General features: G+C 45.6%; 2 protein-coding genes and 3 long non-coding RNA genes across 10 annotated transcripts; 3 read left to right on the plus strand and 2 right to left on the minus strand.

Moving 5' to 3' along the window:
• Positions 1-57,550: 57,550 nt before the first annotated feature.
• On the minus strand, positions 57,551-157,379 carry CYP19A1 (cytochrome P450 family 19 subfamily A member 1). 6 transcript variants are annotated; one of them, XM_084784316.1, is made up of 11 exons: positions 157,016-157,056; positions 118,944-119,081; positions 85,426-85,585; positions 79,240-79,390; positions 72,106-72,260; positions 67,105-67,281; positions 64,432-64,546; positions 63,935-64,049; positions 62,908-63,070; positions 59,786-60,027; positions 57,551-58,212 (listed from the first exon to the last, which is right to left on the minus strand). In XM_084784316.1, exons 3-11 carry the CDS (start codon positions 85,568-85,570, stop codon positions 57,964-57,966), a joined length of 1,512 nt encoding a protein of 503 aa, XP_084640442.1. In that variant the 5' UTR covers positions 85,571-85,585; positions 118,944-119,081; positions 157,016-157,056; the 3' UTR covers positions 57,551-57,963. The 6 variants fall into 6 exon arrangements, with proteins under 6 accessions (XP_084640442.1, XP_084640445.1, XP_084640444.1 ...); XM_084784319.1 differs by lacking the exons at positions 118,944-119,081; positions 157,016-157,056 and adding an exon at positions 157,351-157,379 and having other exon boundaries at positions 85,426-85,580; XM_084784318.1 differs by lacking the exons at positions 118,944-119,081; positions 157,016-157,056 and adding an exon at positions 157,137-157,270.
• Positions 91,066-151,894, plus strand: LOC311598848. Its single transcript, XR_014779683.1, has 2 exons — positions 91,066-91,428; positions 149,738-151,894. It is a non-coding gene; the product is annotated as an uncharacterized lncRNA (long non-coding RNA).
• On the plus strand, positions 140,899-147,984 carry LOC311598847. The gene is made up of 3 exons (XR_014779682.1): positions 140,899-141,662; positions 142,742-145,762; positions 145,873-147,984. It is a non-coding gene; the product is annotated as an uncharacterized lncRNA (long non-coding RNA).
• A 7,493-nt stretch (positions 157,380-164,872) lies between the features above and the next one.
• On the minus strand, positions 164,873-176,618 carry LOC311598849. Its single transcript, XR_014779684.1, has 3 exons — positions 176,583-176,618; positions 165,392-165,523; positions 164,873-165,199 (listed from the first exon to the last, which is right to left on the minus strand). It is a non-coding gene; the product is annotated as an uncharacterized lncRNA (long non-coding RNA).
• On the plus strand, positions 176,150-219,489 carry GLDN (gliomedin). The gene is made up of 10 exons (XM_084784313.1): positions 176,150-177,045; positions 195,492-195,543; positions 202,377-202,394; positions 202,699-202,806; positions 207,621-207,767; positions 208,976-209,095; positions 209,961-210,044; positions 210,307-210,432; positions 211,591-211,741; positions 216,782-219,489. Exons 1-10 carry the CDS (start codon positions 176,683-176,685, stop codon positions 217,260-217,262), a joined length of 1,650 nt encoding a protein of 549 aa, XP_084640439.1. The 5' UTR covers positions 176,150-176,682; the 3' UTR covers positions 217,263-219,489.
• The last annotated feature ends 6,617 nt before the right edge of the window (positions 219,490-226,106 follow it).

Here is a 226,106-nt window from a genome sequence, read left to right on the forward strand (position 1 = left end):
CAAGAGTGTTGTATTTATTTTCATTAAGACGTATTACCTGGGGCTGGAGAGATGGCTCAGTAGTTAAGGGGTATGCACCTCTGTTGCAGAGAGGCTGACTTTGGTCCCCAGCATCCAACCCAGTTGAAACACAGGAGAAATTGCGTGTCCTGGCGCTTGGAGTGGCAGGTGAGGTTGGAACCCAGAATTCCTGAGGTTTTCTAGCCCAGAACTCTTCTTCAGAAACTGGCTCCCTCCCCTGGATACGCCTTCTCCACGGCTTATGTTGATCGTCCCTCTCTGATCTGTGGGAAGGAAAACCGAATGCCCTAAATTTTTCCCTTTTTAATTTTATTATAATTATATGACAAATAATGCTTACTTGCTAATTATTATACGGAACAAATGCTGCTTGCCAAGTGTCGAGTGGAACCTTTTATTCTTCTCTTCAAAAATTTTATCCTTAGGAAAGCTAAATACGTGTTCCAATCTGGAAGGCTTCATTTATGTAAGTCTCCGATTTCATAATGTCTGTGCCGAATGTTGGGTGGAGGAAGGAAAAAGAGAGCTCAAGGTCACTCAGACAACCCGCATCGCTTTACACAAGAAGAAGCATGTCTAAAATCACAGGGTGCCTTGCCGGAGGAGGGGTAGGTAGGCAGGAAGTGCTAGAACCCGGGCCACTGACCTAGTTTAAGATGCATTATTGTACTGTCATTCTCCTACCTCCTTGCATTACTATTTGCTTTCTGCTGAGATCACGTGTTATTTCTCTAATACTTACAGCTGCTAGCCTGTTTCCAAAAGCAGGGGCTAACCAAAACCTCTTTTCAGTTTTCTTCTCTCTCTCTCTCTCTCTCTCTCTCTCTCTCTCTCTCTCGTCCCTCTCCTTCTTTTTCCCAGGTTTTTTCAGACTGTCTTCTCTTCACTCTAGCTCACATTTCCTTTCCCTTGGCATTGTCCTTTCATTGCTCCAAAGCCAAGTTGTCTGGTTGGAAGCCATGACTAAGTCTACCGGAGGGATCTTCTAAGCCCTGGGTCTGATGTCTGGTTGCTGTGAACCTTTGATCGTTCTGAGAAAGGGCATAAGTTAACGTCATAACCTTTTAGCAGGCCCCCTGGGACTATTTCTATTATTGCCTGGCTTCTTGGCTGCTGGTGTGAACATCTTCACACCCCCAAACACTATAGCAAATGTGGGAATCCTTCTTTAGCCAAGAGTATCACATTTCTTTTCATGAAGACATATTTGCTAGGTCCGTAGAGATGGCTTAGTAGTTAAAGGCATGTATTTGACTTGCAGAGCGTCTGAATTTGCTTCCCAGCATTTATTATCTGGTGACTCACAATCTCCTTTAATTCCAGCTCCAGGGGAACTGATGCCTTCCTCTGGCCTACACAGGCAACTAAGTTCTCTCTCTCTCTCTCTCTCTCTCTCTCTCTCTCTCTCTGGGTATGTGTGTGTGTCTGTCTGTCTGCCTCTCTGTCTCTGTCTCTCTGCCTCTCTCTCTCTACCTCTCTCTCTCTTGCATGCTTGTGTGTGGGCAAACACACACACACAAACACACACACACACTTTTAAAAATATATATCATCCATGGAATATAAGTTTTTGGTGTTTCAGCAATTTTCTCCTTTGGCTGTTAGCATCAATCTTTAACAAGATTTTAGATCTTTGCCAAATTTGTGTTGTGGAGACATTTACAAGAGGTTGGATTTATTGCAGCTTTTTCAGGATAACACTGTTATAATATCTGAGTCACGGTGACCTTGTTCAAGTGTACTAGCCCTCCCCCAGCTTATTGACACCGTGGATCCAGTTGGCTTGTGTCCTTCTTGCCTTCCAAATCTTGTCACTTTCCTCAATGTGGATTTTGTCTCAGGCACATAATTGTTGAGGAGAAGTCAGGAACACGGTCCACCTTCCGCATTCCTGTAGTTCATACTTTAATTGCTCTTGATAAGTTTGATTAAATGTAATGATCAAATACTGAGGTTCCATTTGGAAAACAAGTGTGCAGGACACCTGCTTTCCCCTTTCATACAAGTAATGTTTCAGCAAGAATTATCAAGAAGGGAAATTAGTGGCAGAGAAAAGGATGGTTTTGGGAACCCGAGAGCACAGTCTGCTGCCTTCTCTCCTCTTGTGTGAAGGGTAGGGTCCAGTGAGGTCCAGCGCTATGCAGTCTTGTAGAAGTCTGGGCAAGGAGCTCCAGAAGCCCTCAAGGTAAGTGGCCTCCGACTAGTACATCGGAGGTGACGGCCTTTCCTGGCCCACGACAGCCCCACACTCTCAAGAAAACATCTTATCAGGCCTTTACTTCCAGGCTGTTTCCACAGAGCCCATCCTAATGCAAGTTACAAGAACAAAGCCAAGCAACAGGAAAAAGGAAAGAGAACTCTTAACAAGGAGAGATAGTGCCGGAAGTGTATCAACACCCGAGTCCGTTACCAGGGCCCATCAAATCCAAGCGTGTAAGACATAACCGAGCAGCAACCAATGCAAAATATCTCCCAGAGAATTCTAGAAGAGACCTGGAAGTAAGTCCCATGTTTTGAAAGAGTGAAAATAAACTGTGACACTTTAGGCTATTTGGAAGCTCGGGTTTCCTGAAAAGACCCTTCCTCCTCTGATAACAAAGATCTACTGGGTTTTCAGTCGAGCTGAAATCATTGCCTTGAGGCTTTAAAGCTCCCGGCTTCAGAAGTTTGCGTTTTTATGACCACGTTCTCCATATTAGTCTTGGGTTGTATCCCTTCTTTGCTTGCATAACAGAGTTCTCTGTTTTAAAGCCCGCCTTCCCACGGAAGCCCTCCCTCCTCACCCCCTCCCCCCCCACCCACCCCCACTCCCGTGCCCCTTGGCCATTTCAATAGCCCTTCGTATGCACCATTATCTCATTACTGGGCTGCGAAGATCAGCTTTTGCATGCTGAATCCCAGGGGCCAGGACACTGAAATCTGTACTTCTGTTTTGTTTTCAATCCAAATTGATTATTTTTTTCAGTTTTCATCCAGATGTTTAATATCATATAAACACAGCTTGAAAGTGTTCCCGAAGTGCTTGCAGATGTACGCCAGCGAAATTACATATAATGATCCTCCCGTCTATTTATATCTACTTTCATAATCTCTGACTAGAATTTTAGCTGTGAGATTAAAGATGGAAAGAAAGTGAAAATTTCACCTGGCTGGTTTGTCTATTTGATTAAAGACTCCAGATATTTTTGGAAACATTTGGGGATTGACACCATTTCCCACCGAATGCTGACAGGTCGATGACCTTAGTGCTATAGGTAAATGCGTGTATATGCCCCTACCAACTAATACGTGAGACAAGTCGATGACCATAGTGTTATGGGTAAATGCGTGTATAAGCCCCTACCAACTCATACATGAAGTTCTGGCCCTGTGTAATACAACAATTTATTCTGGTGTTCTGTTGTTTTGGGTTAGTTGGTTGGGGAGATATTTTTGAAGTAATATCTTTCTATGTGGCTCAGATTGGCCTAAACTCAAGTGATTCTCCTACTCTGGCTTCCCAAGTAGCTGGGCCCGCCATGATGCCTGGTGAGAGTGGGCCTCTTGTGACTGGATTAGTGCACTTATCAAAGAGACAGTCAAGATCTGCCCACCTTCCCACACCCACTCTCACAGAAGGAGTGCCTGAATAGCAAACTGGCTTCTTGCTCTCTAATTGTAAAATCTGACCTGCAGGAAGTAAATTTCTGGTGTTTATGACACTTAGCGTGTGCTACTTTGATATGGACTTTTTGGAGTGACTCCTGGTAGTCTTTAGACTATTAGTTTCCTCGCAAAACTTGTTAAGACTGTAGCCAAGAATCAGACTTTTCTCCTGCGTCACCTCCATCCCTCGCTGCCACCCTCTGAACTTTAGAAAACAGGATCCGCCCTGCTACATGCAAGAAACATACTTTACCACCAAGGACAAATATCATCGAATGGTGCAAGGAGGAGAAAGATAGTCCCAGTAAGTGGACCAAGAAACAAGCAGGTGGAGCCATTTTAATATCCCCCAAAATAGGCTTCAAATCAAAACAGAACAAGAGAGATAGGGAAAGACATTACATACTCACCAAAGAAAAAAACATCCACCAATAGGATATTGCAGTTCTTAATATATCTGCATCAAACACAGGGGCACCCATGTTCACACAAGGAACACCACTAGAGCTAAAATCACACAGTGACCCGTACACGGTGATTGTAGTAGGTGGCTTCAGTACCCCACTCTTGCCAATACACAGCTCGTCCATTGAAAAACAAATAAAACAAAGCAAAAACAAAAATAAAAAAACCAAAATGAACAACAACAACAACAAAAACTAAACAGAAATGCTGGAGTTAAATAATGTCATAAATCAAATAATAAATACCTATCAAATATTTTACCCAAGTACAAAAGAATATACTTTTTCTTCAGCAGCTAATGGAACTTTCTTCAAAATTGACCACATGTTTGGATACAGACAAAGTCTCAACAGATAAAAGAACATTGAAATAACACCCAGTATCCTCTCTGACAACCGCAACTAAAGCTGTATATCGACAGCAGAAAGCTTACCAACGTATAGAACCTAAATAACTCACTACTGAATGACAAATGGGTCAATGTAGAAATTAAAAGGGGCTGGAGAGATGGCTCAGCGGTTAAGAGCACTGTCTGCTCTTCCAGAGATCATGAGTTCAATTCCCAGCAACCACATGGTGGCTCACAGCCATCTATAATGTGATCTGATGCATATTGTTTACATAATAAATAAATCTTTTAAAAAAAGAAATTAAAGACTTTCTAGAATTGAATGAAAATAAACACACAAGACAAAATGCCTGTACAATAAAAACTTTAAGACGCCAAAGAAAAATTGAAGAAGCTATCAGGAAACATCTCCCATGCTCATGGATTGGTGGGATTAATTTAGTGAAAATGGCCATCCTACCAAAAGCATCTACAGATTCAGTGCAAACCTCATCAAAATCCCAACACAATTCTTCCCAGGAAGTGAAATAACAACTTTAAGCTTCATATAGAAACAGAAAAAAAAAAATAAACCTGGACAGCTAAAAACAATCCTGAACAATAAAATAACTTCCTGAAGCTATCACCATCCCTGAGTTCAAGTTTATTAGGCAGCTAAAACAGTAAGGGTAGCATGGTACCAGCATAGAAACAGACACGCTGATCCATGGAATTGAACTGAAGACCCAGACAGAAGTCTACACATCTACAGACACCCAATTTTTTTTTTTACAAAGAAGCCAGAAATGCACATAAGGAGGAAAAAACCCATCTTCAACAAGTGGTGTTGGTCAAACTGCACAGCTGCATGTTGAAGCATCCACCCATACTTATCACCCTGCACTAAATTCAACTTCCAATGCATAGAGGGCCTCAGCATAAGAGCAGATACCCTGAATCTGATGGGACAGAGACTTGGGAATAACCTTGAACTCACTGACACAGGACTTCCCGAACAAGACACTGTTAGCACAGGCATTAAGAACAACAATTAATAAACGGGACCTCATGAAGCTGAAAAGGCTTCCATGTAACAAAAGATGCCATCATTTGAGCAAAATCGCAGGCTACAAAATGGGAAGTGACCTTCATCACTTTTATATCTGACAGAGTTTTTGTATCTAAAATATATAAATAACTAAGGGAAACCGGACAACAAGGAAGCAAATAACCCCACTTAAAGAATGGAGGACAGAACTGAGCAGGATCCTCGAAAGACATAAGACAAATGGCCAAGAAACACTTCAGGAAATGTTCAAATATCCTTAGCCATCAGGGAAATGCATATTGAAACTATTTTAAAATTTCACTTTATATCAGTCAGAGTGGTTGCCATCAGTAAAACAGTACATTGATGGTGAGGATGTGGGGGAAGGGGACGCTTATTCGCTGCTGGTGGGAGTGAGAACTTGTATGGTCACCATGGAAATCATTGTGTCACTTCCTTGGGAAGCTGGAAATAGATCTATCTGAAGACAGAGCTGTACTACTCTATACCTTGGACATGTACCCGAAAGACTCGATACTCTACTACAGACACACTTGTTCATCCGTGTTTATTGTGGCTTTGCCTATAATAGCCAGAAGTTGGAAACAGCCTATATGTCTCTCAAAAGATAAACGGATAATGAAAATATTGTACATTTACACAGTGGAATATTATTCAGCTTTTAAGAAGAATGGGTTGTGAAATTTGTGGGAAAATGAATGGAGCTAGAAAAAAAAAATCATGCTGAGTGAGATAATCCAGACCTCAAAATACAAATATTGCATGTTTTCTTGTATAGACATGTGTTAGCTTTTAAGTCTATGCATGCTATATCCATATAACAATAGAGGTTTGGAGGGGCTAGGCGTGGTGGTGCACGCATTTAATCTCAGCACTCAGGAGGCAGAGGCTGGTGGATCGCTGTGAGTTCGAGGCCAGCCTGGTCTACAAAGTGAGTCCAGGACAGCCAAAGCTACACAGAGAGACCTGTCTTGAAAAACCAACCAACAACCAACCAACCCAAAAACAAACAAAAAACAAAAAAACCAACAACAACAACAACAAAACAATAGAGGTTTGGTACCTATTCAGGGACTAGAGGGTAAGGGAGGATCTCTCAAGGAAGGGAAAATAGAGTATATTGTAATGGAGAGGTGAGGGGGAAACTGGAGTGAAGGACTAAATAGGGAGGGAGATAGCAGAGAGAATGTGAGGATGACTAAGTAACATTAAAGGGCCATTTGAGGGACCATATGGAAGCCTGCTACTGTAGAAGACTCTTTAAAAATATACACATATGAAAAAACCTAAGTGGAATCACCAAATTATGGGGGAGGCAATGCCTCGACCAGACATCTTACCCCATTGACTCAAATGTCTAGCAACAGGAAAGGATTGTGTCTTGTTGAGTTGTTGGCCAAAGGGGTTCCATGGAAACCCTCAAACATCCCAGGCTACTGCCAAAGCCATTGGTTGCTCTCCACAAGCTGATGGTGAGGTCCTAGTGCTGAAAACCACATTTACCTATCTCACTGAACATGGGGAAGTTGAACTGGTGCCTTTCCCCCGACACAGTAGTATTCATGGCGCAGGAAGGTACTCCACATGCTGCCAAAGGAGAAAGGTAAACACCAACCCAACTGTAGACCCTGTGATCTGCAACTGTGACCTGCCTGCAAGATATGCTGGTACAACGCTGACATCAATGTGCCCAAGGGTAACAAGCCACTGTCTTCTCAGATTTAAGGTCCACTCCATGAGATGGAACCCGTGCCCAACACTGCTAAGGTGGCCAGGAACCTGAGACTGGATAGGCATGGGCCTCGCAGAAAACTAAATACTAATGTTTTACTAAAGGAACACAGCAATAAAGTGATTCCTAATGCCATTCTGATGTACCCATAGCTCAATGAGTGCCACGCTCAACCATCATCAGAGAAAACTCTTCTTGTAATAGATTGGAATTCAAACATAGACCCACAATGTGCAGAGAGTGAGAGACTTTGGAGCACTCTGTCCTAAACGGGATGTATTTATCCTGCCCATCCTCCCCCCCATGGCTCAGGGCTCTATGGGGAAGAGGAAGTGGAGAGATTTTTAGAGCCTGAGATGACGGATGGCTCCAAGGAAGCTGTCTTTCAGACACAGCAGGACAGATGCACATATGAGCTCAGAGAGACTGTGGTAGCGTGCACGAGGCCTTCGGTGTCGCAGCACTAGAGGATGTCCCACCCCTAACCAAGAAGAACTCTGCCACTGATGCTGCTGGCAAATATAAACTAGTTTTCTCTGATGGAGTCTCACCAGGTGTATTAACCACACTTGGGAGCAGGCTCCATGCCCAGGCGCAGTAGGCCAACACAAAGGGAACTCAGTTGTGTCTTGGGAAATATGCTGGGACTCTTGTGATGGTGCCCCACTTCTCTGCATCGTATGATGTTGGAAGATGGCACCCTACAACAGAAGGGGTGGACAGATGTCAGGCCAGATGTTCTCTAGGTTTCTTTCCCGGCCCTCCAAAACTCTGCTAATATCTTCTCCTAAAATTTCTTCTGTTGCTTTGCTGTAAAATAGGTGTCAAGATGCTAAAAATTCAAATATGGGAGGAATCTCAGGGAAATTATGTTACTAGGAAACCAGAAGGCCTTGGCATTCATTCAAAGGGAATTTATTCTGCTACCATATACTGTTCCTGAAGTCCTGCCAAACCAAACTCTTTGTCTGTGGCCAGTCTTTGTGAGCTGGTTTCCCTCCCCAAATGGCCAAGGCTCAACACTTCTAAACACCAAAGCCATTTGGTTACCGTTTCTTTCTTTCCTTCTTTCTTTCTTTTTATTTGTCCTTTTGCCAGATTGGTGGTGGTACTAAAGTATAAAGCAGAGTGTTAAGCATGCTTATTATTCTAAACAAGAGCATGGTTTTATTCTGAATATTTGGAGCTCTGTTGTCTAAATATATAAAATGTTTAGACATTTATCATGAGAGCATTGTGAACTGGTAGCTCCTTCTTGTGGTCCTGCCCTGTGTACTGTAGACTATTTTGGAATCATCTTTGGTCTTTGGGTACTAGGCTCCAGGGGTACCTCCTAGTTTTGACAACCAAAAAAAAAAAAACCAAAACAAAACAAAAACCACATCTAAATGAAACACTGGGAGTGAAAAAATCTAGATGTTGTTAACATAATATTCTGCCAAGTTGTATCAGAAACCCATCCTTTCTGATCTTATTACCAGGATGCAGGAGATAGAAACTTCATGTGATTAAATATCAAGGACCCAGAAACCAAATGACCTACGTTCAAAGTTTAAGTCTCTTTTCTCCAACTTATTTGCTTCTTTAAGATTTAGTCTCTCCATATATAAAATGGGGCAGTGATGACACTTACTTTACTGGTCCAGAGAATGAAATCAGATGACATTTACTTAGCACAGAGCTAATTAATGAGTGCACCATCCACGAGATGGAAATAGTAGTTTAATTCTTGGCATACAACTGTCCTGGAGAGCTCTCTTCTGCAAGCAGAGGTGGGGATCTGGGATCTCGTCTGGTAGCTCCTCCACTCTGCCACCTTTCCTAATGTGCAACTGCTGAAAGCTTACATGAAATTGAGAAGTAATCTGCTTTCCCACACGCTTGGAGATTCAAGCGATGATAACCTGTGTTGTGTATCTGCAGTAAAGAAACCCACTGAACCTTAACACCGTGCGTTTTGATGAATCAATTTTCAATTTTGATTTTTTTTTTTTTTTTTGCCCTATCGGCTATTAAAATCCAGTGGAAGAAGCATCATGTAGGATATATGAGTGTTGGTTTGGGACAGAAAAATGACCCTACTCAAACTGCATTTCAGAAAGGGAGATCTCTGGTGACAGTCCGAGGGCTGGCTTGTTTGTAAAGCTGAGCAGTTAGACCAAGAAGGAAGTGCTTGCTGTAGCCTTCCAAGCAAGCGAAGACCTGAACTAGGGAAAGGGGAGGTCAGAAAATAGATGCAATTGTCATTTGTTAGTTATATCTCCATGTAGTAGGACCAAACAGTGGGGAAGCTAAGGGGTAGGGCCAGTAGTGAAACACCTTGCCGATGTGTGCGAGATCATGGGTTTGGGCCCTAGGGCTGCAAAACACTGAACAGAGAATAGAGGAATCGGAGGCAGGGTTATGAACGGCCAGGGAAGTGAAAGTGTCAGTATTGTGGGCTGGTGTGACAGAGACATGGGCTGAGGTGCTGAAAGAGGAAGCCTAGAGGTTTGGAGGAAGTTGCGGGGTCTGATGGGTGAGGTCATCCACTTGAAAAAGGAGAACAGGAAAAGAATCACAGAGTGGGTTCCAGAGAGCATCCTCCTGGGAGGGCTGGAAGAGAGGGAGAAAGGGTCTATACCTGACCCAGAAGCTGGGGGACGGATAATACAAGAGAGGCAAGGCAGATGGCAGGATACTGAACGCATCTTCAAGGGATCCAAAGACCAAAGCTACTGCTGGATGTACTGTAACAGTAATTCTCAACCTGTGGGTCCCGAACCCTTTTTTTGGGGGGGAAAGAGGGGGTTGAACGACCCTTCCACAGGGATCTCCTAACACCATTGGGAAACACAGATATTTACATTACGATTCATATCCTTAGCAAGCTTACAGTTATGAGGCAGCCATGAAAATGGTTGTAGGGTTGGGGGTCACGTGAGGAACTGTAGTAAAGGGTCACAGCATTAGGAAGGCTGAGAACCACTGTACCATAATCTGGGGAGCCAGCTCTAGGTTTGGTGGGGCTTGTGGAGGCAGCGAGGCAGACGTTGCTCGGGGAGTTGTAGCTGGGTGAGCTGGGAAGGACTTACAGCAAGTCCTACAGAGGAGGTCAGGGGCCTGGGAACATAGGGAGGAGGCTCCACCCCCATCCCAGCTCCCCACCCCCACCCCAGCTCACCGACCCCGACCCCACGCCAGGTTCACGGAGAGGAGCCCAGACAGTGCAGGGAGCCGTGTGGAGCCGTGGGACGTGCCCAGCAGGGGAAAAGCAAGGGTTTGTTTCCTTCTTTCCAGAGTGAAAGTAGTGAAGAAAATGTAGAAGGCAAAGGAAGGAATTTATGAACAGAAACTCTGAGGGGATGCCACGAAGCTGCTAAAACTCATCTTATGTATGGTAGTGTGTGTGTGTGTGTGTGTGTGTGTGTGTGTGTCTGCATATATATGTGTGTCTGTGTGTGCATGTGTGTATGTGTCTGTGTGTATGCATATGTGTATGTGTGTGTCTATGTCTTTCTGTGTGTATATATGTGTGTCTGTGTGTGCATGTGTGTATGTGTCTATGTCTCAGTGTGTGTGTATATATGTGTGTGTGTCTGTGTGTATATGTGTGTCTGTGTATGCATGTGTATATGTGTCTGTTTGTGTATGCATGTGTGTATGTGTGTGCATGTATATATGTGTCTGTTTGTGTATATGTGTGTGTATGTGGATATGTATGTCTTTGTGTGCATATGTGCATGTGTCTGTGTGTATATGTCTCTGTGTGTATGTATGTGTATGTATGTGTGTGTGTGTGCGTGTATGTGTGTGTATGTGTGTGTGTGTGCGTGTGCGTGTATGTGTGTGTGTGTGTGTGTGTGTGTATACATAGTGCTAACATAATGAAAGCCATCTGGCACCACTTTGTAACAGAGACTCCCAAAATTTCAAGGCTTAAAAAGACCATGAAGTCGAAGCAACGTGGAACAAGACATTAGTAGTGGTTATGTCACTCACTTCAGGTCACAGTTAGCCCAGCCAGGGAAGCATAAGTTGCCTTAATGCTCCAATGCTGCTGTTTTTCCCTCTGAGAAGTTGGAGAGGTTTTTCCTTCCTATTATCATGGTATAAAAAAAGAAAGTAGCGGTTTGCCACGTAGATCTGGAAAAGTATTGTCATAAGAGATTTAAAGCATGCCTAGGACCCTTTTCTTCACACTGTCAGGGGAATTATCAAAAGAAAATTGTTGGAATGAACAAGCAATGTATTATAGCGTCCAAACCCATAAGCACAGATGTCCATGGGCAAAACTGAAATAAAATTGAAATGAATTAAAACTTGTTTTGTTTTCTAGTTCCTGGGAATTAAAAATTCTTGCTACACATGAGTGCTGTGGTTTGGTCTCCTCCCCCTTATTACTAAACACAAGCACAACGAAAATAGAAACGAATGCGGGAGTCTGTTCCCACTTCTTCTTCTGTATAACAATGCCTTTATTTATTGCTTTTTTCTTTTTTCTTTTTTGGTCAAATCACATCATGTAGTAGTCATCCAAACAGCGTCTTCTTAGAGGCCTCAAAGAAACCAAAGCATGTGAAGAGATGGTCTGGTTAAGAGAAGGATCATATGAGAACGCCAACTCTTTGGGTCTTTTCAGCCCCAGGTTGGTAGTAGAGCGAGTTGATGAGCCCATTAAAGAACGGACTAGATGAGATGCCTGTTCTGGTGATTAAGGCTGAGGGTGGGAAGTGCGAACCCCACCCCTTCCACCCACTATAATATGTACCATATGTTATATGTAATATCCATCTGTATATAATATGTAATATGTAATATATAATATATAATATATAGACCTTTAGTTGGTAAAGCAAAGCTGACGTTGGCCCTGGTACTCGGGGTTATTTGCAGATAACTGTGGAAGGGCAGTCAGTCCAATCGTGTGGTTTTATCAACGTTAACCGGACCTTTAAGTCAAGTGACAAAGACTCCTTGACCAAACTTCTGACGAGCTCCTCTGAGCCTGTTTTCAACTGTCTTGATCTTGAGCTCCCGAGTCTGTGCCGTCCTTGCCAAGTCTAGAGAGGAGCTTGGTCAGTCTAGAGGGAGTGTTCGTCCCTGATACCTGACCACCCAGGCCTACCTTCAGTAAAACTCCTTGTGAGTTGGTTGAGCAAGAATCCACCTACCCACTGATCTTTCCTCTTAGTAATTTTCCTTATCCACCAACATCCTTCTCAGCTCCTTGGCTACAAATTACCATTAGACCCTGAGTTTAGAGTTGGACTCCCTGTTTCTCCGATCACAGCCCTGAATAAACTCTTCCTTACTATGTTAGCAAGCGTGTGTGGAATACTTTCTTTGACAAGAATAAAGGTGAATTAATGAAGCTCAGACAGGAATATTCCTTCAGACAGGTGAGATTAAAGTAAAAACTGGTGTGAGAAGCAGGGGCTGGTTTCTTGCTAGTCCTCGCAAGGGATCTGCCACCTGTCTGGGCCCTGCTCAATCAGCCCTTCACTCCAGCGCTGCACGTTCAGAACGTTGGCCTATCAGAGCCTCCAGGAGACAAGCAAGTACCACAACGTGAAGTCCGGATCCCACAAAGACTACTGTTTCATATTCTTCTCAAATTCTGGCAGATTTAGAACCTTGGTCCTACAACTTTCACTTGGTTTTTATACGGAAATTATGGATGCAAAGGTCTCCTTTAGATGTCCTGAAAGAACACATGCTGAAAAGTCTAGAATAGTTAAGAGGCCAATAAACAGACACTATTCACTGGGCTTTGGAGATTGAATGTAACCAAACTCACAGAGTGCTGTCTATAAAATAACACGTCACAGGAGTGAGAAATCTTGCATATACCTAAGACCTAGGCTGCGGCGTTCCAGGCCTAGTTTTCCCTCCCATCTCCTGGGATGGTGTATCAACACTGGGAAGGCTGCAAACGGCTCAGGAGCATACCCACAAGGTGGCACAGCCGCCAGCTAGCACCCCTGCTCCTTTGTGCTGACTGTGCACACCGGCAGGCTGCCCTCTGCAGGTACCTGCCACCCACTGCCAGGTGCTGCTGTCTGCTGCTGGAGCACCCTCAGACCACATACAGAGAACAATCTGGAAATGTCTGGAAGTTGTTACTTCTAGTAACAGCCTCCGATGAGTCAGCTCCCATGTTAGGACGACTCCGTGGTTATGCTCTAGCCGTCTCCTAGAGCACTGAGCTCAGATGTTTAGCGGCTCTTGCATGACAGCACAGCCATTGCTCCCTCATTGCCTCATGCCAATACACTGCCCAGGGGCACCTCTCAAACAAATTACTTGTGCTTGAATTCTTGTCTCAGAGTCTGCCTCTTTTTTTTTTTTTTCCTTCTGTTTTTCAAGACAAGGTTTCCTCTGTGTAGCTGTGGCTATCCTGGACTCACTCTGTAGACCAGACTGGCCTCGAACTCATGAAGATCCACATGCCTCTGCCTTCTGAATGCTGGGATTAAAGGTGGCACTACCACGCCAGGCTCAGAGTCTGCTTCCTTAGCTTAATCTAAAGTTTTTGGTCCTACAGGTGTCTACACTGTAGAGGGAGACCTGGCGGGTCCAATAGGCTCACTTCTAAATCCCATTGGAATGACCTCAGCTTCCCAGGAGAGGGTGGAGACAGTGAGAGTCACTTAGGGATAAGGATAAGCATCGGGATGCTATCTACAAAGGGTGGCTCTGTCAGAGCCAGACCTAAACTCCCTGCAGCCCCAGGCTTCACTTCCAGCATATTCTCACCTTATAACGTTCTAAGGTTCTTTTTCAAAGGAATTCAGTCCTCACAGAAATGAGCAGAGATTTCCTGAACTCAAGAGGAAACTCATGGTGGATTGGATGAGATTGCTTGGCCCCTACTTAGTGTAATTGTGTGAGAAGGATTAGGAGGTGTGGCCTTGTTGAAGGAGGCGTGTCACTGGGGGGTGGTTAAAGTGTCAGAAGCCCATGCCACTCCCAGTTATGATCTCTCTCTCCCTCTCCCTCCCTTCCCCCACCCCCGTCCTCTCTCTCTCTTCCCTCCCTCCCTCCCTCCCCACCTCCCACCCCATCTCATAGATCCCAGGTGATCACTGAACTTGTGACACAGCAGAAGCTGCTCTGTAATCCTAAGCCTCCTGACTCCTCCACTTTCAACCACACTAAGTTTATGTGTTTCTGGGAATCAGATTCGTGCTGTGTACACTAGCTAAGCACTCTGCAAACTGAACCCCATCTCCAGCCTATAATGTTCTCTTTTCTTCAACTGTCTTTAGGTAGTTATTCACTATGTAACTCATTTTGACCATTGTCTTTTGAAAACGTGGCTTATTAAAAAAAAATGTAAGCATCGAAGTGTACTGTGGAATACTTCCATCGTGTTTGGCATCCCCTGTGTGTCCTTTATAGACCAGGCTCAGCATGGGGTAGCTGTGCGATACTGTTAAGACTCAGTGGGCCTTATCTGTCTAGTGATGATAGTCCCCCCTCCATCATGGTGAGGGAGTCCAGCACTTTGTTCTTGTCTTTAGTACTCGGTTTCTTCACAGAGGGTCGATGTTGAGTGCACAGGGAAGCTAGGCTGTTCTTTTCCAACGGTCATTTGGGGTCACAGCATCAGGGGATATGAGAAGCTTTGACTTGCACTCCATGTATCACTGTTTAGTGGACCAACGTGACAAGACAGTGTGTCTCACGGAACTGGAAATGTGGCTCAGCGGTTAAAGGTGCTTACTGCTTTTTAACCTGTGTTCATTTGCCAGCAGCCAACATCCTCTTCTGACTTCCAGGCACTGTCACTCATTTGAGCTAAATGTTTATACATATAAAATAAAATAATCTAAAAAAAACCACAACTTAGTAGGACCAGGCATGCTGGTGCATGCCTTTAATCCCAACAGAGATAGATCTTTGTGAGTTTGAGGCCAACCTGCTCTACATAGTGGAAAAAACACAAAACAAAAAGCCCAAAGGATCAGGAACACTATCTATTGTTTCATGCCTTGCTCTTTCCACTTGAACTATGATGTGGAGATAATTTTATATCTATATTTTCTTTTTTATATAAGGCTTTATTTATTTTTTATTTTATGTAAATGAATGTTTTGCCAGCATGTAAGTAGCCAGCATCTAAGTATGCGCACCTCTTGTGGGGTTAGTGAGGCCAGAAGAGGACATGGAATTCCTTGGAACCGGAGTTAGAGATGGTTGTGAGGCCCTGTGTGAGTGCCCGGAATCTAACCCGGGTCTCAGAAAGAGCAGCCAGTGCTCTTAACCGCTGAGCCATCTCTCTAGCCTCAGTAGCTTCCTTGTTAGTGAACAGTTAGTACAGTCGGGTGTCTGTGGCCCAAGCCGTTTGCTCTCAGCTTTCCCTTTGCTTCCTCTCACATGCCATCTTTGATTGACGGCAACCCTGTTCTCCGTTGATATAATACCCAACCTGCCCGCAGTCTAGTAAGCCTTCCAAGCCCTCCCTATTTACCCATTTGTTTTTATTGTCATTGCTGCTTCTCTGCTTTAGCCCTTATACCCTTGAGGGTCTGCCTCTGAAATTGCCATCCCTTCGCATCTTGTGCACGTATGTCATCTAATTTCCTAAGGCCGACCAGAGTCTGACTGTATCACTTACCTCCTCTTAAATCCTTCAATGGATTTCCATCTATTGTTTTAGTAACATCATCAGCCCTGATAAAGAAATCTATTCTTTTAAATTGTGTTCTGGAGGTTGGAGAGATAGCTCAGTGCTTAAAAGCACTTGCTGCTCTTTCAGAGGATGTGAGTTCAGTTCACAGCACCTACACCAGGTTGTTTTTGCCTGGGCCTGTACGGCAGTTTCAGGGAATCTGGCGCCCTCTTCTGGCCTCTGAGGGCTCACACACAGACACACAGACACACAGACACACAGACACACACACACAGAGAGAGAGAGAGAGAGAGAGAGAGAGAGAGAGAGAGAGAGAGAGAGAGAGAGAGAGAGAAATTGGATTCTGGGTAGTTTATAAAATTTGGGCGACTGGATCAGAGGTTCTAGAAGTAGAACCTTTAGCTGTGCTAAAGATTCCCAGATCACAACAGTAGCTTCCAGGTCTGGAGTCACCACCTTTAGTCTGTATTAAAACACACACACACACACACACACACACACACACACACACACACACACACAATACATTCCTAGGTACTTTTGACACAGGGACTATTCTGTCAGTGGGATTTTAGAATAATGCACAAATGCATTCACTCTGTGGCACACCTCTCTCTAAAGAATATTCCTAGCTTCCTCCCTCCCTCCTGCTCTCCTTTCCTCCCTCCCTTGTTGTCTTCTTCCTTCCCCCCGCCCCTCCTCTGTGTTCTCCACAGCCCAGGCTAATATAGACCCTCAGAGTGGCCTCCAACTCACAGTGATCCTCCTGTCTCACTCCCCTACTCATTGAGATCTGCCTGCCTTTGCCTCTTGAGTGCTCGGATTAAGGCATGTGCCACCACACCTGGATACTAAAGGTGTCTGAAAAAGCCATGACTAAATTTCTCTCTCTCTCTTTCTTTTTTTTTTTTTTCTAAGACAGGATTTCACTATGTAGCTCTGGCTGTCCTGGAATCATCTGTAGACCAGGCTGGCCTTGAACTCATGGAGATCCACCTGGCTCTGCCTCCTGAGTGCTGGGATTAAAGACGTGCTTAGGAGTCATATTTTTCACTTACTAAACATTCCACATAATACAAATATATGTGTATACACATGCATATATAGTTTAAATGAAGTTAAGCCACTTGGGCTGACAAACTCCCTACCAGAGCCACTGACTACCTAATTTAAAAAAAAAACAACAACAGGTATGAGAAATCACCTTTTCAGTTGTTGGTCGGGTAGCCCAAGAAGCTCCTGAAACAATATAGGCTATCACAATGTCCTTGGCTGCCAGGGGTTGCTAAATCTCTATTGCTGAAGACACCATGAGGTTTAGACACAGGACTCAGAACTGGCTCTGTGTGCCTATAGTGCACTTTCTTAACTGATGGCTGACGTTAGGAGGAACTGCCCACATTACTAAGGATAGTGTGACCCCTGGGCACGTGGTCCTGCTATACAAGGAAGATAGAAAGCCAGAGAGAGCGAGTCTGCCAGCGGCCTTCGGCCTTCATCTGTGATGTCCGCTTCACTTCCTGCCTCCCAGTTTGTGCCTTGGCAAAGTATAGGAGGCAATAAACTATTTTCTCCCCCACATTAATTTTGGTCATGGCGTTTAGCACAGCAACAGAAACCTGCCAAGGAAAGACCCCAGATGAACTAAGACCACGCACCTACCTTGGCCTCTCGAGTGACCCTCCCATGAGCTATCACAATAAAGAGCAGTGTTCCCGGAGGGGGCATGGTGGCACACGCCTTTAATCCCAGCACTCAGGAGGCAGAGGAAGGCGGATCACTGTGAGTTCGAGGCCAGCCTGGTCTACAAAGTGAGTCCAGGACAGCCAAAGCTACACAGAGAAACCCTGTCTTGAAAAAAAAAACAAAACAAAACAAAACAAAAAAACAAAAAGAAGAAGAAAAAAGAAAGAAAGAAAAAGAAAAAGAAAAGAAAAGCAGTGTTCTCTGAGGGTTAATTCAATACAGTGGTGCTACCACCCTAAATAGATTACAGCCAGGGCTTGTCAAGATTAACCCCTCCTGACTATATATAACAATACAAATGTACTGAATGCTACGAACTGTGCATCTAAGTGGTTAAAATGTGCTTTATCATACTAAAAAACAATTCAAACCTTACAATAGAAGACACAGTTAATATACACATTACTCTATAGAGTAAAATTTGTCTTAATCGACCTGTTAAGTATACAAATAAAAATTTTTCTATCACTACTTATTAGCAGCTGAATATCAGAATACAAAAAGAAATATCAACCTCTTCTGGTCATGCTTGAAGGCAGCTGGTCTTTGCTTTAGCCTGCATCGATACCAAAGCAGCCTCGTTTCTAGACTAGAATGGCCCAGGACAGCCGTCCCTCCTAGAAGACAGTCCACCAGACAGAAAGTCAGGGTCAAAAGTTGAAGGTCATCTTCTAAAGCTGCCTCAGAGTTGGCTGATCTTGTTGATTTATCATCCAGTCATTAGATGGCCGTGCCTAACAGGCTTTGGAGACATTTGGAGAAGGTAGGCAGCGGCTACAATCTTAAAGGCCAGGTGAAAAATCTGTGAGACAAGTCCTGGCACAGTGGGCTGATGGTGAAAATTCTGGGCATAAAGTAAAAAAGTTATATGAGCAGACTTGGCAAAACAGATCAAAATTTCAGGCAAAGCATCCAGGCTAAAATACATTCACAAATGCTGAGTGAAAGAAAAGCTATGAGAAAGGGCCAGGCATGGAGGACTGGCGAGGAGTCCTGGTGAAAACGCTGGCCAGAAAGTAGCCAAAACTCCCATAGGAATGTCTAGGTGAAAAATAACAGCAGAGGCCGGAGAGATGGCTCAGAGGTTAAGAGCACTGGCTGCTCTTCTAGAGGTCCTGAGTTCAATTCCCAGCAACCACATGGTGCCTCATAACCATTTATAATGAGATCTGGTGCCCTCTTCTGGCATGTGGGCATACATACAGGCAGAGCACTGTATACATAATAAATAAATATAATAATAATAATAATAATAATAATAATAATAATAATAATAATAACAACAACAGCAGCAGAATAGTTGTGTGTAAAACCTTAGAGAAAAGCTTTTTTTTCAAAACACAAGAGGACAATTCTGGTAAAAACTTTCAGTGAAAAGTATGATAGAGGGCTGGAGAGATGGCTCAGTGGTTAAGAGCACTGGCTGCTCTTCCAGAGGTCCTGAGTTCAGTTCCCAGCAACCAACCACATGGTGGCTCACAACCATCTATAATGTGATCTGATGCCTTCCGCTACTGTGCAGGCACGCACGCAGGCAGAACACTGTATGTAATAAATAAATAAATCTTCTTTTAAAAAGAAAAGAAAAGTATGGTAGAAAGGGAAGGCCAAAAATCTGCAGGAAAATCCAGGCCAAGTAAGTAAGTAAATAAATAATAAATAAATACAAGCAGAAAAATCTTGGAGCAAAATCTTGCTAAAAAGTAAGGCACAAAGCTGAGTGAAAGATCCTGGCAGAAATGCTGGATGAAAAAGCCGAATGAAAATATCAGAAAGGGCCGGGCGGTGGTGGCGCACACCTTTAATCCCAGCGCTCGGGAGGCAGAGGCAGGCGGATCGCTGTGAGTTCAAGGCCAGCCTGGTCTACGAAGTTAGTCCAGGACAGGCAAGGCTACACAGAGAAACCTTGTCTCGAAAAACCAAAAAAAAAAAAAAAAAAAAAAAAGAAAAGAAAATATCAGAAAGGAAGAAAAAAAAAACTTCAGGCAAAATATCCAGGCCGCAATCGTTCACCAATTCCAGGATCCAAGCCTAGGAGAAAAATCAAGACACAAAGGGCCAGTCAAAAATCCTGGTGAAAATGATGGATGAAGATATTTGCTGAAATGTGCAAAATAATCCAGGGAAAATGGTCAGGAAAAAAAGGGAGAGCAAAGGAAGCCTGGGAGCATTACTTTGGTATGAACAAAGCCCGGGAGAAAGTCAGCCTTGGGGAATAATCCTGGTAACAATTCTGGGTTAAAATGTTAAGCAAAAAGACTGGGGAGAAAACCGGGTCTAATATATGGGTATAAACACTGGCACAAAACCTAGGAGCAAATTTTTGACAAAAAAGGTCAAGCTTAACCCAAGTGGAAAATGCTGCTAAAAATATGGTGTAAAAGAGCTTGGAGAAAATATAATTTTAAAAAGCTAGGCCAGAAATACAGGTACAAGAACAAATGCAAAATAATAGTAATAATGATGATGATGATGATGATGATGATGATGGGAGGAGGAAGAGGAAGAGGAGGAGGATATAAAATAAAATAAAATAAAATAAAATAAAATAAAATAAAATAAAGGCCAGACACATAGAGCTCAAGAAAAATTGTGAAAATGCAGAGCAAACATGCTGGGCATAAATTTCTGTCAAAATCCAAGAGAAAAACCTGGACAAAAAATATGGATACAAGGCTGGGTGGCACACGCCTTTAATCTCAGCACTTGGGAGGCAGAGGCAGGCAGATGTCTGTGAGTTCAAGGCCAGCCAAGGCTACACAGAGAAACCTTGTCTCAAATAAAAAATGCCAGTTCAGCCAGGCATGGTGGCACACACTTTTAATCCCAGCACTCTGGAGGCAGAGGCTGTTGGATCTCTGTGAGTTCAAGGCCAGCTTGGTCTATAAATTGAGTCTAGGACAACCAGGTCTGTTACACAGAGAAACCCTGTCTCAAAAAACAAAAACAAAAACAAAAAACAAACAAACAAACAAAGCCAATTCAAATACTAAGTGAAAATGTCAGCCCAAATATTCAGGCAATATACTCAGGCTACCCAATTTGATCACTTCCCCTTGGTGGGGAGGCCTGGCAGCACTCAGGAGAAAGGGAAGCAGGCTATCTGGATGAGACCTGATAGGCTGTGGCCATATCATAGGGGAGGAGGTCCCCTTCTGTCATAGACCTAGGGGAGGGGAATAGGATGGAAGAGGGAGGGAGGGAGGAATAGGAGGATACAAGTGAGAGGATAACAATTTAGATGTAATCTGAATAAATTAGAATAAAAAAATTATATATATATATATATATATATATATATATATATATATATATATATATATATATATATATATATATACACACACACCCAGGTTAAAATTATGTACACAAAGTCTGGGAAGAAACCTAGGCAAATCTGGGTGAAAAATACTGATAAATATGCCAGGTGAAAATGCTTGGTGAACAGGTCAGTCCAGATTTCCAGAAGAAAATCTGGGTGAAATTTTTGGGAAAATTTGACAATAGCAAAGTCAGGAGAATATGAGGGCAAAAGTCTCAGGTAGAAATCACTAGTAAAACTGCCAGGTGAAATGCTCGGGCCTGGGGACCAAAGGCTGCAAGCAAAGGTTAAGAGAAAAGTCCAGACACAGAGGAGGGCTGAAATATCCCAGATAAAAATACTTGATAAAATGTCAGGTGAAAGCCTGGGTGACTCCGTACAGACAAGCATCTTGTGGACAATTTCAGGAGGCCAACATGTGGCACAAAAACCATGATAAAAGACTATTGGAAAAGACCAGGTGCGTAGGCCAGCTCAAACAGCCCAGTAAACGTGCCAGGTGAACATGCTGGGTAAAGAGACCAGCCCAGAAATCCAGTAGGAAAAAATCATGCAAAAATAATGGCACAAAAGCCTGGAGCAAAGTCTAGGCAAAAAGTCCATTATGAAAGTAGGGTGAAGCATCCTGGTTAAAAAATTCATGTGAGCAGACTTGGAAAAAAAATCAGATAAAATTTTGCAGGCAAAACATCCAGCCCAATTCAGAGATCACAAACTGAGAGCTAAAGGCTCTGATAAAAATCAAGGCACAGATGGCTGGTGGAAAATCTCAGTGGAAATGAAGGGCCAAAACGCTGGGCTTAAAATTTAGACCAATAATCCAGGCAAAAATACGGCAAAAAGGCAGGGAAAGAGCTAGTAGAAAAGTTTAGCACAAGGCTAGTTGACATATGCTGGTTATAATAATAATAATAATAATAATAATAATAATAATAATAATAATAATAATCTGTGAACAGATAGGTAAAAAGATTGGATCAAAAATTCAAGCAAAAATCCAGGCCTGAAATACATTCATAAAGGTTTTTTGAAGATCCATGAGTCAAGTCCTGGCAGAGAGGGCTGATGAAAAATCATGGTGAAAATGCCAGGGATAAAATATGACCAAAACCAACCAACCAAACAAACCCATCCCAAAACAACAACAACAAAAGGAAATGCAGGCAAAGAGAACAGGCAGAATATCTTCGAGCAAAGTCTAGGGGGGAAAAAAAGTATGAAAAACAAAGCTGGGTTCAAACTCCCAGAAAAAATAATGGGTGACAAATATGGTAGAAAAGGGCAGGCAAGAAATAGAAGAAAAAAGAATTCAGATGGAAAATAAGGACAAAGACCCAGGAGTGTTTGTGAGGTTTTCTTAAGGCTAGCTAGAGTCCAGAGGGAGGGTGGTGGTGTGTTCCTGTAATCCCAAGACTCTGGAGGCTTAGACAGAAGGCTAGCCTAAATTCAAGGTCAGCCTGGGCTACTTCGGGAGCAGTAGCTTAGCGTGGGTGGCGGTGCGAGGCTCCTTCTTTAAAGCACAGAAAGTGAACAACAGGGCTAGTGTGTTGTAGCTCAGTGTTCTCGCATGCAGGGTGCCCTGGTTCTTGCCCAGCATAGAATAAAATCAGGTGCATGCTGGGAATCCTAGTATTGGGAGATGAAGACAAGAGGACCTTGTCATTCAAGGTCATCTTCTAACACAGAGAGGTGGAGGCCAGCCCAGAATGCGTGACGCGCTCTATTTTAGAAGCAAATCCCTCAGAATCTTAATGCCCGAATCTGAGAAAACAGTGACACGGTGGCTCATAACCACCACATATCCCCCGTGAACCAGACGTCCGTTGTGATGGAGAGAAGAAAAAAGGGCTTCCAGATGTGCAGTCATTATTTGCTGTGACTCACGTGTGGAATTGAGTTCCTCCCCTGTGCACAGCAGTGGGGAGCTGTGCAGACAGTGCTCCCTGCTGGCTCTGAGGAGAGCAGTGAGGAGCTGTGCAGGCAGTGCTCCCTGCTGGCTCTGAGGAGGGCAGTGGGGAGCTGTGCACCAATGCTCCCTGCTGGACCTTTTGGAGGCAGTGGGGAGGAAGGTATCGAAGGCGTGGAGACCCCACCCTTACCCCCAACTGAGTCAGTTAAGTCAGGAAAGCTGCTGGCCTTGCAATGGGTCAGAAACTCTGAGGTTGTGCTGCCCCCTTGTGGCGGTTCTATAGCAGCACCTTGTCTGTGCATCTGATTTGTTGGGGGTCCCTGCTTCATTTCATGCCAACAACTGGCCTTTGGTCTTGTATTTTGCTTTTTTTTTTTTTCATTTTTATCTCTATTTATTTATTTAAACACACACACACACACACACACACACACACACACACACACACGGTATTAGCATGTTTCCTGGGCTCTATGATATAACTCAGGAGGGTCTCAAACACACAGCAATCCTCTTGTCTCAACTTCACAAGTCTTGGGATCACAGGCTTGCCCCGCTACAGCCATCTAACATGAGCCTGTCCTCCCTTCCTTCCTCTCCCCCACTATTCACCATAATAAAGGCTCCCCAGGGCATGTCCCTGGAAGACACAGTCTGCCGGTCCTGGCGCCGCTGTCCATAATGAGAGATGGCTGGGCTGCGAGTCCAGATTGTGAACTCTACCCCCTCAGCAGGATTCAGATGTACGAGAGGGCTGAGCAGATGACTCTGTACAGTTCCTGCTTCCCGTGTGAGAGCTGAGTTCATCCTCCCGAGTGTAAGGGAAAGAGCCATCCTGCTGGCTGAAGTGTGTTTCTCTAGCACTCGGGGATGGGCACGGGTGCATCTCAACCTCGAGGACATTGAAAAAGCCTGTGTCCAAAACACAAGGTGTACGTTGCCTGTGACCTGACATTTGAGACTGAACACACACACACACACACACACACACACACACACACACACACACCATGCAGGTATGTTTGACCACACACATATATACATACAAGAACACATGTGTACACAGTGTAAACATATAATGTGTGAGAACATGTTGTGCATGAACACTTAAGTAAAAATATTAAAGAAGCCCAAAGTCGGTTGACGCACCAGGTGGAAGACCTGACCTCGTTTCTGCAGAAGCAGCCGGGTGACTAAGGATGGGTGCTGCTGCTGAGGACGCTGGGGTGTTCCATGATTCTGCATGGCCGGCAGAGCCCAGCACGCCAGGCCTTGGGGAATCTTATTACTTCGAGTTGGTGGGATGACAAGGTGACAGCAGCTTTGTTATTGCTATGGGTCACCTAGGTGTCTCGCCTCCGTGCAGCACAGGACCAGACACCTCTTAAAAGCCAAGACAGATGACCCTGTACTACAGGGAAAAGAACCCCCCTCAAACTGTTGCAACAATTTTGCTATATTGGAAATAAAAAAAAAATTGTTAAATGGGGGTTTAGTTGCTTTGAGACAAGGCCTTTTATGTGGCTCCACTTTCAGTGTCCTGTTACTATGTAGCCTGTGCTGGTCTTAAAATATGAGGCAGTCTGACTCTCTGACTCAGCTTTTGAGTGACTGGGATTATAGGTGTGCTGTCTTCCTCTTCCTCCTCCTCCTCCTCCTCCTCCTCTTCTTCTTCTTCTTCCTCCTCTCTCTCACCACCCCCCCTCTCCCTCCTGCTAGGGTGATAAGCAGTCTGTCTTTCCCTGCTTCCTCTCCCTCTGTCTCTTTGTCTCCCTCCCTCCCTCCCTCCCTCCATCCCTCCCTCCCTCCCTCCCTCCATCCCTCCCTCCCTCCCTCCCTCCCTGATTTGTGGTTTCTGTCTGGTCTTGTGAGCTCTCAGCTACTTCCCCAATGGCCTTCTGCCGGCTCGCTGCCATACTTCGTGCCATGATGGTCACGGACTCTACTACCCTCTCAAACTGTGGGCCCCAATTTAAATGTTTTATAAGTTTCTTTCGTCATGGTATGTCTTCACACATAGAAGATTGACTAAGATGCGGTTAAATGGGGGAGGTTCGGAGCTTTGGGGGTGTCTGAATTAAAGCTAAAATTTTGCTTGACTGGAAAGGAATAATCTAATGAGAAGAGAAACCTGGCCTAGGAGTGGAAAGATGATCTCTGCTTCCTAAAAACAGTATTCAGATGGAAAATTGGGAGGGTGAAGGCAGGATATTTCTGCCACAGACTCCAGGCCGTGTGCACAAGTAGGAAACGGGGTGTGTGTGTGTGCATGTGTGCGTGCGTGCGTGCGTGCGTGTGTGTGTGTGTGTGTGTGTGTGTGTGTGTGTGTGATTGAATTTAGTTTTTCCTACATGTATGCATATGTACTACGCATGTGCCAGGCACCCTAGGAGGCCAGAAAAAGGCACCCGATCCACTGGAACTGGAGTTTGAGATGGTTGTGAGTTCCCACTTGGGGCTGGGAACCAAACCTGAGTCCTTTGAGAGATAAGTAAGTGCTTTTCATCACTAAATGATCTCCAGCCCAGCCTTAATTATTTTAATAAGTCAAAAAAAAAAACATAGGCTGAAGATGCTCCACCAACTGCTGAGAAACTTGGGTGACTAATCAGGGAGCCAGTGGCCTTTCTCATTTCTATAATTTTGGAATCTGCTTGCTCTGCACTTCCTACAAGCTCAGGTAATATTTATTCCTTCTCTCTCTGATGGGGTGGAAGACCAGATAGTTATAGTCTCACAATTAAGCTTAAGTTGTTTAGGATTTAAAAAAAAAAGTTTTGAAAAGATATTTTTAGGCCTAAGTAGAATTATTTTAGGTTGTAAAGTATAAGCTGTAATTGAAAATGAGTTGGATACAGTACTCTCAACTCACCAAGATAGATAGATACTAAATGCTTTCTCCTAAGTTGCCGATTACAAATGGACTGAACATTGTGAATGCAATTATTACATGACAGCTTTCATAATTGTTTCTTATTTGTTCTTATTGCATGTAGTTTGTTACTATAAAAGAAAGGGCCTTTTTATTTAGACAAAAAGAGGAAACTGTTGGGGGTTGGCCTGGTGCTATGTGTTCAAATGTTAAATTCTGGCCCCCAAGATCTGGTTGCAATCCAGACAAGTGCGGTCTCACATACACCCGTTTTTGTTGTGTAAACTTTGCTCCCCAATTATCTCTGGTTGGTTAATAAAGTTGCTGACAGCCAATTGCTGGACAGAATAGAGGTAGGCGGAACTTCCGGTCCAGGACTTGGGGTATAAGGTAGGGACCACTAGGCCAGGAGGAGGAAGTGGGAAAAGAGAGAGAGAAAAAAAGAGAAAGAACATGGCCTGATGGTGTAGATCAGCCCAGACAGGATGGCCTATTGGCAAGTAACTTGGGGAACGCAGCTGGGAGGTAGGGATTAGATTATTAATTAGATTAGAATATTAGTTTAAATCATACCTGTCCAGTTATTGTGCTTGAGAATTATTTAAATAAATCAATAGGTCTCTGTCTTGATTATTGGGAAGCTTGCTGGGTCATAGAAAAGCTCTATAGACTTTAGTAAATAATCATCAACATGTCTGTGTAAGCGTGTGTGAGAAAGATTGAAAGTCGGAGACATAAAGACAGAGAGAAAGAGAGAGAGAGAGAGAGAGAGAGAGAGAGAGAGAGAGAGAGAGAGATGCAGAAACAGATAAACACAAGATCATTGATTTCCTAAACTGTCCCCCACGTTCCAGCTCAGGAGTCTCTTGTTCTTTTTCCGAGAATACCCCCGTCCTAGGCCACAGATAGAGACCCAGTGGCCTCAATAAGAAAAGACTCCTCAGCCATGAGGCCACTAAGTCCGTGAGCTGCAGGCTGTCTCAGCCATGCTCTTCAACCGACAAATGCAAATTCTGGGAGGAGGACACGCTGATTGGTTCAGATTCGTGCAGAAGCAGAATTGTCTCAGAATCTACGGCCTCGTAACTTATTTGTCCAGCTGATGGGTAGATATTCATCATCTCCATGCCAGCTTTACGGTGAGACCTGGGGGCTGCAGAAACCAGCTCTGAAGGAACAGCCGGAATCCTGCATTTACCAACAGAGCACAGACTCCCGTCCTTATCTGCTCTTCCGGAAGTCACAGAATCCCCCTTACACTCTTGAAGTCTATTAGTCAGAGCACTGGAGGAGGTCCCAGCACCTGGAGGTCATTATCAGGCGCCTCACCCCCACCCCTAGGCCTCCCTGGGGATCTCCACTTCGCTCCTACTGGAAGCTCATGCTCCCTACCCCACCCCCCCACCCCGGCTTACCTGGGCTTCAAGCCTTTGTCTCCTTTCCAGCTGTCGACTTGGTTCTCCTCTCAGCCACATCTGCATTTCTAGAATTCGCCACTCACATCCGCAGGCTCCATTTTCCTTGCTTTGCCATCTTTTTTTTTTTTTTTTTTTTTTTTTTTTTTGGTTTTTCAAGACAGGATCTCTTTGTGTAGGCTTGACTATCATGGACTCGACTTGTAGACCAGGCTGGCCTTGAACTCTTAACTCCAGGGATTTTTCCAACCTGACTCTCTGCAGGGGCTTCAGCCGCTCATCCAAGGCTACACAGGAATTGCAACAGGGGCTTGGGCCTCCAGAGGCAAGAAGGGCTCTCTCATTTCTTAAATAATAGAGGGAGGGAAGGGTCTATTTTTTTTTAATTACTTGAATTATCTCGTACCCTGTGTATGTATCCCTGTCCCTTAAAACTGTAAACTTTTACAATGAACCCAAATGCTCGCTGTACTGCTTTATGTGCAGCTCTGTCTTTACATCGTTTCCTTTCCAAAAGATACACTTGGTTTCCCAGCCTTGTTTTCTGTCCATCAGGAGAACCCAAGTTTCCATTTCTGTCTCACTCCCCACCAGTGCTGTGGTTTGGGACAAAATTAGCGTCTGTGCACGTCAGTTTGTCTCGGCTTTCCATAGAATAGGAAGCTCACCCACTTCACAGGCTTGCGTGAAAACACTTGTCAACTATGTAGCAAATAGTGCTGACTTTCCCCTTTGCCTGGGTCCAAGGGCTGTCTTCAGCACACAGTCTGGAACTGGGAGGCTCTGACACGACACTGTCGCCCAGGTTTGTGGGAAGTGGTAGTGTTGTTCCTTGTCCTTAGCTGCGTACGTCTCTGCATCCACGTCTGCTTTGCTAGGATCTTGAGGGGAACCCGGGTGTCTGAGTGGTGGTGGTGGGGGGTAAGCCTTTTATGTTCTGTGTTGCCCATCATCCAGGCTCTGACGGCAGCACTCAGCCCCACCCACAGTCTAAGTACAAAGGATGCTGCTGGAAGAGGAGGTCCTCAGAACCTGGGGTCGAATTCTCCTAGATAAGAGAGCAAATCCATGCCTGCCACCGCAGCGCCTATGGGGTGAGCTTAATAAATGTATATTGAAAAGATGAGCTTTAGGTTCTTGTTAAATTCTACCTATCATCTTTACTATAGAAAAAAGAGTAGTTGGGTTTTTTCCCCCAGTACATACGTATGTGACAAGGCTGGACATAGTAACTACAGAAAGCTTCCAACATCTCAGGAACTGTCAATGCCACACCTAGTCCCTTTTGATCAGGGGGTGTCAGCAGTATGTGATTTAAAAAAAAAAACTGGTTTCAGGTATTAAATTTAAAAAGCCATACATGCCCCAGCTAGGAGGGTTCAAACCAAATGATATCCAAAGTCTGATGGTCTCGGTTAGCCTGGCTTTGTTACCGGTATCTGTACACCGTCCAGAAATCACTTCTCAGGTCACTGCTGCTGCTCGCCCTGTGGGAAGCCTCCAAAATGGAAACACAGGGGCCAGGGAGGTGCCTCAATGGTGACGGTGCTTGCTGCTTAGATGTGACAAGTTGAGTTTGAATTACCAGTGTCTGAAAGTCTAGGCTTGGTTGCACCTGTCCCTACAACCCAGACTGGGAATGGGGACACAGGGTCACTAGAGGCTTTCTGGTGTCTCCCTGGCTCCATGTTCACTGTTCAAGAGAATAAGAGAGAAGCAATAGAGCAAGACACCTGGCATCCTCCACTGGCCTTCACACACACAGGCCAGAGCAGCTGCACATGTGTGTGCATAGATCACACATACACACAACACACACACACTCACACCACATGCAAACACACACACACACTCCGTACACACCACACACCACACACACCAAAAACCACCACACACACACACACACACACACACACACACACACACAGTGAAAAGGGAAAAAGAATGGAAAGACCTGCTCCATTGGGCTTACAGAGCCTCCAGGATCTGGGACCATCTGTGACTGTCTCCCCAGCTGCAGGTCCTGGTTGGGAAAAGCATTATTATGGAGTACAAATGTACCCTCAGATCGCTGGGAAGTGGTGAAATTTGGAAAGAAGAGAGCTAGTGTGAGCTTGCCCGGCTCTCTTAGGGCAATGAATTTCTTTCTTAAAATGAGCCAAGGGCTAAGATCCCACTAACCTCAGAAGGCACAGGGAAAAGATTGCTGTAATGCCTGCACTGTGTGGCATGGAGGCTTAGCAGATGGGGCCACAATGAAACTTGGTCCCCAGACCCAGGAACAATCAAACTTGGATGGGACCCTAGGGAACATCTGTTTCAGACTTCTCATTTTACAGAGTATTGCTTGATTTCTAAATAGTTGGGCAGTTTATCTTTTTTTTAATAAACAGATTTATTCAGATACCATTTACAAGCCAGGCATGGTGGTGCACACCTTTAATCCCAGCACTCAGGGAGGCAGAGCAGGCAGACTGCCGTGAGTTCAAGGCCAGCCTGGTCTACAAAGCTGCCCAGGACAGCCAAGGCTACACAGAGAAATCCTGATTTGAAAAACTAAACCAAAGAAAAAGATTTAATTTACATACCATTCAAGTAACTACCTTAAAGAATAAACTTCAATAGTTTGCTGTATCATATTATCTTAAATTGTAGTTACATGTATATATACTCTGTATACATACATATATATTTTTTTCATTTTAACCATCTTTAAGTTTTCAATTCATTAATGATAACTACAGTCACATTGCTGTCTGTCCATCCCTAACAGAGACTCTAATTCCTTCTCTTTTGCTCCCAACCCCTGTTGTATCAGCTTTAGTGCGTACCTTCTGTCTCGTGAAATCGTCTATCCTGGGTACCTCATATAGGCGGAACTTTATGATTACCTGTCCTTGTATTTGTTTGTCTATTTCACCTAGTGTACTGTTTCTGTTTTGACTGATGTTATAACAAGATTCACACTTATTTTTTTTCATAGTTAAATAATATTTGTCTAAGGGAGGAGAGAGAAGATGGTGTGGTGGTTGAGAGCACTGCTCTTCCGGAGAACCCAGACTTGATCCCCGCCACCTACACAGGGACTCACAGCCACCTGCAGCTCCAGTCCCAGGATACGTAACGTCCTCTTCTGGTGGCACCAGGTACACAAAGAGGCACAGACATACCTGTAGGCAAAACACCCATAAATATAAATTAAGTAATAATAATAAATAAGTCTATCTCATTGTGTAATACATGTCACTTTTCCCCCTTACTTACTCAGCTATTGGACTTGGAGTTAGTCCAAGTGTTGTTTGTTGATTTGAAATGTCTCCCCAAAGGCTTGTGCATTGAAGGTGCGATCCCCAAAGCAGTGTTCAGTGGTGGAGACTCTGTGACGTGTCTGAATCATGAGCGCTCCGGCCTAATCAATGGATTGGTCTATTGGGTGTGTGTGTGCACACGCGCGTGCATGTGTGTGTGTGTGTGTGTGTGTGTGTGTGTGTGTGTGTGTGTGTTTGCGTGGAACACTTGAAGGTAGCGGAAACTGTACAGTAGAGGAAGCGGATCCCTGGGGCATTTTGTGAAGTGTATGTCTTGTCCCTGATCCCTTTCTATGTTTGTTTTTCTGCTTCTGAGCCCTGTAGGGTGACATTCCACCTCACCTCATATTTAGAGCAGCGGATCTTGGATCCCATCCGGGCTGAAGTGTGAGACAAAGTAAACTTTTCCTGTACTAAAGCTGCTTTGCTCAGGTAGTTTGTCACGATGATCAAAACTGACTCGTTCCTGTTTTGCATTAAGATGCCCACTGAAATAAACATATCTGTCACATCTCTAATTTGAATTCCTTTTGAGTTCACACCTAATAGTAAAGTTGCTGAGTCGCATGTTCTTAATCTGTTTAGTTTTGTTTTGTTATGGCTTGGTGTTTTGGGGGGCTTTTGGGGGGGGTTGGTTTTTGTTTGTTTGTTTGTGTTTTGAGAGACCACTGAGCTATTACTCAGTAGACACACAATTACATTCCCACTAGCTGTGCACGAGTGGTCCAAGTGTCCCACACGCCACCACTTCTTGCTATGCTTTGGATGCTGGTTTTCCCTCATTACCTGTGGAGCGTTGGCTCCAGAACCTCTGGGATGCAATAAACCTGACCGTTCTCACATCCCTTACACAAAACCGTGTCCGTGAGTAAATAATCTCTGTATTACCTAAAGCAATGTAAAAAATGCTATGTAAATAGCACTGTTTAGGAAATAATGACTAGAGAGGCCTTTACATGTTCACACAGACACTTTTTAAAACAATCTTTCAAGTCAGAGGTTGGTGAGTGCACAGATGTGGCTGTCCCAGGTGTGATTGCACAGATGTGGCTGTCCCAGGTGTGAGTGCACAGATGCGGCTGCCCCAGGTGTGAGTGCACAGATGTGGCTGCCCCAGGTGTGAGTGCACAGATGTGGCTGTCCCAGGTGTGAGTGCACAAGTGTGGCTGTCCCAGGTGTGAGGTCTCTGTGTGCCTGGCTCGCATTCCTCTAATGACGGAAGATGTTAAGGATGGAAATACGAAGTCTCCACTAATGACGTTCTACAGTGCAGTAGTGCGATACCAGCTATAGTCAGCACAGAGTACCACAGATCGGCGATCCCGCCCTGCAGACTCATTTGCCATATGACTTTAGCCCTCTAAGTTGCGCTGAGACTTGTCCTATGTTGTCATGAATTCCAGTATTAGAAACAAGAATTTGAAAAACAAAACCAAACCATAGGGGACACTACGTGTTCTCGAGTTGTCGGATGCAGTGTTCTCTCACATCTACAGTTTATGAATTAATTAAGTCCAGCTTATGCATCATTGTGTTTAAGTCTTGAATATGTTTTATGATTTCTTTTTGTTGTTCTTGCTTACTGCTTCGTCGAAGAATTTATGGAGAGACCTGTTAGGTCATTCATGATTGCTGAATGTCTGCTTCTCTTTGGTCTGTCAAATTTTGCTTTGCATTTGCAGAACTGTGTTTATTATCGCTTCCTAGTGGCCTGAATTTGTATTGAAATTGTTTCCCCCTTTTATCTTTAATAATGCTTCTTGCCCTGCAGTCTAACGCGCCTGACACTCGTCGGCTCCAGCGTCTGTTTGGGTTTGTATTAATATATTATGTCATTTTCCTTCCTTTTCTTGTCTACTATTGAAACATTGTAACAAGCACGGGCTGTGTGATGGTTTTACCCCCCCCTTTTTTTGATTAATATAAATCATGGTAGAATATAATTTTACCCACATACTTACTCTTCTATTTTATTCTGCCTGTTCTGTACTCCTTTTTCTCTTTTTGTTTTCTTTCGGATCCCTCTAATATTTTTCAATATTTTTATATCGTTATCTTCATTAAAGTGAAAGTTATATAACATAAACAGGGCCATTTAAAAACGAACAACCCACTGGCATTTAGTTCCTTCTTTGTGTTTTAGGACAGGTATTTCTGTCTAGTTGCAAGTCATTTTCGTCATCTCGCAGGAAGATCCCATATACAGCCCTTTTTTGTGTGTACTGAAAATGGAACAAGGCCTTGAGCAGACCTTGTAAGCATCCACCACTGTGCTACTTCCCAGGCCATTGTGTTTCCAGATAAAGCCTCACTGTTTAGCCCAGGCTAGCTTCAAACTCAGCCTTCCTGCCTCAGTCTTTGGAATGCTGGTATCGCACACATGGGCCACCACATCACACTTCCCTTTGGGCAGTTGCCTCCCATTTTCCTCTCCCTGCCCCTGGTAACCACAAATCTATATTGTTTCTATAGATAATAGATAAATCAAGTGGCTTTTTTTTTTTTTCATTCCTTCCCTGCCAGCTGGTTGACTAAACATTATTTTACTTTTAGTGATTATCTCAGAGGTTGCCGAAGCACATCGCTAGTTTAGCAGATTTTACATAATGCTTTTTTTTTTGCTTCCGGGACAAGGAAAATACTTAAGAACGCACACCCAGTGTTCGTTCCCTCGGCCCCCGTGCAGATGCTGGAAGCTGAAGTTAGCAGCTGTACTGTTGGCACCGTGTTATGCTTGGCTTCTTGTCTACTTAAATTAGTGACTGTATTGTGCAAGAAGATTCCCACAAAGCACCCAGTACACCCCAGGGTGCTCCCCTATGTCTGAGACCTCACTACCTTGTTGCTAAAACACCCAGTACACCCCAGGGTGCTCCCCTATGTCTGAGACCTCACTGCCTTGTTGCTAAAACACCCAGTACACCCCAGGGTGCTCCCCTATGTCTGAGACCTCACTGCCTTGTCGCTAGCTTCATGCATCTCTCTGCTGCCTCCTAACTTACTGGGTTTTGATGGCTTTGCTATCTTGCCCAGGCTTTTTCAGGTGTCTGTGAAGTTGATCTTCAACAAGCCACTCTGCTCTCCTTGAGGGCAAAAGCTGGTGCCTTCATTTTGCAGCGAGGACACAGCGGCCTAGAGGGAGAAGCCTGTATTCTAATCTTACTGCTAATTAAGGCAAAGCTGTATTTAGAACTCTGGCCTCCCGGTGCCCATGTCAGCACTTTGCCCCACAGCAGGCTGGACAACAACGCAGTCTTACTTCATCAAACATCAGACGAGTCATTATTTGTTCACTTAAGAAGTATTTCTTAGGGACGGGGGTTGCTCCATTTCCAAGGACTGGGGAGATAAGTCTCTGCTGCTGTGGCTGCTGTTGTCCCCTCCGCCATCAAGATATTCTCTTTGTTTGAGTTTTCAGCAGTTTTATTTTGACGTGAAAATTGTAGTTTTCTTTGAATTTATCCTGTTTTGATCATATAGGTTCATGGATCTAAGCTTTGAGAATTCTTTTTTTAAGTTGAGAAGTTTTATTAGTTTATATTTTTCTATGAATGTCCTAGATTTTAAAGGAGTTACCAGAATGTGCTTTAAAAAAAAAAGCACCCTTTACTTATTATGTGCGCACACGCGCACATACACACAAACACACGCTCGAGTGCGCACACACCTGTGTGCATTCATGGAGGGCAGAAAGGGTATCACGTGTCCCCCTCCTTTACTCCCCACATATTCCGCTTAGGCAGAGTCTCTCCCTGAACCCAAGGCTCAGGTTTAACTTTGAGGGTTTTTGACAGTTTTGTGATTATTATGTCTTGAATTATTGCACGTACCTCATGGTTTTCAGCTTATCATTAGAGACTTTAGTGGCATGGTGCAACCTTTCAAGAATTATGCAGACTTAAAGTCTAGATCAGAGGTAGGCAAGTATATAGTTCAAGAAATGTATACAGCAGTTGAATGCAGTGGTGCATGCCTATAATCCCAGCACTCAGGAGGCAGGGGCAGGAGGATCTCTGTGAGTTCAAGGCCAGCCTGGTCTACAAAGTAAGTCCAGGACAGCCAAGACTATGCAGGGAAACCCTGTCTTAGGCATATAAATAAATAAATAAATAAATAAATAAATAAATAAATAAATCTATATATTACAGAGACACAGAACAAGCATAGCCTAAATCAAACATCTTGTTACCTTTGACTTAACAAACAAGAGGGAGGCACCATGTTTGCCACAGCATCTTTTCCTCACGGAGTGCTAGCTGACCCTGTCTGCTCGAGCCAATGTGGCTTACTGCTATAACTGCTCAGATGGGCAACATGGACAGAAGAGAGACCTTCAAAGTTTTTAGACATCCATGTCCTACAGAATGGATTTGTTCACATGGTCACAAGCAAATGCAAGGGAACCTGGGAAACGCATTTTTTTATTCTTGGTCTAACATTTAGAGATTGCGTTTTTGTAGGGGAGAAGGGATAGTAAATACTTGAGCACAATTAGCAGTCTCTTCCCTAGTAAATAGTTATTATAAAATGAAATAGGTCATATGCTAATGCCTTGGAAAAAAATCTCTCTACCCACAATGCCTGGCACCTGAGAGATTAATTACAGTATAGATACTGCTTAACACAACTGGGTTTGAGGGCAGAGAGATGAGGATTTCGCTTGGGAGACCGAAGGCCAAGGAATTGGAAGTGCTGTTGTTGTTTCACTGTGTGGGAGGAAGAGGCTGCACACCACTGTGGATGAACTAATATTTAAGGTAAAAATGGGTGTGTCGAGTTACATCCACTCTCCAGGCAGCTGGGAGAAAGCTCAGATAGATGTGGGGACTCGAGATGCAGGTTTGGGGTTTGCCTTTGGGCTATGGCAGTGAAAACTGTAGGAAAAAGTACTTGCCTCAAGAAGACATCAGTGGAGAGTAAAGAGGCCAGGTAAGGACTGCCCTTCACAGTGGAAGAAAAACTAGCAAGCTGAACAAATACAGAAAATAACGGCAAAACTGCTTTCAAAAACATTTAGCAACAATTTGCTTTTGCTTGCTTGAAGATTTTTATAAAAGCAGCCCCTAGGATTGGTGTATAGATGCGATTGCACCTGATAATATAATTTTTGCTAACTGGTTACTGCCAGCTATGTATCATGCCCCGGGTGATTTTTCTTTACTTGTTTGAGGCACTGTCATTTTCCCTCTGTAATTTGAACGCTCTGCATCAGACTTCTCGGGTGGTGGCACTCGGGGCATTCACACTTAGTGTCCTTGGCAGGAAGAGTACTTTCCCTACAACTCTAGGCAGAAAATAGATCTTCTATTGGGTAGTAACACGGTTGCCATAAGGCTTGCTCGGTCCTGCTTCTATATGGTGGTTGCTTAATTTGTGATTTTCTTTTTTTTTTTTTTTTTTAAGACTTGGGTTAGAGCATGGTTATTGAAAAGACAAGAAATACAGACTCATTTAGGACTTCTAATTCCTAGTCTTCAAGTATGACTCCTCCCAGGGGCCTTTTAGGGTCCACATATTCAAAATTAATTTAACATTTAGTATTTGCCAAAGACTGTGATTGACAGGTGGGGTCCCTGATTCTATAGGCATAGTCTATGAACGAGACAGATAAGATGGAAATACAGCTGAAAGTTACCTTTTACCTTCTTCTAACGTGAGGTAAGTTTAGACTGTTCGATGGATCTCTACCGGAAGATGGGGGACGGCGTGTCTGGAAGCCAGACTGATGGCAAGAACACTGCTGAGAGTGTCTGAGTCTCTGAGGCACTGTGAACATTTCCTTGGCACCGGCCTCTCTTCTAAATGGTCTTTGAAATTTGCCTTTTGAGCTAGATGCGCCTTAGCACATCAGCACTTGGCAATTTTTGGAGATAAAAATATCACTAAGTGTAGTTATAGCCATTTTGTCACCGTGGGGCTTCTGTTTTTCTAAATTGAAGCAAACCACAAAAAGCGAGGCTCTTAGGCCATCAGAGTCATCAAGCGTAACACAGCAGGCTGTTTAAATGAAGGTTTAAAAGGGGCACTCGAGTAATGTCTCATCAGGTCCCCCAAGTGCCGGGATGGCGCAAACACGTAACCACTTCGAAGAAAATTAGCTGTGTAATTGATGACTGTTGAGTCAAATGTACTTAGCTCAAAATGCTTAAATCTCATCCTGTAAAAGTTAGCCAAATATGAATTCAAGAGTGACGCCCTGCAGCCTGCTGTTTTCACCCACCCGCACAGTCCTAGCCCATCCCTCGACGGAGAGTGAGTGAAGCCATCTGCACTATGAGGATTCGGTGCTGTATCCCATAATTCCCCTGCGGCTAGACATTGACTCCGCCTCTAATCATACACTATTATCAATAATGTCGCAGCAAATATTTCTGTACAAATTTTCTGAATGTGATATGATTACATTATAGTTTTAAAAATAGAGGAGAAAAACAAAAACAAAACAAGCGGGAACTATGTGTTGCCATTTTTTTTAAAGGGCAGTGAAGCGATAAGGTTTGCATCCTGAGTGGCAGTGTGACGCCGAGGAGCAGGTTCAAAGGCTTCATGCTTTCTCTCCCGGCTTCTCCAGTCTCACTATCTTCCTGTGTGTTTTAACAGGGCTAAGCAGATTTCTTGGATGTTCTGTGTGAACTTTTCAGATTTAGCATTTTCTTTGATGGTTGTTTCAAGTTCTCCGATTGTATCTAACTATGGCACCAGCCAAGGACAATACATGCAGTAAACTTCGAACCCCTACCCAGATCTAGCCAATGGACAGGACATTCTCCACAGTTGAGTGGAGAGTGGGGACTGACTTTCACACGAATTCTGGTGCCCCATATTTGACTACGTCCCTGGATGGGAAGGCCTGATGGCACTCAGAGGAAGGATAGCAGGCTACCAAGAAGAGACTTGATACCCTATGAGCATATACAGGGGGAGGAGGTCCCCCTCAGTCACAGTCATAGGGGAGGGGAGTAGGAGGAAAGCAGGAGGGAGAAAGGAATGGGAGGATACAAGGGATGGGATAACAATTTAGATGTAATATGAATAAATTAATAAGATAAAAGCCAAAGTGGATTTTAATGGTGGTTTACATACTGTTGTAAGAGAAAACACAAACCAGTTTGTAGAGAGAGTTTTTTGGAGTTTGTTGTTGTTATTTTTTGTTTTTCAAGACAGGGCCATTATGTAGCCCTGCCTGGCCTGCTTGCTATGTAGCCCATGCTGGCCTTGGACTCACAAAGGTCTGGCTGCCTCCACCTGACAAGTGCTAGGATTAAAGGTGCTTATCATCACGCCTGATACCCACAGACTCATTTCATTGTGGGGTTTTGATTAACACAAAACGGCACAAATCTTCTTCTGCCTGTGAAATTATGAACGTATAAGGTCACTTAGCTATGCACAGGCAACAGTGAGGTAGATGCGATGGGAGAAAAGAACACATTTTTACTGAGGAAGCCGATGAAATATTCCCCCAAATAACCCCCCCAAATAATATCTGTCAAAGGCCCAGCGTTCTAGGAAATGCTATTAACTTTCTCAGGATTATCAGAGATATTATTTTCCTACTTTAAACTTTAACATGTTCAGGACGCCAAATAATGAAGAGGGACAGTAATACATTGCTACGTTTCTATAAAGCTAATTATCCTAAAATGTGTGCCTTTGTTGAATTATTGGGGGAAAATGTTCATGCAACAAATACAGGCTGTAATGGTGGTGTTAGTGTGGGACAAAGAATTGTCAAGGAAAGACAAGCCCAAGACGCCCTGGGAAGCAAGGGTAACAGCTCCCTAAGGGGTGGGAGGGGCCTCAGAGCACCATACTTTCTTTATTAATCTAATGGAGACATTTTCTCAAGTGAGGTTCTGTCCTCTCAGATGACTCTAGCCTGTGTCAAGTTGACATAAAAACTACAAAGCACAATATCTTTCTTTATTATGTAATCTTTTTCTTTTACTACATTACTTCTCTTATAAGAAGATATAAAATGGAAAAGTGTTTTTAAAAGTGCCACCAGAAAAGGAAAATACATCTGATTGAGACACGAAAAGATGCTGAGGCTCAGTATGCAATTCAACACATAATATGGGTTTAAGGATATAGCTCAGTGTATAGGATTTGTCTAGTGCATAAGAGGCCCTGAGATTGATCCCTATTACTGTTGCTGTTGCTGCTGCTGCTAATGATGATGATGATGATGAAGAAGAAGTATAGTACACTGTCTCAACATCTATCTTAATAGCAAAGATTACCAAGCTAGAGAAGGGGATGAATCCCAGCACTTGGGAGGCAGAGGCAGGTGGATCACTGTGAGTTCAAGGCCAGCCTGGGCTACAAAGGGTCCAGGACAGTCAAGGCTGTCCTGGGGTGGGGGAAGGAACCAATGGCTTGGTGCTTCCAGAAGAGTTAGTCCATGCTGGCATAGGCTTGTAATCCCAGTACTTGGGAGACTAAGGCAAGAGACTTAGGGTTCAAAGAATGACAAATAAGGAAGGAGAGAGGGAGAGACAAGGGAGGCGGAAAGAAATGCATTTGTTAGGAGTGGGAAGTTCTTATTTTTTAAAAAAAAAGTATACTTCTACAAAATTGCCTGACCTTTTAAAAAGAGTTTGCAATGATACCATAATAATATTTGTTGTAGGCAAAATCATCAGTGAGTGCTAAAATTAGTGAATAAAACATTAGCTGACCAGTTTCTGCACTTTGTGGTTCCATTTTCCTATTGCAAGTCATAGGTACCTTATGAGGAAATGCTTTGAAACTGTGCAAAGATTCACTCATCAAGTTTTCACCATCTTCAAACTAGGTTCAGCATTCTCTGGTGGTTCTAACTTCATAACCCTTTCTCTATACATCAGATGGGTTTTCTGTAAGGAACAACATTCTGTATGTATGCACATGTGTTTGTGGTTCTAACAGTGTGAGCACATGGGAGGCTTACTTTAGTCAGTGAAATAAAAGGGCTCATGAACAATTCTCCAATGTTCCAGATTTGACCAGCACATTCTTTGAGCTGGTTCTGGACTCCTTTGAGTTTTTCCACTTCTTCTTAAGTATATACTTAGTTCCTGCTACAGCATTTCCTTGGGCTTTCCATAAGACCTTCCTCCATCCAAGGAGTCTTGGCTCATTTTAGTGGGTGGTGATATTTAGAAACCACGATGTGGTGTTGTATGTGTCCACTGCCCGTGGCTGCCATGTGTCTCAGGGACATAGCTAAGAAACCATACATGGACTTCCAGTTCTAATTATCCTCAGAGGTCATTCTAACATTCCTCTTTGTGTCTGCAAATGAGTCCTCTGACAATAAAAACCCTAGCTTCTATTTTTCTTCAATCTAAAGCAAAGAAATATCAAAACTGTTGAACCATACATCTGAGAAAAGCAAGCCTACTACTTTTTAGCTTTTTCCCAGTTATATTAAGGTAATTGTATATGTACTAAAAAGCAGAAAACATAAGTGTGCAATTTGATGTTTAGAGAAATGGATGCACTCACTTTTTGTTTTTGTTTTTGTTTTTGTTTTTTTGAGACAGGGTTTCTCTGTGTAGCCTCGGCTGTCCTGGACTTGCATTGTAGACCAGGCTGGCCTTGAACTCACATCGATCCGCCTGCCTCTGCCTCCCAAGTGCAGGAATTAAAGGCATGCACCACCACCGCCCGGCCACACTCACTTTTTATTGAGGAATAAAACATCCTCTGTTGCAGGATATTAGATCCCATTGTGAACCCTGAAATTGTGAACTGTAAAAACCTGTCTTTTGTTTGGTGTGGTTCGGCCATAACACACACACCTTTAATCCAAGAGCTTTCTCTTTATTGTAAACAGGTGATTGTAGTGTGGCTCAGCCCTAGCACACATCTTTAATCCAAGAGTTTTCTGCACACAGGATTTAATAAAGTTAACCCGAGGTCAAGAGTCAGAACAAGGAACCAGATGACAGATTAGATAGAAAGGAGGGGCATTTGGTTGAAGGGTATTTCAGACAGTGAGGAGAAGAAGACGGCGCTCTTTGGCTTTTGGCTTTCTCCTCCTGGGCTGTCGGCTGAGCTAGCAGGCTTTTGGCATCAGGCTTCTGGACTTGGCCTTTTAGCTTTTTGGGTTTTTAGCTTTGAGCTTTTGGTTTTTATCTTTTGGTCTTCAGCTTTTGGTTTTCAGCTCTTGGCTTCTTCCTTCAGGAAGCCAGCTGAATAGATCAGCTGGGTGTTTTCTCTGCCTTTCTGAACTAGCAGGCTTTCACCCCAGCATCTGGCTCCTGAGTCTTCATTGGCAAAATCGAATGAATGAGATTTTCATTCTTTATAACAACAGTTCTCCTTATCTCAAAAATCTCCTTTCGGTCATCTTCCTCCAGACTCACCACCACTCTGGTTTTTACTTTTTGCTCCTAACGGTTTAGCCTTTTATGTAACTACATATAAATCACCTTGTGCTTAAGTACTCTTTCATGCTTGCTTCCTTTGTTTGCGTCACATATGTGAGCGCCATCCGTTTTCTACCAGCACATTGTCCACTGTTCACTGCTCCCGTGTTATAAATGGACCGCAGTCGATAAATGCATCTGCCTGGGTTTGGGTTGTCACCCACGCTTGAGAATTGTAAATGAATGTGTCATAGTTAGGGTTACTAGGGCTGTGACGAAACACCATGACTAAACGCAGTGTGGGCAGGAAATGACAGTTCATCATCAAAAGCAGCGAGTGCAGGCACCCACGCAGGGCAGGAACCTGGAGGCAGGAGCAGATGCAGAGGCCACCATGCAGAGGCCACCACAGAGGGACGTTGCCTACTGGCTTGTTCAACATGGCTTGCTCAGCCTGCCTTCTGATAGAATCCAGGACTATCAGCCCAGGGGTGGCATCACCTGCAACAGGCTGGGCCCTCTCCCACCAATCACTAATTAAGAAAATGCCCTGCAGGCTTGCCCACAGCCCAGTCCTATAGAGGCGTTTTATTTGTTTGTTTGTTTTTGTTTTAATTGAGGTCCCCTCCTCTCAGACATAAAACTATCCAAGACAAAAAGTATCATTAATATTCCTATCACAGCATCTGGAGAGGTGGTTCAGAAGTTAAAAGAACCGTCTGTTCTTCCAGAAGCCCTGAGTTCAATTCCCAGCAACCACATGGTGGCTCATAATCATCTATAATGTGATCTGATGTCCGTGTGTGTGTGTGTGTGTGTGTGTGTGTGTGTGTGTGTGTGTGATCCTTTTGGACTGTTTCAGTTCTTGCTTTTCAGTTCCTGTCCTAGCTTCCCTTGGTGATAGACTGTGGTCTGGGAGTTGTAAGATGAAGTCACGTGCTTCCCTGCCCACCCCCCTCCAGTTGCTTTGGTCTGTGTTTTACCATAGCTACAGAAACCAAACTAGGGCAAGTCCTATGCTAGTGATTTTTATGGGTGTATGTTCACATTCCTCTTGGGTATAAGGGTTGAGTCTTTGGGCAGGTGTGTATTCAAGTTTGGTTTGTTTTTTTTTTTAACCAGCATTTGCAAATTGACGTATAATTTTATATATGCCCACCAGCAGTGTATGGAAGCTAAAAGTGGCTTCACATCTTATAAATATATGTTCTTTTTTAATTTTAGCCATCTTAGTAGTTTTAACTTCTATTTCTTCACTGACTAATGGCTTTGCACAGTCTTCCCCCGCTTTTTAACACACAAGCATTCCCAAGACTCAGTTTTGGCTCATTTTGTGCTGTTTCTCTGGTTCAGGAAGCAGGAATAGTGTGGTTCTTAAGATTTTTTTTTTTTAATTAAGCTCAAAGGAATAGATCACAAAATTCAAGGATGCTCTACACATCCCAAATTCAGATTAACATAAACCTTTGTTAATAGGACAAATAATTGTAATTAATCACATGCATATAATTTACTTGTATTTGTTCTGCTTTGTAAAGCTGATTTTAATTATAGATATTTATAAAGAAAATGAGTATCTGGCATTGTTTACAGAGTTTTTATGAAAATTATATGAGTTAAAGGTGATTTTCATAAATTTTTCTTAGCAGTCTTTTTCTATTTTTAGAAAGCAATACAGGCTGTTCAAGGCTAACATCAACATGCTGCCAGACTGGTAATTGTATTTGGTGTTTTCACACTGCTTTTGTTTTGTGCATTCCTCCAGCATGCCTACTGCATTCCTGAGTGCTGTAGTCTGTGTTTTACAGATGGAGCCACAGCAGCCTCAGAGAAGTTGCGTGATTTGCCTAAGGTGTTGAAGTTGGTACTAGATCACGAATTAACACAGATAGGTCCGTGTTGTGGTCCGTGATGACTTTCTTAGAAGTCACGGGGACTCTTCAGGAGCCCAACATGCTGTCTGGCCCTATGAAAACAGCTAAATTGCTTGCTTCACTTAAGTAGCACCATGATATAGCCCACGGGGCCAGATCCAGCCTACGATAGGGACTGTCTACAATTGGTAAGGGTGATGGGCTAGAGACAGATGTTTATGTCGGTTTTCCATAGAGAAGAATGCTTCTTCCACGGAGAATCAGCTGGGGATGGTAATATGAATGGAACCTCTCTGAATCTGGAAAAACACTGCTGTGCCTCAAGGAGTCTCTGTCAGGGTGCAGGCTCAGCCCATTCCTCCCTCTCTGGTGTAGCACGAGCTATGTTTTGAAGTCCTCCCTTGTTGACCTGATCAACTTGTTTTCAGGTAGCTTCAGTCTACATTTCTCTGGACCCACAGTGGTGGTAGCAGACCTCCACCATGGACACAGCTTTCTCACGCCCTGTTCCTAGCTTAAGAGGGCATGGCCATGAGGTAGAACCCCTCCCTCCCCCAGCTGCAATCTGCACATTGTTTCTCCACAGAAAAGACTCGCTGTAATACTGATCTACCTAGTAATATGCTGGCCCTCTGTAGATGTCAGCTGGGCTACAGAGTGACTTTGGAATTACAACACAAGCACACAGAAAAATGTGTAAAGGAAAAAAATCTACACAGTGATAAAGCACCTGGAGTCATAAGCTCAATTTAAAAGAAATATAGATTAATAAAATTAGAATTTCCTCTCACGTTCTCCCACTCCAAGTAGAACCTTTCCACTTTCAAGACACCTATGGCATTTTTCTCACCTTCTCAACACCTCTGACCCTCCTCTTGTGCGGTCTCCTATGTGATTTCATGATTTTTTCACTTTCTCACAGACACTTACACAAAGACAGACTTTAAAAGTTAGGATCTGCGTATGAGAGGGAACATTTTTTTTTCCTGAAACTGGGTAACCTCATTTAATGGAATACTTTCTGGTTCATCCATTTTGTCTATCAGCAGAAGAGTGGATGATGAAAATGTGGCAAGTAGACACAGTGGGATTTTACTAAGCTGTTAATAAAAATGAAGTTTGTGGTTTTCTCTCGTGTGGATATTTGTCTCCACAGAGAATCCACTAGAGAAGTAACCAGATGCTCATCCAAAACTTTTAACAGACTCTTAGTTTATGCCTTATCCAGACCCATCTCAGATGTTCAGACATGATCACCACCATATTGAATGTTGGTCTTTTCAATATGGTGGACATGTCTGAAGAGGCCAGCTTTTTTTTTTTTTTTTTTTTTTTTTTTTTTTTGCCTCTCCTTTGCATCTGCATCGGCTCTGATGTCCCTGTTATAATCTATTGTTTTTTTATTTACAAGGTCACGTTGCCCATGCTACTCCGCCACCATAGACATATATTGTGCCAGAATCTAACTTGATTTGCATTTTACCTTGACCTCCGTGGTTTATTTAACTCTCATTTTACCCTCTTCGTTAACAGAATTGTTTCCAGAACAGACTGCTTGCCTTCTCTGGGAGAAGGGCACTCCGATATAATACTGGACCAGCATTTGTAAAGTTACCTGATGAGAACATGGCAGCAGGCAGGCAGCCATGGTGCTGTAGCACAGCGCAAGGCAGACCAGGCTAACTGGGGATGGCTTGGGCTCTTGAAACCTCAAGCCGGGCCTGGAGAGATGACTCAGAGGTTAAGAGCACTGACTGTTCTTCCAGAGGTCATGAGTTCAATTCCCAGCAACCACATACCTCAAGCCAGGCCTGGAGAGTTGACTCAGAGGTTAAGAGCACTGACTGTTCTTCCAGAGGTCATGAGTTCAATTCCCAGCAACCACATGGTGGCTCACAACCATCTAAAATGTGATCTGATGCCCTCTTCTGGCTTTCAGGTGTACATGCAGGCAGAACACTGTAAATAAATCTTTAAAAATTAAATTAAATTTAAAAAAAAAAAAAAGAAAGAAAGAAACCTCAAGCCTCCTCCCAGTGTCTCCTCCAATAAAGCTACAGCTCCTAATCTTTGCTAAGCAGTTCCACCAACTGGTGACTGGTGACCGGGTATTCAAACATTCTCATTCAACTGGGCCCATTCTCATTCAAACCACCTGAAAGGAAGCTAATGATTTCACCTGGTTACAATGTGAATATCTCCCTAGTAGCCTTTGGTGGTTTAGCTGCTGGTATGACACTAACTATAGTTAGTTTTCCTGTTCCCTTTATATCACTGACCATCTATGTATCACTTTGTTGTGTCATCCTTTCAGTGAGCTGCTTTTTTTTCCCATTTTTGTCCTCATTAATGAATTATATAAATCTTTTGACACATGATCCTTATATATTTGTATAAAATTACATTTTTAGAATTTTTAAGACTATGCTTTGACACCCCCCAAATGTAACTAAAATTGAATTTCTCACCACTTTGGAGCGTTGTCAAGGCTCAATTTAGTTGAATAATATAAAATTCTTGCTCCTGAGTCTGCTGGTTTAAGAACCAGCACTGGGCATAGAAAATTAGAAGAAACTTCAAATATTGCCTAAAGTCAGTATTTGTAGATTAAGAAATTAAATGCATTGTATAGAATAATATTTCACCATGCAATGTATATTATATATTTGTTTATTTAAGTAGCCATTTTTTCACTTGGAATTTGTTTGTTGAGCGTCTTCTATCTGCTAGGTACTCTTGTAGAATCTAGAAGATAATGTTAAGTATAATATAGAAGTGATTTAGGTTTCCTGTCCTCTAGAAGTTCTCAGGGTGATGTGGAGTGAACAGGACCACTGATATCCTAGTCATAAGTCATGCATAGTGTGCTGTAAAAACAATGGAGAAGCTGGGCGTGGTGGTACACACCTGTAATCCCAACACTCAGGGAGGCAGAGGCAGGTGGGTCTCTGTGAGTTTGAGGCCAGCCTGGTCTACAAAGTGAGTCTAGGACAGCCAGGGCTACACAGGGAAACCCTATGTCAAACAAACAAACAAACAAACAACAAACAAAAACAAAAAGCAATGGAGAATAGGGGAGAGTATAGTGTTGTGGGAACATTCAGAAAGTGGCTGCTAACACATCCTGAGCAAACTCAGCCTTAATGTCTGAGTAGATCCCAATCTGATCTGAAATAAGACCGTTCTGAGCATGGCCATGGCGGACCACGTACCTGATTAAACACTACTGCTGGTGATGTTTAACGATGTAAGACTGCTTCCAGGTGAGACTGATATCAGAACTGGTGAACTGGCTAGTGTAGGTGGGTATTATTTAACTTTTCATATAGAGGAGGGGGTATAGAAGTTGAATTATAGCCCTTGCTTGACAGTTGAGACATTTGTCTTGTCCTGCCCTGTGACTGGAACTTACACCATCAGAGTTGCTTGTTCTCAGGGCTCCGGCTCATACTGAAATGGAATCCCTGCGGTTCCAAGGCTCCAGCCCTCCTACAGCAGATGAAAGGACATCTCAGTCTTAGGAACCATGTGAGCCGTGTCCTTAGAGCTTTAAAACATCCCTTGGCCAATTACGTGCCGGTCTAGTTTCTTTGAAGAACTCAGACATCCGTGATGACCCAAGCATTCACCTGAGCTCTCCATGCCTCTCTTTGCTTTAACGTAATTGGTCCCTTAATGCGAAGTCCCAGCAGTATCTATCAGCCACCACTGTTTTGAGAACCATAGTTACAGTACTATTAACAGCCCCTGGAAGCAGCTCTTATCATGAGGTCCTCCTCACCATGGTTATTAAAAGCTGAAGTCGCAGCCCCACCGTGGTCATAAAAGCTGCCATTTATAGAGTCGATGATGTGCCAGGAACTCCCAACTTAAGTTCTATTGTTCATTCTCATGGTAACCCTGTGAGGCAGGAACTGCTATTTGGAACTGGAGGGGTCTGGTTCATGAACGTTAAATGAATCACTGAATAGCACAGAGTGGGTGTGGTGGTTTGAATAGGAATGGCCGCCATAGAATTCTTGTCCCATAGGGAACGGCGTTATTAGGAGGTGTGGCCTTGTTGGAGGAAGTGTGTCAGTATGGGGGAGGGCTTTGAGGTCTCCCATGCTCAGGCTCTGCCCAGTGTGGAATCCAGTCTCCTCCTTGCTGCCGGTGGATGAACACGTAGAGCACTCAGCTCCTTCTCCAGCGCCATGTCGGCCTGCACGCCGCCATGCGTCCCACCATGACGGTGATGGACTACACCTCTGAGACTGAAGCCAGCCCCAATTAAATATTTTCCTTTATACGCATTGCCTTGGTCATGGTGTCTCTTTACAGCAATAAAACCTTAACTAAGATGGGATCTAAGTGCCAGGGTATATTGTCTGAATATAAGGGTCAATATTCTCCTTTGACTGATACCAACACCCTGCATTTTATGGGCAAATTACATCCAGACACATTGTCTATATAGTCGGGGACCCAATGTAGGTCAGTCTGGAGAAAAGTAAGATTAAGAAGCCTTGACTCAAGCACCTCTTTATACTTGTGTTCTCCCTTGAAAGAACAAATGCCAAAAATAAATAAATAATAGTCAGGACTTGGTTGTGAATGAAAGTTGCTCTTCCCAAACCTGTGGCTTATTGATAAAATGCTTACACCCCTCACTTGGACAAAATAATGGTATGTTTGGTGTAGAGGTCGGGAGAAACAGTTTGATTTTCTTAATTTCCTTCACCGCAGAGCAGTGCCATCTTTTTTATTTACCCATCATTCTGGCTTTGCTGCTGTTAGTAGCTAAGGGTGGTGTTTGTACTCTTAGGAATTAGGCCTGCCCAGATAAGATAGGAGGCAAACTGACAGCATTGCTCTAAGATAGCGTAGCCTTTGCTTCACAATTCAACACTCACGGTAATACTGCAAATGGCTGTTCTGTCCTTACCAGGGACGGCTTGTCAGTGTTTCTCAAAGTGCACTGTAGCGTAGAATTCCATTGACATGTGTTCTAGGCTGTTAAAGCAGAGAGCATCTCTAACCCAGCTGCACAATCCGTGGCATCAAGACAATAATTCTGCTACCCTGCCTAGATTTCTTGGGGGAGTTTATGTGTGTATGTGTGTTTCTTACTCTATTTTCCCATCTATTGGTTTTTGCTTTCTTCTAAATGATGCTGTTTAAGTGCTTTCCACAGATGGAGTCTTGAAAACAAACACTTCGAATGGATAAGAACAAAAAAAGGATCTGGTTTCAATGTTGCTTGCTGCTGGGAGGTCTTCCCAGCTGCAGAGAGATGAGCCTGAGTCTATGAACAGGTCATCAGAGTGAAATGCCCCCAAGGGTACTAACCAGGATGGCATTACCAAACAGATTCCCAACACTGGCCACTTGTCAAAGACCAGGCCCCTCAAAAACTTAGGAGACTCATCTCACAGGTGGCCCTGGTTTCATCCCTTCTAGAACTTAACAGAAGAGAGAAGATTTATAGCTAAATTATTGTTTCATCTCCCAGAGGCTCCCTTGTCAACTGCAGTGTATTTCCCCATGGAAAGATGTTACACCTTTTGATGGCTAGTGTCTTGATTTGACGCAGGTCCCCCAGGACTAACAAAGCAGAAGGCAAGGCAAGCATTTCCACATGGCCTGTGGTGGCTAGTGAAATGCATGTCCTGCAGGCTCACATGCCTGAACACTTGGCCCTCCGGTGATGGCACTGTGTGGGAAGGTTATGGGACCTTTAGGAGGCAGAGCCTTGCTGGAGGAAGTGACTCACTGGAGGCAGAGTTCACGAGTCTATAGCCCTGACCTCTCCCTTTGCTTCCTGTGTGTGGATGATGTGCGATTAGCCAGCTTCCCCTGCCTGCTGCCATGCCTGCCTGTTGCTGTGCCTTTTAGACCATGATGGATTCTTATTCTTCTAGAACTGTAAGCCAAATAAAGCCATCTCTTCCTTAAGTTGCTTCTAAGTATGATACTTTTATCACAGAGATAAAAAAAAAAAAGTAACTAATATAGTGCCTTACCAAGTTATGGGCCTGCAGTATCTGTTTTGGAGAAATTGGAATTTTTTCCCCTTCATATATATATATATTTTTTTTTTTACTTATTTTTTAAACTTTTTCATACTCATTTATAATGTATTTTGATCATACCCACCCACAACTTCCCCCATCCAATCCCCCCTGTCTCCCCCTGCCCTGAAGGTGTCCTTCCAAACTTCACACACTCTTCTGCATTCTTTATACGCCATTGAATTCAACTAGTGCTTCCATGTGCTCATGGGTGTCGTCTTCTGACAAGTATGCACTCTGCTTTAGCCTCCGCCCACTGCAAAGAGCAGCACAGAACTATGGGCATAAGCATAACTTGACAACATAGCCATTCAGCAAACCAAGTAGTGCGTTTGGGGACAGTTTCTAGTGCACCAATCGAAACTGAAACATTGAGTCTAACAACGTTTGTTTCAACCCAGAGGGGAAAAATGTAAAGAAAATCAGTAGAGTTCATGACACAGAGTAGAGTTCTCCTTGTTCTCTACAACCAAGAGATGGGCCCAGACTTCTCACAGACAAAGGAAAATCTGTCATACTGTCCCCATACTCGGCAACAGCCAGGATGTCTTCCTCACATGGATAGCTTTTCTTTTTTTCTCCAAAGACATACAAAGAGTTCCCAGTTTACTGGGTGTGGTGTTTCGAATAGGAACTGCACCCCTAAGTGCATATATTTGAGTGTTTGGTCATTAGGGAGTGGCACTACTTGGCAGGGATTTGGAGGCGTGGCGTTGGTGTGGGTGTGGCCTTGTTGGAGTGGGTGTGGCCTTGTTGGAGTGGGTGTGGCCTTGTTGGAGTGGGTGTGGCCTTGTTGGAGGAGGGAGTCACTAAGAATGGGCTTTGAGGTTTTGAAGCCCAAGCCAAACCCAGTGGCTCTCCCTCTTCTTCTTGCTGCCTGAGAATCCAGATGTATAATTTTCAGCTTTTCCGGCCATGTCTGCTTGCATGCCGCCATGCTTCCCACCGTGATGATAATGAATAAACCTCTAAACTGTAAGCTAGCCCCAATTAAATGCTTTCTTTCATAAGAGTTGCTGTGGTCATGGTATCGCTTTACAACAATAGAGCACTGATTAGGATTGGAGACCAAATTGAAATACTCTTTATAGGTAGTCTCGGTAGCTTCCAAGGACTACCAAAGAGTAGTTGGCTTTTCCCTCAAAATGTGTACAGAATCTAGTCCCATTTCAAGGCATCCAGTTAACCCTCTATTTACCCCACCATCGCCTCTTGCCCAATTACTGCAGTTGACCACTAAGTGAGGTCCCATGTTATCCACTGTGTTTAGCTATGTATAAGATGGCCAGGGCGTTTCTTTAACTTGCATCCTATTCTGTTGTTCTGCTCAGAACCCTTTCCATCCCACTCAGCACCGATGGACATCCTCATGCATAACTCTTACCACTCTCTAACTTTGTCACCAACATCCTTGACCTTATCTACCCTAGCTTTGGCTGTGATGCTCTGATTTTTGCGTTTGGTGGGGGATTGTTTTGGTTTTTTGCTTTTTCTTTTTCAGCCATGCCAATGACCCTCTAATCTTGGGACCTCTTTGTGGATATTTCCACATTTTCCCCATCTCCTTCAGGTTGTTTTATTCCATCTCCTTCAGATTTTTCACAACTGGACCCAGGTGAAGTGAGGATGTTCTGACCACAGTAGCTATATTTCAGTCCTATAGAACTTATTATTTTTAGTATCTTCCTGCCCCACTAGGATCTTAGCCGTATGAAAAACGAGATCTATTTTTTTCTGACATACAGTAGACCCTACATAAATTTTTTATGGGATGAATAAAATATTTATTTCCTCCTTATCACCATACTGTTGTTACAACTTGTAGCTGAATAGCACCACCTGGAGGCCCTTCCAGTACTGCAGACCTACCTTACTTCTTAGGATCTAGGGTCAGGACTCCAGTAGATTGGGGTTGATCGACTTAGCATGGGTTTAAGTCCCAACTCCACTTCCCTTCACAGCTGGCGCACGGCACCTCATGAGACTGCTACTAACTTGTGATAGATGAGAATAAGAATGTCAGGGCATGAAATCCTAGGAACAGAGAGCAAATACTCAACAAGTGACAGCCATCACTGTAAAGGCCAAGCCTTTAAACACACAAAGTGGTGGTGGAGAGCGGGTACTTAAGGCCCAAACTCTGGCAAAAAAAAAAAAAAAATTAATAATTTGCCAAGACCACAGAACTAAAAAATGAGCAAAGAAAATACTTAAATATAACTCTGAAACCCAGTATTTATGACTTCTCATCCCCTACATACATGAGCTTTTTCACTATCAAGTGCACCCCTACCCCTTAACCCACTGTTAATTGCCTTCAAGCCACACAGGCTTCCTCCCAAAGTCCAACTGTCTTGCCAATGTCCTCATTAACCCTGGCCAGGAAGAATACAGGATAAGCCTGGGCCTTAGGCTCGCGCCTGCCCTGGAAGATCCCCTGAGATCTCCAGCCAGCAGATTTCAGTGCAGCAGAGGGATCCCTCCTCAGGAAACACAGAGGCCCCAAGACTAAATCTGACCTCTCCCCATGTGTTAGAGGATAATAATTCTTTAAAGTAAAGTATAGCTCTCACATAATTGTAAAATGACCATTTAGAAAAGACCTACCTCATTAACTGAATGGGCGGGGGGATTGGTTAGATGTTATAGCTCCTTAAAAATGATAGCTTCATATGGAATATACAGCATTAAAACTTGCTTTACTAGTTGGGAATGAACAGAATTATCTATGTGTCTATAGACATGAATCACTTACATTCTATGAGTGGTAATTTACAAAGCTGTAAAGCAGAGTCAGAGCCCTCATAGACTCAGATAATCTGAGAGGGTTCCAACATCCCATTAAAAGGTTATGGGGGAGGGGCATGCTGGAGAGATAGCTCAGAGGTTAAGAGCACTATCTGTGCATCCAAAGGTCCTGAGTTCAACTCCCAGCAACCACACGGTGGCTCACAACCATCTATAATGAGATCTGGTGCCCTCTTCTGGCACATAGCTGTACATGTAGGCAAAACACTATACATACTAAATAAATCTTTATTTTTTTTTTTTAAGGTTATTTGGTAATCACCTTTACTTATGCCAAACTCTTACATTCTTCCTTGCAAATGAGTGATTTCCCATGATGTGTCTATGCTACTCTCTCCTTCCCAGGAATGGGTTTTCATTTATCCTTAAGAAGCTTTTGACTGTAGGCTTTTGAGACAAACCTGGAGCATTGCTGATGTGTAACTTCATACAGATCACTTGGCCAGATCTCCCTTTTACTAGAGCTGTGGGGACTGAAGTGTCTGAACACGGTAATTACAGAACTTTCTTGGTTTTTACTCTGTGCAACTCACAGTTCCTAGTGTGATGTATTCAACATATGGCCATCTCTGTTTTATATACCTGTGGAAGCTGAGGTCCGGCTAGCTCTGCCCTGAACAGGAGCTGGGATGCGACATGGGCAGTTACTGTTTGCTGTGTTCAGTGCCACCAACCTTGGCATAGTGTCTATGGTAAGGCGGGGGCTAGGAGACTGCTGGTCACCTCTTATTCCTCTGGTCGCTGTACCCAGTTGGCTCTGGACTGAGGCATAGTTGCATGGCTCACCACTCTACCTGTACCTGTGTGTGTATCTGTGTGTTCTTTCATCCAGTGGTCTTTGGTGAAATGTAACCACATTGTTGAATATGGTGTTTGCCACTTTATGGGTTCTTCTTTCTTCCACCCTTCTCCACCCCTTTTCTTCCACCCTTTCAAATCCTAATTCTAGATGAGAGAAAAAAAGATAGAGAGAGAAGGAAAAGATCCCTGAATAAAGTCAGGGATTGGAAAGGAGCAACATTATCCTTAGACTATTTCCTCCTGATTGAGGCATTGAGCTGCTTCTGCTTCTTCTTCTTCTTCTTCTTCTTCTTCTTCTTCTTCTTCTTCTTCTTCTTCTTCTGCTGCTGCTGCTTCTTCTTTGGTTTTTTGAGACAGGGTTTCTCTGTGTAGCCTTGGCTGTCCTGAACTCATAATTTCATCTTCTTGTTTCTTCTTTGTGTGTGACTACTTAACAAACCATGACCAACAGCAACCAATAACACCCCTGAATGGCCAACAAGCCACCTTGCCTCTCAGAGCCCTAGAATTTATATATCCTCTGAAAAGTCCCAGAATTCCAAATGTCACACAATCACAGAAGCTATCCAAAGTGCACAAAATTACACCCCTGCCAGAGCACAAGGCAAATCATAGTCAGATGAGTGAAGCAACCCCATATCCCCACACCTGGGATTAAAATGAACAAATATTCTTAAAATATTTCTGTGTTTTTAAAGAAACCAAAATTCTAGAATTCTCACTTCAGACATATAAAGACACAATTAATTTTCCTTTTACATAATGAACAGACATTTGAGAATGTTGCACTTTGTGGTTACAATACATACATTTTAGTCCACAGGGGCCCATAATTTTGTAGAATCTACTTAGGGGTTTTGTTGTTGTTTTGGTGTTTTTGTTTGTTATTGAGCTACTTAGGCAAGACATTTTCGTGACTAGGGCTTAACAGATGGGTCTGCCTTGTTTCTCCTTTGCCACCATCGGCAACTTTTCTCTTGTTCTTTTCCTTTGTTACGGGCAAGGATGCCATATCATTTGTAGGCCTCTGATATATGCTGAGCAAAGTCCAAAGCTGACCCTGTTAAGGTTTACATGCGGCCAGCTTTTTATATCCACACCCAGGCTCCAGAAAGCAGTATCAGCTTCCCAGGGCAGGTTCACAGTCTCAGGGGAGCTCAGACACCCGGCAGGTGGGTGACCTTGTAACCTGTTTCCCTTCAGACTCAGTTGCTCTTATTTCCCCGTTGAAGATGATGCTCTCCTTGCCTTTTCTCTATCTCCTGACTGAGAAGAAGTACTAATTAGCTTGCTTCTCCCTTTGTTCTGGCCCTAAAGTGCATAAAGGCTGCTTCTCTTCTAGCAGGGTCTTCTCTTCTCACTTCACGAGCTCCTCCCTTTTCTCCTCTGGCCACGCGGGCTAGATGTGGTCCAGGCCTTTATTTGCGTTGTTTGTCCTGTGCTGTGGGTTCAGCCTGTGCTTCTCTGGGTTGTTTTGGTCCTGCCGTTTCCTTTTCCCTTCCTATCAGGCCCCCTTAGTCATTTCCTTACCTGAAATCTTTTTTCCAGATTGGCAGCCCTCCTGTTCCCAGAGTGCCTGGCTCTTGACTGTCCATCGGGAAGGGTAAAGCACAGATCTCTACATGAAGCAGGTCAGGTCAAAGGTTTATTTATGCACGGACTTGGGGAAGTATGAGGTGTAATAAGCATGTGAGAGCCAACCAGACAGATGTGAGGTGGACGACTACAGGAATCAAAACATCTGGAAACACCGGGCTTCATATTTGGGGCTGAGCTAGTAACAATGAGAGAACAAAGACAATGAGAGAAATTATAGATTATAGTGTCATTGCTATCAAGACAACAGAGTATAATTTCAAAATGATATTTATAATAGGTTTGAGAGGACACCTTATTGTTATTTCTCCTTAACACCTCACATAACTATTTTAAGGCTAAATTAGTAAGCTACTATTATCCCCTGGTTGTATGTATTGAACATTCCCTAGATAGCAGGTAGTTTCCAGAGGGCCACGACCCCAGCAGGTGGAGCCTATGGTTCAGCGAAGTTCAGACGTAGAAAGCCAAGTACAAAGAGTAACTTTCTGGAAGTTGTAGCTCCCGGTGGACAGCTTCTGCTTTAAACTCAGGTGAACTTCTAGGGCCAGCATCTTAGGAATCAAAGGATAGTGAAGGGCATTTCCTTCACCAGACAGTAATACCAACAAGACTGTCCAGTAGAACTCTGTGGTGAGAAACTGCCAGAAGCTTGGGAAGGCTGCACTCCACCTGCTGGAGGCTGCCAAACTTCCAAAGCTAACACACTTTTGCTGTGCCTGCCCCTGCTGCCTGATTTGAACATTGCGCATCCTCAGATGAAAGTAAGGCTGAGTGGTGCTAGGAGAGCTACCAGGCCCTTTGCCATTTGTAGGAGTGGCCCATTGTCTAAATTCCAAGTTGGAACCTATGCTCTGGCAAATAATCCTGTCTTAGGATACGCTCTAGAGATTGGCTGGCGTCCTGGCAATTTTACACACAGTGCAGAGCAAGACAGAAAACAGGGGAACTAAATGTCTTTTTTTTTTTTTTAATTTTTTTTTAAGGAATTGGAACAAGGTTTAGAATTCATGGGTTCCAGTCTCAACAGAGTCACTTCTTCAAGTAACGGATCTGGTTTAAAGACTAAGAGTTTTGCCGGATGGTGGCGGCGCACGCCTGCAATCCCAGCACGTGGGAGGCAGAGGCAGGCAGATCTCTGAGCTTGAGGCCAGCCTGGTCTACAGTGAGTCCAGACAGCCAGGGCTACACAGAGGAAACTCTGTCTCAAAAAACAACCCAACAAAACTAAGAGTTTTTACTGACAGAATCTGGAGACTGCCCATGTGCGATGGGTTATGTGTGGGTGGAAGACGGAAAATCTAGTCGGTAAGTAACAAACACTAAAATAGGGACATGAAGGGACACTTCACAAATTGGAAAGAAGTTAAATTGGTTTAATGCTGACCGAAGGTGTCATATATTCCAATTCATTACCAATTTCAGCTCAACAAGTCTTTTTGAAGGTCTAGGCCAGAGGTCTGCCTCAGAACTGATACATACCAGGCTGGCCTCGAACTCACAGAGCTCTGCCTGCCTCTGCCTCCCCAGGGCTGGGATTAAAGGCGTGCACCACCATGCCCGGCTAGTGCCACATACTCACACTGTGAAAAGTGATCCTTAGAAATACAAAATGACAACTTCCAATGGAAATTTCCCAATATGAGAAGACGTTCCGAACTTGATTCTTTTCCACGTGGAAAGAGAAACATACCATCTCAATGAAAGCCTGGTATGAGAGATGATTAACACGCTTGAGAGACGTGTAATCGTTCTCACAACTTGACAGTGAGAACACTTAAATACATCTATTTTACTGGTAACATATATTCTAGCTCTTTGGAAACTGACAAAAATAGAATCTGTGGCACATTCTAGAGTATTAAGCACTTAGCTATACATGACTTTGAAGAGATAATAGGATTTTTAAGTATATGTCCACCTGCCTACTGGAATGCCAATAGGCAAGTTCCTCAGTCCAACCTTGTGGGAACATATGGTGTTTGTCTAACGAGGCTACGCTCACCAATTAACCAAATATTTGATTCTGGGAGAATTTTCCTCATCCTCAACCCAGAACCTCTCCTTTTCCTGTCCTTTCCATGTTTTCTACCCCCAACTCCTGTTTTTTTTTCCCCCAACATATTTCTGTGTCCATATTATCTAGATACGATTCTTTCAACTTTTCACTTCATTGTAACATACAGGCCAGCGATGTGTATTTACATGTGAAATGAAAGTAGCTAGTTCAGGAGACTTAGGTGAGTGAAGACCACTGCTAGGAAGTCTCTTTAACAGTGCTGCTCCAGACACAGCAATGTGAGCAGCACACTGAGAACTGCCAAGTGGATTAGCTTGCTATGCTAACCCTCACCTCAGTCATGGGAGTCAAAATTACTTGGTTATCTAGACGCTGTAAGCAGACATATTTAGGTGGATGGTTGTATATATCTCTCTTTAAACCACAATCCCAAATAGACCCTAACAATGTTCACTCTTGAATTTTTAGAGTACCTATGAGTGTTGTCTATGTTGAACTGACCTTGAGAGTGAGTAAGCAAAGTCAGATCAGGAACGGAAAAAGGATAGAGGTGGGTAACAAAAGGCAGGCCACGCTTTCAAGGGACCTATACATATTTTACACTCCTCTGTGGCCTTGTTGCTAAACAGCAAGGCAAAAGGGATGTTCACACAGGGCACAATGGCTGTCAGCTCATTGGAATTATGCTGGTAAGCGAGCTTAACTCTCAGCTCTTAAGTTACTGAGTACTGACTATTACATACATTCATAGCAACACAAAGTGATGTAAAGAAAAGCAATTCATTTATTTGAGTCCTTCTAGAGAGTTAATTTCAAGGTGTACATTTTATCTATGCCTATGGTAATTCAGTGAGCTAGTTATTTGTTAAATCTCTAAGGTAACTATTAAATCTGAGGTAGAATGAAAAAAATGATTTGTGAGGGCTTGACTTTTTTTTTTTTTAAGATTTATTTATTATTTTGTATACAGTGCTCTGCTTGCATGTACACCTCCAGGCCAGAAGAGGGCATCAGATCATGTTATAGATGGTTGTGAGCCACCATGTGGTTGCTGGGGATTGAACTCAGGACCTCTGGAAGAGCAGTCAGTGCTCTCAACCTCTGAGCCATCTCTCCAGCCTGACTTTTTTTTTTTTTTCTTAACCAAAGAATGGGGTCATGGGGAATGTTGAAAGGGCCACCCACTGTGCAGCTTGAGTAGATGAAGACACAGAGGGATTTCCTTTCCCCAAACTGCTGGAGGAACAAAGGAACAATGCAAACATTACCTTTTTTAAAAAAAAAAAGACTTATTTATTTGAAATGCACCATGTGATTGTCCCCCTACACCCCACAGAGTCCTCGCTATGGTTTACTTAGGCTAATACTAACTAGGTATATTTTACCTGAATCTCTACCTGCTACAGTCAAACTACATGTCTGGGAGCATGAAGTGAGGGGTACTCTCATGTCTAACTTTTGCCTCAAACAGTTTACATGTGGGTCCATCATAAGTAACCAGGTTCAACTTGTGGGAAGAGTCTAGATTGTGACTTCCCACTCACCCTCAACACACCCACGCACACACGCATGCACGCACATGCATGCACACATAAACGGAGGTTCCTTTATTTATTTATTTACGCCCAGTATCAGGTATGCCTGGCCCCACAGGCCGCGATGCTTGCCTGGCCTCTCTAATAGCTTGAGTATTTTTGCCACAGTCACTTGGCTGTGTTGAGCAGGAGACCAGACAGGTTTTTACTGATGGCCTGTCTTTCCCAAAGTGTATTTGGTAGGATCGGTCCTTTAAGGCTTCAGTTTCTTCACTGGTCCCCAACACGACCGACTCCTTTCTTTTGCATCCTGGCTCTCTGGATGATTGCCCCATCTTGATGACAAACTGTAGGAGCTATGGTCATCAGACGCTTCAGAGCTTCAAATGTCTGTTGTGAGGTTGACGCTAAAATGGATGGCTTCCGTGTAGCTGCTGAGAAGCAATGCTCCCAAGTGGATACTGACCACGCGTCTTTACTGTTTGAGGTACTTGTCTGAATTTCTTGGAGAGAAAATTATTTCCACAAGGGGCTGGTCTTCGTTTGGGTGCAAGGACAAGTCATTTATTTTCGGTATGTTTTCAATACTCCTTTGCTGCAATGTCTTCACGTGGAATCGTCTCAGAAGTGTCACCAGGACGACTTTCATCATCACCATGGCGATGTACTTCCCAGCACAGCTGCGGGGCCCAAAGCCAAAGGGCTGGAAATACCTGTAGGGGACCTATGGGGATGACCAGATGATTAGCCAGAGGCAGGCAACTGTCTGAGCACACCCTGGCTTGACTCTCAATAACGCTGCTTCCTCCCCGAGAGACAAACAACTGTGGCTGAAGAAGCACCCTCCCCCTCCCTCCGCTGTGCCTCTCCTGTGACTGCTCGTGGCCCCACAGAGTCCCTAGTTTAGTTTTACATGTCAGTTAGCTGGGCTAAGGCAGTGCAAATTACCACACATTATGGGTTATATTAGATGTTTGGACATCTTGTGGAGCAATTTCAGCTTTTCTGGTGCTTTGCAAGTTACTGAGACAGAGTTTGTTTTTGTGTGACCTCATATAACGCGTACAATGAGGATAAAAGCTATGGATGTCTCAACTCTTACTGTCAAGCTTCTTGTGTATGTGAGAAAGACGGGGGGGGGGGTGGATCTCTGTGGCCTGGACTGGCCCCAAAGCTCTGGTCCTCTTGCCTCTACCTAAGAGTGTTAGGGTTCCAGGAATGTGCCATTACAAAAGATCTTCTGACTACTTTTAGTCACTGTAAAAATTAGTGAGGATCATGGCTGTCTTGTCTAGTATGTATTTACATGGCCTCAATATACTAGAATTATTAAATAACTAAATAAAATGTGTTGACCAATTGACAGACAAAGTATTGTCTGGATTGCCTGTCTAGAAACATTAATTAGAGAGCGGAAGCGACAGTGAGTCCCTATACTACACACAAGTAGAAAAAGAGGAAACACGGGGAGCCATTTGAAAAATTCTGTCTTAGTAATATTGTTGTGACATAGCGAAAGCAAAAATCTCTCCTATACACCAGCTATATAAAAAAGGAAGGCTGATTCTTTAAATCATTGAGTTTTATTCAGAAAATAACATCTACTGCTTGAGGCCATTTGATAGAATAAAGGCAGTGGTAAAACTAAATTTTATTTGATTTCTATCTAAAGTAGGAGTAGATTTCCTTTGCTTCGCGAGTGGTGCAGTTGAATCTAGAGGACGCTAGATAAATGAATGATGTATTAATTATTTTTACTTTATTATAGAAAACTTGATAAATTCAGGGCTGGAGAGATGGCTCAGTGGTAAGAGCAATGGCTGCTTTCCCAAAAGACCCAGGTGCAGTTCCCGGCACCCACACAGTGGTTCACAACCATCCGTAACTCGCACTCCAAGGATAATGTGATGCCCTCTTCTGAGCTCTGCGTGTCCCAGGCACACAAAATGGTATAGTTACATACATGAAGGCAAAAACGTTCATACACTTAAGAATTATTTAATTAAATGATAGATGTGAATGGGAGAAATCAGTTGCCTTAAATAAATCTTTTCCAAATTAAGGAATTCTTTTCTTTTAATGTTTTGGTTTCCTGGGTGGCAACTGTACAAACATTTTTACAGAGCTAGAGAGCCAACATCTTTGGTTTGGGCTGTATGTGTCAGCCGTTCCCTAAGCTATAGGACACAAGTACTGCTTGTTGAAGAGAGGTGACTGTGCGGTACAGGCACAGGGCGGAGCCCGTAAGACCACACCAACCAGAAACAGCACTCTCAGTTCTAAGGAGGAGCTCTTACGTTCTTCTCGAAGTTTTCAAGGGTAAATTCATTGGGCTTGGGGAAATACTCGAGTCTGTGCATTCTTCCGATATTCAGTATGATGTTGGTTCCCTTCTTAACAGGGTAACCGTCAATGACATCGTCTTCCAGGGCTTTGCGCATGACCAAGTCCACAACAGGCTGGTACCGCATGCTTTCGTTAATGAAGTTCTCCACCACTTTTAAATTCTGGATGTCACTGATCCTTATGTCTCTGTCACCTGTGGAATAGATTAACAGGGCAAAGAGAGTAATGTTAAGTTTCATTGATAGGCACTAAAACAATTTCTTCTTGGTTAGAAAAAAAAATGCTTTTAAATCTAATGCATACCACCCACTGGAAACAAATGTTTTATTTGGTCCACAAAGATGTGATACCATTTCTGGAAATAGCAACAACAACAAGAGATTTCCTAAAAAATATATAGAAATCTGTTCACACTGGACCCACATTTCCACTGGCAGACAATGGGCAGAAGATGGGGGACCAGGCATCCCTTCAAAGATGGCACAGACTCTGTAGTTCCATGTAGGCCACACCTACTCTGTCTCTGTATTACTCTTACCAGCCAACCTCGAGTCTTTGAGTTTCCCATCTACTCTACGTTTCCAGGGCACATTTTACTTTGTCTCTTAATATATGAACCAACCAGCACAATGACCACCCGAAACAAGGCCACACAGGCTGCTACAGAGTCAGTGAGGGTGTGGACCCTTCACTTCTCGAGTCCTTTGTACAGCCACCTTCCCGCACTTGTCGCCAGCAGACCCACCACATCTGACCTCAGACCAACTGCTGCAGGAATATGGCAAGATGCTTACTATTCCCCGTCATAAAAGGTCAGTGTCCTGCCCAGTCCTGAGTGCAGCTGAGGAATAACAAGACAGTCCCGCTGTCTCAGCCTGACCTGAAGCTAGTCAAAGAGACATAGATTTGCTCCAGACATGGCAAAAATTCCAAGTACCCTTAAATGAAGCCACTTGCACAGAATCAAAGTATCCTGGGACCCTAGAATATGCCTATCTCCTATAAAACTACACCCTATAGAAAGATCTAGTTCAGCCAGAAAATTCTAAGCAAGATTGCCTACATCTCAAGTACTGTGCTCTGTACTTAAGGACCCAACAAATACACAGATCTCAGAGGTTTCCAAAAGTTTTTGCTAGGCAGTAATGACCGTATCTGCTTTTGGACCACAAGAGGGAGCACTGATGCTGCAGCATACTCGCATCTTTGCAGTCTGCTGACGCCTCAAGGGTATGCTGAGGAGCACCAACACATCTCTCAGGGATCTCTATCACAGATCTGAGAAAAGTGTGACCTCAAAATCGGTTTCCCCTCCCAGATCCTCCAATAGTGTCCTCTCTCTTCGTTCCATTAAAACTGCGTTCTCTTTTTTCCTACCAGCCTACAAGCTGGCCCAGTGAATGCCACGACCCTGCCCTCTACATGGACGATGAAAGCCTTGTGGAAAACATTGAGAAAACATGCTGGAATCTGGAGCTGCCTTATCCTGTTTCTTTTCCTCCCCTTGCCAGGCTGCATCTACAGAACCCTTCTCTCATATATTTAATGCATTTTTTCCTTAGTGTCCACTATTTTAAGCAGTAGTAAAGTGGCTTTTTACAGATGGTGTCGTTCCACAGCCAGTGACTTGTTTCCCCAGTACTGTGCAAAGCCAGAAAAGTGCATCTTCCATCTGTTAGTAATGTGTTCCTACAAAGATCACACGGGCAAAGGCAGTTCCAAATACATGTTTGTTTTCTCCCGGATAACAGTTCTGATTTTGTGTTTCTAAAGCAGAGGGGGGTGGGGGAGGGGGCAGCCGGATGATGCTGAGGCAGAGCCGTGAGAATGGGGGCGGAAGAACTGATAGAGCTCTGGAGGCTTCTCTGCAGAGGAGGTAGGAAGGGTGGGGCAACATCACTGATTGCAGCGAAGAAGGAAGCGCATCACCTTGTCTCTGCTGTTAGCCTTCCATCCTCCTCCTGCCACAAAGTGAAACCCACAAACACTTTTTGTAAACAACAGCCATTTTCCTAGGTGAACCCACTGGAAAAGACTTAGGTAACCCACGAAGCAGGCAGAGGATATACTTAAGTTCCACATCTGTGGATTCAACTAACCGCATTAAGTATATATTTTATTGTGCTTGTACTAAACACGCACAGCCTTTATTTTGTAGTTACCCTCTACATAATATGATAACTATTTATATAGCGTTACATTGCATTAGGTGGCATAAATAATTGAGAGGTGACTTAAAGGCTATGGGAGGGTTAAAGTGGGTTATATACAAGTACTATATGGCTTTACTAAGATGGACAAACGCGACCTTAAATATATCTGTGTACACACAGAGTAAGGTTTCAAGCTGGAGAGATGGCTCAACACGTTAATGTGCTTCTCACCAAGCCTGAAAGCCTGAATTTGATCCTCAGAATCCAGCTGGGAGAAAAAGAGAAATAACTCCCACAAGCTTGCCTCTGGCCTCTATATTCACACTGTAGCATGTGCATGTGCACCCATGCATATGCACACACACACACACACACACACACACACACACACACATACATATAATAAAAAGCTCTTGAAGAACACACAACAGCATGGGGGCGAGATTGGGAATGAGGCTTGGAGACAGTGAAAAGAATTAGGACCTTCCCTTTCTGCTTTACGCACTGCTCTGGTGTTTTTTTAATAAGCACGTATTATTTTTATGATTTGTACAAATAGAAATAGGAGGGGGCCGGGCATGGTAGTGCACACCTTTAATCCCAGCACTCGGGAGGCAGAGGCAGGTGGATCGCTGTGAGTTCTAGGCCAGCCTGGTCTACAAAGTGAGTTCAGGACAGCCAAGACTACACAGAGAAACCCTGTCTTGAAAGAAAGAAACAAAGAAACAAAGAAAGAAACAAAGAAAGAAAAAAAATAGGGACTGTCATTTCAACCTACCCAACACAGCCAAGATGTGACAGAATCACTTACTTTAGTTTTTCCTTAAGGTTGTACCTGTGCTATCAGATGGATGAGCAGCTGGCATTCGCTGTCAGAAGGGAGTTTTTCAAGCCCTATTGTTTATTTGACAACTGCTTACCAACCACAGTGTGGATTTCCTTCAGTATTGCCTGCTCCACCTCAGGGTACTTGGCAACGAGAAGCAGCATGAAGTACAGAGTGACAGACATGGTGTCGGGCGCTGCGATCAGCATCTCCAGGACGCACTGGTTCACGTTCTCTTCTGTGAGGTCTCCGCGTCTCTGAAGCATTGAGAGAGGAGAAGGCGTTGGAAAGGGGAATCAAGTTTTCAGAAAATTAGGGGAGGTGATACTCAAGCATCCTCAAAATGAAACTAGAGGCTTCTGTAATTAGTACCAACATTTTATATATTATTATTCCGCACATAGATAAGCAAATAGCTAATTACCTACTGGCATTGACTCTTCCATATACTAGAGTTCCACATATGGATTCAATTAACTGGGCATCACGTATATTTTTCTGGTGTTTTGATTGAACAGGTACAGACTTTTTATAATTATTCTTGGGCTGGAGAGATGGTTCAAAGATTAAGAGTGCTGCTTGTTCTTCCAAAGGTCCTGAGTTCAATTCCCAGCAACCACATGATGGTTCACAACCATCTACAATGAGATCTGGTGCCCTCTTCTGATGTACATGCAGGCAAAACATTGTGTATATATGATAAATAAATCTTTTAAAAATTATTCTCTAAGAAATACAATATCATAACTATTTGTATAGCATTAGACTATATTAGGTATCATTCACCCTGTGGGAGGATGTACATATATGCAAGTACGATGGTATTTTAGGGATAAGATTTGAACGTTCTTGTATTTTTGTTATCCGGGGAGGGCTCTAGAATAAAACTCCCAGATGAAGAGTGTTTTTATTTAGTCTCTGATTTCATGTATTATAATACAGAAAAATTTGAATGTTAAGTGTCATAAAATGACTATTTGAATTATTTCAATGGGCTATCATAACACGGCTAGTGAAATTTTAAAAGAAAAACCATGCCACTTTTCTACAAAGGATTCTTTAAATAATGATATGCCGTCATAATAATATCAGGGAGGTAGATGGTTCATTCAGGCCAATACCTCAGCAAAAATCAAATCAGTTGCAAAATCCATACAGTCCTCCAGTTTCTCTGCTGTGGAAACTTTGCGTCTTTTTTCTTCTACCAAGACAGCTATCTCATCTTTCAAGTCCTTGCTGAGGAGAAGAAAAAAAAAGTCACAGTTTTCTCAATTTAGACTTCCAGAACAAAAGATTCTGCTCTGGCCATTGGCATTCATGAATAGATGCGTTTATACTTTATTTATTCACAAATACCCACAAGTTACATGAAATATTTGTCTTGTGGTGCTTATCTGGTTCTTGCTAAGCAGCTTCTTGGCCAAAGGCTTCCTTTACCCTTTGCTCTGTCCCAATGCACGATGCAGCCACATCGCTATGACTTTCACAGATAACTTAGTCAACGTGCTCCTCTGCATTCTGGGAGCATAAAACTTACAAAGTGGCCACCAGCAGCAAAGATGCAATGAACAGCACATCTTGGCTGCGTTTGTAAATCCTCCAAACTTGTGTTACTTACACAGATCTTTCGTACTTTCTGTAGAGCCAGGAGATCTTAAAGAAGATGTTTGGTTTGATGAGGAGAGCTTGCCATGCGTTAAAATAGCCCTGGATCTTTTTCACAATGGAGCTTTCTGTGAAACAAAGACGAGAACAAATTCATTGAGAAAAACGTGAGCCTAAGAGCAGTACTCTGGACAGACTCTTCTGCCAGCCTTGGGTCACCAGGGGATGACCTGGCTGCATAATACTAAAAGGCAAATTCATTATTACTTTATCTACTTGGCATCTAAACTGGCTGAGTTAGCCACAGACTTGAGTTTTCAAGCTTGTGTTTGAGACCACAGCCTAGACTCTTTTGGCTTCTCGCCCTCTCTGGCTTTTCTGGACACAGAGCAGTAATTAGGGTTTTTGCATCCTTGGGGCTGGAAACTGGAAGGATGCTGTTGGGACAAATGAGATGATTTAGTGGGTAAAAGTCCTCGCCTCTCAATGACCTGAGTTCTATTCCTGGAATCCAGAGTGGTCCCTGACCTCCACACGTACCACAGTACACATATGCCTCTTTCTTGTTAATGATAATAATAATAATGGCATATATTTTTTGTTTGTTTTTTGAGACAGTGTTTCTCTGTTACACAGAGTCCTGGCTGTCCTGGACTCTCTTTGGAGACCAGGCTGGCCTCTAATGCACAGAGATCTGCCTGCCTTCGCCTCTGAGTGCTGGGATTAAAGGCTTGTGTCATTGTGCCCAGCTAATAATGGCATATTAACTTTAAAACACCAAGCCTGTTGTGCTGCTAACACAGTTCAACTAATTTTGGAGTTAGGCAAGACAGTAACTGGACTGTGTACTTGGATTATCCACCTAATTAACGGTTCCTTAATGTCTCACCTTCCAGTGTTCTGTTGATTTTATAGCACTCTTCACATAGCCCAAAGTGAAGAATTTATCTCATTTTTTTTTCAGTGCACTGTTCGGAGTCTCATACATTGTTAATAACAGATAAATGATAATAAGTTAAATTGAATAAAAAAAAAGAAAGTCCTTGCGTATTTTTTTTTCAAATTCCACCAGACCTATATATAAATGGGAAAGGAATCAACATTTACGTCAACTGCCAAAATGCCAGTCATTTCTAGGTTGCCTTACAGAGCTTTTAAGTTTAATCCTTATGGTCTTTCCAGGGAAGTGATGATGTCTTTGTTTTGAAAAACAAAAACAAAAACCTACAATGATAGAAAGGAAGGATTCAGGCAATATGAAAAACAGGTCAGTTGGGAGTTTAACCAGTACCCAGTAGAAAGGGAAGCAAACGTAACCCGCATAGCTTATTTGGGTGCCGTGGCATCACGGTCTGGATTGACCAACGCAGAGGTTTACATTTCTCTTGATACGGCCCTTCCTAACAATCCAGGCATGGGCCAGATCAACATGTATCTGCCTAACATCAGCAAAGACGCATGCAGAAAGGTGAGCAGTGACACAAAAACTTCCCACAGGAAATGCATAGCCAATGAAGTTTCTACAGTCCTGTGAACACCAGTAGACTAGCAATGATAAGGCCATGGCTGGGAGGAAGAAGGAGGGGCTTACAGCTGGTCTTGTGGCCAATCAGGTAACATCCACCTCGGCTGTTTCCCACAAATGGTAGACCACTGTGCGTCATGCCCTTGCCTAGACTGTTTTCCTCTTGAATCTGCTCATGGCTGTGACTTCACTTCATTGAGATGCTGTTTAAATGTCCCCTCTGAAGAGATCTTTCTTGACCACTCAACTCCATAATGGGCATGACCACATGCTATCCCACCTCAATCCCTGTTCTTTTACCCTGACTTGTTTTTGCCTCGAGGCACTTACATTTTGCCTAATATGTTTTATTGCTTTACTATTCATGCAAGCACTACAGTATAAACTCCTCAAAGGTGAAAACTTTACCCATCTTCCTGGTTCTCTCCCCAGATCCAGGAATATAAAATAGGCAACCAATACATACTGGTTGAGTCAGTAGATGAATCAATGAACACGGTTATAAATTAACATAGGAAAATCACATGCTAATGTCAAAAGCAGAATGCAATGTATCCAAGTAACTGTTTTTGGGTGGTGGTAGTTATGTGCACATTTTAAAGTATTTGTCTTTTCTAGCTTAGTGGAAAAGGTAAGATGTTTTGTGGGGTTGTCATAGCCATTAAATGGCGACATGCACATGAAGTGTGTCTTCAGGTTGTTTGGTACATAGTAGATACTAAATACCTGTCATTCTGTTATTGTCACTCCTGCCAATATCTGCAGCACTGTCACCATCACTTTATCATACGGATACAGTCCAGTTCTCATGTAGAGTAACTAGCTGAGTGCATATGTAACATGTTCAAATGAATGGTTAAATACATCCAATTTACCCGTGCTATGTTAATGACCACATTAGTTGATAATGTTTGCCTATGGTAGAATGTTATGTCCTAAACCAATATAGGAGATACAAAAAAAGGAGGAGGGGGTGCCTTTTACTTTGAAAGTTGATAGATGAATGAATAGGGCAGAAACACTAGAGGGAAAATATCCTTAGAGATCATTAGAAATGCCCAGCTAAGAGCAATGTACAAAATAGCACTTGGCTTCAATGTGCTGCCCCCACGTGCCCTGTCTGAAAGGCGGAAGAACGCATGAGAATTCAAGTTCCAGTACCATCCAGGGGGATCCCCAGGAAGAGCATGTTAGAGGTGTCCAGCATGATGTGTCTCATGAGGGTCAACACGTCCACGTAGCCCGAGTTGTCGGTGACTTCGTCCAGCCTGTCCAAATGTCGCTTGATGGATTCCACACAAACTTCCACCATCCGAACAAGACCAGGGCCTGTCAGAGCTGGAGCACAGAGACGAGGCTGTCACAAGCACCAGGGCACACGCAGGCAGCTTACTTTGCCTTCTTATGTCCCTAACTTGACATTAAATTATAATTATAAAATTATAACCTTCTCCGTGCTTTCTTGTGTCATCCTGATTTTCTTCAAGTATTTACCGCCTTGACTAAAAATGAGTGAATAAATATTACTTTAAAAATGATGATGCAAATGTGAGCTTTTCTTTAAGCACTAAGTTAATCATTTGTGAGACTTCAGATGAAACACTAATACCTCTGAGTAGAATAACCAGAGCCCTTTTACATTGTACAGTACGTATTTCCCTGAGATGACGGTTTGGATTTTGTTCGGGCCACGCTTACTTTCTATTTCAGTGTATAGGAGGATGCTAATACAGAGCCAGTGAAACTGGTCCTTGGCATGTCAACCTGAGGTTCCTAGATGGCACAGATGTGCAATGCCAGTCTTATAAATACTGAATGTGTGTCCTTGTTTTATTCTTAGCCTCTCTTCAGGCTACCTCCAGAGTCATTTCACACAGCAATGGCAGGCAGAACAATTCCTCAGTGGCTTTGCAGGCTTCAGTGACTGGGGAACTCCTAAAAGAAGGGTGCCATCTATCTACTAGCACTGTGCTTTGACCAGTCCTACACGAGGGCCCTTGACCCACATTTTCAAATAAATGAATTGGACAAATGAGTGGATGGGTGAGTGAGTGAGTGAGTGAATGAATGAATGAATGCAAAAAAGTAGAATGAATTGGCTCCACCCTCCCCTTGCTCCTCCTGACCTAGTGCTGGCTTTAATGGTCTCTATTTTTATGTCTTTTGTCATTCAGATTTGCTGTTAAAGTTCTTTAAATGGCGTGGGAATTTTTGGTGTACCTTAAAGACAGAACTCTGGGAGATCTTTCTCTCAAAAAGGAGAAACAAACAACAAAAAGGTGAAGTAACATATATCAGAAAGAAGATGGACTTCGAAAATAAGACCAGGAGCTTGACAGCATGGTGCCTCACCACAATAATCCCAGACGCCAGGGCCTGCAGCAGAATGGTCCTTGGACGTTCAAAGCCAGTTTGGGTCTCATAGAGAGTTTAGGCCAATATAAGCTACAGAGTAAGACCTTGTCAAGAAAGAATGTGGTAGATTGAGGGGAGGGGCAGGCGGAGAAGGAAGACAACGGTGGGGAGAGAGCAGGAGAGAGCTGGGGAGACCAGTCTAAGGACATTCTAGAGCCCCAACTGGATGCCGGGCGTGGTGGCACACACCTTTAATCCCAGCACTCCGGAGGCAGAGGCAGGCGGATCGCTGTGAGTTTGAGGCCAGCCTGGTCTACAAAGTGAGTCCAGGACAGCCAAGGCTACACAGAGAGACCCTGTCTGGAAAAACCAAAGAGTCCCAAGTGGGCTAAAGAAGACTGAAGTAGGGGCCTTCCAGCACCTCCCTGGGGTTCTCTGAGTGATGCTCTTGTTCAAGAGAGGCCTATCATCCCTTAGCGACTGAGCTCCACATGTCGCTCATGGTTTCCTTCCAGGTGAATGCAGGGTTTGCCACCATGTGCAGACTGCAACGTGACTGTTTGTGGGCGTTGGTGTGTGTAGACAGGACTGGGTGATTTTTTTGTTTGTTTGTTTTTAATTTATTTATTATTTATACATATTCTGCTTGCATGTGTGCCTGCCCGCCAGAAGAGGGCACCAGATCTCATTGTAGATGGTTGATGAGCCACGATATGGTTGCTGGGAATTGAACTCAGGACCTTTGGAAGAACAGACAGTGCTCTTAACCTCTGAGCCATCTCTCCAGCCCCAGGACTGGGTGTTTTCATGTGCTTTAAAGTACTCTAGTCTTGGTCAGGCACTCAGTTCTATCAATAAATAGCTCTTTTGGCAGCTTCAGTAGACAGCTTCCCTACACTCGCCATCTGCCAGGATGGGCCTTTTCTACTGCTGTGTCCACCTACCTCTCAACACTCCCAACATGGCTGAAGGTAACAGGCTCCCTGGGAAAGCAAAGGAATCTAACTTCAAGAGGACAGTTATCAAGATGCTTGGGACTCTCATTAGTTATAAAAGTGGCAGGTGCTTCGGTGTGCCTTTTAGTAAGTAATTAGCTGACTATTTTTGGAATTTAATTGGGGTCTAATTTTACAGCGTTTTATTGAAAGTCTTATCTCGTATATATGGGGCTAACCTAAAATATTTACAAAGATGTGTTGACAACTTTCCAGGCACTGTTCAGTGGTCCTCTTTTGACAGTTCTCGTTCCCATGACATCTCCTCGGTCCGTCCCTTGTCACTACAGCAACCTCTCCTGTTTTTATTGCTCATATAGTTGTGTTGTGTTATCATTAAACCTTTGTCTGCTACTAACAGAGGGATTTCTTGCTAAGACACACACAAGTGTTCATATCATTTTCCTTAAAATATTTAATGAATCCTTATAACTCTCGAGATATGCTCAGGTCCTTGACTTAATAAGATATGTCTTGAGTGATTTGGCCCTGCCTCTTCCTTGGCCTTCGGCTTGTCCTTGGAGGATCCCTGGATTTGTGGTGATGGTCTGTCTTTGTCTGCTGTCAAAAACCTACGATGTCTCCTTTGTTACACTTTCCCACTTAATTCTATTTCATTCAAAATTCATCATAAGGATCCACTGCTCTGGGCTGTCTTTCCTGGCCCCTTGGTGACTCTACATGGCCCACGTGCCTGTTCTCTGCAGCCTGGCACAACCTTAGCTAAACAATATTTGGTGATATGCAGGTCCACCTTACCCAGCCTTCCCATTACATGGTCCTCAAGGACAGGACCAAATATTGCTTGTTATTCTTGGTTCCTAATACAATGATGAGAACAGTAGCTTGTTAGATGAGCAGACATATTTAGAAATTCTGTTAACTCTTGACTGTCAAAGAGTATAGGATATTGGTACTTGCAAGTTACCTGCACCTGAATACTAATTACCATATTCCTAGTAAGCCTGGGTCAAATGACAAAGTAAAATACAATTTATATATCTATGGAATCAGACACCAGATTTTATTTGTTCTTTGCAACAGTTCAAGTCTACGTTCTGTAATATTCATCAACTTTTATTGAAAATGGAAGGAAGCACAAAGATACAAGTGACTTGACTGAAGTTCCTTTATGAGTAGTAAGTGGCAGTGTTGGGACATGAGCCCACCATAATCCTGAGACCTATACCTTTCCATTAATCCAGTGTCAGTCTTAGGCACAGGGAGAGTGATCTGCTTCTATGTGAGTAGTGGCAGGCACACAGACGCAAGCTATGCAGAGTTTTCTAGGGTCCAAATCACAAAATGACTCAAGTGTTGGTCCTCATGAGGAGGAGATTGTGGTGTGCCCTCATGGGAAACCCAAACAAATGCCCAGAATCCCTTGTGAGAAGAGTTTCCTGCCTAAAGCTGTACTGGAAGGCAGGGCAGAGCTGCAGTTCAAGGAGGACTGGACCTGGACCATCAGACAAGGACTCAGGGTGGGCTCCGGAAGCTGGAAAGGGTAAAGTCAAAGATGCCTCCTATCCAGAGTCTCCACAGGCTTGCCATCTCCTGCTGAGACATATGGCGGACCTCTGGCCTGCAGAATTTTAAGATAAATAGCCTATCGTTCATCCCAAACTGTCTAGTGTGCTGCAGCAGCAGCCAGAGGAAGCACAGTGTGGCTAGGTATCAGAGACCTACAAAGCCTGGATGGAAAGGACAATTTTGATGGTCCACAGTTAGACCTAAAATCTCTGTAGCTCCAGATGCTGTCTCTGATGAGATTGCCCAAGGCATGACTATGTTCCCTAATGCTTGATATTAGTGTCAAAAATTGCCCTTGAGTCATCCTCAACATCTTCCTTTTCATAATGGGTAAGTGCCAAGTAAGGAGGCTTGGGACTGAGTCTCTGCTCATCTCTGACTTGCTCTGCTGGTGCAAATTTCAACCTCCCTAGAACCTCATTTTTTTTTTCAACCATAAAGCTCAGAGGCTGGATGAGGCAACATGCAGAGTCTGACTCTGTGCTAAGATTCTCTGATTTCACTCACCGACTGTTTTCACCTAAAACATCTGGCCTGACACACAGTGGGTCTGCCAGTGCACCATTTAGCCATGCTTAGACCAAACTGAAACACTAAATTCTTAGTTGAAATGACCCTAAGTAGGCAGGCCCATCTCTTCAGAGTTTGTTGTGGCTGTAAGCATAGACTCTGGGCTTGTATCCTGGGGGCTAGCATTTACTAATGTTGGAATCTTGGACAAATAACTTAACCTTTTAAAATAAGGTTTCTGTGAGATTAAAATATCAAGTGTTGAAGCTGGAGAGAGGCCACAGGTTAAGAGCACCAGCTGCTTGTCCAGAGGTCCTGAGTTCAATTCCTAGCAACCATATGGTGGCCGACAACCATCTATAGTGTGATCTAATGCCCTCTTCTGGCCTGCAGGTGTACATGCACGCAGAGCACTGTATACATAATAAATAAATCTTTTTTTTTTTAAAGACAAGTGTTTAGGTTATGTTTGACATATAAGCAAAAGTATAAATACTATGTATCCATAATTTCAAATGTATGTGGCATCAAAATTTAAAACACATTTTTTCTGTTTTTTCATTTTTCTTTTTGGTTTTTCGAGACAGGGTTTCTCTGTGCATCCTTGGCTGTCCTGGACTCATTTTGTAGACCAGGCTGGCCTTGAACTCACAGCAATCGGCCTGCCTCTGCCTCTGGGATTAAAGGTGTGTGCCACCATGCTCAGCTAAAGCACATTTTAAAAAAAGAAGTACCATCATAGATCTAAGGAAAAAAAATAGTGTAGCATTACCTTTCATAAAGAAAGGGCGAATCGTCTTCCAGAGGTCCGGATTATTGTTAAATATGATGCCATTCTCATGCATGCCGATGCACTGCAGTCCACGTTTGCTGCCAAATCTGGAGATGTAGTTGCTGTGTTTCATTACATGGAACATACTTGAGGACCTAGAAAGAAAGCAAACCATGGTGTTGGTCCCTCGTGGGGGATGGTATCTGTGGCAGTAGCAAACCATGGTGTTGGTCCCTCGTGGGGGAGGGGATCTGTGGCAGTAGCAAACCATGGTGTTGGTCCCATGTAGGGGAGGGGATCTGTGGCAGTTCACTCTGACTGTGTGGTGGCTTCCTTAACAGAAGCATGCTGATCCAAATGCAAAGTATGATTCCTAGTGTGCAGGTTAGCAGGATAGCATCCCTGTTCAAGTGAATCATTTCTACTCTCTGGCTCCTTAAGTATCATAGTAGGGAGAAGGGGGAAGCCGTGAGTGAGTGAGTGAGTGAGTGAGTGAGTGAGTGAGTGAGTGAGTGAAGTCCTAAGTGATCAGAAGGGAATGAGTGGCCTTCCCCTCAGGTCCAAGTATGGATGTTTGTTGGGGAATGGTCTGATGTATTTGGATGCTAATTAATAAAAAGCCATTCCACCTGGGCAGGGCAATTGAGATAGTTGTGTCTAAGTTCCCAGGGAGAGAGAGAGAGAGAGAGAGAGAGAGAGAGAGAGAGAGAGAGAGAGAGTGAAAGAGTGAGGAATTCTGGGAAGAAAGAGAGACCAGAGGACTGGGTCCCAAGAAGAGAAAAGAGGAAGGCCACCATGTATTAGATGGAGAAGAAGCACGTGGCCAGCATGGATGGAGATTTGGCCCAGATGAAGAATATTAGCAAGTATTTGGGATTATGGATGGGACATAGCTTGACAGAAATTGGTAGAAACAGATGGCATAGTTTATAGGACTGATATCTGCCCTGCCCCAGGTTAACTAAGGCTATTTGAAAATATAACAAGTGTCTGTGTCTTAATTGATTGCTAGTTGGGCCTACTTATAATACAGATAATCTTAAAAAAAAAAAAGATGTTGACAGTGCACTCAGAAAACATCTACCATCATGTCCTCCGCTGGATAGTTAGGAGCTGACTGACGACTGCTCCCCTACAGAGACTGCCTACTGAGGTCAGCTGAAGCTGTCTCCTTGGTCCAACTCTCTGTCCATCTGTTCCTGATAACCCCACCTCCTTATTCAGCTGCGTGCAATAACCCAGCCTCTCTGTTCAACTCTGTAACACACACAAACACGCTGAGGGATGAGAGGTTGCCTGTGCTTTATCCCACTTACATTAATTTTTAAAATGAGATAAAATTCTAATAATAATAATGCTAAGAATAGCTGGAATTTCAGGAAAAATTTTTTAAGTAAAAACCATCAAATCAAATAATCTCTCACTTCCCAACAATATTTATTCATAGAGTGACTCTGGTTTTTGACAAGTTTTTCTTTCTATAAACAAACAAACAAATGAAAAATCAGATGTTTCAAATTGAATCCCAACAAATTAATCTGACACTCCAAAGTTTACTTAGGTAGTATTATCAACTCTAAAACAAGCTGAAATTACTGATAATTAAAATAAGATTAATTAAATATTAAGCAGAAAGTATTCTTTACATTCTTTGTTCACAACTTTGTAACCAAAGATTTTCAGTACTTGAGGGAAGAACAGAGCATCGTCTTATTTTGGTTTTTGTTTTGTTTTGTTTTGCTCTGGTCCCAGGGATTCTGTACACTACTTCTGTCTTATGCACCAAACTAAACGTTAGCAAACATTCAAAATCCATGCGTCCCTTAGGGGGTGCTCTCATCCCAGTAATTTTCCGTCTGAAGTTCTGCCAAGAAAAACCATCAAGGAAATATCAGCAGCCACAGAAAAGAAGCTTAACCCAAGGTTGTTTATCAAAGTGGGGCGGAGTTTATCTACCTGGGGTAAATGGGACAGATAGGGAGAGGGGACTGTGGGCGGACAAGCGCATACCTCCTCCCGGCTATCACAAAGACCGGACCCTGAGGTGGGCCCTACCAGTAATCTGGACCGAGGGAAAAGTCTAGTTTGAGAGAGTGAGGATCTTCCCCGAGTTCAGAAGAGACAGTGGGCGTGAACGTGTAACATCACCAAGGTCAGAGGCCATACTTTTAAATATGATTAAATTAAGAGATTGCCAAAGTGGGCAAACACTCCCACCCCTGCCAAACAGAGACAGAGACAGAGACAGAGACAGAGACAGAGACAGAGACAGAGACAGAGACAGAGACAGAGACAGAGAGATCTCAGTAAAATTCATGAGGTTTCCTTGAGGAAAGAGTAGCAATGCTGAAGGTCCAGCCTTCCTTGCTGCTGCTATGAGTGAACCCTTATGTCCTTGTTCAAAGCCAGACCCTGTATGTGTCCCTGAGACACCTTCCCATTTTGCACAGCACAGCTGCTCTTCACTCCTTCATAAGTTCACCCTTCCCACCACAAGTCTCAGGAGAGCACTGTCAGGTGCCTCAGTGTCTCTAGTCCCGTTTTTTTTTACCATGGTTCCTTCCAATCCCTCTGGCATCTCCGCCGTGTCATGAACAGTTTAGCCAGACTCCTACCTCACGGCCACTGCGCCTCTTTATTCCTTCTTCAGATTTCTGCCTGGATCACATCCTTGCTTCAAGTCTTTTGAAAAATGCATTTATTTTATTTTTTCGTGGTGTGTGTGTGTGTGTGTGTGTGTGTGTGTGTGTGTGTGTGTGTGTATGTGTGCACCCATGTCTGCATCTATGTAGGCATGTGTGTGTGAGTGTGTACACAGAAGCCTTCAGCTGATGCCAGGAATCATCTTTGATCTTCCACTTTAATAAATAATTCCTCTCCCCAGCTCTCCTTTTAAATCTTGTCAGTGAACCTGTCCTAAACTACCCGCTTGCAATTACACTACAGTCCCTACGTCTAGTCCCTGTCTAACCCTCGCCCACCCCGCCCACCCTGCACCCCCCACCTCACCCCACCCATCCCCCCCACCCCCCCACCCCCTGCGCCCACCCCGCCCCCATATAGTACATAGCCACTTGGTTTTCCTCAGGACTGTCTCAACTTTAGCACTAAAGATCCCCTGGCTTAGAAAATCCTCTAACGTCGGGTGGACTGAATGATTGGTCATCATGTGTATACTACGTAATGACACTTTCATCACAGATGGGCTGCACAGTTAAGATTATGTCACAGAGCCAGGTGCATGCCGTTAACGCCAGCACTCGGGAGGGGGAGGCAGGCCGATCGCTGTGAGTTCAAGGCCAGGACAGCCAAGGCTACACAGGGAAACCCTGTCTCGAAAAACCAAACCAACCAAAGAAACAAGATTATGTCACAGAAAAACCATTAAGGCTGCCTTACATATTCTATGATGGTTATACAGTGACAAAATGGCCTCAGAATGCATCTCTCAGCATGCATTAATAAGGAATGCCTGGCTAGACTGTGCTTTCCCTTGTTTATTCACAGTATGTACAGTACCAATATGTTGTTCTGTGAGAGTGGGAACTTTGAGTTGCTTTTGTTCCCCAGATATAATACTGCTGTCTTCCTGGAGAAGAACGTGGTGTGTTAACACCTTCTCGTATCTCTGAGGAACAGAAGGCCAATTATTACTGTTGGTACCTATGCTCTTAATATATGTTGAATGAATTCCTAAGTTTGCACATAATTCAGCAGGTGTGTAAGTGAATCCTTCATTCACACGTTAGTTGTTCATTGTCCTTTATGAATGGCACTCAATTTATTTTATATTTGTATTTGTGACAGAAATGAATGTACACACACATATTAGACCTACGATATAGCGTCCGTAGGCCCTGGTGTGGAACATACTTGCCCAAGGGCACTGTGCATGCTTGGCTGGGCAGGTGCCAGAGCATACACATCTCAGAGCTTTACCTCACAGTCCCCAAGGTGTCCAGGCAGCATAGCGAGCCCTCCTCCTCACTGCCTCCCCTGAAATCCTGCAGCCTCTGCTCCTTTGAGCAGGTTGGAAAAGCTGGACTGCGGTCACCACACAGTTGTAATGGCTCTAAACCTCAAACTTCTCCAAAAGGAAAAGAAATCAGGCAAAACTGCTCAAATCAAAACAACAATCTTGTTGAGGCCTGACAGGGTTCTTTCGAGAGGTACGGATAGTTCTGGAAAGGACTTGAAGAGCAGGCAAGGCAGGGAGATAGGGACAAACTCGTCCTATTCCAGAGGGGAGCTCAGCCGCTAACAACAAAATGGAGCGCTTGGAAGCAATTAAGGGGAACACAAAGACTCCAACAAGTGAAAGGCCCAAGGGGACAAGGGGACATAGCAAGAAGTGAGCTGGGAGAGCTGGGGGAGGGGAGGCAGGCTGTATCCATGCCTCCACGGTGCAGTACTGTGAAGGTTGCTCTCCTGGTGGAGCAGGGTGGATGACCCTGATAGTCTTGATTGTGACAAGGACCCCCACTTTAGGAGTGGTGTGTGGGCAGCCATAAATCTGTCTAGTGACCTGGGTTTCTAAAAATCCATTCTCTGGGAACAACTTTACCTAGGGCTGTGTCGTCAAACCTACCCCTCTTCACTACAGATCTAGCCTTGCACCACCATCACCTTGGTGAGACTCAAGCACAATGCAGAAAGAGAAAAACCACTCCAGCACTGCTTAGCTGCTTGCCCTAGTGCCCGAGAAAGGCACTCTTGTCCCAGAAACAAGTCCTCCCCTCCTTCCAGCCTCCACACTCTCTGGATTATCTGGAGAGATACATGCTGGTATCTGCCCTCAGGTGGGCACAGTTTCAGAGCTCAAGCACTGAGATTCTTAACTTGCTCCCTGGCTGGCTCCGAGGCAGATGTGCGTGAGGCTTCTCCTGTTTGCCAAGGGCAACTGGGGAAAGGAAGCCATGCAAACTGAGTAGGGCTAGAACACTGCTCTCTGTGTGACAAAGCAGAAGGGACCGTCCCAGTCCCCAGACCTAAACGGCGTCTGTCACCAAGCATTTTTAAGGCATCCAATTGAAAACGTGACTAGAAGAACACTGAAGTCACAGAGGAAACATTTCAGATTTGCTTGAATTAGACTGACCAAGAGCTCAGTAGATCTTAACACGTCAAATCAAAGTGTGATTGGGGTCTGGTCATTAGAGCGATGTGTCTGAACCATTTGAAAACTCGTCAAAGCAGATGGTGGGGTTCTAGGCCAGATGTTTATTTAGTAGGTCCTGTGGAGTAAAAGCATGTGCTTTTGGCTGTCTGCACTGGTCCTTGAGGAGCCTGCTGCTTCCCCTCACAGCTGCTCATGGCCGTGGAGGTGTAGTCTGCCGTAGCCATTCCTCAAAGTGCTGTAACATCAGACTGAATGAACAAGGAAACCTCAGGCAAAAACTAAGGCATTAAATAGATCCAGAAAAAAAAAAAAACAGGACTGGGTAGATTGAAATATTTGGAATTATGCGATGTTTTTCTCCTCTGTGCCCTTCCTTCAGTATTTACTTCAAAGAACTGGGGATTCGAAGATTCTATAATGTAATAAAGCGACATACATAATCAAACAAATCAGTAAACATCTTGGTAGGTTTCAGCGTGTGGGAATAGCTCTGCTCGAGGCTACAAATATTAAAATTGGTATAGTGGTTGTAGGTCACATGGCTAAAAGTCAAGCTAAGATAGCTTGAAGTCTAGGGGAATGAATACGCCTTCTTTCAATTTCTCCATCTTCTACGATCAATAGACAAGACAGCAGTTTGTTCTTAAGAGTCAAGTATTTAGTCAGGTCCAGGATCAGTGTGGTCCAGCAAAGTGTAACAACTCAGGAAGGAGAGTTTTAATGGGCTCTATTGATCCTGGTTGGTTTCAGATGGCTCAGCCGAGACACTGGCAAACAGCCATTGACTGGAGGACAGCAGCTGGTGTGGCTTCTACCTCCGCTTTCTGACACACCTCATAGGTTATTCAGTAGCCAGCAGGGTAAATGCACTGAAACCTATTGGTCAGATACCAGCCTCTGCTTTGTTGTTGGTTTTGTTTTGGGGTGTGTGTGTGGGGTGTGTGTGTGTGTGTGTGTGTGTGTGTGTGTGTGTGTGTGATTACACTTACTTGTAGAAATAATACCAAAATGCCAAGAAAGCAGGGCACATGTTATCTCTTCCCCAAAGCATGTTTGGCAAAAACCAAGCCATCTGGTCCCTGAGTTTCCACATTTGTGACTCCAAGAAATTTTGAATGATTTCCCAACTTTCTATGGTTCTCTATCTACGTGTCTCTGGCTTCAACTCAAGAGATGTTTAATTATATTGCTTGTCCACAGTATCATACTGCTACATGGCCATTTGTCATCTTCATTTCACAGGGCGGGGGGGGGGGGGGAAATGTAGCTTTACCAAAATATCAAGGTATCAAAATTAAGTGGGCTTCCTATAGAAAAATATTTTTTATTTTTTTATTTTTTTAAAAAAAATTAAATAATATATTCAGACTACATCTCAGTGGTTATCCCCTCACTTGTATCTTCCCATTCTCCCCTCACCCCCTCCTCAATCCTATTTCCCTCTCCTAGGCCTGTGACAGAAAGGGACCTCCTCCCCCACCATCTGATCACAGTCCATCAGGTCTCATCCAGGTGGCCTGCTTACTTTTCCTCTGTGTGCCACCAAGGGAAAATAGTCAAATGGGGGCACCAGAGTTCACATCAGGGTCAGTCCCTGCTCTGTGAAAAACGCACTGTCCATTAGCTAGATCTGAATCGGGGGTGAAAATATTATTTTGAAAAATGAAAAGGGCAGCCCGGCATGGGGGCGTGTACCTTTAATCCCAGTACTCACAAGGCAGAGGCAGGTAGATCGTTGTGAGTTCGAGGCAAGCCTGGTCTACAAAGCGAGTCTAGGGGAGCCAAGACAACACAGAGAAACCCTGTCTCGAAAAACAACAACAACAACAAAAAACAAAAAACAAAAAAAAAAAAAGGAAAAGGAAAAGGCTTCAGCCTTGATCTTAAAGTTGAGTAGAAGTAGTCAGAGCAGAGGCGGTGTTTGCACACTGAGACCTTGTTCACACCACGCCAAGTGCACACTCCCGCTGAGCTACGCCCCCAGCCATTCTAGCCCGGATTGTCCACAGACTCACTTGCTGATGATGAGGGTTTCCTCTCCACTGATCCAGACTCTCATGAACTCTCCGTACATCTTATTGTAGTAGTTGCAGGCACTTCCAATCCCCATCCACAGGAATCTGCCATGGGAGATGAGGGGCCCGATTCCCAGACAGTACCCCGGACCTGCAACAAACCGCGAGAGCGTAGTGAGCTTCTTAATAATGCCAAAAAAGTTGTTCTTTCATATTTTTTAAAACATCTTCTAAGGTCTTGTACGTAAGCCACTCAATGTGATTTAAAAACAAAACCAAGGATCACACGAAACTCTCTGCCTCTTCATGGGTTAAAAAGCACGCGGCCTCACGCTAGGTCCTCTTGAGCTGTCATTTCGGTCCCACTAAACAGGAGGTTATATGCTAACTTCTAAGAGTCTCAAATAAAAACCGGTTTATCTGTCTGGCCATAAGGATAGAGACTGTGACAGGTGACAAGTGGATGGAATTGTACGGCCGCCCGCTGCCGTTATGGCAGTGTAGAACCCAGTGTCTACACTGGCACTTATGTGCTGGAATCTGGTTTCAGCAGAGAGCAGTGTCTAGCGTACATCCTTGCCTACACAGACAAGGGTAGGATTGTGCAGAGAGTGAGCCCGGACTCTCTTCTCCCTGGGCTTTCAAGTGTTGGAATTCCAATCAAACCTGGTAGACTGTCTATTACTAGTGGTTGGGGGAAAGTTAGATACAAATCATTTCAATACTTAAAAATTGTCAGGAGGTAAAAATACTTTTTCTAAATCTTTTTTTTTAAATCTCGTGTTGTTGGTGAAATTGTTATAAAGCCAAAAAAATGTCTAGCTGTATCAGACAACAAAATCTGTGTAACAATGTAGACGGGTTAAGCTTTCAGATGGACCATCTGACCTGGCCAAAGATGCTTAACCATTCACTTTGGAGTAACCAAGTCCTTTTTAAAAAAGATTTATTTATTTATTATAATGTATACAGTGCTCTGCCTGCATGTACACCTGTAGGCAAGAAGAGGCCATCAGATCACATTATAAATGGTTGTGAGCCACCATGGGTTGCTGGGAATTGAACTCAGGACCTTTTTGGAAGAGTGCTCTTAACCCCTGAGCCATCTCTCCAGCCCCCAAGTTCTTACTAATACAGTTAACAGACCTCATTCCCCTGTTTGAAGAAAAGATCTTTGAATCAAACCATTAATAGAATCAAAGTTTAGCCAAAAAGGCTACTAACTCTAGTAGCATTGCATTATATCACACATAACTAACATCATATTAAAACAATTCCCTTACGTTCATTCAAAGATTTAAAGAACCATATTTAATTAAATATATATTTCTTCAAAATATCAGATATACCAACTTTTAATCTACTAAAATATGTTGTAAACATAATACCAGTTGTTCCGTAATCACAGATGTTCCGCAAGTGTATTCAAATAAACTGGCTAAGTATAAATAGTATAAAGAGTGAACTTTTGAATGTTGTTCTTGACTTACACAGGTACACACAGAATATACACATATGTACGCGCACACAAATAAAATTTAAATGAAATAAAAACAGTTGTTGTATATACATTTTGATCAAAAGTGGAAGAGTATTACATAACATACATATAGTCTACATGAGGCCAAGTCTTGACCTAAGACTTGTCTACAAATACATTTATTCACTCAGTAGTCAAACCCCTTGAAGCATAAAGACAATACTATAAACGGCTTCTATTTCGGAGGTACCATTCCCCTACTCGGATAGTATTCTACCATACAGCATAAAAATTATCAAAATGAAAACATTTTGAGGTGGGTTTTATTATGCAGCACCTGGTTGGTTTGGAAGTTGCTATGTAGACCAGGGTGGCCTTGAACTGCCTGCCTCTGCCTCCCACATGTTGAGATTAAAGGAATTTGTCACCATACCTGGCCAAAATGAAAACATTTATTTAAAAAGATAAGACAATGAAGATTTGTATCTACTGAAAAAATAAAGATTGCTAGACAGTACATGGGTTAAGAATCTGAGTGTTCAGCCAGGCAAAGACGGTGCTGCATGGCTTCAATCCCAGCATGCGGGAGGCAGAGGCAGGTGGATCTCTGAGTTCAAGGCCAGCCTATTTTACAGAGTGGGTTCCAGGACAACCAGAGGCTACACAGAGAAACCCTGTCTCAAAGAAAGAAAGAAAGAGTCTGAGTGTTCTATCAGGAAGAAAAGCATCCAATAAACACTTACTGAGTCCCTACTTTAGATATTTGCTCCAAGTCAGGCTCTAGAGATACCATGATAAGTACAATAATTATATTCTTGGGAAGTAGTTGAGGAGATGATATGAAAAATATAAAGGCAAATAATTATAACACATATTACACACATGTATCCATGTGCATATATTTCTTGCATTTGAATGTAAATCTCGCACCACATCTCAGATGGGTAGAATATGAGGGACGTATTCCCATTGCTTCAGCATGAGGCAGCTCAGTTCCTCAGGCTGGGAATGCTTCTCTAGGTATAGGATGAGTGTGAGCGCTCCCTCAGCCCACTCCTAGGAACAGCAAATACATCACTGTCCGCTCTTGTGCCCAGAATGGCGTCTTTAAAACCGATAGCTAGGACCACTTACCAGCTCTCCTAGCCAGGAAACTGGCATTCAAACCTACGAGTAAACCCTCCAGAGACCCATGCGCACACTTTGTACAGCAATGCTGTCCACAGCACCCCAACTGGAGACATTGTCTGATCAATAAGCCATGAGATATTTGTAAGAGTGAAAAGCAAGCACAGTGCCCTCATCATCACAGAGGGAGCTTACTGACGTAACAGTAACCAAAAGGAAAAAGATAGACAAATACTATACAATGTATTGCTAAAACATTTAAAGCAAGACAAAAAAAAAAAACCTATATTGTTTGAGGATGTGAAATTGGGTCCCAAACTTTAACAAAACAAGGCAGCAATTGTTACACAATCCAGAAAAACATTTATCTCTCTGAGATGAAGAAGAGAAAAAAGACAGGAGACTGGAGGAGAAGGAAGAGGAGAGAGGAAGGCATCAAGAGGACCATGCTATTCCTTGAGCAGGGCTCTGCGAGCAAGGATGCCATCGCTGTGTACAGTTTTTTCTCTCTCTCTGAAATAGTTTCTTAATGGAAAAAGTGCAGCAGGCATGTTGTCATGTGCTCTTCCTGTGTCTTGCTGTGTGCCATGACCGGGGAAGACTATGTTATCTGAAGGGAGAGGGGCCAAAGCCAAGATTGGAGTGGAGATGCGAGCTGAGGGTTGCCAGGCAGCAGGCAGCAAGTCCTGAACAGAAACAGAGCACTTGGGATGTTTATCAGGTGTTTATCAGAATTAAAGTGATGCCACTTCCCAACAGATTCTAATTAATTCCAGCTCTGCTCTGCCGGCAGAAGCATCTCTAGGCTGCCCCTTTTTCTGTCCTCTCTTCACTCTTCCTTGTTTTTATTCTTTTTTTTTTAAGATTTATTTATTTATTATGTATACAGTCTTCTGCCTGCATGTACACCTGCACACCAGAAGAAGACACCAGATCTCACTATAGATGGCTGTGAGCCACCATGTGGTTGCTGGGAATTGAACTCAGGACCTCTGGAAAAGCAGTCAGTGCTCTTAACCTCTGAGCCACCTCTCCAGCCCAGCTTTGTTTTTATTCTTTTTCCTAATCAGTCTTTACTCCCCAACTCTCCCAGCCTCCTCCCCTTCTGTATCAGCCAGTCATCGCCACTTTCTGGGTCAGAACACACACCTTCCTTCCTGGCTCTTCCCTTGCTGCCAAGCACCAGATCTAGGCGGACTTCACAGCAAGCATAACTGACGATGCTTACAGCCGCCCCTGAGCCATAACGCACAGGGTAAAAACCTCTCTTCTTTGAGCCCAGCTTCTCCTACAAAAACAACACTGTCACTAACATCACCAAACAAAATGAGCAGAAAGCTGCCGTAACTGATATGTACTAGGCGTGGGCTTTCAGTCACTGTACCTTATAAATTCCCTTAGGCTTTTTGAGGACCCAGAGTACCCTCAAAATTTGCGAGAGTCATGATTCAAGAGGAGTGACAGAAGAAGTTGGGAGGACAGAGCACTTTTCTTACTTCCTATACCTGACAGGACTCAGAGAAGCCTGGGCTATGCCCTGTGGAGAACTGAGACTAGAGGCTCCTGGTGTCCTGCCTGCCAGGGCTCCTCTCTTCCTTCTAGCTGGGCATCAGCTGGCCATTTCCCTCCTCCGAGATTTAACCCTTTATTTTGTTTGGACTTTCTGGCTTCTCTTACTTGTCGTAACATGTTACTTGGCAACACAGAGCATCTCTCAGGGGCTGCTCCCTTCTGTGGCATTGAAGGAGCTGGGCTTATCTCTGTGCCTCTCAAACTTGACTGCTGGTGAAACACCACCAAGGAAAGGTTTTACAGTATCAGTGTCGACCCAAAGGCTCTACCTCAAACAGGGCTGAGGACCACTGGACCGTGTCTAGGTGGCTGACCCGGCTGACGAACAGTACCATAGCCCTGGCCCAGAAGTGGTAAGCACGAAGAAGCACCACCTCATTTCCTGACTCGGGCCTCGTGACTGTCAGTTCTCACTGTGCCTCTTTGATAGGTGCATGTTTTAGCCCGGCGTGGTGGTACATGACTTCAGTCCCAACACTCTGGAGGGAGAGCCAGATAGATCTCTGCTGAGTTTGACATAAGCCTGCTCTGCATTACATAACGAGCTCTAGGCCAGCCAGATGCCCAGGCCTGCATACCAAGACCCTGTCTCAAAAATAAATAAGTAAACATGTTTAAGGTTACAATCCAAACACTACTGGGAAGGGCTTGCGAATCAGCCAGCAAACTCCCTCCTTCAGAGTTGTTCTTATACCAAAATTTGAAAGTGTGTGGCTTCCTTGATAGATGTTTGCAAGTGGGTAGGTTGGACTTCAGCACCTTGAGCCCATGACAAGGAAAAGGGGGAGAAAGTGTCCTACCGAACCCCACCCTCACTCTTTACGGAAACTACTCCTTTACCCTTTGCCCAAGGAGGAAAGGAAATCTATGGAGAGCAGCACTCAAGGCAAAGCCATGGATTAGCTTCTCTTGGCTCCGAGCCTTCTCCTCCACAGGTGGTCCCACCAGGCAGAAGTGAACAAACTCAGCATGATGTTCAGCTAAGTTAGAAATTAAAGTAACCTCAAGTGCCAGGCTGAATCAGAGAGACAGGCAATTAGCTGGAATATTTCAGAAAGAAGCCAGGCCCAGCGATTTGTCCACGCTCTCCCCAGCCTTTTCACTTGCCCAGTGCAGAGCCTCGGCACTCTGTGAGTGTGTGGCTCCTGTGGTATAGAAACAAGCCTGGTTGGATATCTTATGGGGCCAAAGACAAGTGGTAACTGTGAGGCAGTCACACCTAAATTTAAGGGCAGGGTCTGAAATGTATTCTGAATTAACTTGATAAGCGATCACTTCAGCATCAGTAGCAAAATTCTTCACTGGGAGTATCACATCATCACATTAGTCTCTACTTTTGATTGACATAATGACTGCCGGGTGATTCAGTCAGACTGTGATGCTCCCAGGGTGACTCTGTCAGACTGTGATGCTCCCAGAGAATGGCTCTAGTCCCCATTCCTCCCCCAACGACCCAGCTCCCATTCACCCCTTATGGTAACACCACTGTCACCACGCTACCAGTAAGAGAAAGTGAAGAATAAGATTAAGAGAAAGAATAAATACAAAGAAGGACAAAGGCATGTGTGAGGCAAAGGGAGAGAACAGAGGAGGGGTGGGGGGCAGCTCAGAGACACTTCCACCTGCGGAGCAGAGCTAAACTTAATTAAAATCTAGTTTGTTCTTACTTCCAAACTCAACAACAACATCAACAACAACAAAATCCTGAAGTTCTACCTTACCCCGCCCACTCCATCTCAAGCTTGCCTGTAAGGTACTCACCTGTGCCAAACCAAACCTTCCAAAGCTGTGTGCACCCTGGAAGACTACCTCACACACATCTGTGATGTGTTCATCTGCCGTGTGCCGACTGTTAGCTTAACACGTCTTATCTTAGGCCTCACCCACTAGCACAGCTGCGGTCTTCAGAAACCTTCCCGAGTTTTCTCTCCCCCCACCCCGAAAAAAAAAAAGTTTGCTGCCAGGAGGAACACCTTCTGGAGGCAGAGAACTAGAAAGTGGCTCACCTGGCACTGAGGATGTGCTCTCACAATTCCAAGCCAGGAGGAGGAGGCCCATGATCAGCAGGAGTGGCATGGCGCTGACAGGCATCTCTTCCGGGACCATGATGGTGACATTGTAGTGCATGGGGTTCAGCATTTCCAAAAACATCTTCGGCTATCTGGCCTCAGCAGGGGAAAAAAGCAATAGTGAAGTTAGAAAATAAACTGGCGGGTTTGGCTGTGGCTCCCTGTCACTCCTAAGGGTGCTGGAACGGAGCGATATGGGGGCTTTGTTTTATAGTGATTGGACACTTAGACAAGACAAATTTGCGGCTACAAGTCAAAACATGGATGGCCTTGGTAGACTCAGGTTCTGTCCAGCAGTTGGTCTGATAGGACCTTATCGTCTTGCCCTTGAGTGGGTAGAGTGACGTGCATGCTCAATTGAGAGTCAACTCTCTGAAGCTCATTCCAGAGGAGCAATCAATGTGTGACTTCATCAGCGGCTTTTGCTTGGGCAATCCTCTTTATTTAGAGAGGACTCAGTTGACAAAACAAATCAAGAGCAGAAGCTCCCACCCCCCCAAGTCTATCAACCTGAGTTCAGCCCCCTGGACTCACATGCACATAGTGTGTATATGTGTATAATCACACACACACACACACACACACACACACACACACATACATGTAAATATATAGGTATAAAGATAAAAAAGATTTTTAAAAAACCAACATAAGCAATTCCTTCCCTTGACCAAAATTTTTTTCCCAGATTGTACATTTCTACAGAAAGAATGCATTTCTTGGACACCAAAGTGTTCCGGGAGTCTGCATTAGGGAGTCTAAGAAATTCAAGTTATGTTACATGTGGCAGTCTTTCTCTGGTGGCTTTAATGCGGATCTAGAGCAGGAACCATAGAGTGGTTAAACAGCGTTCATTGTGGTCAGCACGAGGCACAGTGGGGATGGAGCGGGGACAGGAGAGGGAGAATAAAGTGAGGAGGATGAAAAAGAATGGGATAGACGGAGAAAGAGCAGGAAGAGCAGCAGCAGACTCGGGTGCCACTCAGACATCTGGTCCCGGCGATGGCTTGTGCGCTTTGCAGGATCATCCCTTTTCAGGCTGAGCTGCTGGGCCATCTGGTTTCAACAACAGTGTGCTGCTGGGCGTGTCCTTCAGTCCGGTTTGATCAGCTCTACTTACAAGGAGGTGTTATTATCACAAAATGCTTTTCAGATGGCAGAGGACACACTCCAAGATAGTGCAGGAAGTTTGGAAGACTGGCCGAGATTGGCTGTTTTAACTCGTCCTGGAACTCTGTCCACAAAAGTGACTGATATGCTGCAGAAAATTTTATATGTACCCACATACATGTTTTATAAAAAAGATTTTAATGTATGTGTATATGTCTGCATGTGCGTATGCGCACATTTTTGCAGGTGCTTGAGGAGGACAGAAGAGGGAGCTAGAGTCACAAGCATTTGTGAGCTGCCTGCTACAGGAGCTGGGAACCAAAAGTGAGCTTTCTGTAAGCAACCTCTTAGCCACCAGATGGTCTGTCCAGCCCTCACATGCACTTTTGAGAAGAGAAAGGCCATAATTTTCACCAGATTCTTAGGTACTAAGTAACAATATTCCTCCCCCCATCTCTATGCAACCTTTGATTTCTAGCAACCAAAGAAATTTCATAATTGAATTCGTTTAGTTTGTTCATCATTTTGTTAACTCATTTATATTACTCTACCATTTAAATAATAATTAAGTTCACTGAAATATAATTAAGACACTGAAAAATGTCTGTGCATATGATGAGCAGCTTAATTGTTACAGTTTTCTAATTGATCTAAGTGGAGGATGAAGAATAAGCAGCTGTTTTTAGCTGCTCCCTTTGTTAATGAGGAGCTACTTTGAGCAGATTGAAGGTTTTCATTTTGCAAAGAAAAAGATTTAGAGAGAGGGAGGGGGGGAGAGAGAGACAGACAGACAGAGAGACAGAGAGTGGGGGGGAGGGGGAGACAGACAGACAGACAGAAAGACAGAGAGAGGCCAATGAGATAGCTCAGGGTGTTTAGGGTGCCCTGTAACCCACATGGTGGAAAGGAGAGAACCAACACTCACATGGTCCTCTTACTTCCACAATGGCACTGAAGCATTTGAACACACACACACACACACACACACACACACACACACACATTAAATGATGAAAGAGAAGAAAGAAAGCAATGTTCAAATATTAATTTTGCTTTTAAAAAAGAAAGGTTCATGTTATGTAACCCAGGCTATCTTGAAATTTACAGTCACCTCTCAGTACTGGGGCCATGAGAATGTACCATTGCACCCATTTTAAGAACCTTGCTTGGGCCAAGGAATGGTGGTGCACGCCTTTATTCTCAGCACTCAGGAGGCAGAGGCCGGTGGACTGCTGTGAGTTTGAGGCCAGCCTGGTCTACAAAGGGAGTCCAGGACAGCCAAGACTATACAAGCAACCCTGTCTTGAAAAAAAAAATAACCAAAAAAAAAAAAAAAAAAGAATCCCTGTCTCGAAAAACTGAAGGGGTGGAGGTGGGGGACAAAGAACCTTGCTTGGAAAAGAAAAGAGGCAAGCAAAGAGAAATCTCGTTAAGATATAAACTGTTTTAAATTGTTGTATGTGAAAATATTTATTTTATTATTTGTTTCTTTATAGAAGTATAAGTTGTGATAAGAGTGATGTTTTGACAGGAAGTCCTTTAAGGTCATAGAGCAATAACAAATATTCTTTAAAGTTTCAAGATTGCTTTGCACAATTTCTGATTGCAGGGCCATGTTTACAAAGTAGAGGCTGCATATTCAAGTAAGGCTAAAAATCCTGGCTTCTCAAAAAGCATGTTAAACCCCCAAGGGAGCACCACATAAAGAGAAAGAATACGCAGGGCGTGGTGGTGCTCGCCTTTAATCCCAGCACTTGGGAGGCAGAGGCAGTCAGATTGCTGTGAGTTCGAGGCCAGCCTGGACTACAAAGTGACTCCAGGACAGCCAAGGCTACACAGAGAAACTCTGTCTCAAGAGAGAGAGAGAGAGAGAGAGAGAGAGAGAGAGAGAGAGAGAGAGAGAGAGAGAGACAGAGACAGAGACAGAGACACAGAGAGACAGAGAGACAGAGACAGAGAGACAGAGACAGAGAGACAGAGGATGAGAATATGAGAATATCAGATATTATTCCAAGCACTTTGCAGATATTAATCCATTTGTTCTTACATCAACCCTGAGAGCTGTGTATGATTGTCCCCACTCTACACAAGAAACGGAGCCATGGGAAAGTCAGGTAACCTGTCCTGGGGTACCCAGCTTTTGTATGGCAGAGCTGGGTTTGGCACCCACGTGGCCTCTAACATGGTGTGATATGTTGTCCCTTGTTAAGGAGTCCTTGGGTCTCCACCTTTGGGTGCTTTTCCATCCTTTACAGGGTCGGTTATTTAAAATGAGCCCTTTCTAAGGATTAAGCTTTTCTCATAGCCTCTGGATACAAAGTCCTTCTAAGGTTTCTCTCTCACTATGCTTTGGTTTTTGTGTCTGGTAGACCCCCCAGATCATCTACATAGGTAAGTTGGACAGCAGCATTGAAATACAGGCATGTAGAAAAGCCCTAAATCTTCAAAGAGGTAGCTTCAAGTCCCCGGCCAGTATTACCATGCCCTTACCTCAAATCACACGCGTGTAGCTATTTCCTGTGAGCTGAAATGTTCCTTCCTGGGGGCTGAAGGGGGCTCAGGATCAGTCTGTCCAGAATGTTGCATGAGGCAACTGGGAGGAAGGGGAGACGCTCTTCAGCGGAGCTGCCTATAAATTGGTCAGAGAGCTCCAGGTGTGTCCCATCTGTGAATCATCACCTGTGCTGGGGTGGGCCTTTTGGTGAAACACCTGGCTTTGGTCACCTATGTTCCAGTGACACCAATAAACTCATTGCTTTAGTCTGTCGTCAGTGCTCTATCATGGACAAGTCCATGCTTGTTCGTGTCTCTTTCAAATGTTCTGTGTCTTCAAGAGCAGCGTAACTGCGTGAGTCTCCACTGGCCCTCTGAGGGTCATCGCCTCAGGTCCTTCTATCAGTATCTTCAGAGGGTCTACCCGTTATGCCATCCCACGCTTGGGCCTGCCTGGTACAGGGCTCCAGACACTTGATGTCTCCAGGTCTATCTCTGTGCTGTATATATATAGCTGCAGGTATCCTAGCTAGTGTCTTCGCCTAACACCGTGACAACCTCGGGGTTAGGAAATGCCAAGCCTCTATACAAAGTCCTCAGCTTAAGGGACATAGTACACCTCTGGTGTCCTTACACCCTTGGGGTTAGGACACACAGCCCTAGGACCCATAGTGCCAGACGGGATCAGATCCCCAGATATTCTGGTTAAAGTCTCTCCAGGAGGTGGGTGCAGTCTAGCCAGACCTTACTACTTCCCAGCTTCCAGTCTGTCCACCAGGGAGACTTCCTGGTCGCTCTGAGGGATGAGAAGAAGCCTCCCCCTCTTTCCCATGCTCTCCAGTATCCTCAGGCTCCCTCTTTTATGATCCTTATTCCAGGAAAACATAACCCAGCCATGCTGGCTTCCCTGCTGCACTCCTTTGTTTGGGCTCTCCCCAGGGGAATGACTCCTAAGGTTGCCACTAGGAACAAGACTAGATGCGACCTTAGCTCCCTGGGGTGAAGGTTTTGGAAACACATAAACACTTATTGAATCCTTTTCCAAGTGAGAGACAACTTCTAGTGAGGCCAGAGAGTCTTGGCTGGAGAACATTCTGTCCTAAGAAAGGGACTGTTGAGTAGTAGGCAAGGGAGAGGTGGATGAGAAAGCTTGATTTTAATAAGAAGAAAGAGTCTGGCACACGTCTTTAGTCCCAGCACTCGGGAGGCTGAGGCAGGCAGATCTCTGTGAGTTCGAGGCCAGCCTGGTCTACAGAGTGAGTCCAGAACAGCTAAGACTACAAGAGAAACCCCGCTCGAAAAACCAAAATATAAGAAAGAGCCATTAGTGTGGCATGGGGGAAGAGCTAAAAAACAAAAACAAAAAAAACCCAAAGAGCTCCAAAAGAGGGAGATTGTTGTGTGGGGGTCGGGGGTGGGATGGCCACTGGGCTGGACTCATTCATATAAAATCTGGTAAAGATGCTGGAATTTTTCCTAAGAGAAACGAGAAGCTAGCAATGTATGAAATAAGAAATGATGTTGGCAAAAATCGTTTGCTTGGGGAAGATATAAATAAACATTTATTCCCTCCTTCAAAGACCCTGAAGACAATCTGGGGTTTCATTCCACTGCAGCTCGCTCTGGGGAGCCAGTGAGTCTATTGCGCTTACTTACAGAGAAGTGGGTGAAAGGTTACAGGGTGGCCTTAATGCAGCCACACCGAAGGGTCTGCAGCACGCATGGCTCTTGACTCCTCAGCCCCAGACACATAAATGAAAGCCCTCCCTAGTCCATCCCACTTGACATACTCCAGCCCCTCCACTTTAGGTGCAATTAAGGCAGAACTGCATTGGACTGGTTAGAAGGTATGGCTCAATGAAGCGATTGGTCCATCCCCCCTTACCGCCCCCACTCCCCCCAAGCCCCCCCCCCACTCCCTCCCTATGAGGAAATGTCAAGTGAACAGGCCTGGCTGCGATGATCTTTGCAAGGGAGCTCAGCTCAGCATGAGGAGCCAAGCAGTTTGGCTTGAAGGATTGTCTTGTACATCAAAGGGCAATAATAGAAAAATCAACTAAGATCACATTTTCAGAAGTTTTAAACCACTCTGGCTGTACTAGAAAGAGTATCATAGAGATAGTGGGTGTTGAAAAGTTGAAAAGAGACAAGCTGGTTGTCTTCCACATTTTTGTAGACAGGAGAGGGGTGGGAGAGAGCTGTGGCCTCAGGAGGTCGACACTGACAGGTAGATGGGTCAAGAGACATTTGGGATTTGAAGTAATATAAGTGGGTCTTGATTTAAATTCATTGATACAAGGTCAACAAGAGTGTTGAGCACCACTCCTCAGCCTCCAGGCTGGAAATTTCTACAGGAAGGCATGGTGGTGCCATTCTCTGAGGCGGCAGCAGTTCTCAGGTGTGGGACGCTCGCTGTCATTCAGAGTTGGAGTTCCTGGAACTGTGCAGACATGTGCTATAATGTCTAGTAACTTGGGGCAGCTCTGAGCACTGCTGTGTTGGAAATTACCCCCGGGCTGTGGAAAGCAGTGTTTGCGGAAGCCATTCAGATTGGGAATGATGTGAAAGAACACCAAAAATCAATAAGAGAAGAGGGAAAAGCATGAAGAGAAAAAACAGGTTTATAGAAAACGCAAGAGAGCCAGGCAGTGGTGGCGCACGTCTTTAATTCCAGCACTCGGGAGGCAGAAGCTGGCGGATCGCTGTGAGTTTGAGGCCAGCTTGGTCTATAAAGCGAGTCCAAGACAACCAAGGCTACACAGAGAAACCCTGTCTCAGAAAGAAAGAAAGAAAGAAAGAAAGAAAGAAAGAAAGAAAGAAAGAAAACAAATAAAATGCAAGGGAGAAGGGGCCCAAGGAGAAGCTGCAGACCAGTGGAAGTAGACTGTCAGCGCCCGTGATGAACAAGGAGATGACAGATGTACAAAGGCTTGAGCCATTAAAAAGAATAAATTTTAAGAATATATATTTCCCTCCTAGTTTTACAAAAGGAGTAAATAGTGTAGACATAGTGTCACTGGTCCCCGGATATGACCAGTGACTAAAGAAATGGCCAATCTCTCTTCCGGGATATTCCATCAATTGGTGTATGGACACTCTGGTATCATAGTCACAATGACCTTATAGAATGTACTCAGTGCTATACCTTTATTTGTTTAAATTTTTATTTATTTATTTACTTATTTTTTGAGCCAATGTTTCTCTGTCTAGCCCATGCTGCGCTTGAGTTCACATTCCTCTGACTTCCAGGCCCTGAGTGCTGGGAGGTGAGGTTTGTGTCGGAAAGAGCCGTGGAGCTGGAAGCTGAACACCACCATCCCAGGGGACTTGGAAGTCCACTCTCTACCCCAACTACCATTTTTTTGCTCCTTCTACTTCCTGCAACTCCTGTTCATCATTTCCACAATCCCAGCTTCTTCTTGCCCCCCCCCCCCGCTTTTTTTTTTCACCTCCAACCCTTCCTTGCTTCCTGACTTTCTAGCTTCTTTTTCTTCCTAACAAATAATCTCTGCCTGTTGCTTCTCTTTTGACACTTTTTGCGGTTTCTGTCTTACCACACCGTTGACCTGCCTCTTAGAAATAGCACATGACCTTCCTAATGCCCCAGATCTGTTTTTTTGTTTTGTTTTGTTTTAGTGATGTGTATGTAGGTATAGTGTAGGTGTAGCAGTCCTTGGAGGCTGGCAGAGGACATTAGATCTCCCTGGAGCTAGAGGCCCAGGCACTTCTGAACTGCCCAACGTGTGAGCAGGGATGCAAACTTAGGTCCTCTGGGGAAAAACAGTATTAGTCGTCAGCCCCTCCCCACCCTCACCCCACCCCACCCCACCCCCCACCCAACCCTGCCTGCCTCTTCTTGACCTTGCTCTGTGGCACTGAGCTCATGTGCCGGTCCTCCGTCCATCTGGTCTGTGACTTGCAACAAGCCTTCTCCTTTCTTCTGTCACTCTGTCACTTGTTCTTCAGGGCCTCCAAGAGCTCCTGGAGAGCATTCTCCAGGCTGTGTGTTTGTCCCCCATGCTTCCCACTGCGAGACTCACTCTAATATGTAGGTATATAGTGTAGGTGTGGGTGTCGCTTCCTGGAGCTGCAGCTTTCGCCTCTCTGCGAGTACCCCCTCTGTTCCCTCCTTGTTCCTGTCCACCTCCACCTCCACCTCTGAAGCCCCACCCCCACCCCGCCCGCCTTGTACACACAGCTATTTAGATGCCTTGCTGCGACTCCGTGGTTATGTTGAACACAAACACACCAAGCCTCTCAAAACCTCTTGTTTTAGCTTCAAAATCTTAGTGTCTTTCACACACACCCACTTCCTATTCTTTTTAGCCTATATATGCCTATCACAGCCTCCCCATGTCCAGTCAACAAGATATTTCTCCAAAATGCCATCCCTTAATAAAGGTATTTTCCTTTATTTCCTTGGCCTTCTGGCCCGTATTTTGCTTTCTATCAGTACAGAAATGTCTAATGGTTGAAGAAGCGTACACCGGCTCTGACAGCTCCAGAAAAGCAACTTTTCAGATTTGATATTTATTCATCAGCAGGCATTAGTCATAGAATTACCCCACCTCACCCTACCCAGTGCACGGGGCACCCTTGGGCTGGCAGTGCTGCTCTTCCTCAGGTCCTGCAAGGCTTGAGGGTCTGGCTGGGATCGTTGCCAGTATCCTGGGAAAGGGAGACCAGGTCAGTGTGAACCAGGCGTTCTCTACAGTGCCCCTCGTGGGCCTGTGTCCCCGGGGACAGACACCCTACCCAAAGGGATGTGAACCCCCTTTTCTGATGCCCAATTGAGAAATGGGGCTTAGAACTAAACAGAGAATTCTCAACAGAGGAATATCAAATGGCTGAGAAACACTTAAAGAAATGCTCAACCTCCTTAGTCATCAGGGAAATGCAAATCAAAACAACTCTGAGATTCCATTTTACACCCATCAGAATGGCTAAGATCAAAAATTCAAGTGACACCACATGCTGGCGAGGATGTAGAGAGAGAGGAACACTCCTTCATTGCTGGTGGGAATGCAAACTAGTACAGCCACTTTGGAAATCTATCTGGTGCTATCTCAGAAAACTGGGAATAGGGCTTCCACAAGACCCAGCTATACCACTCCTTGGAATATACCCAGAAGATGCTCCAGCACACAACAAGAAAATTTGCTCAACCATGTTCATAGCAGCCTTATTCATAATAGCCAGATCGTGGAAACAGACTAAGTGTCCCTCAGTAGAAGAATGGATAAAGAAAATGTGGTACATTTACACTATGGAATACTACTCAGCTATTAAAAACAAGGAATTCCCGGAATTTGTGGCCAAATGGATTGAACTAGAAATGATCATAATGAGTGAGTTAACCCAGAAGCAGAAAGACTCAAATGGTATCTACTCGTTTATATCTGCATATTTGCCCAAGGGGCATGTCCCATGAAAGTCTTCACTAACCAGGAAACTGGGACAGAGGGGAGGACATCCTGTTGAGACTCTATGTGAGAGAAGCATGGGAGAATGGCAAAGTTGAAGGATCCAGAGGGTCCTAGAAACCTACAAGAAGAACATTATGATAGGCAGATTTGGGCCTAGGGGTCCCGCTCAAACTATGGCACCAGCCAAGGACAATACAGGCTGTAAACTTCGAACCCCTACCCAGATCTAGTCAATGGATAGGACGTTCTCCTCAGTTGAGTGGAGAGTGGGGTATGACTTTCACACGTACTCTGGTGCCTCATATTTGACCACATCCCCTGAATGGGGAGGCTTGGTGGCACTCAGAGGAAGGATAGCAGGCTACCAAGAAGAGATTCGATACCCTATGAGCATATACAGGGGGAGGAAGTCCTCCTCACTCACAGACATAGGGGAAGGGAGTAAGGGGAAAATGGGAGGGAGGGAGGAATGGGAGGATACAAGGAAGGGGATAACCATTGAGATGTAATATGAATAAATTAATAAAATAAATTTTAAAAAAAAGAGTTCCTGTATGTGTTGGGGGGGGCAGAATCAGAATTCCTGGGCAGGGGGGCTCTCAATCTTCTCTGAGTAGCTCCAAGTTCCAGTGACTTCAAGGGCTGAGCAGGTGACAGGCATATTGAGGGGGATGGACCAGGAGCCACTCAGAATGGAGTAGCACAGCCTTCCTCTGAAACTACCTGGTACAGTGCTGAACTAAATCTCTTTGCATATGCCCAGTGCCCGTCCCAGTCTACTTGCAGTCTTCCCTCATGCTCAGCATGAGTCGAATGTCACAGCCTTCAAGGAACCACATTACCGGGCCTAACTGCTGGTGTCTTTTCCCAAATTTGTTTAGTCATGCTTGGCTGATAGAAGGTAAATTGACCCTCGCCAAGATCAGCTCTGCAGAGATGTTGAGAATAATAAAAAAAAACCATTTATTTATACTTAGCCTTCAGATGGGATGTTTTACTACAAAACGGCTCAGACCTCTTTAAAGTGAAATGGAGTGTTAACTGATTAAAAGTTGTATCTTCCCTTCTGTTTCCTCTCCTGCTAGGATGTGAGTTCTTGCGAGAGACGGGAATTTGCGCCTCTCTCCCTCACAACTATACCCCACCTCTGAACCACATCCAGGCCTTCAGACATGCTGGCCACGTGCACACTCCTGGCCTGAGTCTGCACTGTACTGTCCACTGGCCTGCCCCCAAGCACTTAGCAATTACTTTTGTCGTCCCCTGCCACCTCCAGGTGCACCAGGTGTGTAAGGACCCGCCCTCCACCCCAGCTCTGTCCTCAGTTCCCTCTTGTTCTCCGCAGGCTTCTGTGTGTATGCCCACTCGCCTGCCTTCCCTAAACCTCTTTCACGCCAGGTCTGTTGTGTGGTTGTGTCCTGCCGAAGGGACTCCCTCGCCACACTGTATGTCAAACGCTGTCCACATCTCCACTCCCCGTGCTAACCCGCGGGCCTTTCTCTCCTGATGGCTCCTTCACTTTGTCTTGCAGACTTAAGGCCGGGTTGTTTTCGGGTTCAGTTTTACTTACACCGGTTTCAGTTTACTCTTGCTTTATTAAATCCTCCTTGCTGGTACTTGCCTGCAAGGGTTCCCAATCTCTTCTGGCCTCAGCAGTGATCTCTGCGCACAGTCCGATTCCTCGCTGACCTATAAGCGCCCTACCTGCAGGGCTCCTTTCCTTCCCCCTTCCTCCCCATCCTTCACCTTTGCCTCTCTCTGCTCTTTCAGGGCTTCCCCTCCTCCTGAGTCACTTCCTCTTTTCCCAGAACTATCTCCTGTTACAAATCTCTCCCTTTACTCTCCAAAATGGGTCCTGGGATACTCTTCCTTTTGCCTGGGAGGGTTTCATATAAAAAGTCTCAGAAGGTCTCTCTCCCCTCCCCCGTCCCGCCCCCCCCCCCCCACACACAGGAGCAAGGTATTTAAATAGTTAGTGGTTGCTGGGGAGGAGGTATATTCTCAGTGATGTGGCCATTGTTAGTAGTTACCCTTGCTCAAGTAAATAGACCCCCCCCACACACACACACCTATGTTCATGCAAGCAACTCTAATCAATGAAGTGGGATGGACTCGGACAGGAGCACATGCTCGCGCGTGCATGCACGCATGCACACACACAACTTTAAGGGGCTTGCCTGGAGAGGGAGGGGGATAAAAGACCAATGTGTATTATATTAAATGTACATTGCATATATGTGTGAAATTAACTTTTTAAAGGAAAAAAAAAAAGGAGCAAGGTGTTACATCCAGTTCTGTTTCTAGAGATAAAGGTGGTAAGACAAGCCAAAAAGTTTCAGGGCCAGGTCGTTTTGGCAGCTCTAGAGACACAGGCTTAGCTGCCCAAGACCTTCTACAGCAAAGAACCACAGGGCTATCAGAGATGGGGAGTGCTGGGGTATAGTATTTCCCTTGAGACCTGAATCAGCCATACGGGACTCGGCGGAATAAGATCCCTCACTCATGGTCATTTAAAAGCAGAAATAGTGTACCTATGGCCACATCCTACCACCCGCTTTCTATCATCTGACACTGGCACCCTGGCCATCCTTCTTAGCAAAGTTCTAATAAGGAGTTTCTTGTTTTATAGTGGGAGAGAGAAAGTAAGAATCCACAAGGGAAATTCAAAATTCAGATCGACCTGTGGTTGTCCTAAGCCAACTTTAGGGCAAGCGTCTAACTTACCCAGTATTTCCAGTGAAGTTCCTATTTAGACACACCTGGGGCAGGGGTGGGAGGGTGGGGGGGTTGTAAGGGGAACTAGAACACTGGGAAAACCTCGCACAGGAAGTCTTGACAGTACATGAAAGGCACTCGATGCACGCCCCACCCACATTTCAGGAAGCTCGCCTTGCCATTGGCTGTCACTGGAGCTTTCTCACTCATCTTTGAGACCCAGTGCCGAGCACAAGAGATGAGTGTTCACGGATGTCCTGCTTTCCTAACAGCTCACCTGTCCACCTCCAGCCGGCCCAAGGTGAGTACATCCTTTTGCCCCGGCTTCATCTGTGCCCAGGGGGTGCCTCGGTTCTCAGTATACGGTCCACTGTCTTCCCAGCGTAGTGCAGCTAGTGTTATTGCCCAGGGCAGCCAGCAGTGATCGACCTATGGGCCTTTTGGATCTTGTTAAAGGCATTTCAAACTGCATGACAAGGCTGGTAATTATTTGTGGATCAGAGGCCTAACTGGGGTTGTCTGACACCAAAGTGTGTGTGTGTCTCATTATATATATAGTTTTCTATCACTTTTATATTGCCTGCCTCATCAGACATTTTCAAATTTTGGTTTTTAACCTGAAAGGAGAAATGGACACAAGTGACAGCATCAAACTACAAGGGTTTTGGGTCAGAAGACCTGAGCTCAACTCGGGTGGCTAGCCAGCGCCGTGAGCTCACTCGCTTCCCAGTGGCTTAATCCCTGGCGAGGGAAGAAAGGGAATTCTCCACTGCACGGTGATGACCTCAGGGAAGAAACCTTGAGAGGCACATACGTGTGCTGTTGGTGGTCACCCCTTATTCTTTAAAGTCTCGATGGCAACTGAAACTATGTGATTTTAGCAGCATTAGTAGAAGTTCCCCCAAAAGAGCACACAATTCTTAGGATGGTCCCGAAACCACCGAATCTGTTTCTATGGCAGGATCCACACTCACACCTGAGCCTCGGTAGCCAAGATTTATCACCCTGAAGTCCAGCAGCCTTGCTTCTACTCTTAGACCTGCGTGTGAGTGGCTCTTTTAAGGCACCCCACCCCCACTCTTCAACTAGCCAGTTACCCTCATGCTCATGGCTCAGCCCCTCCTTCCCTGGTGAGACCTTACTTCTGTCCTTGGCCTCCGCAGAGGCTGCCACAGATGCTCAGTAACACTAAGTGAATGAATTAATGGTTAGCATCTTAAGCTTTTTAGGTTGGATGTCCAAAAACAAAACACCCTCTGATACATTCACATATCCCCAGGAGAATGTTTTCATGGCCCTATCTGTGCTTACACATGCCAGGTTTCAGCAGCACAGCGGCCTATAGCCACCACCCAAACAGCCAGATAGCAGCAGCATTACTGGTCTCCCCTTGCGAGCTTATCTGTTGTTTAGTGAACAAACTGTGAGGCCACAGAGATGTCCTAGAGCAGGGCCACTCTCTGGCAAGGGAACTACTGAATGACCCCCAAAGTGTTGGGGTTACTTAACCTCCCTGGACCTCCATTTTCTTATCTGTTAACAATGGGGGTTGGACCATACAACGACTGCTCACGGTTCTGAGGCCCCAGCATCCTTAACCTTGTCCTGACTCTCCAGCTTCTTCGTTCCTCCCCCATGCCTTGGCCCTCTGCATTACAGCTCCTCTGTTCCTTCCGAGCTACACTTTATAGCAGACAGTGGTGCCTGAAGGACCAGGTAACCAGAGCTGAAGTTGAAAGTGATGAAGGCTGGGGTTATGAAGCCTTGGGCGCCATCTGCAACTCTCTTCAGTCTCATTCAAGCCCCCAGCCCGTTCTTATCTTCTAATGAAGGCTCCCTGGAGAAACACAGCCAGGAATCAACACGCAATGCTCAAACCCAATGCTATGTTTATGAAATCCCTGTTGCCCATCAACCAACCTCCAGTGAACTTCACCGTGGTTCCTTTTTTTCTTTTTCCAGCCTCAAATATCCAGTGTCCTAGAGGCCCCTTTGCAGATCCAAGCCACTTCTCATTGCTTCCAATTTGTGACATTTCCTTGGAGATTGCTTTTAACTGGATCCCAAATCTTCAGATGAAAGCCTGGCAAAGTACCAGACTATTTGGCCCCAATGGGGCCAGTAAAATGACTTAAGGAGAGAGTAAGGGGCATGTCTGAAACTCCAAGACCCCACCTGTGACCCCCTGACCTATCACAGTCTCTTACTGCCTCAAGGACACATGAACCCCTGAGGATGTCAAAGATCAGGGTCCTTTTTTTTAATCCTACAGAAGAACCCAGCTCATTGAATGCCCATGTTTGTTCAGACTACTGTCTTCACTTAAAAAACTAATCTACTGCATCCTAGTCATTAGTTTAGACTCTTAAGCATGCAGAAAAGCTATGCCCTCAAGGAATGAACTTAGTTTAGCCAAGCCAATACCACCTCTACAAATACTATAAAAGTCTCGTTGCCTAAGTACCCTCTGGGATGGAATAAGCAAGTGTGAACAGAGAGGAGAAAATCAAATCACTGCAAATGTGGGGTGTGGCCTTGTCACCAGGGTATTAGTTTTGCAAGTTGCCAAATTGCGGGAGAGGCAGGTGCAGTTGAGAGAATGGGAAGAGAACTGACAGAAAACTCACACTCACCACTAACCTTCGTGTGTGTTCCAGTACCTCCTCTATCTTGTGCTTTGCCCCCACTTCTCCATCAGAATAGAACAACCAGGGCAACGTGGTGTCTCCTGATACAGTTGCCTTGAGGAGGAAACTGGATAAAACCTTACCAGAGTGCCCAGCACAAAGGAAGAGGTCCATAAAGGCTAACGTTAGGAGGTCTCAGTGGTTAAAAGCCTCTCTTGCAGAGGACTGGGGTTCAGTTCCCAGTGCCCACATGGTGACTCACGACCCGCCACAACTCCAGTTCCAGGCATCCAAAGCCCTTTGAGAACTTCCTTGGGCAACAGGCGCACACATGATGCACAGATATACATGCAGGCAAAACACTTATACATATAACTCTGAAAAAGATTTTTAAGACTAATATTAATCCTCAGTCTTCAAGGAGAGAACTGATAATTAACAGTCCTGGGAATGGCCAGAAAGAACAGAATCTCTGTGCTGGTGCTGTGTCCTTAGGGGCCACTACGGAGATATGAATTTTGAGACCATGTCACCATGTCACCATGCCTCACTTGGGAACCCAGAAGGCCCTGAAGAATATGGCAGCCTCCAAGTTCCCTACAACCCTATGATTCCATGGTCCTCTTGTCATTGGTGTACTGAAGATATTCAGGAAACATTGGAGTAACGTGAACATAGTTATTCCAGAACAATTTGGAAATCATTGATGTTTTCCTACAGTGCTCCCCTTCACCTATGCTTACCATCATCATCATCATCATCATCATCATCATCATCACAACAATATTTTGAGACAGAGTTTCTCTGTGTAGCTTTGGCTATCCTGGACTCACTTTGTAGACCAGCTAGCCTGGAACTCACAGAGATCTGCCTGCCTCTGCCCCCCAGAGTGCTGGGATTACAGGGGTGAGCCACCATGCCCAGCACCCACACTTTATTTTGGGGGTCATGTTTTCAACATTTTTTTTGACGGTGCCAGGGAGCAAACATGAGGCCTCAGTCATGCTAAGCAAGCTCCCTCACTAAGCTGCATCCCCAGGCTGATTCCCAGGGCTCTATGTGAACCGTACAAAATTTTGTTTGTTTTTTTTTTTAATTTCTGCATAATTTAGCTTATGTCTCATCAGTAAAGCCTGAGCTGGATCATCCACCCTGTCTACTGGTTCCAAGAGACCACTTACTAAAGCAACTGTCTCATCACCAAGTGAAGAATGGGCCAGCTGAGGTCTCTGGAATCACAGTTCTTCCCAATGCTGGGAAATAGTTCTTTTCAATGGTGCCACCTTCTCTGCCCTACTTCTCTTTCTTTCTGGAACGCCCACCAAGTATTTCACACTTGCATTCTGCATATTTCTCTTTGTACAATATTTTTATTTGATTTCCTTTTTGCCAGTTAAGACTGAGACACTAGTGGTACACCCCCTGCTCATATTTTACATAGCGCCTCTAATGTTGGAGCCAAGAGTTCTGTGGTCTTAAGCTGAGCGATTAGTGAACATCCCCTCAGCCCAGAACTCTCTTTGCTCAACTGTGTGGTGAGTCTTATGTCATCATTTTGTGCCAGGAATTTCCGTCGGCTGCTTCTGCTTGCCCATTCTGTAGGGAAGTAAGAGATGACAGATGATCTTCAGTGAGTATTCTAGTCTCTTCTGGAAGACTGTAGAAAGGGCAGTGGACAGCACTCGTCGGAATATACTCATTAGACTTCAGGGCTTTGGTGTGCCCTGTGTACTGTACCCTCCATAGAGAGCCCACAGTTCTCTAAGTCAGTTTTCCAACCTGTAAGTTAGCTCCAAGTGCCCTCCAAGTGCCATAAAGCCACTATTTCCTGTTTGGTTTCTGTCCCCCCCCCACTTTCATCCCGCGTTCTCCTGTGTATCATGTTGATCTATTTCACTTATCAGATTTGTCCCATCTATGTTTATGCTTCCAGAATTTATGCCCCAAGGAAGAGTCTTCTTTTATAGATCACTTATGTTTTAAGCACACACAGATACACACACACACTCACACACACTCACACACACTCACTCACACACACCCACACACACCCACTCACACTCACACACACTCACACACACTCACACACACTCACTCACACCCACATATGTCAATCTAACAATTCCAGAGATTTGGTGTGAGAAGGCTGGCACATATTAGTTAACCAAAATGGCGCTAAAAAAAAAAATCCCTGAGGATATTAAGTTTTCAGTGCAACAGATTCAACAGCAATTACAAAGTGGCTTTGGTGAGAACATTAAAATAAAACCTGAGGTACTCTGATCCTGTTCTGAGTGAGGGTCTATTGTCAGATACGGAAAATATAAAGAGTCTTCAAAGATCAACACTGGGTGGGGGGTGGGGGGGACCCACAGCTTTATAGGCCCAAACCAGCAAGCATGACCAGTCAGGAAGGTTAGCGAGCCAGCTGGGAATAGGAGCCAAAAGCAGACACACAAACACACACACAGTCTCCACAAGAACAGATTCAGTAGAGATTTTGGCCAGACACGAGAATTTCACTAAAAGTAACACTAAAAGTAGCAAAAGTTCTACAAAACAGGACATGCTGGTTAGTTTTTGTAAATTAGCACAAACTAGAGTCACTTGGGAATCTGGAATCTCAGTTGAAGAATAATTGCATCGGATTGGCCTGTGGACACGTCTGCGGGACATTCTCTTCATTGATGATTGATGTGGGAGGGCCCAACCTACTGGTTTGTTTAAAAATTAAAATTTAATTTTTAAGTTTCTGCCTCCATCCCTGCCTCGAGTTCCTTGGTAAGATGGACTGTGGAGTGAGTGTTAAGCCAAATCGGCCAAGTTGCTCAGGGTCTGTGTTTTATCATAGCAACAGAGAAGCTCAGCTAGAACACAGGATAAGCATGCAAAGAGACTAAGGGAACTTATTAGACAGACATAACCAGTATTGTTATGGGTTTGTGACATTGGATACTGGATAGCGTTGTGGAGAGTAATTCTCTGCCCAAGTTGCTCCATGCCATGTCACTTTAGCACTTTGACCAGTTTCTCTGCAGGCAAAATGTGTTCCCTGGAGGATAGCACCAACAACCCCAGGCAAGCAGCCCAGGGATTCCCAGTAGGTCCAGACATCCTCTCCCCCTGCCCCCGCCCAGGCCCCAAACCATCCATTCATCCACTTTGGAGCCTTCTGAGTCAGGTGTCATGCTCTCACAGAAGCTACAAGCCTTAGGTAGAGTCTTTAAGGTGAGTATGTGCCAGAGGGAAGTGACAAATAGGTAGCTTAAAGCCATGGAGAGAGAACAGAGTGTAAAGGGGACCTGTTTGTTGGCTAAGGAGGCTACTTTCTCGTTCTCATGTCTCATTCCAAAATTGTTACAGTTAGAGCATATCCCACTTGTCCCAAGTGTCCCCCTGTGTTATCTGGGCAGTAAATTCTCTCATGAATCTGTGGCCTTGAGGGTAAAGAAAAGGTAGCCTCCTGTATGGAGGGGTGCCTGAATTTTTCACTTAGATGTATGATATGGGAAAAGGAGACTGTAAAAAAGACAAAACAAAAACACAGCAAAGGTAACTTGAATAGGAACAGGAGGCTTTCTGCTGTTCTGCTACTCAGAACTGGGTCCAAGTTCGGCCGCTCACTGATGCCCTGGAAGGGAAACTACCTCCATTATCTGAATCTAGTTGAGACCAAAGTTGAAGCTTGCTGGCTACTGATGCCAAAATCTACAGAGAAGGTATTGTCAGTCTTAAAGGTTTTTTTTGCTTGAGCGCCTGGGGGAGGCTGCTCAGTGGTTAAGAATACTAGCTGCTCTTGCAGAGGACCCAGGTTCGATGCCCAGCTGTCACGTGATAGCTCACAACCACCTGAAACTCCAGTTCTAGGGACTCAACATCCTTTTCTGGCCCCCATGGGTACCAGGTACATACAGAGATGCAGGCAAAACATACACATTTTTTAAAAAATCATTATGAAAAAGAGACTCTTGGTGATTTAGGAATAGGGGCGACTTCTGGCTCAAACTGTTTTGGATTTTTTTGTTGTTGTTTTGTTTTGTTTCTTGGGGTTCAGACTTCATTGGTTCAACATGAAGCAGCAAAAGGAAATGCTAACCATCATTTCGGGGGCACCATCCACTGCTGTGAAAGCACATGACAAGCCCTCTAAGGATGAGTGAGTGATGAATGTAGTTGCCAAACAGCTCTCTTTCTCACACTTGCTCCTGTGCTACAGGATGCAGTTGGATCTAGTATTATGAAAACTATCATGCTAAAAATTATGGCTCCCACAATGATAAAGGTGCCCAAACAATTCGGCTAAGTAAGTGTACACCATCACCACCCAGCTCCATGAGAGCCCTAGCTTTGTCCACAAAACACCAGACACATGTTAGCCCCCCAGCAAACCCCAAGACAGAGTCAAAGTGAAGGTTCCTAAAGAGGGTGTTTCTGCACACGTTATCAATAAATAACCTATCAAATAAACCAGTTACTGGCTCTTTGAAAACCTGTTCCCCATCTGTCCTCTGCCCTGGGCAAAAATGAATAAAATCAGCAGCTGGCTTAAGAGTCTAGTTTCAGTGAAACAAGAACCGGGCCATTTTAATAACCTTTTGTTTTACTTTATTGTTTTTTTTTTTAAAGACAGGGTTGTGTGTACCTTGGGATTGTCCCAAGCTTGCTATGTAGCTGAGGGTGACCTTGAGTTCCTGATCCCCACCTGCCTTCTCTCCCACTCCTCTCTCTCCCACTCCCCAAGTACCAGGATTACAGGAATGGGTAACCACACCCAAGCTTAGTTTCATGCATTTATGAAGCTGTCGTTTCTGTTGAAACTATAGGGCAAAATAATGGTAATTTGTCACTTCCTCTAACCTGAGGGTTTGACACTTGGTATTCACCTGGGAGAAAGATAACACTGGTACCAGCCCCATGCGCACAACAGCGTAAGGGTGGGAAAAAGAACCTAACACAAGTTATTCTGGGCTCATCTCTAGGCATCCTGATCCAATACAGATCTATAAAGAACTTGATGCTTAAAATAAACACACAATAAATTAAAAAATATATACCACTTAACAGACCTGTAAACTTTGTTTTACCTAACAGACTTTGTTGGGTGAGTTACCAATGTTCCTGATCCCATCCACATATAATGGAGCACCACTGGCATCTCTCAGCAGATGAGGATTTTTAACACTCATCCTCATGATGCACCAAGCGCAGCGGCTAACATGTTCCCTCTCCAAGTACAGTGGCTAGAACATTTCCTCTCCAGGAAGGGACAGCTGACATGCATAAAATAGTACCCTTCAAAAGACAAACGTATTGAGATGGGGGAAAATGCCAATAAGGTCTGAATGTTGGGGGGGGGGGGCGGGGAAAGAGATCAAATGATGGGTGAGCAGTGGATAGGCAAGCGTGGATGCTCTACCCAAGAAAATAATTGGCATTGCCATTAACACTTCTTTAGATCGCAAGTGCCCCAGTTCAGACAATTTATTGTCACTGGGTTGTTACTGACAGGCGTCATTGCTGGGGTGGTTATCACCTTGGGTGGTGGCGATAATGGCTGCCATCCGCTGAGTCATCACAGCTACATCCCATACCCTAAACCACAGTTTACTCTATGGCATGGTGGTCATTTTGTGAAGGTGAGAAGGCCCTACTCTGGACACTGAATCTATTAATTGTCTTCCATAATCCCAGAGCCATTGACGCCTCTTCTTAGTGAGGCCCCTAGGCTCTGGAGCTCTCAGCTTGGTAGCCAACAGAGGCACCACTTCCATTTTATGCCTCACTTAGGGGAAATCACAAAATACTTTCGTGCAGGCACATATACACACAGTGGCAAACATAGGCACGTCACGCGCTTACATGCAGCCGCTCGTTAAGCACTTGCTCTGTGCCACGGTCCCAAGCAGTGTTCCTAATTCACTCTCACACCGGCTTGAGGAGGGAGGTATGCTCTCAGGTTGCCTTGCGCAAAGTCAGCCAGTGATGACTTGGTGGCAGAGCAAGACCCTGACCCAGAGCCTTGGAACCACAATCTTATCTTTGCTTGTTTTTCCTGGTTGGTTTTTTTTTGTTTTGTTTTTGTTTTTTTTTTTTTTTTATGCACTGCACCTGGCACATATTTATGCCCTACCTTCTTCAAAGGGGCTGGAGGCTCCTCAAACAGTTCCTGGGTACTACTGCAGGGACCCTGCTTCCTTTCAGTGAGGGCTGCCCACTCTCTACGTCACTGCCTCCTCTCCACACACCTTGGCATTCTCTCAGCTTTCCGTCAGCTTCTCCCAGACCATGTAGCTGACGTTGAATGGCCATAGTTCAGTTCCCACATGTCTTTATTCCTATGCAATCCAGGTGCTGATCGAACCTGATTGCATGAGGTGCTCATAACATGTGGAACTCTTTGTGGAAGCTACAGAACCTTTAGGATAGCCGGGCGGTGGTGGCGCACGCCTTTAAATCCCAGCACTTGGGAGGCAGAGGCAGGCGTATCTCCATGAGTTCAAGGCCAGCCTGGACTACAGAGCAAGTTCCAGGACAGCCAAGGCCACATAGAGAAACCCTGTCTTGAAAAAACAAACCAACAAAAAAGAACCTTTATGAGGTGGCACCTTGCTAAAGGAAGTATGTCACTAGTGTGTGCCCGCAGTGTGATCAGCTGGCTCCCTGCTCCTGCTGCCATGCCATACCCTAACCCTCTGTAATTAGAAGCAACTTTCTTAAGCTGCTTCTGGTCATGATATTTTATCACAGCAACAGAAAAAGTAACCAATATCATCACCAAAGCCCCCAAATTTCCCTTCTTGGTTAAAAACAAAACAACAGTCAGTGTGCTTGTTGCACAATTATTGCTTCTCAGAGTACATTATGTGTAGAAATACTTGGATATGGATAATTCCTTTTGGCTAAGTGCAAGGAAATATGACGTAATAACAACTTGAGAGACATCTTGTGCTCCATTCTCACCTCAGGAGAGATTTTGGAGGGGCACACTGGACACACAGCTTTGTCATTCCAAGAAAAGCAGCTCCTTTGTCAAGGAGGCAGCTCCTTCCAAGGCTTCCTCTGAGAGCAGCAGTGCGCTGGGACAGGAGAGGGGGACCGTAACGGGCCAAGAGACAGAAAAAGTGACAGGACTATTCTGTATCCATGGAGGGGGAGCGCACGCAATGCTGCCGTAAGCCTGATAATGAACCAGAGCAGGAATCGATGGTGCAGGTGCCAGGGCCACAGGAGCCTGCAAAGCTCTTTAGAGGCAGGAAGAAAATGTCGGGCAGATGGGGAGAATCCACAGGAGGCCGGGGTGTGTGGGCAGAGAAAGATGAGGACTTTCAATGTGGGCAAAGACAAGTGATGCATTTTGTCAGGGGGAATAAATAGCCAGAATCATGTTTATGATTTACTGATTGACTCACTCTTTTTGAACTCCAGGCTCCAACTAAGTGCATGGCAGAATGTCAAGATTCCAGGATGGAGGGACCAGCACGGGTAGGGGGGGACATGAAGACAGCCTCACTTCCGCTCTAAGGCCCAGGGGAAATAGAGGAAAGCAAATATGAAGAGAAAGAACAGTGTGGTGCTATTACCTTCGAAAGAAGGTACCCTGAAAATTATCAGGAATTAAAGTACAATGGAAAATTGAAGTCCAAGGCAAGGCATACAAAGAGAAAGGGCTGTGTGGTACTATTACCTCCAAAAGAAGGAAGCCTGCAAATTACAAAAGAGTACCAAAGTAGAACACTAAAGCCTAAGGCAAGGCTGGGGACTCTAAGGGTAAAAACTGCCAACAAGTCAAGGAAAGAACTAAACCTGTGCTTTTAAGGTGGGGCTGGAAGTGGGGAGAATCTGCTGAGGTCAACCCAGAGCCTATTTGAATTAAATCTGCTACAGTATACATCTGGTGTGACTAAGTGTCTTGTCCCATTTAAAAGGCTACACAGATTGCCACAGCATGAACACACAGACAGCCTGGGAAGAGGCAAATTGCAAACAGCTGATCTGCAGTAAGATGTAAAGCTGTTCAGAAGCTCAGGGGTAGTAAGTAGCTCGGGCCAGTCTGGAGCTGGGCCCGTTTACTCTAATCCAAGGACAAAAGAAGCCAAGGAGCACCCAGGGTTGAGGTCAGGCTCTGCACTACTACCCGAGATACACAGCAGTGTGTAAAGCACTGCTTTTCCTCGCTGCATTCTGCCTAACAAACTCCATCTTATAGGCAGCTCTGTCGAGTCGGTCTCAAGGATGCAGGGTGACTGTGAACCTTGTTGGGCACATAAAATGCCACCCATCCAGCACCACCCACATGACATAGACTGGTCCTAATTCCTAAAGTGGCAAGGGTGCCACCCTGTAAGTTTATCAAAAAACGACTCAGGACTGTAGGAGCTCATGAGTGTACTGAAACCAGATCAGGAAAACCAGGCCTGAGACACACCAACCTGAGCAAAATGTGTGGCTCCCTCTATCGTACACTATAAAGAGGAGACCACGTGCAAAAGCGGTGGCCATGGTTCCAGTCAGCTGCCTCATCTGACCAGATGCTATGAGTGTCAAGAGTCTGACAAAGAATTCCTTACTACCCCAGGGTCCTTAGCTCAGCCAGGCCCCGGTATATTATTGCAGCCAACGCAGACTGTCATCTGCCCGACTACCTACTATGCATTGGTCCAGTAGTGCATTCCTCTGGTCCCAGCGGGCTCTTGGGACTCCACTGCTCCTCACTCTAGGAGCTCTGAAAGGACTCAAAGGCGGCATCAGCAGGAGAGGTGCTTACAGCAGACCTCCGGGGCGGCGGCCGATTTAGCACTCTCCCCCCCTACCTAATCCCTGGCGCACATGCCTTGGCCCCGCCCACTCCTACTCTTTTGCATCTCTATGGGTCTCCCAACTTTGGGCACCCAGGCATCTTTGAACTCTGCTGTGACCTTCTAAACACTTTGTAGGTGGTTCTACAACCTTGGTATTTACTGTCATAAAAGGCAATTTTAGGATTTGAGAGTTAATTTTAGTAATTAAGATTGGAACAAAAGACAGCTGGAGAGATGGTGCCGTGGCTAGGAGAGAAGCCTCTTCTTGCTGAGGTTCAGATATACGTACCCACATCAGGTGGCAAGCAAATACCTCTAATTCTGCCCCAAGGGATCTGATGCCTCTGGTGTCTCCAGGAACACGCACGCGCATACACACACACACACACACACACACACACACACACACACACACACACGGGAGCACGTGTTTTTCTTGACCTATCAAAGAAAGTGATAGGACCTAGCACATTGCTTGTGAAGTTCTCGTTAGTCAATAAATTCTGACATTGTGGTAAGACATAAACATGCTTATGTTTCTGACACAACTTTCTCACGACAGAGAAGTGAACAATAAGCAATAAGAAGTGTGAACACGTGCTTCACCAGAATTGTGTGAAAACCGAGGGGCAAGGATGTGTCTATTGTTTACTAACAACGATGACTGTCCCTTTGTAGATGTACAGGATGTCTTTCCACCACTTGCAGGTAGAAGGAGCCATGTGACCTCAGTAGGCACAATGCTTTGATAACATCAATATTCAGATCCATGATACGGCGATCCTTATTGGCCACTTGAACAAATGCTGGGAGGTGAGGGAGAGCTGTCTCCCTGGGGCAGATAGACCTTCATAGATATATGAGAAAGGAACAGCATTCCAATAAGAGAAGGGCGGAGAGCTGGTCATTCCGAAGAGAGAATCGTGTAGGACCCAGAGGAGGAGGAGAGGAGGTAAAGAGCCAGCCCGTCTGCTGTTGCCCAGCAACTCACTCCCACACACAAGTCCGCTTTTATCTTGGAAAGTCTCACCTGGCCCCTGTTCTAATCCCAATTTGACCTGTGAACTTAGACTTCACCAATTCTCTTCTGGAAATGAAACACACACACACACACACACACACACACACACACACACACACACACACACACAGGTACTGCTGACAAGTCTGAAACTGCAGCTCGCCCTGGTGCACATCTCTTTAGAACTTTGAAGAACACACACAAATTGATAGTAATGTTTTCTTAACATTAATATAGAATGTCCCCAGTTCTAGCAAAAGAAAATGTTTTAATGTCTTTTCTAAAACAAACAAAAAAACACCTTAATCACTTACTCTACAGAAAATACAGAAGTGACATCTCCTAGGTTAGACAAAAGCCATGAAAACACACATGGGCCCACCACGCAGGAGTTAGTCATTAAGGCTGGTCACTTACTTCTTTAGTTGACCAAACAGATTGTAGTAATAGTGAATAAAAAACACAGAGCGTGCCCTTGGCACTTCACAGAAAAACATCCAAGTAAATACTTAAATTCATTTCTGTAACTGATAAGTAAGGTAATATTTTAGCCACCATTAAGCCAGATACCTATCCCCAGTTACCATAGAGATGATACTTATAGCCATTGGAGAAAACTGCCAAAGCAGAGCATGTGAACAGAGCTTCCTAAGAACTTAAGGATTTGAAATTTAGAAGCAAGAATGGGTGGACAGGTGACACATCATGTCATAGGCCAGAAAGCAAAAAGCATGTTTCTAGAAGGGGGGGTCTCATTAAGTGAAATGAGTTTTGCTCACAGAGCAGGTCAGATGATGGCTGACCATTTGCACTGGCTAAAGCAAGATGCTCCGAGGGGATGCAGCAAGAACAGTTTCTTTGATATGCTGAGTTGGAAGCCAGAACTGAATGGAGAAAGGAGGCTAAGAGGAGTCAGTGCCTACCTAACTCTCAGAAAAGTAGCTACAGCTGGGAGGAGTCAGAATGAGTGGCAGCAGGAGGGAGACGCACCTCATTGGTGGAGGTGTGCTGGCTTAAGTCTGTTGCAAAAAGATCCTCGCGTATATGTAAGTGCTGAAGGAAAGAAACCAGTGGTAAGAAAGACGTTTAAGATTTAGAAAGTGTGTCATTACTGGAACAGGCCTCAGGCGGGGGGAGCTGGGTGGGGGGCTGTGGTGGTGGTGGGTAAGGGATGGGGTGTCAAGGGCCTGGCCTTAGCAAGAGGAGGGATGCAGATTGCATTGTATTTTCTTGTCTTTTCTCTTTCAGTGGAGGGGTAGGGAGCAGTCAAATGCTAGGACGTGATTGTGAAAGATTGGGGCCAAGGGGTGATATGACACACTACACCAGGCAGTGTTGAGGGTTCCACTGATTGTGGAGGCTATAAAATTGGAGAGATGCCATAGTGTCTGTACCGTATTCTCTGGTAATTCCCCTAGCTGCAGGCCCAGGTGTAAACAAAGCTGCATATTTTCCAGGGAAGGACAAGGGGACCGAGGACAGACTAATACTTTTAGGACACTGTAGTAGAAATCATGGCCTCTGGTGCAGGTTTTTCAGCACAGGCTGAATGGAAAGGCTACAGGCTGTTGGGGAGCCCAGAAAACCCTCACTTGGTCAGCCAAGCTGAAAGGTGAGACTTCCAGGGAAGACAACAGCTGTGGCCAAGCATATACTTAACATAAGTTTAAAGTTTTAGAAAGCTGAAGTTCTTGGAGCAAGCAGGTTAATGGGCACCTGGTGATTTGTTAAGCTTGATCCCTAATAATTAGTATCAATTACCTCGGGATTTAAGACCAGGCTGAAGAATGCAAAAGCCCTCTGGCCAAAGACTTGACAAAAAGGACCACATAGCAATTCCTCCACTGGACCTTGTAGCTGCTCCTATCCTGTTCAGTCAGTGCTATCAATCTTAGTGCACATGGAAGGAATATCTCATTACCAGTGTTCCCTGACCTCGATGCAAGTGGGGAGAAACGGTGCTTTGTCCCCTTATCAGACTTGAGGGTAAATGCATACCAAGAAGCACCACATGGTAAAGAAACCCCAGCAAGCCACGGTACAGCAGATAACACAATTTAACACCATGCGCCACAGCACAGGAGATAACATGGTTTAACACCCATGTATGTTATAATATTTCCTTCGGCAACAGCTCCAAGCACCAAAATCAACAACTCTGCTGACATCAAAGCAGGCGCAACATGGCATATTGCTCATGAGTTTCAAAATGCCCTTTAAAAATTATTAGAACTTGAATACAAAACAGACACGTCAGAGAAGGCCTTCGTTGCAAACAAGTGATTGGTTGCTGCTTCTGTGGAAACGACAATGTACCTGACCATCAGATCTTTTGTTGGTGAAAAATTCTCTGAAGATACCATGCTTCCCGGAGTTGGAGCTGAGATCAGAGCTTTCCAGTCGGCAGAGTCTGATCTTTGGAAAGTCCATGGCAAAGATCTAGTCCCATTCATGGAAGCATTAAAACTACAGGGACCTGAGAGGGTGAGTCCTGTCAACTTCCCAAATCTTTGCAATATAGCAAATTCCAAGAAGCGGAAGTTGGACAGCTCATTCAAAGACTATATATAAATCTGCCAAAGAAGGACGCTCAAAGCTTACAGACCTAGAGGCTGAAGAAGTCAGCCACCTAAACGACCTCGTGGAATCAGTGCTGAAGACAGAGAGGCACTGAAAGAGGGATTCAGAATCACAGGCCGGAGACATCACTTCATCTAGTAGCACACGATAGAGACCATCATCGTCACGTGATCAGGATGCTATCCATGTTAATCAACTCCCTAGTTTAGCTATTTAGGAAAACAAAAACTGAATTTCTCTTCCAAAGTTGCACTGCCTCCCTGCCAGAATATAAGGGTTCCTGGTTGCTCCACATGTTCTCGCCAACATTTGGGATGTGTCAGTTTGGGGGGTTTTCGCCACCTTTGGGGCGAAAGCTACCACTTTCCTGGTGGCTAGTGATTCTGAGCACTTTCAGACGAATGTACTGTCCAGGGTTACGTCTTCTCATGAAGCAGCTGATCAGCCCCCTTTGCTCATTTTTGATTGGGTTGTCTAATTGGCATTTAATGTTGTTGTAAGAAAATAATAATCCTGGCGGTCAACTCCAGCCAATATAGGAGTTTTCTGGCAGGCAGCTTTGCCATGGGCACTGCTTAGGGCTAACAGAAACTATCTCACATTGCACCGCCGTCTGGAAGCTTTCTCAAGGTGTATTTCTCAAGTCTTGTTTTGCTTTGTTTTGTTTTCAGAATTCTCCAATTCGAACTTTTTAATTTTTACTTTCCAGCGGGACTGCAACCAGTTTACAGAACAAAAAAACAAAAAAAAAAAAATAGATTTTGTATTTTAGCCACACAGACGGACGTCTTGCGAAACTCGCTGCTGGGCCCACTACTTTGTCCTCTGCATGCCCCTCAGCCCTTTTTAAACACGTCTCATGGGACTCCCTCTGGTGCTGTGGTAAAAGTAGGCCATGGGGTAATCGAAGCTTCTCCTACCAGCATTTCCCTTCCTATGCAGGGTGCCCCCCCTTTACCGAACAAACACACTCACAGCAGCTTCAAGAATTCTCTGAAGAACCAAAAGACTCCTAGAAACACAGTTTTTAACCAATCGTTCTACAGGACTTGGCCTTTATATGCACCACCACCCTCCACTCAATAGCTATTCTATCACCCGTCAATCTCTCAAATGATTTTTTTTTTAAAAATACCGTGTAAGATAGAAATAGAGAGAGGCAGACCTAAAGGAGAGATAACCCTGCTTTTTAGGATCCCAAGTGTGGGATCGGAACCGTCTCGTGAGAGAACAGGTGAGGCTAATCCACTACCAGACCGACCACCTCGTGCAGGAGCTTGATTGTTGTCAGCTGAAAAGATCCCACGAACAGACGCCGAGAGGAGATATATAAATGAGCCCAAAACTAGTGGCGGGGCTCTTTGGAGACTTCGCTGCACTTCGACACACCTAGAGAGAGCCGCTGGAGGGAAGTCTCCGGGGCTCCGGCTCCTGCTGAGGTTCCAGGTTCTGGTTACCCCAGGTTCCAGCAGAAGAAATCCTGCCGATTACGCCAGGAGAATAGCTCCTCAGAACTGATATCTTTACGGTTTTGCTATTGTGTACACTCGGTTAATACGTTGTAATAAAATATATTAAGAAAACTGATCCTACATAGACCCATCTTAAATATGAAAAAATATGTGCTGCTTCCTTGCAATGAGTTCACAGTTAGGAAAGGGCTAAATCCTGTCTGTCATCCACCTAAAGCTAACTATCTCCAGGCCTCTTAGGCAGTCAAGATCCAAAACAGGTCTCCGTAGAGGACAGGTCTTTCATTTAGGAAACACCATATGGTCCGCGGTTACTATCCTCCTGTGGTGCCTGCCAGTAATCTGGTTTCTTACCTTCCCATTTACCCAGGTTGCTTTCTGGGGGGGGGGGGGGGTGGCATCTGTGGCCTTTTCTTGTACTCAGTCTGATGAACTACCTTTGCAAGATGCAGCACCTCTGCCTTCCCAGAGAGCATCTCCCAGAAATGGGATAGCTCAGTTTGTTCCTAGTGCACTGTTATCGATCTTCATTTCTGGGTCACTGATGTTCCTCTAGCTGACAGAGCAGGGCCAGCAGTCTACTGTCCTAGGGCAATGCTGCCCCCCTCCCCCCTCTCTCTCTCTGACACCCACAGCACCTCTCACCAGCCCAGCTCCGGGAAAGCCTTATCACTGGACTTCTTTTTCCAAGACAGTCCCGTTGTCCCCATGAAATCATTACAATAGCTTTGAAATTCTAGAACATACACATCTAAGTTACGGTTTCCAATTTGGTTTACATTTCCTTTACCCTCAGAAGACCAGATGTCTTGATTTTTTTTTTAGTTAGGAGGATTCCTACTTAGATAAGCACATTTTCAAAGTCTACACTTTCTGGATAAACAAGGCCACCACAATTCCGCCCAAACTGGTTAGCAAGCCCCACACGTCTCCCTACAGCCGATTATGCTGCCTGATACCCTTTGGGACTCTCTCCTCCACCTAACCACTATGCCCTTTCCATTGCTGTCTCAGAAATTAGTCTGAGGTTAGGCGCTGTGCAATTCTTGATTAGTTTGAGAACTTAGTTTGGCTTCAAACGTTTAATTTCAAAAGTTTAGCCCTAAGCATGGTGCACGCATTTGATCCCATCCCTCGGGAAGCAGAGGCAGGAAGAGTCTATGAGGTTGGAGGCCGGCCGGGTCTGTGTAACGATTTGCAGGCCAGCCAGGGCTACATGGTGAGACCTTGTCTCAAAAAAAAAAAAAATTTAGTGTTAAGTAGAAAACAGTTTCCTTATTTGTAATAGGTGTACACAATCTGGTGATATTTAAAAACCACCAAAAGAAAAAGAGCTAGAGCCGACAACAGCAGATGTTATACTGCGTCCTCTATCTCCAAATTCAAACTGCTCCCGGCCCTTTTTTCTTTTCTTTTCTTTTCTTTTCTTTTCTTTTTTTTTTTTTTTTGAGTTTTACTTCAGTGTTTTCTGTTACCAAGTGCCATAACTTCCTGCAAGGAAAACTCCAGGAGAGGGTCATCCACTCCCTTCTAGAATCCTCTCCTAACCCAGATGATTCTACCCTGCTTGGATGCAGCCTGGGAGGGAGGTGCTGGAACATACAGAGGGCAGGTGTTATCTGTGCAGTCATGAAGACTCTCTGGAGATGTAGCTGGTTAGGGGTCATCTTCACTCAAGTAACCTTTCACATTCTTTCCCGTGGCTGAGCCTAGACAACTCTGTTCATGGAGCTAATCTTATCTGCCTTTCCCTTGTCCTATCACTGTGTGCTCTATCTGGGCTACTGTATGTACGCACACACACCAAGGAGAGCTAACCCAGCACACTAGACATAGTGTCTGTATTATCCCTCCACAGGGGAATTCCTTCAGCTAAGAGAAGAACAGCAAGGCTTCCTAGTCCTTTCTGAGACCTTGCCACTTCTCCCTCCACATTGTTCTTGGTTTTTTTGTTTGCTTGTTTGTTTTTTGTTTTTTCCGTCTTTTGAGGTGTATTTCACTAGGCCCTATCTAGCCTAAAATTCACTAGGTAGACCACATTGGCATCAAACTTGCAGCAATTCCTCTGCTTTACCAAATCCAACAATTACCAGTATGCGCCGAACACACCCCTCTCTCCCATGCTGTTGCCTGTTCTATTTCATAGGCCCTCCCCGGGCCCTTCCCACCCCACCTCTTAAACGCCAGCTCTATATTTTCACTCCCTAGTATCTCATCTGTGACCGTTTTCAACCTTCAAGATGTCTTCCAAAATAAACTTCTTAGAATCTACTCGCGAAGGACTTTGTTATGACACTGGAACTCTTAAATCACACAGGTCAGGTCCCCAAGTTAATTAGAAACGAGCCTTAATTCGGGTGTGAGTTTTAAGACAGGGACCATGTCGTATCTAGCTGTATGTAGGTCACCAGCTTTCTGGCCCGCCACTGGGGGCATCTTTTCCGTCAGTGCACTAGAGATACACTCAACAAATGTCTCTCCATGGTACGGTCCTCTTATCTAAATACAGAAGAATCTCTGCTTTCTCACATGGGAAAATCCACACAAAGGGGTCAGGACAGAAAGTGGCCCTGCAGCTCAACACTGCCGAGCGAGCTCGCTGCTCAAGTGTTCGGCGTTGTCATCAGAGTGTCCGCTCTGGCTCTGCAAGTTAGACACGAAGATAAGCGCTCGTCTCCTGCGGCTTACACAGCTGACCACTTTGGACACTAGGTTTTACAACGGTGGGGACCATTTCCCCTCCTCTTTGGCTCACTAGTCACCCAGGGAGGAAAAGGCAGGAGACTTAGCAGGCTGAAGAACTCTTGGGTACACTGGTGGCCTCACTTTAACATCAAGCCATATGCTTAGACACAACAGAAAGAAAAATGATGGTTAATTTTGGAGAGTTGGTCAACAACTTTCACAGTTGTAATAGTTGTCATACATTTTTTTTTAAGTAGCATTGGCCTCACACTTAACCTCACCCCCAGTTTTTCTTATCTTTAAAACTGGGGTAGCGGTCTGCGCTATTACCTTTTTCATAGCGGTTACGATTGTCATCATACAGAGGAAAGAGCACTGGACTGGGAGTCAAGAGAACTGGGTTCTATCTTCGGTTCTAACCTGAGACTTGAGATCATGGAGAAGTCCAAACTACGCAATTTCCGGTCATAGCCCAGATTGATAGTGCCAGACGGCTTAAAGTGGGTTCTTTTAGGGTTACAGCACTCCTCTTCTTCCCAAAGTTGTCAGATAAAAGGAGGCTTGGTGCACTCTGTGTGGGGAGTGGGACACAGCATGCAATGTGTATGCTAAGTTCACAGGTTGTCGGCACACATGTAGCATATGTGTCATAGCACCACACACCAGGCAGGAACACAAAGAGGGAGGAGTTGCCTCCTCAGACACAAGAATCCCAATCCTAGGAAACTGGAAGCCTAAAGACTTCTTTGTCCAGTTTTGCACAAGGATTGTTCTTATTCAAAAATGAAAAGAACCAGTGAGCAGGAGCTTCAAGACTTGCCAAGCCGTCTGGCAGGCAGCCAGAGGAAGTCTCCATAGGTGGAGCTCAGCAAGGAAGGATAGGTGAAGGGGGAAGCCGTCCCCACAATCAGAAAGCGCTGGACACCCTTCCACTGAGATGGATGCAACCGAATGCGCGTAGGTGAAGTTCTGCCTCTCTCTTCGCTTGATGATCAAGTCCAATCCCCAAAACCATCGTAGATCTGTAGAACACTGCAGGATCCCTTCTGCCTACATGTACAATCACCTTTCCCAGCCTGAAGCAAGAACCACAAAGGCCTCACGTCTCCACCAACCATCTCTGAGCTGGTTGGTGCAAGGACCAGAAGAAATTGAGACGTGTGGATGGCTGTCTCTGGGCTCACCACAGCTGCCCTGCCCTGCCCTGCCCTGCCCTGCCCTGCCCTGCCCTCCCCCACCAGCCTTCTGCCACCCAGAAACCCTTTCAGGGGCAGAGCTATTCAGGGAACCTTGCTAATGCCAAATCCTTTGTCAGGGACATTTGAAGGGTCCCGCAGGAAGAGGACAATGCTGTAAGGCCAAGGAGGCAGGGTATCACCATCTTCTAAGAGTAAAACAGTGACCTTAGGAGAAAGCTGTGCTTTCTCAATTATCATCCCACTGCCCGCTGCCACGCCCCCCAGCCCCCCCCCCAGCCCCCAGCTCTTCCCTCCATCCCTATGCTTTCCCTAGATGGCATGGCACTTGACCTATTCTGCATCACGCTGTGGCTTCTTCTCTGCAGGAGAAGCCCTCAACTGTTGTGGCAGCCCACGGGGTAGGCTCCCACCAGGGAGGCCTGTCTCATGCAGCTCTCACAGAAAGCGTACCTCACTTAAAGAGTCATATCGCACCTTACTTGGGATGTACAACATGGCATGGAAGGGAAACATGCCCTGTGGCTGTTGCTGCCACATGCCGCAACCTGACTGAGTGTCCACCTCCAGTTCATAGACTGAGGCAGCCCCTGAAAGCATGGGGGCCTGAGTCTCTCCAAATGGGATTTCTTCTGTGTAAAGATGCTCTGCTCACCACCTGCTGCCCAGTTGCTAGAGAGCCTTGTCTTTACTGAGAGGGACTATTATTCCAATGGCTTTAAGAAACGGCTTGTACTATTGACACAAAGAAATCTCACAGGCTTGGGAGTCAGGCTGCCCAGCGTTTAACTCCCAATATTGCCATTTGCCATTCAGGGGACTCCTTGGCAAACTGCTGAACCTGGCTTACTTAACATGTGCGTAAAATGGAGACACCGACACCTCCGCACAGTTGTTGTGAGGAATAAACAAAAGTGCTCGTCAGCAACCGCCCTGCACCCCACTGGGCGCCACATCCAAAGACGCTGCTTTGCTTATGACACTTGCAAGTCTGGCCCACTTAGGGTGGTTGACACATTGCTGCCCAAGGCTGAGTGAATAGTAATTGGACAAGTCAGAGCCTGGTTGTGTTCCTTTGGGCATTAAGGTACCCTGAGGGTAAATTCATGACAGCGCATGGCACTTCCTCACAGCAACATGACAGGGGACATACTAACTGCCACCTCCCGCTCCTCACCTCATGCCTGGCTCAAGCCTGAAGTTTTCAGGAAAGTGACTGCCAAGTTTGTCTAGGGCTTTTAGACAGAAAGAATGTGATGCAAATTGTCGTTGCTGAAACGAAAGCTCCCCTTTTCCTGGTAAGCTTTTGTGGCTAGGTCATCTCTCTCTTACATTCTCCTTTCTACGGAGACCATTCGTTCATGTGTGTGCTTGCTTCTGAAATGACTGATCTCAAGACTGCAGAACAAGAAGTGACTCAGTCTCCCTGGCCAATTTGCTCAGAAGCATTTCAAGCGTATAGCCCAAGTCCTGCAATTGTTCATCCATCCTAGTTAGTGAATAGCTCATCAAATCTGACAAATGACAAGCTCTGCCCTGTCTTGAGCCCTTTGTCACTTTACGCATAGGCAAAACTTAGAAGATAATGTGACCCACACAGAGAACAACCATGGCTCCGTTTGAAAAATCCAAAAGAGCCATGACAAAAATCCCCCTGCCACCTGCAATAAGTACAAATGTTACCATGCTCTTTTGCTTCTCTCTCTTCTAAGCCCCCTTGGAGTCTAAGTGCACATAAAACTGAAAACTGCAGCCAGCATGTTATACAGTAGAATTATTTGTCTCTTCTCCTTAACACTAATGGCCCCGGGCACTCTTTTACAATGATCACCACACCGAAGTAGAAATTCAGAGGCTCTTTGGTCCTAAAAGGCTACGTGCTCCTTTGTGTGTTCATAGTGTACTGCTTATTAAAGTCTCCGCAACTCAAAATTCACACATTACTAACTTCCAGCCACAGCCACACAAGAAGGAATTCTGCCTGGAGTTGCTAGCAAAACACGGAAACACAAGCTCTAAGAGTGTGCTGTTGAGATACTTCTTAGAGGAACAGACATCCGTCCCAAACCTTCAGGCTTTGTTCTGACTTGGAATGCCCTGATCTCAGTTGTGTATCCCCCCCAACCCCCTACCCCCCCCACCCCGCTTACCTGCACCACCCCACCCCTTTGTTATTTCTAGAAGCTGTCAGCAAATGATTTGATTTGCAGAAAAAAAGGTGCCACACAATTCATACAGAAACCAAAAGTTGCCATCGCTGTCCGGACTCATCTCCCCCGAAACTGTGACATTCTGTCTTCTGCCTGTGGTGTCTCTGTGAAATGTTTCTGAGCTCTGTGAAGATTCTTTCACGTCCACCCTCCCCCAAACCCACTTCTCCCTTTCCTGCCCACTGAGTACCCCCAAAGTGAATTGATAATTACATAATCTTAATTAAAGGGCTACAGATGAAATAATTGTATCTCTTCTCTAACTCTAATCTTCTAGAAAGAATTCCAGCATCAACTTTTAAGTACCTGAAAAAAGCAAGCAAGACTCGGCTGTAATTTCTACTATTTTTTTAGTTCAGGAATGCACTTTTTTTTTTTTAAAGCACCAATGGAAAAAATGCTTTTGCGTTATGAAGGGGAGGGGAGAAAACAGTCTATCTGCAACAAATGGAATTGACACTGGAGTACAGCTGAAGTTTAAAAGTAAAATAATTTTGCTACTGTTTAAATATCTTGAGAATCTAAAAACACACTTATCTCCCCATAGCGTGCATGGCTTGGGCAAGGCGTTTTGCACTATCGTCCCACAATATGGATTATTTGTCCCTTCAAATGAAAATCTGCAAAAAAGAAATTGCTCCTTTCTTCTGTTCTCATGTCAATGAAATGTTTTGAGAGAGCTGTTTTCTGATAACAAAATCCATGTCTAACTTATTCTTTTTTAAAAAAATAATCAAGAAGCACTTATTTAAAAGAATACATTCTCTTATCAAAAGTTAGACAAGACCAACAACTAAGATCTAATAAAATGAGTATATTTCAAAGAATTTTCTTCTCTTCAATAGTTGCATGAGTTTTTTTTTTCCAGGAAAATATGCAAATAGCATGGTTACCTGGATCTGCTGGTCACTTCTAGTTTTTGGACTCTTGAAGATGGTGAGTTTTGCTGATGATGCGCAGCCGTTTAAAAACCGGATAGCTTTTCTGGCAGTCACTCTTTGTGTGCCATCTTTTATAAAGGTGCTTCTTGTTGCTAAGAGATCAGTTGCTTAGAGACCAAATCATTAAAAAAAATATATATGTCAGGGGCCAACATAAATTATAACCAAATTGTGTCATTTCATCTCGGCCTCTGAATGTTTGGCTTTGTAATAGATCTCAGCGTACCAAGAGAAGCCAATTACTGATCACAAAGGAAAAAAAAAACTGACCATGAGGAGGGGAAAAGATCTGTGCGTACTCTCTGTGAACAGTGAGTGGTGCCACAGGCTCCTTTCGATGGGGTTACACTATCCAAGGACTCAAAAACTTTCACTCTTTGCGAGATCTTACACAGGTTCTCTAGATGCGTGGTTTAAAACGCACGGGTGCGTACAGGTTTGCACACGCGCGCACGCGCGCGCACACACACACACACACACACACACACACACACACACCTGTCTGAGAAAACTTGAGTGCAGTTTTGAGTATGAACATGTGAAAATTGACAACTACTTTAGTGCCTTCCAAGAGAAAATTAAGAGAGAAATGCTACACTTGGGGAAATGTAAGTTGAATCTTAGCCTTTAGCCAGGTATTTTTATGTTTTATATATATATATATATATATATATATGTATATGGTGGGGGAGGGGGGGCGGGGGGGGGAGTGAAGGCTAGACTTGCATGTAAAAAATCCTACCTTTTGTTTTCTCCCTTCTATTCAGATGTAGGTTAACTCGTGGCAGGCACAAATATAATTGGTCAAGTTAGTAAGGTTTGGCTTTGGGGGTCTTAGTCATTGTTTCTTCAAGATAACTTTGCCCAGGTCAACTCTAAGCTAAACATAACACACACACACACACACACACACACACACACTTTACATCTCAGGAATAATACTAATAAATGAAAATCTCAATTTTTTAACATTCAAATGAATGGAACTACTCCAAGCTCCCGAACAGGGAGGGTCGGGGCACAATAAGGCAATCACAAGCCTCCACCGTTTAATCGCACAACGCAACACTTCTACCTTCATTCTTCAAGTCTCTTCCCCTGCGCGCGCACGCCACCCCTCCCCCCACCCCAATATCATAGCAGAGAATAACGTGAGCACATAAGACACCAAACTCATGGAATTGAAATCAAGGTAAGAGATAAAACTGAGCACGGTGGCTCTTTAATACCAGCACTCGGGAGGTAAAGGCAAGTGGATCTCTATGAGTTCAAGGCCAGCTTGGCCCACAAAACAGTTCCATGCCAGCCAGGGCTACACAGTGAGACCTTGTCTCAAAAAAGAAAGGAGTAGTAAGTAGGAGGAGGTAAGAGATAAAAAGAAAGAAGAACCTAGCTGCTCTTGAGGGTTTTTTCCCCCTGTTTTTGTCTCCCTTTCTTAGCCTCCAATGAGCTTACCATTAGAGACCTCCATGCCTTGAGCTTAATCAGTGACTAGTCAGCCCTGTACTGCAAAAAACACAATGAGGTGAGGCTAAGGGATGGGGTGGGCGCCTACATGAGGATGAAGAGTTCCTGTTCGAGGCTTATACTTCAGCCCCAGCCCTTGTGATGGCCCACCGTTAATCTATGAAGTAAACGAAAGGCACATAATGGGTTTCAATTTGTTTACACAGCCACATCCCTGTGTAAATTACTCCCTGTAAAAAATGTAACAAATCTAATAGCCAGCCTCCCCTCCCTCCCCCCCCCCAAAAAAAATTACACGAGGAAAATGCTGACTTCTACCAATGTACCCTACCAAAGGGCACAGCGTTGAAGTGGCACAGAATGAACTCGGTGTGCCAACCAAACAGACACAGCTCCCTTGTGCCTGCTTCCCCTTTCTAGTCCCCCACACTTGTCTCTGTGGCTGCCACTTCTAGAGAGGCACAGAAGCAGAGACGGGAGATAGGAGGGACTAGTGGTAGAAAGGCAAGAGAAACAAAGTGTCTCAAATGAAGAAAATGAGAGATCAAGAAGAGCCAAGGAGAAATATACTGATGGGCACAGTCGCGGGCAGAGAGCGTCTCACCCTTCTCCCTCTTCAACTGCAAGCCCTTTGCTGAGGGTTTTGCATTAGGATGCCAGTACACATCATTGTACAAAACAACTAAGAGACAGAGGAGAGCCTGAGGAGTTGCAACTCTTCTTTTGCACTAGACTTCATATGAGTCGGTCCCTCACCAAACAGGCTCTACATTTGTGTTGTGGACCCAAGCACGTGCCCACCCTTCTTGTCCATGGATTTTTGGCTTCTCTGTTTTGGCCCTGGTTTGTCTTTCGCTCTGGTGGCCATTCGCTTAGAAATCTCAGCCCCTGTCGCTAGAGCACCTTACCTGACTTTGGCCACTTCCTACCTATCAAGAGGTAACTAAGGCACCATTTCTTGATTCAAGGCATAGGTCCTCTCCGGCCTGGGTGGAAGCAGGAAGATGCAATGAAAGATGGATTCAGATGCTAGCACTTGGGATTGCCAAAGGAAATAAGCTTGGCAAGTGTCCCAAACTTGAAGCCTCGCAATACATGTTTTATTACTCACGTAACTTTATACTAAGACAAAATATGCTCCGTCATCATTCCCCTTCTTATAAGGCAGGCCACTTGTCCATGGGCACTGGGACCACACGGTCCCCAAATCCCAAGCCAACCACCGCTGGAAATCTGTCCAGTCCAGGAAAGCTGCTTCTCTCAGTTTCAGGAATGAGGTGCCCGTCTCCAGGTCAAACAGATGCTATCTATGTGCAGTGACACCAAGCTCCAAGGCATCCTCTGTCGAGATGCCAGGCACTGGAGAAGCCAATGTTCCCTGCTGCCAGTCTCAACTGAGCACAAAGACCCTGACGCTATTACTTACTCCTGGGTTGCCAGTGGCCTCGACCCACAACCCCAAAGACTTAGCCCTGGCTGAAACCCAAGAGACACCACTTCTAGAAAGGATTAGATGTCCCCTCATTAACTAAAAGGACCCCTTGTGCCCTGGAAAGGCTCCTGTGTAGTGACTCTGTTCCTGTTTATCCAGGAAGTGGGCCCCAGAAGAGTCAGAACAGTTTCAATTAAAAAAAAAAAATGACCATCTGTTTAAGGATGGAGTAAGTTTCAAAGGTGTAAGGCGTCCTTTTAAAGGCTCTAGAAAACCTAGTAGAGGCAGAGTACCTGCAGACGTATGCTTGTGTGTTTCAAGAGACTCTTATAAAGCCAAAGAACCTGGGAAGAAAAGAGAAAGAGGACCTTCCCTGGTCCCACTCAATCCAAAAGAGACCAGTGAACAGTAGGGTTAAAGAAGTGTGGGGAAGCAAAACACAACTGACTCCTTTTGAACTCTAGGCCAAGAATAGGGTAGGAGGGGACAAGGGTCTGCCCTTCCAATGTCTGGCAGCTCCTGGCAGTCAAAGTTCCCTTAGCAAGCTTCTCCCTGCACTAACTGCCTCTGGGGCTCTGTAACATCTTTGTCAAAGTCCCTCTGGAACCTCAACTATGCTGACTCTTGAGAGAAAGAGCCTGGAGTTCATGAGTATTGGACCTTGGGACACATGGTTGGAGCTACCTTCTCTGATCTCAGCCATCTGTCAAAGACCATGCAGGTCACCCTCTTTTTGTCCCTGGTTACCAGAGACTTCTCAGCTAAGGCTCCAAAGCCCCTCCTATTCCCACCAAGACTCTTCCCAAGTGTACAGACTCCATCTCAAGGGACATCCCATGGACAGTTGGGCCTGATGAACTCCTTAGGAAAGTTGACCTGTAGCCAGTACCCTCATCTCCTGACCTCCCCCCTCCCTCCCTCCCCTCACTTCCACCATAGAAAATGTCTTCCGCTTCAATCAAACCTCCCAAACTTCAGCCCACTAAACAGTCTGGTAGCAGACCTGCCACTCGATGGAGCAGCAGGCACCATTTGCCAGGAAGCTCCCGGAGACAAGCCTCTGACATGTTGAAGACTGCATAAAGAGTTTACCAACCACCTTGGGCTCCAGAATCATCCTCGGTGTCCATCTTTTTCTTGTTATATACGAGACATTCAAGGTAGGAAATCTTTTGTACTGCAATTTGTGTAATGATTAAATATAACAAAAGAGCAGAGTTTAATAAGCACCCAGCACAGTTCAGTTTCACCAGTTTCACTTGGAGAAGGTGCCATGGTGTTCTTCTCAGGATCATTTGGCTCTGGGTGACCCTTCACAGAGGGTGACTTACATCCAGGTACTAGCTGACAATTCTCAGGTGTTAATTGTACTCATCTGCCAGTCTTTTGCTTAGAGGAAAAACACAAAACATGAAGTGGGAAATCTTCCAGAAGGGCTGTGATCTGGTAGTGAGGGGACTTTGAAAGAAAAGAGAAGCCAAATGTCCTCTTAAACTTAGGGAGGGATCTATCCCCGGAGAAGACACATATGTGCATTATCAATCCTGAAAATATTCTGCCTGAACTAGTTTACTCTGGGGTCTTGTAATCCTCAGAAGAAAACCTTGAAGAGACTACTATTCACGATATCATTATAAGCCCACAAATGGTATTTTAGCAAAGCACAACAGCAAAAACGGGCAAAATAGTCTGAGCAACGCACAGCAACTAAGGCAGGCAAATATCCCCACTTATCAACTAAAGCTATCTTCATTCTCTTCTTTCCTGACCTCTGCAGCCGCCTCTTCCTGTCTTCCTCTACTCTCTACTTATTCGTCCCTCTCAGGCATGGCTCATCTGCACAAGGTTGATGAAAGTCGCACAGAAGGCAACAAAAGGCAGGCACCTATGCACTGGAGAGACATGGTTTAACTACTGGCAAGACACTGACCATTTACCCAGGACACTGAAAGCATGGGCGTTCCAGTGGGTGCCGGACACACGCCTTGGCAGCCTCTGGAGAGCACAAAATGTGCTCCCGCCCCAGGCTTACAAAGCTGAAGGAGCCTTTTATTCATCACATCTGACTCTGTAGTCCCTAGGGTGACAGCAGTGACCTCTGGAGGGGTGCGCCATATGTTCTGCCCGTACCCATACATTGCACATCCAGTGACACCAGCGACACATAGGCAGGGGGCTCCAGACTAAATGGAGTCCCTTGGCACGAAAATGATCAAAATACATTATATACATGTATGAAAATGTCATAATGAAACCGATTCTGTAGAGTCAATATGTGCTAATTAAAAAAAAAACAAAAGGCAGAGCCAAATCCTTTTGAAATTAACTGGGAAATTGATCTGCCTTTCCCACTTTACGCCTTAATACCCTGTCCTTCCTGGACCCCTGGACCAATGCCCAACCAGAATAACGAAGATTGCATCCTTAAAGAAAGTGGAAATTATCACCTTCTAACTAGGAGACAAGGTGCCTGAAGATAGCCGCCAGGTTAACACCATCATTTCCAAAAGGCAGTGCCGTCGCCAGGGAGCCCGAGGCACACCCAGGCCCATTCTCTGGCTAATTGGGGTTAGTCTGCTCAGAAGTGACTCAGAAGCTTGGCATTGGGCCCACTTGACTTCAAAGTGTCTTGAATCCAGACCCAGCCGAAATTCTGCAGGTGCCCCTCTTAAGAAGGTTCCGAGTCTCTCCCTCTGGATCCTTCAAGTCATTACAGTTAATCTTGGTGTCACCGCTCTGGGCAAAGCAGCTGTTACCAAGTATGCTCTTGGCACCTACCCTGCACCATGCTCTAGGGCCTGACTTCTCCACCCAGCTCCACTCTGACCAGTCTCCGCCCACTCTGACCAGTCTCCGCCCACTCTCAAATGCCCCTCCCCACTTCCTTCCCGCTTTCCCTGCCATTGGCCAATGAAACCCAAAAGTCCACGGTTACAGGACTGACTCTTGGTTTTCTTCAGGCTAAGACTATCTAATGCGCTGCAGAAGCCCAGCACAACGCCACACATACTTTCTTACTTCAGTGTTAAGAGGAACTTACGAGGTGACTTCCGTGTGTGTTGACTATAGACCGTGTTACGAAGTTGGGTTACTGTTACAGAATTGGGGTTTTGGTTGGTTGCATGACGACCAGCCATGCTGGCTTGTCTGGGTCTATCCTACTTCCTGTGGCTTTTCTTTTTTTTTAATGAAGTTTTAACACCTCAAACGCCTTGTTAGATATTATACAACATTCCAAAAAAATTTTTTTTCACACGATTGTTTCCCAACATTGTCAGCTCAATAGGAATCATCCAAAGCCGGGTGGGTTGACTTGAGGGGTGGAAGGTTGAAAACGTCTTCATGGGAGACCAAGATAGTAGGTACAACAGGAGGGGGCAAAGGGGTAAGGAATCCAAAGCAGGCAATGTTCAACTATGAGTTGAACCAAGTTCCTGATGTCTATCTCCCCCCCCCCCCCCCCCCCCCCGCCCCACCTCCCTCCTCTCCCTCAAAAAAAGGTTATGGCCCTCTCAAGAGTAAGGACGATGTCTTATTCATCTTCCTGTCCCTGGAGAGCTGATGGTAGCACTCAGTAGCCCTGCCTTGCCTGACACTCCTCAGATGCGTGCTAAGGACTGAGCTGCCTTTCCCAGACCACTGAAACAGCAATTCTTATTCAAACACTAACGCTCTGCCTACTATCTGTGTGGCCCCCAGCTTACTCGCTCCCTGCCCATGCCTGTAGTGTTGAGTTGAAGCCTTGATCCCTTCAGCCAACCACTAGTGTTCTACAGATGCTCCTGAGTCATAGATTTTTGCACAGTCCCACACAAGATCCCCTGCAGAAACCTAGAGTCTTGTGCCCAAGAGTTCATGCCTAGATTCATCAAAGCCCTTTCCTGATTCCAAGTTGGCTCTTCCTCCGTTAGTGTTCTGGCGTTCTCCTTTCCCTGTCCACAAAAGGCATGCTTTCTTGTCCTGCCTGACAACCTTTGCTCTTTTACTCACAAACTCCCTACCCACTCTTTCCTAGAAGAAAAGCCTTGATCTGAACCCCTGGCCAACAACTGGCCCCCATCCGAACAGTCCCCTTCCCACCTCCGCCCTGGAGCTGGGCTCGGCTTTGTTCCCGAAATGACCCAGCCTCTCAGCTCTCACCCCTATTTCTCAACTTTCTAGCGATGACAATTTGTTTAATCAAGATGGGGGATTGCTGTGCCCTTTGCCCCCCCCCCCCAGCTGGCCCTACACTTAGCATCCAGTCCATTTCACTGAGAGCTTCTAGTGTCTTCCAGCCTGCCTTGCCAACTCTCAGTGTAACAGCAAAGGGACTGTAGTAAAGCAGTAAGCCCAACAAGAGAAGCGGAAGGTAAACTCTGTGTGTGTGCTGAGGCAGGGGTTGTTCTGAAAAGGAGTCATTGCTAGAGAATTGGAGGTTTGGGTTAATTGCAGTCTCTGTAAAAGACTGAGGCACAAATTTCTGACAGTGAGTAAATACTCAGTTATCTGGGATGAGTCCCACTTTCTGTGGAATTTCATTCTTTTTTGATAAGGGAAATTTACATTTCAAATACCCTGCTAGACACTACACAAGGCCCCAAAAACATTTTAAAAGAATGCCTTTTCAAGAAGTCATAAATTTAGGGACAAGTCCCAAGAGGAGAGGCCGGCCGACTGGGTGGCCATTGTCTGGGACAAATCTAGGCACAGAACCAACTTACCCAGGGCCACTGCACCTGCCTGCTGCCCTGAGTCTGCTCGCTTTCCTCAGTAGGGACAGGGACACCATCTCAGGCCCACTGTCATCATCCTTTCTTCCTTCCCAAGGAAGGGTGCAAATAGCCATGCTGTGGGAGGTCCAGGGGGCCTTCGACAATGCTTTCATTGGAAGGCTTTTCCCACAGGGGTCTCAGTTTCCCTCTTTCCCCTGCCCTGCAATCAATCAGGCATCCTGGGCACCCTTCTCCCTCCCTTACAGGAAATCTCTTCTTATAACTAGGAGACAGCCCTGTTAAATCCTCTATCAGTATTTACAAAAGAAACATTTAACATTTCACTCTAGAGGATGGGGCGGGGGGGGGGGGGGGGCGGACAGGAGATTGTGTTGAAAGAGCAGGCGGGTGGTGCACCCAGGGTTGGGAGGTGGACCCAGGGGTAGGGGTGGGGGTCTTCTTCCAACTCAATGTCATAAACCAAACCAATTCAGCAGACTTGACAGGAACGGAGCTTGAATAGCCTGCTCCTCCTCCTCCCCCACACTCCTGCCCACCACTGAATCGCAGCCCCACCCCTGACCTAGTAGAGGGCAGGCACGAAGCTGAGGCTGAGCTATACCAGGGCGGGTCCCAGACACCAGGAGCTCACACTCCCCTCATTTCTTAATTTCTATTTACCTTAGGTTCCTGCTCAGTTCGTTTCCCACCCCCACCCCCCCAGAAACCATAGGAAGGAGGTACTATTTCTCTTTTTAAAGTGTCTGGCACATAGTAAGCGCTCAGTAAATGTTAGCTATTAAGTATGGGTAAGTCCAGTGTGGAGCCATGGGCAGTGCATCGCTGAGAAGAGACAGAAGACCTGGACAGTGCTGGGTGCTGAATTCTCAAGCGCACATAGCAGACCCCTGCACTTAATATTTCTGACCTAGAGTTTAAGCTCTTTACAATGGAAAAAAAAAATGCCTTTTAGTCAAAAGATAAATGGCACTAGAGCCCCCTACTGTTTCTAATCTCCAGGAGAGTCTGAAGGGTCTACATCAAACAGTGGCTAATCCACCCAGGGCAAAATGCTAACAGACGCTTCTGCTTCCAGCATCCTTCACTCTTTGTGACAGGGGCCCTCCTGGCTGGCACACCCCACCCTCTGCTCTGAACTCTCTAGACCTGGGATTAGGCTGGGCTCCCCCAACCCTAACCCTAACCCCGCAGCAGCTCTCACGTCTATTATAACAGCAGTTTGCCTATGCCAGTCTCTTGGTCCCAGGCCGCCCCTCTTAAGTCTGGCAACCCCTCCCACCCTGCCTCCCACCCCCTTCTTTCCACACATGGCCCAGCTCAGGGTCATGTTCACTCTGGACTCTCTCAGATGTCTCTGGTATGCTGTCCTTTTTATCTACAATAAGCCCTCTCCCCAACCACACCTAGGGGCAGTCATGTCCTTTCCTTTTTATTTCTTTTTTTTTTTTTCATTCGACCATCAAAACACCAAAATACCATCTTCTCCATCTTCTGTCTTGAACACCAAATTCCCAATTAGCCAGGTATTGTGAACAGTTACTGTATTAACTTGCTGTCTTCAGTGGAAAGAGGTCTTTATAGAGTGACCTCCATCCAAAAAAAAAAAAAAAAAAAAAAAAAAAAAACTGCTTGGCGCCAGTAAATAGAAACAGTAGAGGGTTCCTGCATTCCCAGTATCCAGAATGAACTTGTCTCTTGTGAGCCAAAGAAAGGTTGGCTTAAGTCCTTTTCTCTCCCACACCTACCATGTTTATTGACCTAAGGAAGGTTGGGATCATCTATTTTCTAAGGTTCCTTGGACTGTCTTGCCACTAGCTAAGCTGCCTGGTGAGGTCACCAACTTTGATCTCCTCTGCCTAGGATTGCCCAGGCCTCCTGTCCCCTGAGAACAGGGACCTAGCATCTATGTGCATAGGAAGATTCATTTGGGGACTCAAAAGGACTCCCCCTAACCTCCAGAGTGGTCACCCTTGCAGAGGACTCTGCCTCTTCCAGTCCCCCAAGGTCCCAGCACACTTGACTGACTGAGCCAGCCTAAATTTGCCCCCACACACACACAAAAATTTGAGGCAGATGAAACACACACACACACACACACACACGCACACGCACACACACACACACACACACACACACACACACTCCAAAATAAATCAATAAGTAACCCTAGAAAACTACGGAATCAAGAGTGGAAGTGCTGGGGGTTTTTTGAGCAGGGAGTGTCTCTCTGCGGAACCATGCTTGAGCATTAGTGAGCAAAGAGCCTAGACCGGCACACAGAGCCCGAGGTTGGGAATAGGCTCCATAGGCCTGAAGAGCCTCCCTTCAAGAGCAGGAGGAGACTTGGGTGAGAGATGATTCTAAAGAACGTACAAGGACTTGAGGAAGTATAAGGGAAAGGAAAATGTGCTGTTAAACCGGGTTGTTCCAATGCCTACTTCAGAGGCGAAATCTTCACACTAACGGCAACTGGACATCACGTTATCATGTAGCCTGTGCTTTCCACACGGTCACGTGCACGGCAGCATTTGTGGAGCAGGAGAAAACCGGACTCAGTTTCCAAAGACTACAGAACCAGGATTCCTGCCTAGGTGTGTTACGTCCCGCTCCCCGGCAATCCCCCCACCCCCACCACCCCCTCAAGGTCCTTCATGTGTCTCTAGAGAGGCCAAAAGAAGAAGCAAACTGTTGGGGAAGATGATAGCTCTGCACACAGTGGGACTACAGGTAACCTTTAGATGCATGGACAGGGCACAGGAACAGAAGATACAAATATGGGAGGCCACTACAAAGCCACCAGACTGGAACCTCCAGGCTCATATTAGTCAAATACCCAACACAACCCAGTCTCTGATTGGAGCCAGGAGGGATAGCCTCAGTTTAAGACCCCATAATGAAGCAAAAAGGAAGCCACAAGAGCACAGAAAAATCCAGAAGTGGTCATTTAACAGGAATCCAAGGGAGGCAGTGTGGAGGAAAAAAAAAAAAAGAGGCAAAGCAAAGACACCATCGGCTCAGATCTCCTTACACTGATGTTCTTGGGGGGGGGGGGGCGGAGAACAAGGCCAGCAGTAGCAACCAGAAACACTCTGCTTTCTCATTAAGTCTGATTCACCTGGACAAGGAGAAGAGAAGCCACTGAAACAGCAAGCACAGGTTCTTCTCTGAGAAAATTTGGCAGAGAATGAGAGAGGAGGAAGGCAGAGGAAGGAACCAGCGCTGAGCCAGTCTATAAAAACCAACCGCGCAACTTTTATCCCCTTGAATGAATGAATGTTTAAGACAAATCTCATCTCCATCCATGTGGCTTTACTGGCCCTGGACAGGTCACACTTTGGGGTCTAACCGCAACTCCTTGCTGACCGTGATTTTGCAAACATCACCAGCCTACAACTTATCTCCAGTGTGACCCTAGAATCCGAAAGACCGTCGTGTCCAGCCAGCCATGGAAGCCATTGCGGCGGCAGGAGCCTCGTGGAGACAAAAGCCCATAGACAGCTCTCATTGGTTTCAGCAGTAGGAAAGCTGCATCTTCCTTTCATGAACTCAGGCCAGCCTCAAGCCCATTTCTAGCATGTGTGTTGCCTGGGAATAAAGGCATTAAACCCAAGAGTGCCAGGGTCACTCAGGTCACCACTCATGAGAAGCCCTGCCTCTGCACTCTTGGCCCAGTTCTCCATCTCTTCAGATAGGACATCTATAGGACATCTTTTTTTTTTTTTTTTTGTCCTTCTAATTGCATAGAGGAGCATTGGCTAGGGGGTGCCCCACCTATACATTTCTGTTGGAAGGAAAGACAAAGTCAGTGTCCTTCTACATGGTTTGAAAGCAGCTCTTTCTCTCCCCAAGAGACACCACTTTCTCTCACTGAGGCCTGATCCCCAAAACCCTAGCTACTGTGCTTTTCGGCCCTGACTGGAGGATTGCAACCAGGAGAGCTCAGACTGAGTCCTCTATGGGCAGTGAGGTAGTAGTGGTCAGGGGTAGGAAAGGTCAGCCACGGACGGAAACACTGGCTAAGACATGGGAAGGGGCTGAGGCAAGTTGATGAGTCGAGGCAACACTATCCCCAGCACAAAACATCACTATTTGCACAAAGTCCACACAAATGATTTTACAAGCTATGTTCGGCTGAGCTAAACACCCTACTTGAATGAGCCAGGCTACAAGAGGTTAAGTCATGTGAAAACTCTTTGTTTTTTAAATGGAACTACATTCAGTTAAGAACCACTTGTGTAGGATATGTCTCAAACAGTGTTGCCGTTTGCCAGGGAGGGGGGAACTTTTTTTTTTCTTTTTTTGCTTTAATCCCTTGATGCCAGAGAATGCCTGAGACGTTGTATAATGCAACTGGAATAATTGAGTTATTTGTTCATTACAAAGACCTCTAGCTGAATACTCTGAATTCTTCAGCAGCTGAGTGGGTTTGGGGTGAATTAACAAGGCTCTTTTAAAAAGTAATACTTTTGAGGTAGGACACAAATTTTACAATAGGATTTTGTGAAGCTATGCTGGATGCTTTTTCCTTCAAGAAACACTGTGTTATTCTTTGTTGACACTGCCAGGACAATTCAGAAAGACAAATAAAAAGTTAGCCGCAAGTCCCCCATAAAAGTGTAAACTCACCACACCCCAGCCACGCACCTTAGCTCTCCTTGGATCTCTGCCTCTACCAAAAGCCTTTGCTAACTACCCTGTGGGTTTCCTGCCAAACTGCCTCGCCTTGCCATGGAGCAGAACACCTCTGTGTTCATGAGCTTGTGAGCCCAGTAAATACGGGAGCGGGGAGAAGGGCTGCGCTAGGTCCTCCAACCATGCAATAGTCAGGACCGGGAGCCTAGGGGTTCTCAAAAGATTATTGTGGGAGGCGGAGACTGGAATAAAAAACAAAATGGGCCGAGCGGTGGTGGCGCACATCTTTAATCCAAGCACTCAGGAGGCAGAGGCGGCCAGATCGCTGTGAGTTCGAGGCCAGCCTGGTCTACCAAGTGAGTCCAGGACAGCCAAGGCTACACAGAGAAACCCTGCCTCAAACACACACACCAGCAAACAAACAAACAAAAAACAGAATGGGAAAACAAAGTCCCAACTCAAGAAGACGAAGACTTCCTCTATCCATCCAGACATGACTAAAGCGTGGGCCCACCAGTCTCTTGTGCCAGGATGACATGCAAGCCAGGAGAGAGCCCTTCTCCTCTCTGCTTAGCTGGGTTGGGAGGACTGGCTGACTCTCAGTACCACACTTTGATAGCCAAGGTATTTGGGGAGTGGAGATAAGAATGAGGAGAGGAGACACGGGAAGGCTGTAAGATGTGGTCCAAACCAGAAAGGCAGGTAAGAGGACGACCGCAGAGGAGAGCAGGCTTCCGAGCTTCGAGAAGCTGAGCTTTCATTGCCTCTGGTGGGGTGAGACAGGGAGGCAATGGCTGAGGGCTTGGACTAAAGCCACCCAGTTTCAAGGCTGCCCACAGAGGAGTGTAAAGAGATGGCGGGTAAAGGTCTCTAGGTCAGACCGGATCTGAGCCAGAATACACGGGTTCCCCGTCAAATCTTTAAAAAATAAATAAATAAATAAATAAGTAAATAAACAAAGCCCTCTCCTGGGCTGGTGTTATAGTAGAAGCCTCGGTGGAAAGAATTTGAGAAGCGTGGGGAAAGGACATTCTTCCAAGACTGGGATCACACACACACACCAGCCTCCTCTTCCTCCTGGGCTCCTGTGACTGCGCCACCCCGAGTCATCACACAGGGTATGTGTTGAGGAAAGGAGAGCCCAAGTGAAGCGTTTGTCTACTTCCCCACAAGGAGCGCAGGGAGCGCAAGTTTCTCAAAAGAACAAACAGCAGTGGCAGCACTGGTTCCAAAGTGACTCCGGCCTCGCCCTCACCCCAGGGTCAGCCCAGGCCTTGGTGTCAGCGCACAATAAACTCGGCGCTGGCCTGGAAGGGGTTTCTCATAGGATTAAAGTAAGTGCAAAGACCATCTTTTGAGTGAAGAGTGCACCTTTCTTTTCTTTCTTTCTTTTTTTCCTCTTATGTATTTGAAATGTGCTTTGCTAACCATGAGACGATCATGATACACAGACTGGAGTTCAGTTTTCCTCTTATCTTTGTCTAAAAGAGTTGAAAAAAAAATTGTAGTCTTCCCCGGAGCCTCCCCTCCACCACCACCGTTTATTTTTATATGCCTGCTTTTAAAATTGAGAGCCATAATTAAGAAGCTAGTGTTTAAATCATTTCCAAAATACACATTTTTGAAACGTTTTTTTCTTTAAACCGTGTTATTTTTGAACGTACAAAGAAGAAACATTTCCGGTTAAGCGGCCCCGTGTAGAATTTACAGCTTCGCCCCAGTGTATCAGTTGGGTCGTGACCCGTGTTCTAGGAGACAGAATTCAAAGAGGATCAAAAAGGACCAAATAGAAGACATTCTGGAGAAGACGCAGGGTGAACAGACCCGCGGGGACTGGGGCTCATCCAGCCTGCGATGCCAGAAATAGCCATTAGCATTTGTCTTATCCTCGAGATCTCAAGCCTTTTCAGCGCGCACCTTCACAACCAGCCGACAGCAGGCCTGAGAGCAAGAAGCCAGGATTCCGACACTCTTTCTCCATGCCCCTCCCCCAGCCCCACACCCAGGTCAGCTTCTTCCAAAACAGACAAATTGGTGGCCTTCACCCAGGACTTGGGAAGGCTTAGAGATTCCCCCTGGGGGTAGGTAGAGTGCATTTTCTACTCTCTTCGTCTCAGCCATCCAATGGCCTTCTGACTGTATATGCTCTAAAAGCTGCTGCTGCTGCTGCTGCTGCTGCTGCCACTGCTGCCGCTGCCGCCGCCGCCGCCGCCGCCGCCTCACAGCCCTGCCCGAGAGTGGCTTCCTCCTAAGGGCTTGGGGGATCAGTTCCAAGGCCCAGGCTCTACCTCCTTCACTGTTTCAACAAGGCTTTCCTGTGATGAACCCATACACATGGACTCTGTCCCTCTGACCTTGCATTGCACCTCCCCCTTCCTGCTTGACATGCTCCCCTCCCCCAGTAGTGGCACCTTGTCACTGGTCAACTCTACCTGGTGTGCGCCCCGATTTTTCCAATGCTGACACTCAAGTTCTCTTTGTAGTCATTGAGACTGAAAGATCAGGAGTTACAATTATACCTACGGAGCCTGACATCACCACCTTACAGTGTCATGGAACATGCTGGGCCAGTGGGGTGCCATGATGGAGTTACACAAAGGGGGAAGATTTGGGTCACAGTAAAGAATGGGAGAAGATTCAGGAAAGTGTCACAGAGACGACATTTGAGCTGGATCTTCAAGCATGAGTTAGCGGTACAGAGGGCCTTCCACATCCAGCTCTCCACCCCTTGCTACAGAATTGACCGTGGGGGCAAGGCAGGAAGGGCGGAGCAGCTGCAGCACCGCCACTCTGTAGTAGGAACTTGGGAGAAGCTAATGGTTTTCTCCTTGCAGATTCAAGATGGACCCCAAGTCGATATTATAAAGTTCTCTGTTCACTTAAATGAACTGAGATTTCATGTCAGTCCATTTAAGTTAATCTGTGGTTGTCTTCTTGGTTTGTAGAAGGATTTAGTTTTGTGAAGGTCATTCCATGAAAGAAAAATACAAAACACAATGTTTGTAAAATTCATGTTTTACCTGTTGCATGAACAAGTTCAATGAATTATATAGTGTTTGCCTCCCCCAGGATTGGAAACGTAGTGCTGTGGCCCTTCTGGCTGCTGTAGCATATTTAGTCATAGATCATGAAGCTATGGATCAAGGGTTTTCTAAAATAAAAATAACAGATTGTGGCTGTCTTTGGTGAAAGAATGTTCACGTGTGGGTCAGGAAGACTTGGCTTGGCTCCAAACACTGAATGCACCATCCCTAAGTCACTATCTGCTTTACTTTCTCATCCGTAGAATGGAGGCAAGTTGCCTGAGGGGGGGGGGGATAGTCTGTTTCTAAGACCTCTTCCAGGATTAACTTCAAAGAATTCTTTTGCTGAGCAGAGGTCCAGAACATTCCCTTCACGTCTATCTGTCATTGTTATCATTGTGTCTGAAACACTGACTCCCTTCTCTCAAGAACTCTTAGTGTCGGTAACACGTTGACTCAAAAATTGCTCTGCTGCTAATAATAATCACTGTCCTGTCCCACGTCAGCTGGGGGCTTGAGGCCCTAGCTAAAGGGGACCAGGGAAAATGAGAGAGGAACATCTAGTGGGCCCCAGACAAAGAATCCCCTCAGGGTTAATGGGGTGGCTGCTTTGCTTTGAGTTAGAAAGCTAGGCCTGAGCTGACAACCGTTTGGTGTAAGCTTGCTGCGTGCGTGGCTGTGGGGAGGAGGGAACTGGGGCCAGACCCCCATCTGCCAGTTCTGCAGAGGTTGACTGAAGCCAGCAAAGCCAGAGGTCCTCAGAGCGAGGAGGCAAAGAGCATTTGGCTTCAGGCAGGACCCCTCTCTTTTTTCTGAAGTCCTATCTGCTTCCGACCGTGCGGATGGTTCTTCTGTCTGAAGGGCGACTTGGGCTTCATGCCACCACCAGACTGCCATCTGGTCCCTGGTTTACTTGGCCCTCTACAGAGCAAATAAACACTCGTTCCCACCTCCAAAAAGACAAAGACCATCCATTCACTGGAGCTGCTGCCCAGCTGACAGATGTCCGGACCTCCTTGCTGTGCATCAGGCATGCGCTGACCCCCAAAGGTGAAAGGCTCTGTCACACACTCTCAGCCCCCAGTTGGCCAGCTGCTACCAAGGAACATCCAAGAATTTTGACATTTGTCTTTTCCTCCCCTACTCCTGCCTCCACAGCTCCTAGTGACTTTTCTTAGGACGGAGCTGTTTTGAGCATGGCCTTTCATCGGGCTGGCTGGAGGAAGGCAGCCTGAGCACAGTCACTCAGATGCTGCAACCTGGCCTGTGCCTGTGCGAGGACAAACATCGGTAGCCCATTTGTGTAATCCCTTCCTCCTATACAGAACAACATCAGGGAGAAGTCCTTTGCCAGAGTTTAAACTGATAAAAAGGAGGGGGAGGGGAAGAGGTGCCACTTTTTTAGACTTAGAACCTGGGTGTTCAAACAATCCTCCATTTACTCAAGAGTCCACCGCCCATGCTTTAGGGAAGCACTCAACCAATGGCTATTGGGCTGAGGGGTGGGGACACTGGCCTCTCATGGGACATCCATCAGAGACTCTCTGGAAGCCGTGACACTTGAACTATGCCCAGAGAAGATGGAGAAGTGGGAAACAATGGTCATGGTGCTGTATCTGTGGGAGGGTTGAGAGCGTGGGACCCATCTAGGCAATAGTATGGTATAGGATAATAACCCGCCCGGCAGAGCCAGTTACCACCAAACGCTCTCATCAGTATGCCTGGAAGACCCGTGCCACTTTCTTCATAGAAATCCATACAAAGCTTTTTGAGGTAAAGTGGCTCCTATGGAGCCCTAATAAAGAGGCAATTTCACAACAACCTCCACTCCCTAGGCATCTTTGGAGTCTTCATTTTTTTTTTCCCCACAAGATCTACTAAGTATACCATGATTAAATCACAGACCACACTCCTGAGAAGGCTACTCCCGGCCTATCAACTTGTCATAGAAGATACAAAACAAAACAAAACAACACAAACAACAAAAAAAAACCCCAAACACTTGCATGCTTTTCAACTGTGTGTGTAAGATATTGTCTCCCTGAAAGTTGGTGGTGACAGAGGTTTCAGTTGCTCGTGGGATACCGAGTAGCCCTTGCTGTCCTGTCGTCTGACAGGACAGAGTGCTGCAGGAGGAAAACCCTATAGGGCCTCTCTTCTCACTTCCTTCTTGCCTTTGAACTCTGGGGGTCTCCTGGGCCCAAGCCTGCCCAGTCTAAGCAACAACCACGGTCGTTTCTTCTAGCCCTCCGTTGGAAGCCACTCACACTGTTGTCCCCTGAGAGCGATAGCCCTTTCCCAAAAGTGTGCGTGTGGGACTTCCTATTCATTTCTTTCTACACAATGCTTGGGGAATATCTGGTTTTGTTTTTTTTTTTTTTTTTTGGTTTGGTTTTGTTTGTTGTTTTGTTTTGTTTTGCTGTTGTTTAAAAAGGAAAAAAGATACAAGCATCCCTCTTAGAGATAGAAAATAAGCAATGCACGGACCGAATTGGATGGTAACAAGAAGCACCCGTGAGGAGGAAGAGGCGAAGAGAAGTGAACAGAAAACTAAGAAAGGAAACTACCTTCTGAGGAGAGCCCGGGGACCAGTCAATGGCTAGGGAGCATGAGAAGTCAGGTCCAAGGAGCCTGCCACAGTGAGAGCTAAAACTATGGTGCTTTGCTTTAGCTTGGGAGGAGGGTAAGAAAACTGAACTTTGGAGGCAATTTGAAGTCAGACAGAAGCTGGGACGTGGGGGGCAAGGCAGGTGTACAGGGAAATCCGCTGAAGGCATTTCCTCCCAGTGGGGTTGGTGTCTTTGCCTCCATGATTCCCCTCCTCTCTCTGATATTCTGAGATTATCTTTAATTTTCTATAATCATTCTTGTCCCACAAGTCCCAACACTTGGCATAAAACTAAGCTGGTAAGCTTCCTTGCCAAACTAAGACAATCTCTGCTCTTGATTGACATCGTTTCGAATGCAAGGGCCACGCCTCCTAGGCCAACTCTATCAAGCTGGGAACTCAAAAATAAACCTTTCTTTCCCAAAGGTTCTCAGGATCAAGGGCTGTAGCCCTGTGCTGAGTTACTTTACACCAACTGATTCACCGTAGCTGTCATCCTGCCCTTATTTTACTGTCGAAGACACACTTCCGCTCTCTCTGGCCTGAATTTATCTGTCACGTTCTTTTCCTTAACACATCAATGGGTTGTTCCATCTTTTTGAGAGACGAAAGTAACTTCTAGCTAAATTTGGTTCATCGGAATGGCTAGGAAAAAAAAATATCTCCAGATTTAGAAACAAAAGCCCAGGGCCTAGAGAGATGATTCAGAGGTTAAGAACACTTGCTGTTCTTGAGTTTGGTACCTAGCACCCACAGCAGGCAGCTCACAACTGCCTATAACTTTAGCTCCGGGCTATAACTCCCCTGACTTCCATGGGCACCCACACATACATATGCAGACTCATGCACACACATATAAAAATAAATCTTTAAAAAAAAAATCTGAGGGTAGGAAGCCACCAAGGATTAAACATTCTGACAAGTCATGCTTTTTAAACAGTTAAGATTTCTGTAATGGTCTCCTCGCCATAGAAAAATCTTCATAAGATATTTTATGTATTTACAAAATAAGTAAAGCTGCACTTTCAAAATGAAGACAAAAAGAAAAATAGGAATGGCCTACACTTTTTTTTAATGGTTCCCCTTGCATTACCAGTTGCCCCCTTTGAACTGTGTTTTTGAGTTCTTACTAAAGAACTCGTTGCCACCTCCTTGCTCAATCACCAAGACTACCTCACAACATTTCAAAAATGTCCGCATTGCCTCCCCTGGCAGACATGAGCTAAACAATGAAACTACTGCAAATTCAAGTGAACATTTCTGCTATACTCTCTTCTCCAGGTCTCACCTCCCGTTATAGAGCAAAGGGGCATTAGTGACCCAAGGGAACTGACACCCTGCCCAGGCTAAAGGCCACTACCCCAGCTTCCAATTAATAGAATCATAGAGTGGAGGGGCCAGTGGTTGGCCTAATTGCCCTTCGAAGGGCACATTTTCAAATCTAGGTCTCAGCTGTAGTTGTTATTGTAAGTAATTACCTATTTTTGTCAAAAGCGTTGAGGCAGCCACATGCCACCCTCACCATCTTCAGTGCATAATCTCAGCCGTTTTTCTAGCCAGCGCCCAGACCTAACACACACACAGACACCCACCCCCCGAGCCTTGGACCACAAATGCCTGGCCTCATAAGTAGCAGTATCCAATATCTGCATGTATAGACAGTCTCCTGGAAGCAGAGGTGAAGTTGAAAGGCAACCTCCTTTAAGGCCTATATATATTATCTGGGTTTTCTCTTCTGACGTCACATGACACTCACAGTTGCCTAGGCTGTCTACTTGGTGGCTATTTTTACCACTAGAAAGTAAGTTCCTTAAGGGCAGGACCCATGTCTGATTCATTTCTGAGTCCCCCGCAGGCCAGAACCCAGAGGATGCCCTGTGAGGCCTGCAGGAGGACACGTGGATGAGTTGCTGCCTTAACTGTGGCACAAAATGCCAGGAAGCTGGGAGGAAAGAGCATGAGATGGGAGTCTACTTCCTTCTGAGGCTGGCAGTACCCCCTTCCCACTCCTACTCTCTCCCTACACGCTCCTCCTGAAAGACCTCTCACTTGCACTGGCTTCTGCCAACTGTCACCATGGAACAGAATCCCCTGGGGAGCCTTCAGCTGTTTAACAGCTTAGAATGCTGCTGTTCCCAGGAGTCTTTGCACTGAAGGGCAGAGATGGGATAGGAATGGGGCATTGAAAGAGAATGAGAGTGGAAACTTATCCAGGCATGATGGCGCACACCTTTAATCTAAGCACTCAGGAGGCAGAGGCAGGAGGATCTAATCTCTGTGAGTTCAAAGCTAGCCTGGTCTACAGAGTTAGTTCCAGGACAGCCAGGACTGTTACACAGAGAAACCCTGTCTCAAAAGCAAAAAAAAAAAAAAGTGGAAACTTCTGCAAGGACATGTTCTCCTTTTAGAGGATTTAGGCAAGACAGGGTGAACAGAGCATTGGTTTTTATCATGTTGTTCTTTCTTAGTGGAAGGAATCCAATTTATTTAAGGTTAGCCCTGAGGAACGTAGGGATTTTTTTTTTCCATCTCAAATCCCCCATGTTCAGAGGTTCTCAGAGGTGCAGAGGGCTGGGAATTATGCAAGTACAGTAAGGACACAGATACCAGCATCCTTGAAGCATGGACTCCTCTCTTTAAAAATCAAATGTGGACTTTAGACCTTCACCTCACAGGCCAGCATCTGTATTTTCTTTTCAAATCAATACACTTAATTCTGCAAATCAGTTCATAAGCGAAGAAAAGGAGGATGCATCAGATGTAATCTCTTTATAATCAAAACCCCAAGTGGAAAAGATGATCGGTTAAAGGATTAGGGCAAATATTAGGGAACCAATCGGGAAAGAGATCTTAGCGGAGGCTTTTGCAGGCTCTGTTATGCTTCCTGCATAGATAAGCAGGGGTTTTTTTGTTTTTGTTTTTAACATTTGCATCTTTTGAGTCAGTTGCAGAGTCCATGTCTGGTGGGTCACATTCTAAGTCAGTTAGAAGCCTCCACAGTGTCTTGCAAAGTTGCTGTGAGGGTTTTGGCCATTTTGATGGCCACTTATAGTAGTTCACTTCTGCCCCCCTGATAATATCTGCCTTCAAGCATAATTGTCCAAATCAACCCCTCCTCTGTGAAGTTGCTTTTTGTCATGTATTTGGTCACAGTAAGAACAACAGTCATTGGAGCTGGAGAGATGGCTCAGAGGTTAGGAACACTGACTGCTCTTCCTGGGTTCCTGAGTTCAATTCCCAGCAACCACTTCTGGACTGCAGGTATACATGCAGATATAATAATAAAGCTTTAAATAAAGAAGAGTAATTAATATGGCCTTGAACAGACATATAGGACCCAGCTGGATTCCCAGCACCCACATGGCAGCTCACAACCACCTATAATCCCAGTCCCAGGGCTACTCTTCTGAACTCTGTGGGTACCAAAACCACACATGGTGCATGCAAGAAAAACTTTGTTTTGTTTTGTTTTTTGAGACAGGGTTTCTCTGTACAGCCCTGGCTCGCTGTCCTGGCTCGCTTTGTAGACCAGGCTGTCTTCAAACTCACAGCGATCTACCTGCCTCTGCCTCCCAAGTGCGGGGATTAAAGGCATGTGCCACCATGCCCTGCTGCAAGAAAAACTCTTACACATAAAATAATTCCAAATTTTCAAAAATGGGAGCTGAGGGCAGGAGAGATGGTTGAGGAGTTAAGAACATTTACTGCTGTTAACAGAGGTCATGAATTCAATTCCCAGCACTCACAAGGCGGCTCACAGCTGTCTATAATGGAATCCTGTGTCATCATCTGGTGCGCAGATGTACATATAGGCAAAACTTACATACATAAAATGGATAAATAAGTAAATCTTTACAAAAATAGGAGCTGGAGAGATGGCTCATCAGGTAAGAGTGCTTCCTGCTCTGGCAGAACAGTGTGGTTGCCAGCACCTGCATGATGGCTTCTGAGCACCCTTAGCTCCAGGTCCAGGAGATCTTGACAACCTCTTCTGACCTCACTGGACACCAGGCATGCACACGGCACACATACATACATACACGCATGCAAGTAAAACAAATGAATCTAAATTGAAAAAGAATTAAGATGCTGGCAGCTGGAGGTACAGATCAGTAGTTAAGAGCATTTGCTACTCTGCAGAAGTCCTGATTTCAGTGCCCAGCCCCCTTGTGGGCTCCTCTAACCATTTAACATGGGCTCCTGGCAATCCAATGCCCTTTCCTGCCCTTCAAGGCCACATGCACCCACATAAATTAAGAAATTAAGAAAATATCTTTAAGTAAAATAGAAGCAAGTTACCAGTGTCATATGCCCAACATACACATAAATAAAAATATTTTTAGCCAGGTGTGGTGGTGTACACCTTTAATCCCAGCACTCAGGAGGCAGTGGCAGGCGGATCACTGTGAGTTTGAGGCCAGCCTAGTCTACAAAGAGAGTCGAGGACAGCCAAGGCTACACAAAGAAACCCTGACTTTAAAAACAGGTCATTCAGCCAGATGTGGTGGCGCACACCTTTAATTCCAGCACTCAGGAGGCAGATTGCTGTGAGTTCAAGGCCAGCCTGGTCTACAAAGCGAGTCCAGGACAGCTGAGGCTAACAGAGAGAGCCTCTGTCTCACAAAACAAAACAAAAACAAAAACAAAAAAATAAAAACCGGGACATTCACCATGCCTTAAGTGGCAGCTGACTTGGGGTTAATTAAAACAAGGTCTTTCTCAGGTGGTCCTGACCTAATCACAAGTGCACTTTAACAAGAAACAGGGCTTCCTGGAAGCCCAGGGTGACAGGCAACTCCAGAGATACCCTTAAAGAAACATCTTGTCGCCCGTGCAGAAGGCCATGCATCAGAATTGGCAGGGAGCCTGTCATAGTTGGAATTAACTTCTGCTAAGAAGCAGAGAGCTTGGAGGACAACCCTGTGCCTCAGAGAAAACTGGAGCTGTGGCCAAAACCTTGGTTTCAGGCGATAGCCTGCCTGTGCCTCCACTCCCCACCTGATGTCAGGGAAAAGCACTGAGGCTGCTTCAAACCACTGCACTTGAGGCCACTAATTACATAGCAATAGAAAAGCAATACCCAGGATAAGGTAAAGAGATGTGCAGAGCAGAACAGATATAACTGCTAGACCCTTAAGAGAAGCGAGGCAGCCTCCCAGCTCCAAGACTGTTGATAAAAACCACCATGGGCGTGGTGGCTCTTGCCTCTAATCCCAGCATTCAAGGCAGAGACGGGCGGATATCTGTGAGTTCGAGGTCAGCCTGGTCTACAAAGAGTCCAGGACATCCAGAGCTGTTACACAGAGAAATCCTGTCTCACAAAACAAAACATGTCCTATAGAGGAACCCAAGCTCCTCCTTAAGTGAGTCCCCAACCCCACTCTGAAGAGGATTAAACCCCAAGTCCTCCCTAGAGTATGGGAGTGTTAGTGCCCAGGAGCCCTCCTGGCTGTAGCTCCAAATTCTGCCCAATAAACACTGAGGAAAAGGGCAGAGGTAGAATTTACACCCCTGGGAGGCTGAGCAAAAAAAAAAAAAACAAAACAAAAACAAAAACAAAAAAAAACAGCAAATGCTTCACTTTTAGCCTAAGAAACGCAGTTCCAGGTGTTTTCTAGGACTTTCTTGCTCCTCACTCACAGTTCTTTCAGAATATTGAAAAGTTAACCCATAGCTAGTTTTTTTTCTCTTCCTTTTTTCCTCCCTCCTCCCCTCCCTCCCTCCCTCTCTTCCCTCTCTTTTCTCTCTCTCCTTCCCCCTTCCCTTTTAGAGGACTCATGGGAGCTTTCATAGCTGATGAATCATCATTTCTCTGTTTGAATCTTTTAAAAGCGGTACAGAGGAACTGCTTTTTGACATTACAAATAATCAAAAGTTATATAAGACGCACTGGGAAAACACCTTTAACAAGAGAAAACCTTCTACCTCCTCCTTTTCCATGATCTCAAGGGCCCTAAGCCTTCACCATAAAAAAATAACCCATTTTAAATGACAAACTTTATGAAATTGTGAAGGGCACCGAGCAATAGGATGCTGAGCCCCCATTCCACGGGAGAAGAATGTCGTGCTGCTGCCGCTGCACCTACACAGGGAAGCCGACTGCAGAAAAAGAGCCACACACAGCTGAAGAGCCCGGAAAACACACAAAGCATTACTGCCTGGGCATATGAAAATCCATGAAACTCCCATGTGGCCAGACTGCCCCCCTGAACCCTTGAAGCAAGAATGATCAGTTCTCAGAGGTAAGGAATGAGACCTTGAGGTCTGGAAGAGGGCAGGTGCAAATTTAGGGAAACCGGAAGAGTCTAGACATGGTTGTGTGGCAGTAAGCCAGTGGAGAAAAAAAAGAGGAGAAAGGAAAGTGTTTACAGAAAGCTGAGCTAATCAAGAGCCTTCAGCTGGCACCTCCAAGCCTTTTCCCGTAGCAATGGAAAGTTGCTAAGGGCCTTTGGAGTGAGGAAAAGCCGGGACAGCGTGTAGATTGGTTCTGTGCTGGAGGCCCTGATAAGGGTTGATGGCAAAAGTGACAAGGATGTCCCTGACAATGGTCATGAGAACAGAGAGGATATAATGACCCACACAAGGGAACCTAACAACACAAGGCTTCAAAAGTTTTTGGTGGGAATCCCATTGTTTGGAAAGGAAACCACTAGCCTCAGGCAACCTTCTTTTCTCTTCGCAGAACGACTGTGGGCTTACCCAGAAGTTCAACACTAACTAAGAATGTCTGAAGTTAAAATATGAGTCACAAATAGGACAGAGCATTGCGCTAGTGAAAAGCACACTCCAGGTATAGTGGGATCCGATCCTAAAGATGTTCCTTGGGTGAAAATTGGCAACAGAATGTGCAGCTTCAAGCCGGAGATCCATAGGCTATCAAATGTCTACTGGTCCCCGGGTACACAGGCAGTTTCAGGTAACTTCAGCCTCTTCCTCATGGGAATATTGTCTCAGAAAAGGTGCATCCTTGTAAATGGGTTTTTTTTTTTTTCATTTTGTTTTTTGTCTTTGGGGGGGTTTGTTTGTTTTGGGGTTTGTTGTTGTTGTTGTTATCTGTTTTGTGCTTTGTTTTGAGGCAGGGTTTCTCTGTGTAGTCTTGGCTGTCTGGGACTTTGTAGACCAGGCTGGCCTTGAACTCACAGTGGTTTTTATCCACCTGCCTCTGACTCCCTCAGTGCTAGGATTAAAGGCATGCACCACCTTCCTGCGGAGAAATTTTAATCCAGCAATAAGGCTACTCTTGCTGGAATACAGACACTTAATTCCAGGAGGCAGAGGCAAGCAGATCTCTGAGTTCAAAGCCAGCCTGGTAAAGAGCAAATTTCAGGTAAAGAAAAGCTTATGTCCAGGTGTGGTGGTGCACACCTCTAATTCCAGCAGTCAGGAGATAGAGGCATGAAGATCTCTATCAGGCAGTTTGGTTGAGTCGTTGAGTTGAGAGGCAGTGCAGTGGAGTTGAGTTTGTGGCAGTTCTGTCTGTGGAATTCAGAGGCAGTTTTCCAGGGAGCAGTTTTACAGAGACAGGTTAAAGAGAGAACAAGCCAGACACAGGTGAAGATAGAACAAGCGGGAGACTGAGAAGGAGCCGGAAAATTAGAACAGATTGATAGAGAGAAGCTGAGAGAAGTCAGATTGAATCAGTCAGCTTGGAAAGGAGTTTAAGCCAGAACAGCTGAGTTGAACCAGCCAGAGTTCAGAAAGAGCTAGAAAGGGTCGCTGTGAGTTTGAGGCCAACCTGGTCTACAAAGAGAGTACCAACAGCCAGGCTATTACACAGAGAAACCTTGTCTTTGGGGAAAAAAAGAAGAAGAAGAAGAAGAAGAAGAAGAAGAAGAAGAAGAAGAAGAAGAAGAAGAAGAAGAAGAAGAAGAAGAAGAAGCTAGAAAGGGTAAGCTTATTCAGCAGTAAATCTCAGAAGATGAAAACATTCTAGGCCTAGATTAGCTAGAAACTTCCAGGACTAGGCCTCGGAAGCAGTAAGCCTAGAAGAGGACAATTACATCAGGTGGGAAAAGATACTTTTGCACATCCTGAAACATAATTAGCTTCAAAGCTAGTCATATTTCCACTCACACTTTCTTATTACGTTGTTTTGGCATCTTCTCTGCAGACCCTGTGAAGCTGACCAATAACCTGACACTTCGTACCTAAAGATGAGGGAAACAGCCTTGGCGACAACAAGGGTTAGGGTAGACACCTACTGAGTCCCTTTGGGAGGTGGGGTGGGGGAGTAACAGGACCTTTGCTACAAACCAAAGGATGTAAATGTGCTTATAATCCCACTCCTTGGAATATAACCAAAAGATGTTCCATGCTCAACCATGTTCAAAGCAGCCTTATTCGTAATAGCCAGAGCCTGGAAACAACCTAGATGTCCCTCAGTAGAAGAATGGATAAAGAAACTGGTTCACTTACACTATGGAATACTACTCAGCTGAAATTTGTGGGCAAATGGATGGAACTGGAAATGATCATCCTGAGTGAGCTAACCCAGACCCAGAAAGATATGCATGGTATATACTCACTTATAATTGGACACTAGACCAGAGATGTCCCATGAAAGTCTTCACTTAGCCTGAGATTGGGATGGATACTGGGACTTTCTATTGGGACTCTAGGTGAGAGAAGTAAGGAAGAATGGGGAAACAGAAGGATCCAGAGGGTCCTAGAAACCTACAAGAAGCCCATTAAGGCTGGTGAATCTGGACCCAGACAGGTCAGGTCAAACTACAGTACCAACCAAGGACAATGCATGCAGTAAACCTAGAACCCCTATCTAGCCAATGGACAGAATATTCTCCACAGTTGTGTGGAGAGCAAGGACTGACTCTGACATGAATTCTGATGCCCTCTATTAGACCACTTCCCCTTGGTGGGGAGACCTGGTGACACTCAGAGGAAGAGTAAGCAGGCTACCAGGAAGAGACCTGATAGGCTGTGATCTTATAGTGGGGGACAAGGTCCCCTTCTGTCACAGACCTAGGGGAGGGGAATAGGATGAAAGAGGGAGGGACAGGGAATGGGAAGATACAAGTGAGGGGATAACAAATTAGATGTAATCTGAATAAATTACTTTAAATAAAAATAAAATAAAATTTAAAAAAGAGTCAATACTTAAGCAAGGCTCACTTCTGTTCATCTTGCTTTAAGTTCGAAAATTGGTAGGAGGAGTTAGGAGGAAAGAAACTGGAAAAGGAAGGTAGAGAAATGACAGGAAAGAGCCCCAGCTGCCCTGTACTAAAAAGAGCCTGGTCTATGCAGCTAGTTCCAGGCCACCCAGATCTCCATAGTGAGACCCTGCCTCAAAATAAAACACAATTCCCACACCCCCCAGAGGAGGAGGAGGAGATGCAGCCCCTCGCCATCCACTCAAGGAGAGAAGCTGTCTGTATTGACACGTAAGTGCTCCCTGCTCTGCTCTGAGCCACAGCCAGAACTAATGATGCGTGAGGACAAGGAGACAGGCCATGCTACGCTGAGGCTGTGTCTAATCCCCACAAGTCCGGCTTACACCTCTGACTCGTTCTCGTGGCCCGAGGAACGTGTTCTGGAAATATTCCCTGCCTTCCCTGGAGCCCAGGTGACAAGCCTGTGCCCATTTTGAAGCAAGAACAAGTGAGGATTGTGGGTGGAGGGGTGGAAAACAGCGGGTGAAGACAGTTGGGAAGACTAGAAAGGGTCTAGATATGTTTGTGCAGCAGCACGTAAACAGCTGGGGCCAAGGCAAGGCAAACCACAGGAAGGAAAGCAAATGCATGGGGAAAGCCACTAACAGTGGAAGGTTTTAATTCCTTAAGGTAATAATGTGCCGGCTAGTTTTATGTCAACTTGACACAAGCTAGAGCCGTAGGAGAGGAAGGAGCTGCAATTAAGCTGGAGAGGTGGCTCAGTAGAGCACTGTCTGTTCTTCCAAAAGACCAGGGCTCAACTTCCAGCACCCACATGGCATCTCACAACCGTAACTCCACGATCTGACACCTTCACACCAATGCATGTAAAATAAAACTAATTATAATAATCAAAAGAGAAAATACTTCCAAGCCGGGTGTGATGGCATACCCCTTTAATTCCAGCACTCAGGAGATAGAGAAGCCCTGTCTCAGGAAAAAAGGAAGGAAGGAAGGAAGGAAAGATTGACTCCTGGAGCTAGAGCAATGGCCCAGTGGTTAAACACACCTACTGCTCTTGTAGGACCTGGGTTCAATTCCCAGCACCCACATGGTTGGAATAACAACTGTCCCAACTTCTAGAGGATCCAACACCCTCTTCTGACTTCTGTAGGCTTTTGCCCATGCATGATGTACCTGTATACACTCAGACACATTAATCAACTTTTTAAATTCCTCTACTCTTCTTAACTTTAAATTTGATTTTTATGACCTCTTGTGTGTGTGAGCATGTGCCCATGAGTGCAGGTGCCCTTGGAGGCTAGAGATATGACATCACCCCGGAACTGGAATTACAGACAGTTGTGAGCCACCCAGCATGGGTGCTGGGAATCGAACTCAGGCCTCTGCAAGAGTAGCACAGTGCTCTTAGCTGATAATTTGGCTCTACAGCCTTTTTATGTCAACTTCAGTCTTCTGAGCATAACAAATGCTATTCTGCACACTCCCCAGTATCGTTGCATCTGAGTGCTGGGGTCCCCCTGCTACTGTGTGCTAGGACTGCTTAATAGGCAAGAAAACTGAGCTAGGTAGACGCTGAAGCATCTTCTGGAGTTTGGAACCTTCCGGATTTTTTATTTTTATTTTTTAACTTCAGTTCTCAGCAGGGAGAGTCAGAGCTCCAGGGTCCTGCTGAGATTCTGATCTCTCTGGGATTCTGAGGCCCATAAGATAACTTGGGAAATAAACTCTCAGGGCTGGGTCCTAAGGTTTTCTCCTGTTTCCTATTACTCCACTTTATCCACTTTAGCACATGACAGGCAGATATATAATGAACGCGTTTCAAGTATCTACCTAGAAAAGATTAAAAAACAAAAACAAACATACAACTTGGATCTATGCATGCCTAACAGCGGACAGCAGCAGGTGTGGGCACACAGGAATCGCAGACACAGGCTTTCATCAGTTTGCTCTGCCATTACAAGCTCCAGGGAAGCCTGACCAGAAGAGGTGATTGTGAAGTGTGTTCTGGACTTCCACTTGCCACCAAATGGAGCCTGTGCACTATCCCATTTCTATTATTACAGCTCTCTGAACCAAGTTCAAAAGAACAATTTCCTGAGTGCTCTGAAAGGAGAATAATAGCATTGGACTAGGGAGCGAAGTCACACTTTGACTTCTGACCATCGTGGCAGTCGTGAGCCTCTTGGAATGTTTCTCCTGTCTTTGATCAGGGGGTAAGCTGATTGGTGAAACTGCATGCTGCTAGCCACAAAAACCCAAGAAGCAGCCCAACTTTCTGTCCAAGCAACCTGCAGAAGGGACCCAGGTGGAGCGGAGGCTATAGCTGAGTAGCGTAGGACATGCCTAACATGCATATGGCCTACAGTTCAATTCCTAATACGTACAAAAAATAGGCAAAGCAGAGTATAAGAAAAATCCCAGTCAGCTGTGGTGGCACACACCTGTAATCCCAGCACTCGGGAGGCAGAGGCTGGTGGATCTCTGTGAGTTCGAGGCCAGCCTGGTCTACAAAGCAAGTTCCAGGACAGCCAAGGCTACACAGAGAGACCCTGTGTCAAAAAAACCAAAAAAGAAAAAAGAAAAAAATCTCAGCCAAGCACACCTTTAATCTCAGGACTCAGGAGGCAGAGGCAGGCAGATCTCTGAGTGCAGGGCTAGCCTGGTCCACAAAGCCAAGGACAAGAGTCCAGGATAGGCAAGGCTATATGCAGAGAAACCCAGTCTAGAAAAAACCAAAAAGGAAAAGGAAAGAAAAAAAGAAAAATCTCTGTAAATTTTCCTGTTCACATACAACTCCCAGGTTTCCCTGCCATCACTAAGGCATCAGCTTAGGTACTTAAACCCCCAAGAGAAAAATTACCCTCCTGGACAAAGCTATAAGGACTCACTATGTGAAGAGAGTGGATGAGTTCTCGTTTTTTCTTTGTTTTTTAAATTATGAGTTCATGTGTTTGTATCTGGGTATGTGCAGATGTGCACAGAGGCCAAAGTCATTGGGTCCCTTGAAGCGGGAATTACAGACAATTATAAGCCACCCAGTGTGTATACTGAGAATCAAAGTCAGGTCCTCCCCAAGAGTTGTTGACTGTGCTCTTAACCTCTGAGCTATACCCCAGGCTCAAGTCCTCAGGTTTTTGTTTTGTTTTGTTTGTTTTGTTTTGTTTTGTTTTGTTTTTTCTCTTGCTACTTTGCTCTGAGGTTAAGGCCAAATGGTGTGAAAGTTCTGGATGTGGATGCACGAATGCACACATGGAGTGGGGGTCAGGGTAGAGAAATTTGCATAGAAAAGGGAGGAGATTGCATGTTTGCACACATATAACACACTCACATAGCACACCAAAGGCTTTGAAAACAGAGTGGCACACACATTTAATCCCAGCACTTGGGAGGCAGAGACAGATTTCTATGAGTTTGAAGCTAGCCTGGTCTATAGAGTAAGTCCAGGACAGCCAAGGCTACACAGACCCTGTCTTGGAAAGAAAAAAAAAAGAGTAACATTATTAGAACCACTTAAAATCCCACCACTCAAGAGTTTGAGGCAGAAGGATCACAAGTTAGAGGCCAGTCTGAACTTCATAGCAAAACCTTGTCTCAAAAAAAAAAAAAAAACCAATTAAAGAATAAAGAGATTTCAATTTGAATACAATGGAGCAGAAATATCAGGATGTTAACAAGACCCAAGTCTCATAGCATACCATCAAAATATCCAGGATACAATCTGAAGTCTGGAGTGACAAGGACCTAACCAGTTCTAAAGAAGAAAGATAAAACAATGTGAGAATCATTAAGGCTGTTAAAACAGCTATTAAAATCCTTCTATTTGAAGTAAATGTAAATCTAAATTGAAGGGTAGTTCTTAGTAAAGACATTAGACTTCAAGAGAACAAAATGAACATTTTGTGACTATGAGATGTAGTGTCTGAGATTTTTAATAAACCAAACAGCTCAATGGATAAGGTGGCATAGATCACTGATATCTATGATCTCAGTATTAAGGAAGCCAAGACAGGTGGGCCAAGAGTTCAAGGCTAGCCAGGCATGGTGGCCCACAGTTTTAATCCCAGCACTCGGAAAGCAGAGGCAGGAGGATCTTCGTGAGTTCAAGGCCAGCCTGATCTACAAAATGAGTCCATAACAGCCAAGGCTACACAGTGAAACCTTGTCTCAGAAAAAAAAAATGACAGAAGGAACCAGTAGACAGGAGATAAGTCCCATAAACAGAATGAGGAACAGAGTCTCAATGCCACATGGGACAAAGTCAATGTTCAGGTCACTGGAGACTGCAAAGGAGATGGGACGGCAATTGATATAAAGATGTATTTGAGAGGCCAGGCGAGGTGGCACACAACAGTCATCCAGCACTCAAGGAGGCAGAAGCAGGTGGATCTCTGAGTTCAAGGTCAGCCTGGTCTAGGACAGCTAAATCTATACAGAGAAACCCTGTCTTGAAAAACCAAAAGGGCTGGAGAGATGGTTCAGTGGTTGAGAGCACTAACTGTTCTTCCAGAGGTCCTGAGTTCAATTCCCAGCAATCACATGGTGGCTCACAACAATCTGTAATGTAATCTGATACCCTCTTCTGGCCTGCAGGGGTACAAGAAGACAGGGCACTATATATATTATAAATAAATAAATCTTAAAAAAAAGAAATGAAAACCAAAAGAAGAAAACAGAAAGAAAAGAAATGAAAAACAATGACTGAAAGTGTTTCCAAATTTGGTAAAAGGCAGAGTTCACTTAATTCAGCATAATCCAGTAAAGACAATGCCCTATCACTTCCTAGCATCTTACTTCCTTCCTTCCAGTTGGGCTCTGGTTCCGAAATTATGTTTGTAACCCTGAGATACAGAAACCTGATTGTTAGCACTGCCTCACCAATCTCCTGTGTGAGCCAAGGCAGACGCTGAGAACACACTGTCTTCCAGAGGACCAGAGTATGTTTCCCAGCACCTGTGTCAAGCAGCTCAAAACCGCCAGCTCTAGGGCCTCTGTCATGTGCATAAACATTTTTTTGAGAGAAACGAGGGGCGGGGGTTGAGAGGAGAAAAAGAAAGAAAACAAAGAAGCAAAGAAAGAGAAACGGGGAAGAAAAAAAATCCATTTTTCTGGAAAACATTCTAAAGTATAGTAATGTTAGTTCAGAAAAACTATATGTTCTCTGTCATATGCAAAATCCTCTCTCTCTCCCTCTCTCTCTCTCTCTCTCTCCCTCTCTCTCTCTCTCTCTCTCTCTCTCTCTCTCTCTCTGTGTGTGTGTGTGTGTGTGTGTGTGTGTGTGTGTGTGTGTGTGTATGCTTATGTGGAGGAAGTATGTAAGTGTGGGTAGAAGCCAAGGAAGCCATGAGGAGAAAAAGGAGGCTGAGAGTAGGGACGTCATCAGTGTAACATGAACTTGTCAGGAGGAGTGCTGGAGGCAGAGGGCACAGGCAGGGTCAGGGGTGGAGAGGAGAAGGTAGGGGGACAAGGGTCAGGCAAAACTGAGCGTTAAAGTGCCCAAAGGTGAAACGTTACTTCACATGCCAACAATTTTGCTTTTTATGAGAGAAGGTTTCTTTGTGTGGCCCTGGCTGTCCTGGACTCGCTTTGTAGACCAGGCTGGCCACGAACTTACAGAGTTCCCTGCCTCCCTGAGTGCTGGGATTACAGGGATGTACCACCACCCCTTGGTGACAATTATTCTCTTGAAAAAAAAAAAAAGAAAGAAAGGAAAGAAAAGTTTCTCTGTCAGGGTCTCAGTTCCTTATATGAGAGAAAAAATAATTTCAGGGTTAGACCAAACGCTCGACGAAAACAGACTCAGACCCAACACTGTGAAGAAAGCTGGGACTTCTCTGCCAGGAGTCTCAGCACCCTTCATAACGGTGCAAATGACTGAAATGGAGATGGTTATGAAACAAAACCCAGTAAAGGAGGTTCTCAGAAACTGGCATCACGGATGTGGCTTTCAAGCTGCTCTGTGCACAGCCCAGCCTAGAGCACAGCAACAGGGCAGGGCATTCTCCCTACCAGGATTTCCCGTTTCTCTGTGTTCTGAAGACACTGAAGGATGGAACACCATGTAGAATCACCTTCGGAAGTGGGTGCCAAACATGCAAGAGCATTTTAACTGGCCTCTATCTGTAATGACTAAACATTTGCATGGCTTCTTAGAGTCTACAGCAGCACGAAGTTTGCACTGTCCTACTTTATCCTCCCAATGTGGTAGCAATCATGTGTCTCCCTAGAGGAAACAGTCTGAGTCAGGGTAGAGTTTTACTCCAGAAGACCAGGACAAAGCTGGAGAAAGAGCCAGCGTTTCTGGCTTCCAGTGTTGTCTTTTGTTCAGCACCAAGCTGGGGGTGTCCAGAGCCCTAGGCCAAGCTGTGAGTCCCAGGCCCTGGCCCAGGCCAGGGCCCAATCATCTCACAGCTGCAAAGCCAGCTGAAGTAGACTCAGGTCATCTCAGCCCCTTCCTCCAGAGAGCAGCATGATGTTAAAGCCAGCTCCAAGAATTTTCCATCCTTCTCCCATCTTATTCGTCCCACCCAGGGCACTTGAAGAGGCTCCCAAACCCAGAAAGTTCTGGATTCTGACATCCTACAGATAAAATTATCTTTCCTCTTCCCTCTTTGGCACCAAAGTATGTGCTGGGGATTTGGTCAGGTGGGCTGAGTTCTCAGGACCGCCTCTACCTGTTTGGCAGCCCTGGCAGGCTTTACTGTAGGCTCCAACATCTTGCTTTCACTGTGCCCCCTGCCTACCAACAAGAGTCACTTGGTCCCACCTAGCTTGGCAAGGGGTCATCCCCCACTTCACGAAACATCCTTGACTCATTTATTTACAATGGCTTCTTTTCAAGAAAAATACAAAGACTGTTAACCCTGCGTCACCTGGGCACAGTGGCACATTCCTTTAATCCCAGAACTCGGGGAGGCAGAGACAGGCAGGTCTCTGTGAGTTCAAGGCCAGCCTGGTCTACAGAGTGAGTCTAGGGCAGCCAACGCTACACAGAGAATCCCTGTTTCAAAACATCTTTCTGAGTTTCAGCATCATTCAACCCAGGTCAAAGCCTAGGACCGGACATGGTGAGGCACACGTGCAGTCCTAGCACTTGGTGAGGCAAAGGACTCAGAACTCAGGAGCAGCCTCAGTCAGCTACATAGTGAATTGCAGGCCGGCCTGGGACATATGAGATCCAGCCTGGAGCACATGAGATCTCAAACACAACGCTATCCCAGAGTGACTATGGTTTCCTATTCAAGATTTGGAATCTCTCCCTTCTGGCTTAGTTAGCCAGAGAGAAAGAGAAAAGAAGAAGAGGAAGAAGAGGAAGAAGAAGAAGAAGAAGAAGAAGAAGAAGAAGAAGAAGAAGAAGAAGAAGAAGAAGAAGAAGAAGAAGAAGAAGAAGAAGAAACAAAGCTTGATGCTAGGTATCACAGTGGACTGGTACTGGTGGTGTGACCTTGGACTAACTCTCTCAAACTTGTTTTGTCATCCTTTAAAAGAGAATAACAGTGCTTACCATAATGAGGGCACTGTGAAGATATATCATCTATGAAGTGTCTAACACAATATTATTCTCCTCCAATTTATATGTTTTTTCTGAGACAGGGTTTCTCTGTGTAGCCTTGGCTGTCCTGGATTCACTCTGTAGACCAGGCTGGCCTCAAACTCACAGAGATCTGCCTGTCTCTGCCTCCCAAGTGCTGGGATTAAAGGCGTGCGCCACCACTCCTGGCCCTCCCTATCAGTTTTATTACAAATAATAACATACAGTGCTCAAAATATCCCTCATCCTCTCCTTGCACCCAGATTCAAGCTAGTGACTAAACTTCTGCCAGAAAGATATAAGCAGAAGAGCCCAGGCGCTGTGTAGCCAAGATATTCAAGGCTCCCCAGAGAAAGCCTGTCTCAAAAACCCAATGTTTGTGTGTGTGTGTGTGTGTGTGTGTGTGTGTGTGTGTGTGTGTGTGTGTGTGCGTGCGCACGCGCATTCGTAGAAGTATCATGAGTGACAGAAAAGCCTGCTTTAGGAACAGCACACATCCTTGGCCCTCCTTCTTTCTCCTGCCTTAATGAGTGTGTGTGACATCTAAGAGCCGAGGTGCTAAGACTATTAGAACATCAGGACAGGGGACTGGGAGCCTTCAAAGCCAGAGTTAAGAGATTTGTTTCTTGTGGGCTTTGCTGACATGAAAACTTACTATCTTGTTTAAACTCTTCATATTCCTGTCATACATAAGCAAGGCTAATTCAGGATAAAGGAAAAAAAAATAGGATTTAGACACGAAAACACTTGGGAATGCAGGTCTTCTCTGAGAGATCAAGACGAGAATGGACACGCCTTTAATCCCAGCACTAAGAGAGGCAGAGGCAGGCGGATCACTGTGAGTTCGAGGCCAGCCTGGTCTACAAAGTGAGTCCAGGACATCCAAGGCTACACAGAGAAACCCTGTCTCGAAAAACTGAGAGAGAGAGAGAGAGAGAGAGAGAGAGAGAGAGAGAGAGAGAGAGAGAGGGAGGGAGGGAGGGAGGACAAAACACTGGGCAGGAGGAAGACTTAGGAGATTTAAAAAAAGAGGTGGAACACCAGGCTAGTGAGCTGTGACTTGACCCTGCCCTGTGACAGTCAGCACAAATAAACTTCCTCTCAGACAGGACTGCCCAAGGTCACCCAGCCGTCCGGCATTACCCCACAGTTCTAGGCAGCCTCAGGAAGGACTTGGAACAGAAGTGGGGGTGGCGGTTTTGTTCTTTGACTCAGCGAGAGCACAGGATTGTGCTGCCAGCTCCCATTCCCACCCTCACACCTCCAAGAGGAGATTTTGAGGGCCAGCCAGCAAGCGAAGGATCCAGGCCTACCAATGCCTCAGAGGACCCCTTCTGGGCCCCTGCTTAGCCACACATCTGGGAGGCTTAGTAAGCATGGAGGCTTATTTCTCTCTGCCATGGGTTCAGTACACCAGGCACCGTGTCGGCTGTTTTTATGTTACCCACCACTCTGCAAGTGCCCTGAGACAATACCATCCTGTTGTGCCACCAGGTCAAGTCTGCAAGAGCTGAAACCACCTTCCCAAATCTACACGTTTGGTGTTCCCTAAGGACAAGTTCTTCAAACCACATTCCAGCACTTTCTCAAGCCCTCTGCCAAAGCACAGAGCAGTCTTGTCACCGTTCAAAGCACCAATTAAGAGCACATTGGAGCCCAACAATTGTTAATAGTTAACTGCGTCTTTCCCCATCGACTCTGGGCTCTGGGTGCTTACCTGAGTTGGTGTGCTGACCAAAACAAAGACCTTCTGCCAGGCTTCAGCTGTCAGCGCCCCCTCTGGCCAAGACCAGCATCCCATCCTGCAATTATAACATCCCCACCCCACCCAGCCTTACCACTAGCTAGTCATGGGGCTGGGCTCTCGAGCCCTCCCAGCCTAGGTTCTAGAGGTCACAAATTCCAACGGGCTGTTCCATGGAATCAGGGACACTCTGTTCTTCATGTCTTGTTGTGGGAGGCAGGGAGGTCCCTGTGTTCACCGATAAGTACCAGAGGGACCAGGAATGTCAAACATGGGCTTGTACCTTCAAAGGAAGGGATAGATTTTACCTGTATCCACCCGGAAGGCCGGGAGAAGAAATGGTTAATAGCCTGGTAACCTCTGCGCTATCTGGGTAGGAAGACCACACCTGATATCCTTATCATGAGCTTATCAATCTATAGACCCTATCTTTATGGAAAGTGTCACATGTTGTCAATCTAGAGAACCCACCTTGCTGGAAGGTGTCACCGGTACTTTACAAAGAGTTTCAATGTACTCATGTAGTAAACTTTATTGTGCGCAGGCGATTGAGTTAATCGTCACCAGGAAAGTTTTCACCAAATTATGCTTTGCTCAAATATACCTAAAATAACTCAGGAGCAGGTTCCAAATGCTTGAACCAAGACCGGCAACTTTTAGTCATCCTGAACCAAACTACCTTCTCGCCTCCCACAGATCACTACTTCCTGGCCATGGTTGCCGCAGCATCCTTCCCATGCCTATCAGAGCTGGAATGTATTTATTCTTTATTATTTGAACCGAAAGTCTCAGGAAACAAGTCGTCATTGGCAATGGAAATTTTCTTTTTACCAACACTTGAAAAGTTGAGTTGCGTTTTGTTAGGCTCCCAGGGGCGTTGTTCCAATAATGTGGTACATGCAGTGTTCCAACATGAAACCACACGTTCCCCCAAGGTCATATTCCCCCTGCATTCTTCTGGAATGTTCACAGGAAAGACCACAAAGAGCCAAAGGGAGTGGATGGAACCCTCTTGCACGAATGGCCCAACTGTGCCACTGTCCAACTGTGAGTGCACAGCCCTTTGCCAGGCTCTGCCTGAGTTGTCAGCTGTCCACATCATTGTCTGGCTCGGCCACCCTTCCCACCCACTAAATTCTCCATGTTCCTTTCTAACCTTACCTTAAGTGTCTCAGCCCAATATCTTCCCCTGAGTCAGGGTAAAGTCAGAATGTGTCCACGTTCTCTGTTATAAATATATTAGACTTAACCGAAATTCTTAGCAGAGTTTAGTTTGGTAACAGAATATTGATCTGTTCCCTTACAATCAATATCCCCATCCTCAGAAGTGATTCATAAAGCACCAGGACATCAGATAAAAAAATAAGGATTTAATTGTGTTTATGATGAAGAGATATAAGCAGATACAAGCAGGTTTTGGTGTACACTCTGTCAGATGTGAAAGCAAAAAAAAAAAAAAAAAAAAGTACTTTCAGTCCCTAGTGTGCTCAAAGAGCTGGCTACAGCGTGCTGTTAACCATGTAGACATGCTGAATAATTCTCACTGAACCTTCATAGCTTAGGACAAATGACATCCAGGTGATCAGCTGGATCTGTGTGATTACCGCAAGCAGCTTCTCTGCAGCGGCAGTCTCTCTCACGAAGGCATGTCTATGTGTTCCACACACGACCACACTGTGAATTGACACATCCAGCAAAAAACAAGCAGCCGGTGTGCACAAAGGGCCATGGGGACCCTGAGTATCACTGTCCATGCACACACTCAGCTTTGAGGCAGGCTAAGGGCAGCCGAAGCCAGTTTGGGCCGTAGACCCAGTTCTGTCCTTGAAAGGCCATGGGATCTCTCTACAAAGCAGCCATTTCTTGTAGGTCATTTGCACTGTCCGCACCTCAGTGTAAAATGGAAACCATAACGTCTGGCCTATGGGGGGTGGGGATGGGGTAATGGTGGGGGAGGAGGGACGGGGGCGGGGGGATCATATAAGATAATGGACATAAAACCCTCAGAGTCCCCGAAGCGTCTGGAGCAGCACCCATTATCACCTGCCCATACATGGCACCGTCGTCACAGCGGCTCCTCTTTCACAGACCTGGAGAAGCAGGAAGTGCAGAAAAAGCAAACTCACTCCGCTTTGCCTATTGACCTCAGTGCAAAATCACTTCCGTGCTTCCCCATCATCCAGAGGGCCACCCTGCAACATCAGACATCAGCACCGTGTCCTCTGTCCCAACTCACTCTGACACTGCATCAGTCTGGAGGTAACAGTAGATCCCACAAGTCCTGGGGTGGACCCCCAAGACCGTCTCCCCTTCAAACCCTGTCACTAGTCTGGGCTTTCAGAACTCCTGGTGAGCTGCTAAAAACTGGGGTTCCTACATCCACCTTTTCGGGTCCAGTTTGTTAGAGAAACTCATAGAACTCGGGGAAATACCACACTCATCATTTACCGGTGTATCGTAAAAGATGTTTCACAGGACACAAGCTAGCAGCCAAATTGAGATCCCTAGCTGGTGAGGGCTTGTGCGTCAAGCACTCGGGAGGCTGAAGTAGGATTGCCTCGACAGAGTAGAAGGTCGCCTAAAGGAGAGATCAGATCGGGAGAGGTCATTTAGAGCAAGGTCAGGAAGGGTCAGAGCCCGTGGATGATGACCTGAGTAGTTTTATGCCAACTTACATTAGAATCATATAAAAGGAGGGAAACCTCGTTAAGGGAAAAAAAAATGCCTGCATAACATAGGATTGTAGGTGCCGGGAAGGCAGAAGCAGGTGGATCTTTTGTGAGTTCGAGCCTAGCCTGGTCTACAAAGTGAGTCCAAGACAATCAAGGCTACACAGAGAAACCCTGTCTCAAAAAACCAAAACAACAACAACAACAAAAAAGCAAAAAACAAAGTGCAAAGCCAAGTGTGGCGCACGCCTTTAGTCCCAGCACTCGGAGGCAGGCGGATCAATTGAGTTCAAGGCCAGCCTGGTCTGAAGAGGGAGTCCAGGACAGTCAAGGCTACACAGAGAAACCCTGTCTCAGAAAAAATAAAACAAACAAACAAGAACAAAACAAAAGAAAGGAAAAAACCCCATAGGATTGTAGGCAAACATGTAGAGCATTTTCTTAGTGCCGGATGAGGAGGACCCAGCCCACTGTGGGTGTAGAAAGCAGGAGCATGCCTGCTAGATAACGAGTTTCCCACTTGATAAGGGGCCGTCACCGAGCCCGGCTTAGTTTTTGAGTTGCTACTTGGGAAGACTTCGTTTGCTGATTCCAATCGTGGGTACATAGATAACTCCCAATTCTCCCAAAGCTGGACTTCCAAGTGGCCAGAAGCAAAACTCTTTAGAAAAATAAAGGAGCAGCATTTTGGCCAACAAAAACAGCTCCAGGACAAGGCTCAAAGTAGCCAAGGCTGACCTTGAGTTCAGCTGAATCCGGTCTCCCAAGAACTACAAATGCAGACTCACATGGCACTCATTTTTTTTAAATAGCTCCAAATCATGCTAAGTACCCAAGGACCTAAAGAGCAAAGTTCATAGACTACATTGGTATTGTTTTGTTTGTTTGTTTGTTTGTTTGTTTGTTTGTTTGAGACAGCATTTCTCTGTGTAACAGCAAAGGCTGTCCTGGACTTACTTTGCAGACGAGAGATCTGTCTACTCTGCCTCCCAAGTGCCAGGATTAAAGGCAGGCACCGCCATTCCCAGCTACATTGGTATTCTTAAAGAGATATATAGTAGAAAACACCCTTCCTTGCATTATTGGCTAGAACTTTCAGTATGAAAGGGCACAGCAGTAAGAAACGTGAGGCACTGGAGGAGTCCATGAAAGAAGCCTGAAAGCTTGTGTGCTAGTTTCTTTCTCAGTCTCTCATGAGCACATCACCATATCATTTTGTTGTTGTTGTTTGGTTTGGTTTTGGTGTTCGAGACAGGGTCTCTCTGTGTAGCCTTGGCTGTCCTGGACTCTTTGTAGACCAGGCCGCCCTTGAACTCCCAACGATAAGCCTGGCTCTGCCTCCCGAGTACTGTAAAGGCGTGCGCTACCAAGCCCAGCCACAATCATCTATAATGTGATCTGATGCCCTATTCAGCAGACAAAGCACTCATAGACAATAAAATAAAACTTTAAAAAGAGAGAAAGCTAGCTATGTTTGTATGGTTTGGTTTTTGGTTGGTCTTTTGTTTTGGTTTGGTTTTTGGTTTTTTCGAGACAAAGTTTCTCTGTGTAATAGCCCTGGCTGTTCTGGAACTCACTTTGTAGACTAGGCTGGCCTCCAACTCACAGAGACCCACCTGCCTCTGCCTCCCAAATGCTGGGATTAAAGGTGTGCACTACCCTGTCTGGCTAAATGTTGATTCTGAGCTCTGAAGAACCCTGACTGGCACACTGCAATGCAAGTCTGAGCCAGGGTCTAGCCGGCCATCTGAACTCTACCGCTTCAGCTTTTAGTCCTCCCTAAAACAACCTAAGCACACACAGTATCAGTGGGGTCCACCTGAGACTCAGCAGGAGCCAGGCAATAGCAGGTAGGATACAAAGAAACATCCTCTGAGAGCCAGGAACTTCTGCATCCTTCCAGTATCGCTTAGGTTACTCAGGCTTGGGCCTCTAGTGAAGCAGAAACTTTCTAGAAGAAGTAGTATGTCCTTGGGACTACAAAGTGTCTGTTGTATTTAGCACAGAATCCTTTTGTGACAGTGGCCAGGTGGGTTCAGTGCACAGCTGGGATTTAAAGGATAAGTGAGATCGAAAAAGTTGAGACCAGAAGCACAAGCCCCCCCCCCCCCCGTGGATTTACGGCATTAAGACAAATAGGTGGAGTTGTAATTTTAAGGAGGCCCTCAAGATACATTTTCTATTTTTCCACCAAAATTATATACCAATTAAGTGTGAGGAGGAAAAAAAGAGAGCGAGGCAGATGGAAATCTAAGAGCCGCCTTTACTAGAGGCAAAGCAAAGATCGCAGAAGGTAGCATTAAATGGCTGGCAACAATTTTCTAAAATGAGAAGAAGATCCGTAGGTCCTTGACACACCCAGCTCCCCTCCCCAGCCCAGAGATGCTCCTGGGGAGCACATGGAAATAGACAAGGAGCTGACTAGAGGGAGGGGAGGAGGCATGTGACATCTTTTTCCTTGTTGAGATTTGGGTCTGGGATGTCCCCTAAGGCTCAACTGTCCTGCCCATTAGAATACGCTGCCTGACACAAAACCAACAGCCACAGGGACAAGGACCTGAAATCTTTGCTCTGCTTTTGACCTCAGGCATTTCGTCACAGTGAAGGGGAGCTGACCGGCACACACCCTTGTGAGTAGAAGCTGAGCGTAGACGGTGAGCAAGAAGAACACAACAGTGTCTTAGGGAAACCCCTCCTTCCTTGTGGGAATGAAGAATGCAGCATGCCTCAGCAGAGAAACTGTGCTGTGGTTATTTTATCAGTAAGGCCAACCAATGTTTATTATCAAGCCTATAATTATTATTACGGCGGGATTGTCTAACCTGCTAGCAACCAATCAAGACACAGACACCTGCTATATTTTAAAAATAGCCTTAGTTAACCTGGGACAGGGCAGATATTAACCCCTAAACTACCTCCCATAGTGGGGCAGGTATCCCATATCCTGCCTCAATCGCATGCCATCTGCTTCTAATAATTTCTATTGAGCTAACTCCCCTCCATAATCCCAAATACTTCCTAATTTTCATCATCTGGGCCAAATCTCCATCCACACCGGCCACATGTTTCTCCTCCACTTAACTTACAGCCCTGGCCCCCTTCCCACCTGCTCTTCCTCCTCTGGTCTCTTCTTCCCAAGATGCTCTCTGTCCCAAAGCCCGGAAACCTTGGCCACGACTATCCCCTTTGCCCTGCCCAGGTGTGTAGGCTTTTGTTGTTGTTGTTTTGCTTTGTCTTTGGGTTTTCAAGACAGGGTTTCTCTGTGTCACCCTGGCTGTCCTAGACTTGCTACATAGACCAGGCTGGCATTGAACTCACAGAGATCCACCTGCCAAGTGCTGGGATTAAAGGCGTGCACTACCATGCCCTTTTATTGATCAAACAAGTTAGGCTCTTAGGCCAGGTACAATTTGGGGCACAGAGACAGCAAGCAGCAATTAGCATCAAAATATATCAAGACCAACTTCCAACAAAACTGATGTACACCAAAGGGATAGAAGTACAGAATTTTGGAATCTTGGCAAGATTCTTTATGTGTGTATGACTATGTGCTACTTGGGGGTTGGATTGGAGGAAACATGAGGAAGAATTTTGCAGGGAACATAACCCTTTATATGGAAAGGGAAAAGGCGCTGTGACTATTGACGGTTTTGCTGTTTTCTTACATTTGTGTGTTAGCAAAATGGTCAGAATTTATTGTAATGTGCTATCATTATACAGCCCTTCTTTTGGGGGATGGATTTTGAGACAGGGTCTCTCTGGGTAGCCTTGGCTGTCCTGGACTCACTTTGTAGACCAGGCTGGCCTCGAACTCACAGCGATCCACCGGCCTCTGCCTCCCCAGTGCTGGGCTTAAAGGCGTGCGCCACCACCATCCAGCTATATAGCCCTTATATGGTGCTTCTAACTTTAGATTTTTGCCTTGTTAGGTATTTACATTGTGAATCTTCTCGCTTTGTTTATCTAGTATATTTTTATCCCCTCCTTTACTAATTTTCAACTTTCATTTTGATTTTGTTTTTAGAAAAAGGATTGTGGGGCTAGAGAGATGGCTCAGTGGTTAAGAGTACTGGCTGCTCTTCCAGAAGTCCTGAGTTCAATTCCCTGCACCCACATGGCAGCTCACAACTGTTTGTAAGCTGTTTCAGAGGATCCAACACACCCTCTCACAGACAGACAGACATGCAGGCAAAACACCAATGCAAATAAAATAAACAAAAAAAAGAAAAAAGAAAAAGAAAGAAAGGAAGGAAGGAAGGAAAGAAGGAAGAAGAGAAAAAGGGTTGTGCTACGCAGTCCTGGCTACCTGGAAAATTATGTAGACCAGCCTCACTTCCAACTCACAGTGATCCTCCTGCCTCTGCCTCCCAACTGCTGCTGTTACAAGCCTGCAGCACCACGCAGATACCTACACAGATAGCTATTTCCCCTTCTGTCTTAAAATTAATTAACATGCCTGTCCCACATGGTTGTTTGTTAGTTAAATTGCTCTGTTTTGTTTGTTTGTGGTTTTGTTTTTTTATTCATCTGAGGTCTCAGCTCTGCTTTTCAGTTCTACCAACCTGCCTCTTCTTTGCCACTCAAAATAAAAACGCATAGGATTTGTCCGTTATATAAAGATTAAAAATAAAACAGAAAGGCCGGGCGGGGTGGCGCACGGTTTTAATCCCAGCACTCGGGAGGCAAAGGCAGGTGGATCGCTGTGAGTTCGAGGCCAGCCTGGTCTACAGAGTGAGTCCAGGACAGCCAAGGCTACACAGAGAGACCCTGTCTCGAAAAACCAAAAATAAATAAATAAATAAATAAATAAATAAATAAAATAAAACAGACAAACCACTGCCCACACTCCCTGTTCCCTCCCACTCCTCCACCACAGACGCCCCCCCCACTCCCTCCCACAGGACAGGGGAGACCTGTGGGACAGGGGAGACCTGTGGGAAACTCACAGGGCGCCTCTTCCACTTAGCACTTTTAGTTCCAAGCTATTGCTAATGTTTCCCTTGAAATGTCCTCTTCTATGTCTAGTACTTATGCATTGCACCGTATCATCCATCTGCAGCTAACAAGGTCCTTCCCCACCACATCCCCTCCCACATCTCTTCCCCCTCCATCCCGAAGAAGCCGGCCAGATAACTGTTGTCCGGTGAGCCCCTACCTTAACGGTTTCCCCCTCTGACAGAAAACATGGTAACGTATCCTTCCTTTTGCTTGTTTGTGCGTCATTTGGTTTTTAGAGATTGCGTCTCACGTAACCCAAACTGGCTTCAAATTCGCTATGTAGCCAAGGGTGACCTTCAACCCTTCATCCGCCTGTTTCAGTCTCCCAAATGCTGGGAACACCGGCCTGCACCACCATGCCTGCTTTGCGGCTTGTCCTTTACAAGCCTTCATAGCCTCAGACATGGTCCTTTCGCCCTGGCAGAGATGGGGTCTTGCTAGAGCGTTCCCACGATGCAGTAGTCTCCGTACAGTTAGCCAGTCTTCTCTGCTGTGTTAAAAAAATAAAAATAAAAATAAATAAAGCAAATATCACTTACAAAAGCGAAACAACAAGAAACAAAAACAAAAAATGAAAACCAACATCCTGTGAGCCTTCTTCCCTGTGAGAAGTTCATATTTTCTTTCTGGAAGAAGACTGAAGGATTTTGTTTTTATCTTTATGGCTTCAGGAGTTGCCAACCTGTAAATCATTTTTCCTGCCCAAAACAGACCATCCGATCAGTATTCAGCCATCTCCTTAGCATGAGGAAGAGTTCATTGCCTCTTTGTTTCTTCTTTTTCTGAGCTTGTTTGCTGATTTTATCTTTAGGGTCTGGGAAAAACAAAACAAAACATCTAGTACTCTATAAGAAAATAAGCATGGGGGGGGGAGAGGGATTAAAAAAAAAGAAACTAAGCATTGATGACATTATTCCTAAACTTTTATTTATTTATTTATTTATTTATTTTTATGTGCATTGGTGTTTAGCCTGCATATATGTCTGTGTGAGGGTGTCAGATCTTGAAGTTACAGACAGTTGTGAGCTGCCATGTGGGTGCTGGAAATTGAACCTGGATCCTTTGGAAGAGCAGAGCCATCTCTTCAGCCCCCTATTCCTAAAACTTTTTTTTTTTTTTTTTGGTTTTTTGAGACAGGGTCTCTCTGTGTAGCCTTTGCAGTCCTGGACTCATTTTGTAGACCAGGCTGGCCTCGAACTCACAACAACTCACCTGCCTCTGCCTCCCAAGTGCTGGGATTAAAGGCGTGCGCCAAAACGCCCAGCTTGGATTCTTGATCTTTAGATTTTGTTTGTATAGTTCCATCTGATGTATAGCTGGCAAAGCCTCTTTTGTTTTTTAAACATTCTGCAGGCTGCCTTTTTGTTTGATTGGCAATTTCTTTTACTGTACAGAAGCCTTTTAGTTTCATGAGCTCCCACTGGTCAGCTTTGCATCTTATTTCCTATGGTGCTAGAACCCTACTAAGAAAGTACTCACTGTGCCTGTAACTTGATGTACAAACTGTGTTTTCCTTCTCAAGCTCTCTTGATATCAAGGTTTACATGGAGGTCGGTGATCCATCAGATGTCCGTCAGCTGGTGAGTGAATAAGGAAAATGGACGGTAGCATCAAATCTTTTGTTTTGTGTGTTTAATCTGGAATACATGTGGAATCCAGAAAACTAGAAATGGGTCCTTGGGACAGGGGCGTGTATCCAGGATTGGGGGAGAACGGAACATAGGCAGGCGAAGTGGAAGTGAAGAGGGAGAATTCTGGGAACAGAGAGATTCAGTCAGGAAGTGGGGTGAGGAAACGAGATGGTTAACCAAAATGAATAAAGAAGACTGTATGAAAACCTGCTATGATTTGGCAACCTAAGGAAAAAAAAATATATAACAGGGAAGCAGACCACATGTTCTGTGGAAGAACAGGGCAAGAAGCAGGAAGTGGGGGCAGGGAGACTGGAGAGAGGGGGAATGGGGTGGGCTAATGAAAACTGAGGAGTATGAAAGGAGGAAAAAAAAGTGGTATGAAGACCCGCTAACCTGTAATCTAATTTAAAAACACAATTTAAGAAAAGGGAGTTAAGCAGAGGTATCTTGTGTGCTGTCCCAGAAGGCAGGGCTTATTAAGTTAAAATCCCCGTGCTAACCAGGGGACTTCTCTACAAGCGGTTGGTCAGGGAGACCCAGAGGGCCCCAAAACAACACAGGCTGGTGTCCTTGCTCTTAGTTGCCCACCACAACTAAGCAGGAAGGCCTTATTGATTATATATATATATAACATACTTCAGTTGCAAGACATAGAGAGATCAATTTCAAACTGACCCGGAAACTCTGCCTGCTGACCAACCTGTTTTGCAGGCTACTGGGGTAAGAAAGACATCAATGGTCTTGCCCAAGCACCACTGGACCCTGCGTGCTACAATATCAACCTGCAAGGCAAGATGTGCCCACTGGTGCCATAGTGGCTTGACCATTATGGGGCGGTCATCAACTGCTTTCTGCCTGGATTTGGTACCATAAACCTGATCAAAAACAAACAAAAAAAACCATTGAATACATGTACATTTCCAAAGAATAACATATGTGTATATACAGCCTTTATCTAGTGGAAGGGGTATTTGTCTCTTGCTGGAATTCAAACTGACTAGAGGTTTAGACAATGACTTCACCTCTCCGCCATCAGCCAAGGTGAAGGAGACAAGGCTGACAAGAAGGCTCGGGCAATGAGGGTACTTGCCACCAACTCTGGCAATCTGAGTTTTATTCCAGCTACCTACACAGTGAGAGAACCAACTCCCGAAACCACTGTGCAGTGGACCACTCCAATAAATGCACATTGTAAAAAAATTAAAAGGGGCACACACATGTAGTAGGCACAAGTAAGGATCGAGGCTTTTCAGTAAAGGCAGGTTTTCAGTATTGATTCTTAATTTCATAACTTCAGAACTGGGGGGGGGGGGCGAGAATTGGGGACAGATGCTCCCTCTCATGGCTTTCAGACAGTGTCTAAAGTCCAGGGCATTTCACATCTCACTTAGGGCATGTGGTTGAAACTGAGCCTTTTGTTTTCGCTTGTTTCTTTTCTTTTTTTCTTTTTTTTTTTTTTTCTTTTTTTTGGTTTCTTTTTTGGGGGGGGTGCTTTTTTGGTTTTTCAAGACAGGGTTTCTCTGCATAGCCTTGGCTGTCCTGGACTCACTCTGTAGACCAGGCTGGCCTCAAATTCACAGTGATCCACCTGACTCTGCCTCCCAAGTGCTGGGATGAAAGGCGTGTGCCACCACTGCACACACGCCAGGTTTTTAAAACTCTTACAGGTCTCAAAAGCATCTTTCCTCCAGGACCCCTGTTCATCTCTGAACCACCATGATGGCAGCATGCTCACCTGGTCTCAAAGTAAATCATGTCCTTATAGCATTGATCTCTCCATACCTTGTAAAATGCTAAACCAGAACCGGATTCCTTCTCCTGTCTGGCTTATACACGCAACATTTGGTGCTTGCCCTGCTCTGGCCTCCTACTTTTGGAGCCAAGTACCACTCTGAGCCCTTCTGTCCCTCACCAATCTGAAATCTCCCAGGACCCTATTCTCTTACTTTCTCCTCATTACCTTGGACCCCAGCTTTGGATCGACATGGTTCCTACCTCCAGTGAGCAGGCTCCTGTGAGTGTTTTAAACATCGTGACTATGGATGCTTAGCCTTCCTTCAGCCTTGGATTCTTCATCTGTGAAACTGTATAGGATGTCCCTTCGAGGCTGGGCACATCGAGGCTGGGTATCATGTGCTCAGTATGTGCAAGGCCCTAGGTCCCACCCCCCAGTACCACATTAAAAGATTTTAAAAGGCCCGCCCACTCCTCAAGCCTATTAAGGGACTCAAATGACATAGTAAGACTTTGGAAAACGACAGTGCCCTTATCCGTCTCAGGCTTTGTCTGTTTCGTTTTTTGTTGTTGCTGCTGTTGCATTGTTTGTTTGTTTGTTTGTTTTTTGTATGTATGTATGTATATGCCGGAGGGTAGGCCTGTGCACCACTTGTGTGCATGAGCCCACAGAGGTCAAAAGAGGGTGTCAGGTCCCCTGGAGCTGAAGTTCTAGCTTCTCATGAGCGTGGACCTCTGTGTGTCTTTCCAGCCTGGGAGAGGCTTTGTTTCATCCCTTCAAAAACAATAGCTCGGGTTTCAGAGGTGGAGCTCTGCAGTATTAGCTCAGGCCCCTGGATTTAGCAGTTTCAGATTCATAAGTAATCCTCCCAGTGCCACAGAACCCGTGCCCCGAGCTTCATATTCTAATTGCTTCTGAGCACAACTTTCCTTAGTCACCCAGACGCCACGTCTGCACATGAAAAGGGAAGGCTCATCTCTAAGTCTGACCTGGTCATAATTCAGTCACTGATGGAACCGGCAAGCCTGTGTGCCGCACCATTCGATGTGGGGGCACCCCCTGATGGAACCGGCAAGCCTGTGTGCCGCACCAATCGATGTGGGGGTACCCCCTGATGGAACCGGCAAGGCTGTGTGCCGCACCAATCGATGTGGGGGCACCCCCAGATTCCTCTTCAGGAAAAATCATGCTTTTCCTGCGTTCAGTGTCGAGGTTAAGACCTGCCTCAGCTGCAGAAAACCACCTAGCCCAAGGTCTCCCATCTGCACGGACAGCCTGCATCTGCCCTGTAACCAAGTAGAAACAGGGTTGAGAACGGCCTGACCCAGGAAACTTTCTTTTATATACAGGGTCTTACACCCTGCCTGGCCTGATGACAAGTCTGATGACAGTCACCCATGCCTCAGCCTCCTGAGAGTTGGGATCATAGGTGGGAGCTACCATGCCTGGCTTAGTACGAGGCATTTTAGCAGGGAGTCCTACAGTTTGCAGGCCTGGTAGACAGGCCAGGTTTTGGAGGGCTGAATTGAGTTAGACTAATGTGCTTACATGCTAGGTTCCTCCCTGTCCCCTCCCCCCCCCCACTTTCCTTCACAGATGCTAATCTTTAAGAAACAACTTGCACCTCAAACGCCATCTCAGCTTTCAGCAGATCGCATTAGAGAACTCAGCCCATGACAGTTTGCTCCAATGAGCTATATCAGGGTTCAGAGGAGAGGTTATGCCTGTTCCAGACTAGGAAAGGAGAAAATATACGATGATGGCGAGATTGAAATGGCCGCTGCTACAACCATGGGCAGCTCTGCGCCCAACAATAAACACGTCTAAAATACTGGATCGTATGGTAGGTGGCAATCTGTGGGTCCATGCTCAACTCAGACCCAAATCTCCCAAGGGAAGCAAGAGCCCCCAGTTCTTACTCCTAACTCCAGAGATATCCTGATGTAATGCTGTCAAAAGCTGTCACCTTGAAGTTCCAAGGCTGATTTCTAAGAAAAAAAAAAAAAAGGCATGTTCTATATTGTGAAAAAGTCCACTAGAAAACACTGTGATAGTTCATGCCCTGAATGCCAACACTTGGGAGGCTGGTACAGGAGAGTTGTAAAGAGTTTTAGGCTAAAGCTGGACCACATAGTGAGTACCAGGCCAGCCAGAGCTATATAGCAGAATAAATAAACAAAAAAGGCCAGCTGTGGTGGTACCTGCCTGTAATGCCAGCATTGAGAACCTGGAGGCAGGAGGATCGGGGACACAAGCTCATTCCCATGTAGCAAGCCCTGGGGTACATGTGACCCCGTCTCAAACACACAACTTTAAGCTGGGATCAATATCAGCCAACAAATATCTAAGTGTCAATCACAGGTCTGTGTTTCAGCTATCTTTGCAGATGCAGATGAAGTGGTTACATTCCAGAATTTAACACTCCTGGTACCCTTGGGGAGGATGGGTAGAGAAGCCAAGGGTAACCATGATGAAGGGAGAGATCATCCATCCTTACCTTCTCTGGTGACTACAAGTGTTGGTAATAACAGCTTATCTGTTAGCATGCAAATCTGTCACCCACCAATCCTCCCCTCTGCTCCTTACACTCCTCCTCACAGCCTTCCATTGCATTTACAACAAGGAGCCCAGGCCTAAAGGTTCCACCCATACAGTCTGGCCTCTGACTCAGCCCCTGCCTCCTCCTTCCGGCCTCCCAGCTCTGAATACCATCTATGCTGCAGCCATGCCTCCCTTTATACTGTTCTCAAAACCAGTAACACTAACTACCATGGAACCCTGAATATGTTCTGCCCCAGACTCCACCCCGAGCCCCAGGCTTGTTTGGATGGCAATGTTCCAGGCTTAGGGAAAGCCTTGACCAACCCTTAGGTCTGGAGCAGGACCCTCAGTCATGTGATCTTACGGAGTCTTACCCCCTTCCCTCATAGCATTTATCTCATAGTCATGTGCAGAATGATACTCCCTTGGAGCCAAGTATCTTGGCACAAGCCTATAGTCCCAGAGGTCAAGACATTGAGACAGAAGCCGGGCGTGGTGGCGCATGGCTTTAATCCTAGTACTCAGGAGGCAGAGGCAGGCAGATTTCTGTGAGTTCAGGCCAGCCTGGTCTACAAAGGGAGTCCAGGACAGGCAAGGATAAACAGAGAAGCCCTGTCTCAAAAATAAATAATAAATAAATAAATAAATAATAGTTTAAGAACAATCTTGGTTGAATAATGAGACACATACCCCCATTGAGGGGGGAAGCCAAGGATGGTGGTACATGCCTATACACCTGGCATCCGGGGGGCAGAGAAAATCAGGAGTTCAAGGTCATCCTTAGCAACAGAGTGAGTGTGAAGCCAGACTGGGCTCCATGGGACCTTGTCTCCAAAGCTAATTAGTTACTTCTATTAATTAGTTAATAGAAGCAGCGAGAGTTAAACTGAGATTGAGCGAAGGCTGTACAGAATGATAGCTTTCAACATCCTAGTCACTGATGGGCCGGGGGCCGGGAGTCAGGGGGTCAGGGGTCAGGGGGTCAGGGGCTCAGAGGGTCAGGGGGTCAGAGGGTAAGGAGGTCAGAGGGTCGGGGGTCAGGGGGTCAGAGGGTCAGGGGGTCAGAGGGTTGGGGGTCAGGGGGTCGGGCAGCAGCGGATGGAGAGACAATGGAAGCAGAGAAGTCACAACATAACACTGATTCTTATCCTAGAGGATCAAAGCATCCAAGGCCTTGCAGTAAATAAAACTCCTCGCCTCAAAACCAGGGAACCCTGCTGTAGGATGAGCTGGAGGCTGTCCCTCAGTCTGAGTTTACTCTCCAGAGCCCTAACATTAGCGCGGTAGGACTCATTTTAGTGACCACTATTTAACCTCTGGGGGGGGGGGGAAGTATCTGCTTTTTAATAGAAAAATTGTTCCTTACAATAAAGACAGCACATTTTATTCTTGGCCTCTTGGCTTCTTTGGTCTCCAGTAGACTGAATTCGTGTACCTCCCTGTACCTCCATCGTATCTTGAATCTCCTATGTCAACAAAGGAAGCCAGACTGATAGCTACATTTTTTTTTTAAATTAATAAGTAGAAAGTTCCAGTCTGTGAAGATGAGCACCAGACAGGTCACACCGTGTAAGTGCATCTGCCTCACCAGAAACCTCAAGAGGTTTAGGACTCAGCAGATAAAGGGCCTCACAGAACCAATCTCAAAGTCAGAATAACTCAGGCAAAAACTCAAGTTTTTAAAGTTTTTGAAGCACTTACAAGTTCAGTCGTGGGCCAGCAGGACATCTCAGGGCAAAGACACTTGCCAGCAGGCCTGACAACCTGAATTCCATTCCTCAGACCCACAGGCTAGAAGGAAAGAGCCAAGCTGTCCTCTGACTTCCATATACATGATAGGACACAGGTACACATATACACACACACATACGAAATAAATACAATTAAAAACTATAAGAATTGTAAATGTTCAGGTCTCAGGAAGCATCCGCATATTCCTACTTAGCACAAATCTGAGCTGTGAGAGGCAAGTGATGGGATCTGCCTAACTTGAGCAAATCGTAATGCAACTAAAAGACCAGGGCACAGCTCAATGACAGAGAGCCCTGTGTCCACGAGTCTACACAGCCCACAGCCACAACACTAAACAGAAGTCCATAAGCCAAGGACTTTACAAGCACTTTCTCAGGAAATCTTTTTGTTTGTTTATAGTGTTTCGAGACAGGGTTTCTCTGTGTAGACTTGGCTTTCCTGGACTCAGTTTGTAGACCAGGCTGGCCTCAAACTAACAGCGATCCACCTGCCTCTGCTTCCTGAGTGCTGGGATTAAAGGCGTGCGCCACCACACCTGGCTAGCTAAGGCCTCTTTAGAGAGGTTTAGTTAGGATACCTAAAGTTACAGTTCAAAAGTAGTTTCGAAGTCCTTCCTTTCTTCCTTCCTTCCTTCCTTCCTTCCTTCCTTCCTTTTTTAGTTTTTTGAGACAGGTTTTTTTCTTGTAATCTTGACTGTCCTGGACTTGCTTTGTAGACCAGGCTGGCCTTGAACTCAGAGATATACCCGTCTCTCCCTTCCTGAATGCTGGGATTAAGCCCACATTCATGGTCACTGAACTGTGAGGCTTGCACAGGTCAGGGAGAGGGGGGACACATGGGGCCTGCAGAAAGGATGGCAGTATGGACCAGGCCGGTGAAGGAATAATGTGTTGGTGAGGCAATCTGGTGGTAAGAGGGTCAGAGACAGGAGACAGGGAAACATAAAGTGAACAGGGCAAGGCTTCTGCCTAGAGACACCATGAAGTGAGAGATGGTTGAGCGGAGCTCTCTGGCAGGTGGTGTTACCATATCTGCTCTTTTCATCAAGTGCCTGGAAAGACCAAGAACATTCCTCATGAGAAAGGGTCAGCCTTTCCTTTACTCTTTTTCCATCTCTCTCTTGCCTTCCATGTAACAGCCCAGGGGCCCCATCTCCTCGTCCTATTAGGTGGCCCTGCCACAAGCCTTTTGAGTCCCAAGCACCAAAAGTAGCAGCTTCCAGGCTTAAGGAATCTCATCTCCATTCTGGCTCTAGCTGTGGTCCTGACTTAAAAGAAGAAATACGCTTCACACTAATACACCAGCACCGTGCGTACCTGTTCTCCTTGGAAATGTCATTCAGCGCCGGGCGTGGTGGTGCACGCCTTTAATCCCAGCACCCAGGAGGCAGAGGCAGATAGATCTCTGTGAGTTCGAGGCCAGCCTGGTCCAGGACAGCTGGGATTACAAGAGAAACCCTGTTTTGGAAAAAAAAAAGAAAAAAAATGTCATTCACAAACCTTTCACTCACGCATTCACTCAGTCCAACAGATGTGTCACCTGACCTCTGGAACCTTATATTGTGTTGCTGATGGCGGCAACAGGCAATCTATAATAGCTGTAATGAATGTTAGGATACAGAAGAGCTTGGAGGTAACCATGGCATTCCCACTGATTGCACTGATTGCGTTGCTCACTCCTGTATCTTCAAAAACCATCGCAGAGGCTGACACTCAGTAAAGGATTCAGTAAAGGGCTGCTGGGTTAAATAGAGAGCCTACAGTGCTGAGCGCCAACTCTGCCTCTCTGCTTCCTCTCTGCAGCTCCGTCCTAGGATGCACTAGAAAAGAAAGGATTCACAGCAATTCTTCCCACAGGATGTAATATGCTCAAGATGGGAGGAACTAGACAAAGTATTGGTGTGGTTGGCGTCCCCTCCCAGGTATGACATTCAGGCCCTTGCTACTTTCTTTCTTTTTCTTTTTCTTTTTTTTTTCTTTTGGTTTTTCCATACAGGGTTTCTCTGTGTAGCCTTGGCTGTCCTGGACTCCCTCTTTAGACCAAGCTGGCCTCCAACTCATGTCGATCCACCTGCCTCAGCCTCCCGAGTGCTGGAATTAAAGGCATGTGCCACCACACCTGGCCCCCTTGCTGCTTTCTAAACTCCATCTTGTGTAGCTGTTCTTCTAAGAATACTCAAGTTGGTCAGAGTTTCTACTGAAGCCCAGGGCTCTAAACTGGTACTCAGGATTGTGGTTAAGATGGAGTTTCAGAGCCAAGCAGTGGTGGTGCACGCCTTTAATCCCAGCATTTGGAAGACAGAGGCAGGTGGATCAATGTGAGTTCAAGGCCAGCCTGGTCTACAAAAGGCGTCAAGGACAGTCAAGGCTACACAGAGAAACCCTGTCTCAAAAAAAAAAAGAAAGAAAGAAAGAAAGAAAGAAAGAAAGAAAAATACGGAGCTTCAGTTGTCTCGTGCTTTTCCAAAGGCTTTGTCATAGTTCACCCTGAAAATGAGTCTGATCCCACCCACATATTCTCTCTTTTGACCGTGAACTGGACTGCAATGCTCTAGCGGTAGTTACAAAGCTCCATTGTTCCCTTGTCCTCCTGCCCCACCCCTTTCGTTCTACAGTTTGTCCCCCGGGACTGGCTCAAACAGTTGTGGCTCCCATGCCAGAAGAGCTCCAAGAGCCCTTCTCCTGGACGGCTCCGGGAGGCCTGACGGCAGAGAGCCACCACCCCTTTGGGCTACCTGACTGTGGAGGCAGCAATGTTGGCCTCTACTTGAGTCTTCCCATATGGCCAGGGCCCCCTGAAAGTCCTGGATTTCTCGGGAAGTGCTGCCATCCTGAAAGAAGCTGGCAAAGAGTTAGGGTCTTCTCAAGACGCTCTGATAGCGGCTGTTGGGGAGTGGGCTTTGAGACAGGGGTCCCACTATTACTATGTCATCCAGCCTGGCCTCAAACTTACGAACCTGCCGCTTCAGCGGATGGAACCGTGTCGCCTGAGCTTAGAGGAAGGCTGATGTGGAAAGGTAACTGTAGCTTAAGTAAGTTTCCAGTCCTGACCAGGCTCACCAGCTCTTCAGCTGGAAGGAACTTCAGTATGTCTTCAGGAATCTGCTTAGAATATCCCAGGTAGGGACGAGAGAAGTGGATCTGTGGTTAAATGCACTGGCTCCTCTCCCAAAGCACCCTGGGTTCAATTCCTAGCACCTCCATGGAGGCTTACAGCTCTTTAATTCTGATGCCTTCCTTCTGGCCTCTGTGAGCACCGCGTACACACCTAGTACACATACACAGACAGCAGGCCCATACACATAAAATGAAGTCATAAATAAATAAAAGAGGAAACACGCCTGTAGTCCCTGCACTCACGAGGCTGAAGCAGGAGTGAGTTCGAGACCAGCCGGAGCTATGTAGTGAAATCCTGTGTGCTCAGAAGTAGGGCTCTTGCCCAGCAATTGCAAAACTCTGGCTTTGATCTCCAGCACAGGATGGGGGGGGGGCGGTGACGGAGTGAGGACACACGACAGGAAACCACACCACTCCCAGATGCCTGGCACTGGCTGCTGGCTTTGGAACCAGGTCTCCAAAATCGTTTTTCCTCATTAACCTTCTGCCTCCCAGGTTTGGGTCTCATAGGAAAAGTTCTTAACTTAGCCCCAGATGTCATCATCTTTGGGATGAGCCCTGCTTGCTAAGCAGACCTGGCTTTTCTGGCTTTGGTGGGTAGCTTTTTACACGCCGAAAGTCAACCAGTTCCCCGTCTTTCGCTGGCTGTCCCTGTGCTGGGAAAGATCTCTCAGGGTCTTCTGAGGCCACATGGCGGCCTTGAGGAGGGGTGATGAGCAGCCGAGGCCTGGGCCCAAGCAGCAGACCTCCCAAGAATAGTGCTTTTGGGCATGCTTAGGGGGTTTTCTCCAAAGACGACTGGAGGGAGAAGGGGGTGGAATCTAGAAACTTCTCAGGCTTTAAGAATTCCTGCCCTCCCCCTCAGTCTGACCCTGACTATGCCTGTCTGGGCCCTGGCAATGCCCACGGGCAGAATAGCAAGAAAAGGAGAGGAGGCCTGTTTGCTATTTGCTTGGGCGCCCCTCCTCCGCACTTGTCTCCTCTGGCTTCTCACCCCCTTGCTGCCCGCCTGCCTGTCCCTCTGAGCTTCTGGGGCGCCACCACTACTGTCCCCAACCCGCTTCGCCAGACGGGTCTAAAGGCAGCTTGACTCACGGCTCTGCCACCAGCCCACGGCTTGCGCGAGGCTATAAAACGGGCCACTGCGGAAGGAGGCCCAGTGCTGTGTCGCGTTGTCCAGCCTGAGCACGCAGACATGACCCGAGCCGCAGAGCGAGGCCAAGGGGCTACAGGCTGGGGGCTGCGTGGCGCCCTGGTGGCCGTAGCGCTACTGTCCGCGCTGAACGCGGCGGGCACCGTGTTCGTGCTGTGCCAGTGGCGCGGGCTGAGCGCGGCGCTGCGGGCGCTGGAAGCGCAATGCGGCCGGGAGCAGCGCGAAGACAGCGCCCTACGCGCCTTTCTGGCAGAACTGAGCCGTGCACCAGGCCGGGTCCTTGAAACACCCCAAGACCCCACAAGCGCAGCGCGCAACAAGCGCAGCCACAGCGGAGAGCCTGCACCACACATCCGCGCCGAGAGCCAGGACATGATGATGATGATGACCTACTCCATGGTGCCGGTAGGCAGGGGCTCGTCCTTGTGCCGCCCCCGTCAGGCAGCGGGAGGTGATGGGAGCTAGGATCCTCTGGCCAGGAGCAAGGTCCGGGAAAGAACCTTGCATGTAGATGTGGCTAAGGAGGTCATCCTGGCAAGCTGCGTAACTCTTTTTGAGATCAGTCTGTTCATCTGCTGGTTCTAGACAGGGCAAGCCTTCACTTCTGACACCTTCTGAGTCTATTGGTAACTGAGGGGCGTGAGCAGTATTGACCCTTTCCCAACTTTTGACACAAGTCTTCTGGGTGTGAACTGACCCACAGCAGCAGCTCCCTGTGGCAGAATCTCTGAAAATAAAGAGGTGACTTTTCTTCAACAAAGGATTCCTTTGCCTGGCACAAGCTAGTGGTCAGGCTTTCCATCTGGCCTGGCTTCATCTCTGTGAGACTGCGACCAACCTGCCCAGCTGGATGCTGGACGTTGGTCCTGGCTCTCTCTCAAGCTTTTCCAAACGGGAGGAACTGGTGTAGTGTAACTTCTATTGGCGTGCGAATATGCACTGACAAGGTTCTTAATGTGGTGCCTGTGGGTTGCATCACAAGCTCGGAAGAGTGGAAAGCCAGATTGCTGGTGTGTGAGCACTCTCACAACCGTGTGCTTCTACGGAAGGTTGCAGCATTAATCTTTTGTTTTTTTTAAATCATCCTTCTTTCTTTCCTTCCTTCCTTCCTTCCTTCCTTCCTTCGACAGTTCCATGTAATCCAAGATGGCCTTCAACTGGCTGTGTAGCCAAGGGCGACCTTGGACTCCAAATCTTCCAACTCCTTGGTGCCAGAATTGTAGGCATGTGCCACAACACCCCTGGGCCTCTTTACACCTCCTAAGCTGTCCCTCGCACATTCCCTTCCTGAGACTTAAGAAACACTACCCTAAAGGAAAGATTTTTAAAGAAAACAACCCTTTATTCCAGTTTTCAGGTGTTGTGCTTCTGTTGATTTAAATCCAGTGGTTCCTAACAGGGACATTTAGGTCACATTCCTGTTCCCCTTTCCGTGCCCCACTCCCTTTTCATTCACTACAGCAGCTATGGTCTTATTTCACTTCCTGATTAGAACATTTTCAATTGTCACCCCAAGCCCAGAACACGTTGGAAGAGAAGTCTACCTAAAACATGGCTATTATTAGGGAAACTTTACAGATATCATGTGTGAGCTTAAAGGCTTTTAAAACTACACATACAGCACACTTCAAATGCGTAGTCTGAGAAAGGTTGAGTTTTCCATTTCTGGCTTCAGGTTTTCACTCAAGTAAACCTTTAAAAAAAAATCAAGCCTAAGCAAAACTTAAAAAAAAAACCCTCTGTAAGATGAAGAGGAGCAGCTTGGGGAATTCTAGAGTACTCTCTCAGCTCTTCATGCTGCATTTTAAGGGTTTTTAAAAACCTTCAAAGAGAAATCCATCTGAGAACCAACACTTTATATCTCTAATCCTGCTTTTAAGGTAGATGATTTGGATCCAAATTGCAGCCCATCCAGTCACTAATATAAGAGAATGACCTCATTTCCATGTCGCTCTGAAAGCTAGATTTAACTCGAGGTGACCTGGCGGTGCAGCCACCTGCTGCAGTCACAGATGAGAGCAGAGACTGCAGCTAGAGGCACCCACTGATCTCACATCTGCAGTGCAGGCGTAGTGACCCACGAGAGGTGCAACAAGACCCGAAGGCAGCAATCACACTGATGGGTGTTGTCTTTGTGCAGATAACCCAGGAGACATGGGCGTCTAAGAGCACTGCAACTCCGCCGTGCACAGAAGACTTGTGGGAGTGCTGGGCGGTGCGGGATCTAATTCGGATGGTATAACACAGTGGGTCTCAACCTTCCTGATGCTGCGACCCTTTAGTACAGTTCTTCACTGTATGGTGACCCCCCAACCATAAATTATTTCGCTGCTACATTCATAACTGTAACTTTACTGCTGTTACGAATCATAATGTAAAAATCTGATATGAAGTCATGATCTGCAGGCTGAGAGCCGCTGCTGGTCTGAGGTGTGAAATTCTGAATGGCTACCGATACCAGTGCTGCAGGTCTGAGGGCCACCACGTTCTGAGCAAAGAGGTCCAAGAACACTGGAGCCATCAGAGAAACCTAAAAACGTATCGATGTTTGGATCAGGCTGAGGTGTGGCCTGGGATGGAGAGTTCCTAAGGATGGGCAGGCAGCTGGGTTAAATGCTTTCAGTCCCCATCTGGTCTTGCTTTAAGCAAAAGAACCAATTTCACTGCTGAAATGCTTTGTTGTTTTTGTTGTTGTTTTATTATAGCAATGCGCTTTTCATCCTTGTAGATTTTCTCTTCGCTCTTTGCTTTTCTTACAACAGAGAATTAACCCCACAAGAAACCAATTATTTAAAAAAAAAAAACATCACTGGGACCAGGCATGGTGGTGCATGCCTTTAATCCCTGCACTCGGGAGGCAGAGGCAGGCAGATCACTGTGAGTTCGAGGCCAGCCTGGTCTACAAAGGGAGTCCAGGACAGCCAAGGCTAACACAGAGAGACCCTGTCTCAAAACAAACAAATAAATAAACAAACAAAACAACAACAAAAGCCCTGGGCACCTCAAATAGACTTGCTAAGTCGTAAGAAATCTTAACAGTTAAGAGAATAATCTAGAATAAATGGTGGAGGTAGACATATCTACTATGATTGAAATACCCATGCATCCCTGGGGCCTTTTTCTATAGCATCAGATTGTGATGCTATAGAGTCTCTCGCTGAGACTCCATGTTAGAGTCTAAGAACAAAGAGCAAGCTCTATGCAGATTAATGCCAGAATTTTAAAAAACCTTCTAGAATGATCTGTTTATCCATGATGAGCTTTCTTGTGGCTTGTTTCTGTGCTTTTGGGTAAAACAAAAAGTACATCAGTCAGCATGGACATTCTGATTGGCACATTCTGTTTGTTTGTTTGTTTGTTTGTTTGGGTTTTTGGTTGGTTGGTGCTTGTGGTTTTTCGAGACAGGGTCTCTCTGTGTAGCCTTGCCTGTCCTGGACTCACTTTGTAGACCAGACTGGCCTCAAACTCACAGCAATCCTCCTGCCTCTGCCTCTCGAGTGCCGAGATGAAAGGCATGTACCATTGTTTTCTTTTTTTAATCAGTAGTTATCACTGAAGTACAGCTAATTTGACATAGAAAAGCATATTAAAAATTTTTGTAAAAGCAACTGCACATTTTGGAGGAAAAGTGTTGAGTGACGGTGGACAAAGCTTGGGGAGCAACTGGCCTGGCCAGAAAGGGGACAAGGGGTCTGGGAAGCCATGGCGGGGAGGGGAGCATTGGCCTATCTCCTCCCTTCCTGTGGGGCACACTGTTGTCTCTCTTTCCCACAACCCTTTGTAATCTTCTTCTTTCCCAGAAGAATCAATCTGACCCCCTCCCCTTCTCTCCAAATGCCCCTCCCTCTCCCCCTGCCTCCTTTTTCTTTATATCTCACCTTTACTGACACGCTTTCAGTTTGCTCCGCTATCTTCTCTGACCCCAAATGTAGGGCATCCAGAAGAACTTTCATAAAAATATCAAAGTAGCATAGGAAACCTGCAATGCTCAGAGGCTGGTAAGTGTATCTCTACAGTGATTGTTAGCGCTGGGCACACTTCTACACCTAAGATATCACTCAAACATCTGAGTACCTCTCTAACAAGAAAGTCACTTTTTTTCCTTTCTATTTTAAAATCAATCCAATGCTGGATGGTGTTGGTGGCGCACACCTTTAGTCCCAGCACTTGGGAGGCAGAAGCGGGTGGATCTCTGTGAGTTCGAAGCCAGCCTAGTCTATAAAGTGAGTCCAAGTCAGCCAAGGCTACACCGAGAAACCCTGTCTTAAAAAAAAAAAAGCCAGGCGTGGTGGCACACACCTTTAATCCCAGCACTTGGGAGGCAGAGGCAGACAGAGATGTGAGTTCAAGGCCAGCCTGGTCTACGAAGGGAGTGCAGGCCAGCCAAGGCTAATAGAGAGACCTTGTCTTGGAAGAAAAAGTAAATCCAAATAATTTTCTGAGAACAAATCTGATTAAACAGTGTTCACATACTACAAAGGACATTTGATAGTGCTTAAGACCTACAGCCGACTGATATTTCAGACAGGCTTAACCATGCCATAGGCTAGCCTTGAGTTCTCCCTCCATCTGCCCGAGCCTTCTAAGCAATGGGACTACCATATCTAGGTCTATGTTTAATTTTCTGTATATTTAAAATTTTTTATTTCATGTGCACTGGTGTTTTGCCTGCATGCATATTTGCCTGCATGTATATTTGTGTGAAGGTGTTGGATCTCCTGGAACTGGAGTTACAGACAGTTGTTTTATTTTTTTTTTAAGACTTATTTATTTACTATCATGTATACAGTGTTCTGCCTGCATGTACACCTGCAGACCAGAAGAGGGCATCAGATCACATTATAGATGGCTGTGAGCCACCATGTGGTTGCTGTGAGTTGAACTCAGGATCTTTCAAAGTGCAGGCAGGGCGCTCTTAACCACTGAGCCGTCTCTCCAGAATACCCACTCATTTGTCCCCCCCCCCCTTCTTTTGAGGCAGGGTTTCTCTGTGTAGCCCTGGCTGTCCTGGAACTTGCTCTGTAGACCAGGCTGGCCTCCAACTCCAGAAAATACTGTTGTAATAATAATTATAGGCCTAATAATAAACATTACTAGGTCATACTGGTATTTTAACCTCAACAAGCTGACCCTTCACTACAGCCGTCAGACCCTTCTTCATGGATACCTAAGCTTTGCCTAGGCACTAAGAAAGGTGCACTTCATTCTTCTATATCCATCAATTCCACATCTACAGAGGCAATCCAGCACACATTAAACATGATAAAATAAGCTGGGCGTGGTGGCACACGCCTTTAATCCCAGCACTCAGGAGGCAGAGGCAGGTGGATTGCTGTGAGTTTGAGGCCAGCGTGGTCTACAATGCGAGTCCAGGAGAGCCAAGGCTACACAGAGAAAACCTGTCTTGAAAAATAAAAAATAAAAAATAATTGATTCTCTCTCTCTCTCTCTCTCTCTCTCTCTCTCTCTCTCTCTCTCTCTCTCTCTCTGTGTGTGTGTGTGTGTGTGTGTGTGCGTGTGTGTGTGTGTGTCTTGGTCTGTCTGTCTCTGCCTTGGTTACCCTCAACCTCATTCTGTGTCTCTGTGTGTGTGCATGTACCATGCTGGGATTAAAGGCACGTTGCTATGTCCAGCTTTTATAAGGATTCAAACTCAGATTCTCACCTTTTGCTCAGCAATCACATCACCAACTGAGCCAGCCCTGTTTACTTTAGTTTTTGAGACATGTATCACGTAAAAAAAAAAAAAAAAAAAAAAAAAAAAAAAAAAAAAAAAAAACTGATCTCCAACTTAATAGCTGAGAGTGGCCTTGAATGTTGTGACCCTACCTGCTTCTGCCTCTCAGGTACGTGCCACCATAATTGTTTCTGTACTAAATATGTAGATTTTTTTTCTTGTCACTATTTGCCTTGACATGTTTTCAAATAGGGTATGCACACCTTACCTGAAAATACTGTGCCAGCCGAGCATGGTGGCGCATGCTGCCTTTAATCCCAGCACTCAGGAGGCAGAGGCAGGTGGATCTCTGTGAATTCAAGGCCAGCTTGGTCTACAAAGAGAGTCCAGAAAAAGAAAAAGAACATACTATGCCATCTTACACAAGAGACTGGAGCATCTGTGGGTTTGGTGGCAGGAGGCCTGCTGACAGCATCTGTGGGGCAGCTATATAAAATTGACGTGGTCATCTAAGCACATATGGAAGAATTAGTGGGTCAGGACTGCACATCTGGAGCCATGAGAATAAGAAAATGGTGTTGGCCAAATGAATGGCAGGAAGCCATGTGGATCTGTTCCCACAGAGCTATGAAAAGGAAACGAATAAAGCTCACTTCCGGGTTGATCTAGTGTCTTTCCAGGTAAAGCAGCAGGGCAGTAGGAGAAAAGCCTAATGAACCTTACGACCAGAGGACGCTACCTTCTGGAGCCCACCCATCATCTGCTCTCCGTCCTCACCCCCACCACCTCCCTGCCGGTCCCTAACGGGGACCCTGCCGGGCACTGTGATCATGCTGAGAATTAATGGATTTTTGTCTTGGAACTCAAAGCCACATAAGCCCTAAAAAGTGCTTCTTCACCCTGGGGAGACATCCTGTCCGCAGACCAGCCCACCTGGACCCACACTCCACGACAGGCTGAGGATGCCTGACTGTCCACGGCTGGATTCCCAGCCCCTCAGATCCTCCCAAAGCCATTGTTCCAGGACCCTGAGGCCCCAGGGACCTATCCATCTTTGGAGTAACACAGCAGCCTTTCTTCGCTGTTGGGTCCCCATCCAAACTGTAAGCCTGAATGATCTTGAAGACACACAAGTCAAATGGATTCTGGGCTGGGTAGCTGTGTGACCCTGGGCATCTTTAACTTCTCCAAGCCTCGGTGTTCTCATCTGGAATGCCTGTCTTATGCAGTTTCTAGAAATTCTGAAGCTAATATAAAGAGTATATTATCTAGTGTCCAAGTCAGGTCTTCTGTAAGTAGTCATTACTGCAATTTGCTGTTGTGTTGTTTTGTTTTTTGTTTTTTTAATACAAGGTTTCTCAGCTGGGTGGTAGTGGCATACGCCTTTAATCCCAGCACTCAGGAGGCAGAGGCAGGTGGATCATTGTGAGTTCGAGGCCAGCCTGGTATACAAAGGGTCCAGGACAGCCTCTGCCTCCTTGAGTGCTGAGATTAAAGGCAAGCACCACCACCGCCCGGCTCATTATTGGTATTTTTCAATCCCTGGGCTGGGCATGAAATCCAGTGGTAGAGCTCATGTCAAGCATGTGAAAAGCCCCTATATGCAACTCTATTCCCAGAAACTCAAACAAGAAAAAAAAAGAGGGGTCACTACCTTAGTCTACTGAGGCTCCTGTGACAATATACTGGAAACCGTGTTGTGGGTTCTTTTGGTTTGGTTTTGGGTTTGGGTTTTTTTTTCTTTTTTAATTTATTTAACTATTATGTATATATAATGTACACCTGCAGGCCAGAAGATCTCATTATAGGTGATTTTGACCCACCATGTGGGAATTGAACTCAGGACCTTTGGAAGAGCAGCCATTGCTCTTAACTTCTGAGCCATCTCTCCAGCCTGGTTTTTGGGTTTTTTTTTTTTTCAAGACATGGTTTCTCTGTATAGCCCTGCCTGTCCTGGAACTCACTCTGTAGACTAGGCTGGCCTTGAACTCACAGAGATCTGCCTGCCTCTGGGATTAAAGTGCTGGGATTAAAGCTATGCACCACTGCCTGGCTAAAACTGGGTTCTGGCTTGCTTGCTTGCTTGCTTGCTTGGTTTTTCTTTCTTTCTAATTTTTTTTTTTTTTAGGTTTTTCGAGACAGGGTTTCTCTGTATAGCCTTGGCTGTCCTGGACTTGCTTGTGTAGACCAGGCTGGTCTTGAACTCACAACAACTGCCTGCCTCTGCCTCCTGAGTGCTGGGATTAAAGGCGTGCACCACCACACCCACCTTGCATGCTTGGTTTTTCAAGACAGGGTTTCTCTGTGTAGCCTTGGTAGTCTTGGACTCACTTTGTAAACCAGAGAGCCACCTGTCTCTGCCTGAAACTGGGTTCTCTTAGACAACAGAATTTTACTTTTCACAACCCCAAGTAGTTGGGAAGTGTAGGTTCTCTGCGCAGCATACTCAGTGTCTAGTAGACCTACTGCGCAGCATACTCAGTGTCTAGTAGACCTACTGCGCAGCATACTCAGTGTCTAGTAGACCGAACTGCGATTCACAGCTGATGCCCTTTAAAGACAGAAGAAGTAAGACAGCTTTCTGATTCTTCATTTTGCTTTATTTTTTTAATTTAATTTATTATTATTATTATTATTATTATTATTATTATTATTATTATTATTATTTTGGTTTTTTGAGACAGGGTTTCTCTGTGTAGCCTTGGCTGTCCTAGACTTGCTTTGTTGACCAAGCCGGCCTCAAACTCACAGCGATCCGCCTGCTTCTGCCTCCCGAGTGCTGGGATTAAAGGCGTGCGCCACCACGCCCGGCTCTGAGTCTTCATTTTGTACCATTGCTGAATGTGGTGGCGCACACCTTTAATCCCAGCACTCGGGAGGCAGAAGCAGGTGGATCTCTATGAGTTGGTGACGAGCCTGGTCTACAGAGTAAGTTCCAGGACGTCCAGGGCTTACATGGTGAGATTCTGTCTCAAACAAAACCAAACAGCCATTATATTTTTTATAAGGACATTAGCCTCACTCTTGAAGGCTTCGCTTTGTGTCCACCATGTCCACTTCACTGGCTGCTATTACTTTCTCATGCTATCACCTTGCTTCAGCATGACAGCTGGGAGGCAGGAGTTAGAAAAACACCCAAAGCCTTAGCTAACTGGGAGACCTCTCGCCCCGAACTCTGGGTTTACTGTTTGCTCCCAAGTGCCTTCAGCATTCCTGGTGTCTGTAGTCTGCCTTGGGGGACCCATGTGGCCTCTAGAAGCTTGGATTAGCATCAAAACAATCTAACTCTGCATATCACTCAGCAAAACAGGGACAAGGGGACGTAGCTAAATGGTAGAGGGTTTGCCTAGCGTGCAGGAAGCCTGGAGTCCATCCCCAGCACCACCAAAAACAAGCAAATAAGTAAATAGCAAATCAGAATTGACCTTCATATGGCAGCAAGACAGACTTCAAGCTGTAGGACTTCCTGGCTCTCCACCTTTCTGTATGACGCAGTGACAGGTGGCACACCTCTGAAAGCCACCGCTACCTTTCCTGTCTTTCTCCTCTACTAGATTTTTGTTGTTTTGTGGTTTGTTTGTTTTTTGGTTTTTCGAGACAGGGTTTCTCTGTGTTAGCCTTGGCTGTCCTGGACTTACTCTGTAGACCAGGCTGGGCTCGAATTCACAGCAATCCACCTGCCTCTGCCTCCCGAGTGCTGGGATTAAAGGCATGTGCCACCACGCCCGGCTTCCTTTTCTTTCTTTTTTTGTTTGTTTGTCTCATTTTTGGTTTTTTGAGATAGGGCTTCTCTATGTAATAGCTCTGGCTGTCCTGGACTCATTTTGTAGACCAGGCTGGCCTCAAACTCACATCAATACACCTGCCTCTGCCTCCCTGAGTGCTGGGGATTACTAGCGTGGGCCACCAGGCCAGTGCAATATGTACTTCTAAAAAAGGATAACTTCTTTTGGGGGCATCTTGTGTACCATAGGATCTGATTGGTTACTGAGGTGGGAGTCAGCGCAGAACAGTAGTCATTGAGACAAGACACTTAAGTAGTTAAAAAAAATTGTCTTTAACTCTAAGACTTTTTTTTCCCTTTCTACATTCCTCATGTCCCTACACCACCCCCATCATCAAACAAGAATCCTTGGCTAAATCTAGTTGACATTCAAGCTTAATTTACATGCATTTTATCTGCAGACTAAAGGTCGAGTTGTGTGAAAGAAGCTGAAGCTCTTAGGTTGTGATTCTGCCACAAAAAGAGCATTTTCTCAAGCTCATTAGTTGCTTTTATGTAGCTCGTCGAGTTTTTAACAGCTCTGTGTCTTAAATAGATATAATTTGCTTCCAGTTTAACTGAAGTTCAGGACGCAATTTTCTTTACTGAAAGGTAGAGTTAAGACAAAAAGACCAGCTGAAGATCATTCAAAATGCAATTTGTGAAGTTTGTTCTGAATGCAACCCAGCAATCCCTTCGTTTGCCACTCACAAAGTTTCCTGTGTTTGCTGAACTGCTGACAACTTTGGGAGTTCCAGGCTAAGAACCGGGGAGGGCTAGGACTGAGTTATAGGTAACTGTGCCCAAGGTACAATGCTGGGCAGGGGCTGCAAAGCACTTCCACAGTTTGTTTGCAGCAACTCATCAACAGGTGATGGGTACAGTCTAGAATCTTATTCATTAGAAAAATACCCTCTCCCTTTTAAGAACACTGGTATCAAAATCTCTGAACAAGAAGATCTTTGAAAGAAAAAAATTTTTTTTTGTTTTTTTTGTTTTGTTTTTTGAGACAGGGTTTCTCTTGTAGTCCTGGCTGTCCTAGACTCACTTTGTAGACCAGGCTGGTCTCGAACTCACAGCGATCCGTCTGCCTCTGCCTCCTGAGTGGCTGGGATTAAAGGCATGCGCCACCACTGCCCAGCGAAAAAAGTATGTTTTGTAGTCACGCAATGAGAAGGGGGCCCATCGGCAACAGAGGAGCTCAGTGGCTGGGCACGTAGCTGGTGACAGAGTCCTCACTGGGCTGTGCAGGGGCCCCGAGTTTAATCTCTAACACTGAAGAAATCACTGCTGTAATGGAAGGATGGTTTGATGAGCCTGGGCAGGAAGGAAGGCAGAGTGTCTGCAGTGCAGGTTGTGACTGGAGTGTCTAGGGCCGGGAGTGAGAGAGAAGGAGTCTGGCCATTCCTCCCTAAACTGCAGACCTTGAGCTGGAGAAATGGAATCTAGGTTAGGTGTCTAGGCTAGAAGAAACATTGGATTTGCACTTTTAAGAATGAGTTTGCTCAGCAGGAAGTGGTGGCGCAGCCTTTAATCCCAGCACTCGGGAGGCAGAGACAGGTGGATCGATGTGAGTTCAAGGCCAGCCTGGTCTACAAAAAGAGTTCCAGGACAGCCAAGGCTATCACACAGAGAAACCCTGTCTCTAAAAACTAAAAAATAAATATAACAACAACAATAATAATAACAATAAAGCTGGTGAGTGTCTGGGGGCTGCTGGAGCCCCTTTATCCATGGAAGTCCTAAGGAAGATGGCTTCCCAGGAAAAGAGACACTGTAGCCAGAGGTGTGGGTATGGGCTTGAAGCAAGAAGAAAGCTAGGGAGTTATTACATTAACCTAGGCAAGAAAGGACCCCTGTGTGACCGGGATGGCAGAATTAGAGGTACTGAGAGAAAGGGGTGTATTGAAATTGGTGGCTGAACAGAAGGAGAAAGAGGCACTTCTCCAGATCTAGTCAGGGGTTTGGGGGGGGGATCAAAGACAAATGAAAAGAGATGCAAGTGGGCTAGTTCAGAAACGGGAGGATTCTGGGTATGCTTGCCAGTTGAATGAGACCTGAAATAAATAAATAAATAAATAAATAAATAAATAAATAAATAAATAAAAAGAGAAACCTGTATGAGGAAGTTTTCAGGGAAAGGAGACTGCCTCAGTCCCCAGAGGGCCTCTGTCTTTCCTATGAGAAAGATCCTTACAAATCTAAAAATTATCCCTTAAGATGTAATCTGAATAAATTATTTAAATAAAATAAACAAATAAATAAAAATGATCTCAGTGGAAGTGGACTTGACTGACACATGCATATGCCCCAGGTTCAATCCCCAGCACATACCACACAAAAGTCTAGATAGTAAAAGGCAGGTTCCCATGTGACTGCCTGGCTACCTGTATGACCTAATGTCAGATATCACACTATGGTTTATAACAGAAGCAAAGTCACAGTTACAAAGTAACAACAACATAATTTTATGGCTGGGTATCACCACAACATGAGGAACTGTATTATAGGGTTGCGTCATTAGGAAAGTTGAGAACCACCTCTCTGAAGACAAAAACAGAAATATCTGATAAAAGGGCTCAATTATGTAACCCATGCCAGGACCACAGACACCTCTTGGAACTCACTACGTGTCCTTTGGCTCTTTATTTAAAAGAAAAATAAGCCCGATATGGTGGCGCACGCCTTTCAGCCCAGCACTTGGGAGGCAGAGGCAGGTGGATCACTGAGAGTTCAAGACCAGCCTGGTCTACAAAGCAAGTCTAGGACAGCCAAGGCTACACACAGAAACCCTGTCTGGAAAAACCAAAACCAAAAACAAAAAAGGAAAATAAGTTTTAGCTTCATTTGTTTCTTCTTCAGTGTTCTTCCTTAGTAGACATGTTTTGTTTTGTTTTTTCATTTTCATTTTACAAAACTGCTTTGAATTTGGAGAGGGGAAGGTGCACGTGCTAGCAGTAAATACAGCTTGAGAGCAGAGTACTTGTGACGCACGTGTGACGTCCTGGGTTCAACACCTGCATTCTCCGTACAACACCACCACAAATGGAGAAGAAGGAGAAAAGGGATTTTCTTTCAACATTCTTTTTTTCTTTTCTTTCTTTTCTTCTTCTTCTTCTTTTTTTTCCTTTTTTCTTTCTTTCTTTCTTTTTTTTTTTTTTTTTTGAGACAGGGTTTCTCTGTGTAGCCTTCACTGTACTTGAACTCCCTCTGTAAATCAGGCTGACCTCGAACTCAGAGATCCACCTGCCTCTGCCTCCCACGTGCTGGGATTAAAGGCGTGCACCTCACTGGAATCTCCACTTGCATTTTCTGATGAGAAGAATGTTATCTTCAGCTTGCTCCTCCATATGAAATGTAGCCTTTCCCTCTGCCTGGCTTTAAGAATTTATTGAATTTTATTATGATGCACCCTGGTGGTCTTTTCTTCACGATTCTTGTGTTTGGTATTTATTAATCATGTTGGGTGTGTTTATTGGTTTGTGATTTATATTCATTTTTAGAAATATTTTTCTTTCATTTTTCTCTTTCTTTCTTTTTTTCCATTTCTACTTGAATGATTTTCTTCTTCCTCCCACGGCAGCCTGGTTTCCTGATTAGCCAGTTTTTTGATGTCTCACACTCAGTGGCCTTCTGGGTATTTTTGGGTGTGGTGTGTGGAGACATGTTCTGTCACAGTACTTGGGCTTGAAGCACTCCTGCACACACCACTGAGATTGTGAACTGTGAAAAGCAGTTAAAATAATTATTGTCGGCCGGGTGTGGTGGCTCACACCTTTAATCCCAGCGCTCGGGTGGCAGAGGCAGGCAAATCGCTGTGAGTTTGAGGACAGCCTGGTCTACACAGCAAGTCCAGGACAGCCAAGGCTACACAGAGAAACCCTGTCTCGAAAAACCAAAAAAAAAAAAAAAAAAAAAAAAAGAAAGAAAGAAAGAAAGAAAGAAAAAATTATTGTCTTTCTGTACTAGCTCCCCTTTTGTGTCACTTCTGGCTAGAGAACCCTTGGTTCAGGGCAGCTCCTAAGAGCTTCTAAATCCTTCTGCTCCGGAGCACTCAGACTGACATGGTAGCTAGCACATGGATGCTGAGACGGGAAGACGGAATTCCAGAGCAGCCTGGGTCCCAGAGAAAGACCCTGCCATTCATAAAGAAATAAAGGCCAGGCATGGTGGCGCATGCCTTTAATCTCAGCTTCGTCCTAGTTCTGTAAGACTCAGCACGAGCTGGGACCACGTCTCCAGAGTTGCACTGTTGAGCCTTAGGCCGGCTCCCTCAGATCAGATCAGAATTTCAAGAGTGTATTATGACTATGAAAACCAGTTCACAAACTAAGAGACTTTATACCAAAAAAAAAACCCCCCGACAGTCTCAACTTTACCTCAGTCTTACCATAGTTTTAAAACATAAAGAAATAGTCTGACTTTTTTCATTACCCCCTACACCTCGTGTGTGTGTGTGTGTGTGTGTGTGTGTGTGTGTGTGTGTGTGTGTTCCACCTCCCACATACTGAGGTTACAGGTGTGTGCTACCACACACAGTCACATATTCCCTTCCAAGGCGCAAGAAGCTCTTTAAACTGGCTTATCTACAGCTGCTTTGTTTAATTTCATTGACTCCTGCTGCCAAGGACAGGGTACTCTGTATTCAATGTTTAAAGCTAGGTTTGAGGAGGAAGAAGTCAGGAAGATTTAAGTTTCAGTTAGGTGGCTGGCCTTGAGTTTCTCTCTCTCCTCTCTCTCTCTCTCTCTCTCTCTCTCTCTCTCTCTCTCTCTCTCTCTCGTTCATTTGTTCATTCTTTCTTTTTGAACTTTTAAACAAAGGCACACTGCATGCTTCCACTGGGATTGCAAGTTTTCTTCACACAGTGGCCATGTGGAAGAGCCTGCCTTTCTCGGCCAAGCCCAGAGTTCCTGACCACAACCTCAGACATCTAGGTGGCGGGGCGTTTCAACATCTGTGGTTTGAACCTCCAGTTAGAAACATCTCATTGTTGTAGCCTTTTGTCTCCAGCCCAAGGAATTTGATAAGGGCAGGCTAATTACCAGATGCTGGGGGCTTTTGTTTTTGGGGTCATTTACACGCTCGTGATAGTAATTTACACAATTAGGAACAATCATAATGAGTGTTCCTTGTCTAAGAGACATGGGACTAAGTTGTGTTTAGTGGCTTTTTATTTCCATTTGGGGGTGTTGAGACAGACTCCGCTGTAGTCCAGGCTGTCAGGATTAGGGGTGTGTTCCAGTCTGGTCTCTTGCATAGTGGGCAAGCACTCTGCCAATTGCGTGACAGCTCCAGCCCCTCAATTGGCATTTAAACAACATTACCCTGAGCAAAGAGCAGGTATACGTGGGAGAACCTCAGAGATACCCTGGTGGGGCTCACTGCAGTGTGGCATGGCTTGGGGGGTTCTTTGCTTCTCTTACATAACAGTGTGCCAAAGCCACTTTTCCAGAACGTGTATTCTGACCATCACACTGACACTTTTACTATAACAGGTCATCGGTATGACACCTGTTATATTAAGGTTGGTTGCCTCACACAAACCACGTTGCAATGAGCACTCCAGTCCAGAAAGCCTTATACCCTTTCCCTATCAGGAGCATGTGCTGACTAACCTCATAAATAAGCAACATAGCACTGGATCATAGTTAAGTGCTATCAAGATAAAATAAAAGCCAGGTGAGGCCAAAGGAGTATCTGGGTTGGTCCTTTCATCTAGGAGTTAGGGAAAGGTGACAGGAACCTTCAGTGAGGCCACCAAAAAGTTGTGGTAAAACAGTATGGCTGGCACAGCGCAAAGAGAAGTGTGACAAAGGTAGGCAGTGGCCTCCGCAGAGAAGAAGATGGAATGTATAGACAGAGCCTGCCTCACACCCCCCAGGGTGATGGCTGCAAAAGCCTCTTCTTAGACATCAACAACTCTCAAGTCCTAAATCAAAACCTAAGAAGCCTTCTATACTGATGTGACTCTTTAATCTGACAGTCTGGCTTTTGTGACCTTTGATCTCTAATTTTTAGATTTTTCATCCAAGTTCTTAATCCTTGTGACTGGGGTTGGTGGGGTGGGGTACTCACTTCTGGCTTTATGATCACACATTTTCATGCAGAAATGTTTCACTTCAAATATAGTTTTTATGGTGCCTAAGTTTATTAAGAGAGCATTTCTGGGAAGATTAAAATAATTTCCTATAAAACATGAAAATTGACACTCAGTGGATAAAGGAAGCCAACAGGTCAGGAAATGAGAACTCCCTCCCCACAGTTTCCAGCTGTGTCCGTCCCAGACCAGTAATGAGCGTCAGGAAGAAGGGCTCATTTTCCCTATTGATGCTCGGCTGTGGCAAACCACTGCTTCTGCTGTGATCCCCCAGGCAACAAATGAGTCATTGTGAAGTCTTTTCTGGTCCTCTCAATGGGCAATTATATATTTTTTAAAGACAATAAATTTCTGTCACGGTGCAGTTGATTACATTCATTTATAAAAATAACTAAAATGCAGCGAATCCATTTGGGGAGGGGGGAGTCTGGTCATGTTAAGATAATTATCAAAGCCATTATAGAATACAGTGGGCCTGGAGTTGAGCCTCATTCCCCCACCCCGCCCCCAGCAGACTGGGTGCCCTTGAGCAGACAGGGGTGCCATTAGAAACGAGCAGTGCCCAGTATGCTTCAGTTCAGAGAGTTGCTGGGCAGCAGGGGCACCTGAGGCATTTACAAGGTATTGCTTAGTTTCCGGATCTTAACCTAGGGTGGACGATGTCACCTCCCACTCCCCAGCATCGCATCCATGGGGGAAAAGGGCGGATTATTCTAGGACTCTTCTTAGATACCAAATTCCTAGGGTGCTCAATTCTCTTTGTATAAAAATAGTGTAGTATTCGAATGTAACCTGGGCACGTCATCTTGTCTATGTTAAATCACCTGTAAATTGCTTGCATTGCCTAATACAGTATAAATGCTGTGCACAAAAACCATGGTAAGGTGTCTCATTCAGAGAATGACAAAAGAAGAAGTCGGCACATATTCAGTACAAACGTGATTCTTCTCTTTTGCTTTTTGGTTTTGGATTTTTCGAGACAGGGTTTCTCTGTGTAGCCTTGGCTGTCCTGGACTCCCGTTGTAGACCAGGCTGGCCTCAAACTCACAGCTATCCACCTGCCTCTGCCTCCCGAGTGCTAGGATTAAAGGCGTGTGCCAACACTCCCAGCACAAACATGATTTTTTTCAGCTTGTAGTTGATTAAAATCTAGGAGTGCAGACTCCCAGATAAAGAGGCCCTACTATGTGTATTTCCTGCATAGTTTCAGTACATTTGTGTAGATGTGTGTGATGTGCATTTTGTAACTCAAAAAATCTCTTTCTACAGTACTCAACAAATATTGTTGGCATAAAAAAATACAGGATGAGTTTCCCTCTGGATCCACCCAACACAAAAAACTAAATCACCTTTCTTCATGTCAAAACATGACCTTTTTAAAGATTTTTTTTTACTTAGTTATGTGTCTGTGTGCATATGTGTACCCAAGTCCAGATGCCTGCAGAGCCACAAGAAGGCTTTGAATGCCCCAGAGCTGGACTCGCAGGCCGTCCAGCCGCTGGACATACAGGTGGAAACAATTCCAGTCCTTGCAGGAGCAGCAAATGCTTGGAGCTACCGAGCCTTCCTTCCAGCACAAAACACTATCTTTTCTAAAGTGTAATTTAAATGAAAGGGCGATCAGTGAAGAAAAGAATGAAGTGACATATTGAGCTTATTGCAGTTTCTTCTACCCTGGTCCCCCAACTCCATCCCATATGATTTTTGTTTTGTTTCGGTTTGGTTGGTTTTTTGTTCAGTTGGTTGTTTGTGGGTTTTTTGTTCTGTAGTGTCTTACACTTACCAGTGTAGAATCATGCGCAAGCTTTTGTCTGTGCACTACTGCTTTATATAAACAGAAACATGTTCTAACAATGTCCTGCCCTCACATTTTATCATTTACCTTTCAACACATTAAACTGTGGATCTGGGATCATCACGCTTGGTTCTGGGGATCAGTGCGCGGAGGAGATGACATCAGCTCATCCTTTGTGATAGTGATTGTGACATGACAGGCAGTTATCCTGTGACACAACAGCGTCCAGCGGTCTGAGGAACACAGCCAGCCAGGAGTACTTTCCGTTTGCTAGGGACTGAGTTAGCGCACCCCTCGCAGCGGGTTGTTGGATTACTGGCTGGTTGAAAGTGTAAACCCACCGCCTCCCCTGTGCTTGCTGACCTGGCCTGTGAGAACGCGTTCCTCGCTCCTCCACACTAAGTGCTTTATCGGGCTCGCATAACAAGCCTTTCACATATTGTGAGTCTACTCATTATTTTTTTTATTGTTTTGTTTTGTTTGTTTGTTTGTTTTCTTTTTCGACACAGGGTTTCTCTGTGTAGCCTTGGACTCGCTTTGTAGACCAGGCTGGCCTCGAACTCACAGCGATCCACCTGCCTCTGCCTCCCAAGTGCTGGGATTAAAGGCGTGCACCACCACGCCCGGCTGAAGTCTGCTCATTATTATGATGAAAGCTGGACTGGGACATTCTGCAGGGTTCCCTCTGTCATTCCAGAAGCGGAATGAAGTCAAGAAGGTTCTCCAAACCAGCATTCCAATTATACATAGGTCTTTAAAAAAGTTTCTGTGCGGTTTGATGTTATAGTAAGGACTGACTGTGGAGCCTCATGCAAGCTAGGCAAGGACTCATCCACTGAGCCGTGTCCTCAGCTCTTTAACTTTAAAGGCAGGGTCTCCACATACCTTGAACTCACTCTGTAGCCCAAACAAAGTCTTGGACCTGCCGTTCTCGTGCCTCAGCCTCTGGAATGGTTGAGATTACTGACCTGCACCAGCATGCTTGGCTCTTCAGTGTGTGTGTGTGTGTGTGTGTGTGTGTGTGTGTGTGTGTGTGCGTCTGTGCGTGTGTGTTGACATTATAATATACTTATATAATTTCTCCCTTCCATTCCTTTGTTCCAAGCCTCCCATATACTTCTCCTTGCTCTCTCTCATGGCCTCTTTTTTTAATTGTTATTACACAACCTATATGTATATGTGTGTATATGTATGTACATATATACTCAAATACATAAATACACCTTACGCTCTTTATATAACATTGTGTGTGTGTGTGTGTGTGTGTGTGTGTGTGTGTGTGTGTGTGTGTCTTAGGGCTGACCATTTGGAATCGTATATCCAGGTGGTATGCTCTCCCTGGGGAAGACTATTCCTCCTGCTTTTAGCATTCCTTCATTACTTGTTTTCCTCAGACATGTGCATGCTGCCCTGAAGTTACTTAGTGGCTTTTCCAAGCCGCTTTCTGCTTGTCTGAATAAATGACATCTCCCAAGCCCACTGCCTACTGTTTGCTACTAATCACCTTCTCTCTCCACAGATTCGCGTGATGGTGGAGCTGTGCAACAGTACCAAGGGCATCTGCCTTACAGGTAGGTTTCTGCTGCTCACCAGAAAGCTGTGTCTAGCAGCACTGGGCCTAGCCAAAGAGCCAGGGGCAGAAAGCACACCTAGGGCCACTTAGCTAAAAAAAAAAAAAAAAAGAAAGAAAGAAAGAAAGAAAAAAGAAAAAAGCATCTTCTTTCTTTTGCCAGATGTTTTTAATAGCAATGAAGCCAATTGTAATATGATTATGAAAGTATTGTTTTCTGGTATTGTCACAGAAATGTAGCCATGGAAAATAACCACGACTTGCGTAATTAGAAATGTGTGTGACCCTAAACTAGGTCCGAGGATGTTTTCTTCAACCACTAGCTTTAAAGGGGGAAATAAAGAAGGGAAACTCACCGTACAACAGAGCTCCCTTCTTTGAAAAGCAGTGTGTGCAGCAGATGTAATCATCTCCCTGAAGCAGATGTGCAGCATAAGCTGACAGGTCCGGACGAATGTGCTGGGCAGTCACCAAGCACTGCTTTTCTCTTTTGAATTCATTACCTTTGTGTCTGTGTGTGATGTGGGGGGTGGGATGTGTGCATGCCATGCCATGCATTGTCAGGGGTCAGAGGACACCTGTACAGAGTTGGTTCTGTCCTTCCACCTTTATGTAGAATCTGAAGATCAAATTCAGGGCATCCGGCTCGCACCACAGGCACAATATCTGCTGAGCCTCTTTTAGGAACCGTCTCTTGTGCTGGATTCCATGTGCGAGGTGGGCTTAAAGTCCGGCCATACACCTTGTTCTCGCTTCTCAGTGGCGCGGGGACACATGGAAAAGATGTTATGTGTGGGTGTTTTGTTTTGTTGAGGGGAGGGAGGTTGATTTTGTTTGTTTTTAAGATAGGCTTTGGCTACGTAGACCAGCCTAGCCTCAGACATGTGACTGTCTTCCTTGGCCAGCCTCCTGGGTACTGGGTTTACAGATGCGTACATGTCCCCTTAGCGACAGGTCCTGTGGTGGGCAAAGGAGAACCCAGGATCAGAATAGTCACCCTCACTGCCTCCTAAGCCAAGGGACACTCTGACCTGTACTAAAGAGCCTGACACATTTCCATCAAAACGAGGGAGATGGAGTGAACGAACTCTCCCATGGACTCTAAAAGATGCTCGCGACACCCTGAGGACAAAGACTTTTGCTGGGACTCTGGAGCTGCTGGTGAGAGTACCTAAGCACCTCACAGGGTAAAGAGGTCCTGCAGAACAACCAGTGCCTCTGTGTCAGGCGCCTGGCCAGCTTTCTCAGCATTTGCCTCAGTTTCTCTGCTCACTCGAGAGCGAGTTTGTCAAAAAAGATGACGTTGTGGCTTACGTGAGTGAGGAAATAAAGGCAGAGCCTCAACTCCCAGGCTAACTCCTGTCCCCTTTATTTTGGCCTCCGAGAGAAAAGCTGCAATCCCGGAGGCTTCTCGGGATAATGCTAATTGAATTACTTAAGTGGCATTCGGCCCTCACAGAAAATGAAATGTCTTCAGAAAACCCAGGCTTTTGTGCAGAAACTCTAGTGGTGTAAGCGCCTTCCTTCCATCTGCGGGAGCCCCCCGCTTCAGAGCCCCCACAGGTGACAGTAATGAATGCTACAGAAATGCTGAGATGCATGGAGTGACCAGCACAAAGGCCTTGAGAGGCGCAGAGAAAAAGCCTCTTTCTTATTTTTAGAGAGAGGCCCCGAGAGGCAAGCTCATGGTGAGTGTGCGGGAGGAAGCTATTGAGACCACTTAGAGGAGGGCGATGAGAAAGCGACAATGGTAGAAATGGGTTGAGGAGGCAATTTTTTTTCCCCCTCACCTCTCAGAAGCCAGCACTTTCTTCTTTCCTGCCCGCTTGAAATCGAATCTCCTTTTGCACAGAAGGTCTTCAATTAAAAACTTAAGCAGGAAAAGTGTAAGTCGCAAAGCGAGTAGTTGCGTCGGGACAGACTGTGTTGGGGGTGGTGACTGAAGGATGAACGACAGACCCCAGGACTGGCCTGGCCAACGTTGGCAGGCAGACGCCCTCGGTCCACAGACCAGTGTGGATTCCGGCAGGAGAGTGTTCTAGGTAGAGCTGGCCTCAGGCCCCAGGGAAAGGCCCGATATTATAGTAGACTCATCTTTAAAAAAAAAACTTTCTCAAAAAGTATAAAGAAGTTGGGAAGCAATTGCACAAGCAGAAAAGCCATACCCTGGGGGAGCCCCTTGCTGGAAAGGAGAAAGAGTTGGAGCTGCAGACCCCAGGTTTGCTCAGGTCTGCAGAGTAGGGCCTCCCTTTAACTCTCTCTAAAACAGCAGCCCCAGGCGGCACCATCTGAGGTGTTTCTGGTGAGTCTGAGTCTTTATTTCCTTCTCCATCAGACTGGGAATGTAGGGGTGCTTCCTCTGTGGTCTTCCGCTGTCCTCACGGGCGCCGTGGGTTGGGTGGGCAGCGCGATCTCTGGAGGGGGGTTCCGATCCTGAGGGACAGTTCTCTGCCCCTTGATTTGAGATGGCCACTGTAGGGTGGAGCCAGGTAGTCCAGAAGCCTGCAGAATTATCCTTGGCCAGTGTGCCCGATCTTGAGGCCATAGCTTCTTTATTGTCATTTCAGAGTCTTCCGTTTCTACCAGTAGAAGGCCACTACTTGAGAAACGGCGACAGTATGGAATGTGCCAGATCATTGTACAGCTGGAGGTGTATGTTTGCCAATACACATTAAGCCGTGCTTTGGTTAACAGACAGTTAAGACTTCAACGGCTTAACGCACCAAAAGTTTTCACTTCGAAAAGGCCAGTGACACTTGAATCACCCTCCCAGTTTTGCTTCCTCTGGTAATTCAGGGCACCATGCTGCTGCTACCTCAGACCTGTCACCTCCACGCAGGCATCAGGTACTCAAGAAGAGAGTGTTTGCATGGCTCTGAAGTCTTACAGGCCAAGGCCACACATGCTGCACTTCCCAAGGGAAACTCCACTCTCCAGGGACCCCACTTTCACAGGGACACTTTTAAGGATGTACTGATGATGACTTAATATTTCTCTAGAAAACTGTTACCTCATATTAGGGGATCTACGGCCATGCATGCCGTTCACGGGGGGGGGGGGGGGGGGGGCAGGAGGCTGGGTACCTGGTGAAAATGCAGGTGCTAGGCCTTACTCTCAACCCAGAATGAACTAAGTTCTCCAAATAGCACACAGATATTTACCTTTAAGAAGCATAGTAGGAGAGTCTCTGGATTCAAACAGAGCAGTAGCCAGGGTGTCAGTGGCGTTCAGGGAACTGTGCCATAAGAAATTCATTAGAAGACTGTGTAGAGCTAACCCGTCCCAAGCATGTGGGCCCTGAGGACGCCTCCCTAAAGCTCACCCCGACATGATTGCTGCCAATGAGAGACCCCCCCCATCTCAATAACAGAGATGTGTAGCCCCTTAAGAACAACACACACACACACACACACACACACACACACACACACACACACACACACAGACGCACAGGCATTAGGAGCTTCCAGGAGACTGCAGCAATCATGTCGGGGTGAGCCCTACCTGGCTCGAACCTACATATGCCCTGTGTATGCTGCCCCATCTCTGTGGGTTCGTGTGTGCTTCCATCCTGCTGTGCCTGGAAGACACTGTTTCCTTGGAGTCACACAACTCCTCTGCCTCTTCCACTCTTTTTGCCTCCTCTTCCATACAGTTCCCTGAGCCCCAAGGGGAGGGGATTAATGAAGAAGTTCCATTTTATAATTGAGTGTTCTAAGGTCTCTTGAGTCTTGACACACAGTCCAGCTGTGGGTCTGTTTGTTCCCATCTGCTGCGGGAGGAAGCTTCTTTGATGGTGGCTGTGCGAGATACTGATCTGTAGCCATAGTAGAACGTGATTAGGAATCACTTTATTGAAGTGTTCCTTTAACAGAACAGTCCTTTCTGGCTCTCTCCTAGTCCCTGTGGTAGGGTGTAGAGTCCTTTGTGTATTTGTGAGAGTGGTACAGCTGGATGGGGGTTAGATGTCTTCCCAGCTTCCTGAGGAATCTCCACTCTGATTCCCGCAGTGGCTGTACAGATTTGCACTCCCATCAGCCATGAGGAAGTGCTATACTTTCCCCGAGTCTCTACCAGCATGCACTGCCATTTGTCTTATTGCTCTTGGCCATTCTGGCTGGTGTAAGATGAAATCTCAGAGTAGTTTTGATCTGTATTTCCCTGACGTGACCAAAGATGCTAAGTGTGTACGTATTTCTCAGCCGTTTGTGTTTCGTCTGTTCAAAGCCATTCCCCACTGTTCGGAATATCTAGCCCTGTGTTGAGGTCCTTGATCCGTTTGGAGCTGAGTTTTGCACAGGGTGATAAATATGGAACCTACTTGTGTTTTTCTAACACGCAGCCGTCCAGATTGGCCAGCACCATTTGCTGAAGATGCTGTCTCTCTCTCTCTCTCTCTCTCTCTCTCTCTCTCTCTCTCTCTCTCTCTCTCTCTCTCTCTCTCTCTCTCTCTCTCTCTCTCTCTCTCTCTCTCTCTCTCTCTCTCTCTCTCTCTCTCTCTCTCTCTCTCTCTCTCTCTTCCAGTGTGTATTTCTGGCTTCCTCGTCAGAAATCTCATCCATAGGGGTGTAGACTTATGTCTGGGTCTTTAGCCCAATACCATTGATCAATGTCTGCTTTATGCTAATACCACGCTGCTTTTATTACTATAGTTCTGTAGTACAAATTGAAATTGAGCAAACAGTTTGGTGTTTTGTTTGTTGGGTTTTTGTTGTTGTTGTTGTTTTGGTTTTTCGAGACAGGGTTTCTCTATGTAATCTTGGCTGTCCTGGACTGGTTGTGTAGACCAGGCTGGCCTCGAACTCACAGTGATCCACCTGTCTTTCCCTCCTAAATGCTGGGATTAAAGTGCGACACCACACTCAGCTTTGTTTTTTGTTTGGGTTTTTTTTTTTTTGGTTTTTTGTTTGTTTGTTTGTTTTTTATGATTCAAGATTGTTTTACTTATCCTGTTTGTTTTATGTTTCCATAGGAAACTGAAAATTGTCCTGTCATTTCTGTAAAGAATTGTTTTTGAATTTTGAAGGGGATTGCATTGAATCTGTATATTGCTATTTTCACTATATTAATCCTACATTAAGTGATCGTGAGCATGGGAGATATTTCCATCTTCTGATATCGGCTTCACTTTATTAAAGTTTTTATTACACAAGTCTTTCACTTGCTTGGTTAGATTTATCTCCTCAAAAAAAACTTCTGCGGCTATTGTGAATGGCCAGCAATCCCTGGAAGTCACGGCATTTTGAAAGCCACTCCCAGACACCTACGCTTCCAAGAATTCTATGTCCCTAGACTCTATTCATTAATGTCCTAGGATCCATTTGTCTAAACTTCTCCCACCCAATTCCAAATGGATGTGGAGTCTTCCTTACTCCGTGCATATACTCTTTGAGTTTCTAGCTTTTTCTGCCACTCGACAGTCACATTTACCCACAGCTTTGCCCAACTTTCACCCCCAAGGTCTCCGTACTTCCTCCTCAGCATGGCCCTCTCCATTTCTCTGTGCTCCTCACCTGTCTCTAGCTCACTTAACTTAGCTGTTTTCATCTTCCAGCTACAAAGAACATCTCAGACCTACAACTGATATCCCAGGAACTGACTCTGCCCAAGAACTCGCCTCTCAGAGTCTATGCGTCTTGTCCTGGCATTCGAGTGCTTCTACCTGGCCGTCCCTCCGACTGCCTTGTCCAACCCCATCTCCACTCACACAAGCATGGCCGGTTCTTTTATTCTAACTCCCATCCTGAACCATAATAGTTCCCTGGTTCTATCTGTCCTCTGCATGAGATGTTGGCCCCATGTATGCTGACCTTTTAGTCCTGTCATTTCTTCAGGACCATAGCCCAAAGATCACCTTCTTGGGAGCTCTTCCCAGACTTCAGCATGTCCAGAAACTTCCCCCAGTAGCCTGGGGATTATTTCTTTATTGAGTTCTCATATTGCTCTGTGGTTTCAAAGACTCTACCATCGTCACATCGACTATGAACACAACAGATACCAGTATGGAGACTTCTTAGTGGAGTTTGGCTTGCATGGTGCATGTTTAGAAATGCTTGCCAACTGAGGGGTCAAGGGGTCTGATGGGGAATCATCGTGCTTTATCTAGAGAAGGACCAGGAACCCAGTCCCTCTCATGTTCCAGCCTCACCGGCTCGCCCAAGCGCTCAGTCTAGCCAACAATGAGACATGCCCGTTCTGAAAGCCAAATCATTGCTCGGTTCTGTGTAAATGATTCATCCAAGCCTCTTAGGCCCTTGGATCATTTCACTCTGAAGAATGTATTTGTCACCTGACCTGAGCTCTCAGACTTTCTCAGGCCATTTCTTGCAACAAAATACAGGCCCGTCAAGCCAGCATGTGCTAGGGTTACTCCTCAGTGGCCTAGAGGAGACAAGTTGGCTGGGGCTGGGGGTGGGAGCTCTTGGAAACGTTCTAGTGACAGTCCATGCTCTGCTCTGATGTGACAGAACCTCCATGTGCTGACACTGCCCTATACCAGGGCTGCACAGGAATGTGTGCTTCCATTGGCCCCAAATCATCACTTTGACCTTTTTGAAGACAGTTAATGTATGAATCTATATTGAAACCAGCCCAGAAACTATTCCAGGTCTGTTGAAATGTAAGCAAAAATGGTTTGATTGGGGAACGAGTCTTTGCTGTTATATTTAAGGCCTTTGTGGTGGGGGGAAACATGATAAGTTATAAATAATAAGCCATGCGGGGTTATTTTCTTAGCATGTAACCAAGACGTTTTAAGGAGGAAAAGAGTCTGTGGTACTGGTTTCTCTTTCAGTCTCCTACGGCTTATTGTCTAAATTCTCTTTTCTGTTGTAGGCCCACCTGGCCCACCAGGTAGGTACCCATTTTGCATTTTCCTAGTTCAAGGGGCTGCTATGGGAGGCTGGCATCCCAGGATCCAAGGACCAGATACTGTGGAGGGGGAAGGGTGAGGAGGCATCCCACCAGCATCCACATCCTTTTCTGTAGCCCTGACTTGAGACCCTTCCCCCACCTACACCTCTTCCTGAAGGATGCCAGGAAAAAAGCAGAAAGATGTGGGAAATGGCATAGATGGTGGGTGTCTCACTAGCTAAAGGGAATCACATCACCTTCAGTGAAGAGGTCTTTAACTGTTCCTGTTTGATGCTTGGCACAGGGCCCCCAGGAGCTGGTGGGTTACCTGGCCACAACGGATCGGATGGACAACCTGGTCTCCAGGGCCCAAAAGGCGAAAAAGGAGCCAATGGGAAGAGAGGAAAAATGGGTAATTGGGCAGTTCTGCCAGTTAATTTCTTTATTTCTTTCCTCCGTGACCGCTCAGATGGGCAGAACTGGGAGGTACTGTGTGGAGGCGGGGCACTTCACGCTCTGCATGAGATGCTGATGTAACTCCCACCTTGGAGTTGCTGTGTTGAGATGCCAGGCATCGTCTTTCTGGTCCAAATGTTTATATCAGAACGGAGGAGTCAGCTTCCTAGGGACTGACTCCTCTTTCTGCAGCTGAAGATGTCTGGGAACAGGCTGTGTGACCCTCATGTGCCCACACCCATGTGCATTCAAGACTTGGCCTCTGCTTTTGCTTTCTGTTGCCACCTTCTTTCCAGCTGCTTGCTGTGTTTGGTTGACCCTCAAGGGACTCATGGCAGCCTTTATGGAGGATTATCACGACTAGGACGCCAGCTCCCATTGCAACACTTAGGCCTCCCCAAGCCTGGCACTTAACTTATGTTTCTCTCTTAAGAAAGCTTAAAAGCTGGCCGGTGGTGGTACACGCCTTTAATCCCAGCACTTGGGAGGCAGAGGCAGGCAGATTGCTGTGAGTTCGAGGCCAGCCTGGTCTACAAAGTGAGTCTAGGGCAGTCAAGACTACACAGAGAAACCCTGTCTCAAAAAACCAAAAAAATAAAAACTAAAAAAGGAGGAGAAGACTGGCGTGTATACTGGCGGGGACTTGCAGACACTGAAAGGAAAGACTTTGGGCTTTTTTTTTCTGTCGGGCAAGACCACTAGTAAAAAGCCAGAGAGTGAGCCGGGCATGGTGGCACACACCTTTAATCCCAGCACTTGGTAGGCAGATCACTGCGAGTTCGAGGCCAGCCTGGTCTACAAAGGGAGTCCAGGACAGCCAAAGGTACACAGAGAAACCCTGTCTAGAAAAACAAAAACAAAAACAAAAAAGCAGAGAGTGGTTGATCTTAGCCAGACTCTATGAGGCTTTCTATGTGCAGCCTCTTAGCTCCGCAACGCTGGACAGGTCCTGGGCTAGGAGAGGCACTAACCAGTACCACTCCCCCTAGCAGCACCTCTGGCAGCTCCGCCTCCTAGCAGCTCTGGGCCTATCTCCATCAGCTAGCTAAGTGAGGGCCAGTGGAGAAGAGAGACGCGTTGAGCACCTCTGCCCTCGGCAAGCCCACCGACTTGTGCACAGACAGCATCCAAGTCCACTCCGACCTCACCAGGCCAGCAATTAGGACTGGAATTACAGAGCAGGACACTAATTATAACTGCTGATGCTCATCAGCACAGAATAATGATGCAAGAATGTGCAGCCATCTGGTTTATCCTGGGAAGACATCAAACGTGTGAGCAAGGCTAGAAAAGGACTATTCTGGGGTTAGGCTTGGGGTGCGGAGCACCATGGGACACAGCCCTGGCCTCGAAGACATGTAATTAAGCAGCCAGGTCCCTGTGCAAACCACAAGGAAGAGAGGATGTTTCATTAATTTCTGGAAGCCATGCTTATGTGGCAGGTACTTGTCCAGATGATGGTTCAGAAGTGACAAAGCTGACTAGGCTCCATGGGGACAAAGGGACGCTTCCCCTCCTCCTTCTGAACGTTCACTGAAAGGCACCGGCCAGGGCCCCCAACAAAAGGAAAGGCACAAACATTCCTCACATGAGCAACAGGAAAATGTTCATTTCGCAACGTAGCCCTACCGGAGCCTTTGCTTGAGGATGTATTTTGTCTCATAGCTGGGGCGTGCATGCCATTTTTCAGTTTTTGGTAAAAGACAGTAAGGGGCGGTTTCTCTGCATCATGCAATCTGTCTTTGCTGTGTGCGTGTGTGTGTGTGCGTGCGCGTATTTGTGTGTGTGTGTGTGTCTATCTGTGCATCTGTGTATGTGTGTGTGTGTGTGTGTGTGTGTGTGGTGTGTCTATGTGTGTATGACTGTGTTTGTGTGTGAGTGTGTGTCTCTGTGTACATCTGTGTCTCTCTGTGTCTGTGTCTCTGTGTGCGTGTGTGTATGTGTCAATATCAGGTATCTTTTTCTACTGCTTTTCACCTTATTGTTTTTTATTGTTGTTGTTGTTGTTTTGTTTTGTTTTGTTTTCAGCTTTCTGAAACAGGGTTTCTCTGCAGCCCTGGCTGTCCTGGACTTGCTTTTGTAGACCAGGCTGGTCTTGAAATCACAGAGCTCCTCCTACCCTAAGATAGAGGAAATAGTGTTACAACTGTATTGTACTTTTAATTCCAAATATTCCTCTACAGTATCGGCCTGAGAAGGCTGAATCTATTAGTTAAGACCCATATGAGTGAAGAATGCATGCATGCATGCAGAAATGAGAATATAACACTGCCTCGGTCTATCTGTCTGTCCTTGAACAAAATGTAGTCAATACCATTTATTTTGATTAGCGGGTGGATTTATACCCTATGACAGGCAATACTCCTAGAAGAAAAAGCCTGACTTCCTGGACAGCTTTGAGCAAACAGGACCCTGTTATAGAAGAGTTAGTCAGGGATAGAATGTCATTTCTTCTCTAGCAGTTTGTAACTCAAACCCAGTGTGAAGAGTCAGGGGACAGATAATACCAGGCTGCAGGTCATGCTGGGTGGCAGTGTCCCTGTTGCAAGGCTGGCAGCGCTGACCTAACCATAGTGAATTATGGTTGGGTGGTGCCAGTGGGTAGCTAAGATGAATTACCAACAGAGGATGCTTTGCCACGTGTGATAGCTAAAACACAAAAGCAGGCACAGTAGTGTATCCCTGTATTCCTAACTGGAGCATGGCAAGGGCAGACTGAAGGCTCCTTGCTGCTACTCAGCTAGTTCAGATAAAGCAGCAAGAGTGAGACCCAGTAAAGAGACCCTGTCTCAAAAAGCAAGATGAGGCCAACAATATAGCTTAACAGTAAAGATGCTTTCTGTACAAATCTGATGACCTGAGTTCAAGCCCCAGGCCCCACATGGTAGAAGGAAAGATCTGCCTGTTGCAGGCTGTCCTCTGCCTTCCATATATGCACACCTTGCCGCCGCACCCCCCAGTATACACAGTAAGCCCTTGCTGTTGTTGTTTTGTTTTGAGACAGGGTCTCTCTACATAGTCCTGGCTGGCCTGGAACTCACTATGTTTGAGTCCAGGCTGGCCTTGAACTGAAAGAGAGTTGCCCAGCTTTTTATTTTTTATTTTTTATTAAAAACAATAAGGTGGTCAGGCATGGTGGTGCATGCCTTTAATCCCAGCACTTGGGAGGCAGAGGCAGGTGGATCACTGTGAATTTGAGGCCAGCCTGGTCTACAAAGTGAGTCCAGGACAGTCAAGGCTACACAGAGAGACCCTGTCTTGAGAAGCCAAAATAAATAAATAAAAAACAATAAGGTAAAGAGTGGTAGAATATACCTGATATTGACATGTGGCCTTCACATACACTTACTCACACACACATACAGATACACACATACATAGACACACACACCACTCTCATACATAGACACTCAGACACACACAGACACATGCACACACAGAGACACACACATAGACACAGACACATACATACATAGACACACTCACACACATAGACACAGACACACATACATAGACACACAGATACACACAGACACATGTACATACATAGACACATACATACATAGACACACATATACACATAGATACAGACACACACAGACACACCCATACATATTCAGATACACACATAGACACACATATACACATAGATATAGACACACACAGACGCACCCATACATAGACACTCAGATACACACATACATAGACACAAACACACACAGATAGACACACACACACACACACACACACACACACACACGGCAAAGACAGATTACATGATGCAGACAAACCACCCCCTGCTGTCTTTTACCAAAAACTGAAAAATGGCCATGCACGCCCCAGCTATGAGACAAAACATATCCCCAAGCAAAGGCTCCGGTAGGGCTACATTATGAAATGAACATGTTCCTATTGCGCATGTAGCCTTTTTGAGAAATAAATAAAAGGCAAGTGAAGGAGGAGAAGATAAAGGAAGGGAAACCAGATGACGGTGCAGACATGCTCCTGAGGTAGAATGAAGGGCTGGAAAGCCTCCTGTAAGCAGCAGATAGCATCTCCCTGAGCCCTGCTGACTGCAGGTTGTATAAAATCTTCAGAATGTGTCAGTGACTCTTGGCACTGTTCAGGGGAACTCTGTAGCAACTGTCCATCCAGTCTCCTTCAGATAAAATATGGACTAAGAAGCCGGGATGGTGGCGCATGCCTTTAATCCCAGCACTTGGGAGGCAAAGGCAGGTGGACCGCTGTGAGTTTGAGGGCAGCCTGGTCTACACAGTGAGTCCAGGACAGCCAAGGCTACACAGAGAAAGCCTGACTCGAAAAAACAAAAATAAATAAATAAATAAATAAATAAATAAATAAATAAAGCCAGGCTTGGTGGTGCACACCTTTAATCCCGTCACTCGGAAGGCAGAGGCAGGTGAACCGCTGTGAGTTTGAGGCCAGCCTGGTCTACAAAGTGAGTACAGGACAGCCAGGGCTACACAGAGAAAGCCTGACTTGAAAAACCAAACCAAACCAAACCAAACTAAACCAAAAAAAACCCCAAAACCCAAACAAAACAAAACAACAACAACAAAAAAAAACCAAAGGGGAACTGTGCAGCTTGATTTCGAGGCAGGAGTTTGAGGCCAGCCTGGTCTACAATGTAAGTCTAGGACAGTCAAGGCTACATAGAGAAACCCTGTCTGGGTGGGAAAAAAGATGTGAACCAACCGGAATTGTGTACACAAGTTAATACATCCTTTTTTTTTTTTCCTCTTCTCACAGGGTTACCTGGAGCCACGGGAAATCCAGGGGAGAAGGGGGAGAAGGGAGATGCTGGTGAACTGGGCTCCCCCGGAAATGAGGGCCCAGTAGGGCAGAAGGGGGAAAAGGGGGACAAAGGAGATGTGTCCAATGATGTGCTTTTGACAGGTAGGCTGGGGTTCTCCTGACACTGGGGCGCAGTGGCCTGTCCCGCCAACCCATGGGCTGCTCGGGTGGCTTTCTTCTTCTCTGGACCTCTGCTTTGCAGCAGGTTCTGGAATTCTTTCCTTCCTTGTTTATTTGAGACAGAGTCTTCTGCAGGCCAGGCTAGCCTGGAACTTGCTATGTAGCAGAGACTGGCCTTGTCCAGTCTTCCTGTTCCACCTCCCACATGCTGGGACTGTAGCTGTGCTCAGCCTGGCAGTCTGCATTTTTCAAAGGTGTGCGTGATTCTCCATAGGGGCAAGTCTGAGCCTGGCCAGTATCCTGCAAGAGTAATTTAACTCTTTCATCTTGGTTGGTAGGGTGTGGTGGCTCCCATCTGTAGTCCCAAGCAGGGACGGGCTGAGGCTGCAGGGTTGCTCCAAGTTTGATTATGCGGTAAGACCAAGGTCACACCGTGTGCAGTCTAATGAGGCTCACAGCTGGTCCACCACACTCAGCAGTGCTTTTCCTACCTGGCTGTCAAGTGATGGGTGACCAGTCTCCCCACAGGCATTCGGATTGTCTCTGGGATTGGGTGGTAATCAAGGTCTGTAGAAGATAGGGGGTGTAGTGGGGCAGTGGTGGCGCACGCCTTTAATCCCAGCACTCGGGAAGCAGAGACAGGTGGATTACTGTGAGTTCGAGTCCAGCCTGGTCTACAAAGTGAGTCATGACTACACAGAGAAACCCTGTCTCAAAAAAACCAAAATGAAATAACAACAACAACAACAACAACAACAACAACAACAACAATAATAATAATAATAATTCCCTAGCACGAGAAGGACGGGGTGAGGCAAAGGAGGAAGGTGAGGAAGAAGTAGAGGAAGAAAAGGAGGCAGAGGAGGGGGAAGAAGGAAAGAGTTCCTCTGGGATTTTAGGACGCCAGATTTGGGATGCCCGGCACTGCAGTGACAGAAGTCCAGCTCTCAGAGGGATTTGGAGGAATGGAGGGAAGGCTGACAAAACTCTTGTCACAGATCCTGCATATAGCGAATCACCAGGCCCTACTGTGGTGCCTTTAACTCAGTAAAGGCAGCACTAACCTGTCATCTCTAGGGAGGGGTGCACACAGTGGGACTGCAAAGCAGCTCGCTTAGCTTTCCCTAACAGGAGGGAAACTGTCTCTGTAGGAAACACTTCCATCAGTTTCTCCCTTTCCTCCTCTCTAGGTGCCAAAGGTGACCAAGGCCCCCCTGGCCCCCCTGGCCCCCCAGGGCCTCCAGGACCTCCTGGAAGCAGAAGATCCAAAGGCTCTCGGCAGCAAAACATGTTCAACAGCCAGTGTCCAGGTCACCAAGCCCCCAAGGAATACACTCGTTATGCTAATGAGATCTTCTTCCAGACTTTGTCTTAACTGGGACTCGTCCCTGCAATAGGCTCATGGGAAGTCTGAGCCTGGGAAAGAGGACTAAGGACAGGCCCTCTCCCTCTCCCTCTCCTTCCCCCTCTTCCTCTCCCTCTCACCCCCTCCCCTGCTCCCTCCCCCTCTCCCTGGAGCCTTTCCATCCCTCACTATCAGTGTGTGTGGGGGGGGTGGGGGGGGTGGGGGTGAGGGGGCTGAATGCAGAGCCCTGTGTCTACCATTAAGCGATAGCTGCAATCCTCTGCCGTCAAGTTTTGAGTGCTGACAATCCTGCCAGGCATGGTGCTAAGTACTCAGTTCTTCTGATTCCCATGACTATCCTAGGCTGTCAGCATGCTCGTTTCTAACTTACAGATGGAAAACAGACACCCAAGGAACTACCTGGTCCAGCTCAGGTCAAAAGTTTCTTAGAAGCAAAGGATCGTAATAATGGAAAATATTTCTATAGTGGATTTAGAACATGAGAGGTTACCCAGAATGCCTTGCTTGTCTTAAACCACAAGGCACAACTTGAGCTGTCATTTCAGCAACAGACATAGAGGAGGACCCTGGCTTTCTCTAAACACCTACATTGTTCAGAATAGTGTTCTTTCTAGATGTTTCCGGGGAAAGGATCCAGCTACCAGAGTGAAACACTGGTTGGGAGTGCTAAAAAAGCAAGCAACCAAGGAACATGATAGAAACCTTATAACAGAAATATTTGGGACTTTGTGAGGAAGTGGAGGTTATAGATATAAAGCTGTTTAACTCCATTGTGACAGCGGCATCTGCTTTGATTGTTGTCTTTGTAGGTGAGACGTGCGTCATACCAAATGATGATACCTTGGTGGGGAAAGCTGACGAGCAAGTGAACGAACACCACTCTCCACAAACAGGTACAGAGACGCCGGCCCCTGGCTGGGGTGTGCCTCAGGGCCCCTGAGCTGGGGTGCGCCTCAGGGCCCCTGGCTGGGGTGTGCCTCAGGGCCCCTGGCTGGGGTGCGCCTCAGGGCCCCTGGCTGGGGTGTGCCTCAGGGCCCCTGGGCTTCACTAGTCCTAAATTCGGTCCCCCCACACCACACACAAAAAATTCTGCTTGGAGATTCAAAACCGGATGCCTCAACTGTCCGGCAAGTAACTCTTCTTTTCTTCTGACAGAATCCATGATCTCTTCCATTGGAACTCCAACCCAAGTACTAAAAGTTAGAGAGACTTTTGGGACTTGGATAAGAGAGTCTGCTAACAAGAGTGATGACCGTATTTGGATGACGGAACATTTTTCAGGTACTTCCCCCCACTCCCCCAGAGACGGTCCATTCTGTGTTGTAATCATATTTGCTGCCTACCTTCAAGCGTATCCTATACCTATGTGTCTGAGATCCCCCACTAGTATAAGGCTCTGTATTTTAGAGTGACAACTAAGCTGGGCAGTGGTGACACACACCTTTCATGCCAGCACTCTCCCTGTGAGTTTTAGGCCAACCTGGTCAACAAAGCGAGTCCAGGACAGCCAAGGCTACACAGAGAGACCCTGATCTGGGTGAGTGGGTGGGGGAAGAAAAAAGAAAAACAAGAAAGCACAGCTACATGGGGAGAACACGTTCCCAGTTTAAATGTGTTGGCTGCAAGCTTTGTAGTTTAGGTCCCAGGGACTTGACCACAACCATGTAAACTATCCAGTTTTAACACAGTAGCCGGAAGGAAATACAGGGCATGGCAAGGTTTTATCCCCCAGTCCATAACACGCAAGCACTATAAGAGACAAATGATGCCATGCAAGCACTAACCATTTGGCTGTAAGGTCTGCTGTGTGCCCAGGATGATGTGGCCTTAGGTATCAAGGACAAATTCCGTGTGCACAGTGCATTGTTCTCTGAGTCTGATACTGTCCCGTGAGAGTACTTTTTGGCCATCTCTCCCACATAATTGTTGGATGGAGCCCAGGGAAGAAAGCAAAGAGCCATCTCTCAGCCTCCTCATGTCCAAACTGGTCATCCTGTCCCCCAAAGGATGTAGTTGAAGTGATCAGTAAGAGCGGCCTCATTCCAGAAGAGTCTGATGGTACATACTGTTGACAAAAAGCTAAGAGCCACTCCTTTATTTTATCAACACTGACTGACCAGTTCAGTAGTGACCCCTGTTTACCAAGCTGAGGGTTTGGGGCTCAAAGGAAAAGAGAAATGCTGTAAGGGAGCATTGGGTGGGGGGTGGGGGGCTGTAAGGGAGCAGTGGGAGGGTTGGGCTTGGCGGGTAGGGAGGGGCAGGAGGCAGCAAGCAGTAGCTATACAAGCACCAAGTGTTTGTTCTTGGGACAGGCTTGATTTTATAAATACTACAGAGTGGGGTAGGTGGAAGGGGACAGATGTTCTCGCCGTAGCCTGACCTCTGGTGGCCTGGATGTATGATTGCAGTGGGTAACAGTTTCCGCCTTCCCTCCCGCAGGCATCATGGTGAAGGAGTTCAAGGACCTGCCAGCACTCCTCAACAGCAGTTTTACCCTCACTCACCTCCCGCATTATTTCCATGGCTGCGGGCATGCCGTCTACAATAACTCTCTCTACTACCACAAAGGGGGCTCCAACACCATCGTGAGGTGAGCTGCCTTGACCTACCTCTGTGCCCTGCGGGTCTCCTCACAGGGTCTCCTGCAGTTGTTCAGAGGCAGTGCCCTGGCTCCTGCCTGGGGTCTGCGTTTGTTGCTGATGTGGACCCGTGGGAAATGGAAAACAAGGAGAAGGAGACGTGGAGTTGTGGCCGTGGTGGGGTCTCGCGTCCTTTGAGACAGGAAGCCAGCAGTCAGAGCTTTCCTGGCACAAAGGCTCATTCTTTGACATAGGGGGTTTGCTTCTTTTTCTTAAGCCAAGTTATGTTTTTGAGATTCTTCCCCTGGGGAGACTTTAAAACAACATCTATCCTTCTGCCCGCAAGTCCCAATGACAAACAGAGGCTTGATGCCACCAAAATTCAGTCTGCTAAACCAGAGTTTATTAGGCTTCCTTACCAAGCAATGGGCGAAGGGTGGCAAGCAGGAGCATAGGCGACCTTAAAGCAGCCAGCACGAATGATGGCTGTCCCTTTCCCCTAGCCCTTCGCCTCCTACATACTCTAGCTCCTCCTCAAGGACCCAAGGCCACATGCAACTAGGGCAGAACTGCATACAACTGGTTGGGAGGGTGGCTGGACACTCAAGTGAAGGACCCATGACCCTTGCTACCCCCTCCTTCTGTGAGGAAAGGTCAGCAGTCAACATACCCTGCCATAATGACCTTTTGGAAGCAGACTCAGCCAGTTTGGCTTGGAGGATAGCCAAGGCAGGAAATGCCCTCTCCTCTCCCATTCTCCCGCCATCTCTTCTCTGGGTCATCTTCCCACCATTTTAGGTACTGGTAGAAGAAAGAACTTACCTCCTACACCAGACACCCTGCCGCCTAATGTCTGTTCAGCTTATAGCTCCCAGCTACCATGTTCCCAGGGGCCACAGTTGTGGGAACAGGGGAGTTCTGGGGTAAAGAAGCTCTAAAATGAGAAGTGAGCACTTTTTTAAAAATAGGGTTTGGGCCATGTGTGGTGGCGCAAGCCTGTAATCTCAGCACTCAGGGAGGGAGGAAGAGGCAGGTGGATCTCCATGAGTTCAAGGCCAGCCTAGTCTACAAAGCAAGTTCAGGACAGCCAAGGCTGCCCAGAGAAACCCTGCCTCAAACAAACAAACAAACACAACAACAACAACAACAAAATGGGGTTATGGCGTTTTCATTTTTGAGGTATGGGGTCAAATCCAGGGCCTCACACATACTTGAAACAGTCTTTGCCAGGGAGCATATTACACACACACACACACACACACACACACACACACACACACACACACACACACACAGAGTCTTCTACTTTAAATTTTTATTGTGAGAACCACTTTCCCTGGGGAAATTTGAGCAATAACCTACCCCCTCCTTACAGCACACTAGCACGGCAAAGTGTGGTTCCACTAAAGTCCAATTTTGGGGAACCAGTGAAATGTATTGGGCATCCTTTTAGAGCTTGGGTGACGCCAAAGCAGCCCCCACCCCCCACCAGGAAGTCTCACCCCAGCATAGAAGATGCCTTTTCCCCAGCTTCACAGACTAAGTCCCTTCCCCGCTGTGGTCACCTTCCCTAGACCACAGGACCCCGCAAGCAACTCGGGCACAATTATAGACAAATGGCCTGAATCCCAGAGGAGGACTCAGCGACTCTTCTAGCTGCCCCATACACCCTAGGAAGGAACACCCAGTCAGTGAGCCAAGTGCATAGTTTGATGCTGTGAGAAAGATGGCAGTAGTGTTGCTCAGACCACAGTGGCCTACTGCAGTCTTGCTGGGTTTGCCCAGGATACTCATAAATTCTCTGTTTGGCCAAAGGGAGGTCCTGAGCTTACTGCTGTAGACCGCTCTAGAAAGCTACATGCCACCACAAGGATGAGGCCAGGGAAGAGTCCCTTTTTTGTTTGTTTTTGTTTTTGTTTTTAGCTTTTCAAGACAGGGTTTCTATCTGTAGCCTTGGCTGTCCTGGACTCCCTTTGTAGATCAGGCTGGCCTTGAACTCATAAGATCCACTTGTTTCTGCCTCCCAAGTGCTGAGATTAAAGTTGTGTGCCACTGCCTGTGACACCTGTGATGCCTGGGACCAAGCATTGACTCCTATCACAAAGAACTGTTCCTCGCTAAGCAAGGTAGGATAGGGTTTATAAAGAAAACCCAGAGCTGGGTGCTGTGGCACACACTTTTAATCCCAGCACTCACTCGGGAGGCAGAGGCAGGTGGATTGATGTGAGTTCAAGGCCAGCCTGCTCTACAAAGCAAGGACAGCCAAGGCTACACAGAAAGAAAGAAAGAAAGAAAGAAAGAAAGAAAGAAAGAAAGAAAGAAAGAAAGAAAGAAAAAGAAAGAAAATCCAGAATTACATCATACTGGAGACAGACAAGGGGTGTCAGCTGAGTTGATTTGTAAAACAACAGGCCTCCTGAAGCTATGGCTCTGCTCAGCAGGATGTGCTGCCCAGTGGAGGCTGGGGAGCAGGCAGGTGGAGTGCAAGGTGGAGGTAGAGGACACTAGGACAAAAATAGTCACTTTTGGGCATTTCACTTAACAATCCTCCACTTTAGCCTCCTGAGAAGCTCAGAATCAGACTTTTATCACTAACAGGCCTCAACAAAACAAAAACAAAAACAAAAAAGCTGGGTGTAGGGGTGCAGGCCTTTAATTCCAGCAGAGGCAGGCAGGTCTCTGTGAGTTCAAGGCCAGTCTGATTTACAAAGAGAGTTCCAGAACAGCCAAGGCTGTTATTCAGAGAAACCCTGTCTCACAAAACAAAACCCCCAAACAACAACAACAACAACAACAAAACACTGTCAGGCTTGGGTGAGCTTGTAAAAGTAACTTATATCTATTTGCTTGATTAACCTAGGCCTCATCCTGGAAGCTTCTAGCTTTCCTACAGTCTAACCTAGGCCTAGAATGTGTTCAGCCTCTGAGACTTACAGCTGAATGAGCTCACTCTTGTTCTTTCCGAGCACATAGCTGGCTGATACAACTCAGCTGTTCTGGTTCTAACGCCTCTCCAAGCTGACTGATTCAAACTGGCTTCTCTCAGCTTCTGACTGAAAATTGCTCTGCTTGCCCTCACACTAACTTTGGGAATCTGTCCTAATTTTCTGGCTCCTTCTTGTTCTCTGTCTCGTTCTCTCTTCAACCTGTCTCTGTAAAACAGCCTTCTCTCTTTCCCTCTTTCTTTATGCTGCTCCCTTAAGTAGCTTCCATTTCCTCTTTCTTCCTCCTAGTCTGTCAAATCTTTCTCTTTTTCTGCCACTCAATTAGACGCCATTTTCAACCACAGGTGTTTACCTTCTTTGTTTGGGATTCAAGGCATGTACCACCACGCCTAGACCTAAGCTCTAAACCAGGCTGACCTTGAACTCAGAGATCTGCTTGCCTCTGTCTCCCGGGATTAAAGGTGTGTGCCACCACCACCCAGAGTGTCTGCATTCTGTTTGGATCACACAGACCTAGGGTGTGGTCTCTTGCCAGAGCAGCCATATTGTGAGTTAAAATTCCTCTACATGAGCTGTGCTGACTGGGTAGGGAAGCTATCCTCCTAAGCCTAGCTCTATATTAGGCCGCATGCCTAAGCTGAAGGAAGAGGCTGTTACTCCAGTAGACAGACACCTCCTCTCCCCAAACCTCCCTTTCTCCTTCCACAGCTAAACAGAATTCCCAGCACTCAGGAGCTGAAACAGCAAAACCCTTCCCAAGTGCTTGCTCTTCTCAGCTTAATTCAGGTTTTCTAGTTTGCTTCTGTTTGCTGTGTTTCCTAAAAGCCCATCACAGTCACGCACTCCTCCGGCCCTCTGCTGCTCAATTGCGCCCTCTGGTGTTTTTTTTTTTTTTTGCCTAATATCCCCAACTTTCAGATTTAGATAGTTGTTGAAAGATAATTCAGTTTTTGGGTATTATTTCGGTTTGGGGTCTGGGAAATACGACCCCAGAAGCTAAGGAACATGGAATTCCATTTGTGACTGTATTTATAAGCCTCCTACCTGACAAGAAAATTGTCTTTACAGCCTTTGCTACATCTCTTCTCACCTGCTGATGTTTTCCTTAGTTTAAATTGTCTGTTTTTGTTTTTGTTTTGTTTTTTTGAGACAGGGTTTCTCTGTGTATCCTTGGCTGTGTTGGACTAGCTTTGTAGATCAGGCTGGCCTGAAACTCACTGAGATCTGCCTGCCTTTGCCTCCCAGAGTGCTGGGATTACAGTAGTGCGCCACCACGCCCAGCTAATAAATATTGTCTCTCTTTTTTTTTTTTCTTAAAATTTCAGCATGGAATTAAGAGTTTTAAAACTGATCTGGGCATGGTGATGCATGCCTTTAATCCCAGCACTCAGGAGGCAGAGGCCAAGCCCAAGACCAGCCTGGTCTACAAAGTAAGTCTAGGACAGCCAAGGTTACACAGAGAAACCCTGTCTCAAAAACAGACAAGCAAACAAAAAAGGAAAACCTAAATTTAGAGGCTACGGGCATGTCTCAATTGAGAGAGTGTCCAAAGTTCTGAGTCTGATCTCAGGCACTACAGAAACTCGGCCTGGCAGTGTAATCTCAGAACTCGGCCTCTGGAGGCAGGAGGAGTAGATGTTCAGGTCTGTCTTCAGCTAAGCTGTTAATTTGAGGACGTTCCTTAACACCACACTACCGTCTCCCTTTGCTTCTGCTAGCACAGGCTAGCCACTGGCCTTTGCATCCTTGCTGCTCAGAACATCTCTGAAGGGCAAGTAGAAAAGAAGTTTCCTGGAGCTTTTTGGCAACAGAGAGCACGAGGCCTAGTCCACCCCTACAAACTCAGCTTAGTAAGGGGTGTAACAAACCACCTGTGTCCGCAGACATGGCTACTCAACTTTAACTCTCTCTCTCTCTCTTTTTTTTTTTTTTTTTGTTTTTTGTTTTTCGAGACAAGGTTTCTCTGTGTAGCCTTGGTTATCCTGGACTAACTTTGTAGACCAGGCTGGCCTCGAACTTACAGCGATCTGCCTGCCTCTGCCTCTCGAGTGCTGGGATTAAGGCATGCGCCACCACCGCCCGGCTTTAACTCACTTTTTGTTTCAGATTTGAATTTGGCAAAGAAACACCCCAAACGCTGAAGCTTGAAAATGCTTTGTACTTTGATCGAAAATACCTCTTTGCAAATTCCAAGACTTACTTCAACATAGCAGTGGACGAGAAGGGGCTCTGGATCATCTACGCTTCGAGCGTGGATGGCTCCAGCATCCTTGTGGCACAGCTGGACGAGAGGACATTCTCTGTGCTGCAGCGCATCAATACCACGTACCCCAAATCCAAGGCCGGCAACGCCTTCATAGCTCGAGGGATCCTCTACGTCACCGACACCAAAGATACGAGGATCACGTTTGCCTTTGATCTGTTAGGGGGGAAGCAGATCAATGCAAACTTCGATTTCAGGATGTCGCAGTCTGTTCTTGCCATGTTATCATACAATATGAGAGATCAGCATTTATATTCCTGGGAAGATGGCCACCTGATGCTTTACCCTGTGCGGTTTTTGTCAGCCGTGTCAAGCCAGCGATAGGCTGCCCGTCTGTTCCTTCGCTATGCTCCACACGTTTCCTAGGGCTTGTGCAAAGGCAGCAGGCGGCTTATCTGTAAGGGATGTCCAGGTTACTCATGGCCCAGGCACTGGTGCAATCGGAGTCCCCGGTCAATAGCTTGCAGACTGGAAGAGGAAGTGGATGGGATCCCACGATTCCCTCCTCAAACTCAGCAAGTTAGCCCTCCTCCCTGGCCTCGGTTTTCCCACTGGTAAAATGAGACATCTGAGTATGATTAACAACACTTCCTCTAGAATCCGCAAGAATCATTCTGTGATTCTTGGCTGATTGCATATTAGATTGCTTTCTGGTTTGGGGTTTTTTTGTTTTGTTTTGTTTTGTTTCCTCTCCATGTAAACAAGTTTATCTGCAGCTTGAGGGGTGGACTTATCAGTAATGACTTTCACTTATTTGGTAGTTAGGGAAGGCACACTGGTTCCTAAGGTATCAAGTTATCCATAATGTGTGTTTTTTTTTTTCTCTGAACGGGCACCTGCCACTGCAGAAGGGTTATTGTTTTCAGGTCCTAAGTACAAACCCAAGATTAGTAAAATAAACAAACAAAAAGGTGAGCAGCTACAGACTCCGGTCTCTAAAGGAAATCGCATCAGGCTCTTTGGATGCCTGTCAACCTCTGATCATGCCTCTTTGCTGCTGGGGGTCACGAACACAGCACCCTCAACACGTGGCCGATTCTGCCAAGGGTGTGGGGCTGTTATCGAAGTATTAGACACCACACGGACAATAATCTGGTTAGTGCTATGGAAACCTGATGGTTTTATTTTTAGAAGAGAGGCACCAATTGCAGTCAGTCTCCGGAACAAGGGAAGGCAACTGGCTCAGAGGCCAACACCGGCCTTTCTCCCACGTCTGCACCAAAGGAACACACTGCTGACCGTGCAGCAGTGACGCAGAGCCACTATGTAAACCCAGAAGCATCACTACGTAGTCTTTTTTTTTTTTTTTTTTGAGACAGGGTCTCTCTGTGTAGCCCTGGCTGTCCTAGACTCACTCTGTAGACCAGGCTGGCCTCCAACTCACAGTGATCCACCTGCCTCTGCCTCCCAAATGCACTACATAGTCTTTTACAGAAAGAAAACAATGCTGACCTTTAATATAAGGATACAAAGTGAGCCAGGTTCTCGGAAGGGCTCCCTCCCTAGGTCCTGCCTGGCTTTGTTCAAGACATGGCGTTTTATGAGGCCTGGGTTTTGGCAGAGGGGAAAGCTAAGAACAGCATCAAATGAAGTAAGTGACTCTCCAGTCAGGGAGGTGTTCTCTCCCAAATGGTTCTCAAGGTTAGATCTGGTCCCCCTCCCACCTTTTTTTGTTTTTGTTTTTTGTTTTGTTTTGTGGTTGTGGTTGTTGTTTTGTTTTTCAAGACAGGGTTTTTCTGTGTAATAGCCCTGACTGTCCAGGACTCTCTTTATAGACCAGGCTGGCCTCAAACTCACTGAGATCCACCTGCCTCTGCCTCTGCCTCTGCCTCCCAAGTGCTGGCATTAAAGGTGTGTGCCACCACAGCCTGGCAGGATCTGGTCCTCTTGAATAGTAAGGAAAAAAAAATCTAGTTTAATTGGCTCCTCCTAGACCTTAAATAGGCATATTCTTCTGCCCACTCCTTCTGTGTGGCACTGAGTCCCAGGCAGGGCCATGGAGCTTCGAAAGGGAACTAGGAATGTCACTGCCCCCTGAAGACAGGAAGAGAGAGACTACAGACACTGTCCAGGAAAGACTGGCCAGTACTTGGTCCCAGTGTATGTTCTGAAATATTTCCTCTGGGCTCAAACCCATTTGGCCCTGTGGCCTGGTTTAATCTTTTTAATAGAAGCACCTTAAGATTTGAAGTATGCATATTTAACTATTTAAACTTCCTGCCCATGCAGTGCTAGAGCACACTCAATGTAATGAGTTCCAAAGCGCCTCCACTTCTCCATTGACTGGTTGTGTCGGTAGCCACAGATTTTAAAGATATTCTCTCAGATTGGTTTGTGGCAACAAGGAGTTCCAGTGTTCAACCAGTGTGTCTAATGAATGGTATTGTTCTTTAAAGTACCCAGGTTTACCGGTCACAATGAACCTGGATATAAATATAATTTCCTTTACTATTACTTAGCGGTATTGTCGAGAATAGACACAATACTAACTGTACATATAGTGTAAGCAAAATAGTTTAGTTATTAAATTAGCTCAGTTTTTGTATCTGAACTATCAAATATCTTTTCCTTCCTTCTTTCCTTCCTCCCTCCCTTTTCTTTACTTTCTTTTTTTCTCCCTGAAACAAGGTCTTTCGGTGTTTGCCTAGACTGACCTCAAACCCTTAGGATCAAGTCGTGTTCCAGCTTTAGCCTTCTGAGTCCTGGGAGCAGACACAGTGGCTCGCTGGCTCTCTTAGTGTGGGTAGACATCATACACTCACTTCTAGAGAAGCTCATACTAAGAGTTTTGTTTCTTTTCATGGTTGTTTCTTTCTCCTCTTCCCCCCCACTCTCTCTCTTTTTGTTATGGTACAGTAGGATTAGAACAAGTAAGATTTATTGATGTCTAATGAGTTTGCCTATACAGAAGGAAAAGAATTAAGGCTTTTTTTCAAACAGTACTTCATTTTGTATTAACACACACACACACACAGATACACACACACACACACACACAGGCACACACACAGACACACACACTCAGGCTCACTGCTAAGATAGGGTGCACAGTCTTGTAGTTTTAAGTCATTATTTTTATCATCCCCACTGTCACTTGTAGCCAGAGTTGTTCTAAAAGCACTTTGCACATCATCCTCCAATTCTTCTCCAATCTGATGTAGATACCAGCCCACTAGAAGCCACACCTTCCAGCTTCAAGATGGGCCAGATCCAATATACTGAAGCGTTTCTTTTAACTAGTACAGAGTCTAACGCACATTGCATTGTCCAACGCTCTGGCCTTGATGTACCTGAGGTGATGGGGCAGAGGAAGCATCCAGGCTGAACATATCAGGTCAGTTCTGGTCTTGGGTTCCTTTGAAGTCTTTTTACCCTCATAATCAAAAGGCAAAATGTCAAATGAGAAAGCACAGTTCTTGAAAAGCCAGCCATCATCTTCCAAGCATATAAAGTACACTTGGGCGTTGCCTGTCCGGTATTAAGCTACCTGAAGGAGAAGTGAGGGATGGAGTTCTTCAGTTTTCAACAGTGCTGTGGCCTTGTTTACCACATAATTTCCCATCTATAACCACAGGTTTTAAGTGACCAGCAAATAACAGTTGTAATTAGTAAAATAAAATTATCCTGAATATAATCACATGTAGACACAAGTGTATTGCTACTTTTACTTCTTGATTTATATATATATATATATATATATATATATATATATATATATATATATATATATATATCAGATCAACAATGAGGTATTATTATGTTGATGGTCTCTCTGTGTCTGAATGCTGGGCAATCATTAACATGGATGACCTTGCCATAGGAAACATGGAAAATGGGTAACTGGAAACTAGACCTGTTCTAGTATGTTCTCTGTTGCTGTGATACACACACTGATCAAGGGCAGCCTGAGAGGTAAGGGCTTATTCCATCCTACACTCAAGTCCATCCTAGAGGGAAGCCAAGGCAAGAGCTAAGGACGAGGACTGAAGCGGACCCGCTGCTAACTGCCTCAAGCTCAGCCAGCTTTCTCAGACCACATGCCCAAGCGTGACACCGCCCACGGTGGGCTGGCCTTCCTACATCATCAACCCAAACAATTCTTCACAGACATGGCTGCATACTAATATGACAGAAGCGCCTCTGTATTCGAGGTTCCCCCCTCCTAGATGTGTCAAGTTCACAAGCAAGATTAGCTGGCGCAGAATTAGGAACAACAGAGAGACATAAACACAGCGGAGATTTATTTGATGGAAACATCAGTGAGGCGAGGTAACTGAAAAGCTATCTAGAACCAAGAAGAAAAACGGCAACTTTTAAAAACTAGATTTGTATGAATTTGGACATGTCTCAATTCCTTGGAAAAAAGAATAATAGTAAAACCTACTGTGCTGTATAGTTTTAAGTCGACTTAACACAACTAGAGTCATTTGGGAGGAGGGAACTTCAATTAAGAAAATACTTTATAAGATCTGACTGTAAGTAGCTGGGCGTGGTGGTGTATGCCTTTAATCCCAGCACTTGGGTGGGGGTGATGGGAGAGGCAGGCGGATCACTGTGAGTTTGAGGCCAGCCTGGTCCATAGAGCAAATCCAGGACAGCCAAGGCTACACAGAGAAATCCTGTCCCGAAAAAACAACAAAACAAAACAAAGATCTGACTGTAAAAAAAAAAAAAAGTAAAAAAAAAAAAAGATCTGACTGTATGTAAGGCATTTTCATAATGACTGGTGTGGGACGGACTGGCTCATTGCGGGTGGGACCACTTCTGGGCCAGTGGTCCTGGGTTCTCTAAGAAAGCAGACTGAGAAAAGCCATATGAGCTGGCTAATAAGCAGAGCCCCTCGGTGGCTCCAAGTTTCTGCTATATGAGCTCCTGCTCTGACTTCCTCCAATGATAAACAGCGAAGGGTCTGTCAAATAAACCCTGTCAGCCAGATGGTGGTGGTGCATGTCTTTAATGCCACCAGAGACAGGCGGGTCTCAGTGAGTTCCAGGCCAGCTTGGTTTACAGAGTGAGTTCTAGGACAGTCAGAGCTATTACACAAAGAAACACTGTCTTGAAAAAAAAAAACACAACAAAACAAAACAAAAAAAAATCCAAACAATCAAACAAAACAAAAAACAAAACAGCAACAACAACAACAACAAAAAAACCCTGTCCTCCCCAACTTGCTTTTGGTCACAGTGTTTCATTGCAGCAATGGAAAGCCTAGTTAGGACACTTACATTCCTTGATTAGTATATGTGGAATATTCTAAAAACTGCAATTCTTTAAAAAATTATACTTGTTCTGTTCCTGAGGCGGGGAGGGACATGAGATCACTAATTCCTGTGTGCTGGTTGTTGTGATTAGGCAGTTGACTGACATTGTTGATCCACTAGAACAGTCCCTTAACTATGCAACGACTTTTCACTCAGGCTGCCTCCGCTAGAGGAAGAGCACTTTTGATGGCTACGGAGCATCTTGGAAGCACCTCTGCCCCCGTAGCTCAGCAAGCACTGCTTATGACTTTCATAACTGAAATAATGTAAAATGGAGAAGAAAAAAAAAAAGACTCCTGCTCCTTAAGTGGGTCATTTTGACTTTGCATGCAATTTAAGTATCTTGTAGCTGCTAGACATGGGATTTAAAATAAGGAAGAAATTCGTCTTTCAGCCTCACTTCCTTTCCCACCTCGTAAGCTGTTATGGTCAACCTCGACAAGCAAAGTTGTTTCAATTCAGTTTCTTTTTTAACTTTTTAAGAAGTGTGTGTGTGCGCGCGTGCGTAGCCCCTGGGCCTGGAGTCCTGGACAGTTGTGAGCTCAGGTCCTTCCCAGGCGCAGAGCTAGCTCTCCGCTCATGAGCAATGGTCCCAGCCCTCCATCAAGTTTCAGTTCCTAAGTGATGAAGCTGCCTAGAAGTCGAAACCCTATGACTAGCAGTCTGCGACTAGCAGTCTGGTTATGTCAAGCTTGTCTGCCAAGGAACCATGTCCCCAGTCACACAGGACAGGGCCACACCCACACCATCATTTCAACATCCAGGAGAGTAAAACATGAGAGGACAAACACCCCAAGTGCAGCTTAAGGGCTCCAGCAGATGCTTGCCTGACTTGATTACATTTCCCACCTTGCTCTGTCACTAACAAAGGACAACTGGATCTCGTCCTTAGAAAGATATAACTCTGAACGCGTGTGTGAAAGTAACTCCTATCTGGGTGTTGTCTTGCTTTTTTGATACAGCATGACACACTGTAGGGTGGCCTAGAATTTACCATTTATCTTAGGCTGCCCTCAAACTCCTGGCAGTCCTCACATCCTGCACCACTTCCTAGTCCTTCCAAATCCACCCTTTGCCCTTAGAACCTCCCCACCCCCCAACTAAAAAAAAAATCTGGCCATGGAAGCTGCAGTGTGCCATATAGCATACCCCTTTCCCCGAGTTTTACTTGCAAATATTGACTGAAATGAGTCGTTGGTCTGGTTCAAGGCCTCTGGCTTCTGCTAAACTATCAATAGTGGACCCTCACAGGACTCCTCTCAGGTATCCTGTTGTTGCCCTGTGTCTTGGAGACCCCGCAGCTTTGGTTCTGCAGGGCCAACCCCTTCACATGCTCTCGCAGCTCGTAGACTGGGTAGATGTTAGGGTGGCTCAGCTCAAAGTCCTGGATCTGAGCCTGGGTAGTAGCTGGGTTGGTCAGCCTGCCAGCTCCTACAATGCAATGGCAAAAACACTAAGAGCCATGGAACTTAGAACTAAAAAAGGAATAAGCACAGCCAAAGCAGCTCTATAAAGAAAACAGTTTAATGGGATACAGCTCACAAGAACACAAGGCAGCAAAGTGATGCCATCTACACAGACCTCTCTGACACCCTGTCTGGCTCTCAGTTTCCACTGAGAAACTGGGTATTATTCTCTGGTGGGCTTGCCCTTTACATGTGACCTCTTTTTTTCTTTTGTAGCTTTCAATATATTTTCCTTGTTCTGTACCTTTAGTGTCTCTGGTCTTGTTTAGTTGGAGTTCTGTGTGCTTCATGTCTATGTATGGGTATGCCTTTCCTTAGTTTGGGGACATTTTCTTCTCCAACTCTGTGATCTGCTCAATACCACTGACCTAGAACCCTTCATCTGTATTTGTAATTTGAAGGTTTGGTCTTCTGATGGCCTCTCACATCCCTTGCATATTTTTTTCTGTGCTTAAAAATTTCTCTTCATATTCTTTGCTTATTTGATCTAGGTCTTGCGGTGGTTTGAATGAGAATTCCCCCCGAACCCCGTGGCCTCCTCATATGCTTGAATACTTAGCCCCCAGCTGGTGTAACTCTTGCCAAGAGTTAGGAGGTGTGGCCTTATTGAAAGTGTGTCATATGGGCAGCTTTGGACACTATTTAATCCAGCTTTCAAATACTGAACTGTATTAATCAGTTCATTCAGCCATGTATTTCTATTTTCTCTGTCCTCCCCCCTTCCTCTTTGTCTGTTTGTTTTGTTTTTTCCCAGGCAGGGTTTCTCTGTGTAACAGAACCCTGCCTGTCCTGGACTCTTTGTAGACCAGGCTGGCCTCGAACTCAGAGATCTGCCTGCCTCTGCCTTGCAAGTACTGGGATTAAAGATGTGTGCCACTGCGGCCGGCCCCACTGCCACCACCACCACCCAGTTCCCCTTTGATTTTTTTGAGACAGCGTTTCTCTGTGTAACCTTGGCTGTCCTGGACTTATAGACCAGGCTGGCCTCAAACTCAGGTATCCACCTGTCTCTGCCTCTGGAGTGCTGGGATTACAGGCCACACCCAGCTTATATTTGTATTTTCTTAAACCTCGCTCAGGTGTTTTGTTTTCCTCTTGGAGGTTCAGTAAAGTGTTCATTTCTGTCTTCTTTCAATTTATCAAAAATCTCAGCAGAGTTTGTGATTGTTCCTTTGAAGTCTGTGTCCTGACATTCATCTAGGTAATAGAGAACATTTCTGTAGGTTTATAAGTTTTGATTGGAGACCCGCTGTCTTGGCCATTCATGTTTTATGATTTGGCCTGGGCACATGGACTGCTTTCTTTTTTTGTTTGTTTTTAATTTTGTTTTGTTTTGTTTTTTGAGACAGGGTCTCTCTGTGTAGCCTTGGCTGTCCTAGATTCACTTTGTAGACCAGACTGGCCTCGAACTCACATTGATCCACCTGCCTCTGCCTCCTGAGTGCTGGGATTAAAGGCGTGCACCACCACCTCCCGGCTGGACTGCTTTCTTTGTGTGTCTGATGTGATAACCTGGCCTTCCTTATACTGGGCCGATTAAAGGGATGTGTGACCTGACCTGGGCCAGGTAAAGATGGTGGATGAGCTATTTAATTGGACCAGGCTGACAATATGGCTCCCAAACCATGGTCTGGAGTAAGCCTGAGGGTATAGAGATGAGTGTGCAGGGGGGAGGATGCAACAGCAAAGGAGCGCTTGGCAGTCAAGGATGGCTCTCAAACAAAGCAGGGTTAAGGCCACTCATTTAAGGAGTTTAAGGAACTAATCCTGGGAATGTGAAGATGGCTGTAGTAGGGAGGGAGGGAGTGGAGAGAAGAAGACACCTACCCACCAAAGGCTGCTCACAAAAAGGAAGTTCCGAGGTCTGGAACTAGGCTTGTGAGTTTGCAGATGGTGCTGGGTTAAGGAAAACAAGGCAAAGGGAAGAAGTGACTTACTTACCTGGGGAGTGAAACCCCAACCGGAGAACCGTCTCCATCAGACCGGTATGCGGAAATGTCTGTAGGGCATTTCTTTTCTTTTCCTTTGAGGCAGGGTTTCTCTGTGGAACCCTGGCTGTCCTGGACTCACTTTGTAGACCAGGCTGGCCTTGAACTCAGAGATCCGCCTGCCTCTGCATCCTGAGTGCTAGGATTAAAGGCGTGCGCCACCAATACCCAGCATCAAGTCCGTGGTCAGTGTCATGCCCAGGCAGCCAGCGGGACATAAGCTAAAGCAGCATTCCTGTAATTTCTGCTTCACGCTCCCGCCTCAAGTCACTCGATGGCAGCCTATGACCTGTAGGCCAAAAGGAACCCTTCCTTTCCTAAGTTGCTTTTGTTCATGGTGTTTATCACAGTGACAGAAAAACAAACAGACAAACAAAAACTATAACAAAGACCCAACGGATTGTCCTAGTATTAGTTGTAAGGTCTCCTTTTCATCAATCAACCTCATCAAAA

This window comes from Acomys minous (assembly GCF_964271855.1).
Source record: "Acomys minous genome assembly, chromosome: 5".
In the NCBI taxonomy this organism is placed as follows: domain Eukaryota; kingdom Metazoa; phylum Chordata; class Mammalia; order Rodentia; family Muridae; genus Acomys; species Acomys minous.

Excerpts from the sequence above, each read along its gene's own strand:
- CYP19A1 (XM_084784319.1), bottom strand. The coding sequence starts at position 85,570 with ATGTTTTTGGAAATGCTGAACCCCATGCACTACAATGTCACCATCATG. Across the intron at positions 79,391-85,425 it reads GAGCACATCCTCAGTGCCAG|GTCCGGGGTACTGTCTGGGA; the intron begins GTGAGCCACTTT and ends GGTTTGTTGCAG. Across the intron at positions 72,261-79,239 it reads GAAACCCTCATCATCAGCAA|GTCCTCAAGTATGTTCCATG; the intron begins GTGAGTCTGTGG and ends CTTTCTTTCTAG.
- GLDN (XM_084784313.1), top strand. The coding sequence starts at position 176,683 with ATGACCCGAGCCGCAGAGCGAGGCCAAGGGGCTACAGGCTGGGGGCTG. Across the intron at positions 209,096-209,960 it reads GTTCAACAGCCAGTGTCCAG|GTGAGACGTGCGTCATACCA; the intron begins GTCACCAAGCCC and ends TTGTCTTTGTAG. Across the intron at positions 211,742-216,781 it reads GGCTCCAACACCATCGTGAG|ATTTGAATTTGGCAAAGAAA; the intron begins GTGAGCTGCCTT and ends TTTTTGTTTCAG.